At 44.7% G+C, this 286408-nt stretch overlaps 8 protein-coding genes, 2 non-coding genes and 1 pseudogene across 15 annotated transcripts; 7 read left to right on the top strand and 4 right to left on the bottom strand.

Moving 5' to 3' along the window:
- The first annotated feature begins 19185 nt into the window (after positions 1-19185).
- LOC123456924 lies at positions 19186-19331 on the top strand. Its single transcript, XR_006634785.1, has one exon. It is a non-coding gene; the product is annotated as a small nucleolar RNA SNORD15 (small nucleolar RNA).
- A 43439-nt stretch (positions 19332-62770) lies between these two features.
- LOC101613405 lies at positions 62771-64463 on the top strand (annotated as a pseudogene).
- Positions 64464-118666: 54203 nt separating this feature from the next.
- Positions 118667-135641, bottom strand: Ppp1r3f (protein phosphatase 1 regulatory subunit 3F). The gene is made up of 4 exons (XM_004670063.2): positions 134650-135641; positions 124127-124182; positions 123767-123846; positions 118667-120598 (listed from the first exon to the last, which is right to left on the bottom strand). The coding sequence occupies exons 1-4, from the start codon at positions 135639-135641 to the stop codon at positions 119318-119320; spliced, it is 2409 nt and encodes an 802-aa protein (XP_004670120.1). The 3' UTR covers positions 118667-119317.
- A 14481-nt stretch (positions 135642-150122) lies between these two features.
- Positions 150123-158125, top strand: Foxp3 (forkhead box P3). Of its 2 annotated transcripts, XM_004670067.3 has the most exons (11): positions 150123-150356; positions 151131-151235; positions 151328-151466; positions 152004-152091; positions 152167-152271; positions 153304-153391; positions 153576-153656; positions 156421-156571; positions 157234-157310; positions 157723-157824; positions 157976-158125. In XM_004670067.3, exons 1-11 carry the CDS (start codon positions 150135-150137, stop codon positions 158123-158125), a joined length of 1308 nt encoding a protein of 435 aa, XP_004670124.1. In that variant the 5' UTR covers positions 150123-150134. The 2 variants fall into 2 exon arrangements, with proteins under 2 accessions (XP_004670124.1, XP_004670123.1); XM_004670066.2 differs by lacking the exon at positions 151131-151235 and having other exon boundaries at positions 150135-150356.
- A 744-nt stretch (positions 158126-158869) lies between these two features.
- Ccdc22 (coiled-coil domain containing 22) lies at positions 158870-179198 on the bottom strand. Of its 2 annotated transcripts, none has more exons than XM_045140099.1 (17): positions 178988-179198; positions 176950-177127; positions 172424-172556; positions 171380-171486; positions 171189-171255; positions 170927-171066; positions 162408-162602; positions 161815-161871; positions 161607-161726; positions 161045-161164; positions 160842-160958; positions 160639-160740; positions 160450-160557; positions 160098-160193; positions 159794-159853; positions 159641-159715; positions 158870-159241 (listed from the first exon to the last, which is right to left on the bottom strand). In XM_045140099.1, exons 1-17 carry the CDS (start codon positions 179035-179037, stop codon positions 159128-159130), a joined length of 1839 nt encoding a protein of 612 aa, XP_044996034.1. In that variant the 5' UTR covers positions 179038-179198; the 3' UTR covers positions 158870-159127. The 2 variants fall into 2 exon arrangements, with proteins under 2 accessions (XP_044996034.1, XP_004670125.1); XM_004670068.2 differs by having other exon boundaries at positions 170927-171105; positions 178988-179197.
- Positions 179199-182042: 2844 nt separating this feature from the next.
- Positions 182043-215602, top strand: Cacna1f (calcium voltage-gated channel subunit alpha1 F). The gene is made up of 48 exons (XM_004670069.2): positions 182043-182067; positions 183860-184109; positions 185133-185238; positions 185440-185579; positions 185977-186119; positions 186195-186347; positions 186967-187163; positions 187308-187411; positions 188710-188900; positions 189110-189202; positions 189318-189411; positions 189556-189582; positions 189726-189886; positions 191124-191349; positions 192226-192433; positions 192518-192638; positions 192751-192832; positions 195613-195658; positions 195833-195884; positions 197161-197311; positions 197444-197573; positions 199538-199597; positions 199743-199849; positions 199945-200032; positions 200437-200544; positions 200632-200684; positions 201655-201801; positions 203249-203450; positions 203540-203698; positions 204954-205064; positions 205288-205371; positions 206122-206142; positions 206346-206474; positions 207090-207155; positions 207412-207503; positions 207876-208035; positions 208257-208384; positions 208662-208758; positions 208949-209051; positions 209353-209454; positions 209571-209701; positions 209925-210065; positions 210488-210657; positions 213160-213267; positions 213377-213504; positions 213590-213702; positions 214937-215134; positions 215372-215602. The coding sequence occupies exons 1-48, from the start codon at positions 182043-182045 to the stop codon at positions 215600-215602; spliced, it is 5937 nt and encodes a 1978-aa protein (XP_004670126.2).
- Positions 215603-223846: 8244 nt separating this feature from the next.
- LOC101601195 (synaptophysin) lies at positions 223847-241301 on the top strand. The gene is made up of 7 exons (XM_004670070.2): positions 223847-223940; positions 225062-225127; positions 226091-226215; positions 230593-230788; positions 231425-231616; positions 235777-236101; positions 239920-241301. The coding sequence occupies exons 1-6, from the start codon at positions 223905-223907 to the stop codon at positions 236095-236097; spliced, it is 936 nt and encodes a 311-aa protein (XP_004670127.1). The 5' UTR covers positions 223847-223904; the 3' UTR covers positions 236098-236101; positions 239920-241301.
- On the top strand, positions 233118-233224 carry LOC123456842. Its single transcript, XR_006634719.1, has one exon. It is a non-coding gene; the product is annotated as a U6 spliceosomal RNA (small nuclear RNA).
- A 1564-nt stretch (positions 241302-242865) lies between the features above and the next one.
- On the top strand, positions 242866-258467 carry Prickle3 (prickle planar cell polarity protein 3). Of its 2 annotated transcripts, none has more exons than XM_045140471.1 (9): positions 242866-242999; positions 244082-244167; positions 245036-245219; positions 252422-252535; positions 252814-252951; positions 255456-255659; positions 255756-255942; positions 256929-257228; positions 257749-258467. In XM_045140471.1, the coding sequence occupies exons 1-9, from the start codon at positions 242958-242960 to the stop codon at positions 258327-258329; spliced, it is 1836 nt and encodes a 611-aa protein (XP_044996406.1). In that variant the 5' UTR covers positions 242866-242957; the 3' UTR covers positions 258330-258467. The 2 variants fall into 2 exon arrangements, with proteins under 2 accessions (XP_044996406.1, XP_004670128.1); XM_004670071.3 differs by having other exon boundaries at positions 257746-258467.
- Positions 258468-258560: 93 nt separating this feature from the next.
- Positions 258561-261728, bottom strand: Plp2 (proteolipid protein 2). Its single transcript, XM_004670072.2, has 5 exons — positions 261497-261728; positions 260057-260209; positions 259857-259952; positions 259244-259334; positions 258561-259058 (listed from the first exon to the last, which is right to left on the bottom strand). Exons 1-5 carry the CDS (start codon positions 261590-261592, stop codon positions 259036-259038), a joined length of 459 nt encoding a protein of 152 aa, XP_004670129.1. The 5' UTR covers positions 261593-261728; the 3' UTR covers positions 258561-259035.
- A 3413-nt stretch (positions 261729-265141) lies between these two features.
- On the bottom strand, positions 265142-270950 carry Magix (MAGI family member, X-linked). Of its 3 annotated transcripts, XM_045140473.1 has the most exons (8): positions 270837-270939; positions 270430-270525; positions 269421-269567; positions 268168-268232; positions 267686-267922; positions 267412-267580; positions 265772-266094; positions 265142-265255 (listed from the first exon to the last, which is right to left on the bottom strand). In XM_045140473.1, the coding sequence occupies exons 2-7, from the start codon at positions 270476-270478 to the stop codon at positions 265802-265804; spliced, it is 960 nt and encodes a 319-aa protein (XP_044996408.1). In that variant the 5' UTR covers positions 270479-270525; positions 270837-270939; the 3' UTR covers positions 265142-265255; positions 265772-265801. The 3 variants fall into 3 exon arrangements, with proteins under 3 accessions (XP_044996408.1, XP_044996407.1, XP_044996409.1); XM_045140472.1 differs by lacking the exon at positions 265142-265255 and having other exon boundaries at positions 265565-266094; XM_045140474.1 differs by lacking the exons at positions 265142-265255; positions 267686-267922 and having other exon boundaries at positions 265565-266094; positions 270837-270950.
- Between the last annotated feature and the right edge of the window lie 15458 nt (positions 270951-286408).

Genomic DNA, 286408 nt, shown 5'->3' with positions numbered 1-286408 from the left:
CCAAGAAGGGTAATGGGGTGAATACGATTAAAATATATTATATACATGGATGAAAATGTACATATTGAAGCCCATTATGAATAATTAATCTGTGCAGATAAAAAATTTAACAAGAAAATGTCAGTCAATATTAGCCCCTGGCATAAATTGTAAGGAGTATGTTTTGAGTTACAAAGTTGGTTATTTTGTAACATTTCTCATCTCTGGAAACTCCAGAAAACTGAGACTACTCTTCTCCCTCCATGAAAAGTAGGAATAATTGGTGAAGCAACAGATCACTCAGTTGGTGAAATAACCTTAGGCCACTTTTTCAGAATTCAAGACAAACGTTGCAGGTTTAATACTGTGCTAGTGGGACAATATTGTTTTTCACTCAGTAAGTCATGTAATGAAGTACATTTGTGAGAGCAACCACTCCCTGCTCTTTAAAAGCAACCTTGGGGCTGGAGAGATGGCTTAGCGGTTAAGCGCTTGCCTGTGAAGCCTAAGGACCCCGGTTCGAGGCTCGGTTCCCCAGGTCCCACGTTAGCCAGACGCACAAGGGGGCGCACGCGTCTGGAGTTCGTTTGCAGAGGCTGGAAGCCCTGGCGCGCCCATTCTCTCTCTCTCCCTCTATCTGTCTTTCTGTGTCTGTCGCTCTCAAATAAATAAAAATACTTAAAAAAATAAAAATAAAATAAAAGCAACCTTGTTGGGAGGATGTGAGGAAGGGGGCTGGTAAGACTCACAGCAAGCAGGAGAAGAGGTTTTGCCTCAAGGGCAGACAAACGTAGACAGAACATGAGAACAGAAGGCATGGAGAGAGGAAATAGAAGGCCAGAGAAAAGTGATTTCTCCCTTTCTTAAATTACTCCCCTAAATTCCATCTATTCATGGGAAGTTTCTATTTCATTCTAATCATGACAATCAGACAACCCCAAATTGAGAGACAATCAACAGAATTCCCGAGCTCTACTCTTCAATGCCAAATCATGAATGATAAGGAAATACCAAGGAACTGTTATCAACTGGACAGGACTAACAAGACATGATGCAATTAATTGCTGAGGCACAGTAACAAGACATGACGAATGTGGAGCTGGAACAGGAAAATGATGCAAGTAGAAAATGGATGAAATCGGAATACATTTTGTAGTGTAGTGTAGTTGTACTTTAGTACTATATCAAAATTATTGCCTTGCATTTGATAAAGATTCTATAGTTACATAAGACAAATGGAATCTAGGTGACAGGTATATGGGAATTATTTGTACTGTTTTCACAGTGGTTTTTTTTTTTTAAGTCTAAAATATCTCAAAGTCCAGGTGTGGTAGAACCTGCCTTTAATCCCAGCACTTGGGAGGCAGAGGTAGGAGGACTGAGGCCACTCTGAGACTACACAGTGAATTCCAGGTAGCCTGAACTAAAGTGAGACCCTACCTCAAAAAAGAAAACAAGTCGAGCATGGTGATGCACACCTTTAATTCCAGCACTCAGGAGGCAGAGGTAGGAGGATCACCATGAGTTCGAGGCCACCCTGAGACTACATAGTGAATTCCAAATCAGCTTGGGCTACAGTGAGACCCTACTTAAAAAAAAAAAAAGAGAGAGAGAGAGAGAGAGAACAGAAAAAAAAAACTATCTCAAAAATAAAAATAAAAATAAATTGGGCTGGAGAGATGGCTTAGCAGTTAAGCGCTTGCCTGTGAAGCCTTAGGACCCTGGTTCAAGGCTTGATTCCCCAGGACCCATGTTATCCAGATGCACAAGGGGATGCATGCATCTGTTGTTTGTTTGCAGTGGCTGGAGGCCCTGGCACGCCCATTCATTCTCTCTCTCTCTCTCTCTCTGCCTCTTTCTCTCTGTCTGTTGCTCTCAAATAAATAAATAAATAATAAAAAATAAAGTTTTAAAAGAGGAGCCTGAGACACACTATTCCAAACGTAGAAGAGGCAAAATTTCTCTCCAGATCCTCTTATTTATTTATTTATTCATTAATTTATTTGTGACTGAGAGAGAGAGAATGAGCACACCAAAGCCTCCATCCACTGCAAAAGAACTCCAGACCATGTAACACCCTGTGCGTCTGCCTTACATGGGTACTGGGGAATCAAACCTGGCAGACCCTGTCTTTCTTTCTGGTTTCTCAATTCCTCTGAGAACTCACCAGTGACTTCAGAGACTGCTTGCTGCAGTGACAGCAAATTGGCTCAGCAATCTGAAGAAATCAGCTGTTTGGACTTATATTTTCCAAATCATTAAAACAAATGTTTTGGAAGGCATTATCTGTAGAAATGTAGTATCCACTTCTCTGACATCTTACATAGCGCATGGAAAACTCCACCTCATGCTTTATGCCCATAAGTGTTAGTTTGAACATCTTTCTTTTTTCCATTCTATAATAAGAGTTCTAGAGACATTCCATGCTTGGAGCTAACTGTTTCATTGGGCATTTTGGTCCTACTCTGTGGACCTGACCTGCACTGTCTCCCTGCCCCCAAGGCTGCTTTGGTTATGCTTCATAGGGAGAAAGAGATAAACTACATGGATGACTTTGAGGAGAAATGGTAGCCAGGGAGTGCTGTCGGTATCCCAAAGCATCATGCAAATTACTAGAGAGCAGTCTTTCCCATCACTTTCAGAGCTTGCCTAGATGATGCCATTGTTAGCACCACGTCATCACCAGTGCACTTGGTAGGGACTAAGATTCAACCATGTAAAGAAAGTATCTTCACTACAGAGATCCAGTGACTCACATGGTCTTCACTGAAGGCCAAAAGAGTCCATAATAAAATCAAAACCAGTTATCATTAGTGAGGCATCCTGACATGAAGGCCATGGAAACTCAGGAATCACTGTGAATATGGCTTCACTGTGTGAAGTCTCCAGATCCACATGTAATCCATGTGACTGTCTCCTTACCATCATAGATTCTCTCTCTCTCTCTCTCTCTCTCTCTCTCTCTCTCTCTCTCACACACACACACACACACACACACACACACACACACCTTTCTCAGACTTGGTAAATTTGTCTCTAAAAGTTAGGATTGAATACTGTTTTGAATGTTACTTCCAGCTCTACCATTCTAAGATGCTGTTCTTTGAGATCATTTTTTCTTTCACATGAAATCTTCAGATGCTATTTAAGAAATAATTAACACCGCCATATGGTGCAAATCTCAGCTTTGTCAGCTGAACATACTCTTTTCTTTTTGAAGTACATTCCCCCAGATCTCACAGACCATACCATGAAGAGCTTTGTGTTCAGAGAAAGTATCCATATAAGTCAATGGCATAAATAGCTCTCTGTGCACCAAACCACTGGGTGACTGTGAAACATTCTCTCTCTCTCTCTCTCTCTCTCTCTCTCTCTCTCTCTCTCTCTCTCTCTCTCTCTCTCTCCCTCCCTCCCTCCCCCCCCTCTCTCTCTCCCTCCCTCCCTCCCTCTCTCTCTCTCTCTCTCTCTCTAGGTTTGTCAGGGTAGGGTCTCAATTTAGCCAAGACTGACCTGGAATTCACTATGTAGTTTCAGAGTGGCCTCAAACTCATGGTAACCCTCCTACCTCTGCCTCCCAAGCACTGGCATTAAAGACATGTGCCAGCATGCCTATCTTGAAACATTTTCTTGTACAAGCAAATATGAGTCAGTCTTGGGTGTCCATTTAAAGAAAGGAAGCCATGAGTGGTGGTGGTGTATGCCTTAAATCTCAGCACTTGTGAGGCAGAGGTAGGCGGATCACTGTGAATTCAAGGCCAGCCAGTGACTACAGAGAGAGTTCTAGGTCAGCCCCCCAGAGTTAGACCCTACCTCAAATAAACAAAAAAGGGGGACCTGGTGCCATTCAAAGAACCCCAGAGGGAAATTCATTTGAGCTGCAGAATTTTATGAGAATGTCTAAAGAAATTCCATTGATTTTTTTTGTTGTTCCTTTCCTTTGTAGAAATCTTGACTTGCTTTGAAATGATTCAATGTATAACCTAATTATAATTGAAGAAGTACAGAAGCTTTACCAAACCAGCCCTTCAAACAACCCATCCAAATTGAATAAAATTTTGGAAAAGCATGGCTGGGAACTACAGAGAAAAAAAGGGCAAGCTGGGCCTGAGCAAGCAAATTTGTTGAGGCTAAGCTTGAGGGGGGCAGCCCTGGTCCCCACCCACTACAAAGCACTAACACCAAGAGAGCTTGACTATACTTCCGACCATATCCCTGCTTCAATAACACCACATTACTAGCCCACATCCATGTGACCTTGAGACAGAGGAACAGAGTGCCAAGGGTATGGAATTTAGATATAGACAGAACTGGGTTTGCATTTTAGCCCTCCCACTTACAAGCTGTTATGCTTTATGGAAGTTACTGAACTGCTCTGTGCAAGAGTCTGTTCATTAGAACGAAGATGATAGTTCTCCCCTGCCACAGGGTTATTGGAAAATTAACGATAATGTGCACAAAGCTCTCAATCACGGTGCTTATGTCATGGTAGTCATGGAAACCAATAAAAGCTGTTTTTCTCTGTTCTATGTGAGAAAAGCCAGACATAAAAGGTCACATATTGTATGATTCCATTTATGTGAAATGTCCAGAATAGGTAAATCCATAGAGACAGAAAGTAGATTAGTGGTTGCTATGGCCTGGGGAGAGAAAGGAATGGAGAGCGACTGCTAATGGATACAGTTTCTTTAGGGGTGATGAAAATGTTCTAAAATCAGAGAGTGGTAATGGCTATGTAACGATAGACATACTAAAAAATCACATATACTTTAAAAGGTCATTTTTTTCTGTTTTATGAATTATATTTTAATTAATGTTTAAAGATATGTGTGTTGCTTTATGAGTGTATATAGATGTGAACATTGCTAAGATGTGTATAACAATAGTGCCTACCTCATAGAATTTTTTTAATTTGATGAGTTCATTATTTAAAAAAAAATGTGTAGACTACTGATGCCATGCTAGAAAAAGTCAGAAACTGTCAGCTACACAAATATTATTATTATTTTCATTATCATAATCATCAGTTTATAACAATCTAATTTTATTTTATTTTTTTATGAGAGAGAGAGAATTGGCACACCAGGGCATCTACCCACTGCAAACTCCAAACATGTGCGCCACCTTGTGCATCTAGCTTACATAGGTTCTGGGGAGTCGAAGCTGAGTCTTTAGGCTTTATAGGCAAATACCTTAATTGCTAAGCCATCTCTCCAGCCCTATAACAGTCTAATAGTCAAAATCAATGGGATTTGAGTCAACAGACAGGGTTTTTAATCTGATTTTACCCTTGTCAGTATACATTATAATGATTAACAGTACAGCCAATGGATTCAGGCTATCTTGAAGAAAATTCTCACTCCATTATTTGTGGGCAAGTTTTCAACACCAATGTACTCAGATTCTTTATTTCTCCAATAAGGGCAATAAGAGTTATACCTAATGGATTGTCAGAAGAATTAAATGATATAACTATCCCCAAGGATTTTTTTTTTAATTTTAGTTTTATTTATTCATTAGAGAGAGAGAGTATGGGTGTGCCAGGACCTCCTGCCCCTGGGGATGAACTCCAAACACATGTGTTACTTTGTGCATGTAGCTTTACCTGGTATTTCAGTTAGCTTCATCTTACTGGGACAAAAACCTGGCCAGAAGCGGCTTATGGGAGGAAAGGGTTTATTTCAGGCTTACAGAATCCAGGGTAAACACTATCAATAGCAGAAAAAAGCTTCCTCACTTTCTTACATTCATAACACAGAGATACCACCAAAGCATCCATGACACAAGAACAGTCATCACACAAACTGATCAAGATCCAACTGCAGGGCTGGAGAGATGGCTTAGCGGTTAAGCGCTCGCCTGTGAAGCCTAAGGACCCCAGTTCGAGGCTCGGTTCCCCAGGTCCCACGTTAGCCAGATGCACAAGGAGGCGCACACGTCTAGAGTTCGTTCTCTCCCTCTATCTGTCTTTCTCTCTGTGTCTGTTGCTCTTAAATAAATAAATAAATAAATAAGATCCAACTGCAGTGACACCTCCTTCAGCAAGCTGCTGGAGACTTAAATTGCAAGCTTAATCAAAAATACCTCTACCCGGGCGTGGTGGCACACACCTATAATCCCAGCACTCGGGAGGATCACAGACAGTTCGAGGCCACCTTGAGACTACATAGTGAATTCCAGGTCAGCCTGAGCTACAGTGAGACCCTACCTCAAAAAACCAAAACAAAACAAACAAACAAACAAAAAAAACCTCTGGCTATGAAGAACATACATTCACATTCAAACTAACATACCTGGGTACTAGGGAATTGAACCTAGGCCATCAGACTTTGCAAGAAAGGCCCTATAACCACTGAAGAGTCTCTCCATCCACTCAAGGATGTTTTTTGCCTTCAGGTTTCAGAAACTTGGCTTTATTTACCTTAAACCAAATAGAAAAGAAAGGAATACAAAACAGAAAATAGTTGAGACAACTGACGAAAGAAAATAAAAAAAAAAAAACAGGAAGAAAAAAGGAGAGAGAGAAATGCACACCAATTTTTTTCTACTAGTCATTACTTTGAAGATATTTATCAGAGATTTCTCTGCCCAGTTTTCTTCCTGAGATTTTATTATTTCTGCTTTTAGGATAAACTTCTTCAGTTTTTTGACAACAGGCAAACGCTAAATAAAACAATAGTATATTACCTTACATGTTTGCTATTAACACTGCTCTCTAAGTATAAATCTCATTTAGGGGGCTACAAACTATTTTAGTAATATGGCATTCCTGATCGACATCATTCAGAATGGTTTTGTAAATAGGCCAATACAGTGCCAGGACTAAGGTTTCATTGAACAAATGCAACAGGACCAGGAAACAAGGTCTTTGATAGGAAGATGTTCCAATATCAGTTGCCCTGACCTTTTATAACCATGTGAGGCTTCAAATTTACATCACCAAAATGTAAAATCAAAGCACATTGTACCCTCCAGGTGGCGATATAAGGATAGAACAGCATTTTACCACCCCAGTGACAATTACAGAAGCAAACACTGTTATTACTAAAGATTAAATTATCCTCTGAAAATGCAGGCAGAATCCCTCAGTCAGAAGACCCCTTACCAAGGTCAGAGCAGCTGGGTTCTAACAAGGTTGAACCTACTTCCAGCCTTGTGTTTTACTGTGATGGAGTGGAGACTGATGAATTTCTATTTCATTCCTTTGTCCAATAAGAACTTAGCCTTCCAAATCCATACGTTCTACATCCACCTGTTTAAACAACTGTTTGAAAATACTGAGAAAAAAAAATTGCATCTGGGGCTGGAGAGATGGCTTAGCGGTTAAGGTGTTTGCCTGCAAAGCCAAAGGATCCCAGTTCAATTCTCCAGGACCCATGTAAGCCAGATGCACGAGGGGGTGCATGCATCTGGAGTTCCTTTGCAGTGGCTGGAGGCCCTGGCATGCCTGCAAAGCCTTAAAGACCCAGGTTTGATTCCCCAGAACCCACATAAGCCATATGCACACGATGGCACATATATCTGGAGTTTATTTGCAGTGGCTAGAGGGCCCAATGTTCCCATTCTCTCTCTCTCTCTCTCTCTCTCTCTCTCTCTCTCTCTCTCTCTCTTTCTCTCTAATATATAAATAAATAAATTTTTTAAAACTGTCATATTGTATTAAGTAGTATAAGTAGATCTAGAGATTTTATTTAAAATAGATGGGAGAAGCTAGGTATGGTAGTACGTATCTATAGTTCAAGATACTCTTGTTCAGGAAGGAGGATCACTTGAACCCAGAATTTTTATATTTTATTCATTATTTATTTTCAACCAAAGAGAGAGAGAATATGTGCACCAGAGCCTCCTGCCCCTGCAAATGAACTCCAGATGCATGTGTCATCCTGTGCATCTGGTTTTATGTTGGCACTGAGGAATAGAACCCAGGCCATCAGGTTTTGCATGCAAGCAACATTAACCACTGAGCCATCTCTCCGGCACCAGCACTTTTAAAATTTGTATTTATTATTTATTTATTTATTTATTTATTTGAGAAAGTGAGAGAGAGAGAATGAGGGAGACAGAGAGAGAGAGAGAGAGAGAGAGAGAATGGGCACGTCAGGGCCTCCAACCACTACACACTAACTCCAGACTCATGCGCCACCTTGAGCATCTGGCTTACGTGGGTCCAAGGTCCTTTGGCTTTGCAAGCAAACACCTTAACCACTAAGCCATCTCTCCAGCCCCCAGAATATTTTTTGAGACAGAGTCATACTATTGATTCCAAACTGGGCCAGAACTCACTATATAGTCCTAGCTGGCCTCAAAACTATGGAGATCCTCCTGCCTCAGCCACCTAAGTGCTAGGATTACAGGCATGCACCATTACACCGAACTGAGTCCAGCTGTTTCCAGCCTGGGCAACATACCAAGAACCTTCATCATAAATATGGATGTACACAGGTTATATGCAAATACTATGCCACATCATATGAAGGATTTGAGCATTCTCAGATTTTGGTATCTATGGCGTTCCTAGAACAAATTCCACATGGATACTAAAGTACAATTGTATGCATGTGTGTATACACATATATTGTGCATATATATGTGAGATAAGAGGACCACCTGAAAACATACTAATTCTGTATCCCAATAATTAATTTACAACTGCTTATATACCCTTTGTGTGGCATTTCGGTTAGCTAATAATAAAGGAGGTCAGCATCCTAACCTCTTTCTTTTTTATTGTTTTTAAATATTTTATTTATTTGAGAGAGGGAAAGAGGCTGAGAGAGAGAATGGGCACACCAGGGCCTCTAGCCACTGCAAAGAAACTCCAGACGCATGCACCTCCTTGTGCATCTGGCTTACATGGGTGCCGGGAGATCAAACCGAGGTTCTTTGGCTTTGCAGGCAAATGCCTTAACCACTAAGCCATCTCTCCAGCCCCTCTTTCTTTTTTAAAATATTTTATTTAGTTATTTTTGTTTATTTCAAGGTAGGGTCTCACTCTAGCCCAGGCTGACATGGAATTCACTATGGAGTCTTTTAGGGTGGCCTCAAACTCACGGCAGTCCTCCTACCTCTGCCTCTCAAGTGCTGGGATTAAAGACGTGCACCACCACGCCTGGCTTAGTATTTTATTTTTAGTTATTTATTTATTTGGCAGAGAAAGAGGAAGGTAGGGAGAGGGAGAGAGAGAAAGAGAAAGAGAGAATGGGCGCACCAGGGCCTCCAGCCACTGCAAACAAAGATGTGTGCACCCCCTTGTGCATCTGGCTAATATGGGTCCTGGGGAATCAAATCTGGGTCCTTTGGCTTTGCAGGCAAACACATTAACCGCTAAGCCATCCCTCCAGCCCTGACCTCTTTCTTTTGTCTTAATTTGGCAGGGGTCAAGTTGATAAATCAGAGTGAAAGGGAGGTGAGGGTGTAAATATTCACTAGCCTATGACTTCATTCATACCTGTGTGTGTAAAGTAAAAAGATGAGAGCCTAAAACCACATAGTGAATTCTAGATTAGTCTGGGTTACAGCAAGACCCTACGTCAACCCCCCACCAAAAAAAGAAAGGCAGGAAGGAAGTGAGAGAGGGAGGAAGAAAGTTAGGAAGGAAAGTCAAAGATAAACCTGAGTTTCACAATCCTGTTCAAACATTTTATTCAATAAGATTTGTTTTAGGAAACCATCCATGGATCAAAGATATCAAAATATGTAACAGTTTTATGCCCTGCTTATTATCACTTGTGAATGTGTTTCATTAAAAGGCATTCAATAGGAGCATGCCCAGAATGAACATTACTCATAAACCTGTGTAAGAACAAAAGCTAGGAATTTGTTCCCTGCATTTGAACAGAAACCTTGCTGGTGAACTCCTGTGAGAGATGGACAGATTCCACTGGGATCTAAATATCAGCAGGACTCATTCTAAAAAGTAACCCCTTGAGATATCTGAGGAGGATGTTGAATTCACTGTCAACATTTCCACACATTCCACTTGTTCTTCCTCAAAAGATACCTCAGCACTGAGTGCCTTCTAGCAAATAGGAAGCCGCCACAGATGTCCCCTCTCACTTGGCATAGCCTTTAGGGAATAACAATGAGACACTGTGACAGTATTAAAAACCCAGTTAGCTGAGTGTGGTGGCACACGCCTTTAATCCCAGCACTCGGGAGGTAGTGGTAGGAGGATCTCCATGAGTTCGAGGCCATCTTGAGACTACATAGTGAATTCCAGGTCAGCCTGGGCTAAAGCAAGACTGTACCTCAAAAAATGAAAAAAAAATTATAAAATATAAAACACTTGTCTCCTGGATGATTTTCTTTCAAAGTCTAATGGTATAAACTACTACTACCTTGGGCTAACTGTGCATTTTAGCACTGTTATATGGTGGACGTAGCAAATGATTTTATTCTAATGGCAAAGGGTAAAACAGACAACTGTATGTGGGATAGAGTTAGATTCCCCTTGGCAAACACACTGCACACATGCAAGTGAAACACAGAGCTGTCCAGGTGAGCCAACAGGGTTTATTCTTATTTTTATTTATTTATTATTATTTATTTATTTTTCTGAGGAAGGGTCTTGCTCTAGCCCAGACTGACCTGGGATTCACTATGTAGTCTCAGGGTGGCCTCAAAGTCACAGCAATCCTCCTACCTCTGCCTCCCAAATTCTGGGATTAAAGGTGTGTGCCACCACACCCAGTTTATTCTTGTTTATTATCCCCACAAAATATGAAGCCTAAGCTTTACAATTTCTCCTTTCCATTTGCTTCTGTGAATCCTAAGACTGCGATCACACACACACACACACGGGAAAGATGGCAATATCTTTCTTTTTTCTGCCTCCACTGATAAATATAATGCAAAAAAAGAGAATAAATGTTGACCTTATTTCATCAAAAGCAATTTCAAGAAATATGTGGAAGAAGAAAAACACAAAATTGTTGTAAACTAGGGGCTCGAGAGATTGTTTACTGGTTAAGGTGCTCACTTGCAAAGCTTAATGACCTGGGTTTGAATTCCCAGTACCCACGTAAAGTGGCACATGCATCTATAGTTCATTTGCAGCAGCTAGAGGCCTTGACATGCCCATTCTTTCCCCCATCCCCCCTCTCTTTCTGTGTATCTCTCTGTGCTTACAAATAAATAAAAACATAAAATTTTTCTTTCAGTTGTAAAAGTATTGCTTAGCACTATGGTAACATTGCCATTTTTATTCCTAAGGAAACACAGTTACTTTGAGCCATCCCTTTCTGGATAAATACTTACATGTCTGTGCATTCATTCTCTTGCATGTGAGGAGGTACACAGATGTCCCCTACATAAAACACCCTAGTCAGTAAATCCATCACCAATAAGCTGAGCAAAGGATCGGCCCATGTTTGCAAGTGCCAGCTCTGCCTGAAGCTAGGCTAGGGCTACACACTGGAGCCAGCGATAGAGAAAAGATGGCTGCTTGGAGAGTTCCTGCCTTCCAACACAGCAGATGGGGATGTACTAGGAAACATGCACACCATTTTCTCTGAATAATTGTCCTTCCTCCAGGCAGTGTAGTAGTTTCCTGTGGCTACCCTAATGAATGACCACACGTTTGATGGCTTAAAACCACAGATATTTCTCTTTTCATGCTTCTGGAAACTAGAAGTCCAAACTAAGGCTGTTGGCAGGCTTTATAGGCGAGCCTTTCTATGCCTCATGCAAATTCTGGTCACCTCCCGTTACTGGCTTTGAGGCAGCACCACTCCAGCTTCTACTTCTGTCTGTCATGGCTTTCTTTTATATCTCCAACTTCCCTCTCTTTTCTCCCATAAGGGCGCCACTCATGGGATTTTGAGCCCACCTGTCTGGAATAATCTCAACTGAAAAGACCCTGTGTCCACATAAAATCACATTCACAGGTATGGAGGGGTTGGGACTTGGACATCATTTGGGAAAACACAATTCAACAAACTACAGGTAGAATGTTCAAGATTTCTTGTGGCATATTAACTTATTAAAAATTGCAACCATTCCAAGATCACTTTCTGATCCTTTTCTTCATGCTTCAAGGATTAGGCATAAACAGAAATCTCACTGGGCCATACCTCAAAAATTAGTTTTGAACACCTCAACCTTGGACCAAGCTTCCAGAACATGAACTTTTGTCCGTTTGTTTTTAGTTTGTTTGTTTTGAGGTAGAGTCTCCCTCTAACCCAGGCTGCCTTGGAATTCACTATGTAGTCTCAGGGTAGCCACAAACTCACAGCAATCCTCCTATCTCTGCCTCTCAAGTGCTGGGATTAAAGGTGTGTGCCACCACGTCCACCTAAATGAACTTTTAAGAGACAAACTACATCTAAACCATATCAAGGGCCAAATGTATTTACTAAGATGCATGACCAAAGTGTTCTGAAGTGTTCCGAAAGTCTAGTAACACACACACACACACACACACACACACACATATTATCTTTTGGGAAATTATATAGGAAAGAGAAAAATTAAAACTACCATTTCTCTCACTATGTAATCATAACCTAGCTCAAGCAGCAACACTGGTAAAAGTTATGGAGGAAGCACAAATAAAGACAATGGACATGATCTAAAACTGGGAACTATATAGACAAGATTGACCATGAGCATCCCTGTCTTCCAGACTCCAGAGTGTTCACCATTATACCATGGAACCTATGACCTCTGTCTTCCAAACTGTAGCATAAAGGGGCCTTTCTTCCAGGGCTAGCGACCACACACAAGGACTTGCACTTGCTAGGCAAGCATTCTACCACTGAGCTAAATCTTCGACCCATTAAATTTTTAGGCTGGAGAGATGGCTTAGCAGTTAAGGCGCTTGCCTGCAAAGCCAAAGGACCCAGGTTCAATTCCCCAGGACCCATGCAAGCCAGATGCACAAGGTGGCAAATGAGTCTGGAGTTTGTTTGCAGTGACTAGAGGCACTGGCGTGCCCATTCTCTCTCTATCTCTTTTTCTCCCTCTCCCTCTTTCTTTGTCTATCTCAAATAAATAAAAATAAAATATTTTAAAGAAAAAACAAAAAGAGGGATTTTTTTTTTTTTTTTGGTTTTTCGAGGTAGGGTCTCACTCTAGCTCAGGCTCTCCTGGAATTCACCATGTAGTCTCAGGGTGGCCTCGAACTCAAGGCGATCCTCCTACCTCTGCCTCCTGGGTGCTGGGATTAAAGGCATGAGCCACCACACCCAGCTACAAAAAGAGGGATTTTTAACAGTAAGTACAAAAGATAAAAGAAAAGCCCACATTACAGAATACTTTCATTGAAGCTGGTCAGGCTTAGTGGGGTACATCTGTAATGTACATCTGTAAGAGACTAAAGCAGGAATAGGGCCACTAGTTCAAGGTCAGCCTAAGCTACATAGCAAGTTCCATGCCAGCCTAGGCTATATAATGATACCTTGCCCAATATAATAAAGAAAAAATTAAATCTTTACTGCTTGATATAAATAAGAAAAAAAGGTCAAAAGTATTTTTCCCATGGTTACATTTCCCCTAGTCAGTTAAATGGGCGCAGTTTATTTAATGACTCAGTATTAGTTACCTTATTAGTTACTGTGACCTTGACAAAAAGCATCTAAAGAAAGGGCTTATTAGCCAGGAGGATCACAGTGGGTTTGAGGCCAACTTGAGACTACAGGGTGAATTCCAGGTCAGCCTGGGCTAGAATGAGAACCTACCTCGAAAAAGCAAAAAAAAAAAAAAAAAAAAGAAGAAGAAGAAGAAGAAGAAAAAAAAGGAAAAAAGCCATAAAGCCAGGTATGGTGACACATGCCTTTAATCCAGCACTTGGGAGGCAGAAGTAGGAGGATTGCCATGAGTTCAAGGCCATCCTGAGACTACATGGTGAATCCCAATCAGCCTGGGCTAGAGTGAGATTCTACCTTGACAAACCAAAAAATAAATAAATAAATAAGACATAAAAACAAATTTGTAGCCAGGCGTGGTGGTGCACGCCTTTAATCCCAGCACTCGGGAGGCAGAGGTAGGAGGATCACTGTGAGTTTGAGGCCACCCTGATACTATATAGAGAATTCCAGGTCAGCCTGACCTAAAGTGAGACCCTACCTTGAAACACCAAAAAAAAAAAAAAAAAATTGTGAGGCATGGTGGTGCAAACCTTTAATCCCAGCACTTGAGAGGCAGCAATAGGAGGATCACTGTGAGTTCAAGGCCACCTTGAAGCTATAGAGTGAGTTCCAGGTCAGCCTTGGCCATACCTCATAAATAAACCCTTAAATTTAAAAAAATGTCATGGTTCTCCCATCCTTCTATGTCAGAAAGACAAACGATAAAGAAACCAGTCCCACAAGAAAACAATAACTCTTGTCTAAAGCAAAAGACTTGTTGTAAATTGTTTTTGCATCTTTTGGACCTTAAGGATACCAAAATTGACCTGATTTTTGTCACAGATTGGTTAAAAATGAAAGTTTACAACTAGTCTCTGCTGGACTCTACCCTAAGAATACATAATTTCTTCACTTAATAAACCATAACCATGAGCATAATCCCTATACAAAGTTCTGTGCATCCTAATATGTCACCAAAGCACAAATACTATATGATTCTCCTTCTATGTAGAGTCTAGAAAAGTCAAATTCAGAGACAGAGAATCAGGATAGTTTCCAGGGACTGAGGATTAGGAGCTGATATTTAATGGGTATAAAGTTTTTGTTTTGAAAAATGAAAATGTTTTGGAGATCTGATTCATAGCAATATGTTCAAAACTGTATTCTTATAAGAGGTGAACTGGTAAAATTTGTTCTATATGTTTTATCACAATTAAAATATATAATACAGGAGCCAGAGATAGGAGGATCACCGTGAGTTTGAGGCCAACCTGGGACTAGAGTGAGTTCCAGGTCAGTCTGGGCTAGAATGAGACTCTACCTTGAACTTCCTCCTCCCCAAAATAAAAATGTATATTTTAGTCTACTCAAGTTCCCCTAAGCACTTTTTCCACTAGGTTTATGTCACATGCTTATCTCTGCATTGTCTAAGGTTTTTTGTTTTGTTTTGGTTTGGTTTTGGTTTTTGGTTTTTCAAGGTAGGGTCTCACTCTAGTTCAGGCTGATCTGGAATTCACTATGTAGTCTCAGGGTGGCCTCGAACTCAAGGTGATCCTCCTACCTCTACTTCCCAAGTGCTGGGATTAAAGGTGTGCTCCACCATTCCTGGAAATTGTTAAGTTTTAACAAGAATCTCAAGTTTTGATTGCCTGTGATATCTAGTCACATTCTTTATCACCTCACCCCTAAGTCATGTCTGGTAGCATTGGCCTACCTTTGGAAAGAATCCAGTTTGGTCAGCTTAGCCAGAATTCCCCTATATATCAGATGTCTCATTTTAGTAATTTTCTATATACTGACTACCATCTTGTCCTTTTACTATAAATTCCCACTTGTCCATTTTATATTCAGAATGGTACCCAGTTCTATTCAAAATCTCCTTTCCTCTATTGTAAAACCCTAAAGAAAATCTGTTTTTTATCGCTTTACTGTTCAGCTATTTTTCCTTTGACAGTACACTCTCAAGGTGCTTGGTTACTATAACTCACAGGCAGTATCCACTCCATAGAGTGAGGTTTGGAAATTGCAAATATACCAACCCAAGGTTCAAGGATTATCTGTGTTATTGCCCCCTTTCCTTTTGTGTCTGTTTTTTGGTTTTTTTTTTTTTTTTTTTTTGTTTCTTTGAGGCAGAGTCTCAGTCTAGCCCAGGCTGATCTGGAACTTACTCTGTAGCTCACTGTGATCCTCCTACCTTAGCCTCCTGGGTGTGGGGTACTAAACGCATGTGCCACCATGCCCAACTCATTCCTCTTCTTAAAGGCAAAGTGCAACTTGTGGCAATTAAAAAAGAGCCACCAATAGTTGCCTAACTAGGGGACACAGCTCTGGAATTATGGAAACTAACCTCAGGATAGTTTACCCTAGAATGGGATAGCTACATCTATAGCAGAGCCTGAGAGGAGAGAAAAATGACGCTTGGAGTCATTTAAACCAAGGGTGAACTTGCTACATTGGTTGTTGCCACTACTTTAATGTTCTGTAGCTGCTGCTTTTGTTCACAGGCACTCATTGATAATTTTATTGTATAGCCAAGAAAACAGTGACACATGAACAAGTTGGACACTGCATGAACAAAGGGCAAGGAACTCCTGTCTTTGAATAATCCTTAAACATTTGTTAATGGAAGGGATTCTGGGATATGTCCTGTTGTACTCTGCTGATTCAGAAGACACACACACACACATACACACCTTTCACAAATGCCATCACACTAAGCCCACCTGTTGTCTTCACCAGATCTGTGGCACTTGTTTGGGCAATTTGTTACTGTGTTGTCGTCAACACTATGGTCAGCACATCTCATGCATTCCTGCTTATTCTGGGTCAAGTCTAACCAGGCCACTACAGAAGCTGTGCAGTGAGCATCGATTAAGAACAGTGAGTATCTATAAATACTGCTTGTCAATATTGGTCATCTGTGCTGTTCAAGCCAAAAGATACACCAAGACAGAGGAAAATTAGTCAGGTTGCTTTAAGAGGGTGGATCACATGGTTGTTAGATTAACTTCAGGGCAAGTTACAAGTCAGGAACCTAAAAAGCATCTCATAGAAAATTATGTGTAAGATCTATATTCATTCTTATAGCTAATTCTTACAAATAACAGACATTTATGTGAAAGAGAGGAACTTAACTCATAGAATCTCTCCAGGACAACCAGGTGAACTATGGAGAAATACTATTTCTATTATTTCTTCAGTTGAGCTCAGATTTTCTTCTATGCATGATCAAAATTTATTAGCATAACACACAAATTCTCTGCTACATGAATTAGAATAATTATTATAAATTTCATACTGATTCACATTGAGTTTTCACACATGTACAGTTATTTGCAGCATTCAGAACATTTTTGTATGATTTAGTTCATTTAACTCTGGCACCTCTAACAAGCAGACAACACTGAACAAAACAACCTCTGGCATAGCCTTTGGGTGTCATCTGCTCTGTTCTGTGACCCACAAAACACTTCCACTTGTTTCTCTTGAAAGTGACTCTTTATATATTTGATTTATAGTTTCTACTTCCAATAATCTATGATATACAACAAATTTTTAGAAACTTTATTTACTCCATCTAGAGTCTACCACTCTCAGTCCTTTATCATTTTTCACTGTCCAACTAATCTTCCTAAGTATGCTTGGATCCCTTGATTTAAGCAGTTCCATTTCAATAATGAAGATGGTTTATCCAAAGGGTTCAATTTTTAAGATGAATTGATGTGCCATGCATGAGACATCTAGAGAATACCAACATCAACAAGTCATTGCTATCCCTAGATATGAGAACCACGGGGGTGGGGATGGCAGTAGGGTTAGAACCCAGTGGTTACAACTGAAATAATGACAGAGGGATCATCAGACAAAAGCTGTGGCTATAGGTGGAAGACCATAACCACCGATAAAACCATAGTCAGGTACTAATTCAATAAAAGCTTTGTGTGTCTGTGAATATCTACCACCCTATATCCTAAGTTATTGCCCACCCAGGAGCGAAGAAGGGCCCATCACTCTCAAAGACACCCCAGAATTCCCATATCAATAAGGAACTGAAAACCTGAAGAAATAGCATAAATTGATTGTTTTCTATACTAGGCTTGATAAAGCGTGGAAAGTCATGAAGTAATGCTGATAGGACATCAAAGGATATGGAAGAAACTTAGAAAAATTCTGTTCATTGAGATTATTATTTTTTTGATTCGTCCATCTTGAGAAGTAAAGATGATCCTGTCCTACAGGTAAAGGGAGCACAAAGCCAGAGGAAGATCAAAATGTCTTTCCTGCACCTACCACTTCTCAAATTCCTTTAATTTAAAATATAAAATATTCAATATGTCAGATGGCATCTTCTGGGAGTTTGTATGGCCTTTACCCCATCAATGAAACTCCATACATTAAAATCTGGGCTGGAGAGATTGCTTAATGGTTAAGATGCTTGCCTGAAAAGCCTAATGCCCGGAGTTTGATTCCCCAGTACCCACATGCACAAAGTGGTAGGTGCATCTAGAGTTTGTTTGCAGTGGCTACAGGCCTTGCACGTCCATTCATTCCCCTCCCCCCCTCTCTGTGCAAATAAATAAATAAATAAATACTTTAATAAAAAATCAGGCTGGAGAAATGGCTTAGTGGCTATGACACTTGCATGCAAAGCCAAAGGACCTAGGTTTGATTCCCTAGGACCCATGAACCCAGATGCACAAGGTGGTGCACGCTTCTGGTATTCGTTTGCAGTGGCTGGAGGCCCTGGTGTGCCCATTCTCTCTCTATCTGTCTCTTTCTCTCTGCTTCTTTGTCTCTCTCAAATAAATAAAATAAATAAATAAAATTTTACAATTCAAAAGTAGATTTATTAGAAAAAAATTAAAATCTAGAGTTGGGCACGGTAGCACATGCTTTTAATCCCAGCATTCAGGAGGCACAGTTAGGAGGATCAAAGTGAGTTTGAGGCTACCCTGAGACTATATAGTGAATGCCAGGTCAGCCTTAGCTAGAGCAAGACCCTACCTTGGAAAAAAAATAAAATTCTAAAATCAAATCATCTCTGCTAGCCAGGTATGGTGCAACACACCTGTAATACCAGCATTCAGGAGGCTGAAGCAGGAAATGCTTGAGTTTAGCGCTATCCTCCACAAAAACATTCTCTTCTCTTACTTTAAAAATAAAATTGAAATAAGGCCGAAAGTGGTGGCGCACACCTTTAATCCCAGCACTTGGGAGGCAGTGGTAGGAGGATCTCTATGAGTTCGAGGCCACCCTGAGACTATATAATGAATTCCAGGTCAGCCTGGGCTACAGCAAGACCCTACCTCAAAAAAAACAAAAAGAAATACTGAAATAAGATTAAAGAAAAGGATATGCAAACAGAAAAATGATAAGATCCTAACCTTTAAAAACCCTAAAGACTCTACTAGAAAACTCTTTGAACTGGTAAGTACTTTGCACAAAGCAGTTATGGTACAAATTCAACACAGAAGAATCTGTAGATTGTCAACATACCGATAATGAACTGTCTGAGAAAGTAAGGAGGGAAAATATCCCATTCACAATAGCTTCAAAAAATAAAACACCTGGTGTGGTCATTTGAATGTGACAGTTTAAACGTATGGCCCCATAGACTAAGGTGTCTTATTAAAATTGACCTTGCCTTCAGTCATGACAAGATAACGAGTCAGAAATGTCACATCCTGCTCTTGGTCCTTGTTAGGGCCACGTTCTGTGGTGTTGCACATGGGCTCCCATAGCAAAAGTGTCCTATTCCGTGATTGATTGTAAGGCATTTGTCTGAGAAGGGACCAGGTCCAGTGATTCTTCTTAGTAAGCTCTGCTCAGCCTGTCCCCTGTTGGTGGTGAAGCCCCATGAAACCCAGCTGGGTCATAAATTTGTCCACTAGGTACGCTGGGCATCAAAGTGAAGATCATGTTGGGATCCAAGTGGCAAGATTGGCCCTAAGAAGCCCGTGACTGACCACATGAGCGTCATAGAACCCAACGATGAGATCCTGCCCCCCTGCCCATCTCAGAACAGAAGGGTGGGAAGTCAGAGCCACCTACCATGCCTCAGCCAGTCCCTACAGCATAAAAGGGTCTTGTTGGCAGCTGCATCTTGGGGATGGATGTTGCTCTGTAAAGACAGTTAATAAAATCTTACACAAAGACCAAAGAAAATTAAGCTTGCAACTCCAGCCCCTGGCAAGCAGATCCCTGCTAGAAGGGACATGTCGCTGGGGGCAGATCTTGGAGTCCTGCTCTAAGGTGGGTTTGGAAGTGGATCTGAGTTCCAGCCCTAGTATCTGTATTTTGTTTTGTTTTTCCAGATAGGGTCTCACTCTGGCTCAAGCTGACCTGAAATTCACTCTGTAGTCTCAAACTCAAAGTCATGCTGATCCTCCCAACTCTGTCTCCCGAGTGCTAGGATTGAAGGCATGTGCCACCATGCCTGGCTCCTAGCAGCTGTATTGAGAACAGTTTGAACTCTGGTGGTTTTTACTTCCTGGTGTTGGTATTTCCTGCTACAGTTGTTTCACTCTGCTTGGATGCATTGATGGAATTTCCCCTGGATTTTGTAAGCCTGAAGTTAACCCATTCCTCCCCATAAGCTGTGTCTGGTTAGAAAGATCTGAAATTTTGAAACTGCTAGAGGAAATCATAGGGAAAATACATCAATGGAAGAGAAGAAAGCATTTGTGGGACCACTCAAGAAAGACCAAATTGCCAAGGAGGAGAGTACTTATGTCAGCACAGTCCTCAACTGGTGGGATCTTAACAAAAGTTTCTCCAGTGGAGGAAAAAAAGAAAAGCACATCAAGATGAAGGAAGAACAGGAGCAAGATAGCTTTTTTATAGATAGGGTCCTCCAGGGACAGAAGCCCAAAGAGATCCAGTCTCATCTAAGATGGCTGCAAACAGCACCCAACAGCAGCACCTTCCTGCTTCTTCCTCAGCTTAGCACACGTGGGTGGGCTGGCCCCTCTTGGGTCAGCCTCTTGACTCCACCACCCAACCAGTTTTCTCCTTCACACATAAACTCTCTTGAGCCTCACATTCCCCTGGCTCCTGAATCTCCTAGTACTTGCTTTGGTAAGCCCTCCCCCTTCCCAGCCTACCTGAGAAAGGGGAGAAATTTCTGTTGGAGTGTTTCTCTGCTTTCTTTCCACATGTGTCCTGTTCTGGGTACTCTGTTGCCCAATCACATACAACCTCTTCATCTTCACCTCTTCTTGCTCCACTCCATCTTCTGGTTCTGTCTGAACACAAATATGTAAGTCTCTCTTATTTGCCTGGAAATTTTTCCTGCTTGTTTTCAACATGTATTTTGTTCTTGGATGCTTTCTTTCCTTGTTATATGTTTTACCTCTCTCTAATCTCTTATTTGAGGGTTATGTTTTGGCTTAAGATCTTATGTTGGTGTGTGTGTGTGTGTGTGTGTGTGTGTGTGTGTGTGTGTGTGTTCCCCAGCCCCAGAGGCTTTTTCCTCCAGATATTTCTCTGTGAAAGAGATTCTCTTCTTCTCTTCCACCTTCTAGCCAGCCAAGGGAAAGAATTCCTTTCTGACTTGGGTTTTTCAGCTATCCTTCCCCCTTGGTCCTTATTCTCCCTAAAAGAAAACTCATAATTCATAACTAAAGTTTCCCTTCACAGAGTCTGTGTTTCCAATTCTTTGTTAACTCATAAGAATTCAAAAGTTGGGGTCCACAGACCTGGGATCCCCTTCATCTTTATGGAATTTAATCTCTCCCTGGATCCAAAATCTAACAACAGAGATATGTGCACTGACTTTCTGCAAAGCACTCTAATAAGCTCAAGAATAAAAGCAACAACTTAGAAATGAAATTAAAAGGCTTTGCATAGCAAAACAAATAATAAGCAGAGTGAAGAGACAGACTAGAAAATGGGAGAAAATCTTGCAAACTATACATCTGGCAGGTACCTAGAATCTATAAAGAACTCACAAAATTAAACACCAAATAAAATCATTCAATCAGGGCTGGAGAGATGGCTTAATGGCTAAGGCACTTGCCTGCAAAGCCTAAGGACCCAGGTTTGATTCTCCAGGTCCCACATTAGCCAGATGCACATCATGGCACATGCATCTGGAGTTTGTTTGCAGTGGCTAGAGGCTCTGGCATGCCCATTCTTTCTCTCTTTCCCTCTGTCTCTAATAAATAAAATGTTCAAAAAGAAAATCATTCAATCAGTAAATTAATAAATGAACTGAATAGACAATTCTCAAAAGAATAAATAAAAATGGCAAATAAATATGTGGAAGAAATACTAAATATCGGGGCTGAAGAGATGGCTTAGAAGTTAAGTGCTTGCCTGTGAAGCCTAAGGACCCTGGTTCGAGGCTCGATTCCCCAGGACCCATGTTAGCCAGATGCACAAGGGGACACATGCATCTGGAATTCGTCTGCAGTGGCTAGAAGCCCTGGCGCGCCTATTCTCTCTCCATCTCCCTCTTTCTCTGTCTGTCTGTTGCTCTCAACTAAATAAAAATAAACAAACCAAAAAATTTTAAAAATATACTAAATATCTTTAACCATTAGGGAAATGCAAATTAAAACGACACTGAGATTCCATCTCACCCAAGTCAGAATGACTATCATCTAGAAAATAAGTGATAACAAATGCTAGTGAGGATGTTAGGGAAAATGATTCCTTACACTGCTTGTGGGGATATGGAGGTTCCTCAAAATTTAAAACTATAACTACCATATAATCCAGATATAACATTGCTGGGTATATTCCATGTTTATCACAGCACTATGTAGAGCCAGCCTAGATGTCTGTCAACAGTTGAGTGAATGTTAAAAAACATAATGACGTTTTATTTAGTCACAAAGAGAAATGAAATTATGTGATTTTCAGGAAAATAGAAGACAAATATCCCATTTTCTCTCATGTAGACTTGGGTTTTTTTGTTGGGGATAATGTTACCAATGTCACTAGGGTCAGAGGCTGGGCCCTAACAGTCCCCTAACAAGCTGTGTTCAGCCAAGTGTACTCAATAAGCCAATTAAGCAAACAAGTGAAAAGTAGGGAAACGGTTTATTCAATGTGGCCATATTAGGAAAAAGAACAATGAGTTGCAGTAACACCCCTTCAAATCCATCCATTTTGAGGAAGTCCTAGCATGAGGGTAAGGCTAAACAGAAGGCAAGAGGTATGAATAACCACCCAGTCTGGTCAAAGTGTGGTGTACTCTCTGACCCCCGTCACCATTGTCTCAGCTCCAGTCTCTCCTGAAAAGTCATCTGGACTAGTTGTAGATGTTTCTTGAGGACACAAGTTATCCTGTGGCTGCCCACCACAACCTCAGCCTTTCCTTGGGGCAGCATGAGATTCCCGGTGAAAATCCAATTCCTAGGATCCATTGTTTCAATTGTCTAACAGTCAAACAAAGGAAGGAGCAAAGGGTCTCTTTAGCATATCTTCATTCCTGCCTGGATTATTACAGTACTGAAGATTGAACCCAGGACCTTTCACCTACTAGGCAAGTGCTATACCACTAGGCTACATCACCAGGCCTCATATGCTTATACATTATGGGTTTAAGAACAGCAAATCCGGGCTGGAGAGATGGCTTAGCGGTTAAGCGCTTGCCTGTGAAGCCTAAGGACCCCGGTTTGAGGCTCAGTTCCCCAAGTCCCACATTAGCCAGATGCACAAGGGGGTGCACACGTCTGGAGTTCGTTTGCAGAGGCTGGAAGCCCTGGCGCGCCCATTCTCTCTCTCTCCCTCTATCTGTCTTTCTCTCTCTGTCTGTCGCTCTCAAATAAATAAATAAATAAATATTTTTTTAAAAAAAAAGAAGGTTACTACAACAGAAAATTGGTATCAAGAAGTGGGGTTATTGCTATAATGAATCTGTATAGTTTATGATCTTTTAGAGTTTGTGCAAGTAATATGATCAGATTTGGGACTTTGGACTACAGAAGCCTTGTAGAACTATAAGCAGAGTTTGATGGGCCATTCTGGTGAGAGCTTGAGAATCCTAAATACAGACAGAAATGCAGAGTATTGACTTGTATGGTTTCAGGGGACAAAAAAGAACATTATTTGGACTGAACTATTGGCTGAAAGACTGGCTACATTCTACCTATGTACTGAGTATTTGAGCAGAGTTAAATTTAAAAGTTAACGGATTACTGTAATTGGTGGAAGAAAGTACAGAGGAATCCAGGCATGGTAGCACTCTCCTTTAATCCCAACATTTGGAAAGCAGAGGTAGGAGGATCGCCATGAGTTTGAGGCCACCCTGAGACTACAAAGTGAATTCCATGTCAGCTGGGATACAGTGAGACCCTACCTAGAAAAAAACAAAACATAAAAATAAAAAGTAAAAAGCAAAAACATATGAAAAATACAAAGTTGAGCTAGGCATGGTGGTACATACCTTTAAACCCAGCAGTAGGAAGACAGAACTAGGAGGATCACCATGATTTTGAGGCCAGCCTGGGACTACAGAGTGAGTAACAGGTCAGCATGGGTTAGAATAAGACCATACCTCAAAAAAAAAAAAAATACAAAGGTGACAATGTAAGCAAGTTCAAAATTACAGGCACAGAGATTGATTTTAGGCCATCAAAGTGAAAATGGTTAATTAGATCATTACCATTAAAGATATACTGACGAGCCAGATGTAGTGGCACATACCTTTAATCTCAGCACTTGGAAGGCAGAGGTAGGAGGATTGCTGTGAATTTGAGACCACCCTGAGACTACATAAAGAATTCTAGGTCAGCCTAAGCTAGAGTAAGACCCTACCTTGAAAAACAAACAAACAAACAAAAAAAAAAAAAAACCGACGAAGAATACAAAGAATACAAAATCTTTCAAAGGGAAATAACCTAAAGTTAGAATTCTCAAGGAGTTCCTGCTCATCACAGTCAAGCTTTATACCATCCTTGGTTTACAAATTTGGCTATGCAGCCCACCTGGCACTGTTTTCGGAAGCATGATAAATACAGTAAATAGGATCATAAAGTACACATGGTTCTGAACATGCAGCAATGTTGAAGCAGGGTTCAAATCTCTGCATAGAGGCCTTCTGAGAGGACATTGTATGAAGCTGTAAAGATGAACCATGAGTTACACTGGAGACTCCAGGATTTGAAAGATGCCAGGTCTGTGGGACAGCCACCAAGGAAAGTTGCTAGCTCTGCCTTGGATGGATCTGCCTCAAAAACAAGCAGCAGGGCTGGAGGGATGGCTTAGCGGTTAAGCGCTTGCCTGTGAAGCCTAAGGACCCCGGTTCAAGGCTCGATTCCCCAGGACCCACGTTAGCCAGATGTACAAGGGGCCCACGTGTCTGGAGTCCGTTGGCAGTGGCTGGAGGCTCTTCCACGCCCATACTCTCTCTCTCTCTATCTGCCTCTTTCTCTCTCTGTCTGTCGCTCTCAAATAAATAAATAAAAATAAACAAAAAATAAAAAAAAAATTTAAAAAAAAAAAAACAAGCAGCAGATTTGAGAGGCAGAAGTGGGTTTTGGAGACAAAGTATAGCACTGTCCCAAAACTGCAGGATTTGATGTTTACCTGCTGGTGTTTGATCTTGCATCCATCCAGTCTTTGCTTGTTATTCCTTCTTTTGCAATGAGAATGTTTACCCTGTGCCACTGTGTGTTGGAAATATGTTACTTTTATGTTTTGATTTTTCAGGACGCACAGTTATGACACTCCCTTAAGTTTTAGAAGAGACTTTAGATTTTTGAAGATGTTGGGATTGATAAAGACAACATGGCATTTTTATTTTTTATATTTTTATATGTTTATAAGACAGAGAGAGAGAGAGAGAGAAAGTGTGCATGCCAGGGCCTCTTGACATTGCAAATAAACTCCAGACACATGCACAATTTTCTGTATCTGGCTTTATGTGCGTACTGGAGAATCAAACCAAATGGGAAGGCTTTGCAAGCAAGTTCCTCAGCTCCAAGATGAAACTTGGACTGAGTGCATTTTGCATTGTGAGAGGACCATGCATCTATTGGGGTCAGGGACAGAATATGGTGGTTTGAATGTATTGTTCCCCGTAGCCTCAAGTGTTTGTGTTTAAGCTTTCTACATAGTTCCCACTTAAGTGGAGCCCTGCTTTGAGGAGCTGTATCACTGGGGGGCAGGCCTTGGGATTGATGAGTACAACCTTACTGTGTGTTCAAAGCCAGCTCACTTGTGCTATACTCTCTCTCTGCTACAGATGTGTGATGTTGTGGGTCAGTTGCTTTTCTCAGAAAGAAGCTGCTTCAGGTCAGGTGTTTAGTCCTAGAAATGAGAAATTAACTGTCACACATACTTAAGGTCAATTACGGTAAAGTGAGAATTCTTTACTGGGATAGAAGTGAGGATAGAGTAGGGATTAGGGACCACAGGTACAATGGGTCAGATGGCTTCATTAATAGTCCTATGGTCTTGGATAGGTATTGAGGGCCATTTGGATTTTCAACAGGCATATTATATGGGAAGTTAACTGGCCTGAGAAGGCTGAAATTAAGGGATTTGTCAATGATTGCTTGGAGAACCTGTAATACTTTGACACAGAGAGCAATAAAGTATTAAGTCCTGTTAGGGGAAAGTTGTGGGTCTTTTAGGGCTATTTGAACAGGAGAGTAGTTATTGGCTATTGAGGTTTGTTTATGTTCCACACTGTTGCAGTCAGGTTCGCATTGCTGGTAGAAATTGCCCAACTAAAAGCAGCTTGTGGGGAAAAAAGAGATTTATTTTGGCTCAAGGCCCTCTCTCTCAGGCTCAAGGGGAAGCTCCATGATGGCAGAGGGAAACAATAGCATGAGCAGAGGGTGGACATCACCCCTGGCCAACATCACGTGGACAATAGCAACAGTAGAGTGTGCCAACCACTGGCATGAGGAAACTGGCTATAACACCATAAGCCCGCCCCCAACAATACACTCCCTCCAGGAAGCATTAATTCCTAGCTCTCCATCAGCTGGAAACCTAGCATTCAGAACACCTAAGTTTATGGAGGACACCTGAATCAACGCCCCCCCCCCCCCACACACACACACTATGGTACTAGTTTGAGTTGTTAAGGGGTTAGTAGTAAGAGATCTGACAAGGGTGGAACTGGGGTAAGAAGAGAGTTTGTGCTTGGGTAATGGGTAGATGAATAGAAAGACTGCTGTAGAGCTTGGAGAGAATATCTCATTCCAGAAATAGGGACAGGCAGAAGAGAATAATTAAGAAGGAGTGAGGAAAGGTTAGTTGTGGTGGGATTTTGTTTTTGATTTTGTTTTGTACAACATAGGTTGTAATATAGCCCCTCTCCCCCAGCCCCCATTTCCCAGAGGGCCATCCTCCATAAGGTTATTGGTGTTCACTGGGGGGTAAATACGGCCTCTGTCTCTGGGGTGGGAGCTGTGTCTCAGAGTGTTTCTAGGGTGTTTCTACCCACTTGTGGCTCTTATAATCTACCCACCCCCTCTTCCACAACAGTCCTGAGCCTTGGAGAATGTGTTATTGCTGATGTCGACTTCTCTGTAGCCTCTGTATTTCTGTCAGGATGTGTTTCTGTTCACCACAGTGTTTGTTGGTCTTTTCCTGGAAGTGGTTGTCAGGCAAGCATTGCGAGCAATACTCATGTTGCTGCTTCCTCTGCAGTTTCCTCTGGACCCTAGTAAATGTCATATAGGTGGCACATTTAACGGAGTTCTGTTGACTAGCTTTTCTTATGTTGATGGATCTTAGTTTTTCCCAGTATTCTCTGCCATCTCTCACTCCCTCACAGGTGTATGCCCCAGCAACAAGAAGGTCCTACAACATTAGAATATCTAGAACATAGTAGAGTGATGGTGAAGGAAGATAAGTGATAGCTAGCTCATTTTAGGCAGTGTTAGAGATTGTATCCAAGAGAGAACCAAGAGATGCCACCATACATAACACCTCACCCTGGTACAAGAACAGAACTTTGCAGAAATGGAACTTGTATCTGATTGAGTCTGTACTCCCTGCTGCCCACAGACTAGCATGCTACCTAGATGGGCTGGCTCAGTTGGGCTGGCCCAAGTGGGCCCAAGTGGGCTGGCTCTGGGATTGTTGCAGTCAGGTTTGTATTGCTGCTAGAAATTACCCAACCAAGAACAGCTTGTGGGGAAACAGAGGTTTATTTTGGCTTACAGGCTCTAGGGGGAAGCTACATGATGGCAGGGGAAATGATGGCATGAGCAGAGGATGGACATCACCCCCTGGCCAACATCAGGTGGACAAAATGAACAGGAGAGTGTGCCAAACACTGGCAAGGGGAAACTGGCTATAATACCAATAAGCCCACCCCCTCCAAAATACACTGCCTCCAAGAGGCATTAATTCCCAAATCTCCATCAGCTGGGAACCTAGCATTCAGAACACCAAAGTTTACAGGGAACAACTGAATCAAACCACCACATTCTGCCGCTGGCCCCCATAAGCTGAAAACCACCCATGTTGTAAAATGCAAAGCATTCAGCCCATCTTTAAAAGTTCCCATATTTTGCCAGGCGTGGTGGCACATGCCTTTAATCCCAGCACTTGTGAGGCAGAGGTAAGAGGATCACTGTGAGTTTGAGGCCACCCTGAGACTACATAGTGAAATCCAGGTCAGCCTGGGCAGTGAGACCCTGCCTTGAAAAAAAAAATTCCATATTTTTATCAATCCTAATGATGTTCAAACATCCCCACAGTCCAAAGTCTTTTAACTGAGCCATAATATCAAAACAATCCCTAAAAAATAACATAATGGCACAGAATAAACATTCATACTGCAAAAGATGGCATTGGGCATAGCAAAGAAATACTCAAGCAATAAATGATTTAAACAGGGCAAACACCAAATTCTGTAGCTCCAAGTCCAACAACTCTAGCCAGTGACAAGTCTCCAAGTCCAATTCTAACCAACAACAAATCTCTGGAGTTCCAATTCCGCCCCTCCAGCTAGGCTACTCACAGTCCTGGAAAACTTCATCCAGGGCGGGCAGCTCTCCTTAGCAGCCATCTAGTGGTCCCAGCATCTACACACAGTCTCCACTGCAACCCACGGTTCACCCTCACAGCTCCATTGGGTCTCCATGCAGGCATCCAGCAAACCTGCTACACACTGCCCATGGCCGTTTTCAAAACACAAGACCCTGTTGTAAATCCAATGACCCTCTCTTTCCTGCATTTCTTATACTCCACAATACCATGTGAGGGGCCAATATGTTAATCCAGAGAGGAATAAAGCTGACCTTAAAGAACAGGACACTCCTTGAGCATTCAGCTCCCTTCAAAAAACTGTATTCTTGTGGGTCCCTGGGTCCTCCAGGGCCAGCCGTGGTCCACCCAAAGGCACCTAGGCAACCATGGTGAGAGAACAAGGAGAAAAATCACTCTTGGGAGATAGTTTCTGTGAACAGCTCGGTTTATTGTCAGGGAAATGGGTTTATAAGCAGTTGAGGGTGGGAAGAGGGTCCTAAGGGGATTGGATGTACAAGGTTGCTTGCTGATGCCTAATTAGCATATGGGGACATACATTCTAGCACATAGGCAATGGCAGGGGGATGGGCTGTGCAAAGGTTGCTGGCTGATACCACATAAGGAGTTTCCTGAGCAACTGGCCAATGGTCACAGGGTTATGGGCAAAGCCTAAGTTTTATCTGAATGCCTAGGTATTCCATACTTGGAGAGGGAGTGGCCTTACTTCCTGCCTCTTGGTCTGAGATTTTGTCTGAGATGTTGTCCAGGGGTCCAGGCTCACTGCAACCCCCAAGAATAGGGGGTAGAGCAGGTAGATATTCTCCACAATGAGCCTTTGATCAGATATACCTACAGGGTTCTCCAAAAGAAGACAGATTTCTGTCAGAGCACTTGATGACCCACCATAGGTTAGTGGTAAGACCCTACTGCTGAAGACACCATATGCTGTTGGCATGTAACATGGAGTAAGATGGCCGGAAGCTAGAAGAGAGTCAGTCCACAGACAGTGCATGTAGTGCTGGAAGGTGCTACATGAGCGACTGGGGGAAAATGACCAATATCTGTCCAAGCAACGCATGATTAAGCTACTTAGCAGCAAACAACCTGACATGATGCTCACACAAATGCATTTGTGGCACACAGACATGTGGGAAACCAACTGCTCTAGATTTGGCTAACTGATCTGCTCAGTGTAACAGAACCCATAGCTGGAGCTGGGAAACAAGTCAGAACCATATGTAAAAATGAGCCTGTTTTCCATTATTAAGCTCCCACTAATTGTGGGCTACAAGTGGGCCTACAGCTTCTAAACTCTCTCTAAAAACTAATGGCTATCACATTTATCTGGTGTTAACTTTACTCTCCATCACAGAATCTGTTTCTCTTTTTCAGATAGACACAGATCCTAAGGAGAGAACCACTCCATCACACCTCAAAAGGGCCCCAGCAGAAACTAAGAATAATTGGGGAAACATGCAAGAATGCTGTTTTCTTGGTGAACTGGCAACTGACACAATGGTGAAGGAGATAGACATAGAGAACAATCAACTCCTACCAAACCAGATATCCAGAGACACAGAGGCTTGCAAGATCTCAACACTGAAGCAGACTTAAAATGAACCCAACATGGCCCAGGGAAATTTGCAGAAGAGGGGGCAGAAAGAATGTCAGAGCCATACATTGGGTCATGATATGCAGAGACATTTCCTCCTACCCAAAACTGATGGCTAACCCCACAAGGTACAACCCATATACCCCAACAAGGAGGGTCCCTGGGGAGGAGGGGAGAACAGGGAGGAGGCCAACAATGGTACCAACTTGACTGTATTCACTGAGTATAAAAATAATAAAATAGAATGAGGGGAGGATCCTGGCTTACTGTAACCCCCCAAAATGGGGGGAGGAGCTCCCCCGCCGGTCTGGTCCCTGCGATATGACCAGCAGCAGCAGTTTAGGCTGCTGTAACCCCTCCATAGCCTGGGGCCTTCATGTCAGACAGCTTAGGTTTGCTTTAACCCAGGGCCCTGCCTATGTCTGATACATTCTTACTGTTGTCCCAATGCAGGGTAGCTGGCCCAATCTCAAAGGTTGTAATCTCTCATACAACTGCAGCTGAACAGGTAGAAGTTTGGGCCCAAAGATTTCTTCCTGTGCTATATCCCTTTGCACATACCAGTCCATTTCTATGCAAAGCAACCCTGCATAACTTCTCAGGACATTGGAATAACAGCAAGCCTCTCACAGAAACTGGTTCTAGCCCAATCCAAGCAAAGCTCTTTCTCACCCTCATCAGCCAAACCTCACAGTCCATAGTTCTTACTACATTCAGGTCTTTCAAATCTGACCAAAACAGTCCATAAAGCTGTACTTACAGCATTGCAAGACATCTCTTAGACCAAGGTTTCAAATCCTTCCATATTCCTCTCGAAAATCAGCTCCAAAAGGCCAAAGCCACACAGTCAGGTGTCTAGCAGCAATCCCATTCCTCAATACCAACTTTACTATTGCAGTCAGGCTCACATTGCTGGTAGAAATCACCCAACCAAGAACAGCTTGTGGGAAAAAAGAGGATTATTTTCCATGATGGCAGGGAAAATGATGGCATGAGCACAGAGTGGACATCACCCCCTGCCAACATCAGGTGGACAACATGAACAGGAAAGTGTGCCAAACACTGGCAATGGGAAAGTGGCTATAATAATCATAAGCCTGCCCCCAATAATACACTGCCTTCAAGAGATGTTAATTCCCAAATCTCCATCAGCTGGGAACCTAGCATTCAGAACACCTAAGTTTATGGGGGACACCTGAATCAAACCACCTGTATTAATCAGGGTTCTCTAGAGGAACAGAACTGCTAGAATTATTTTAAAAAGGGAGTTTATTGGATTAGTTTATGGTAGTCCAATAGCAGTTGTAGGTCCAAGAATCAATGAACCTGGTAGCTGCTCAGTCCACATGGCCAGATGCCTCAGCAGTCCCAATCCGGCACTGCAGATGGCACCAGAAGGCCTGGAGGCGTTCTGAGGAGCCACTGGGTTTCAGTCCACATGGGTCATCAGTCGATGCTGGTCATCAGTCCCTGCTGGTCTTCATTCTACACCGTTAGGCAGCAAGCAGCTCTGGCAGCCACGTGGGAAGAAGGAAGGGGCTCTTTTCACCCAGAGCTTCCTTATATGAAGTCCCGGCTCTTGGGGAAGGGCTCACTCTGGAGGAAGGACTTCCTCCTTCAGTTAATCCTTCCTGGAAGCAACCTCAAGAATCCACCCAAAAGGAATTTATGTGGATTACTAAACAGATCAAGTTGACAACATCTTAACTATCACACCACCACAGGAACCCACCCTCCAAATATGCAAACCAATTGGGTCGTTTTCTTGCATATAAAGGCTCTCATCTTCTTCCTCTCTGTTCTTTTGTTCCTCTCTTTGTGAAAGCTCTGGATTTCCTCTCATCTATGCTTGGATACACATGAGTCTGGCTTCCCCCTCACCCAGCTTGGCTGCGTAGGTGTGGGAGAACATAACACCATCTCCTGGTCTGAGAATATTTTTCTTCTTGCCTCTTCATTATAGTTTGGTATAACTTCGCACTTTAATTACATGCATGATTTTCCTCTGGTCTCTGAATCAACCACGTGGGTATTTCCCTCACATTCCACATCTACCATATGGGAGCTCTCACTAACCCAGGCCTGCTACCTGTGAAATTTATTTAAAGTCAGGGTAAAGACAAGGGTAACACTCTTCATTACCCATTTCTCCTCTGAATTTCTTGGTCTCTGCTTTGATATTTCCCCTCGTATTCTTCATTGAGCCTCAACATTTGCCCTCTTAACTTCCCTCCATGGGAAAGCACACAGCGGATACCATGTGTGTTCCTTCTAAATCTCCTGACACAAGCTCCTAAATTCTATCCTCCATGTACTTGCAGCTTTACTCTAGTTTGTCTTTAGAAACCTCAGTTTCTCTTACCTTCCAAGCATTTGCAGCTTTATCTCTCTTTAAATGCCTCAGTTTCTCTTAAGTCCATGTGCTTGCAGCTTTAATCTCTATTTAAAAGCATCAGTTTCAGGCTGGAGAGATGGCTTAGTGGTTAAGTGCTTGCCTGTGAAGCCTAAGGACCCTGATTCGAGGCTCAATTCCCCAGGACCCACGCTGGCCAGATGCACAAGGGGGTGCACATGTCTGGAGTTCATTTGCAGTGGCTGGAAGCCCTGGCATGCCTATTCTCTCTCTCTCTCTCTCTCAAATAAATAAAAATAAAAAACTCTTTAAAAGCATCAGTTTCTCTTTAATCCCTTCTCCCTTAAACCCCACAATTTATGATTTTCCCCTAAATTTAATAATTCATAATTTATCCTTCTTGAGTCCATCTTTATTAATTCCTCATTAAAGGCAGGGAAGAACCTAAAACTTAGGGCTCATAAATTCTGAGGACCTCTCCTGAACCCCCAAATCCTGCATCAATAGGGTTATTTGGGTTTTAAAATAAAACCACCAACCTCCACAATAGAAATGGAAGAAGAGAACAGTGCTCTGAAATATTAAAGTCAAATTTACATTCCCAGAATCTAATAATAATGGGATTAACAGCTACTGTAATAATTGCCCTAGATTCAATCTTGATGATGCCACTGGTATTTAGGGCTCCTGAACCATGGCACTGCAATCTTCAGTAGCCAGTCACAAGAGGTCAGGAGCTGTGAATACTGGCTCCACGTTAGAATTTGGGGTGGTTGGCTTTTGCCTAAGAGCATGAGGACAATCTAGTCCCCAATGTTTTACAATGTGACACACCAGAAAAGTTGTTCTTAGAGCCTATGGATCTTTTCAGGCTCTAGTCTAGTGTCCCTCTTGCTCACATTTGGAGCAGGGTACTGGATGCAGTCTAGTAGAAGGGAGAGATCATCACTAGCTGTTGTAGATAACAACAAATCACTTTTACAAGAATGTATCCTCTGATATCTCCTATTAGTAGCTTTTAATCAAAAGCCCCACTCATTCTTCTCTTGGGTATACTTTCCCACATGCCCATTCTATATTTGTCATTGATCCTAGTTCTATACTGAGGTCCCTTTTCCCTCAGTACAATAGTTCCTAAATAAAATCTATTCTGACCATTTACTAAAGTTCTAGTTCTCTTGAACAAGAATAAAATAAATTATTAATTTTTATTTCTGAATGAGCAATGATTTTACCAAGTCTCTCTCTCTTTCTCTCTCTCTCACACACAGTGTGTGTGGGGTTTTTTTTGTGTGTGTAGAGTATATGTGTGGCATTTGTGTGTGATGTATAGTGTGTGATGTGTGGTGTGTCATGTTTGATGTATGCACATGTGTGTGCAGGTGCACGTTTCATGTCTGTGCATGAAGAGGATAGAGAATGTCAGGTGCTTTTTTTTCTATTGCTGAACCATGTATTTCCTTAAGATAAGGTCTCTCACTCAACTCAGAGCTCCTATTGATCAGTGAGGCCCAGTGATTCTCCAGTCTCTGCTCCTATAGAACAGGGTTATAGATATACATGAGCATGCCCAGCTTTTTACGTGTGTTCTGAGGAGCTGAACTCAATCATCTCCAGCCCAAGAGACCTTCATACTTAAGTGATAAGTGCTTTTAACTGCTGAGCCATTTCTCCAACCTAATTTTACCTTCTCTGTGAAAATATCTTTTAACAACCTTCACTGGTTCTCACCAAAACATATCACACTTTCAAAAGAAAATTGATTCCATACACTCTCTTCCATAAAAATATTTATAATTTGTTCCATTAATACTTAACCACATTATATGTGATGAATCTGTGATGGTATGAGTTTTCTTATGATGATTCACTATCTAAAATTAGCTATTAATAAATAAATTTATAAGGGCAATCTTGTATATACCACATAAATTTATAAAGACATAAAATGAGTTACCAATAATCAGGAGAGTCATGTATTTCTTTAATATCCCTAGCTAATGATCTTATTTAAGAATCTGCATGAAATTTATGTTTTTAATAGTATCCTTCTAGGATTTCAGTATAATAGCCCCTCCATAAAAGCAGGAAATAAGGATCAGGCATGATAAAAAGGTAGAGCTGTGCTAGAAAAATAGGGCAGTGGTATAAATTCCAGAGATTAACATATGATAAAAGATGATAGCAGGGGAACTGTAAACCTTCCTAACTGCCAATTACATCAAATAAAACTCAGCATGTGCATAAAGAATACATAATATGCAAATGACTGATAAAAGGTTACTAGAGTCTCCACTGCCTTCTTTTTTTTTTGAAGTCTCGACTTGAGTCCAACTCTAGCCTATTTCTAAGCTCATTTATTTCTCCCTTTTTATAATTTTTTTGGTTATTTTTATTTATTTATTTGAGAGCGACAGACAGAGAAAGAGGCAGATAGAGAGAGAGAATGGGCACTCCAGGGCTTCCAGCCACTACCAACGAACTCCAGACGTGGGCGCCCCCTTGTGCATCTGGCTAACGTGAGTCCTGGGAAACCGAGCCTCGAACCGGGGTCCTTAGGCTTCACAGGCAAGCGCTTAACCGCTAAGCCATCTCTCCAGCCCTATTTCTCCCTTTTAATAAACATTCTCATTTGTCTCTATCAAAATCATTGTTTGGAGCAGAGAAGCAGGAGACACTCAGATCTCCCAGGAAAAAGGAAATTGGCCAGAATCCTGCTGAGGTACCAGTGGTGCCAGCTTCATGCCCATATCTCAATATAATATCTCAATATAATAAAGGCTATTTATGACAAACCTACATCCAACATATACTAAATAGAGAAAAACATGAAGTTTTTCCACTGAAATCAGGAACAAGACAAGGATGTCCACTGTCTCCACTTTTGTTTAATATAGTACTGGAAGTCTTAGCCATAGCAATAAGGCAATAGACTCATATAAAAGGGATACAATTTGAAAAGAAAGAGAACAAACTATCATTTTGCAGTGTTATGGGGTCCAGTGTCCCAAAAGTAAGACCATCAACTCATGGAATGTGAGGCAAAGTTTTATTGGGTAAAAAAAGAAAGAAAAAAGGAAAAAAAGAAAGTCTGGTATTCCAGGTCTGTGCGCCAGAGGGAATCTGGGGGGAACAACCCTGAACTGTTCAGAGTGTCAGCTTTTATTGGAAATAACCACATGATGCTAGAAGAAAAACAAAACAGGATGGGAGTTAAGTCATAAATCACAATTTACGTGACAGTTATAGCCATAAAGTTAAAGGGAAAAAAAGGAACTTGTAAACAGATCTGTTGGTCAGTTACAGGAAGTGCCCCCCTGGGGGTGCAAGGTAGCCTGTGACCCAGTCCTGCTTATCTTAAGTAGTTTGCTGAACAAAGCAGGCCCCAGCAAATGTTATTCATCCCCCAGAGCCTCTTGTTTACCTGCCATTAGCTAAACAAGTTTTTCATTCCATTCTTTTATGAGCTCCTACAAGGAAGTGACTTCTATTTTTCTCTAAGCTAAGTATAAAGAAATGTAGAGAAATATAACATTTTGCTCAGTTTACAACAGGTGATATGATTCTATACTTAAAGGACCCTAAAGATTCTACCAGCAAACTGTTAGAACTGGTAAACACTTTTAGCAATGTAGAAGGATGTAAAATAAGCACATAGAAATCAGTAGCCTTCCTATATACTAACAAAAACATGATGAGGATGAAATCACTCCCATTCACAGTTGCCTCAAAATAAAAATAATAAGGTATCTTGGAATAAAACTAACCAAGGAAGGGTAAGAACTCTACAATAAAAGCTTTAATGCTCTAAAGAGAGAAATTGCAGAAGACAAAAAGAAATGAAAAGATATCCCTTGTTCTTGGATTGGTAAAATCAATATTGTGAAAATAGCAATCTTACCAAAAGCAACCTACACATTTAATGCAATCCCCATCAAAATTGCAATGGCATTCTTCACAGAAATAGAAAAAAAAATCCTAAAATTCATTTAGAAACAACAACAACAACAAAAAAAAAAAACCCTTGAATATCCAAAATAATTTTGAGCAACAAAAATAAGACTGGTGGTATCACCATACCTGATTTTAACCTATATTACAGAGCCATAGTAACAAAAACAGCATGATACTGGCACAAAGACAGACACATAGATCAATGGAACAGAATAGAGATCTAAGTGGGCAGTTAAAGTTCAATGACTCATGTTGCATTTGTTGTTTGTTATTCTCCATAATTTTGGCTCTCCATAAGATTTCTGTAGACTTTGGTCTCTGCTTCAACATCTACAAGCATTTGCCATTTTCCATAGCTAACTCTGACTCTGTTTGCATTAACATGTTTAGCATTTCCTGCTGAGTTAGTGTGTAAGTTCCTTCCCAGGTCTTTGTCAGGCAATAGTTTTGTAAAGTCTGTTGGGTATAAATGATCAAATATATTAGGCCAGAATTTTCTTCTGGGAGGACTTTCACCTCCACCACAACACAAAGCCTTTCACTTCTAGAAACAGCGTCTTTACTGTGCATCATATTTTGGAAAGTGAGTATTTTTCTAAGAAATATCTCTCTTCACCGGGCATGGTGACACACGCCTTTAATCCCAGCACTTGAGAGGCAGAGGTAGGAGGATCATCGTGAGTTCAGGGCCAGCCTGAGACTACACAGAGAGTTCCAGGTCAGCCAGGAGTAGAGTGAAACTCTATCTTGAAAAACCAAAAAAAAAAAAAAAAAAAGACAAAAAGCATAAATATTTCTCCTCAATTATTGCCAATTTAGCTTGTCTCATCAGTTCAGTACCCAGTTTTCCTATAAGATCTCTCCTTCATTGACTGGTAAACCTGTTTTGGAAGATTCACCATGAGTATTGGTGCCATTGAAGACTAATTGCTTTAGTACAATTTGAATAGAAAGTATGACCCCAAAATCTCTGGTGTCACAATTTAAGATTAATATAGTGAGAATGACTTCCAGGTTGTCTGAGGATAAGAATTCTCAGAGTTGCCCTGGTCTGACAGTGACAGTTATACTCACTGGGTTAAGAGTCCACCATGTTAGAGCTGGAGAGATGGCTTAGCCATTAAGGCACTTGCCTGAGAAGCTTAAGGGCCCAGGTTCAACTCCCCAGAACCTACATAAACCAGATACACAAGGTGACTGTACCAAACAGCTTCAGGTTCATTGAGATGAAATTCCAGACCAGGCACAGTTATGGAGGAAGAGATACTTATTGAAGCTTATAGAGATGCAGGGGAAGTTATAGAGATGCAGAAGAAGCTGGCCCTGCTTTCACAGGTCCAAGCAGAGAGACAGAAGCCGCACCCAAATGCCAAAAGCTGCACAGCACACTTCAGGAACTCCAGGAGGAACTCGGGCACTTATCATATCTTTAGATTAGAATCTCAAAATCCACCATCACACCTGAGGGCTGGACCCTAAGATCCACCTCCTCCAGCCAGGTGGCTGCAGATCCAAACTACAAGCTAATAAAATACTGAATATATTGGGGGCCATCTATTTAAATTACCACAATGACACATGCACACAGGTGGCTCATGTTCACATGGTGGCACATGCATCTAAAGTTTGTTTGCAGTGTCTAAGGTCCTGGCACACCAATTCTTTATTTCTCTCATTAAAAAGTCTAACATGTTACCCCCAAAACTGAGTTTGATGGGTTCCTGACTCAATTAGCCAACCATAGCTACAAAGTAAGAGTTTCTTGGAACTGTTGTGCCAAGACCCCTGACCAGGATCCAAGTCCCCCAGTCACCCAGGGGTCACCCAGAGAACCGCCACAGAAGCCGAGACACTCGAATGTAAAAGCAACAGGTTTTTTTATTGCAAGCCTAGGCCTGGGCTCCGTCCCCACAGCCCGGCACAGCGGTAGTGAGGGAGAGAGTGCCTTTCTTTTGGGGGAAGGGGTTCATACAGGAATTCAAACAAAGAAGTAGGGGACAGATACATGATTGGTTGATTTAAACAGTTCTGATTGGCTTGGGGTTTCAGCGGGCAAAGTTGGGGGCAGGAGCTAGGGGCACTCCAGGCAGATGAAGTAATCTCCATTGTCCTTAAAGTGGAGATTCCTCAGTTTCTTATCTAAGCAGGTGGTAGAGGTCGGAGGTCGGACACCACCCCCCCACCCCCCCACCCCCCCACCCCCCCACCCCCCACCCCCCACCCACCCCCACTCCCCCGGCAGTGGAGTGTTTCTGCAATGTCCTTGAAGTGGGGATTCCTCAGAAACTTTAGGGGGAAAGGCAGCAATTAAGCAAGCAAAGTTTACAGAAGCAAAAGGTCAGCACATTGGCTGGCTAGTTCTCTATCTAAGTCAGGCCTGGGCCTTTTTTTTTTTTTTTTACTTAAAATGGTTATATTTGGTCTCTCAGAACAAAGTATAATGTAACAGTGGGTACATGTGTTTTCTGAGTGTTGAAACATTTATTTAGAGAATTCCTTTGGTATGTTGTTGGTAGCAATATAATACTCTGATTATTGGGTCTCACCTATCATTTAACTTGTTATATCTTCAATGGGAAGCAACTCTGGCATTTTATGTTTGTCTATAGTAAGAGAGCCTCCAAAGAATATTGTAACTGTCGGGCGTGGTGGCGCACGCCTTTAATCCCAGCACTTGGGAGGCAGAGGTAGGAGGATTGCCATGAGTTCAAGGCCACCCTGAGATGACAGAGTTAATTCCAGGTCAGCCTAGACCAGAGTGAGACCCTGAAAAAAAAAAAAGAAGAAGAAGAATATTGTAACTGGAGCTCCTGATTTGAAAAGTAGGAATCCCAAGAAGGATGTTACTTTCTCTATAGAGATCTATACTGTGTACCTCCCATTGTAAAATGTGGGAACATTTTGAACCTGATTTAACTCAAATAATGAGGGTGTTTAAAGTTAGATCACCCTGAACATGCCTGATTGACTCAAATGAGGGAGTTTCCCTCTTTGGGGTAATCATAAAAAGTCTTTGTCCTTCTATTCTTGAAAATATGGTTCCAGGAGATGAGGTTCCCTTGCTGGGCATATAGTAGGCACAGTAAGGTGTGTATTAAATATAGAAAAAAATTTTCAATAATAGAAGGTTGAAACTAAAAGGGGGCAATAGTAGAGAAAAGTAATATGAGAATGGTAAATTGAGCCATTATTATCCTATTTGCAAGTGTGTGAAGATTATTTCATCCAGGGGACATATGGTAGTTATCAGAGAGTAGAACAAGGGTTAGTTCTGGCCCCCAAAAAGCAAAACGTGTGATGGTTTGACTCAGATGTTACTGATAAACTCATGTTTTGAATGTTTGGTTCCCTAGCTGATGGCAATTTGGGAGGTAGAGGCTTGCTGGAGGAGGTATGTTACTAGGGATGAGCTTAGGGGTATTGTAGCCAGCACCCTCTTGTTAGAGTTTCACTCACTCTTTTGCTACTGTTTTCCACCTGCTGTGGTAGAGGTGATGTTCAGCCTCTGCTTATGCTATTCTTTTCCCTGCCATCATTAATCTTCCCTCAAGATCATAAACCAAAATAAATTCCTTTCTCCCATCAGCTGCTTTTCATCAGGTGCTTTATGCCAGTAACAAGAATACTGGGATTATTAATTGTCTGCTTAAAAGGAAACTATAGGTCTTTTAGGGGCTTCTACCACATAAGACGACTTCTGTTGAGGTCTAGATATTTTGACAAGATTTCACCAAGGTATGGAGAGCATTTCTTGATCCTGGAATGATGGATACACAAATCAATTCCTGAGACATTAATATCAATGCGAGTAGAAAGGATTACAGTGTATAGACTTTCCCATGATGCATTTAAGGAAGGAATAAGGGAGGGGAAGTGATTTTATTTTATTTCTTCAGGTTCAAGCAGAGTATTTAATCTTCATTTAGAATTGGTTTTCAGGAGAAATATGGGAGGATTTGGAAATTTGGACTATAGAACCTTTACAATGCTATAAGCAGATGTTAATAGGCCATTCTGATGAGAGTTTGAAAGATCAAAATGGAGACAGAAGTATGGACTGGGAGTATTTCAGAGGGCTAAGAGGACTTTGCTAGGAACTGGGGTAGAGGCAGTTCATGTGATGCTCTTGTGGAGAGGCTAAGTGTGTTCTGCTCATGTCCTGAGAACTTGAGCAAAGTTTAATTTTAAAATCATGGACTGATGTGTGTAGTGGGGGAAATTACAGAGCCAACTGCTCTGAAAGAAGACAATAGGAGGAGTGATGATTCTTTTGACAGAAAGGGGCTTACAGAAAGAAGGCTGAAGGAGTTTCTTACTCCTTAAGGTTGGGCTGCATCATTAACTGGCAGAAAACTTGGCAAAATTGTCCAAGGGGTACAGATATTACAAGGATGAATATCACAAGCTAAAGAGGGTAGCAATCAGCAGCTCAGATCTTGGGGCTAGATGCAGGTTGCACAGCTAGAGGGACAGAACTACCCAAACTTTTATATAATTTTGTATTGACAACTTACATAATTGTAAACAATATCCCATAGTAATTCTCTCCCTCCTCCCACTTCCCTCCTTGAAACTCTACTCTCCATCATATCCCCTCCCCATCTCAATCAGTCTCTGTTTTGTTTAGATGTCATGATCTTTTCCTAGTATTATGATGGTCTTGTGTAGGTAGTGCCAGGCACTGTGAGGTCATGGATATCCAGGCCATTTTGTGTCTAGAGGAGCACATTGTAAGGAGACCTACCCTTCCTTTGGCTCTTTCATTCTTTCCACTACCTCTTCCGCAATGGGTTCAGAAGCATTGGAAAGTGTAGTAGAGATATTTCAGTGCTGAGCACTCCTCTGTCACTTCTTCTCAGCCCCATAGTGCCTTCTGAGTCATCCCAAGGTCACTACCATCTGAAAAGAGAAGCTTCTCTAACCAAAAGTGAGAGTAGCATTAATATGCAGGTATGAACATTAAGAGAAGTGCTTACTGGGCAGTTTGGTGAGTATAGTATATACATTTAGCCAGACACCAGCAAACATCACAACCCTAGGGCTCATGACTACCCCTGTCATAGGTTTTCTGTATCTGGGATGTATTCGCTCCCAGGGAGCAGGCCTCTAGTCCTATTAGAGAGCGGTCGGTTTTCCCCATAACAGACGTGCCACTATTGTACCTGTTGGTTCATTTGGCCTGGCTGGCCAATTTAAGGCTTTCAGTGTCCATTGTTGAGTATCTTCACTGGCGATTTCTCTCTCACCCATTGAACTGTGTGTAGCACAGTTTTCTCCAGCTTTCTGTCATCTGGTCTACATGGAGGAGGTTTTCAGCTTAGCTCCAGCAGGATTTCTTAGTGATCTTGCAGCCCAATACCCAAGCTTTTTTGAGCCAAGATGATTTCATCACAAGCCCCATGTACCAGACATGGAGCTATAGAATTTGATGTTTGCCTGCTGGTTTTTGATCCTGAATTGGTCCAGTTTATCCCTGAAGTGCCCTCTTTGCTACATTTTGGAGTGGAAATGTTTACTCTATGTCATTATTAGTTGGAAGTATGTAACTTGGGTTTTGAGTTTATGTGACTCATAGCTGAGGAACTGTGTTGAATCTCAGAGATTTTGGAGTTGGGACTTTAGACTTTTAAACTATGTGGAAAAAAATCTTCTGGCTACTTATAACAAGAAAGAATGTTCAGAAAGAATGTATAATATGTAAATGACCCATAAAAAGTCACAGAGCCCCACATTTCTCTTTTGTGGAGCCTGTACTTGAGTATAGGTTGGGCTTATTTCCAAGTTTGTTTTAATAAATCATCTCCTTCCCTGATACTCTCCACGTATTTGGACAAATCATTTTTTGGAGCTGTAATAAGTGGAAAATTCAGGTGGTATCCTTTGAACTCAGATCTGTACCTCTAGCAAAGCCAGATGTAGTAGTTTACACCTATAATTCCAGCATTCAAGAGGCTTGGAAAGAGAATTTGAAGTTCAAGTCCAGCCTTAGCTTCATAGCAAAACCCTGCCAAAGAAAGAGAGAGATGGGGGTGGGGGAGTGGAGACAGAGAGAGAAGAAAAAGAAGAGAGAATCTGGAAGCGTTCAGAAAACAGTCATTAACAAAATCCCTGAGCTAAGGCTGACTTTTCTTTGTCCTGCTCCTCACTCTTAGGCTTGAGAATTCCTCCCCATACAAAATACTTAACAAGTTTGGCTTATCTCTTCCTATATTAGATCAGACTCACCCACCTAAAATGGATTTTTAAAAATGGGCATGATGGCTGGGCATGGTGGCACATGCCTTTAATACCAGCCTTCAGGAAGCAGAGATAGGAGAATTGCCATGAGTTCAAGGCCACCCTGAGACTGCATAGTGAATTCCAGGACAGCCTGCGCTAGAGCGAGATCCTACCTCAAAAAAATGGGCATGATGGCAAAAGGAACAGGAATATATGCTGTATAACTGAGGAAAAAAAGGTTAACTGAATTAAATTAAATCAGAAACTAGATGGTTTCTAAATGTATGTCTAAGGTTAAGGGTAAATTTAACTGATAGAGCACTTGCCTGACATGTGGGACAAACTGAGTTTGATCCCTAGCACTGCAAATAGCACTACTACTATTACTAATAGTATCAATAAAGAAATAAAAGTTGATTCCATAGAACAGGTCTTAGAACTGTGGATAAAATACTTTGATACATACAAAGCAAAGTTTAAGGGTAGTATTCAAGAGATAGGGGAGATATTTTTATTTAGCAACAGGAGAAAATGACAGGATCCAAAGTGGAAGGGAAAGAATCTTCAGGATGCTGAGTCAGGGGAAGGAGTGGATTTTGATGGTTTCAGGGAGGGGGGCTTACATGGGATCTATGGAATGTGATGAGGAGTTGACTACTCATGACTCAAGCCTACAAAACCAGGTTATCTGGACCATCTACTGAACTCCATGGGATTTGGACGGTTGTCTTCACCAAAGGCCACAGTTGGAGTAATGGCATTTAGTCACGTTCCATAACAATAGGTAGAGATTAGTATTAGTGAGGCCAAAGGAGAGGCAGCTTTCTTGAAATATAACACTTCCAGCCTTTTTGTTTACGTAGAAAAGAACAAATAAGACTGTCTACCAGGAGATGGCTCACCTCCAGTTCATCTGCAAAGACCCAGAAGTCATTACAGAAAAAGCAGTGACAGGAATACTGCTCTCAAGGCTAGCCTGAAAACAAGTTCCAGAGAAATGGTGACAGACAGTGTGGTTACTCAAGCTTCATAACAAACAGAGATGCCAAGGCTACAGAGAAAGCAACACTAAATAAGTTCTCTATCTTGCCTACCCAGGCTCAGGGAGCATTGTGAAAGAGGGGCTGGAAAGACTGTAAGAGCCTTGGCGTGGTAGGAACAGCCTGAGACCCTACATTTCCCCCATCCCTGCAGAGACTGACTGAGGCCTCTTGGTCCCCACGATGAATACCAATAACTCCACTGAAGACCCTCAACAGATTTGTGGTGGGGGAAGAGGTCTATGTGTGCAACCTTTTTTTAAAATTATTTTTATTTATTTATTTGAGAGTGACAGAGAGAAAGAGGCAGATAGAGACAGAGAGAATGGGTACACTAGGGCCTCCAGCCACTGCAAACGAACTCCAGACGTGTGCACCCCCTTGTGCATCTGGCTAATGTGAGTCCTGTGGAATCGAGCCTCGAACCAGGGTCCTTAGGCTTCACAGGCAAGCACTTAACTGCTAAGCCATTTCTCCAGCCCGTGTGCAACCTTTTTATAAAATTCAATAATTTTGTTTTTATAAAAGAACAAAAAACATCATAGAAAAAGAGGACTGAGGGGAGGTGGCTGGTTGGGAATTAATAAGAAAACATGATCATATCTCTGACTGCTTTATACTATATGGTGGGGTGAAGAGGCCTCCTTAACTCAGGCTGTCTGAGTCAGAGAGCCATAACTGTATTCCTGTGTGAAGAGGATGAGAATAGCTGTGTGGCATGCTAGAGTGGGGGGGTCTAGATGAATTAAATTAGCATACAGACTAGGGAGGGGCTTATGGCTATAAGAATAAAACTGGTTATTGGGGAAAATCACAATAAATATGAGATCCAGGAAGGATTGTGAAACCATTTGGATTGGATCTGCTGAAATTAATTGTACAACTTAAGTGGGAAAGTTAAGGATAGAACTAGCATCATCAGAGGAGTATCCATATCTATGATATTAGAAGGCAAAAAAGCTCTATAAGGTGAATTCTAGCATACAAAAGAATACTTTTCCCCCAGAAGAAATATGCAAGGTCTAGCCTAAAAAGTAATATGCGTAGAAGAACTATAACCAAGAAGAGGGGTGTCTCAGCTTGTCACAAATATGTTAAGTCATATTCAAGGAAATTTAATGGATTGGCTATTTTTTTAAGGCTAACATAGCCCAAAATAATTTTGACTCTGAAACTGGACCATGTTAACGCTCCATAATCACTGGAGTCAGTAGTTGAAATTCTAATAATACAGATGTGCCTTCTTTTAAGAGCCTCAGCTTTTGTTTCCCTTTGCTATTTTATTTTTTTCTTTTTATTTGTTTATTAGAGAGAGTGAGAAAGATACAGAGAGTAAGTGAGAGTATGGGCACTCCAGAGCTTCTAGCCACTGCAAATGAACTCCAGATGCATGGGCCACCTTATGCATCTGGCTTACACGGGTCCTGGGGAATCAATCCTAAGTCCTTTGGCTTTGCAGGCCAGTGCCTTAAGTGCTAAGTCATCTCTCTAGCCCTTGGTTCCCTTTTTGCCAGGCATCAGATCTTGTACATTTGGCAAATATTTTCATTGTTCCACATTGCTAGGAGGCCAAGGGCCTGTTATAGATGAGGTTGAATTCATAGGAAGACAGATCTTCAAGAGAGTAATAACAGAGACATTAGGAAAGAAATTTCTGAATCACATTAATCTATTAGCCATTATGATTTGGATCTTATATATCTATAGATAATTTTCTCTGTATCTGACATGACATTTACATGTAACATATGCATATTATATCCAAGGTTGAAGGTAGAATAAAATGAAGACAACACATAAGAAATTGACAAGCATTATCTATCTATAGAACCTATGGAAGGTAGTACCATTTTTGTTGTAAGCATAATTAAAATTAAGGTTATTCCTTGGACTGGAGAGATGGCTTACTGGTTAAGGCACTTGCTTGTGGAGCCTAAGGACTTGGGTTCAATTCCCAGTACCCACACAAGCCAAATATACAAAGTGGCATTTGTGCCCAGAGTTTTTTTGCAGTAGCTGGAGGTGGTGATATGTCCATTGTCTCCCTCCCTCTCCATCTCTCTCTATCTTTATATTGGCCTCTCTTTTACATACACAAATAAATAAATAAATATTTTTGAAAATTTATTTTAAGAATAAGATTAGGAGTTCACTTTCAGTTGTTGAAGGCACTGCCATGCTCATTTTCTCTCTTCCTATCTCTCCTATTTCTGCTTGCGAATAAATATATTTAAAAACTAAATAAAAAGTAAGATTAGGGCTGAAGAGATGGCTTAGCGATTAAGGCATTTGCCTGCAAAGCCAAAGGACCCTGGTTCGATTCCCCAGGACCCACATTAGCCAGATGTACAAGGGGGTATATGTACCTGGAGTTCATTTGTAGTGGCTGGAGGCCCTGGTGTACACATTCTCTCTCTTTACCTCTCAAATAATTTTTAACTAAATAAACTTAAAAAATAATATTATTGCTGGGTGTGGTGGTGCATGCCTATAATCTCAGCACTTGGGAAGCAGAGGTAGGAGGATTGCCATGAGTTCGAGGCCACCCTGAGACTACATAGTGAATTCCAAGTCAGCCTGAGCTACAGTGAGACGCTACCTTGAAAAAAAAAAAAAAGAGGAGGCGGAAGAGGAGAAGGAGATCCTGATTTAGGTCAAAAGCCTATGGCTAGGGATGTCATAAGTCCTGGAGAGAAACTATTAGTGTTGTTTGACCAAATGACCACTAAATTACCCTCCAAGTATGTCTGTGCCAGTATATAATGCTACTCTCACTTTTAGTTAGAGACACTTCTCTTTTCAGATGATGAGAACTACTAAGGAGAGTCAAAACTCATCAAAGTGCTGAGAAGTGATAGTAGAATGTTCAGTACTGAGACATCTCTGCCACACCCTCCAAGGCTCAGGAACCTTTGCAGAAGAGGTGGAGGAAAGAATGAAAGAGACAAAGGATAGGGAGGATTGCTTAGAGTGCTGTTTTCTAGTTACAAAGTAGCCACTGCATTGTGATCTCACAGTGGCTGACACTACCTATACAAGACCTGAATAATATGAGGGTAGAAAGAAGAATGATTTAAAAACATGATTCCGGGCTGGAGAGATAGCTTAGCGGTTAAGCGCTTGCCTGTGAAGCCTAAGGACCCCGGTTCGAGGCTCGGTTCCCCAGGTCCCACGTTAGCCAGATGCACAAGGGGGCGCACGCGTCTGGAGTTCGTTTGCAGAGGCTGGAAGCCCTGGCGCGCCCATTCTCTCTCTCCCCCTCTATCTGTCTTTCTCTCTGTGTCTGTCGCTCTCAAATAAATAAATAAAAAATAAAAACATGATTCCATCAAAACAGAAGGACTAGTTGGAAAGAAGAAGAGGTTAAGAGGAGGAGGATTCAGAAGGAGGGCAAAGGAGGATGGTGAGAGGGGATTATGATCAAGTACACAGTGTGTATGGATAGAGGTTGTTGTAGTAAGCAGCCTCGCATTGCTGGGATGAAATTCCAAACCAGGCATATTTATGGAGGAAGGGATTTATTGAAGCTTTCAAACTACTACATTCTGTCCCTGGCCCCCAATATATTCATAACTGTCTCATATTGTATATTGTGCTTAGTTCAAATTTAAACGTTCCCATAGTCTTTACCAACTGAAGATAGTTTTAAAGTCCTAAGTCTAATCTGAGATTCAGAAATAGTTTTTTAGCTATGAGTCCAATAAAATTAAAATGAGTTATATACTTTTAACATATAAAGGCACAGAGTAAACATTTACAACTGCTATAAGGCATAACAGGGAGAGATGGAACCAATGTAAACTCAGCAACTGTCATGCAAACATGAAACATCTGTAGTTCAAGTCTGATATCAACCAATGACTGACAACCTCTGGGTTTTCCAATTCTTCCTCTCCAGCTGGGCTGAATAACCAGGGAAAATTTTCATCACAGGTCAACAGCACTCAATGGTATCCCTTTCATACACCTGTTATATCCAAAATACCTTTGAATCTCCATGTAAACCACAGTCCATCTTCCAATGACTCCACTGGCCTATCAGGGTCATCATGCCCTGCCTATATGCCATGTCTCAGCAGTGACTCCTGGAACCATGTGCAGTTTATGATGCACTCTACACATTTTTCATGCTTCCAAAACTAATACCAGGTGTGACGAATATAGCCATATTCTTAATTCAGGGATGAAATAAATTGTAACCTTGAAGAACAGATACCTTCTCCAGTCAACTCTTTCCTAAAAGAGTGTATTTCTATCATAGTTTTTCCTCAGGTATCATTTCCATTGTTTTAAGGTAAAGCAGTTGGGAAAATTTCCTTAAGATTACTAATGTATTTGATAATATCAGCTTCAATAACCTAAAAACAGTCTCTGTGCCAGTAAATTTTAAACTTGTTTTATTTTTTTTAATTTTAAATCTTGTCCCTCTCAGCCCCATCTTTAGCCAAGCACATCAGTTTATTGCTAATTTAACCTTGATCAAACTCTCAGGGCCTGAGCAGTAGAGTGCAGCCAGGCTTTATGTCAGTGGCCCAGTTTTAACAAGGTTTTCTGCAGTCTTTCATTTTCCTTAGAAAGTTCACAAGCCAAGCCCTTAAATACAATTATTTTGCACTTCAGATTTTCAAACTCTCATCAGAATAGTCCAAAAAACTTGGCTTACAAATCCAGAAGGCATCTTTAGTTGAAAGGACCAAGTTTCCCATTCCTCTAACACACAAGTTTCAAAAGACCAAAATCCACACGGTCAGATTTATCCAACAACTCAATCCTGCTCCTGGTACCAATTCTGTAGTCGACAACCTCACATTGGTGGGATGAACTTCCAAAATAGGCACATTTATGGAGGAAGGAATTTATTGAAGCTTACAGATAGAGGGGAAGTTCCTGCATTATGATCTCACAGTGGCTGACACTAACTTATACAAGACCTGAATATAAGGGCAAAAAAGAATGATGCAAAAAAAATGATGACACAAAAATAGAAGGACTAGTTGGAAATAAGAAGGGATGTGTGAAGGGTGAATATAGGAGGAGGACAAAGGAGAATGGTAAGAAGGGATTGTGGCCAAGTATACTCTGTTTATATATGGAGGTTGTCAATAAATAAAAATAATATTTTTATTAATCCTAGTGACAGTAGGATTGTCATGTCAAAATCCTCAGGATATATTCCCAAAAAAAAGCAAGCTGCACTTCAAAGGAAATGTCACCTGATGATTTGTAGTCAAGAAATAAGTTACTGGAAATAAAAACTAACAAAATTCAGTCTTGGAAATATAATGGAAATAACCATTTTAGTACCTTTAACTACAAATACTATATTTTAAGCTTTTAAATTCTACTCTAAACATTTTGTTTTTTTTTAACACTTTCCTTTCCAGAAAATCTGAATCTATCATTCTCAAACAACTAAGTCTTTGCATCTTTTAAATTTCTCATCTAACCCCAAATGTTCTAGTAGGAATTAAACAGTAGTGTTTATAAGCCTAAATGGTACAAGATTCTATCCTAAAACTAATCATTTTATTCTCTCATGTCTCATCAATACAAAAATATCGACCTTGGCATATCTATATACCATAACTGGACATTAGTCTACCAACAATTAGCTACTATTTCTGATATTTCTCAGAGAATTCAAAGGAACTAGGGAAATAAAATGAATAGCACAGGACATGGAGCTAATGATGCATGCTATAGCCTAATTATTTTCTCACAAAGCTACACAAAACTCATTAAAATGTAGTCATGCCCCCATAAACTCATCATAATATGAAAAGATTGTAAGTTAGCTGAACATGGTGCCACATATCTGAAATCCCATCATTTGGAAGCAGGAGAATTGCAGGTTCAAAGCCAGTTCAGGCTACATAGCAAGATCCTTGCCAGCCTAGGTTACATAGTAAGACTGTGTGTGTGTGTGTGAGTGTGTGCGTGTGGGGGTTAAATTGAAAATGAATTCAAAACAAATGTCCTATCTTAGCCTAGCTGACACACGCTCAGTACAGTTATATTTGTTATATATGGGCAAGGTCAAACAACAGAGAGAATTATGACAAACTGTTGACTATCTCACATACACACAGAGATGGGCATTTTCTAGCTATCATGGAATAAAAACACACACATCCAAAGGCCATTTGCATACTGAAAGTATCAGTTGTTTCCCTCTCTTAATCAGATGGCTGAGTAGCTGTGGTTCCTACTCAAGCTAAAGAAATTCCCTTGGCATAATAGCCAAGGGAAAAATCAAAAGTCAAATTTTGAAGAACAGTTTCTACTAAATGGATATGGCTTTCCTATCATCATAAAGTCAAACCATCATAAATTTGGACCCATCTGTGTATGTCTTGTTTAACTCTTTCCAAGGTGTTTTGATCCACAATCAAAAACAAATTAAATTCTCACAGTAAATGCTAACTACCAGAACATGTTGGTGCTCTTCTTATTGAGCTCTACTGGGATTTTTATTTCGACTTAATCAAATGAATTTTCTGTGCTTGATGTGTGAAACTATGTCATATGTTGTATACTCATTTAGTCTTCCCAAGTATTTAAAACAGAGCTTCTATTGTTCTCATTTATATTTTGATATGTTATCTTGCCAGGTGGTATGCACTGATTTTTACAAGGATTTATACTCTGCACAGGAGCTCCTGAGCTACATTGTTTCATCCATAATTTATATCAGACTTTGGCTCAAATAAATGAAATAGCTCTAGCATTAGAAGCATACCATACAAGCATAAATTGATTATATAGAATTTGTATTTGCTCACAAGCCAAGATAGAGTCTGGATAATGAATTACACATTTTTATATCCCTGAGTAAATACTTCATGGAAAGTGAAACAATCAATCAATTTAATTAAAAAGCTACTTGCTCATTTAATATTGACAAAATTACCCTGTGATGATCAATCTCAGGATGTCAACATGGCAGGATTCAGAATTACAATGGAAACAAATCTCTGAGCACATCTGTAAGGAGTTTTCTAGATTAGGTTAGTAAAATCCCCACCCCAAATGTAGGCAGTGCCATTCCATGGGCAGGCCATGCTGGACTGTATACAAAGGAGAAAGAAAACTGAGCAGCAGCCGCCTTCTCTCTCTGCCTCTCAACTGTGGGCTGATTGTGACCAGCTGCTTCAAGTCCCTTCCCTCATGCCTTCCCCACCATGATGAACTGTAACCTTGAACTGTAAGTAGAAATAAACCTTTCCTTCTTTAAGTTGCTTCTGGTTAAATATTTTGTCATGACAATGAGAAAGTAACTGATATGTAAGTAATATATAACACTTTTGATTTACTCTTCTCACTGGTCTTAGAAATTAGGTGTAAAGTGGGTTCCACTATTTCTTCTTATTATGATTGTCCTTAGGCTTTTATCATCCTTCACCATCTAACATCAAGGGGTCTATATGTTGCTACCAGACACAATCCCAAGACAACAGTTAACTGAACTCAGAGTCAAAGCCAGGTGAAGCCACCACAGGCAGCTTGTTTAATGAGTGACTGAGAGGCAGTAATTGAAAATTTCTTGAAATTAAAGCTGGCCCTGACGTAGCTGAGATGGAGATGCTAACTAAAGACAGTGACAGCCATAACACATACACCACCTGCCATGCATTGCTCACAGCCCATACGGTTTTCTGGGGAAAGCACAAAGAAACCTTGTTTCCCCTGAGGTCTCAATCTGATGGCCAAGCATTAAACACCTCACTTGACCATTTGTTGGTCACTCATTCACTCAACAAAAGGAAAGCAAAACTCACCACTTCCAAATATGAGTATGAGTTTCTTCCTTACCTTTCTTCCTTTTCTAAATATTTGTTAGATAAAACAATCTATTATTGTTTTTCATATTCAAGTAAGTTGAATATCTGTATATCTATGAGTTATGTTTTCACTCATATTAGCTAGCTTCTATGAACTTCTGTTTCCTCATCTTGTAGGGAAATGTATAATATGTACTAGCCCATTTCTTTTTCTCTTCTTTTTCTTTTTGTTTTTCAAAGTAGGGTTTCACTCTAGCCCAGCCTGACTTGGAATTCACTATGTAGTCTCAGGGTGGCCTTGAACTCATGGTGATCCTCCTACCTCTGCCTCCCGTGTGCTGGGGTTAAATGTGTACACCACCATGCTGGCCCTATTAACCCATTTCTGCTGCTATGAAAATACTTAAGGCTAAGTCTGTAGAGATGGCTCAGCAGTGAAAGGTGCTTGCTTGCCAAGCCTTACTGCCTGAGTGATTCCCCAGTCCATGAAAAGCCAAGCACACAAAGTGACACATGTGTCTGAAGTTCCTGTGCAGTGGCAGGAGGCCCTGGTGTACCCATTCTCTCTGTGTGTTTGCCTCTTTCTCTCTGTGTCTCTCTCTCAAATAAATAAATTACATATATATATGTATACACACACACACACACACTTAAGGCAAGATAATGTATAAATAGAAAGCATGAATTTAGTTCACAGTGTTGGGGGCTGAAAAGCTCAAGATCAGACAACCGGATTACTTTAGTATCTAGCAAAAGTCTTGTAGTGGGCAACAGCTTTAGGGTAGGAGCACATGCAGAAAAGATCACATGGTAAGTTAGGAAGATAGGTTTGCACTTTTATAACAACTTGATCTCACAAATACTAACTCACTGAGAAACCAGCATTAATCTCTTCTGATGGCAGTGCACCTGTATTAGATAGTCACACATCACTGGGATGAATTTCCAAACCAGGCACAGTTATGGAGGAAGGGATTTATTGAAGATAGAGGGGGACATTCCATAATGGCAGAAGAAGGCCCACTTTCACAGGTCCAAGCAGAAAGAGAAAAAAAGCCACAAGCTACCATCAGCACCATAAAGCAAGCACACTTAGGAACACTAGGCAAAGCTCTGGCACTTTGCACATCTTTAGACTCTAACTCCAACTCCCCACCACACCTTAGGGCTGGACCCTAGGATCAATCCACAGTGACACCTCCTCTAGCCATGTAGCTGCATATCTGAATTACAAACTTTAATAAAATCATGAATATATTGGGAGACATCCATTCAAACCACCACAGGCCCCATAACCTAATTACTTTGCACTAGACAACATCACTTGAAGGGTCTATCACTTCAACACCATTACACTGGGATCAGTCCTCCAGCAATGACCCTTTGGAGGTAAAACACATCCAAATCATAGCACACATAGAAAATATTAAGTGAAATCATGAAAGTGATAGTGCCCAGCATTGGATCAGGCACATGTACACAAAAGTTGCCTTCACAGTGCTGGGCATAGTGGTACATACCTTTAACCCTAGCATTTTGGAAACAGAGGTAGGACTGCTGTGAGTTCAAAGCCACCCTGACACTACATAGGGAAATCCAAGTCAGCCTGGGCTATAGTGAGACCCTACCTAGAAAAATCAAGACAAAAATCTGCCTTCCCAGATAGTTATGAGGAAAGTATTCAAGCAGACAGTCAACAAGCTCTATAGGCAAGAGGCTAAGTGAAATTCTTAGAAGAATTCAAAAAAAATCAAATAACCATTGTGTGTGCCATGCTGCTTGATCTGGGGAAGAAAGGACAGGAAAGACTCCTTCCCTTAAGGAAATAGATGAATTAGCGGACATAATATATGCCAACACCAATACTTCAAAGACACGGCTACTAAGAGGCTTATTGCAGTCAGGTTCCCATTGCTAGTAGCAATCACCCAACCAAGAACAGCTTGTGGGATAGAGGTTTATTTTGGCTTACAGGCTCCAGGGGAAGCTCCATGATGGCAGAAGAAAATGATGGCATGAGCAGAGGATGGACATCACCTACTGGCCAACATAAAGTGGGCAGTAGCAACAGGAGAGTGTGCCAAACACTGGCATGGGGAAACTGGCCATAATACCCATAAGCCCGCCCCCAACAATACACTGTCTCCTGGAGGTGTTAATTCCCAAATCCCCATCAGCTGGGAACCTAGCATTCAGAACACCTAAGTTTATGGTGGACACCTGCATCAAACCACCACATTCCACCCCTGGCCCCCATAAACTGATAACCACCCATGATGTAAAATGCAACTTGAAAATTTTAAAAGTCCCCATAGTTTTTAATCAATCCCAGTGAAGTTCATACATCCCCATACTCTAAGATCTTTTAACTGAGCCATAATACCAAAATATCCCCCCTCAAAAAAAAACCCAGAATGGCACAGAATAAACATTCACACTGCAAAAGATGGCATTGGGCATAACAAAGAAATATTCAGGCAATACCTGATTTAAACAGGACAAACACCAAACTCTGTATTTCCAAGTCCAACAACTCTAGCCAGTGACAAATCTCCAAGTCCAGTAATTCTAACCAGCAACAAGTCTCTGGTATTCCAATTCCACAACCCCCCCCCCCACAACCAGGCTACCCACAGTCCTGGAAAACTTCATCGGGGTAGGCAGCTTTCCTTAGCAGCCATCTCGCAGTCCTGGCATCTCCACTGGGTCTCCACTGCCATCCATGGTTCATCCTCATGGCCCCATGGGGTCTCCATGCAGGCATCCAGCAAACCTGCTTCACACTGCCCATGGCCATTTCCAAAACACAAGACCATATTTCAAACTCAATGACCCTCTCTTTCCTGTATTTCTTATACTCCACAATACCAGGTAGGGTGTCAATTTATTAATCCAGGGGGGGGGAATAAAGCATACTGAAGAACAGGATACTCCTTGAGCACTCAGGGCCCCTTCAAAAGAGTCTACATTCTTCCTGTTGCCCCAGTGCAGGTCAGCTAGCCCAATCTCAATAGTTGTGATCTCTCAAACAATTTGCAGGTGAACAGGCAGCAGTTTCAGCCCAAAGATTTCATTTTTTTTTTTATGTGCCATATCCTTCTGCTCACACCAGTCCATTTCTAAGCACTGCAACCCTGCACAACTTCGCAGGACATGGGCATAACAGCAAGCTTCTCACAAACAGCTAGCCCAGTCCAAGCAAAGCACTTTCTCACCCTCATAAGCCAAACCTCACAGTTCATAGTTCTTACTGCATTCAGGTCTTGCAACTCAGACCAGAATAGTCCATCAAGCTGTACTTACAGCACTGCAAGGCATCTCTTAGGCCAAGGTTTCAAATCCTTCCACTTTCCTCTTGAAAATAGCTCCAAAAGGCAAAGCCACACAGGCGGGTGTCTAGCAGCAACCCCACTCCTCGGCATCACTTTACTGTTGCAGTCAGGTTAACACTGCTGGTAGAGATCACCCAACCAAGAGAAGTTTTTGGAAAAAAAAAGAGGTTTATTTTGGCTTACAGGCTCAAGGGGAAGCTCCATGATGGCAGGGGAAAACAACGACATGAGAAGAGAGTGGACATCACCCCCTGGCCAACATAAGCTGGACAATATCAACAGGAGAGTGTGCCAAACACTGTTAAGGGGGAGCTGGATATAACACCCATAAGCCCACTCCCAACAATACACTGCTTCCTGGAGGTGTTGATTCCCAAATCTCCATCATCTGGGAACCTAGCATTCAGAACACCTATGTTTATGGGGGACACCTGGATCAATCTACCACAGGGCTTTACCATCAGAATATGCCAGCAAAGCATAGAGGAATGTGTCAGCTTGGGCCTGGTGAGCCCAAAAAATGTGTAAATGAGATGGCCAGTTGGCTGCCCAGTGGATTTCCAGGAGTATACTTCCAATGAGCTAGAAACCAACATGTTATATAACCTCCTATGTGACTGTGATGTGATTGCATTATGTAACCTTCAGCTGGCCACTAACCACATTTGTTAGGATGGGTTAGGATATGTGTGATGAAGGATGATACACACAGCATTTGATGGTGGAGTCTGGAAATAAAAATGCATGACCACCACTTTTGATGCTATTCTTGGAGTCTTTTTACAATTAGTAATCTCACCTTCTTGGCCCTCCCCTACTGCTGGGATTACAGACCTCATAGATAGCCTCGTTCAGCAGGGTCTTGGGAGTTGCAGCCCCTCCACCCACAAGGACCTCCCACCAGATGGGAGCTAGCCCCCACAGGATTGTGGTGTGCCGTGACAATAGTTTTCCAGTGGTCCACTTTAGAGGCATGGGACCAGGCAGATCTCATACCTGACACCTTGATCAAGGCCCTAGAAGAGATCCAAGGCAGCATAGTGATCCCCACCAAGGCACAGTGGTGAGGGTTGCTGGGCAGCGTGAAGAGACATTTGCCAAGCAGGATCAAGTATGGAGGTTGCAATACATAGAAGGGCAAGAAACCCGGGCATGGACATTGGAGAAGGAAACAGCAACAACCACTGGCCTCCAGATAGAGAAGGCAGAGACAGCCAAGTGTGGTGGCACATGCCTTTAATCCCAGCACTCGGGAGGCAGAGGCAGAAAGATCACCGTGAGATCAAGGCCACCCTGAGACTATGTAGTTAATTCCAGGTTAGCCTGGACCAGAGTGAGACCCTACCTCAAAAAAACCAAAAGAAAAGGCAGAGGCATCTCCTTCCTCCTCCCATGACCCCAGACCCCTTCTCCCCCCCCTATAAACAGCCTTTGGGCATGGGTGGGATATTTCAGGGGGTACTATGTATGTAGTAGCAAGCCAGCCACTTCCACTCAGTACACACCTGATGGGCTGCAAGAGTTAACCAAACTTTTGTTGCTTCTGTGGAAAGACAAGTCATACAGTTTAGAGATGTTCCCAGAATCCATCACAACTCCTCCATCCCTGAGAGAGCCGGGGAGGCTAATACAGGGAAATCATGCCTACATTAACTTGTTAATGACAGGGGCATTACCTAAGATATGCAAATGGACTTGTTCTGGCAGAAGCAGCCCCTGGGCTCAAATGGCCAGTTATCTCAATGGCAAAAGGACTGCTCCAGAGTACAGATTGATCTGGAAACTGACAGGGTTGTAAGAGTTAATCAGGAGAGCACCCTCTAAATGCAGTTCCTGGAGAAAGTGGAACTGCTGAAAGACCATGAGTAAGGGACATGAAATGTGGTAGGCTAAATTCCTGCAAACTAGACTGCGAGAGATTTGGTGGTAGCTCTGCTCCCAATGGCCACTTTGGGGACTTTGGCAGCTGTAAGTGATGCTGCAGTGGTGGCTCTGGGAGAACACCACATGTCTTGTGAAACCTGGTGTCTGGAAGGAGCAAGGACTATGGGGGTGCCTCAGAAGGGAAAGGAAGCAACCAGGCAGATCTCCCATACACAAATGTGTGGGGACAGAAAAAAAAAGACCTCCAGCCGAAGGTGGTCTTGCTGGAATTATGATAGCAGACACAGCCATACCTGATGTCCCCGAAAGCAAGAGGAAAGGCACTGCAAGACTGCAGAAAGGACTTGGCAGGTCTATTTATAGAATTTTCTGATTGCTGGTGACTCTGCCCTCACTTTGCCAGACTAGAGGTGGAACTGAGGTGCCTGATTAAGGGTGGAACATTGGCTAATTGGTGCCCCACAAAATGCTCAACAAGTGTTGTTCCTAGTGGACACAGGCCAGACTGCACTTTGGTACTGACTGGTTTTCTGGACTGGCGGCATACATTAATGGACATGAGAGCCAGACCCAACTCCCTAGGCATAGGATGACTTGCACTAAGGACATGGACAGTCTATGTCTTCCAGTAGGCAAATGCATCCTGGGAATGGACGTCTTGACTGAACTTTGTTGATGACAGCAGAGTAGTTCCAATTCAAGTTGCTAGTGATAAGACCAGTGCCTGTTCCCTACCAGGTAAGACATATGAAGACAATGCTGACTTCCTGATGGACATCAAGAAATTCACAGACATCCTTGCAGCTGGAGAAACTTGCAGAGGCTGAGAGCATTCAGAACCTGCCAATTTTCCATGGGCTTGCACTCCAGGAAGAGCTAAACACTTCCAAGAGGCCCAGTACGATTACATTGCTTCACTGTGTTGATATGTTATGCTAACTTTTGATTCACTTACAGAAGCTGGAATAGAGATGGACCATGAATGTGTTGAAAGTGCACAGCCCAGCACTGTCTATTAAATCCTTGAGGGTTGGGCTGGAAAGATGGCTCAGCAGTTAAGGTGCTTGCCTGCAAAACCTAATGACCGGGGTTTGATTCCCCAGCACCCATGTAAAACCAGATGCACAAAGTGGCACATGCATCTGGAGTTTGTTTACAGTGGCTAGAGAAACTGGTGATCTCATTCTCCTCTCTCTCTCTTTCTCTCTCTCTATCTCTCTCCCTTTGCAAATAAATATATTTTTGAGTCAGGTGTGGTGGGACACACCTTTAATCCCAGCACTTGGGAGGCAGAGGTAGGAGGATCACTGTGAGTTCAAGGTCACCATGAGACCACATAGTGAATTCCAGGTCAGCCTACTTTGAAAAACAAAATATTTATTTTTGGAAAAAATTCTTTAGAGTTGCCTAGCCAGAGGGAGGGTATAGTGGAGGCCATTCTAGATAAGAGCTGGGCCTACTGCTAACCAATGAATATAAAATAATTACAAACTGGTGGTGCCATTAAGACATTATAGGTGGGCTGGAGAGATGGCTTAGCGGTTAAGCTCTTGCCTGTGAAGCCTAAGGACCCCAGTTCGAGGCTCGGTTCCCCAGGTCCCACGTTAGCCAGATGCACAAGGGGGCGCACGCATCTGGAGTTCGTTTGCAGAGGCTGGAAGCCCTGGCACGCCCATTCTCTCTCTCTCTCCCTCCATCTGTCTTTCTCTCTGTGTCTGTCACTCTCAAATAAATAAATTTTTAAAAAAAGACATTATAGGATATGCATTCCTCATTTATAAGATGTATATAAAACGGGAGGCCACCTGAGATTAAATGAGTGAAGCCAAGCCGGCCTTCATTTACTGCCACACATATGGTGAGATAAATAAGTTATTGTAGACTAGACTACACTCAGCCCTTCAAGTTAGATGTCAATGTTGACACAGATAGGATGGGCTGAGGTTAGTGATAAAGGATGGGTAAATGCTGAGTGCTGGTTAGATTCTGATATCAGTTATGGGCCAAATGTAGGCTGTGAATCTATTAATAGTCAGAGTAGGGTCCTTATACAGTCTGCATATCCCATCCTAGCTGGCCATCCACAAATCAAGAATAGTTCAGATGCCTACCAAAGCAGGAGAGGTACTTAGAGCAATGAGTGATACTATGAAGCAACCCCCTGAAAGCAGACCTCCAAGAAGTTTTGGGTCCCAGAGAGTATGTAACAGCCTCTGCTGTGGCTGTAACAACTGAAGACTATCCAGAACATACCCCATGTGAGGATGAGACAGTGTCCCCTCTAGATCCTGTATAAGAAGGGGACACCCTGGGATCAGGATCCCCACCAGGAACAGGTCTTTCTGGCTGCTAAGTACATCTCTGCCCTTTCAGTTGGATATGTCAGTGCATGCCCTGGGCCCCAAGTAGAAACTATGCCAGCAAACAGGTTAAACAAGTGCCAACAAGATTCTGGTCCGATTATGGAAAGTGGTGAGAGTCCACTATTCCTTAACGGGAAAGCTGCTGGTCACTATATATCCAACTTTTCAGGTGAAAGACATCACTAGAGGTTTCCCAGTGATAGCACAGTCCACTTATCCAGACACAGGTTTGTTTCAATCGTGGACAGCCACCCCCTGAATTGGGTTGACACAGATGCCCACACTGGCCAAGTGGGGCACATATTTGGAACGAAGGGGTTGCCTTATGACACTGGCCATCCAGAGTCCCACCTGTTTAAGGGATGGAATGTCAGGTCAAACCTAGGCAGGCCCCAGAAATGCATAAATAGGCTGGCCAGTTAGATGCTCAGTAGACTTCTGGGAGTATGCTTCCAGAGAACTAGACATCAACATGTTATAAAACCTCCCACATTACCAGGGCATGATTGTGTTATGGAACCTTGAGCTTGCCTCGAGCCATCTTGGTTAGAATGGGTTAAGATATGTGTGGCTAGGGATGACACATATGGCATGTAATGGCATAGTCTGGAAATAAAGATAGGACCACTATTTTCACTGCTATCATGGAGCAATTAGTAATCTTACCTCCTTGGCCCTCTGCTGCTGCCTTCACAGAGAGTGAAGGTACTGAATGTAAAATGCATGAAGGTGAGGAGACAGCAGAGTCAGGCTCATCAGATGCTCAGAATCCTCCATATTATCTCCTTTCTGCTGCCCCCACAAGAGTTCCTTGGTCTGTATTCCAGGCAACTACCACAAACTGAAATCTTGAGTTAAATTCCCAGTGCCTCAGTTTGCTTACCTATAAAATAGAAATGACACCTACCTCAAAAGTTAAGTAGGGCCTAGGAAGATGGCTCACTGGGTAGAGTGCTTGTCATGAAAGCATGAAGACTTGAGTTAGTTAATCCAGGGGGGAATGAAGCAGACTTTGAAGAACAGGACACTCCTTGAGCACTCAGGCCCCTTCAAAAGAATCGACATTCTTCCTGTTGCCCCAGTGCAGGTCAGCTAGCTCAGTCTCAAAGGCTATAATCTCTCAGTTACAGCTGAACAGGCAAAAGTTCACCCAAAGATTTTTCTTTCTCTGCCATACCCCTTTGCTCACACCAGTTCATTTCTACGCAAGCAATCCTGCACAACTTCTCAGGACATGGGCACAAGAGCAAGCTTCTCACACAAACTGCTAGCCCAGTCCAAGCAAGGCTTTCTCTCACGCTCATAAGCCAAACCTCACAGTCCATAGTTCTTACTGCATTCAGGTCTTGCAGCTCACACCAGAATAGTCCATCAAGCTGTACTTACAGCACTGCAAGGCATCTCTTAGGCCAAGGTTTCAACTCCTTCCACATTCCTCTTGAAAATCATCTCCAAAAGGCTAAAGCCACACAGTCAGGTGTCTAGCAGCAATCCCACTCCTCGGTACCACTTTACTGTTGCAGTCCAGTTCGCATTGCTGGTAGAAATCACCCAACCAAGAGAAGCTTCTGGGAAAAAGAAATTTATTTTAGCTTACAGTCTCAAGGGGGAAGCTCCATTATGGCAGGGAAAAATGATGACATAAGTAGAGGGTGGACATCACCCCCTGGCCAACATAAAGGGGACCACAGCAACAGGAGAGTGTGCCAAGTCTGGCAAGGGGAAACTAGCTATAATACCCATAAGCCCGCCCCCAACAATACACTTCCTCCAGGAGGCGTTAATTCCCAAATCTCCATCAGCTGGGAACCTAGCACTCAGAACACCTAAGTTTATGGGGGACACCTGAATCAAACCCAGCTAAAGTATGCCCATCTATCTGTATTGTGTGGCTTGCTGAATGTTTTTGCATGACTGCAAAACCCAGTAACCAGGGCTGGAGAGATGGCTCAGCAATTAAGGGCACTTGCTTACAAAGCCTGCTGGCCTGGGTTCAATTCTTCAGTACCCATGGAAAGCCAGAAGCACAAGGTGACACGTATGTCTGGAGGTTGTTTGCAGTATCAATAGATCATGGCATGCCCATACTCACTCAAGTAAATAAAATAAAATTATTTTAAAAATTAAGCCAGGTGTGGTGGGTGGTGCATGCCTTTAATCTGAGCACTTGGGAGGCAGAGGTAGGAGAATTGCCTTGAGTTCGAGGCCACCTTGAGACTACATAGTGAATTCCAGGTCAGCCTGGGCTAGAGTGAAACCCTACCTCAAAAACAAAGAAAAAAAAATTTTTAATAGCCAGAGCATCTTAAGCCTTAGCCTTGGAGGATATGAGCGCATCCATTGTGTCAAAACACATATGGGTTGTTTTTTAACAAAAACCATGTGTCCTTTAAATGAATTGAATTCCCCAGTTTCACCAGGAAATATTACATTTGTTAGGTTTGATTTATTGTTTTATTAAAAACATCCTACCTTCCTTTGAATGTTTATTAACTTCATAAAAATATGCTATTTATGTGTTTCATGGCTACATCCTTAAAAAGCAGAGAAGAGCTCAGTGAGGGTTCTTAGCACCCCTTGGAGAGTCCCTTTCCTCTCTGCTCAGTCCTTCTAGCTGCTACCTTTCCATTGACCCAGCTTCTGAAAGGTGGAAAAACAAATCAACCTTCGAATAGTTCTTTTTATATGGAGTTTCAAAAATATACATTACTGGTTTTGGTTATAGTGTCCAAGCAACAGTGGTGATGAATGATTTATGCTACTGACAAATGTGCCCTTACCCTAAGAATTGGGAAAGCTAAACAGAATAATCCACAAGACATGGATTCAGCCACAGGAACCTGGAACCATCTGGTCAAGACAAAAATAAAATCAAATTGAAGCCTGTATGAATCTCCTGGGACCCTGAGGACTAAATTAGCTTTAAGCAAATTGAAGAGGAGAGGAAACTGTCAACAGAGACCACTGAGATGTTTTTAATTAACTCACATGAAGCAAGGAGATCTTAGAATGAAATGCCTCATATTGTCAAGGGCTAAGGCCCAGACAATAATATGAAAGTCCTCCAGCTTAATAAAGGTAAATGAAAGCATGTATTGGTCAGAGCATAAGCTGTGGCCTGGTACAGGAACACAACACAGCCAAACAAAGGCAGATGTCATTTCATTGGCACTTTGCACGTCAAATTTGAGCCAAATTATACATGTGCCTTATGATAGAAAAACTGCATGGCACAGTGGTGCCCACCTTTAATCCCAGCACTTGGGAGGCTGAGGTAGGAAGATTGTGGTGAGTTTGAGGCCAGCCTGGGACTCCAGAATGAGTTTCAGGTCAGTCTGGGATAGAGTAAGACCCTGCCTTGAAAATATATATAACAAAAAAAAGAAATAAAGCTTCTCTATTTTTCTCTTAGAATTCTGTGTGGGACTGTTTTTACATATGGGTGACATTCTAGATTGGTCACATCACAATTAGGCAATAGTTGGAATATAGTGCTACCTAGAAATTACTTATTATTAGCTGGGCATGGTGGTGCAAGCCTTTAATCCCAGTACTCAGGAGGCAGAGATAGGAGGATCGCCGTGTGATCGAGGCCAACCTGAGAGTACAGAGTGAATTCGAGGCCAGCCTGAGCTAGAGTGAGACCCTACCTTGAAAAAAAGAAAGAAATCACTTATTATTTATCTACAATGTGAATTTAAGTGAGCAATGTATTTAAGTGGATCATACATGTTTCATCTGACAATCCACCATGGAAGTGAGTAAAGACCACCCAGATGAGAACAAGCTATTTGTTTAGAACTTCATATGTGTAACAAGGAAATAAACCACCATCACTCACATTTATCAGATACTCAAAGGCAGGCAGAAGGTGGGAATACATAGGAATAAACCTAAGGAGGTGAAAGAACTCAAGGATAACTTCAAGCTGATGTGTATGAATGCTATTAACAAACCAGTGACCATTTCTTATAAAGCTGCAAAGAAGCTATTGTATACAGGGATGAAAAATCTTAGCCAGGAATGAATTCAGAGCCTGAAGCAGGGTGTAGACTTCATGGCAGACTTGCAGAAAGCAGAAAAGACAGAACACATGCCTTGCAGAATGAGGAAAACAGTGGCTATTGGCGGAGAGAAGGGGAAAGACTCTGGAAATGCAGAAATGCAAGCCTTCAGAAGCCCCCATAAGGACAGTTAAAAAAAAAAAAAAGACAAAGATGTGTTTGACGGTAAGACGAAAAGCAGCAACTGGAAAAGGAGCAGGAGCAGATTGAATGGGCTGTCCCTGATGATTCGGTGGCTGGCAAACAGTCAGTGTGAATTTGAAAGAAGAAAACCAGCTGGTACAACAACATTGGGACTTCTGCATCCTGTGGATCCCATTGTAGGAAAACCAGAATACTGCCCTGAAAGACTGGGAATGACCACTCAAAGGCTTCAGTCTGGAGTGAACACCTTGCAGGGGCTCAAAGAGGATAAAAGGAACAAAGTAACCCAGTGTTCTACTTGAATTATAGACCCTATAGTTCTAATGTCCCACATTATGACTCCACATTTGCAAAGCTGATTCTGATTTAATCAACCTATGGGGAAGACTCTGACCTTCCAAGCAAATTCAGCAGCCATGACTTTTTGGCCACCTGCCAAGATCATCCATATATTATGGCAGATAGCTTACTGGAGGTTTTAACAAAAGGAGGGCACTCCCAAACCCTGCAGGAGTTGGAAATGGCATCGCCTGAAGATGAAGGTCAGAGCAGAACACTTGACCCAGCAAAAGAAATGGAAACTACAGAAGTAGAGCCAGCAGGGCATTCAGAGTCCAGCACTCAAGACAGGCTCACGGCACTGAAAGCAGTGACATGCTTTGGCATTCTGGTTGAGGTGCTCGACTTGAAGAGGCTGAGGTGTTCCACAGAAAGCTGATGAGACCACAAGATTGCTCAGGGAGCTCCAGGAACCACAGAACAAGCAGCTGAGCCCCAGGCCTCCTCCTGGTATGATCTTCCTCTTGGGTCTCTCTTATAGAGAAATGCATCTCGCTGAACAAGTGACCAAGAACTTGTTCAAAAAGCAATGGAGGGCTGGAGAGATGGCTTAGCGGTTAAGCGCTCGCCTGTGAAGCCTATGGACCCCGGTTCGAGGCTCGGTTCCCCAGGTCCCACGTTAGCCAGATGCACAAGGGGGCGCACGCGTCTGGAGTTCATTTGCAGTGGCTGGAAGCCCTGGCACGCCCATTCTCTCTCTCTCCCTTTATCTGTCCTTCTCTCTGTGTCTGTTGCTCTCAAATAAATAAATAAAAATTGAACAAAAAATATTTTTAAAAAAGCAATGGAGATTTCCATTCCTTCCCCATTGTGGGAAAGAGCTTTATAGATTTGACAAAGGATTTTGAAGAACCTAAGAAAAATAATACTGCTGAGTGTAGGCCTGGTGGGAGCTGAAGCTGACCTGATATGTGATTATATATTATGTACATTTGTTTCTATTCGGAACCTAGAAATGCTTTTCTGAAGATATTAACTATTTGTAAATTGTGCTTTTAATTAAACTTTGGAACAGTTTATTTTATTGTTTCAGAGATTGGGTTTCTACTAGGTAGTAAAGTGAATGTGGAACTCAGGGGGAAAAAAGAAAAGTATCTAGGGGTGGACAAATGGCTTAGCAGTTAAGGCGTTTGCTGTGAAGCCTAAGGACCCCAGTTCAATTGCCCAGGACCCACATAAACCAGGTGCACAAGGGAGCACATGCATCTGGAATTCTTTTGCAGGGGCTGGAGGCCCTGGCATGCCCATTCTCTCTTTCTGTCTGCCTCTTTCTCTCTCACACACACACAAATAAATAGATAAATTATTTGTATATATATAATTCATATATATATATATATATATATATATATATATATATATATATGGAAAGTATCTAATCCCAAGAATCCAGTGTCTGATCCCCTGTGTGGGGAGGCTTTGTTCACCTAGGTCTAGCCTCCACAACCTTCGGGGCTATCACAGATAAGTGAACTCAGAATGGGGTGCTGGCTTAGGAGCCTAGAAAAGGATGAGCCACCCCATTCTGTAGCTTTTACTCAGTCTTCATCTATACATTCATTCATTCACAAATGCAATAGGCTGATATTTTACGACTTGGATCCAAATACAATGAGAACCTCCTCCAAACTGATAATGAAAGGCCAATTATCCCCAGTACTATCAGTGAGGAGGCATGCTTCCTAAAGCAACTTGCATAGAGTCCAGCATGAATCCCTAAAGCTCAGCTGGGTTCTTGCATGTCTGAGAAAGGGGACTAACTATATGTGAGTTCAGGAAGTGACCTTAGGAACCACAGGGAAATCTTGCAGGCTAGGGCCACATTAATAGAAGTATACATAATAGAGAAGGAACAGATCTTCTCCTAAGGGGTAGCGACTTAGCCCCAGGACTACAATTTTTTAAAAAAAAAAAAATCTCAATTTCATTTTTAAAAATATTTTTTTATTTATTTTGCTGCAAGGAGAGAGAGAGAATGGGCACTCCAGGACCTCTAGCCACTGCAAACAAACTCCAGACACATGTGACACTTTGTGCATCCAGTTTTGCATGAACACTGGGGAACCAAACGCAGGTTGTTAGGCTTTGCAGACAAGCACCTTAACCACTGGGCAATTTATCAGGTCCTGACTACATTTTTTTTTTATTTTACAGAGACAGAGAGACAAAGAGAAAGAGAGAGAGGTGGCGTGCCAGGGCCTCAGACACTGAAATAGAACTCCAGACACTTACACCATGTGTTGGCATGTGTGACCTTACACTAGCCTCACTTTTGTGCATCTAGCTTATGTGGGATCAGGAGAGTTGAACATGAGCACTTAGGATTCACAGGCAAGTGTCTTAACTGCTAAGCCATCTCTCCAGCCCTTTTATTCTGACTACTTTTTTTGAGGCAAAGATGGAATTTTTTATTTGGGGAAAAACACGAGCTGCCAGGACTGACTCTCAAGAGCTGAGCAGTTGGCTTGGGATTATAGATAGTGGGCTATATAGAGTTCTTCAGTTGAGGGAAGGTGAGGAAGGGAAATAGGTAAGGTGGGAGACCAGAACAATGACCTGACCTGAGAGATAAGAGGGCAAGAAGCTTAGACCTAGGGCATTGTTAGGCAAGGAAGGGATAATGGTGGGGTGGTTCCTTGAGGAATGTGGGTGATCCATTTCCTTATGTCTCTGTCACCCTCCTGCTGTCTTCACTGACTCCATTTTGTCCTGACCTAACATTCCAGCCTTTTGTTAATGATAAGAGATGAAGGTTAATTTTTTATGCTGTCCATAAGGGAATGAGTTCTTATGGGAGAGCCTGAATAATACAGTTGATGGGTGTCTCTTCAGGGCAGGTGATGAGGAGGCAGTTTCATGGTGGCTAATGGTGGCAGAGTGGTGAGATCGATAGCACCAGTGTAGCATGTTGTTACAAAGTGGTCCTGAGTGAAGCAGAGACTTCTCTCATACCATCCCTGTATTGAGCTGGCTTCCGGGAAGTTGCTCGCAAACACCTGTTATAGAGAAGGTGAGGGAGATAGGCTCTGTGTACTCCGTGAGAAGACAGAAGGGAGAATAAAGAAACTTGTTACTCTTGTCAAAATGACAGGTATAAAGGGAGGATGAGCATTCAGAGGCAAGAGGTAGAGGCCTTGGGGCAAGAGGAGGCAGAGGTGCATTTTGGAATCAGAGGAAGAGTAAGAACACAAGAGAGTTTAAGTTTGAGATTGCCCATTGGGGTGGCAGTGTACTTATCCCTGGATGAGATAGGGTAACAGCTAAGGAAGGAAAGGGTCCAAGGAATAGCTGATTCTGGCTAAGGCAAGTGGTAGGGGAGCTGGAGTCAGATAGATGAAGTTAATCAGGGACAGGCAGAGTTGATGTTAAAAGTCTAATATTGTAAGTCAGCATCAGACTATCAGAGCCTATTAGTCCAAATCATTGTTTATATTGTAGTTATATTTTTCTTACTGGGTGATTAAGAACATGTAGGCTGCCAGAATTAACTGTATATTTTGGAGGTCAACAATGGCTCTGTAGGAGAGACTTTTAGAAACATATGAGGAGTTCTATGACTCTCAGCATTGTCATCTGCTAGGATAAGTCAAGGCCGTGCTGACCAAGTGGCCTTCCCTCTTTTGGGAAGCCTGAAGGACTGGTTTTCCTCCCACGTGACTCTCCTGTGGTACATACACTCACTTGGAACTTGTTTCTGGGTCTCCACATCCTCTCTGATCAAGAATATAGGTAACTTACCAGAGGATAGAAGTTAGCAAATGTCTCATCATCTCCTGTGACCATCTGATCCAGGAGCAGGAACCAAAATATTGGTGATCCTTTTAACTCCAATGATTCCAATTGATTTTGGCTTCTACATATGGTTATTACTCACTCAGAGAGACTGTCCATATCTGATTAGCAAAACAGATTTGTAAAAAGGGTGCAGAACATACCTGGTTAGCAAAGCAGATCTGGTTAGAGAATGACACAGTAGTTTAAAAGCATGCTGATTAATATTTAAGTTTAGTTGTCAGGTGAGAGTGTAAGCTCTATCTGGGACATACAAAGCATACACAATTTATCTTTTAAGTATCTCTCAGTTATAAGTATAGGCAGAACATTTTAGTAGACCTTAAAACAATATTTTATGAATTATTTTATCAATAACTTTAAAGCAATTGATTTAATCTAGAAATTGTATGCCAGGAAAAAGACAATATAAAAACTTAGCATCTGTGTTTGAAAACAACTTTGGGTAGTCTGTATATCAATGTAAGTATCAATTACCCCCCAAACTGGAAGTAGATCAGCAATTTAGGGCAGGAAATATGTTTTAAATATCAATATCTCTATAAGCAATGAATTTAAGATACCAGAAATGAGACAATTAATTAAGTGAAAACTTGACTGAGACTGATTATACATAGCTCAATGTTGCAGTCAGGTTCTCATTGCTGGAAGAAATCACCCAACCAAGAGAAGCTTCTGGGAAAAAAAAGAGATTTATTTTGGCTTACAGGCTCAAGGAAAAAGCTCCATTATGGCAGGGAAAAATGATGACATGAGCAGAGGGTGGACATCACCCCCTGGCCAATATAAGGTGGTCCACAGCAACAGGAGAGTGTGCCAAACACTGGCATGGGGAAACTGGCTATAACACCCATAAGCCTGCCTCCAACAATATAATACCTCCAGGAGGTGTTAATTCCCAAATATCCATCATCTTGGAACCTAGCATTCAGAACACCTAAGTTTATGGGGGACACCTGAATCAAACCACAACATTCTGCCCCTGGCCCCCATAAGCTGATAATCATCCATGATTTAAAAGGCAGTGCATTCATCCAACTTTAAAAGTCCCCATAGTTTTTTATCAATTCCAATGATGTTCATATATCTCCATGGTCCAAAATCTTTTAACTGAGCCATAATACCAAAATATCCCCCCAAAAAACATAATGGCACAGAATAAACATTCACACTGAAAAAGATGGCATTGGGCATAGCAAAGAAATATTCAACCAATATAAGATTTAAACAGGGCAAACATCAAACTCTCTAGCTTCAAGTGCAACAACTCTAGCCAGTGACAAATCTCCAAGTCCAGTAGGCTACTCACAGTCCTGGGAAACTTCGTTGGGGCTGGTAGATTTCCTTAGCAGCCATCTCGTGGTCCCGGCATCTCCAGTGGGTCTCCACTGCAATCCACGGTTCATCCTCATGGCCCCATGGGGTCTCCATGCAGGCATCCAGCAAACCTGCTTCACACTGCCCATGGCCATTTCCAAAACACAAGACTGTGTTGCAAACTCAATGACCTTCTCTTTCCTGCATTTCTTATACTCCACAATGCCAGGTAGGGTGCCAATTTGTTAGTCCAGAAGGAAATAAAGCAGACTTTGAAAAACAGGACACTCCTTGAGCACTCAGGGCCCCTTCAAAAGAGTCTACATTCTTCCTGTTGCCCCAGTGCAGGTCAGCTGGCCCAGTGTCAAAGGCTGTAATCTATCAATTGCAGCTGAACAGGCAGCAATTCACCCAAAGATTTTTTTTTGTTTTGTTTTTCTGTGCCATATCCCTGGGTACTCTCCTGATCCTGTTGTCTACCTTATATTGGCCAGGGGGTGATGTCCACCCTCTTCTCATGCCATTGTTTTCCCCTGGCATTGTGGAGCTTCCCCTCAAGTCTCTAAGCCAAAATCAACCTCTTTTTCCCACAAGCTGCTCTTGGTTGGGTGATTTCTACCAGCAATGTGTACTTGGCTGCAACACCCACCCTCAACAATACACTGCCTTCAGGAGGCTTTAATTTACGAATCTCCATCAGCTGGGAACCTAGCATTCAAAATACCTAAGTTTATGGAGAACACCTGAATCAAACCACCACATTCTGCCCCTGGACCCCATAAACTGATAACCATGTCTGATGCAAAATGCAGTGTATTCATCCAACTTTAGAAGCCCCTATAGTTGGGCTGGAGAGATGGCTCCATCTGGTCTCCATGCAGGCATCCAGCAAACCTGCTTCACACTGCCCATGGCCATTTCCAAAACACAAGACCACCTTGCAAACTCAATGACTCTCTCTTTCCTGCATTTTTATGCTCCATAATACCAGGTAGAGTGCCAATTTGTTAATCCAGGGAGGAATAAAGCAAACTTTGAAGAACAGGACACTCCTTGAGCACTCAGGCCCCTTCCAAAGACTCTGCATTCTTTCTGTTGCCCCAGTGGAAGTCAGCTGGCCTAATCTCAATGGTCTTAATCTCTCAAACAATTTGCAGGTGAACAGGCAGAAGTTTAGTCCCAAAAGTTTCATTTTTTTCTGTGCCATATCTCTCTGCTCACACCAGGTCATTTCTATGCAAAGCAACCATGCACAATTTTGCAAGACACAGGCATAACAGCAAGCCTCACACAAATTGCTAGCTCAGTCCAAGCAAAGCTCTTTCTCACCCTCATAAGCCAAACCTCACAGTCCACAGTTCTTACTGCATTCAGGTCTTTCAACTCTGACCAGATAGTCCATCAAGCTGTACTTACAGCACTGCAAGGCATCTCTTAGGCCAAGGTTTCAAATCCTTCAACATTCTTCTGGAAAATCAGCTCCAAAAGGTCAAAGACGGGCTGGAGAGATGGCTTAGCGGTTAAGCGCTTGCCTGTGAAGCCTAAGGACCCCGGTTCAAGGCTCGGTTCCCCAGGTCCCACGTTAGCCAGATGCACAAGGGGGCGCACGGCTCTGGAGTTCGTTTGCAGAGGCTGGAAGCCCTGGCGCGCCCATTCTCTCTCTCTCCCTCTATCTGTCTTTCTCTCTGTGTCTGTCACTCTCAAATAAATAAATTTAAAAAAAAAATTAAAAAAGGTCAAAGCCACACAGTCAGGTGTCTAGCTGCAATCCCACTCCTTAGTACCACTTTACTGTTATAGTCAGGTTTGCATTGGTGGTAGAAATCACCCAACCAACAGCAGCTCATGGGGGAAAAAAAGAGGTTTATTGTCACTTACAGGCTCAAGGGGGAAGCTCCATGATGGCAGGGAAAAATGATGACATGAATAGAGGGTGGACATCACCCCTGGCCAACATAGGGTGGACCACAGCAACAGGAGAGTGTATCAAACTCTGGCAAGGGGAAAGTGGCTTTAACACTCATAAGCCCACCCTCAACAATAACCTCCCAACCTGGAGGTGTTAATTCCAAAATCTCCATCATCTGGAAACCTAGCATTCACAACACCTAAATTTATGGGAGACACCAGACTCAAACCACCACACTCAAGAAGAAAATAAAACTTGGTCATTGTTGAGTTATATTAGAGACAATATGGCAGACACAAAGTAATTTCCTAAATAAGTACTTTTCACCATTGAACAATTTTAAGGCTTAACTAAAGAAATATTTATGACTGTTACATGAAGCTTAAAAAACTATACTAACATTGCTTGTATACAGTGAATTTTTTGTTTGTTTGTTTGTTTGTTTTTCAAGGTAGGGTCTCACTCTGGCTCAGGCTGACCTGAAATTCACTCTGTAGTCTCAGGGTGGGCTCAATCACACGGTGATCCTCCTACCTCTGCCTCCCGAGTGCTGGGATTAAAGGCATGCACCACCACGCCCGGTTTACAGTGAATTTTTTTAAGACATGAGGAGTTTTTTCAGTTTTTCCAAGAACAAAATCACAATAAGTCACTTTTTATAAGACTTAGTTTATAACCTCAGTGGTAATCATCTAGCAAAACCAGAATGAACAAGACAAGAACCATCTTAAAATTACAGAGTTTTAGCCAGGCGTGGTGGCGCATGCCTGTAATCCCAGCACTCGGGAGGCAGAGGTAGGAGGATTGCCGTGAGTTCGAGGCCACCCTGAGACTACATAGTTAATTCAGGTCAGCCTGGGCTAGAGTGAGACCCTACCTCAAAAAACCAAAAAAAAACAAAAAATCAAAGTAAATTATAGAGTTTTAGCCAGGCATGGTGATGAATGCTTATTGATAGACAAACATCATGGACTTTGTATAAATCAAATTATAATATTCTGATATCTAGAAAAGTCTGATATTAACAAAAAGTAGAATTTTCATATTTAAGGCACACGATGCTACAGAGAGTAAACTATGAACAAAAGATCTGCTGACAGAATTGAAAATAAAGAAATCTATATTATGTAGTAACATTTTTGGCTTAAATATGAAGATGTGAACAGTTATACAATTTTTAAGCTTATCAAAATTAACTATATGTATATTTTTGAGAAGATTTAGCACTTTTTTATTTATTTATTTGAGAATGACAGAGAGAGAAAGAGGCAGATACAGAGAGAGAAAGAGAGAGAGAGAGAGAATGGTCGCATCAAGGCCTCCAGACGCGTACGCCCCCTTGTGCATCTGGCTAACATGGGTCCTGGGGAATCAAGCTTTGAACCAGAGTCTTTAGACTTCACAGGCAAGTGCTTAACCGCTAAGCCATCTCTCCAGCCCGATTTAGCACTTTTAAAATCTAAATAAGTTATCCATCCAGTCTATAAGTCAATTTTTGACATTAATTTAGTTATATTTAACATATCCAAAGAATTAGAGGAACTGGATTAAACTGACATAATCTAATGAAAAAAAAAAAAAGGAGACAAATCTCATGGAAAAGAGAGGGAATGAGCATTCCAGAGCCACTTGTCACTGCAAACAATTTCCAAATGCGTGCTCCTCTACGTGCATTTGGCTTTGTAAATAAGCACCTTTAACTTCTGAGCCCAAAAGAAATATTTTTAATCTATTAACATACACAAAATTTCATGACATAATCTTTAATTATTTGAACCTTAAGCAGCTCTATAATTCTGTCTGTGATAATTTGGTAAAGTTGTTCATTAATGACATAAGTTAAAATTAAAGTATTAAGACTGACTGCTGGAGGAATTGAGGAATTACATTTTTTTTTTATTTGAGAGCAACAGACAGAGAGAGAAAGACAGATAGAGAGAGAGAGAATGGGCGTGCCAGGGCTTTCAGCCTCTGCAAACGAACTCCAGACGCGTGCGCCCCCTTGTGCATCTGGCTAACGTGGGACCTGGGGAACCGAACCTCGAACCGGGGTCCTTAGGCTTCACAGGCAAGCGCTTAACCGCTAAGCCATCTCTCCAGCCCAGAGGAATTACAGCTTAAATGACAACATAACTTTTTTTAGAATATTTTTACTGTTCACCATGAAGTAAGTAGTTTTCAAGTATATGACAGGTAAATACTCTTTAATATTTCAAATATGGTCTGTTTACCTTATAAATAGGGGACAAAAGAGTAAATAGTTCCTCCGTGAGATTTTTTTTTTTTTGAGGCAGGGTTTTAGATAATAACCTTAGGAGAGAATTAAATATTAATGTGTCAATTTTACCCTTAAGATTTAGTTAAAAAGGTTGACAAATAGAGGAACCTAGTTAACTTGGTTGGATACTCTAAATTCAGTCTTTCATGACCATTATAGGGCCATAACATCAAGGAGTTAAAGTCTACAAGCTGAATACCACAGCAACCTGCTACCATCCAGGGCCTTCCTTTGTTAGTCTGATGTAAACCCTAGGCTAATAGTCATTTTATATCTCAAGAAGTCCGTAGTCTGATCAAGTACTTTGTCTTTAACCTTCTGTTTAAGCTTACTCATATCTTCATCTACATACTTTTACGCTACAATTTATGTAACCAGTCTGTAAGAATCTTTTTCATCAAACATTTAACATCCAGCATGTAAACTTTTCTCTCCAGTTTATATTTTTCAGTCAGTTCATCTCATAACTATCAACAAAAACTTTTATTGTTCTTACCATAACACTTTTAATGTGACCATTTTTTTTCCTCAAAAGGCCTATTGAAATAACGTTTTTGAAAGAGTAGACCAGATTTGACTTATGCTATTTACCCAGCATGAACATATAGATTTTGGAACTTTGGTTCTTATAACTTTCCTAAAACACATTTTTAAAGATATGAAAGCTGATTTAAACATTATTAAAAATTTTAGAAAAATATTTTTACAAATTTAGTATCAAGCATTTCTAAATTTAAATATAAATCTTGAGGCTATTGTCTGTTAGTAGTTTCATAGAAGCATAAAGTGATGAAGTAAATGTAAAACAGTTACAAATTTCTTATAAGAATTCCCCATCTACTTATAGCAACTTGGCATTTTCCTATCATCTTGCTGGGGCCAGGATCCTGAGATTCCCTGTGCTTGCAGCCCCCTGGATCTGCAAGGCAGGGAAACTAAGAAAGATCCTTTTTTTTTCTTTTCTAAATTCCAGGGAGAGTTTTAGTCTTCCCTCAGGGCTACAAGGCAGCTTTTTGATCCTGTCATTTTGCAACTCTTTTAAAAAAGAGTAGGAGAATCTTGCTTTTTTTTTTTTCTATGATCTTAATTACTTTTAGTGTTGCTTCTGGGAGACACTCAATAGTAAAAATTGGTTGTGCTGTCTAGGACAGTGGACTTCATGAAAAACATCTCCACAATGAAAAGGCACTGCTCAGAACAGAAATGATTCTGCAGCCTTAGGGCTGTGAGTCACTTACACAAACACACACACATTCATTTTTTTTTTAAGTTTTATTTCTTTTTCTTTTTATTTATTTATTTTTATTTATTTTATTTTGTTTTTTGTTTTTCGAGGTACGGTCTCACTCTAGCCAAGGCTGACCTGGAATTCACTATGGAGTCTCAGGGTGGCCTCGAACTCATGATGCTCCTAGTACCTCTGCCTCCTGAGTGCTGGGATTAAAGGCATGTGCCACCATGCGTGGCTCTCAAATTTATTTATTAACAACTTCCATGATTATAAAAAATATCCTATGGTAATGCCCTTCCTCCCCCCACTTTTGCCTTTGAAACTCCATTCTCCATCATATCCCCTCCCCCTCTCAATCAGTCTCTCTTTTATTTTGATGTCATGATCTTTTCCTCCTATTATGATGGCCTTGTGTAGGTAGTGTCAGACACTGTGAGGTCATGGATATCCAGGCCATTTTGTGTCTGAGGGAGCACATTTTAAGGAGTCCTACCATTCCTTTGGCTCTTACATTCTTTCTGCCACCTCTACTGCAATAGACCCTGAGCCTTGGAAGATGTGATAGAGATATTGCAGTACTGAGCACTCCTGTCACTTCTTTCCAGCACCATGATGCCTTCTGAGTCATCCCAAGGTCACTGCCATCTGAAAAGAGAAGGTTCTCTAACCAAAAGTGAGAATAGCATTAATATAAGGGTATGAACATTAAGAAAAGTACATACTGGGCAGTTTGATAAGCATAGTATATATATTTAGCCATACAACAACAGACATTATACCCCTAGGGCTCATGACTACCCCTGTTTTAAGTTTTCAGTATCAGGGATGTATTCCCTCCCATGGAGCAGGCCTCCAGTCCAATTAGAGGGTAGTTGGTTTCCACCATGACAGACATGCCACTATTATACCTGTTGACTTATTTGGCCTGGCTGGGCACATATAAGGCTTGCAGTGTCTACTGTTGAATATCCTCACTGGTGATTTCTCTTTCTCCCATTGAATTGCATGCAGAATGGCTTCTTCCAGCTTTCTATCAGCTGGTCTACATGGAGGAGGCTATCAGCTCAGCTCCAGCAGGATTTATCAGTGTCTTTGCAGCCCAAGTATGTGGAGTCTTCAGCAATAGGGTCTTACCATCTATTCCTTGTGGGAAACTAAGGGCCTCAACAATGGTCTGTAATGTTTTGGGGGCATCAGGGACCTCCCTGGCCAACAACTCAGTGGAAAGTTTCCTATCCCTGGCACTGAAAATTTTCTAGCAACAATCTATGATTCCTGAGTGTTCCATTGTCCAAAAATGTAGGTTTCCACATGATTTATTTATACCCTCTTAGATTTTGATTAGACCTCTCCCCACCTTTCCTTTACTCAATCTCTCCCCCTGACCTCACTTTTAACTCCCATTAATCTATTCTTCTACTTATGAATATACAATACCATCTTATTAAGTACCCCCCCTCCCTTCTTTTCTCTTCCCTTTATATCTCTTTTCTAGCTTACTGGCCTTGGCTACTGAGTTTTTTCCTACTTACACAGAAGTCCAATCATCTGTAGCTAGGATCCACATATGAGAGAGAACATGCTCTGCTTGGCTTTCTAGGCCTGGGTTACCTCACTTAGTATAATGCTTTCCAGATCCATCCATTTTCCTGCAAATTTCATAACTTCATTTTTCTTTAGCGTTGAGTAGAACTCTATTGTATAAATGTGCCATATCTTCATTATCCACTCATCAGTTGAGGGACATCTAGGCTAGTTCCATTTCCCAGCTATGATAAATTGAGCAGCAATAAACTTGGTTGAGCACATACTTCTAAGGAAATGAGATGAGTCCTTAGGATATATGCTTAGGAGTGCTATAGCTGGGTCATATGGTAGATCATTCTTTAGCTGTTTTAGGAACCTCCACACTGATTTCCACAATGGCTGGACCAGATTGCATTCCCACCAACAGTGTAGAAGGGTTCCTCTTTTTCCACATCCCTGCCAACATTTATGATCCTTTGTTTTCATGATGGTGGCCAATCTGACAGGAGTGAGATGGAATCTCAGTGTAGTTTTAATCTGCATTTCCCTGATGACTAGTGACGTAGAACATTTTTTTAGATGCTTATATGCCATTCGTATTTCTTCCTTTGAGAATGCTCTATTTAGCTCCATAGCCCATTTTTTAATTGGCTTGTTTGATTTTTTATTATTTAAATTTTGAGTTCTTTGTATATCCTAGAAATTAATCCTCTATCAGATGTATAGCTGACAAAGATTTTTTCCCATTCTGTAGGTTGCCTATTTGTTTTATTCATAGTGTCCTTTGCCATAAAAAAATCTTTGTAATTTCATGAGGTCCCAACAGTTAATCTGTGGTTTTATTGCCTGAGCAATTGGAATTATATTCAGGAAGTCTTTGCTAAGACCAATATGTTGAAGGGTTTCCCCTATTTTTTCCTCTAGCAGTTTCAGAGTTTCAGGTCTGATGTTAAGGTCTTGAGTCCATTTGGACTTAATTCTTGTGTATGGAGAGAGAGAAGAATCTATTTTCATCCTTCTGCAGATACATATCCAGTTTCCCCAGCACCATTTACTAAACAGGCTGTCTTTTCCTCAATGAGTATCTTTGGCATTTTTATTGAATATCAGGTGGCTATAGCTACATGGATTTACATCTGGGTCCTCTATTCTGTTTCATTTATCTACATAGCTGTGTTTGTGCCAGTACCATGCTGTTTTTGTAACTATGGCTCTGTAGTATAGGTTAAAATCAGGTATGGTGATACCACCTGCCTTATTTTTGTGGCCCAGTATTTTTTTTAGATATTTGAGACTTTTTGTGCTTCCAAATAAATTTTTGGATTGTTTTTCCTATTTCTGTGAAGAATGCCATTGGAATTTTGATGGGGATTGCATGAAATGTGTCGATTGCTTTTGGTAAGATTGCCATGTTCACAATATTGATTCTTCCCATCCAGGAACAAGGAATGTTTTTCCATTTCCTTGTGTCTTCTGCAATTTCTCACATGAGTTTTTTTTAAAGTTTGCATTGTAGAGATCCTTCACTTCTTTGGTTAGGTTTATTCCAATGTACTTTATTTTTTTTTTTTTTGTGCAATTGTGAATGGGAGTGATTCTCTGATTTCATCCTCTGTGTGTTTGTTGTTAGAATATAGGAAGGCTACTGATTTCTGTGTATTTAGTTTGTATCCTGCTACATGGCTATAGGTGTTTATCAGCTCTGACAGTTTGCTGATAAAATCTTTAGGGTCCTTTATGTGTAGAATCATGTCATCTGCAAATAATGATAACTTGATCTCCTACTTTCCGATTTGTATCCATTTTATGTGTGTCTCTTACCTTATTGCTATGGCTAAGACTTCCAGTACTATACTAAATAAATGTGAGGACAGTGGACACCCTTGTCTTTTCCTGACTTTAGTGGAAAAGCTTCCATCTTTTCCCCATTTAGTAATATGTTGGCTGTAGTCTTGTCATAAATAGCCTTTATTATATTGAGATATGTTCCGTCCGCAGATGGCTAGCCCACCCTCTGCTCATGCCATCGTTTTCTCTGCTATCATGGAGCTTCCCCCTTGAGCCTTATAAGCCTAAACAAACCTCTTTTTCCCACAAGCTGAAACAACATGCTATAGTCATTCCTACTTCCTATCATAAGGGGACTATTATGTCCTCTTCCCTTGTGTCCATCCTGGAACTCCCATGGGTTGCAGCTCTAATTCAAATGTTTTTAAATGCTGTCTTTAGCAAGAACTTAAGGAACGTGTATTATATGACAAGGCCTTTTCCAAAGTTTTCACAAAAATTATAACATGTAACCTAATGAGGTACAAAGAGTTTTCTACATTTTATTGGAACAAATGTGAAACAAATTTAGTAACCACCGAGAAATCACATCTAGAAAGTCACTTAGCCAGAATTTGAATGAAAGCCATCTACATCAACAGTTCTATCCTTATAACCATATGCTGCAATGACTTCTCCTTCTATTTAGGGCGACATGTTTATCTGTATATCTATGTATATGCGTATAGGAGAGAGGGAGAAAGTCTCTTTCACAGATGTAATGATGCTTGAGGATTCATGTGAAGCCTTTGTGATGACCAGGATATACCTGACCTTGTGTGAGCATTGCTGAGGAGATGTTCAATTGGTAGATGAACCTTTCGTCCTTCCATCCTGGAATGGACATCTATTCACTGTGTGAGCACTACTGGATGTGGCTATGCACCTGACCCAGGAAAGTCTTTCTGGGAAACTGGAGAAGTCTGAGGTGTTGTCCATAGTGATATTTTAGCAGCAGTGGTTCCTGGAACCTCTATTCACTTATACGCCACCTGATGGGTTTGCTCCACTGCAATTCTATTTGCAGTAATGCAGTCATCTTACATATTCCCTAATATAAAATTCCTCACATTTATAAATGAAATATTTTTTTTTAATTTTTTTATTTATTTATTTATTTGAGAGTGACAGACACAGAGAGAAAGACGGATAGAGGGAGAGAGAGAGAGGATGGGCGCGCCAGGGCTTCCAGCCTCTGCAAACGAACTCCAGATGCATGCGCCCCCTTGTGCATCTGGCTAACGTGGGACCTGGGGAACCGAGCCTCGAACCAGGGTCCTTAGGCTTCACAGGCAAGCGCTTAACCGCTAAGCCATCTCTCCAGCCCATAAATGAAATATTTTAAAAAGAAGAGTCTATCACCTGGTCAAAGTGCTGAGAATAAGAGACTGCTGAATGCTCAGCCATAAATGAGACATCAACATTACACTTCAAGGCCCAGGAAACATCATGGAAGAGGAGATGGAAATAAAAATAAAAGCCAGTGGGAGGGGAGGAGTGAGAAAGAACTCTGCCCTTAGAGAATTATACAGAGATACAGTCCCAATTTGCCCTCAGTCCCAGTCAAATTAGTTGTTCTGAAAGTAGCTTATATTGTTTCCCTAAAGGAACTCAATAACCTAAGTTAGTCTGGAGTTCTAAAAAGGAATAGAGTACAAAGACTGGTGACTTGGGCTGGAGAGATTGCTCAGTGGTTAAGGCAATTGCCTATGAAGTAAAAGGACCCATGTTCAACTCTCCAGATCCCATGTAAGCCATCTGCGCAATGGTGACACAAACTGCAATGTCGCACATGCCCACTAGGTGGCGCAAGTGTCCGGAGTTCGACTGCAGTGGCTGAGGCCTGGCACGCCAATTCATATTCAGTCTCTCTCTCTTTCTAAAAAAAAGTTTTTAAAAAAGGTAGGTGACTCCTGATGTCCATTCTCATCTTTATAACTATTCTTTAGACACAATTCTCTTTGGTGCTGTCTTGCCATCAGCTACCTTCTCTAATGTGTATGCTACTATCCCTTTAATAACCAGGTGATTGGAATGAGTTTGACAGTCATAACTTACATTGAAATTGTTGGAGGGCTAGAGAGATGGCTTAGCAATTAATGTCTTTTGCTTCTGTGTGTGGTGGTCCTTTAATCCCAGCACTCGAGAGACAGAAGTAGGGGGATTGTTGTGAGTTCAAGGCTACCCTGAAACTACATAATGAATTTCAGGTTGTCTGAGGCTGAGGACAAAGAGAGCAGGGACCACTGTGAGATTCAGATGATGGGCATACTAACAATGAAGAGGGAGAGGATGATCAGGAGGGCCCTACTAAGGTCTGTGTTCAGGGCTGATAAGAACACAGAAGGCCACCAGGGCTCAGTGTCATTATCTGTTAGCTGACCATCAAAGTAGAGTTTGCACCCCTGGGATTGATGTAAGAAAATCATGATTCATGGAAAGTGGTCAGCTAGTGCCTAACAGAATTAAGTATGGGATGAGTGTAAACAGCATGATCAGCACTACAAGCACTCCACATTAATTGGCTGCGACATGAGGCCCACCACAGGATGAGCCAGCCCTCTGCTTACCTAGCCATGGCTGGCTCTGAAGACAAAGTAAGGGGACATGAGCCAAGAACAAAAGTGGTCTCTACAAGCCGGGAAGGCAAAGACAGATTCTTCCCCTAGAGCCTGTTACATGGAAGGTGGTATTGCTAGAATTCTGAGGTGGTAACCCTGTCCTCTCATGAGACTCAGTGACAGGGGATACTAAAGAAGGTTCATGCTCCATGAGAGGGAATACAACCCTGATACTGAAAACCTATGACAGGGGAAGTCATGAGCACTAGGGGTGTAACATCTGCTGGTGTCTGGCTAAATGTATATACTATGCTCACCAAACTGCCCAGTAAGCACTTCTCTCAATGTTAATACCCATATATTAATGCTACTCTCACTTTTGGTTAGAAAAGCTCTTTTCAGATGGCAGTGACATTGGGATGACTCAGAATGTACCATGGTGCCAACAAGAAGTAACAGAGGAGAGTGCTCAGCACTGAAATATCTCTATGACACCTTCCAAGGCTCAGCGTCCGTTGTGAAAGAGGTGGTGGAAAGAATGTAAGAGCCAAAGGAAGGGTAGGACTCCTTATAACGTGCAATGGCCTGAATATCCATGACCTCAGACTGCCTGACACTACACAAGACCATCATAATAGGAGGAAAAGAAGATGACATCAAAATAAAAGAGAGACTGATTGAGAGGGGGAAGGAATATGATGGAAAGTGGAGTTGCAAAGGGGAAAGTGGGGGAGAGGGAGGAAATTACCATGGGTTATTGTCTACGATTATGGAAGTTGTCAATAAAAAATATATTTTGAACCGGGCTTGGTGTTGCATGCCTTTAATCCCAGCACTCGGTACGCAGAGGTAGGAGGATTGCCATGAGTTTGAGGCCACCCTGAGTCTACATAGTGAATTTCAGGTTAGCCTGAGCTAGAGTGAGACCCTACCTCGGAATACAATACATGTACATATATTCTTTCAAAAAACAGAAGGTTCATGTCCCCTGGAGAGGGTGTTAGGAAATTAGTGTCTCATGAGGGGACTTCATGTCTCAGAAGAGACGAGACCAGGAAGGCACCTGGAGCATGGGAATATCCCCACCCTGCATACTGCCCATCATTATAATAATGTAATAATCTACATACTGATAATTAAGGAGGGGGCCATAAGGAATGACTGTACATGAGGAATGACTGTAAGGTTCTGGCAAGGGGTGACAACGGCAAGTTTGAGCTCAGGAAGAGGCTCCTGTCAATGACTAACAAATATCTGCTTTCACACTCAAGTAATTCTGTGAAGAGGGAAGTTACCATCAGGCCAGCAGATGAGCCAAGGGAAGCACAGGGGGAGCTAAGCAACTGACCTATAGTGTGACAGGGCAGGGGAATTCAGTTGGGGAGCCTATTGCTCTAGTGTCTTCTCTTGTAAGACCTTCTATGCTGCATTGGCCACTACACTAACTGACTATGGACCCAGGTAAAGTTCTAGCACATGTTTTCCCCAAAATTCACAACCACTCTGTCCAGGGGGCATCAACTTCCTTCTATGAGTAAACAACTGAGGTTCCAAGAGAACCAGTGATTTGCTCAGTCACATGATAAGAATGTAGGAGTCCAGGCTTTTAAATGAGGCTCTCAAACCTTCATGTCCTGGCTAATGATATGTATGATGAGGCTCAAGAGGAAACAAACTCTACTATCTGAGGACAAGATGGACAGGTCTTGTCCATGACCTGGGAGATGGGTGTCCCTGTCCCACCATTGCTATGAGGATACAAGCTAAACAATCTCCCACAGTATCATCTCCCCAAACAAGGATGAGGGTACCTCTGTAGCCTCCAGAGAGAAGACAAGTCCCTGGACCCAGAGGTCCTTGCGAAGGCCACAGGCCACCTATACTTCATACCTTAGACAAGGAAGCTGGGATCCTAGGGACTTTGTGGAAGAGTCTCACACAGTCACCTTACTCCCTCTTCTCAAGCTCATTGGTTTGTTATTCCTTTGTTTTGCCAGAATCTGTTTAAAATATAAATGTGTCTTTTTTGGCTTTTTGAGATAGGGTCTGTCTCTAGCACAGGCTGACCTAAATTTAATCTCAGGTTGACCTTGAACTGACAGCAATCTTCCCACCTCAGATTCCCAAATTCTGGGATTAAAAACATGTGCACCACACCCAGAAGTAAGTGTATGTCTTAATGAATGTTAATGAATTGAACAAAAATAAGCTTCATGCTCATGAACTACCTACCACCCAAGTTAAGCAGCAAAGCATTACCCAGAAATCATGTAGGCTCCTTCTCAACTACATCCTTCACTCCTGTGGTAAGAAATATACTGCGACTTTGTGAACATCCCTTCACCTTTCTTTACATTACTTCTTATGCGGTAATATATTAGTCTTAGTTTGACATCTTTGGGTAGATAGGTAACATTGTGTGAAATCTTTTGTTTGGCTCTATTTGCTCAACATCAAGACTCTGTGACTCTATGATTCATGCTTCTTCCTTCTCATTGTACAGTATTCTATTTGTGATTATAACACGTTTTGACACATTTATTGATATGTCTAATTTTTCTGTCTTTTTAGCTTTTTAATAGTTTACTTTTATTTATTTATTTGAGAGCAAGAGGGAAAGACGCACGGAGACTGGCAGAGAGAGAGAGAGAGAGAATGGAAGCACCAGGGCTTCTAGCTGCTGCAAGTGAAGTCCACATGCATGTGCCCCCTTGTGCATCTGGCTTATGTGGGTCCTAGGCAATCAAACCTGGGTCCTTAGGATTTGCAGGCAAGCACCTTAACCACTAAACCATCTCTCCAGCCTTCTTTTAGTTTTATTTATTTATTTGAGAGAGAGAGAAAGAAAGAGGCAGAGAGAGAGAGAGAGAGAGAGAGAGAATGGGCATGCTAGGGCCTCCAGCCACTGCAAACTCCAGATGCATGTTCCACCCTGTGCATCTGGCTTACATGGATACTGGGGAATTGAAGCTGGGTCCCTAGGCTTCACAGGCAAGCACCTTAACTGCTAAGCCATCTCTACAGCCCATATCTTTTTAGTTTTTAACATATATTGGGACTAAACTCTTCAAGAGGTAGACACATTATCTTCTCCCAAAATGTTGCTTGTTTTCACTCTCTTTATGGTGTCTCTTTATTGACAGACATTCTTTTTGTAATTTTCATTTTTCATTTTTGACATTTTCAGACATGTATATTTTGATCTTATTTCCCCAACTACCTACTCTTAATTCACTCCTCCTCCCATTAATACCCTTCTTCCCCATTAGTCTCCATCTTACTTTCATGCTCTTTTTTAAGCAATTGAGTTAAATCATGGGTAAAAGGTTATTTACTCTGGAATGGGTAACTTACCAGTCATTACATTACAAATGAACCTGACTCCTCTCTGCCAGCAACCATTAGCTTCTCTGGAATGATTTACTATGGGATGTATGGGGTCTCATGTACCCTTCCCCCATCAACAATGAAGTATTGACATGCTCAATCTTGTGCAGGAAACCACAGCTGCTGTGAATTCATGAATGTAACTGCCATATCATCCAGAAGACAGCATTTCAAGTCCCCTTCCATCATCCTGCTTTTATATTCTTCCCATCCCCGCTTCCATGAGGTTCCCTGAGCCTTAGTGGTTATGGTTTAGATCTGTTTAAGGCGAAACACAAAATAGTCACTTATTCTCAGCAATTTTGCCAACTATTCTTTTAAAAATATTATTTATTTATTCATTTATTTACACACAGGGAGAGCTAGAGAGAAGAGAGACAGAGATAATAGGTACACCAAGGCCTCTAGCCACTGCAAACAAACTCCAGTTGCATGTGCCACTTTGTTCATCTGGATTTACATGAATACTGGGGAAATGAACTTGGGTTGTTAGGCATTGCAGGCAAGTGCCTTAACTGCTGACCCATCTCTCCAGCAACCCCCCCCTTCTTTTTTGGGGGGTGGTGTTTTTTTTTGGTGGGTCTCACTCTAGCCCAGGCCAACTTGGAATTCACTATGGAGTCTCAGGGTGGCCTCGAACTCACGGCAATCCTCCTACCTCTGCCTCCCAAGTGCTGGGATTACAGGCGTGCACCACCACACCCGGCTCTTTTGTTTGTTTGTTTGTTTTTTTGAGGTAGGGTCTTGTTCTAACCCAGGCTGACTTGGAATTCACTGTGTAGTCTCAAGCTGGCTTCTAACTCACAGTGATCTTCCTATCTCAGCCTCCTGAGTGTTGGGATTAAAGCCATGGGCCACCACGCCTGGCAAATATTTTCATGCCAATGAATATTTTATTTATAGTAAATGTTTTCACTTAGTGTTATTGTTGAAGAAAAACCTTTCCACCATGAGTACACAAATATTTTCTACAGTTAAGTGTATCTCTTAGTGTTAAGGGTACTTGACTAGCATTTTCAAGATGCTAAGTTTGACCCCCAACACTGAAAAAAAACAGTGTATATATGTTTTTCAAGGTAGAATCTTGCTCTAGCCCATGCTGACCTGGATTCACTATTGTAGTCTCAGGCGGGCCTCAAACTCATGGCAATCCTACTCCTTCCAAGTGCCAGTATTTTTTTTTTAATTTTTTTTATTTATTTATTTGAGAGTGACAGACACAGAGAGAAAGACAGATAGAGGGAGAGAGAGAGAATGGGCGCGCCAGGGCTTCCAGCCTCTGCAAACGAACTCCAGATGCGTGCACCCCCTTGTGCATCTGGCTAACATGGGACCTGGGGAACCGAGCCTCGAACTGGGGTCCTTAGGCTTCACAGGCAAGCGCTTAACCACTAAGCCATCTCTCCAGCCCCCAAGTGCCAGTATTTAAGGTGTGTGCCACCACACCTGACAACCATATTATATTTTTAATTAAAAAGCGGTTTATTTTATTTGATTACTTTCATTGTGAAGAACATATTCTACGATTTCAAGTTCAGAAAGAACAAGAATATCAAGTATTCATAATCCTCTCATCCTAGACATTATACAGTATTCTACATTGACTTTCCAGTTTAACCTTCATGGCAGTTCTAGCAGGTAGGTCTTCTTTGTACCATGTTTCAGATGAAGAAAAGGCAGTTTCTTCAAAGAGTATGATTCTCATAGGATTCTCATTCATACAGAAGAGATTAACATAGCAATTTTAGAAGCATAAAAACTTTTAGATTGGCCTTGGCTTATTTTTTAAACTTTTTTATTGACAACTTTCATACACACACACATAAGGTATTTTGATCATAATCCTGTTCCATTACTTTCTTTTGTCATGCTGATGGGCCCAGTATTATACAGGTCTTGTGTAGATAAGATAATGATACCACTGTGAGGTCGTGAATGTGCTGGCCACTTTGTGTCTGGAAGACAGTGTTCCATAATACTCCTCCCCATCTTTTTTTTTTAATTTTTTTATTTGAGAGTGTCAGACACAGAGAGAAAGACAGATAGAGGGAGAGAGAGTGAATGGGCGCACCAGGGCTTCCAGCCTCTGCAAACGAACTCCAGACGCGTGCGCCCCCTTGTGCATCTGGCTAACGTGGGACCTGGGGAACCGAGCCTCGAACCGGGGTCCTTAGGCTTCACAGGCAAGCGCTTAACCGCTAAGCCATCTCTCCAGCCCTCCTCCCCATCTTTTGACTCATCCTCTTCCTCAATGGGCCCCGAGTCTTAGAAAGCGTGACAGAGGTGTCTCAATTAGTGCTGAATACTCAACTGTCACTCCTTCTCAGCACTTCAATGAGTTTTGAGTTTCCCTGGGAGTCACCACCACCTGAAAAGAGAAGCTTCTCTAACCAAAGTGAGAGGAGCACTAATATATAGGCTTCAACACAAATATTTATAAGGTAAATTGGTGGGGATCATATATATCCATTTAGCCAAACAACAATATTAGCTCCCCCACTGTTGCAGTCCAGTTCGCATTGCTGGTAGAAATCACCCAACCAAGAGTAGCTTCTGGGAAAAAGAGGTTTATTTTGGCTTACAGGCTTGAGGGGAAGCTTCACGATGGCAGGGGGAAACGATGGCATGAGCAGAGGGTGGACATCACCCCCTGGCCAACATAAGATGGAACACAGCAACAGGAGGGTGTGCCAAACACTGGCATTTGGACACAGGCTATAAAGCCCTTATGCCCGCCCCCAACAATACACTCCCTCCAGGAGGCATTAATTCCCAAATCTCCATCAGCTGGGAACCTAGCATTCAGAACACCTAAGTTTATGGGGGACACCTGAATCAAACCACCACACCCACCAAGGTATATGAACTTCTGAACCATAGGCTTTTGACTAGATTTCAAATACGATCAGAGAGCAGTTGATTACTAGAAACTCACCCATTTCCTTTGTATTTTCCAATGTAAAGGAATATACGTTTTTAAGGTATCTGCTCATGATTTTCTGAATTTCATTTGTATCTGTGGTAATGGGTCCATTTTCATCTCTACTTTAATTAATTTGGGTTTTCTCTCTTTTTCTTTTGGTTAATTTCACTAAGGGTTTATCAATCTTGTTTATCCTTTCAAAGAACCAATTCTTTGTTTCATTGATTCATTATATTGGTTTTTTTTGTTGTTTCCATTTCATTAATTTCTACCCTGATCTATATTATTTCTTTCCATGTACTGATTTTCACTTTGTGTTTTTTTTTCTTCTTATTTCAAGGCCCTGAGGTGTATCATTAAGTTATTCATTTGTAACCTCTCTAAGTTCTTATTATTTTGTTCGTTTACTTCTTTTTGGTTTTTAAAGGTAGTCTCACTCTGGCCCAAGGTGACCTGTAATTCACTTTGTAATCTTAGACTGGCCTTGAATTCATAGTGATCCTCTTACCTCTGCCTCCTGAGTGCTGGGACTAAAGACGTGCACTACCACATCCAGCTCAAATTTCTTTTCTTCCTTTTTTTTTTAAATTTATTTATTTGAGAGCAACAGACACAGAGAGAAAGACAGACAGAGGGAGAGAGGGAGAATGGGCGTGCCAGGGCTTCTAGCCTCTGCAAACGAACTCCAGACGCGTGCGCCCACTTGTGCATCTGGCTAACGTGGGACCTGGGGAACCGAGCCTCGAACCAGGGTCCTTAGGCTTCACAGGCAAGCGCTTAACCGCTAAGCCATCTCTCCAGCCCTGTTTTTGTTTTTGTTTTTCGAGGTAGGGTCTCACTCTGATCCAGGCTGACCTGGAATTAATTCTGTAGTCTCAGGGTGGCCTTGAACTCACGGCGATCCTCCTACCTCTGCCTCCCAAGTGCTGGGATTAAAGGCATGCACCACCACGCCCGGCTCAAATTTCTTAATATAAACACTTAAAGATATATATTTCCAGCTCGGCATAGTGGCTCAAACCTTTAATCACAGCACTTGAGTCTAAGGCCAGCCTGGGACTATAGAGTGAGTTCCAGGTCAGCTTGTGCTAGAGTGAGACCTTACCTCAAAAAAGAAACACAAAAAGAAATAATGTATTCATTTCCTTAGAGAAAATGGATCACCAGGGCATGTTGCCACTGCAAAGAAACACTAGATGCATGTGTCACTTTGTGCATCTAGCTTTATGTGGGTACTGGGAAATTGAACTCAGGTCAGTAGGCTTTGCAAGTACATTAACTGCTGATCCATCTCCCCAGCTCCAATTGCTTGGTTTTTTGAGTTCTTCATATATTTTAGATATAAAACCTCTGTCAGATATATAACTGGCAGAGATTTTCTCCAGCTCTGTAGGTTGTCTATTGACTCTGCTGACAGTTTGCACAGCTGTATAATAGCTTTTTTAGTTTCATGGGATCACATTGGTTGACTGTTGGCCTTATTCCCTGGGCTACTAGAGTCTTGGTCAGAAAATTTTCTTTATGCTTATATATTGAAATGTTTGCCCTACATTTTCCTCCAGTCATTTCAGTTTCAGATCTTATATTGAGGTCTTTGATATAGTTGATTTTTATTCAGCATCAGAGAAAGGGGTCTAGATTCATTCTGCTACATGTAGTTTTCCAGTTTCTCCAGCAACAGTTCTCAAAAACACTGTCTTTTCTCCAAAGTGTGCTTTTGGTCCATTTGCCAAAAACCAGGTTGCTATAGTTACTTGAATTTATATCTGTATCTTCTATTCTATTCCATTGTTCTATGTGTCTGTTTTTGTACTAGTACAAGGCTGGTTTTATTACTATAGTTTTGTAGTATAGTTTTGAAATTAGGTATGGTGATTCTACCAGAACTATTCTTTTTGCTAAGGATATTTATGGCTATCTGAGGCCAAATGTGTTATATGAATTTTAAGACTTTTTCTATTTCTGGAAGAATGGTGCTAGAATTTTGATCATAATCTGTGTATTTCTTTTGGTAGGATGGAAATTTTCATGATATTAATTATTACAATCCTTGAACATGGGCTATCTTTCCATCTTCTACTCTTTCCCTGAAATTTTTTCTTCTGTGTTTTAACATTTTCATTGTAGAAGTCTTTTACTTCCTTGGTTAGGGATGTTTCAAGATGGTTAATTTTTATGGGTATTATAAAAGAAACAGTTTCTCTGATTTCTTTCTCCGTATGCTTATCATTTGTATACAAGGCTACTGATTTTGAGTATTAATTTTATATCCTGCCACATTGCTGAAAGGGTTTATCATATTTAGGAGGTTTTCTTTTTAATAGAGGCTCCAACGCCTCTTAAATACACAATCATATCATCTGCAAATAAAGCTAGTTTGACTTATTCCTTTCCAATTTGCATTAATTTTATTTCTTTTTTTTTTAAGCTTGGTCTTTTTTTAAAATTTTTTTAATATATTTTTTTAATTTTTTATTTATTTATTTGAGAGCGACAGACACAGAGAGAAAGACAGATAGAGGGAGAAAGAGAGAATGGGCGCGCCAGGGCTTCCAGCCTCTGCAAACGAACTCCAGACGCGTGCGCCCCCTTGTGCATCTGGCTAACGTGGGACCTGGGGAAACGAGCCTTGAACCGGGGTCCTTAGGCTTCACAGGCAAGTGCTTAACCGCTAAGCCATCTCTCCAGCCCTAATTTTATTTCTTTATCTTGTTTTATACCTCCAGCTAGGATTTAAAGTACTATGTTAAATAGCAGTGGGGAGAGTGAACACCCCTGTCTTGGTCCAGAACTTAGTGAAAAACTTCAAGTTTTTCCTCATGTTGTATATTGCCATTAGATTTGTCATATATAGCCTTTATTGTGCTTCAATATGAGATCTTCATCCTTATTATCTCCAATTTTTTAAAAAAATTATTTCTTTATTTATTTGAGAGAGAGAGAGAAAGGAAGAGCCAGAGAAAGAGAGAATGGGCATTCCAGGGCCTCCAGCCACTGCAAACAAACACTAGACACGTACACCCCATGTGCATCTGGCTTACATGGGTCCTGGGGAATTGAACAAGGATCCTTAGGCTTCGCAGAAAAATGCCCCAGCCCTTCAATTATTTTTTTAAAAATTTTATTAGCATTTTCCATGATTATAAAAAATATTCCATGGTAATTCCCTCCCTCCCCCCACACACACTTTCCTCTTTGAACCTTCAATTATTTTTAACAAAAGGGATATTGTATTCTGCATCTATGGAGCTGATGATATAATTTCTGTCCTAAAGTATATTTATATGATATATTATGTTTATTCATTTGTATATGTTGAAACTTCCCTAGATACCTGGAATGAGAGCTATTTGATTGAGTAGATGATTTTTTTTAATTTTTTGTTCATTTTTGTTTATTTATTTGAGTACAACAGAGAGAGAAAGAGGCAGATAGAGACAGAGAGAGAATGGGCATGCCAGGGCCTCCCGCCACTGCAGACTAACTCCAGATGCATGCGCCCCCTTGTACATCTGGCTAACGTGGGTCCTGGAGAATCGAGCCTCGAACCAGGGTCCTTAGGCTTCACAGGCAAGCGTTTAACTGCTAAGCCATCTCTCCAGCCCGAGTAGATGATTTTTTTTTTTCAAGGTAAGGTCTCACTCTAGACCAGGCTATCCTGGAATTCACTATGCAATTTCAAGCTGGCTTCAAATTCACAGCAATCCTCCTACTTCTGCCTCCTGAATGCTGCCATTAAAAGTGTGTGCCACCATGTCCAGCTAAGGATTATTTATTTAAATTTAATTAATCTATTTATAAGAGAGAGAGATAGAGAACCAGGGTTTCCTTCACTGCAAACAAACTCCAGAGGCATGTACCACCTTGTGCATCTGGCTTATGTGGGTCCTGGAGAATTGAATCTGGGTTCTTTGGCTTTTCAGGCAAGTGCCTTAACTGTTAAGCCATCTCTCTAGTCTGGAATTTTTTTTTTATGTGGTCTTGAATTTGATTTGCAAGAATTTTATTGAGGATTTTTACCTCTAAGTTCATCAGGGATATTGATCTGTAATTATCTTTTTTGTTGTGTCTGTCTCCTTTTGGTATTACTGTAATGTTGGTTTTATAGACAGTATTAAGAAACATTCCTTTTCAACTTTATTAAATAACTTGAGAAGCAGTAGTTTCAGTCCTTCTATAAAGGTCTGATAGAACTCAGCAGTGAATCCACCTGAGCCTGAACTTTTTTTTTGGTTGGGATATTTTAAATTACTGCTTCAATTTCATTATTTGTTAAAGTTCTATTTAAATTATCTCAGAAATTATTTATCTCTTCTGGCTGAAATACAGTAGATCATATGTTTCAATAAATTAATCCATTTCTTCCACACATTTTACAGCTTAGTGGAATATAGGTTTTTAAAATATGTCCTTATTTCTGTTGTAATCTTGTTAATAAGGTCTCTTTATCTTTGGTTGAATTGGCTAGGGGGAGTTATAGATATTATTTAATGTCTTGACAAAACAACTCTGTTTCATCATTTTTTTGTTTTTTACATTTTTTTTGTTTTTGATAACTTTTTTCATCAATTTTTAAATTATTTACTTGGGCTGGAGAGATGGCTTAGTAGATAAGGCACTTACCTGCAAAGCCTAAGAACTCCTGTTCAAATCCTCCAGATCCCACATACAGCCAGAGGCAACACTGACACAAGCATACAATGCCATGCATGCCCACAAGGGGGCGCAGGTTCCTGGAGTTTGTTCACAGTGGCTGAAAGGCCCTGGCACAACAATTCTCTTTCTCAAAAATACATTAATTAATTAATTAATTGTTTTCTTCATTTCCAATTCATTGATTCCTGCCCTGAACTTGATTACTTCTTTCCATCTACTACTTTTTTGTGGAAGGGGGTTGAGGTAGGGTTTCACACTACCCCAGGCTAACCTGGATGGAACTCACTATGTACTCTCAGGATGGCCTTGAACTCCTGGTGATCCTCCAACCTCCAGAATGCTGGGATTAAAGGCATGTGTCACAACGCCTGGCTCCATCTACTACTTTTTTTTTTTTTAATTTTTATTAACATTTTCCATGATTATAAAATATATCCCATGGGAATTCCCTCACTCCCCACCCCCACACTTTCCCGTTTGAAATTCCATTCTCAATCATATTACCTCCCCATTACAATCATTGTAATTACATATATACAATATCAACCTATTAAGTATCCTCCTCCCTTCCTTTCTCCACCCTTTATGTCTCCTTTTCAACTTACTGGCCTCTGCTACTAAGTATTTTCATTCTCACACAGAAGCCCAGTCATCTGTAGCTAGGATCCCCATATGAGGTAGAACATGTGGCGCTTGGCTTTCTGGGCCTGGGTTACCTGACTTAGTATAATACTTTCCAGGTCCATCCATTTTTCTGCAAATTTCATAACTTCATTTTTCTTTACCGCTGAGTAGAACTCCATTGTATAAATGTACCACATCTTCATTATCCACTCATCTGTTGAGGGACATCTAGGCTGGTTCCATTTCCCAGCTATTATAAATTGAGCAGCAATAAACATGGTTGAGCATGTACTTCTAAGGAAATGAGATGAGTCCTTTGGATATATGCCTAGGAGTGCTATAGCTGGGTCATATGGTAGATCAATCTCTAGCTGCTTTAGGAACCTCCACACTGTTTTCCACAATGGCTGGACCAGATTGCATTCCCACCAGCAGTGCAGAAGGGTTCCTTTTTTTCCACATCCCCGCCAACATTTATGATCATTTGTTTTCATGATGGTGGCCAATCTGACAGGAGTGAGATGGAATCTCAATGTAGTTTTAATCTGCATTTCCCTGATGACTAGTGACGTAGAACATTTTTTTAGGTGCTTATATGCCATTCGTATTTCTTCCTTTGAGAACTCTCTATTTAGCTCCTTAGCCCATTTTTTGATTGGCTTGTTTGATTCCTTATTAGTTAACTTTTTGAGTTCTTTGTATATCCTAGATATTAATCCTCTATCAGATATATAGCTGGCGAAGATTTTTTCCCATTCTGTAGGTTGCCTCTTTGCTTTTTTCACTGTGTCCTTTGCGGTGCAAAATCTTTGTAATTTCATTAGGTCCCAGTGGTTAACCTGTGATTTTATTGCCTGAGCAATTGGGGTTGTATTCAGAAAGTCTTTGCCAAGACCAATATGTTGAAGGGTTTCCCCTACTTTTTCCTCTAGCAGTTTCAAAGTTTCCGGTCTGATGTTAAGGTCTTTAATCCATTTGGACTTAATTCTTGTGCATGGCGAGAGAGAAGAATCTATTTTCATCCTTCTGCAGATATTTATCCAGTTTTCAAAACACCATTTGCTGAAGAGGCTGTCTCTTCTCCAATGAGTATTTTTGGCATTTTTATCGAATATCAGGTGGCTATAGCTACTTGGGCTTACATCTGGGTCCTCTATTCTGTTCCACTGATCTACATGTCTGTTTTTGTGCCAGTACCATGCTGTTTTTGTTACTATGGCTCTGTAGTATAGGTTAAAATCAGGTATGGTGATACCACCAGCCTCTTTTTTGTTGCTCAGTATTATTTTAGATATTCGAGGTTTTTTATGATTCCAAATGAATTTTTGGATTGTTTTTTCTATTTCCATGAAGAAAGCCTTTGGAATTTTGATAGGGATTGCATTAAATGTGTAGATTGCTTTAGGTAAGATTGCCATTTTCACGATATTGATTCTTCCAAGCCAGGAACAAGGGATGTTTCTCCACTTTCTAGTGTCTTCTGCAATTTCTCGCTTGAGTGTCTTTTTTTTTTTTTTTAATTTTTTATTTATTTGAGAGCGACAGACACAGAGAGAAAGACAGATAGAGGGAGAGACAGAGAATGGGCGCGCCAGGGCCTCCAGCCTCTGCAAACGAACTCCAGACGCGTGCGCCCCCTTGTGCATCTGGCTAACGTGGGACCTGGGGAACTGAGCCTCGAACCGGGGTCCTTAGGCTTCACAGGCAAGCGCTTAACCGCTATGCCATCTCTCCAGCCCATCGCTTGAGTGTCTTAAAGTTCTCATTGTATAGATTCTTTACTTCCTTAGTTAGGTTTATTCCAAGGTATTTTATTTTTTTTGATGCAATTGTGAATGGGAGTGATTCTCTGATTTCATCCTCTGTGTGTTTGTTGTTAGCATATACGAAGGCTACTGATTTCTGTGTATTTATTTTGTATCCTGCTACATTGCTGTAGGTTTTGATAAGCTCTAACAGCTTGCTAGTAGAGTCTTTAGGGTCCTTTATGTATAGAATCATGTCATCTGCAAATAATGATAACTTGATTTCTTCCTTTCCAATTTGTATCCCTTTTATGTGTGTCTCTTGCCTTATTGCTATGGCTAAGACTTCCAAAACTATATTAAATAGAAGTGGAGACAGTGGACACCTTGTCTTGTTCCTGATTTTAGTGGAAAAGCTTCCAGTTTTTCCCCATTTAGTAATATGTTGGCTGTAGGCTTGTCATAAATAGCCTTTATTATATTGAGATATGTTCCTTCTATTCCCAGTCTCTGTAGGACTTTTATCATGAAGGGATGTTGGATTTTGTCAAATGCTTTCTCTGCATCTAATGAGATGATCATGTGATTTTTGTCCTTCAACCCATTTATGTAATGTATTACATTTATAGATTTGCGTATGTTGAACCATCCCTGCATCTCTGGGATAAAGCCTACTTGGTCAGGGTGGATGATCTTTTTGATATACTCTTGTATTCTGTTTGCCAATATTTTGTTGAGAATTTTTGCATCTATGTTCATGAGGGAGATTGGTCTGTAATTTTCTTTTTTTGTTCTATCTTTGCCTGGTTTTGGTATCAGGGTGATGCTGGCCTCATAGAAGGAGTTTGGTAGGATTCCTTCTTTTTCTATTTCCTGGAAAAGCTTAAGAAGCAATGGTGTTAGCTCTTCCTTAAAAGTCTGGTAAAATTCAGCAGTGAATCCATCCGGGCCTGGGCTTTTTTTAGTTGGGAGATTATTGATAACTGCTCGGATCTCCATGTTTGTTATAGGTCTATTTAAGTGATTAATCTCATTTTGATTTAATTTAGGTAGGTCATATAGATCAAGGAAATCATCCATTTCTTTCAGATTTTCATACTTTGTGGAGTATATGCTTTTATAGTATGTCCCTATAATTTTTTGAATTTCTCTGGAATCTGTTGTGATGTTACCTTGTTCATCTCTGATTTTATTAATTTGTGTCTCTTCTCTCTTTCTTTTGGTCAGATTTGCTAAGGGTTTATCAATCTTGTTTATCCTTTCAAAGAACCAACTCTTTGTTTCATTAATTCTTTGGATTGTTCTTTTTGTTTCTATTTCATTAATTTCTGCCCTAATCTTTATTATTTCTTCCCGTCTACTACTTTTTGGTTTGCCTTGTTCTTCTTTTTCCAAGGCTTTAAGGCGAAGCATTAGGTCGTTTACTTGCGACCTTTCTAATTTCTTAATATAGGCACTTAAGGCTATAAATTTACCTCTTAGAACTGCCTTCATTGTGTCCCAGAGATTTTGGTATGTTGTGTTCTCATTATCATTTGACTCTATATATTTTTTGATTTCCTTTTTGATTTCTTCATTGACCCACTCATCATTTAGTAGTGTATTGTTTAGTTTCCATGATTTTGTGTATGCTCTATAGCCTTTCTTGCTACTGATTTGTAGTTTAATTCCATTGTGGTCAGATAGAATGCAAGGAATTATTTCAATTTTCCTGAATTTGTTAAGATTTGCTTTGTGTCCTAATATATGGTCTATTTTAGAGAATGTTCCATGTGCTGCTGAAAAGAATGTATATTCTGCAGCCTTTGGATGAAATGTCCTGTATATATCTGTTAGGTCCATTCCTTCTATGACCTCATTTAGTCCAGATGCCTCTCTGTTTATTCTTTCCCTGGATGACCTGTCAATTGATGAGAGTGGGGTGTTAAAGTCACCCACCACCACCGTGTTTGGTGTTATCTGTGACCTTAGTTCTAATAGTGTTTGTTTGACGAATTTGGGAGGCCCCATGTTAGGTGCATATATGTTTAGGATTGTAATGTCCTCCTGTTGTAGTGTGCCCTTAATCAATATAAAGTGACCTTCCTTATCTTTTTTGACTAACTTCGGACTAAAGTCCACCCTGTCTGATATTAGGATAGCAACCCCTGCTTGTTTTCTAGGCCCATTTGCTTGAAACACCGTCTTCCAACCTTTCACCCTAAGATAATGTCTATCCTTTGTAGAAAGGTGAGTTTCTTGAAGACAACAAATTGTAGGATCCTGCTTTTTAACCCAGTCTGCAAATCTATGTCTTTTCGTTGGGGCATTGAGACCGTTGATATTAAGAGATATTATTGAAAGGTGTGTATTTATGTTTGCCATTTGTGTGTGTGTGTGTGTGTGTGTTACTTGTTCTACCTGTGCTCTCTTCTGTTAACTGGTATTTGAGTATGGCTGGTTTTTTCTAGGTTCCTTATATGTGTGCTTTTCCTTTTGTTCAGCATGGAGGATTCTATCAAGTATTTTCTGTAGAGCTGGTTTTGTCTTCAGATATTCCTTTAACCTGCTTTTGTCATGGAATGTCTTTATTTCTCCATCTATTTGGATGGATAACTTTTCAGGATAAAGTAACCTTGGTTGACAGTTGTTATCTTTCAGAACTTGGAATATATCACTCCAGGCCCTTCTGGCTTTAAAAGTTTGTGTTGAATAATCTGCTGTAATCCTGATGGGCTTGCTTTTGTAGGTACCATCTACTACTTTTGATTTGGACTGTTCTTGGTTTTCCAAAGCCTTCAGATAGATCTTTAGTTTACTTATTTGAGATCCCTCTATTTTTGTAACATAGGCATTGAGAGCTATAAACTTTCCTCTTAAGACTGCCTTTATTGTGTTCCATAGTTTTGGTAGGTTGTGTTTTCATTTTCACTCAGGTCTGTGATTTTTTTTTTAATTTCCTTCTTGATTTCAACAACTCAATCATTGTTCAAAAATGTGTTGTTCAATCTCCAGGAGTTTGTGTATGTTCCATTGTTTCTCTGGTTATTAATTTATAGCTTTATTGCATTGTGGTCAGATAAAATACAAAGAATTTTTTCAATTTTCCTGAATTTTTGGAGATTTGCTTTGTATCCTAGTATGTGTTCTATTTTAGAGAACAATTCATGAACTGCTGAGAAAAATATGTATTCTTTAACATTTGGATGGAATATTTTATAAATGTCTGTTATATCCATTTGATCTATAATGTTGTTTAGCTTCATTATTTCTTTATTTTCTGTTTACATGATCTGTCTATTGGCTAGAGTGTGGTATTGAAATCCGCCACTGTCATGGAGTTGGGTTTTATGTCCAACTTTATGTCTAGTAGATTTTGTTTTATAAAATTTGGTGTACTTGTGTTTGGTGTGCATATATCCTAGGATTAGAATATCCTCTTGGTGAATTGGCCCCGCTGTCAGTATGAAGTGGCTTTCCTTTTCTCTTTTTATTGCTTTTTCTTTAAAGTCTATTTTGTCAGCTATTAGTATAGCCACACTTGCTTGTTTTCTATTCCCATTTGCTTAGAATATCGTTTTTTTGTTTTTGTTTTTGTTTTTCAAGGTATGGTCTCACTCTGTCCAGACTGACCTAGAACTCATTCTATAGTGAGTTCTATAGGCTGACCTTGAACTCACAGCAATCCTCCTACCTCTGCTTTTCAAGTGCTGGGATTAAAGGCATGAACCACAACTCGCAGCTTTTAACTTTTCAATATTTTATTTATTTATTTGAGAGAGAGGGAAAGAGAGAATGGGTGTGCCAGGGCCTCCAGCCACTGCAAACAAACTCCAGATGCATGCACCTTGTGCATCTGGCTTATGTGGGTCCTGGGGAGTCGAACCTAGGTCCTTTTGCTTTGCAGGCAAGCACCTTAACCACTAAGCCATCTCTCTAGCCCACTTTTAACTTTTTATAATATTTTTTTTATTGGGAGATTACGAGAGAGAGAATGAGAATGGGTACACCAGGGCTTCTTGTCACTGCAAATGAACTCAAGGCACATGGTCCATATAGAGCATCTGGCTTAACATGTGTGCTGGGGAATCAAAGCAAGGCCATTAGGCTTTGCAAGCAAGTGCCTTTAACCATTGAGCAATCTCTCCATCCCTGGAACATCTCTTTCAATCCTTTCACCCTAAGGTGGTATCTGTCTGAAGGTAATACATTCTTTTTTGAAGATACCAAAAGGATGAATGCTGTTTTTTTGTTTTGGGTATTTTTTTTAAGGTAGGGTTTCACTCTAGCCCAGGCTGACCTAAAATTCACTATGTAGTCTCAGGGTAGCCACAAACTTACAGTGATCCTCTTATCCCTGCCCCTCAAGTGCTGGGATTAAAGGCGTGTGCCACAATGCTCTGCTTTGGATCATGTTTTCTGTTCCAGCCTGTTAACCTTTGTCTTTTGACTTGGGAGTTGAGCCTATTGATAGTGTTATTCAATGTAAACTCTAAGAGTCAGAAGGACTTAGAATGGAGTATTTCAAATATTGAAAGACCAAAACTGCCAAGCCAGGAAAATTTTTATACACAGAAAAATTATCCTTCATAATACAGGAGGAAGAAAAATCTTTCCATGATAAAAGCTAGATATGTAGATATATGAGCAAAAAGCCAGCAATATAGAAAACACTGAGTGAAATACTTCATACTTAAGAGTAAAGAAACATATTCAAAGTTGGGTGTGAGGCACACATTTAATCCCAGCACTTGGGAGGCAGAGGTAGGAGGATTGCCATGAGTTCAAGGCCACCCTGAGACTACAAAGTGAATTCCAGGTCAGCCTGGGCTACATCAAGACCCTACCTCGAAAACCAAACAAACAATAAAATCATATTGAAGAGGATACAAGAGGGGCAAAAAACAATAATCAAAACTAGAATACTTGTTCAGGCAAATTAAGATCAATAAAACACCAAACAGGGATTAACTCACAACTTTCAATAATAACTAATTCCTGTCATTCTTCTTGGTTTTGAGTGCTTGGTGTTTTTCTATTCCTCTGTTGCATTACTTATTTTTTCAATCATGTTTTGTTCTTTCTTATCTCATTGTGTATGTGTTTTTTTCTTCTTTTTAGGCTGAAAGATTTCTTCAGTTATTTTCTATTTAGCTGACTTATTGGTCATTTATCCCTTTAGCTTTTCTTTATGGTAGAAAGTTCTTCTTTATCCTTAAATTATGACAGATAGTTTCGCTAGTTACAGTAATCTGTGTTGGTAGCTGCATTGCATAATTTGAAATGCATCATTCCAAGAACTTCTGGCTTTTAAAGCTTCTGTTGAGAAATCTATTGTTACTCAAATGGGTTTACCTTTATAGATGACTAAGCATTTCTCTCTCCTTTCAGTATATTTTCTTTGGTTTTTCTATTTGGGGAAGGGAGCACACAGACATGAAATTACAGACTCTAACCCTTGGAGTTTTATCCAAGTGTGGGCAAACAGCTTCTAGTTGCAGAGCCTGAGAAATCAGAAAACTAGCCCTTGAGGTCTTTTACACAAAAGTGGCTAGCCACCTGTGGCAGGAATCTGAGGAAAAAGAAGCTGATGCTTTAAGTTTGGTTTAAGCCAAAGGTGGACCTGCTGCATCTGCTGTCAGCACTAACTACTCTGATCTTACTGCAGCTGTAGCTTTCTCCATACAAATACTCATTGGCATTTTCTAAGTTTTTTTTTCCTTTTTTTAATTTTTATTTATTTATTTTCAAGAGAAAGAGGCAGAAAGAGAGAGAATGGGTGCACCAGGGCCTGCAGGGCATGCAGTGTAGCTTTTTCTAGCTTTCTGTTAGCTGGTCTACATGGAGGAGGTTTTCAGCTCAGTTCCAGCAGAATTTCTCAGTGGCCTTACAGCCCAAGTATGTGGAGTCTTCAGCAATAGGGTCTTACCATCTATTCCTGGTGGGAAACCAAGGGCCTCAGCAATGGTCTGTAATGTTTTGGGGGCATCAGGGACCTCCCTGGCCAACAACTCACTGGAAGATATCCCATCTCTGGCACTGAAAACATTTTAGTAAAATTCTATGGCTCCTGAGTGTTCCATTGTCCAAAAAAAGTAGGTTTTCATATGATTTATTTATATCCTCTTAGATTTGGGTTAGCCCTCCCTCCATCTTTCCTTTATTCAATCTCTTCTCCTGACCTCACTGAAGCGTTTTCACCTCCATTAATCTGTTTTTCTACTTAAATTGATTGGAAAAAGAAGAACAAGGCAAAACAAAAATCAGTAGATGGTAAGAAATAATAAAGATTAGGGCAGAAATTAATTAAATAGAAACAAAAAAAAATCCAAAGAATCAATGAAACAGAGTTGGTTCTTTGAAAGGATAAACAAGATTGATAAACCCTTCGCAAATCTGGCCAAAAGAGAGAAGAGACAAAATTAATAAAATTAGAGATGAAAAAGGCAACATCACAACAGATACCAGAGAAATTCAAAAAAATCATAGGCACATGCTATAAGAACATATACTCTACTAAGTTTGAAAATCTGAAAGAAATGAATTATTTCCCTGATTTATATGACCTACCTAAATTAAATCAAGATGGGATTAACCATTTAAATAGACCTGTATCAAGTATGGAGATCCAAGAAGTTAAAAAAAAATATCTCACAACTCACTCTCTCTCAAATAAATAAATAAAAATAAAATATAAAAACTGGGGTATGGATCTAAATATAGAGTTCTCCAAAGAAGAAGTAGAGATAGCATATAAGAATCTTAAAAAAAAAATGTACTACATCCCTAGTCATTAGGGAAATGAAATAAAATTATGTTGAGATTCCATCTCATTCCTGTCAGATTGGCCACCATCATGAAAACAAATGACCATAATGCTGGCAAGGATGCAAAAAAAGAACCCTCCTACACTGTTGGTGGGAATGCAATCTGGTCTATCCATTGTGGAAATCAGTGTGGAAATTCCTGAGATAGCTAAAAACAGATCTACCATATGACCCAGGTATACCACTCCTAGGCATATATCTTAAGGACTCATCTCACTACATTAGAGATACTTGTTCAAACATGTTTTTTGTCACTCTATTCACAATAGCTAGGAAATGGAACCAGCCTAGATGTCCCTCAACTTAAGAGTGGATAATGGAGATGTGGCACATTTACACAACGGAGTTCTACTCAGCAGTAAAGAAAAATAAACTTATGAAATTTGCAGGAAAATGGATATTTCTGGAAAGTATTATGCTTTGTGAGGTAACCCAGGCCCAGAAAGTCAAGCATTACATGTTCTCTCTCATATGTGGATCCTAGCTACAAATGATTGGACTTTTATGTAAGTAGGAATAAAATTCAGTAGCAGAGGCCAGTAAGCTAGAAAGGAGATATAAAGTGAATAGAAAGGGAGGGGAAATTAATAGGGTGGTATTGTATAAATCATTATAGGCCCTTGGTTTCCCACCAGGAATAGATGGTAAGACCCTACTGATGAAGACTCCACATACTTGGGCTGAAAGGTCACTGAGAAATCCTGCTGGCGCTGAGCTGAAAACCTCCTCCATGTAGACCAGCTGACAGAAAGCTGGAAAAAGCCATGCTGCATGTAGTTCAATGGGAGAGAGAGAAATCACCAGTGAAGATACTCAACAGTGGACATTGCAAGCCTTAAATTTGGTCATCAAAGACAAATGAGCCAATAGGTACAATAGTGGCACATCTGTTATGGGGGAAACCAAATGCTGTTAATTGGACTGGAGGCCTGCTCCATGGGAGGAAATATATTCTTGATACTGAAAACCTATAACAGGGGTAGTCATGGGCCCTAGGGTTGTGATGTTTGTTGGTGTCTGGTTAATGTATATTCTATGCTCACCAAACTTCTCAGTAAGCACTGCTCTTAATATTCATACCCATATAGTATTGCTACTCTCACTTTTGGTAGAGAACCTTCTCTTTTCAGATGGCAGTGACCTTGGAATGACTCAAAAGGCATCACTGGTGCTGAGAAGAAGTGACAGAGGAGTGCTCAGCACTGAAATATCTCTATCACACCTTTCAAGGCTCAGGTTCCATTACAGAAGAGATGGCAGAAAGAATGTAAGAGCCAAAGAAGGGTAGGACTCCTTACAACATGCTTCTCCAGACAGAAAATGGCCTACATACCCATAACCTCACAGTGCCTGACACTACCTACACAAGACCATCATAATAGGATAAAAAGATCATGAGAGCCGGGCATGGTGGTGTATACCTTTAACCCCAGCACTCGGGAGGCAGAGGTAGGAGGATCGCCTTGAGTTCAAGGCCACCCTGAAACTACAGAGTTAATTCCAGGTCAGCCTGGACCAGAGTGAGACCCTACCTCGAAAAACAAAAAACAAACAACAACAACAACAAAAGATCATGACATCAAAATAAAAGAGGGACTGATTGAGAGGGGAAGGGGATATGATGGAGAGTAGAATTTCAAAGGGAAAGTAGGGGGGTTACCATGGGATATTGTTTACAATTATGAAAGTTGTCAATAAAAATAAACAAATAAAAATGCTTTAAAAATCCAGGCATGGTATGCACCTGTTTAATCCCAGCACTCGGGAGGCAGAGGTAGGGGGATTGCCATGAGTTTGAGACCACCCTGAGACTGCATAGTGAATTCCAGGTCAGCCTGAGCTAGAGTGAGACCCAACCTTGAAAAACTAAAAGGAAAAGTTTGAAAATTTTTAGTTGTTTTTTTTTAAATTTTAGAAAGATTTTATCACATTAATAAAAGGAAATAGGAGAAAGTACAGAGAACTCCTGCCTATAAGGAGACAGGAGGGCATAAAGCCCATTATTTATTTATTAATTTTTTTAAATTATTTTTATTTTGAGAGAGAAAGAGAGAATGGGGACTTCCAGTTAAGATGGTGGTGTAGGAATCATGCCAAAGCAGCCTGGGGTTGAAAAGCAAAACAAACAAACAAAAACCAAAATATACTCTTCTACTAAAAAGCAAAGGACCCCAAAGACTCTACCAGCAAACTGTTATAGCTGATAAACACCTTTAGCAATATAGAAGGATACAAAATAAACACACAGAAATCAGTAGCTTTCCTATATACTAACAACAAACATGCAAAGGATGAAAGCAGGAATCTCTCCCATTCATAATTGCTTCAAATATATACATACCTTGGGGCTGGGGAAATGGCTTAGTGGTTAAGGCGTTTGCCTGCAAAGTCAAAGGACCCTGGCTTGATTCCCCAGGACCCACATAAGCCAGATGCACAAGGGGGTGCATGTGTGCATGTGTTTGGAGTTAATTTGCAGTGTCTGGAGGCACTGGCATGCTTCTCTCTCTCTCCCTCTCTCTCTCAAATAAATAAATAAAATATTTTTAAAATAAAGTACCTTGGAATAAACCTAACCAAGAAAGTGAAGGATCTCTACAATGAAAACTTTAAAACACTCAAGCAAGGAATTGCAGAAGACACTAGGAAATGGAAAGACATCCCATCTTCCTAGATTGGAAGAATCAATATTATGAAAATGGCAATCTTACCAAAAGTAATCTACACATTTAATAAAATCCCCATTAACAATGATTGATATGGGGAGGTAATATGATGGAGGATGGAATTTCAAAGGGGAAAGTGTCAGGGGGGAGGGAGAGAATTACCATGGGATATTTTTTTTATAATCATGGAAAATGTTAACAAAAATTTAAAAATTAAAAAAAAAGACTTCCAGGTCAGCCAAGGCTACTCAGCAAGACCCTGTTTCAAAACAGAAAAATAGGGCCTAGAGAAATAAAAAAATAAAATAAAATAAAATCCCCATTAAAATTCCAAAGGCAGGCTGGAGAGATGGCTTAGCAGTTAAGTGCTTGCCTGTGAAGCCTAAGGACCCTGGTTTGAGGCTCAATTGCCCAGAACCCACATTAGCCAGATGCACAAAGGGGTGCACACGTCTGGAGATTGTTTACAGTGGCTGGAGGCTCTGGTGTGCCCAATCTCTCCTTCTCTTTCTCTCTCTCCCTCTGCCTCTTTTTCTCTGTCACTCTCAAATAAATAAATAAATAAATAAACAAAAAACTTTAAAATAAAATAAAAAAAATTCAATGACCTTCTTCACGGAAATAGAAAACACAATCCTAAAATTAATTTGGAAACACAAAAAACCTCAAATATCTAAAACAACTTTGAACAACAAAAATAAGGCTACTGGTATCACCACACCCAATTTTAAGCTATATTACAAAGCCATAGTAACAAAAACACCATGGTACTGACACAAAGACATGTTGATCAATGGAACAGAATGGACCTGCATGTTAATCCAAGCAGCTAAAGCCATCTTATTTTCAAGAGAGAGAATGGGCACACCAGAGCCTCTAGCTACCAGTAATGAACTACAGATGCATGTGCCACCTTGTGCATCTGGCTTATGTGGGTTCTGGGGAATTGAACGTGGGTCCTTAGGCTTCACAGGCATATGTTTTAACCTTTAAGGCATCTCTCCAGTCCCCTTATTTTTGTAATATTTATTTGTGTGTGGTGTTTTTTCAAAGCAGGGTAACCTAAAACTCACTCTTAGCCAATGCTGTCCTCAAACTCATGATGTTCCTGCGACCTCACCCTCCCAAATGCTGGGATTAAAGGTGTGCACTACCACACACAAATCTTTAAAAAATTATTTATATGCAAGTGAATGTGTGTGTTTGTGTGTGTGTATGAATGGATCAGTCAGGGTCTCTTGCCACTGTAATTGCATGCCTGTCTGGCTTTATGTGGTTGCCTGTGGAATTGAACCTGGGCCAGCAGGATTTGCAAGCAATTGTCTTTAACAGATGAACCATCTCCTCAGGCTCTAAGATTTTTTTTTTATATTATAAACAGATATTGAATTTTATCTTACTCATCTCCCTACCTAATTATATAATTATAGGTTTTCACCTTTAATATACTAATGAGAGCAATTATTCTGAGTTTAAATATTAAATAAGACATTTTAGAGCTAAATCAACATGGTGATTTTCTTTTTTGAGACAAGGTCTTGCTAAGACTCATTCTGTAGCCCAGGCTGACTCAAACTTGCAATCCTCCCACCACCACCTTCTGAGAAGTTGGTTTGATAGTTGTTTACCAGTGTGCTTGACTCAACTTGGGCATCTTACGCTTTCTAAAAGACTTACTTATCATTTGGTTTAGAATAGTGGCATCTATGTTTGTGAAATGGTTCAGTTAGCATTCTTTTCAAATTCATTCAGTTTGAATGTCATAGTTACATCAGCCCCACATAAATTCTCCTTTTGTTAATTCCAGCACTCAGGAGGTAGAAGTAGGAGGATCAGATCACTGTGAAGACCCTACCTTGAGAAAATAAATAAATAAATATAAATTCAAATTCTCCTTTTTTCTATATCTTGAAATTGCTCTTGGAAAATCAGAATTATTTGTTCCTTGAGTGTTTTTATATAAGCAATGCCATCTGGGCTTAGAGTCTCTGTGAAGGAAAACTTCTGTTACTTCAATGATTATAACGCTACTTGAGATTTTCCATTCCTTTTTGAGACACTTTTGGCAAGTTATATGTCAACAGTAATTTGTCTACTTGATCTAAATTTTTTAACTATTTGGCATAAAGTTGTCTTTTCACACAATTGTCAACTTATCAAATTGAAGTCAGGCATAGTGGTACATAACTGTACTATAATCCAAACACCTGGGAGGTTGAGGTAGAAGGATGGAGGGTACAAGGCCAGTCTAGGCTACACAGTGAGTTTGAAGCCAGACTGGGCTACATAGTGAGGCCTTGTTCAAAAAAGAAATTATCAAGCTAGAGAAATGCCTTAGAGGTTAAGGTGCTTGCCTGCAAAGCCAAAGAACCCTGGTTTAATTCCACAGTACCCACATAAATCCAAATGCATAAGGTGGTACATGTGTCTGGAATTCATTTGCAGCAGCAAGAGATCCTGGCATACCCATTCTCTCTCTCTCTCAACAAATAAAATATTTTTTAAATTATCATATCAATGGAAGGCCATAAATATATGGACTTTATATGTAACAAGTAAAATTAAACATGACTATTATGGTAGTAACCAACTGTTCTTTGACTGGGTTTGAGGCCCTCTTCAAGGACAGAAATTCATGCCTAGTACTGAAAACCTAGTCCAAAGCTTATGGCTGGGGAGGGAAGCTACTACTATTTGGCTAAATGGCTATATTGTGTGCCAATCAAATTGCCTTTTAAATAGTTATTTATGCCCATATATTAGTACTGTTTTGCCTTTTGCCACAAGAGCTCATTTTTTAAATTTTTTTGTTCATTTTTATTTATTTAATTGAGAGCAACAGAGACAGAGAGAGAGAGAGAGAATGGGCATGCCAGGGCCTCCGGCCACTGCAAACAAACTCAGATACGTGCGCCCCCTTGTGCATTTGGCTAACGTGGGTCCTGGGGAATTGAGCCTCGAACAGGGGTCCTCAGGCTTCACGGGCAACCACTTAACCACTAAGCCATCTCTCCAGCCCAGAGCTCATTTTTTAAAGTTATTAGTGACTACTGAAGAGACTCAAAACTCATCAAAGGGTGGAGGAGATGGCTTAGCAGTTAAAGGTTCTTGCTTGCAAGATCTGCTGGCCCATATTCAACTCCCAAGTACCAATGTGAAGCCAGATGTACAACGTGTCACATGCACCTGGAGTTTATTGGCAGTGGCAGAGGCCCTGGTTGTCTCTCTCTCTCACTCACAAATAATTTTTTTTGGAGGTAGGGTCTCACTCTAGCCCAGGCTGACCTGGAATTTACTCTATAGTCTCAGGGTGGCCTTGAACTCATAGTGATCCTCCTACCTCTGCCTCCTGAGGGCTGGGATTAAAAGCATGCACCGCCAGGCCTGGAAACACAAATAATTTTTTTTAAAAAAACACGTGAACTGGAGAGATGGCTTAGCAGTTAAGGCACTTGCCTACAATGCCTAAGAACCCAGGTTCGATTCCCCAGTACAGACAAAAAGCCAGCTGCACAAGGTGGCACATGCATCTGGAGCAAGGGCTGGAGGGCTTGGTGCACATATTCCCTCTATGTATCTCTCTCTCTTTTTCTCTCTCTCTCTCTCTAATAAATAAATCAGATCAAAAACTCATCAAATTGCAGAATATTCAGTGCTAAATGAGACATCTCTATCACCCCTCCAAAGCTCAGGGAAAATTGTGGAAGGGGGAACAGAAAAAACATAAGAGCCAGAAGATAAGGAGGAGTGCTGTGGAACACTGACTTCTAGACAAGACACAGCCATGGCATTTACAAGCTCATAGTGACTTGTTAACCTGCAAAAGATTGGGCCTATCAACATCCACCTTAGATGGCAGACAAGGACATGAGGTTTGGCTTCCACCTCTCTCTCTCTAGTTATCAGCAGTTAATGGTTGCTGGAGGTGGGGGGGATATTTTCTTCACTGTTATTGCCACTGGTAAGTTGCATGTTCTCTGGTAAATAATCCCACATCCATGTTCATACAGCAATCCTAGTTAAACTCAGGGAGCTAGAGAGATGGCTCAGTGTTTAAAGGCATTGCTTACCAAGCCTAACAGCTCATGTTTGCTTCCTCAGTACCCATGTAAAGCTAGATGCACAAAGCAGTGCATGTGTTTGGGAGTTTGTTTTCAATGGCAGAAGGCTCTGGCAACACCTATTCTATCTTTCACTCACTCTCTCTCAAATAAATAAATATTTTAAAAAAATAAATAAATGGCCGGAAAAATGGCTTAGCTGCTGTTAAGGCACTTACCTGTAAAGCCTAAAGACTTGATTACCCGGTACCCATGTAAAGCCAGATGCACAAGGTGGAGTCCCATGCGTCTTGAGTTCCTTCGCAGTGGCTACAGGTCCTGGTGTGACCATATTTCTTTCCTCTCTATGCTTGTAAAGAAATAAAAATTATATAAAATAAATAAACAAATAAACTTAATGGACACACAGACACAGAAAACATCAAAGAAGAAAATGAACTAACTAGGCAGAAGTGGCTCAGTGGTAGAGAAGGGACAAAAGAGAAGGTAATGGGAGACAATTATGATCAATATACATGTATGAAATTGCCAATAAATAGATATTCTTAAATTAAAAAAACCTCCTTGCTGGGCATGGTGGCACATGCCTTTAGTCCCAGCCCTCGGGAGGCAGAGGCATGAGGATCACTGTAAATTCGAGACCAACCTGAGAATAGATCGTGAATTCCAGGTCAGCCTGGGATAAAGAGACCCTATGTGGTGGTTTGATGCAGGTGTCCCCCATAAACTTAGGTGTTCTGAATGCTAGGTTCCCAGCTGATGGAGATTTGGGAATTAATGTCTCCTGGAGGGAAGTGTACTGTTGGGGGTGGGCTTATGGGTGTTATAGCCAGTTTCCCCTTGCCAGTGTTTGGCACACTCTCCTGTTGCTATTGTCCACCTTATGTTGGCCAGGGGGTGATGTCCACCCTCTGCTCATGCCATCATTTTCCCCTGCCATCATGGAGCTTCCCCTCAAGCCTGTGAGCCAAGATAAGTCTCTTTTTCCCAGAAGCTGCTCTTTGTTGGGTGATTTCTACCAGCAATGCGAACCAGACTGCAACACCCTACCTTACCAAAAAAAAAAAAAAAAAGACTTCCTTGAAGCTTGTCATGATATATAATCCCAGCACTCAGGAGGTTAAGGTAAAATAATCAACACAAGATCAAGATCAGGCTAGGCTATGGAGTGAAAACCTGTCTCAAGTAAATGTCTCTCAGAGAGGTAGGCAAGCAGCTGAAATGGCACCATCTGGCTGTCATATGGTTTCCCTGGCAGCCCTGGTACTATTTGCTGGGGAACCTTTACAGATAGCAGAACAATATGTGCATCTTCATGGATAAAAACTAAATAGGCAGGTGGGCGTGGTGGTGTACGTCTTTAATCCCAGCACTCGGGAGGCAGCGGTAGGAGGATCACCATGAGTTTGAGGCCACCCTGAAACTACATAGTAAATTCCAGATCAGACAGCCTAGACCAGAGTGAGACCCTACCTCAAAAAAATGGAAAAAAAGAAAAACTAAACAGGGATTGAATTAAGGAAGGGGGAGGGAGGGTTAATCAAAATCTAAGAGGGTATGAATAAGTCATATGGAAACCTACTGTTTTAAAAAATATTTTTATTTTACTTTTTTCAATATTTTTAATTTTTTATTTATTTATTTATTAGAGTAGAGAGAGAGCCAGAGTGAGAATGGGTGCACCAGGGCTTTCAGCCACTGCAAACGAACTTCAGACGTGTGCGCCCCCTTATGCATCTGGGTAATGTGGGTCCTGGGGAACTGAACCTAGGTCCTCCGGCTTTGTAGGCAGCGCCTTAACTGCTACGCCATCCCTTCAGTCCAATTATTTTTATTTTAGAGAGAGGGGGAGAGAGAGAGATTTGGCATGCCAGGGCCTCAGCCAATGTAATTGAATGGCAGACACTTGTGCCACCTAGTGGACATGTACGACTTTGCACCTTGCCTCACTTGTGTGTGTCTGGTTAACATGGGATCTGGAGAGAGATTGAACATGGGTGTTTAGCTTTTGCAGGCAAGCGCCTTAACTACTAGGCCATTTCTCCAGCCAAAAACTACTTTTTTGGACAATGGCACATTCAGAAGCCAAAGATAGTTACTAGAAAATTTTCAGTGCCAGGGGTAGGGTGCCATCCAGTGAGTTGTTGGCCAGGGAGGTCCCTGATGCCCTCAAAACACTACAGGACATTGCTGAGGCTCTTGATTATCCACCAGGAATAGATGGTAAGACCCTACTGCTGAAGAATCCACATACTTGGGCTGCAAGGTCACTGAGAAATCCTGCTGGAGCTGAGCTGAATAACCTCCTCTGTAGACCAGCTGACAGAAAGCTGGGAAAAGCTAAACTGCATGCAGCTCCATGGGAGAGAGAGAAGTCATCAGTGGATATAAACAACAGTAGATACTGCAAGCCTTAAATTGGGCCAGCCAGGCCAAATGAGCTAACAAGTGCAATAGTGGCGCGTTTATGATGGGGGGAAAACAACTGCTATCTAATTGTACTGGAGGACCGCTCCATGGGAGGGAATACATGCCTGATACTGCAAACCTATGACAGGTGAAGTCATGAGTCCTATGGGTGTAACTCCTGCTGTTATCTGGCTAAACGCATATGTTATGCTCATCAAGCCGCCTGGTAAGTACTTCTTTTAACATTTATACCCATATGTTAATGCTACTCACACTTTCGGTTAGAGAAGCTTCTCATTTCAAATGAATGTGACCTCTGGGATGACTCTGAAGGCACCATAGTGCTGAGAAGAAGTGGCAGAGGAGTGCTCAGCACTAAAACATTTCTATCACACCTTCCAAGCTCTTCATGGTCCATTGTGGAAGAGGTGGCGGGAAGAATGTAAGAGCCAATGGAAGGATAGGACTCCTTACAATGCACTCTTCCAGACACAAGATGGCCTGGATATCCATAACCCCGCACCATTGCACGGGAGCTGGAAAGATGGTTGAGTGTTTAAGGAGCTCACTTACCTACAAAGTCTAACAAGCCAGGTTCAATCCCCCAGTAGCCCATGAAGCCAGATTCACAAGTGGCACATGCATCCAGAGTTCGTTTTCAGCAGCTAGAGGCTCTGGTGTGCCATATTCTTTCCCTCTCTCTCCCCTCCCTCCCTGTAGAGTTATGGTGACCAGACCCCTGAAGGTAAAAAGGGCAGGAAAGTCTTTCTTATCTCTTGCCATTTTTCCACAGTCAGGAGCCCCTCCTGAGAGGGAGGTCTTTCATAGGATTTAAACATTATGGTTGGTCAAGTTCAGCCCCAGGAACTCTGCCAGAGCTAATCTCTTCCTGAGACAGCCCCTAGTCCTAACCAACCAGCTGGCCTTCTAGTTTACCTGGGCCAAAAGAAAGCCCACCACCCTAAAGTTACCTTTGCAAGGGGAGGGCAGGTTCTCTGATTACTTGAGAACTTCCAACTGTGGTTGAGTTTCCCTCTGCTGGGCCTGGGCTGAGCCAGCAGGGAGGAGCTTGGCCTAGGCCTTAGATAAGGCCCAAGCAGGAGGGCCCCCTTAGCCCTTACTCTTTGCATAAGTTCTTTGTCTCATCCAGATCCCACATGGCAGGCGCTCCTTGAACTTATTTTCTCGTTTCTTTCCACGACTTTTTCCCCCCAGATCCATCTGGTCACATAGACTCCAGAGCTACACGTGGCCCACATGACTTTTGGGCCCCACATGGTGTACCACTCTTCTCCCCACTTTATTTCCCCTTACCTCTCAGCTTTCCCCTTTCTGTACTGTTTTGGTTTCTCGAGGTAGGGTCTCACTCAGGCTGACCTGGAATTCACTATGGCGTCTCAGGATGGCCTCGAACTCATGGTGATCCTCCTACCTCTGCCTCCTAAGTGCTGAAATTAAAGGTGTACACCACCACGCCCGGCTCTGTACTCCTTTGTAAAATCTGAATAAAATGTGGTATTTTATATATTTTTTGGTTTTATTTATTTGAGAGGGACAGACAGATAAAGAGGCAGAGAGAGAGAGAAAGAATGGACACGTGCCAGGGCCTCCAGCCAGGGCAAAGAAACTCCAGATGCATGCACCACCTTGTGCATCTGGCTTACGTGGGTCCTGGGGATTTGAGGCTTGAACCAGGGTCCTTAGGCTTCACAGGCAAGCGCTTAACCACTAAGCCATCTCTCTAGCCCAAATGTGGTATTTTTATTTTTATTTTATTTTATTATTTTATTTTTTTTTATTTTCACAATTTTAATTAACATTTTCCATGATTATAAAAAATGTCCCATGGTAATACCCTCCCTCCCTACCCCGCACTTTCCCCTTTGAAATTCCATTCTCCATCATATTACCTCCCCATCTTAATCATTGTACTTACATATATACAATACCAACCTATTGAGTACCCTCTCCCTTCCTTTCTCTTCCCTTTATAGCTCCTTTTTAACTTACTGGCCTCTGCTAAGTATTTTCCTTCTCACGCAGAAGCCCAATCATCTGTAGCTAGGATCCACATATGAGAGAGAACATGTGGCACTTGGCTTTCTGGGCCTGGGTTACCTCACTTAGTATAATCCTTTCCAGGTCCATCCATTTTTCTGCAAATTTCATAACTTCATTTTTCTTTACCGTTGAGTAGAACTCCATTGTATAAATGTGCCACATCTTCATTATCCACTCATCAGTTGAGGGACATCTAGGCTGGTTCCATTTCCCAGCTATTATAAATTGAGCAGCAATAAACATGGTTGAGCACGTACTTCTAAGGAAATAAGATGAGTCCTTAGGATATATGCCTAGGAGTGCTATAGCTGGGTCATATGGGAGATTAATCTTTAGCTGTTTTAGGAACCTCCACACTGTTTTCCACAATGGCTGGACCAGATTGCATTCCCACCAGCAGTGTAGAAGGGTTCCTCTTTTTCCACATCCCCACCAACATTTATGATCATTTGTTTTCATGATGGTGGCCAATCTGACAGGAGTGAGATGGAATCTCAATGTAGTTTTAATCTGCATTTCCCTGATGACTAGTGACACAGAACATTTTTTTAAAATTTTTTTTGTTCATTTTTTATTTATTTATTTGAGAGAGAGAAAGACAGAGAGAGAGAGATTGAGAACTGGCGCGCCAGGGCTTCCAGCCACTGCAAACGAACTCCAGACACGTGTGCCCCCTTGTGCATCTGTCTAGCGTGGGTCCTGGGGAACCGAGCCTCGAACCGGGGTCTTTAGGCTTCACAGGCAAGCGCTTAACCGCTAAGCCATCTCTCCAGCCCTAGAACATTTTTTTAGATGCTTATATGCCATTCATTTTTCTTCCTTTGAGAATGCTCTATTTAGCTCTATAGCCCATTTTTTGATTGACTTGTTTGATTCCTTATTATTTAACTTTTGAGTTCTTTGTATATCCTAGATATTAATCCTCTATCAGATATATAGCTGGTGAAATTTTTTTTCCCATTCTGTAGATTGCCTCTTTGCTTTTTTCACTGTGTCCTTTGCTGTGCAAAATCTTTGTAATTTCATGAGGTCCCAGTGATAAATCTGGTTTTATTGCCTGAGCAATTAGGGTTGTATTCAGAAAGTCTTTGCCAAGACCAATATGTTGAAGGGTTTCCCCTACTTTTTCCTCTAGCAGTTTCAGAATTTCATGTCTGATGTTAAGGTCTTTAATCCATTTGGACTTAATTCTTGTGCATGGAGAGAGAGAAGAATCTATTTTCATCCTTCTACAGATATATATCCAGTTTTCCCAACACCATTTGCTGAAGAGGCTGTCTTTTCTCCAATGAGTATTTTTGGCATTTTTATTGAATATTAGGTAGCTATAGCTACCTGGACTTACATCTGGGTCCTCTATTCTGTTCCATTGATCTACATGTCTGTTTTTGTGCCAGTACCACACTGTTTTTGTTACTATGGTTCTGTAGTATAGGTTAAAATCAGATATGGTGATACCACCAGTCTTATTTTTGTTGCTCAGAATTATTTTAGATATTTGATGGTATTTGTGATTCCAAATGAATTTTTGGATTTTTTTTTCTATTTCCATGAAGAATGCCTTTGGAATTTTGATAGGGATTGCATTAAATGTGTAGATTGCTCTTGGTAAGACTGCCATTTTCACAATATTGATTCTTCCAATCCAGGAACAAGGGATGTTTTTCCACTTTCTAGTGTGTTCTTCGATTTCTCGCTTGAGTGTTTTAAACTTCTCATTGTAGAGATTCTTTACTTCCTTGGTTAGGTTTATTCCAAGGTACTTTATTTTTTTTTTTTTTGATGCAATTGTGAATGGGACTGATTCTCTGATTTCATCCTCTGTGTGTTTGTTGTTAGCATATATGAAGGCTACTGATTTCTGTGTATTTATTTTGTATCCTGCTCCAAATGTGGTATTTTTAAAATCATTCTCTTGAGTCTGGAATTGCCAATTCTTTGGTTTACAGATATGAATTTAGAGCTTGGGGTTCCAGGAAGCATCCCAGCACCCCAATTTCCCTGTTACATCTATCTCTCCTCTGTCTCTCTACCTCCCTCCCTGTTAAAATAATATTTGTTTGTTTTTTCAAGGTAAGGTCTCACACTAGCCTAGGCTGACCTGGAATTGACTATGTTGTCTCATGCTGGTCTCAAATTCATAGCAATCCTCCTACCTCTGCCTCCCGAGTGCTGAGATTAAAGGCATGCACCCCCTTGCCTAGCAGAATTGCAGATGTGTGTGCCGCTTTGTGCATCTGGCTTTATGTGGGTATTGGGGAATTGAACTCAGGTCATTAGGCTTTGCAGGCAAACACTTTAACTACTAAGCCATCTCTCCAGCCCTAAATAAATATTAAACATAAAACAAGGCCAGGCATGGTGGCACACATCTTTAATCCCAGCACTCGGGAGGCAGAGGTAGGAGGATCACCATGAGTTCGAGGCTACCCTGAGACTATATAGTGAATTCCAGGTCAGCCTGGACCAGAGTGAGACCCTACCTCGAGAAACCAATATAATAATAATAATGATAAATAAAAATAAAACATTACAGGCCAGGTGTAATGGCATTCACCTTTAATCCTAGTACTTGGGAGGCTGAGGAAGGAGGAACATTGTAAATTCAAGACCACCCTGAGACTCCAGAGTGAATTCCAGGTCAGCCTGAGCAATAGGAAGACCCTACCTTGAAAAGAAAGATTAGAGGATGGTCTTGGCCTTTGAAAAGAGTTTGAATCCCCAGTACCCACATAAAGACAGATGTACAACTGGTGCATGCATCTGGAGTTCATTTACAGTGGAAGGAGGCCCTGGCACTCCCATAATCACTCTCTTTCTGTCTAAAATAAGTAAATAAAAAAAATTTTAGCAAGGCATGGTGGCACACACTTTTAAAAGAGGAAACAGAGGGCTGGAGAGATGGTTTAGTGGTTAAGCGCTTGCTTGTGAAGCCTAAGGATCCCGGTTCGAGGCTCGGTTCCCCAGGTCCCACGTTAGCCAGATGCACAAGGGGGCGCACGCGTCTGGAGTTCGTTTGCAGAGGCTGGAGGCCCTGGTGCGCCCAATCTCTGTCTCTATCTGCCTCTTTCTCTCTCTGTCTGTCGCTCTCAAATAAATAAATAAATAAAAATTTAAAAGAAAAGAATTAGAAAAATGCCATATACTTAGGTAGTGTACTTTCTATCACTGGAAAAGATTTGAAATTCTTTCCCTCTGTAAATGTCCGCTCATCACACGTGTCCTGAGCAGAAAGATGGAAATAATGTAGTGATTCTCCTCCCATTCCTTTAAAAAGGAAAAAAAAAAGAGGAAATGGAAATTAAAAAGGAACAAGCAGACATTTCACAGAATGCCATGATACAACATTGTGTGGGCCCACCATTTGCCACAGATAAATCCTAATTAATTTTTACAGATACCTTAATTTTATGATTTTTACAAAACAGAAGATTGATCATTTATTTTGTTCTGAAGTGACCTATGACTTGCTTGTATATTGCAGGCCAGTCTAGATTCCCAGTAGATGGAACAGTTTTCATTCATAAAATAAAAGCAGTTGTATAGAAAACTTTGAAATATGATTTAAGAATATTATAATGGTTAAACAGTTGTTTAATTTTTGAAGTTTAGGGAATGGAAAAAGGGGGAGGTGAGCGAAAAATAGTAATTGGAGCCAAGTAATGAGATTTGTATGTTAATAACAAATAACCTATTGTGAGTCTGAGATTTTTTTTAAAAAAATGACTTTTCCAAGATTTTCATTACTAGAATGTTTAAGAAAATTACTCAAGAGAAAAAATTTACATAATTTTTCTCAGTTTCACTGTGTGAAAGAGGAATGTATTTCCCATAAATGGGAACTTTGCCTATTATTTCAAGGAATATATATTTCAGCAATAACTCTGGTCTTTTTATTATTATATTATTTTGGTTGTTCAAGGTAGGGTTTCACTTTATCCCAGGCTGACCTGGAATTCACTATGTACTCTCAAGATGGCCTTGAACTCACAGCAATCCTCCTACCTCTGCCTGGGATTAAAGGCATGTGCCACCACGCCCAGCCTTAACTCTGGTCTTTTAGAGAGATATATTCCAAAATTTCAGCAAGGTTCTTATATTATGCAACTAAGAAAAACTACCTTAATTTAGTGGTTTGTGGCGACATATGCCTTTAATCCCAGCACTTGGGAGGCAGAAGTAGGAGGGTCGCTGTGAGTTCGAGGCTACCCTGAGAGTACAAAGTAAATTCCAGCTTGGGCTAGAGTGAGACCCTACCTCAATAAAATAAAATAGAGCCGGACATGGTGGTCCACGCCTTTAATCCCAGCACTCAGGAGGCAGAGGTAGGAGGATTGTCATGACTTCAAGGCCACCCTGAGACTACAAAGTAAATTCCAGGTCAGCCTGGGCTAGAACAAAACCCTACTTCGAAAAACAAAAATAAATAAATATAGGGCTGGGTGTGGTGGTGCACGCCTTTAATCCCAGCACTCGGCAGGCAGAGGTAGGAGGATCGCCATGAGTTCGAGGCCACCCTGAGACAACACAGTGAATTCCAGGTCAGCCTGGGCTAGAGTGAGACCCTACCTCAAAAAAATAAAAAAGAAAGAAAAATATATATATATAATAAAAAAAACTACCTTACTTTAACTAGTTTTCTTTTCTACACCTGATATGTGGAATATAGTGCTGATTTAGGAAGATTTCTTATAAGTCCATGGTGTTCTTTTAACTCCTATGAGGGTTGATGGCCTGTTTTGGTCTGTTGTTCAGTATATGATTTGTATTTTTTTATTTGCTATGGGTGGCAGTTTCAAATTGGATGATTATTAACAGTATCACTGTTGCATTTACTGATGGTAAGTAGGACTTTTTGTTGTTTTAAATTTAAGTTTACTGAGAGTTGGAGAGATGGCTCAGTAGTTAACCATGCTTACTTGCAAAGCCCAGTGGCTTCGGTTTGATTCCTCAGTACCCATGTAAAGCCAGGTGCACAAAGTGGTTCATGCATCTGCAGTTCATATGCAAGTAGCAGGAGGTCCTGGCGTACCCATACTCTCTCTCTCTCTGTCTCTTTCACTCTCAAATAAACTAAAAATAAATAATTAAAAAATATTTAAGTTTACTGAAACATCAAATTGAGCTACTTAATGGAAGTCTACAAATTTCAGCTGGGCAGGGTGGTGAATTCCTTGGGAGGCAGAGGTGGGAAGATTGCTGTGAGTTTAAGGCCAGCCTGAAGCTACAGTATTCCAGGTCACCCTGTGCTAAAGTTTGACTCTACTTTGAAAACCCCAAAAAGAAAAAAAAAGTCTGCCCATTTCACTATACAGTCCAGATTTTGTTATTATTGTTAAATAATGTTAGATTTTTCTTTTTTATCTATTTTATTTATTTGCAAGCAGAGGGAGGGAGGGGGAGAGAGAGAAGGGGCACACCATGGCCTCCAGCTGCTGCAAATGGAATGCCAGAGGTAGGAGGTTTGTTGTGAATTCGAGGCCAGCCTGAAACCACATAGTGAATTCCAGGTCAGCCTGGGTCAGAGCAAGATACTACCTCGGGGGAAAAAAAAAATATATATATATATATATATATATATATATATATACACATACATACATACACACACATATACATACACACATACACATACATATATATGTATGTGTATATATATATAAATTTTATATATGTGTATATATATATATGTGTGTGTGTGTGTGTGTATAATGTTCTGCCATTGAAGAGTTTGGATGTGTACTTTAGGGTTCATTGAAATATATTCTGAGAACAAAACAAACTTTTCTAAGCATTTCAAAAGATAACTTTGACCAAATTGCAGGACAGCCTGAGCTCCCTACCTCAAAAATAAAAAAAATTAAAAAAAGATATCTTTGGAAAACTAAGTGTGCTTAACTTCATATTGATTTTTGTTCCCAGACTGCAATGCTATTTCTTGTTGGACCGTCCTCTCCTTCCATCATATCTGCTGGATTTCTTCTTACTCTTAAGAGTTTAAGCCAGAATCCCTCTCCCCGACGATTTCCAGATGTCCAGATTAGGATAATCATCTGCCAGTGCATTTAGAGCCCGCCAGACCTATCAATGTTAAAGTACTAAGCATGCTGCTATTTATCACCTCCACTGGACTTTAATCTCTCCCATGTCCACCTAGCAGAACAGAGGTGGTCAGTCAACACTTGTAGAGCTGAACTGAGTTTGTAATCACTAAATGACCAATCAAGCTCTTTGCCAATGCTTCTCTGTGTTTGCCTATGGACATGTTTGTTCTCCCGTGTATTTCATTCAGTGGGGATTTACTGGTCACTGTTCTAGGAGGACTAGTAAAGGATGGGGATATCTGGGAGAAAGTGATGCTCTAGAAATCAGAAAAAGAAAAGGCCTAGAATAGAGATCATAAACTGTCAAATGCTGCCAACAGACCATGTAAGATGCCATCTGGGACTTTACTATGGCTGTGACACTGTAAACATAATCAGTAAATTTTAGCACTTTTGAAGTGGTTGGACAAGAGAGAAAAAGATTGGGACTGTTTCAGAAAGGTATTTGGAAAAACAGAGCTGAAGAAGTTCAAATATTTTAAGAAATTTTGTTGTAACATCAGGCATGGTGATACACACCTGTAACCCCAGCACTAGGAGGCTGAGGCAGGAAGACAATGAATTCCAGGCCAGTTGGGAATATGAAGCAAAAGACCCTACCTCAAAACTTTTTTTTTTTTTTTTTTTGGTTTTTCGAAGTAGGGTCTCACTCTAGCCAAGGCTGACCTGGAATTCACTATGTAGTCTCAGGGTGGCCTTGAACTCATGGTGATCCTCCTACCTCTGCCTCCCAAGTGCTGGGATTAAAGGTGTGCACCATAATACCCAGCTCAAAACAATTTTTAAAGAAGTTTTTATGTAAAGGGAAGTAAGTAAATATATAGTATTTTTATTTTGCTATGCAAGGAGTTTTTATTTGCATGCAATAAATATATATATTATCTATCCTTTCTTTCAAAGCTGGGTTTCCTGTATGAGTAGAAACGCAACGTTTGTGGAGAGCAAATCTGATACAAAAATTTTAAAGCACATAATTTCCTTTCTTGGGCCTTAACATCTTGGGGTTTGAAGGGTCTCCCTGCTAGTGTCAAAACCTGCTTCTTTCAATGACCTCAAAAACCTTATGGTTGACTCATGATCCATGTCCTCATGGTCATAACTGACCACTGCAGCCACATGAATGACACCAAATCTTCAGGCAGCCAACACTCTTCCTCTCTGGTTCCCACCAATACCACCCACATACACAGAAGCAGGCTTCCCCAAGCAGAATGTGTAAAGACCAAAGGACCACATGTATTGGGACCACAAAGTGAGACAATACAGAGCCTTACACACGCACTGAAGGGCAGTAGTAGGCCTGGCCACAGCCATTCCCTACTCCCCACCATGGTCCTCCCCCAGAACATGACCACCCTACACAATCAGGCCCAAACAGGATACCAATACAGCAAGACACATCATTTCTCATAGAGCTCTATTGTGGCATATAATAATAGGTACTCTATATAAATTAAATTAAAAATAAAGCTCCAGCAGGTTGCACAGGTTGGCTGTTAATAAATATATCTCTGGGTAATTGTGCTCCAAGACCAGCTCACGACCACTCTCCCTCATCCAGAGAATTATACAAAAATAAATACAGGCTCGGGGGTGGGGGGGCATGCCTGGTTCCATTCTAAAAGTTCTCACATTATCCACCATTCTGTTACTGTCCACAGGTACCACTGCTGGGAGCCCTGTGCTGACTGGAGAGCTTGGGGACAGGAAGGCCTCTCTCCAGTCAAGCATTCTCAGAAGCAAAGGACCAAAGTCCCTAACTACAGGCCATATATCCCATCTCAACCCACTGGGGTGATGGATGGACTGCCCCTCCCTAGGCCCCAGAGAGGGGGAAGCCTGTTACTGCTGACCCCACAGGAAGCCCCTAGGAGAACCAGGCTAGAGAGAGGCACAGCGCAAGCACCAGGAGGGACACACCACTGTTGAAAGCCACAGGGACAACCACTAGCCCAGCCAGGACTCCCAGAGTCTGAGTCAAGGGCCCCCGGAGCTGAGGAGTCAAACCACACACGCATTCTTCAGGGGATGCTAGGGTGGGGGACCTCTTTGGGGTTTCAAGACTTGGGCCTGCACTCTCTTCGTCCTGGGAGATTATATGAGGCTTGGCTACACTAGAAAGACAGACTTTAGTCCCCATGGGACCAACAAGGGCAGGATTCTGCTCCTGTAAACCTGGTTCTGTTGGCTCCTTATCAGACAGAGGAACCAAGCTGTCTGCCCACTCATTGGTAACTTCCATCCAGGCTTCTGTCCCAACTTCCCTTGGGGACCTGGTTACCCCAGAAATAACCCTATTCCTGTGCAAAGAGTTAATGTCCTTGCCCATCTCTTTTTCGGGATTGCCAGTGAACTGACCCTCTGTTCCCAGAACCACAGAGCTGTCACATTCAGAACCCTCAGCCCATGGGAGCCACACATCTCCCATAGTGGAGACCATCGAGCAGGCTCCAGAAAGGATTTCTGGAGGTGATTCCTTGGGGCTGTCTTCTTCAGGACTAGAAAGAATGATGGAGAGCCCCTCTTCACCCTCCACGTCTTCATCAGGGTCCTCGGTGTCCTTGATGAGCTCCACACCACGCCCCAAGCGTGCGTAATGCAATGTGATTTCCTCAGCCAGGGCACTGTTCAGGGCCCGCTCAGGGCCAGGCCACTTCAAGATCAGGTCACGGTCCGCGAGTATGCCCAGGGGATGGCTGGAGTACATTCCCCCATCAGTAGGGCCCTCCCCACCACCCCCTGCAGCCACAGCAGCAGCCCGAAGGCGGCTCAGGTGGGAGAGGTAGAGCTGCTCCAGCTCTTGGTCAATGGTGTCTTCACCAAGCAGTTCCTCCAACCCACTCATGACCTCCACACCCCCTGTGGGCTCATCTGTAATAGTACCCACCATGCAATCCTTTCGACCCCCACTCTCCCATGTGGCCTCCATCTGTTGTTGGCTGGGTTCCAGGAAGTGCCCAGTGGCCCCTTCACTTGCATCGGGCCCTGAGGCCTGGTCCCTGGGGGGGCCACCCAGGCGACAAATAGGGGTAGAGGGCGCAATCCTGATAGCTGGTGCCTGGTGGACCTCTGTAAAAGCCACAGGTGCTCTACTTCTGAGCATGTCACCTTCTTCTGGAAAGTTGCTGGTCACTGTAACTTCAGAAACCTGGATCCATGATGGGGATGGAAATAGAAAGGGAATGGAATAAAGTAGAAAAGGGGAGGGGACAAGAAGAGACAGTGAGAACTACTGACAGCCCACACCAGCCTCATAGAGGCTTCAAGGTTAATAAATAAGCCGAATGAACCCTCTATAATTCTCTAAATGCCAAAGCTCAGCCATATATATTAAAATAACAAAAAGAGAGTGTAAGAGGATTTCATCCTACAGGTAATGAAGCTGAGCAATTCAGTGGGCATCAACAGTCAACGAAAGATCACCAGTGAGTACTGTTTCTCTTCAAAACATAGCCACGATACGCATATGAACTCAAGAGGCTCTCATTTAAAAATATTTATTTCCTTGCTCTTTGAAAAAAGCCTAGAAACAATGACCAAGCTAGGAGCAACAAGCATGCCAAGTCCCCACGCCTGGGTGTCTGGATACTGTTCTCCATACAAAGGAACCAGCGCTCACTCCTTATTTAAACAGCACTTCCCAAGTCTGGAGCAGGCAAAAATACAAGACTATGACATATTATCATAACAGGATTGAGGAAGGGTGCAAAGAATGAGAGGGAGATGTGAACATGTGAAAGTAGACTATTAAAAGCCAGAGGTAGGTAGTTTAATGTAGGCATCAGAATAAATAAAAACAATGGGTTTCAAAGTCACCAAATAGGATTTCAATCCATGAATTCATAATGACACACCAAAAGCAAAAATACTTTGGCCACCTTTGGAGAAGATCATTATTTAATGACTATTGGCATATAAAGGGAGGGAATAAAGTAACTACACGGCTTTTCCTGTACAAATTATACATTCAGGTAGCCAAACAATGTGGGATAGTTTTTCTTTAGAGAGTAAGTCCAGCCAATAAAGGAAGTGGAGATAATAGAATTTAATGGAATTGATTGTACTGAAGGCAGTATAATAATAAAGTATATTTTAAAATTGATTTTATAAAATGGCTTACCAAATTAAATTTTGAAATATTTTATTCATTTATTAGAGAGAGAATGGGCGCACCAAGGTCTTTAGCCACTGCAAATGAACTCCAGACACATGTGCCACCATGTGCATTTGGCCTACGTGGGTTTTGGGGAATCAAACCTAGGTCCTTAGGCTTTGCAGGCAAGTGCCTTAATCACTCCATCCCTCCAAGCCCTCTTTTCTTAATTTGTTACTTTTATTTAATTTAGTCTTTAATTATTGAACTAAATTTAAGAGCTAGAGAGATGTCTTAGTGATTAAGGCACTTGCCTGCAAAGCCAAAGGACCCATGTTCAATTCCCTAGGACCCACATAAGCAAGATGCACAAGAGGGTGCATGAATCTGGAGCTCATTTGCAGTGGCTGAAGGCCCTGGTGTGCTCACTCTCTCCTGCTTCCTCTGTCAAATAAATAAATAAAAGTTTGAAAAAAAGAGTAAGAAATGTGTTTCTACCTGAATGCAATTAGCCAAACTCAGAGTATGAAAAACTCTTCAGGAAAATGGTATTTCTTGGGCTGGAGAGATGGCTTAAAGGTTAAGCGCTTGCCTGTGAAGCCTAAGGACCCTGGTTTGAGGCTCCATTCCCCAGGGCCCACGTTAGCCAGATGCACAAGGGGGCGCACACGTATGGATTTCATTTGCAGTGGCTGGAAGCTCTGCCACACCCATTCTCTCTCTCGCTCTCTGCCTCTTTCTCTCTCTCTCTGTGTCGCTCTCAAATAAATAAAAATAAACAAATTTAAAAAAAAATAAAAAGAAAATGTTATTTCTTAAACAAATTGAAAGAAAGTAAGTTGGAAAGATTAAAAAGTGAATAAAGCTTGGTGTGGTGGTGCATGCCTTTAATCCCAGCACTCAAGAGGCAGAGGTAGAAGGATCACTGTGAGTTCGAGGCCACTCTGAGACTACATAGTCAATTCCAGGTCAGCCTGGACCAGAGTGAAAGCCTACCTCAAAAAAAAAAGTGAACAAAAATAAATAAAAAGTGAAGAGTCATGTCAATAAAATATAATGGATCAATGCTGATTGGATCCTTGGAACACTTATGAGACAATGAAATTTGATCACTAACCAAAGAATTGATGATATGAAGGAATATTGTTAATTTTCTGAAGTGTGATAATGGTACTGTCCTTGAAATTTTTGTTTGTTTGTTTACAATTCTTACTTACAAATTATAGTATTCACAAATGGAATGCTGTCTGGATTTTTTTCTAAAATAATTCCATAGGAAATAGGAGGGGGAAGACTATAGCATAATGTAAGAATAGATATATGCTAATATTTAAGCTTTGTAATGGTGTGAGTTCATTATGCTAGTCTCCTTACTTTTATATGTTTGAAATTTTTTTTTATAAACAAACGTTAAAATATACACACATTTTGAGTGTGTATTCCTCCCCTGCCAACAGCACCATGGCATCCACTGCAGTGCCCTCTTCCAACAGTGTACTCCCCACACAGCAGGCTGAGGGAGTCTATTAAACCCTACTTCAGATCACATTCCTCCTCTGTTCATGGCCCTCCTGTGGATCCTCCCCACTCTGAATAAAAGCCAATTCCTCACCTTAGTTCCCAAGGCCTAAACCAATCTGTCCTTTGCTATCTCTCTGACCTCACCCCTCAGTACTCCACCCCACTTTGCTCTCGCTACACCAGTCTCCTTGCTATTTCTAACAAACAGCAGTTGAGGACCCACCTAAGGAACTTGCTAGAATGTTCTTTGCCCAGTTATCCACATGGTCCATTCTCTTACCTTCAAATTTCTCTCAAACCTCACTTAACACTAAAGGCACCCCAGGCCCTCAATCTAAATTGAAAATGCCCCTTTTCTCTCTCCCTCTTTGTGTCCACTTTTTTTATTAGCACTCTGTATAAAATACCATATATTTTAACTATTATTTTATTATGTCTCCACACTAACATATAAACCCCACACAGATATTCCATTCCCAGTGTCTAGAACAGAGCAAGTAGTCTCTAAATGTTTACTAAAATAACAACTGAAATTCCTCTAAACCTAAGTAAATCACCTCATTCTCCCCAACCCCATCAACTTCTGGCTTTTGTGACTTCTCTCCCACCTAGGAGGGATCCAGAGCTAATCAGTCCAAATAGTGATCACACTGTGAGCCCCTTATTGGGCTGTTCACACTGAAACTGCAAGGGCCTGCTTACCTGAAGTGTCATTTGGGGCCATGGACGGAGGGGGGTAGGGGCCACCAGAGAACCCAATGACTCCTGGACATCAGGATGCTCTGCCAGAGAAAAGAGAAGAGCAGTGTTGGGGCAAGACAGGTGTGCAATTAGGCCTAATTCTGATCAGGAGTTTTCTGTGGCAGCCTAGGGAAGTGATGACATTTTCATTTGTATATCAATAAAGAAGGAAGGAAAGGATGGAGGGAGGGAAGATGAAAAGGAACTAGAAGGGTTAAGGAGCATAGCTCAGTGGTAGAGCACGTGCCTAACACACATGGTTCCATCCCCAGTACCACAAAAGGTAATTAAGACATAAAAAGGGGCCAGCTAAGTGCTTACCCACAGCAGGGGTATTATCATCCATGCTCTTCATCCTCAGCTCTTCCTTGAGAGGCCTATAGGGCAGATGAGACAGCACATGGATATGATACCCTGAGAAGTTAGTTCTGCCACCCATGGGCACTTTCTGTGTCTCTGTGGTGACCTGTCTTTACCTGACAGCTGCTGTTTTCTCTTCTGTTGCTTTTACTGCTTAGCATAAAAGTCCTATACATTCATTATAGAAATATTACCAAATATGGGAAAGCATATGATGCAAGAAACAAAACAATCACATATCTGCCAGAGGCAACCACTATTACCATTTCAACAATTCCATCCAGGCACTTTCTGAAACCATTTAGATTCAGCAAGCATACTTTCACAGCTGGTTTTGTCCATTAAACAGTAAGAAACATCATTATAGACTTTCAGAAACATTAAAAATGGCTGCTTAGTGTTCATATCATATGACCTTCCTATCATTTATGTGGCCATTCCTTTCCTACAGAACAGCTAGGTTGCTCCCTTCATTTTGTAGTCACAAAGCAAATAATATCAGACATAGTCTTATCAACAAGTTTGGATCATTTCTTTAAGATTTGTTCCTGCTCATGGTAGGTTGTTTTTCAAGTAAGGGCAGGTAGAGAAGACTATGGGACAAACAACACAGAAGAGGGAGGAAAACAAATGCAGAATGGGAAGAGAGTCAGAAAGGCCTTAGTCTCTACTGTAGTCTTCCTTTGTCTCCATATAAGCATGCCAGCTCACATAACCTGCTCACCTACAACATGGAGCACAGGAGTTCCAGGATGTATACATCAAAAAAAGGGTAGTCAAGAGGTATAAAGAGCCGGGCGTGGTGGCGCACGCCTTTAATCCCAGCACTCACGAGGCAGAGGTAGGAGGATCGCCATGAGTTCGAGGCCACCCTGAGACTACATAGTGAATTCCAGGTCAGCCTGAGCCAGAGTGAGACCCTACCTCAAAAAAACAAAACAAAAAAAAAGGTATAAAGATGAAAAGCCAGAAATCAGGCATGATATTGAGCAGTGACTAAATCAATGGGAGAGATCTGCTGATTTTTCTTTCCCTTCCAAATCAGAACCCTGAGTGGCATAAACCAAGTGTTTGAGCCAGATCCATGGTGGGACTTCATCATGGAGAAAATATTGTTCTTATTCTCTCACACATGTCTATAGATAAGACAAATCAGGGAAGCATTGATTTTAATATCTATGCTTATAAGATCAGTAATTACAAGGTTCAAAAACCAGAGGGGCACCAGGTGTGGTGGTACACGCCTTTAAACCCAGCATTTGGGAGGCAAAGGTAGAAGGACCATCATGATTTCAAGGCCACCCTGAGACTACACAGTGAATACCAGGTCAGCCTGGGTTAGAGCTGAGACCCTATATTGGAAAACCAAAATAAATAAATAAAATAAATAACCAGAGGGGAACTAAGACAACCATTTAGACATTTTTTTTTTCCTCTCCCAAGAGGCAAGTGGACAATGTTGACACTTGTGGCAATAGTTGAAACTTTGAGAAAGAACCCACTCAATTGCCTCACAGAAACAGAATGTCACTAGCTGACTTGGACATGTACTGTGGCATTAGGCAATAGTCTATGTGTCACATACATTACTTTAATCCTTACAGTGACTGTAAGGTAGGTATTTCTAATCCTTTGAAGTATTTAGTATCCCATCTTATGATGAATCATAGGCTAAGAAAATGGCTCCAGGTCTTGCATACAGGATCAAACACCAACTTTTTAATGAGTAAATTGTTGCTGTTTAGATAAGGGACACTGAGGTGGTTACCCAAACCTATTTTCAACCTTATCTAGGAGATAAAGGGAAGAACCAATAGTAGACAACTTCCCTCCCTCTTCCTCCATGAATGCTTTTTTACCTGCCCATCCTCTACATATTTATTTTGTCTCCATAGTTCCATGGGACATGTGGCTTAGACACCACCAGAGAGAGGCTACAAGAACTTTTATTGGCACTCTGGAGGAAGAAGTCTGACCTAGGTATAAAGACCTAGAGTCTGGACAGTTCGGAAGGACAATCTCTCTTCATACGTGCATCCCACCATAGGTTTTTTTGTTTGTTGTTTTGCTTTTCCAAGGTAGGATTTTGGTCTAGCCCAGGCTGTCCTGGAATTCACTATGCAGTCTCAGGGTGGCCTTGAACTCATAGCGATTCCCCTAACTCTGCCTCCTGAGTGCTGGGATTAAAGGTGTTGCACCACCACACCCAGCGGTATTTTAGTCCAAATACTATAAGGCCAGGGATGGGTGACCTTGGGAGCCTTGCCAGCAACTCCCACACATCATACAAGAGAAAGGGCAGTTCAGAGCAAGCCACCTTGGTCCTGTGCTAGACCTTTCCATGGGTCTAAAACACAAGCATTTGGATCTATGGTTAAACGTGACTTCTGCTTAACTTTTTTTATTTGTAAAATTAAAATCATTTTCATGGGATCTTTTATTTCAAAGCAAGCCTCTTCAAGAATACCCCTAACCATACAGAAAACCAACCCTCCTACCCAGAAGGTCTACATAAGCTTCCCCTGTCATCTGGCCCTATTCTGATTTGTGTGACAACCAGGCTTCTAAAAGATACTATGAAATCATAGACGTTAGTAAAAAGAGAACACAGGAAGCAGCAGCTAGAAGAGAAAAGCAGAAAAGGGGTCCCAAATTAGACTGAAGAAGAAAAACAAATAAATACAAAAGAAAATCGTCAGCTGGGGGTGATGGCACATGCCTTTAATCCCAGCACTCAGAAGGTAGAGGTAGGCAGCTTGCTGTGAGTTCAAGGCCAGCCTAAAACCACATAGTGAAGTCCAGGTTAACCTGGGCTAGAGCAAGATCCTCCCATGAAAGACCAAAAGAAAAGAAAGAAAATATTCTGCCCCATCTTTTCCATAGAAGTTATCCCAGCCACGCCAACCCAAGTTCCATGAAGTCAGCAAAAGCAAACAAACTGCTCTCCCAACCAAGTCAGAAATGGAATCAGGAGGCATAAGTATTTACTGATCACCTCCTGTAATATGGGGCTTTTCATTAATACACCAAGTCATTTGAGAACCTTTACACCTATCCTGTGAAACAGTACCCTTCCTTTTTTCCAAATGCAGAAACTAAGGCTCAAGGAATTGTGCCTCTGCATCCACTGACTACATGCAAACGGATTACATCTGAAGAGACTTTCACTTTGACAGTATCTAAAATTATATCTCTTGGAACTTTCACAGTAAAAATTTGGAGGCAGCCATGACTACAGTCAAAATGAGGACAGTAAGAGAAATTGAGTGCGGGTGTACATTGACTCACTGATCAGTAACAGAGAAGAGGGCTTCTTAGAAAAATGGGGAGGGAGATTAAGAATAAAACTTCACCTACAGTGTACTTGCTAATTTTCAAGAATGAAACCTTTTTTGGCAGCAGCTACACAAATGCCACATGGCATCCTGTCAAGGGTAGTGGGTAAGAGTAGGACACGGAACATACCAGGGGCTGTCTTGGCATGCAACACTTGGGTACCTGTGAACACAAATCAAGCTCACGTTACCTAGAAGGGACCACTCTAGGATGTGAAAATTCCTCTTGCCACCATGAAATTCAATGGCTACTTGACCTCAGACAGACAGTACCTGAAGAAACCAGGGAGTAAGATTTTGGAAAACAGTAGTGGGCTAGCTGAGTCAGAACAGAAAGATGAATTGAAAAGTAAACAAGTAAATGAGGCCTGATAAGCCCCACAGAGAACAAATTAGACTCAGTCACATCACTGCCATTACATCACTGCTGCCACCACCACCACCACTATTTGGGTCCTCTGTGAGCTTCTCCAGCACTCAAGGTTTCACAGAACTCTGCCAGCCCAAAGTGGATCAGACGCTAAACCCTAAATGAGACACAGCAGCATCCTGATGATGATCACGACTCTCTGGGGACAGATGACTTCAGAAAGCTTTCCCACAACACCTGGAATTCCGGTTAGCCATGGTCACAAAAGACTGGTGTTTGAAGGAGGCTGTGAAAGACACCCCCCCACGGGGTATTTAGGGGCAGTCTTGCCTCCCACAACATGTCAACTTCAACTCTGGGACTTGTGGACAATCAGCACTGTGGAGAGAGGAGAGTAGCTTGCCATTTCTCAAGCTTCTTAATTCCTTGGCCATAGCCCACAGAAAGAAAGCCCTTTTACCTCATAACCTAGCACACCCACGTGTGGAGAAGGAGGGGGAGACAGGGTATGAAAACAGTTGTTCTTTCAAACAATACTTACCTTTACTGCATGTCATGATGCACTGTGCTATCTCCGATGCCATTTTTAAATGTTTTTTAGAACCCAGTAAATTGATTTTACATCTCAATAAATGGTCAGGATCCTAGCTATGCCACTTACCAGCTGTGTGACCTAGGGCAACTCACCTACTCTCTTTGTACCACTTTCCTAGTCTACAAAGAGGAGATAATAGAAACACCTTCCTCAGGGAGTTGGGTGGACTGAAGAAATGGGTGAAAGCATCAATAAAGTGCTTAACAATTCCTTCCAAATTTCCTCAGAGATAAAATGATATATCAGATTCTGGAACAAGTGGCAGAAAATGAGGCTCTGAAAGGCCAAGTAACCTATCCAGCAGTGCACAGCTTAAGATCTATCACAGTCTGGTGTAGGAGTTAGAGACTGGAGCATTAAAGCAGGACTCTGCAGGCTCATATCTTGACTCTGCCACTTTCTTAGTGTGCAGCCTCAGGCCAACATCTTTAACCATGACACCCTACTAGTTTTCTGTGAAATAAAAGGGTATCATTTTCACATGAAATCATCTTTCCAGACAACCCAGATGATCTTTGTCCCACCCAGTTTCAACTCCCAACGGTTCTCATTTCCCCTAAGGCTGTCCACTTGGCTATCAAACTGAACCCCATCTATTCAGTTACAGATGCACCTACTGGGGCTTTGCTGTGTATCAGGACATCAGACCACCTGGAGGTATGGTGGTGAGCAAACCCAACTAGGAAACACTATTTGATGTGAAGGAAGACATGATAAAGAAATACTCAAACTCGTTCTTTCAACAAACATTTATTGAGCACCTGCTAAGTACCAGACAATGCAGCAGGCCTGCAAAAACACAGTGGTGATCAAACGCAGACCATGTCCCTACCCCTCATGGAGCTTACAGTCTAGCAGGGCGGTCATCCAATAATTTCCTAATGAAGGTCTGACTACAAAATGAAGTCAGTACCTTCAGAAAAGGAAATACCCTAGAATAAGGGACCGTGGTCCAGAGTCTTTCAAGGGCTTAAGGATGCTTATAAAATATGGGAGATCAGGGAATATGAGGTTGCTCAGGAGTCCTGTGTGGGAGGTGATGGAAACAGTGTTAAATAAGATGAGTTTAAGGAACCTTGGGGACTCAGTCAAGTAGGGAACAACAGGTTTGATACATGAGGCTGAAAAAGTGAGCCAAGAGAAAGAAAAGGGAAAGGGACAGAGTTCAAGGAAAACAGCAAAGAATGGTCTCAAGGCCAAAGAAGGAAATGACCTAAGTAGTAGTCTGCCCTTTCAAGAAGAGAATCACTGGACTTTGAGGCCAAAGGCTGATGAACACATAGGTGTCAGCAAGTGAAGAGAAGTGCAGAACACTCTTCACATGAGCTACCCAGGGGACAAGGGTCATGGGTGCTGACTAGGAGCAAAAGGTAGAGGCAGCTCAATAAAGACAGGGACCCTGGCCCAGGGGTAAGTCAACAGAGAGGATCAAGTGGAAGAAAAAAGCACACCAAGGACTGTAGAGATGGTCTAGCAGTTAGGGTGCTTGCCTGCAAAGCCTAAGGACCCGGTCAACATAGAGGATCAAGTGGAAGAAAAAAGCATATCAAGGGCTGTAGAGATGGTCTAGCAGTTAGGGTGCTTGCCTGCAAAGCCTAAGGACCCAGGTTTGACTCTCCTGATCCCACATAAGCCAGACACACACAAGGTGATGCAAGCACACAGGGTCGCACAAGCACACAAAATAACACACACATCTGGGAGATAGATTGCAGTGGCTGGAGACCCTGGCATGCACGCGTGTGCTCTCTCATGAAAAAAAGCATGCCAGGATAGAAAGGTGATGATGTCAGACTCTAGAGCAAATAGCAGAAAATGAGGCCTGGCCTAAAGTAGGAGAAGGAGCCCACCCTCACCTGTAAAACAGGGAAGGGGGTTACTGTGCTGGTTTAGGGACTGCAAATTATAAGAGTACAATTGTTACAATTTCTATTTTTTGGAAGCAAGAAGTCTGAAAGTAAAGAACATTTGAGTCACATGAATACAAGATGGAAAATGTCCCTGAATTTGTGGTGAGGCTCCTGTGTCAGGCTATGTGCAAGTCTAATTACTGCTATGAAAAAAAAATCTATGGGTTTGATATTAGGATGGACAAGTTTCCCTGAGGAAGCTCTCTTAGAATTGAGGGGTCCAAACTGGGCGTGATGGCACACACCTTTAATCCCAGCACTCGGGAGGCACAGGTAGGAGGATCACCATGAGTTCAAGGCCAACCTGGGACTACAGAGTGAGTTCCAAGTCAGCCTGGGTTACAATGAGACCCTACATAAAAAAATTAATAAATAAATAAAATAAAAAATTTAAAAAAAAAACTTGCCAGGTGTAGTTGTGCACGCCTTTAATCCTAGTACTTGGGAGGCAGAGGTAGGAAGATTGTCGCGAGTTTGAGGCCACCCTGAGACTACATAGTGAATTCCAGGTCAGCCTGGACCAGAGTGAGACCCTACCTCAAAACAAACAAACAAACAAAAAAACTTAAGGGCTAGAGAAATGAAGTGACGGTTAAGGTGCTTGCCAACAAAGCCTAATGACCCATGCTTGACTCCCCAGATCCCACATAAGCCAGACACACAAGGTCATACATGCACATGCATGTGGCACACACATCTGGATTTTGATTCCAGTGGCTGGAGGCCCTGGTGCACCAATTCTCTCTCCCTCTTACTCTCTCATTAAAAAAAAAAAAAAAGGCCAGACTGTTAGACTTGCCTCAAAAAATTATTGATGGGTCCACACAAGACCATGAAGAGTATAAGATAAGTGTTCCTGGTGAAGGAAACAGTATGAGCAAAGACCCTGAGGCAGGAAGGAACAAGGAGTAGCAGAAAGACCATGGTAACAGGAGCTTAGGAACATAAACTGGTATAAGAGAAAACTAGAAGCCAGCAGAAGCCAGACTGAGGGTCAGAACAAGAGTGCTTGAAGGCCACAGTCAGGTTTTATTGGTCTTTATTTTTTTTAAAGAGGAATAGCACACCTCCACAGGGTGTTAAGCCAATGCAGATCAGGAGGGTTCCTTCCCACCCTAGTCTTGGCATTTTACTCAGAGCCTGTTTTACTCATCCAGAAAGGGGGACCTAAAAGCAGTCTAGTAAATAAGGACTCCTGTCAAGAATAAGATTTTGCACAAAACTACTCAGCAAACTTCCTAGCAAAGAGCAGGGGCTTAGCCAGGTCTCACATGGCAAACCACTCTGCACATGCCCCTTCTGTTCCAGCTCCACCACAAACCCTTGGGCATATGAGAACCAGTCTGCATCTTCTTCCCTTCTTGAACCCAGCATATATCAGGCCCTCAGTGAATGCTTGCTGATGGATTATATCTAAGTCTAATGGGTATTGAAAACCTGGCCATGCAACCCAGGGGAAGAAGCCAATTAGGCTTCTGAACTACACCACTATGGCTGCCATACTTCTCCCCTGCCCCAACCTGACAAGAGCCCAGTGCACAGTGGACCTGGAGCTAGCATTTATGAGGCCCTCTGCAGAGGGCCTCCCACAAGTAACAATAGGATATCCCCTGAAGTCTGCCAGCATTTCCCAAAGAACTAGGTTACAGGGGTACCTGGTTCTTCAATAGTGCTCCGACTCCTCGGTAGCACACAGGTCTTAAAACAATAATAAGTTGAAATGTACTTGCCAAGAAAGCCACCAATCTACAAAGAAAACCTTATCGCTGATCTTGCAGTGAGCACCAGCCTCCTCTTTGCAAGAGCTGAGATCAAATGATAAAGAAGCTATCAAAAAGCCATCTGCCCACTTAAAATAATATCACAAGTCACGTTAGGACCCACAAACCTGGGGCCAGCTACCAAAACATTTGTCTAAATGAGCTGCTTCAATTTCTCCTTAAAACCACTCATGTATTTTAAAAGAAAAACACCCTTTCCACCCAGCTTGGTCCAGCAAAGTTTTGATTTGTCTGTTCCCTTTTTTTCTTTCATACTCTTGAAAATGACCAAACTCCGATACCCAAACTGTCATATCTTACAGACAGGGTTCCCCCAGAGCCAATAAGGATGACAACTTGGGAAAGGTGAAAGAAATGAAGGTGATTCTGGGGGCACGGGAACAGTTCCAATCTCTTGATCTAGGTGGTGAGGTGGTGGTTACACAAGTGCAATAATATGTATCAACCTTCGAAGCCACACACTTGAGATCAGTGCTTTATGTTGGTATACCTCAGTAAGACACAGCACATGCAACAGGTCAAAGGAAACCATGAACAGATGAAAACACTAACATGTAAGTCCAGAATTTGCACTGAACCCTGCAAGGGCTTCAAGAGGCTCCTTCATGGTCCTGTCATTCACTAGCTGAATGATTTTGAATAAGCTGGCTCACCTCTCTGAGCTCTCCTTCCCCCTCTCTTCATTGGGGATAATCACAGCACCTACAGCTGGCTTTAAGGGGTGAATGCACCCAACACTTTTGCCAGACATCAGTAAATGCTGACCACCATTACCTTTTAAGCTACCACTAGGCCTCGGTTACCTTGCCCACAGTTGCTGCATCCATCCCAACCACACAATGTGACTGTCACTCCTCTGCAGAATGAGGAACTGAGGCAAGACCACACAGCTGATAGGCAAAGCTGAATTTAAAAGGGAAATCCAAAGAACTGTACATGAGTACCTAAATATGAATACTAGTTACCACCTCCATTGCACTACTTTGAACTAAGCTCTGTTCTGAGCACTTGTCCATCAAGTAGGAGGCATAATTACCTATTTTACAGATGAGGTTACAGTCAGTTACCTGCAGCAAGGTGCAGTTAAGAGCTGACCAAGATCACAAAGCTAGTAAGTGGCAGGACTAAGATTTGCAACCAGGTGGTCTGATGCCAGAATCCAAGATCTTATTAACACTGTAACGAAAATCATGCTGTTTGCCCCATTAGACTAGTCTCTGGCTATGGCTGGGAGGCTCAGAGGTTGGTAAGCGGGTTCTCAGCTGCTAGCTGACATATTCATCTGTCTACCAGCGAAGGGCTAAACTTTTCTGAACCAGTCACAGCCTAAGGCCTTACCAGAACCAGATCCCACAACTCCCTGCTACATCGTGCGGCTTCTGATCTAGCAGATCCAAGGTCCAAAAGTATCTTCTCATTCCCATTTCCAGTCCTCGTGGAAGCAGCGAAATGTATGCATTTTAGGGAGAATTGACTCATCCAAGGCTACAGATGACCACTTAACCTTAAAGAACTTACAGCTCAAAAACATAGAGGAAAAAAAAAAACAAACAAACCACTGAACACTTTATAGGAAGTGTGGCAACAAGCTTCAAGTTCACTCCCGGCCTGGTTCTGTCTGTGTCAAAGCTATTGCTTCCATGTGAGAGCATGGCCTCAGCCCCTCACTTCTATAGGAAAATTCAGGCTACATGAGTGGAACAGTAAAGACCAAGTATAGGCCTCAAGGTCAGACAGAGCTGAAGCCAAAAAGGCAGGTACCATCACTCCTTCAACCAATTTCTCCACCTCTAGAACTCTGATTTCCCACTCTGTCAGCTGGGAATGAGATTCTCTAGCCAACACTAGCAGGCCGATGGTCCACCTGACCTTATCACCATGTTCTCTCTTCACTCCAACACATTGGCCATCATTCACACCAAGCTTATAACTATCTCAGGACCTTTGAACTTGCTGTTTACCTAGGACATCTTGCTTCCACGCATGTACAAAACTGCTCCTCATCGTTCAGGACTCAGCTTAAATGGCACGTTCTCAAGAAAAAAAATCCTCCCTGTTCCCTTTTCTACCAACTTGCTCGCCCATAACTCTTTTATCACCATGGAGGACTCATCACAAGGGTTCTCTCTCAGCACCATGTTTACAACAGTCATTCCTTCCAGAGCCTTACTGTATTTCCCTTTCTTCTGACCACTAACCAGATCCTTATTCCCCTGCTTGCTGGTTTTTTCATACGGTTTCCCACAGGAGCCTTGCATGATCTTTGAGGGCAGGGAAGATGACTGTCTTGTTCAGGGCTTTACAGTGGCATTCAACAGAATGGAACCCTAGTATTTAACCCAGTGCCTAACAGATGTTTGGCCTCCACTACTCTTAGAATGAATATGCCCACTTCCCCGTCCTGGAGAGCAGGTCTGAGGGGCTCCTGGGCCAGGATGCTTAGCCTCCATTCTACATCCCTGTGTTGGCGGAGGTGGCGCTGGCAGACATTACCTGCGCCTCACCGGCTTCATGCAGCTCTTCAGCTGCCTGGCCTCAGCCTCCACAGGACCCTGGCACTCAGGCTGTGGCTCCAGCTGCTGCTGCTGGGGCGACCCTTCAGCATCAGTGGGTGTGGGAGCGGGTGCGATCCGGAGCACGACAGTGTAGTTGCGGCCGTGGTTGTTGGCCCAGAATGTGCCCTCGGGGGTCTCATAGCGCACCACGAAGTCAAGGCGCGCCCCATCGCCCGCGCCCTCAGCAAAGGGCAGCTGGAAGGCAAAGCGGTCAGTGCGGCCACCGTCGTCGGGCGAGGAGGCAGACGCCTGGCCAGGGCCCAGGCCGAGCCCTGGATCCAGGATGGGATCTCCTGCTCCTGTTCCTCCCGCTCCTGCCCCAGGAGGACTGCGCGGGACGTAGCGTGCTGGGTGGTCGCTGAAGGTAGCCCAGCCGTCGTGTGAGGCCCGCACGTGCACCGCCTTCTCGAAGGAGCGGTTCAGCACGCGTACCAACCCGCGCAGCACCGGCGGGCGCCCCCCAGGCACCCACACCCCGGAACCCCCGGGGACCGCTCCTGGAGGCGGAAGCAGCGCCTCCAGCTCCACCATCACGCGCCCCAAGCGCTCCAGACGGCCCGGCGCGGGCGGCAACGAAAATGTGGGCACCAGGTAAAACCCCCCGCCAGCGGGAACGGGGCACAGCGGCGAGGGCACAAGGCAGGCTTCCTCTTCCTCCTCCCCTTCATCCCCATCCTCGCCATCGTCGTCCTCGTCTGCCCCGCCGCCGCCGCCATCTTGCCCAGCCGCCGCCGCCATCTTGCCCGCCCCGGGCCCGCCCCACGGCCGGTAGCGGCGTAGCTGCGCCAGCGGCAGCCCCAGAGCCTCGTCAGCGAAGAGCACCCTCCGCGGGGCCACCGCCGCCTCTACCGAAGCGCGGGGCTCTCCCGCGGCGGGCGAGGGGGGCGCGGGATGCCGCAGCGGGGGCTCCACAGGGGCCGTGCGCGCCATATCGGCGGCGGCGGCGGCACCGACGGCACCGGCGGTGGGACCGGCGGGGGCAGGGCCTAAAGGAGCGAGCAGCCAATGGGAAAGCCAGCGCGAGGAGATAGGGCTCAAAGGGGGCGTAGGCGTTGAGATGAAGACAGGTAGAGCAAAGAGCCAATAGGCAGCCACGCGCGGGTGACGTAGTAGATGACTGGAGAGCAGGAGAAGCGCGTGACCAATGAGGATGCCCGAGAGTGGGCGATGTGGAAGGCGGGACGATTGAGGATCAATGGAAAGACAGGAGTGGGGGTGACGAGGAACTCAGGATGCTACGACCTAAAGTATGACAGCTAATGTGGCAGTCTGAGCGGGAGACGCATTGTAGGCAGTGGGGAAAGGGGAATGGCTACAGGCGACGGGGCAGCAGGGAATGAACCCAGAGGTCTAAAAAGCGGGAGATCCGCAGGTTGCGTAGGCAGTGGGACGTAAGAACGATGCAAATAATAGCCTATGAGAAACCTCACACGAATGACGTAGAGACAAGATGATAATATTGCAGCGAGCCAATGGAGAGTCTGATTAGCGTGCACTGGCTTGCAGGGGCTTGTTAACAGGGAGAAACTAGCCAATACAGAGCCTAAAGAAATCCAAGAGAAGGTGTGTGAGTAGACAGGGAGGCGGGGCTCTGGGGGGAATAGTGTGTCTTGGGCATGGATAGTGAAGGTGGGAATGAGAGATGGCAGATGACCAATGAGACAGTACTAGTATGGGATTGACCAGTGCAGAAGCTGTATAGTGTAGCCGGGCTGACATTAGCAGCAAGATGGGAAAGAGCACAGCCAAAAGGAATGGTATGAAGGAAGGCATTACTAGCCTATAAATAGACTACAATGGAGCAAGGTGCATAGGCATAGCCTGGAATATTTATTGGGTGGTCGCCAGTAGAATCAATACAAGCAGATAATGGGAAGAGTGTGCTTCTAAGCCATGGATTTACCTTGTCCCTGACCTTCCATTACTGCCCCATTGCCCCAGGAATGCTTAGAGTCCTGGAAAGCCAAGAGTCCTCCCTATTATAAGAACAAAGCAAAAACAATTTTCCCATCATAGTTACTGGATATGCACTCCCCCTTCACCCCCAGCCTTTGCAGGAATAGTGTCATTATCCAAGAATACCCTTGATCCTTAAGTCTTTGAACCTTAGTGTTCTCCAGGTCTTGGAACAATTGTAATGAATTGTCAAATGGCAAATAGAAGTTTTTGAAGGATTAGTTTATTCTGACTCCAGCTCATTGACAAACATTAACCTGTGACTCTATTCCATGAGCAGTTAACTGAGCTTGATGGACACTAGCCAATGTAACCCCTGTAATCAGAGCCCTGCTTCTGCCCAGTTCAACAGACTGCACCTCAAAGGGGGCTCACGTTATTTCTTTCTGTCCCCACCTCTGTTCCTACTGCCCCTCCTCCCAAGAGTACTGTTCCTTTTGTCCCTTCATCTACTTAACTTTTACTCTCCCTTTGAGGTACCATCTCTTGTGGGAATGGAACTGTAGCTTCTGTCAAAATGCTCATTCATACACCCTGTGAGGATTTACTGAACACTTGCCACATACCAGGTTCATGGAATGTTGTTGTCTCATCTAACCCTCAACAGCATCTCTAGCAGGGATGCCAAGCACCCACAGCCTTTCTCCTCTGGTCTGTGTCCAGGGTCATGGGTCAGGAAGGAATGTGTTCAGCTACAAGTAGCAGAAAAATAATGTCATAATGAGGGCTTAAGCAATATAGAACTTTTATTCTCATCTATGAATTTAACTTGGCAAATAATCTTGGGACTCCATCCTATCTGCCCATTTTTGGTATCAACCATGTCCTTGTTGAGCCCAAGAGTCTTATTTTTCAATAAATCATATAGGTTCTCTATTCAAAACATTTCCCAAGTAGGCCATGGAGATACATGCCTGTAATCCCAGCACTTGAGAAACTGAGACAAGAGAATCACCTCGAATTCAAGGTCTGCCTGGCTACATAGTGTGATCCTGTCAGAAGTAACAAAGAAAAATAAGGGCTGGATTAGGTGTCATTCAGTGGTAGAGCACTTGCCTAGCATGCACATGAATTCCATCTCCCGTACCATTAAAAACAATGCCTGCTGGGTGTGGAGGCACACACCTTTAATCGCCTAGCACTTGGGAGGCAATGGTAGAAGGATGTCCAGGAGTTCAAGGCCACCCTGAGACTACAAAGTAAATTCCAGGTCAGCCTGGGCCAGAGTGAGACCCTATCTCAAAACAAAACAAAACAAAAAATCCCAAATCTATCCTTTCATCACCAGTACCAGTCACCTGGACGATTGCCGTAGCTTCTTCACTGTCCCATTTCATCCTACACTCTATTCTACACTCAGAAATTAGGGGGATCCTCTTGTCTTCTGAGAAGTTATGTCTCTTCTCTCCTCCCAACCTTCCGATGGCTTCCTCACCACCAGAGTAAAAGCCAAATCCTCACAAAAGTCCTGCATAGCCTAACCCCACTAGTGCCTTTCTGACCTTACCTCTTCCTACTTTTCCTGTCACTCATCCACTCTAACAACACCAGTCTCCTTGTTGACCCTAAATAAGTCCTGTGTGGTCTCACCTCAGCGACTTTGCATTGGCTCTTCCCTCCACTTCTACAGAGAGCTATATGGTTCACTTCCTGACCTCCTTTACATCTTTATCAAAGACCCCCTTTTCTGGGGACTTTCCCTGACCTATTTAATCTTACCCACTCACCTCCAACTCCCAGGCTTCCCAATCCTCTTACCCAGAATCCTATGTGAGAAGATATGTTCCAGGATGGAGAGGAGGCAGTGACTTCTAACCACCTGACCCCCTGACTCTCCAGAATCTGTAAAAATTCTGCCTTTCAGCAGAAGCAAGTAGTATCATCCCTCCCACACTCTAGGCCCCACTCAAGTGGCCTCCTGGTAACCTTTGGACCAATTACCTTCACTTTTCCTGCCACTTCTCTTTCACAAAGCAAGGAAACATGGCAATGGATATAAAAAGGATGCAGCCCACACCTTGGACCCTGAGAGAGAAAAGCAGTCCCTATTGCAGGAGGAAACAGGTACTGGGGCAGGGAATAGCCCTCAGCATCTACAACCGTTCCAATTTATAATCACATAGGAGGTGTCTTAGAGAATGTTCAGACCAGAATCCATTCGGAGCAGGGATCTTTAACCTTAGGACATCCCTACAGTTGGCTCCCAAACACTTCTTTCTGACAAGCATGCTTCTCACCCCTCTCCTGATCCCTCCTGTAAGGAACCACATGTGCTAAGCATGTAGGATCCCTACAGACATCCAAAGTAAGGGGACCTCATCCCATCCCACCTCAGTGCCTCTGTCAACTACCAGCTATCACACAGACCATCTCTGGTCTAAGACATGTCAGATGCCCCAACCCAACCAGTGAAAGATTTACTTTGAACTCATGGTGGAGAATGGGTTTTTAAAGTTGTGATTGGGGGCTGGAGAGATGGCTTAGCGGTTAAGCGCTTGCCTGTGAAGCCTAAGGACCCCGGTTCGAGGCTCGGTTCCCCAGGTCCCACGTTAGCCAGATGCACAAGGGGGCGCACGTGTCTGGAGTTCGTTTGCAGAGGCTGGAAGCCCTGGCGTGCCCATTCTCTCTCTCTCCCTCTATCTGTCTTTCTGTGTCTGTTGCTCTTAAATAAATAAATAAATAAAAATTTTAAAAAAATACTTTAAAGTTGTGATTGGCAAATAGGTCTCTTTTTTTTTTTTTGTCTTTACCAAGCCATCAAGCCCACTCTGGGCTTTTCCAGAAAGTTGTGCCCTTCTCTCTATTTTTTGAGGGCTTGGAAAGTAGGGGAGGAAATAAGTAAAAGGTACAAAAGGGTGAAGGGAAAGGGGGTGAAAGGGCGGGTCTTGACCACTAGATTTGTATCATGTGAATAAAAGCCTATTTCTACTTTGTCTTCCCCAGACCTGAAGCCACTTTTGCAGACAAGTTACTGTGTATATTGGATGCCTGGAACCTTGGGCCATGCATCATGGTGCTGGAGTGGAGACCCAGGGGCTAGAAAGTTCCTCAGCCATGGCCTATTAAGAGAAGCCCCCCGGAGGCTGGTCTCCCAAGTTGAGCCAGTGTGGTTGGAGGAAGTGGGTCTGTGTTAAGAGGAAATTCAGCTGCCACACCACAAACACTTTTAAATTCCCATGTATCAAGCCCCAAAGGAATCTCCAAATCCCAGAACCTCCATGTCATCACATCCTAGAAAGTAAAACCTGAGATTGTTGGTTTCACTACCACTGGGCACTTGGGCAAGTTGCACCTTCATTTTCCCCATCAGCACAGTAACAGGCAATACAGTAATGATGAGATGGACCTCCAAGGGCTCTAGTGAGGACTTAACACAATTATCTGTGAGAAGTATTCTACTCTGTCTAGAATGCAGAAATTTTTGATAAATGTCAGCTACTAGGGTGATGGCAGATACTTAGGATCCTGTTTCCTTGCAAATTGAGTCTTTTTTTCCTTACCCTTTTGTTTGTTTGGTTGGTTGGTTCGGCTTTTGAGACAGAGTGTCGTTATATATCCCCAGACTGGCCTTGAACTTACAGTCCTCCTGCCTCAGCCTCCTAAGTGCTGGGGATATGGGAATGTGCCACCATACTTGATCAAAGTAGGGCTTTTCAGAGCAAAATGTCACAAAGGCTTAGAGGTTCAGAATCATCAGGCTAGACTATGTTCATTCTGTTCTTGACAGGCAGAGACCCCTGGGCATCTCTGCGGACACCTGTAGAGAGAGAGAGAGAGAGACAGTGTGTGTGTGTGTGTGTGTGTGTGTGTGTGTGTGTGGCTTTTGTGGTGCTGGACGGATCTTTGGCCTCATATATGCTAGGCAGTGCTCTACCACTGAACTACATGCTCAGCCCTTCGTTGTAAGACTAAATGCATTAATATGAGACTGATTGGGACCTTCCCAGAAGCATAGCCACTGAGTCAGAGTACTCAAGCCATAATATGTGATGGAGAGAGAATTTCTCCCCTTCTCTTACTCAGCGACTCTCCGTGTATTCTGGGAGCCTGTAATTCTCAGATTTTTTGATTCTCTGCATTGTTGGGAATAGAGATGGACTTTTTATTTTTTCTCCATGAAGTACCTTACATGCCCCTCCCCTTCTATGGGAAGGGAGACTGGTGGGTGTCCAGAGCTCCTAACCCTCAGCAAATGAATGGTGGTGATCATATTAATTCCACCTAAGGAGAAACTGAGACCTGAAGCAGAGCAAAGCCTCTGGAAACCAAGCCATATCCTGTTGCTTTCTTTGGTGTTTCCCATCCACACATAGACCTCCAGATTACTTTTTCATAGCTCAAAGACCCTCAAATATCCTCTCATGCACAGAATGTTGTCTGTAACTGCCTTGGGATACCTTTATAATTTTAGTCATTTTCCCTTATTTTTTTCTGACTCTAAACACTTTTGTTTTAAAAATTGTGGTTTCTCATGTGCCTTGTTATCTCATTGATACCTCTTACCTCTGTGGTGAGAGGAAGAAATCATATTTTCAGATGACTTGTAAAGGGCAAAGAAAAAACCCAAAATTTCAAAATTTCCGTTTAAGTCTCATAAGAAAAGGAGAAACAAAGCAAGTGAGAGAGAAAACTATGAGAACCCCCCCCACCCTGTGATTATCAGCATACACACTCATCAAAATTTGGATTATTAGAAGAGAGAGGTCTGTGGCTTCCACGCCGTGGTTTTTCTTCTCGGTATAAAAGCAAAGTTGTTTTTGGTATGTGACAGTTTCCCACAAGCCAGGTTGATCCTTCTGTGTCAGTCCAAGGTGAGTGTGTGGCTCTCCCCTACCAGATGCAGGCTGTGGTGGAGATGACAGGGACGTAGCATTGGGGGGTCAGGAGCCCTCCAGTACATCTGGAAACACTCGGCTACTGTGGACCCATCAGGTAAGGTCTTTTGAAACTAATAATTCTTGTACTAAGTGCAAATAGGTAATCAGTCTTTGGATAGGGAAAAACATAAGTAAATTAGCCAATTGATATGCAGGTGGGTAGAATTTTTTAAAATATATCAACTGCCAGTCTATGTACTCAGAGCTTTAGACAACTTGAAATGCTATCCAGGTAAAACTGAAAGTTCTCTTGTTCTTCCTCATGATGCCTTCCATCACGCTGTCTCTCTGCTCACCTGTCTTTGTTCCCTCTTTCTGTCTTTCTCACTTGAGTTTGCCAATTTTTTTTTTTTTTTTTTGAGGTAGGATCTCACTCTAGCCAAGGCTGACCTGGAATTCACTATGTAGTCTCAGGGTGGCCTTGAACTCATGGTGATTCTCCTAACTCTGCCTTCCTGGTGCTGGGGTTAAAGGTGTGCGCCACCATGCCCGGCTCTGTCTTTCTTCCTTGACCACACTCTATTCCTGTCTTTACCAAGCTCTGACCATCTCCTTGTCTATGTCTCCTCCATCTTGGCCACATTCTATCTACCATCTGTCCTCCATTTCTTTCCCTCCAGCTCTCTCATTTTTGGTTCAACTTTCCTCCTGTTTTTCTACCCAGCATCCAGCGTGGAGATTTGTACGCAACTGGTGCTTAATAATCGTATTTCACGATTTACATTTTCCAAGAATGGGCATCAGGTACGTTTGTCCCAGTAGCAGAAAGATTGTGAGCTGTCAGGTCAGGCTGCGCATTTAATTGAACTTGTGCTTGTCTCACATGAGAGGACACATGCCCCTCTCCTGGAGGGTACTTCACAGCACAGTCAACCATGGTTTAGCACAGGACTGCATGCCTATAACCAGAGTCCATATCCAAGAAGCAAAGGCTGCTCAGGACTATGGTGAGCTTGTCTCTGCAAGCTCGGCACTGTGGCACCGTGCTTGGCATGTACTAAGTGCTCATTAAGTGCTAGCCGTTAAGTATCTTTCAACCAAATTAAGATCCTGCTATATGTTGATTTTGTTCCTGCTTTATTCAATCCCACCATGCCTAGCTAAATTAATGCTGTTTTTATGGTCCACTAAAAGCTGACCGTGTGATATTTTATGTCTGTCATAATTGTCCTTACATTGTTGTGAATTTTGATTGCATGGATTAAATGCTGACTGTTGGACATTTGGGCGGTTTCTGATTTTTAAACATCCTTACATGGCTCCGTAGGTCCTGAAAATAAGTTTCTGGGAAAGACGGGGTATACATTTTTGAGGTTTCTTACCCTTTCTGCATACTGCTCTTTCCAAACGTCCTGTTAAATGCTCCCTCTACTCAGGCTAATCTTAGGTGTTACAATTTTTAATCCTTTCCTAGCAAAACAAGAAAATTACCAAGCTGTTAAATTTTCATTCTCTGATTGCTTTTAGTGTCTATTGGCGATTGGTGTTTTAGGGGGAAGATTTGTATCATCATGCCCTTAGTACTAACTAATAGAGTATTCTCTTTTTTAATTCTATTGATGTGTTATAGGTCTTTATTTGGAAAGGATATTAACCTTCTGTTGGCTATATGTATACAGCAAATATTTTCCCAAATTCATCATTTGCTCTTTCTATTTATTTATGGTGCTTTGTAATGCTTATGTATTTTTACCTATTCAAATAGGTTAGTCTTTTCTTATGTGGTTTCTGTCTCTGGTTTTATGCTTGAAAAGTCTTTTCCCACTTGAAAATAATATAAATGTGACCTCATATTGGCTTCTAGTCTCCTTTGTGGCTTCATTTTTTCCATTTACTGTAGAGGTTATGAGTGTGGGTATTGGAGCCAGACTGTCTGGAACAACCCAGCCTCATCCAAATCATCTGTGTGAATTTTAGCCAGGCACTTAACCTCTCTGTACCTCCATTTCCTCATATATATTGTGATGAATATAGTAGTACCTACCTCAAAGGATTTTAAAAAGGTTAAATCTATTAATAATAGTAAATACTTAGCACAAGGCCAGACCCACAATGGTAGACATTAAAATGTATCTCTTCAGAAGCTGAACTTTAGTCCCAGCACTTGGGAGGCAGAGGTAGGAGGATTGCTGTGAGTTTGAAGGCAACCTGAGACTACATAGTGAATTCCAGGTCAGCCTGGGCTAGAGCAAGACCCTACCTTGAAAAATCAAACTAATAATAATAGTAAAATGTATCTCTCCAATGGATCTAGAATTTACTCTAGTGCATGTATGATGATGGTGACATTTCAAACTGGGAAAGGAAGCATTAGTGGGAAAATAGACTAATCGTTCAATCTATTCAATCAAGTTATTTTCTCCTAATTGGCTCAGAAACATTTGTTAATCCATCCTGCATGATCCCTCATGTTGAAATACTGCATTCATCACAAATACCATTCCCTCTATGCACAAGTGTATGTGCCAAAGCTTCCTACACTGTTCTGGTCTTCAGTATGTATCGTGTACAATGCCCACACTTCTTTGCTAATTGTTGTTTTGCAATGGAATTCAATACCAACCCATGGGTATCCGTGGTACCTAGCTCTCCCTTGGTAACATCAATCCTCCAGCCTGAGGCCAGTGACTATTCTTATTTGAGTTAATCCTCTCCCACACTCTCCCTTTTCCCTCCCCCCCCCTCAGTTTTTTTTTTATCAGTGTCTTGTCACTCTGTTCTCTCAGTATCTCTCCTGCTCTTTGTCTCTCATTATGATCTTTCCCTATCCCTCCCTATACCCCTTTCTCTCTCCATCTCTCTCTTCTCTGTATCCCTGTTTCCCCATTCTCAGGTCTGCAGCTATCTATTACTATCTCTAGGTACCACCAGATAGAGGGACATTTGTCATCTCAAAGTCCTTGCAGATACCTTAGGAGTCACACAGACATAGGTCAAAGGGGTCCTTGCCCACAACTACCCCTGCACTCCCCTCCCTAGTGTAGAAGCATAAACTGAATCTCAGAGATGGATGAGAACACCCTGCCCAGGCCTCAGAGAGATGCAAATGCGCTGTCAGATTTGAGTCCAAGCTCAGATCTCAGGGCTGTCAGCAAAACCCTGGCTCTGCCTTTCTACCACTGTAGGCCTCAATTTACCCCTTGGTACACAGGAGGAGAGTAAAGGGAGCCCTAGGATGCCATTAACCCTTCTGCCTTCTCACAGGTTGGGCCTGGACTTGGGTAGGATGGTCCATGTGCATGGCCTCACAAAAGCTGGGCTGGGTGGGGCTCTGGGCCCCATAGGTGGGGAGGCCTAGTTGACCAGTGGGTGATAATAATGGAAGGATGTCAGTAAGTCTGTGTCCTCAAAGCTGGTGCTGGTCCCTGCAGACCTCTATTTTGGGACCCTTCCAGAGATCTTGGTGGTAGCCTCCCTCCATGAATCCAAGGCCAAATGCCTTCTTAATGCCTTCTTCCTTCTGTAGGAGTACTATGAGCTTAGGAACATTGTCCCAGGATAGACAGGGAGACTGAAGCCATGGAAGTGTACATTTACCAATCACTGACATTTTGCTTAGCATTTCATATGTACTAACTTTGGAAAATGGCTCCTATTACTGTCAATTTACATAGGAGCATCAGAGGAAGTTAGCAGCAGAACCTGGCCTCCAGCTCAGGACAGGAGAAGGATCCTTCTGATCCTCTGCCTTCATGAAGCCCAAGAAGGAGGCTAAGAGGGGCTTGCTGCCATCCCAGGTCTAGTGGGCGGGAGGCCTTATGAACTTGTGAGCTCCCTGTCTTTCACGACATTCTTGATCGTTTGGATGCCAGGGACATTGGTCTATACATACAGAAAAGTTGAATCCATAAACCCTACAGAATATATACTTTTGAGATTCTGGGATCCTTTGGATCTAAGAAATGATGTGCTATGATTCTGAGGGTCTGCTGCTGTACTATTTGAGGATCCCAGGAACCCCACGCGGCCTCTCTGGCACTCACTTACCTTCCTACCTGGGGCCTCTATCATCAAAGAAATACTGGGTTGCAGAACCTGGGGCTGTGTGGCCAGGTGGACGTCACCCACCACATCCGCCAGCACTCATATCACCCCCTTCCTTGGCCTAGTGGGCCGCAGGATGGGACAGCCAGTTCTCGGAACGAAACTCGTGGGGTAGAGAATCTGCCCCCTTCTCTTCCTCCTAATTGCCTATGAAGCCCAGTGCATCCGGCCGCCATGACGTCAATGGCAGAAAAATCTGGGGAAACTGGGGCTGTGACAACAGGACCTAGATATAGACCCCGATAGGAAAGCATAATCTATGTCCCAGAAACATCTTCTATGCAGCTTCTGAGAAACCGAATCAGAAAGGGGCACCCAACAGACAGTGCAGGAAGCTGGCTGGCCAACCAGCCCTCCATGTCCCCACCACCATCGCTGCTACCAGACAGACCATATCCAGGTCCCCTTTCTGAGAATATACTGCTGCTTCCTTGAGTCACACAGGTCTAGATGTGTTGGGGAAGGAGATTTCTTATAATCTCTGGAAAAACGTCCAGGCAGCTTCAAAAGTGACCATGGGCTAGCCACGTGGGCCAGGCATTTGTGTTGAAAAAAACAGCTACTAACCAAAAGTAGTGTGCATTTTCTCAGGCTGTGGTAACAAACTATTACAAACTGGGTGGCTTAAACAATATAAATTTATCATCTCACAGTTCTGAAGGCTAGAAGTCCAAGATCAAGGTGTCAGCAATAGTGGTTCCCTCTGTGGGCTATACAAGAGAATTAGTTCAAGGCCTTCCTCCTAGCTTCAGGTGATTTTCTTTGGTTTGTGGAAATATCACCCCACTGCTGCCTTCCTTCATTTACTCATTCATGTTCTCATCTCACCATTGTTCAAGACCCATGTTCTCAACCTCCATAGACATAGACTTCTCATTCTCACACTAATACTTTTTTTTTTTTCAAAGTAGGGTCTTGCAGTAACCCAGGCTGACCTGGAACTCACTCAGTAGCTCAGGATGGCCTGGAATTCACAGCAATCTTCTTACCTCAGCCTCCTGAGTGCTGGGATTAAAGACATAGGTCACCACACCCAGGAGAGAGAGAATGAGGGAGAGAGAGAGAAAGAGAATGGGCATACCAGGGCCTCCTGCCACTGCAAACTCCAGACACATACACTACTTTGTGCATCTGGCTTTATGTGGGTACTGGGGAATTGAACTCAGGCTTTGCAGACAAACACTTGACTGCTGAGCCATCTCTCCAGCCCTAATGATTTTTTCTTATTTTTTTTATTTTTTATTTATTTTTAAATTTTTTATTTATTTATTTGAGAGCAACAGACACAGAGAGAAAGACAGATAGAGGGAGAGAGAGGGAATGGGCGCGCCAGGGCTTCCAGCCTCTGCAAACGAACTCCAGATGCGTGCGCCCCCCTGTGCATCTGGCTAACGTGGGACCTGGGGAACCGAGCCTCGAACCGGGGTCCTTAGGCTTCACAGGCAAGCACTTAACCGCTAAGCCATCTCTCTAGCCCCCTAATGATTTTTTTAAAATTATTTATTTGTACGTGTGTGTGTGTGCACATATGAATGTGCCAGGGTCTCTTGCCACTGCAAACAAACACCAGATACTTGTGCCAATTTTTTACATCTTGATGACATGGGTGGCTAGGGAATTGAACCCAAGCCAGCAGGTTTTGCAAGCAAACACCTTAAGCCACTTAGCTATCTCTCCAACCCCTCATTTCTTACATTAATGTTCTGACCCCTGAGACACAATGGGTTTAATACTTGGGTTCTTATATCCATATCACAGCTGTGACAACCCTTGTGTGGTGATAGCAAAGAAAAGAAGTAGCAACTGCTTCCCAGAACTCTTCAGTGCTCCGCTGGCCTGTTCTCAACAGCTGTGGGCCCCAACTCGTGCACACAAACACACACACAGAGCAGTGTGCACATGGGCACATCCACTTCCTAGAGAAAGAAGCAGAGGACCTGGAGAGATGGCTTAGAGGTTAAGGCCCCTGCCTGAAAAGCCTAACGGCTGGGTTTGATTTCCCAGTACCCATATAAAGCCAGACACACAATGGTACATGCATGTGGAGTTCGTTCGTAGGGCTGGAGGCCCTGCCACACCCATTCCCTCTGTCTCTCCTCTCTCTGCTTGCAAATAAATAATTTTTTTTTTTTTAAAGAAAGAAGCAGAGGTCTCATCTGGGCATGGTACCACACACCTGTAATCCCAACAGTTAGGAGGTAGAAGCAGGAAGATCAAGCATTCAAGGTCAGCCTAGAAAACTGAGCTACATGAGTTCCAAGTCTGCCTGGGCTACTTGAGACCCTGTTTCAAAAGAGAAGGATGCTGTCTCAAGTCACACCATGCAACTCTGCACCTGGGTGTTCTCTTCAGTAAAATTGGAATTGGACTGCACAGTTCTAGCTCTGGATTCTTCCCTGAGTGGGACTACAGGATCCCAAGGGGGGAAAAAAAACCTGCCATCCAGGGAGTATGAGAGCTGCAGAGGGTCTGGGCTACCATGTGAGATTTGGGGAGAATAGTAGAAAATTTTGGCATGGCGAGAGGAATAGGAGGTATGGGCATTTAAGGCAGGGTAAATAGGATGAGCCAAGGCTTAGAAACAGGCTTTGAAAACAGAGATGGAGGCAAGTGGGCATAGGGGCTAACTTGAGGAGTTCCCACAGGGCCTGAATCAAGAAAGCCTGCCCCCACTTCTCTCTGGCATTTGTCATGCTAACTAAATGCAGGACAAGAGCACAGAGAGGACCAACCTGTATTATGACCCTGAGTTCTACATTCTTCAATTCAGCTACCTACCAGCATGTCTATCCATATTTCTAATGCCTGTCTCAACATCCATTCACACCTAGTGATCACACTCAACTTTGTTTCCCACCACCCCCTATATTGTAATTTCAGCTCTGTCCTTTTCAATGGGCATGCCAGGGCATCTAGCCATTCCAGACGCATGTGCCCCCATGTGCATCTGGCTTACATGTGTTCTGGGAAATTGAACCTGGATCCTTAGGCTTCACAGGCAAGCACCTTAACCAATAAGCCAGCTCTCCAATCCTTTATCCTTTTTTTTGTTTGTTTTTGTTTTTTTTTTTTTTTGTTTTGTTTTTTGAGGTAGGGTCTCACTCTGGCCCAGGCTGACCTGGAATTCACTATGTAGTCTCAGGGTGGCCTCTAACTCACGGCGATCCTCCTACCTCTGCCTCCCAAGTGCTGGGATTAAAGGCATGCACCACCACACTCAGCTTATCCTTTTAAAAATATTTATTTATTTGAAAGAGGAAGATGGAAAGAGAGAGCGAAAAGGTGCGCCAGGGCCTCCAGCACCTGCAAATGAACTCCAGATGCATGCACCACCATGTGTATCTGGCTTACATGGGCTCTGAGGAATTAAACCTGGGTACTTAGGCTTCATAGGCAAGCACTTTAACCACTAAGCCATCTCTCCAGATCTCTATCCTTTTTTAAATAATTTATTTGTTTATTTATTTATTTGAAAGACAAGAGGAAAGGAGAGAGAGAGAAAGGGCCTGCCAGGGCCTCTAGCCCCTGCAAACGAACTCCAGATGCCTGTGACACCTTGTGTATCTGGCTTACATGGGTCCTGAGGCATCGACCCTGGGTTCTTTGGCTTTACAGACAAGCACCTTAACTGCTAAGCCATCTCTCCAAACCTATTGGGTTTTAAAATATATATTTATTATTATTTGTAAGCAGGGAGAGAAAGAGAATGAGAATGGGCACCCCAGGGCCTCTTGCCACTGCAAAAGAATTCCAGATACATACACCACTTTGGGCATCTGACTTTACATGGGTACTGGGGATTCAAACTTGGGCAGTGAGGCTTGCAAGCAAGTGCCTGAACCACTAAGCCATTTCTCTGCCCTCAGTTCTATCCTTTTATCTGTTCAGGCTCTAGAAGTTGCCTTGACCCCTTCTCTCACACCCTACATCCAAGCTACCAGCAACTTCTTACTTCATCTTTAAAATAGACTCAGAATCCATCCAGATCTTGCCAGTTTCCCTGGTACCATCTGGGTTGGTACCAGCATCATCACATGCCTAGACTGCTGCAATAAACTCCTTACTAGTCCTGCTAGTTCCCTAGAGTCTTCCCTCTCAAGGCAGCCAGCTATTTTTTTTTTTTTAGTCTATGCCCAAGTCACTGAGATAAAATTGCAACCCCAGGAGAGAGTCCAAGACCAGCCCAGGAGAATCAGCAAAGACTGTGCATCTTGTGCAGGACACACAGGGGTACAGGGGCGCTGAGGTCCCACAAACCAATTGCCCATCTCAATATTGGAGAACACATCCACAATAAGGCTGTGCTGCCAAGCCAAGTGCTGGACTCCATGTGGGGGTGGTGGTTAGCAAGAGAGAGAGGGTGCAGCAAGCATAGAAGGGGGCTGGGGTGCAGTTATAAGGTCCTTTGGGATATGCCACAGCCAACACCTGCTCTGAGCAGAGATGTATTCATTATTCAAGTGGTTGAGTATCTCAGACCACTCCTGGGACACATGTGACTCCATACCCATGTTTTCCCTGCAGCCTGTCTTCAGACAAGAATCCAATGCCCAACCCCAAGCCAGCCAAACTTGCGGCCCCCTCTCTGGCCCTTGGCCCATCTCCAGGAGCCTCACTTAGCTGGAAGGGTACACCCAAGGCCTCAGACCTCCTGGGACCCAAGAGTCTGGGGGGAAACTTCCAGGCTCGGGACCTCCGAGATGGACCCCACGCCTCCTCTTCCCCCTCTTCTTCCTCCTCAAAACCCCTGCCATCGTCGCAGCTGCAGGTGAGGCCCAGGGACCAGAATGGGGTAAGCAGGGTGGGGTACCTGAGCCTACAGGTGTCGACCTTTACTTTGGCATGCAGCGGGAGGGGGCTGGCTGGGGCACAGGAAGTGGTTTCTGGGTCCCAGGCAAGTCTGTGACTTATGCAGATGTTGCAGGGCCAAGAAAGTCCCCTCTTGACAGGCCTCAGAGATTTGAAGCTCTTCCCAAACTCCCAATCCCTGTCTCAACAGAAGACCCTATAATAGTCTCACAAGCATAGCCATGTCCTTATTCCCATGTAACAAAGGAGATGGCTGGGACCCAAGGTGAGGTGACAGGGTTGGGGCCAGCTCTACTACTTTATTTATTTGAGAGCGACAGAGAGAAAAAGAGGGAGAGACAGAGAGAGAGAGAGAGAGAGGGAGAGGGAGGGGGAGAGGAAGAGGGAGAGGGCATGCCAGGGCCTCCAGCCACTGCAAATGAACTCCAGATGAGTGTGCCCCCTTCTGCATCTGGCTAACGTGGGTCCTGGGGAATCAAGCCTCGAACCGGGGTCCCTAGGCTTCACAGGCAAGCGCTTAACTGCTAAGCCATCTCTCCAGCCCCAGCTCTACTACTTTAAATTGTATGATCCTGACAAAGTCACTCAGTCTCCATAAGCCTCAGTTTCCTCAAGTGTGAAGTGGAGATGCTCATAGTACCTGGCATGTAGGACTCTAGTGAGGAGATCATGAGTTAGACAAAGAACCATGAGGATAAGGGTGATATCTCATGGCACCACCTTCTCCCTCCAGCTTCCCACAGTGCCCCTTGTCATGGTGGCACCCTCTGGGGCTCGCCTGGGCCCCTCACCTCACTTGCAGGCACTTCTCCAGGACAGACCACACTTCATGCATCAGGTATGGACTCTGAACAAGTTGGGAGGGGAAAACAAGAACCATAGGGAGGGACCCCAAGCCAAGCTGAGCCATAGCTGTTATGTGTTTCCCAGTTCTCCACAGTGGATCCCCATGCCCAGACTCCTGTGCTACAGGTGCGCCCACTGGACAGCCCAGCCATGATCAGCTTCCCACCACCTACCACTGCGACTGGGGTCTTCTCCCTCAAGGCTCGACCTGGCCTGCCACCTGGTAATACCTCAGCCTGCTCCCCATGGCTTCACAGAACCCCAAAGTCTTCAAATCTTTGAGCATGTGCAGTCTATTCTGAATAATCACAGCCCACAGAGGGTCAGATCTCAGAGTAATGGAAACCCCAGCCTCCAAAAACTGTCAGGGTTAGAACCTTGAAGATGTAGAATGTCAAAATCACAGAACCACATATCTTTACAGTTAGTCAAAATATCAGCATTAAGCCAGGCATAGGGGCACACACCTTTAATACCAGCACTTGGGAGGCAAAGGTAGTAGGATCACCATGAGTTCGAGGCCACCCTGAGACTACATAGTGAATTCCACGTCAGCCTGGGTGAAAGCTCCAGAGTGAGACCTCGAAAAACAAAATAAATAAATAAGTATCCGCACTAGCCAAGGGCTATCTTTGAGCTTCTCTGCCAAAAGCCATGGGGCATAGCAACAGCAGTCTCCTGGGAGTCAGAGTCTTCAAGTCTCAAGAACAATGGAGACCTTTTGGGCCAAGCTGCAGATCCTGATCTTTTCTTACCCCAGGAATCAATGTGGCCAGTCTGGAATGGGTATCCAGGGAGCCAGCTCTGCTCTGTACCTTCCCAAGCCCAGGTGTACCCAGGAAGGACAGGTAAGTGGGCAAGATTGAGAAGGAACCTTTTGCCCCGTCTACCCCTCCTGTGACATCTTCTATCCCCCCTGTCAGCACCATTTTGGCCACACCCCAGGGACCCTACCCTCTGCTAGCAAATGGTGTCTGCAAGTGGCCTGGATGTGAGAAGGTCTTCAAGGAGCCAGAGGAGTTTCTCAAGTGAGTCTACCCAGGCAAGGGGGTCCTGGTTTATGGGCAGAAGTCTGGGGTATAGATCTCAACTCAGGCCCCTGATAGATGATAAGATGGAACTGGTAAAATCTTAAGAGTGGAGATGGAAAGATGACTCAGTGGTTAAAGGTGCTTGCATGGTCTGTCAGCCTAGGTTCACTTCCCTAGTATCCACATAAAGCTAGATGCACAAAGTCATGCATGAGTATGGAACTGGTTTGCAGTGGCAAGAGACCCTGGTATGTGACTCTGGACTCTCTCTCTCTCTCCTTCCTTTCTTCCCTCCTTCTCTCTATAAGAAATAAATTTTAAAAATCTTACAAATGTAGACTTAAATCCCTTTTTCTTCCCTCCATAGGCCCCAGTTTCCTCTTATACATAAGACATAATAATAAAAGAGTATGCTATTATTTGCCTCCATTTTATAGACAAGGGAATGGAGGCCAAACAGGATAGGTGTCTTGATCAAGCTCACCCAGTTCCTGAGTGACAGCTGGGATTTGAACCCAGGCAGCCAGGCTCCAGAATCCAGGCTCCTAACTGTTTTGCCTTCCTACCCCTCATGCTAGCACACGTGATTGATTCCCAAAGTCCCAGCTCCTCTAGATGGCTACTATGGCCTCCCCTCTGCCTAATATTCATTCTCAGTTTTTCTCTCTCCCTTCCTCCCCTCTTCACTCGCACACACCATTGTATTTCTCTAACAATGCTCTACTATTGGCAGCAATGCAGCATGTCCTGCCCTCTTCATGACCAGGCTTTTACACAAACTATCTCATCCATCTGGAATGCTGTTCCCACTCTTATGCCCTTTCTGCCATCTCCAACACCTTTTCCAAGCTCAAGGGGGCAAGCCTAGGCCTGCCAGTAGGTGGGAGAGGGAGACAGAAGGCAGATGGGTGAGGAGCTGAAGCTCTCAGGATAGACCTCACAGAGGGTCTGGGCTATCCCCAACTGGAATGCTAGTCCAGAAAGACAGACCCGCGATGGTCAGCTTCATGGAATCTTCCCCCTACCCAGGCACTGCCAGGTAGATCACCTCCTGGATGAGAAGGGCAAGGCGCAGTGCCTCCTTCAGAGAGAGGTGGTGCAGTCTCTGGAGCAGCAGGTAAAGCTTGCAGGAATGGCTAAGGTGGAGGATGGCCACCAGACCCAGGAACTAGGCTCACCCAGGACGGGGGCTGCATAAGGGGAGGAAAAAGGAAGGCACTCCCAGGGAAGGACAGAGCCAGAGCAAAGGTGTGGCTAAGAAAGGCCAGGTGGAGGCCTAATTTTGATGCCCACTGTCACAGCTACAGCTGGAAAAGGAGAAGCTGAGCGCTATGCAGGCTCATCTGGCCGGGAAGATGGCACTGACCAAGGCTCCAGTGGTGGTAAGTGCCCCAGGCCCAGAGGCAGCAACTCTGACTGCTGAGGAGCAGGGGAGGAGTCCTTCAGGGGCAGGTGACCCCTTCACACACAAGCCCTGTCCTTTATGGGCTGTCCCCAACTCCTTAATATGCCAAAACTGGGAAACCTCCCCACTTGCACTTACAAATTCTTTGATGCTGTGATTCCAAACCATTATTATTCTGCATTTTCAGAGCAATAATAAAGAGCCACATACAGAAGGCAGACTGCATGTCATTGCCCCCCCCCAAACACACACACACACACACACACACACACACACACACACGAGCGCGCGCTGTATAACTCACAGGGCCCTTTGCAAAAGGAAAATGTGGGATGGAGAGATGCCTTAGTGGTTAAGAAACTTGCCTGCAAAGCCTAAGGACCCAGGTTCAAGTTCCAGTACCCATGTAAGCCAGATGCACAAGGTGGCACATACATCTGGAGTTTGTTTGCAATGGCTAAAGGCCCTGGTGTGCCTATTCTCCCTCTCTCTCCCTCCCTCCCTCCCTCCCTCCCTCTCTCTCTCTGCCTCTTTCACTCTCTCTAATAAATAATTTTTTTTTAAAAAAAGGAAAATGTGGGGCCCCTGTTCAAATTTCAAGGTAATCTTAGAACATTAAATAGTGTAAGGTCCTGTATGAGCACATGAATCACACACCCATGAAGCTCTCCCTGGGTTCTAGGCATTGATTCTGAGTACCTTGTGGTGTTAAATTATTCAAGAGTCATGCTACCACTATGAGGTTTCATATCACTGTCCTACAAATTCACAGATGAAAGCAATTGTGGCCAGGAAGACTTTTCATTCTCCCAAAATCACAGTTAGGTGCTAAGGAAATCCAGTTCAGCCCCTGCTCATGGCCCCAGCATCTGCAGCTACACAGCATGCCCACCTTTGTATGCTATCCAATATGGTTCCTGCAGTTTTGTGAAAACCCACAGAAGTCTATGACTGAGAATAGGATACCCTTACTCTCAAAAGCACTGAATTTAGTGGGAACCCAGGTTCAACTCCCCAGGATCCACATAAGGCAGATGCACAAGGTGGCCCATGTGTCTGAAGTTCATTTGCAGTGCCTGGATGCCCTGGCATGTCCATTCTCTCTCTTTCTCTCCACCTGCTTCTCCCACCCCCCTCTCTCTCACTCCTAAATAAATAAAAATAAAATATTTTTAAAATAAGCACACTAATTTAAGATAAGACAGGGGATGAGAAGATGGTTCAGCAGTTAAGGGCACTTGCCACTTAAGTATGAGGACCTCTCAGGCCAGAGATCACTAAATTTGACTCCCTAAAACCCATGTAAAAGGCTGGATGTGATCACACATGTCTGTAACCACAGGGGTGGTAGCTGGGGAACAGAGACCAGAACATCACTGGGGCTCACTGATGAACAGCAGCTCCAGGATGAAAGAGAGACCCCATCTCAAACAAATCATGGATGAACAATAAGGCTACTAGACATTCTCCTCTGGCCCCCACACATATGTGCATGGGGCATGTGTACACACATGTGTATATGCCACACATCATACACACCACACATATACTCTACACACACATGCCTGTGCAAAAAAAATAATAAAATAGAGTAAAATAATAAGATAAAATGGAAGGCAAGATTGGTGGCTCATGCCTGTAATTCTAGAACTCCGGAGATGGAGGCAGGGAAAACAAGGTCATTCTACACATATATATCTATCTACATAACATATCTACACAGATAGTCTGAGGCGAGCCCAAGAACACATGAGATCTTGTCTCAAAAATAACTACACAGCAACCAAGCAAACTTATTGAAAAATAAAATGAAGGGGCTGAGGAGATGGTGCTGTAGGTAAAAGCATTTGCTGCATAAGCATGAGCCCCAGAGCTCAGAAAGCCAGAGAGTGTCACATGATCATCTGCAATCCAAGCACACCTATGGTGAGATGGAAAGTGAAGATGAAAGTCTCAATATGATGGAGGATGATGGAGAATGGAATTTCAAAGGGGAAAGTGAGGGGGAGGGTATTACCATGGGATACTGTTTTATAATCATGGAAAATGTTAATAAAAATTATATATATATGAAGAAAGTCTCGCAGCCCAACTCACCTAGCCTAGTGTACACAGCTCTGAACAACTAGAGACCCTGCCTCAAACAAGGTGGAAGGCTAGGGATGCCACTCGAGGTTGTCCTCTGACCACGTGCACCTACACACATACACCTCGTACACACAACACTCACCACGCACGTGCACATCATGCACACACACACAGTACACATGCACATATAATGCTGTTTAATTTGAAGAAGGAAAACAAAACCACTTAATTTAACCCAGGTGCAATACTGCACACCTAATAATCCCAGAACTCCAGAGGTAAAACCAGGAGGATCAACAATATGAGGTCAGTCTAAGATATATAGCAAGACCTTGTCTCAAAAGAAAAGAAAGGGGGGGGTTGGAGGGATGGCTTAGTGGTCAAGGCATTTGCCTGCAAAGCCAAAGGACCCAGGTACGATTCCCCAGGACCCACGGTAGCCAGATGCACAAGGGGGCGCACGTGTCCAGAGTTCATTGGCAGTGGTTGGAGGCCCTGGCATGCCCATTCTCTCCCTCTTTCTCTGAATAAATAAATAAATAAATAAAGATATTTTTAAAAAGAAAAGCAAGGGGAAGAACAAGAAGAAAGAAAATAAGATGAAATGAAAACTATAAGCCTTTGGATCATCAGTCCCTCTCATCTTCCCCCAGGCCTCATCGGACAAGGGCTCTTTCTGCATTGCAACTAGTGGCACCCAGAACAGCATTGTTCCTGCCTGGCCTGGCCCCCGGGAAGCCTCAGACAACCTGTTTGCTGTGCGGAGGCACCTTTGGGGCAGCCATGGAAACAGCGCTTTTCCAGGTAAATATAGTCTGCACCCCACCTGGTGACCCCAAGATCCTATTACCAACTGTTGCAGGAGGGTACAAAGATGCTCCATATTCCCTTTCCCACTGCACCTACCACCCAGCCTTGGAAACACACCTGCTTACAAAAGCTTTCTCTTAGCACTCATGTGTCTTTAATCACCCACCCTTATGGCCACAAATGGGTTATTCAACCGTGTCTCTCTTGAGAGCTCGAGCCATGCTCACTTTTTGGCTTCAGTTACTTCATTTGCTCCTCAGGAGGGAGGGACCTAGGTTAAGTAATTCCAAAGAACTCACCATTCCTCCTCTTCCCATGGAAAATTAGGGTAGATTTTCCCCAAGCTTACAAACTCCCCCTCCCATCTGCCAGGCCTGGGCTATGAGTTTACCAGGAACCATGGCTTCTTAGTGTCACGGTTGTACCACTTACTGTTTACATGCCTCTGGTGTGCATGTTAGTTCAACTTGGGGAGAGCTATTTTGACAGGCGTGCTACAAAGAGGAAGAGATCATTTCTGGCAGGTATTCAGCAAACAGTGGCTATTGCATGACCATATACTGCCCCCCTGGGTATTTCAGGTTCATAATGGAGGCAAGGGTGGGACAGGGCAGGAGAAACTCCTAAATAGAACCTGATTCATCCCAAATCTACAGAGTTCTTCCACAACATGGAATATTTCAAGTTCCACGACATGCGGCCACCTTTCACCTATGCCACTCTCATCCGCTGGGTAAGCATGGCCTTCCAGGCCTGAGTAGGGGGCAGGAGAAAGGGAGGCCTGCTTCCTACACTGCCACCTCCCTCTGAGCACCCTGACAGTAGACTCCTACATTAACCCCTTCCCCAAGAAGACCAAAGCCAGCCTCAGATGTGATCCTCCTGCTGGCTTCACCCCAGACATGTTCCCAGACCCAAAACTACCACCAGCCAGGCCAGAACAAGCCAAATTCTGACCCTGAAACAGCCCTTTCCAAATGTCCACTGTACTTCACACCTTGATCCCCCTTGCTCCACATCATCTCTCCTTCTCCTCCCTTGCCTCAGTAATTCTACCTCTGGGTCAAACAGCCCAAGGTAGGTTGCCCCCTCAGGCTCAACTTTAGAGGAGCCTATCCCTTACCCCACCCCACTGCAACCTCCAGGCCATCCTAGAAGCTCCTGAGAAACAGCGGACACTCAACGAAATCTACTGCTGGTTCACAAGCATGTTTGCCTACTTCAGAAACCATCCGGCCACCTGGAAGGTAAGTGTCTCTGTAGCTGGTAGTGGCTCAGATGACCAAATGCTGCCAATCTGGGGCTGGGCTCTAAGGCATGTGGGGAAAGGGCAGGACCTCCATGAATGACTGCCCACCCCATCCTCATCCCAGTTGGCTGATCTTCTTCCTTCCCCAGAATGCCATTCGACACAACCTGAGCTTGCACAAGTGCTTTGTGCGGGTGGAGAGTGAGAAAGGAGCAGTGTGGACTGTGGATGAATTTGAGTTCCGCAAGAAAAGAAGACAGCGGCCCAGCAGGTGCTACAACCCTACACCTGGCCCCTGACCTCAAAACCAAGGAAAGGAGAAAAAGTGGACAGGGGCCAAACTGGGGAGCCAAGGTAGGGGCAGGGATTGCAGGTCCTGGGTATGTCTACAGAGACCAGGAAGTAAGGTGTCCCTGCTCCCCAGCTAGCTGCCCTCCTGGATCTTCTGCCCTAAGGTTACTCGGAGGGGCGCCAGTCCCAGCCCTGCCACCACCCCCACCCCAACTCCTTGATAAGGGCTCCTCAGCCAAACACACAGCCTGCTTTGACCACTCTCACAGCCGCAGGCTGGGAAAAGTGACAGATACCCGATTATAAGCCTGTCCTTGTACTCAACCCAAACCCTAAAACAAAAAGACCCTGCACTGGCACACTCAACCTCCCTCAAAGCTACATGGTCACACAGTCACACACAAGCACAGTCCTGTCAACTCATACCCAAAATCCCGAACCCACGGCCAGCCTCTGCGTGCACAGGTACAGAGTTATACACAGGTGTGCACTGAAGCAACATCAATACCCTCGTGATCACAGGGCCCCCAAAGTCACACAGGTATAACTAGTCATACATAGTGCTGGAGCTCTCAGTAATATATTCAGTCATAGACACAGTCTGTCAGAGCTCACCTAATTTATCTCATATACACAGAATCTCAGTGTCTCCCAATCCCATCAATACACACTGACTTGCCAAGATGTACCCCATGTCTTACAACCCAACCCACTCCCCTACCCTGAACCCCAATCCATGTGTCAGCCTGTACTACAGAAGAATTTCTCCTTTATTTGGCATCCAAAGTCCCCAGTCCCCAGTGCCCACCCAATAAATTGCAGTTGAGCCCTAACATGCTAAACAATCACCCCTATCAGGGTTGGGGCCAGGTGGGTAAGCGACCAGGTCTAAGGCCATAGTAGAAGGAACTGGATGGCAAACTGAGGAAAAAACATAGAGCAAGTGCTAAAACACCACATCCAGCACCCCAAATCCCTGCCTGTAACCAAGGGGCCTCCCTCAGGGTTCCTCAGGCCTCCCGGACCCGGACCAGGAGGCCAGCATTCTCCTGGCGAAGGGCTCTGTAGTCCTCACAGATCTTCTCCAGGTTGCTGAGGGTCTTCTTGCCCATCTCCGTCTCGATCTAAGGCAACATGATGCACTCACCCTCAGCACATGTAGGGCCTTCCCAGCTCCTACTGACTGCCCTTCCACTGCAGCCACTCTGCACCCCTCGTGCCCCCTGCAATGGTGGCCTGTTCCTTCCCATAGCCAAGACTCTACACATGTTCCTCCCATGCCTAAAGCAGTCTCAAAGCATAGCCTTTTCCATGGGCTCTGGGAGGCAAGCATGAGGATCTGCAGGATAGAAGCTGGGGCACAAAGGAGGCCATCGGCCAATCCCAGGTCCTAGGCACAGTAGGCACTATGGGCCAGAGCTGAGCCTCTAGCCATAGACTGTTTGGTCTCAAAGCTTCTCAGCATAAAGTAAGAAGCTGTCCCCTGGTCTGGCTTGCTTCCCCCAACCAGCCTCAAGCCTCACCTGTTCCTCAAGGTCTCGAACTTCCCGCATGATAGTGCCTGTGTCCTCAATTGTCTGAATGAGCTGACTGCAGTTCTGTGGACAGCAAGAGCACAAGGCTTGCACCCATGCTAGCCCTCCACAGCCACCCCCAAGGCATGTGGCTACCCTCACCTCATGCAGGGCAGCTAGATACTTATAGGCCTTCCGAACAGCATCATCCTTCTTGGCATCCTGACCAGGCAGAGGGAACCTTGAAGATATCAACAGGCCACCTCCACCTTTCCCACCACCTCCATGCCCCCATAAAGCCACTATCTTCTACCCCTCTACCTTCACCACCCAGGGAGCAGGGCCAGGCCCAAGCAGCAGTGTGCTTACAGGGCTCACAGAGGGCCCAGGCCAAGCTAGCCCATAGGCAGATGGGCTGGCAACAGCCCAGCCCCACCCCTTCCCATCAGGCTGGCCTGCCTCACACCTTGAACACGAGTTCATCAGTCACCGCAAACGTCCGGTCCAGCTTCCCAGAGAGGGAGTTAATTTCCTTCTGAAGCTCCTTCGTGTCAGACAAGATCTGGCAGACACCAGAGTGGCCATGAGCCCATGTCTGGGGCAGGGGGACTGGCTAGGGACGGAACACATATGCCTGCACTGCCATCCATTCAGGGCCTGCGTCACTGTGTCAGGATAACTGGGGTAGACTGTATATGAGTATTCTGTGTTGGGGTATGGCTGGACAGTTCTGCCTATCAAAGACCATATAGTTCCTGTGTGGCCACCATATGCCTGTCTGCCCACATGACCCACCTACTAGCACCACAATGACACACCTTAGTGATCTCTTCCTTCTGCTTCCGGATGTTGCCCACAATCTCCAGGATGCGCTGAGTGTAGGCCAGCCGGGAGACATCTCTTGGCAGAGCCTCCAGCTCTGAAACCTAGGCAGGGACACATCAAGTATTCCTACAGCCCCTGCACCTCAGCATCCTTGCCACCCAGCATCCTCAAACAAGCCTTACCAGCTGCTTATAGACCTCCTCCTTCCGGCGGGCCTCTTCCACAGCTGCCCGAACACTCTGATGTAGCTCCTGGATTTCTGCCAGCCGTCGAGAAGATTCCAGCTGCCAGGAACCCACAGGCAGAGGACAATGAGCAGAGCTCTGGGACAACCCCATAGGGAGGCAGCACACCTGCACTCAGAACCCAGAACCCCACAACCTACCTCCCTGCAATCCTGGAGCTTTCGGAGGTGGCGGTACTCAGCAAGAAGCATGACTCGGTGTTTCTCCCACTGACCTGATAGTTGGATGACCCGCTGGGCACTGCACTCCACCACGAACTGACATAAGTCAGGGTAACATGTCATACAGGCTGGGCCATCACCCCACCCCTCTCAGCCCAGCTCTGATCTCAGCCCTGACCTACCTGCAGCTTGGCAAGGTTGGCAGCCCCATCAGGCAGCAGTTCCACCGCCCGGCTCTTCAGGCGCAGAGCCTGCTTCTGCTCAGCCATGCTGAGCTCACTCTGCCGACACTCGGTCTCCACCTGGCACACCGGCAGTCCAGCTCCAGTCACACGCCAGAGCCCCCAATCCCCCATGAGTCCACATGGCCATGGCTCAGCCTGAGGTCTCACTGATGACTCCATGGTCTCTACTACCTACAGGCCTCTCTGACTCTCCAGCTCCACACTGAGAATCAGGAGCCCCGAAGACCCCCACAGACCCCTGCTTATATAGACTCATTGTGCCTGATGCCCACAGACCCTCATGTCTGCATACAGGACCTGACGGATACCCACAAGCACCTCAAACCCCTATAGGTCCACCAAGTCCCAACCTACCCATTCCCTTTGCCTCACCAATTTTCCTCATCAATCCCCAGTGTCCCCCACAAACCATGCTGGCATCTACAGGCCTCTAGAGAGCACCTCTCAGCCTCCTTACTTCCGACCTGACCCAGCCTAATCCCTTCCCCCAGCTTCTCACCTGCACAAGGCTGATTCCCAAGATCTTCATGTCCGCTTCAACTTCTTCAATGTTGTGGTTCACACCTGCCAGCTGCTCCCGAAGGGACTCTAGCTCCTGTTCTTGAGCTGCCCGCATGTCCTGTGAGGCAAAGGCCAGCCAAGGTGAAGATGTCAGGCCTAGCAGACAGGCAATGGCCCAGCCCCTGCCCCACCAAGACTCTGCTTACCTGTTCAGGCTTCTGGGAGGTAGCTGGTATGTCTGCCACCTGTGCTGCCTGGGGCTCCTAGAGATTGAGGAGAGGGGCATCCTGGCAATTGCAGAAGGCCTTTCCATTCATGGTCCAGCTTCAAAACCCCAAAGCACCCCTGAGCACTGTACCCATGCTCCCTCAACTGCTGACTGCTGTCAGGCTGTGACTATGGGAGGATTAAAGGCACCATCTGCAACCTCAGACTACAATGAATGGCCATGGGGAAACCTCCCTGGCCTGCTTTCTCAACATTGCCATGAGAAGGACAGAGGTGCTTCTGGATGTCTGAGGAAAAAAGATGTACCCAAAGGAAAGTGCTTGGGAAAAGGTAGGGTTTGTGGCAGGAGTGCCACATACCTTTACATGGTTCCTACCTATCTGCCCTTTCTCCATTGTTGTCCTAAGAAGATAAGGGGGCCCTCTGAGAACCCTCCCCCAGTAGGGTATGGCCTGCTCAATGAGCACATGGGACCCTGCATGGATAATGATAGTGTTTATACCTAAAGCACTCCTCCCAAGCCAGCCACACCCCATCAGCACACTGTGTCTATCCCATCAGGCCCACCCACCAGATGGAAGGTGAACTTCTCTGAATGCGTGAAGCGGGAGCCTTTGGGAGTACCAGTCTTGGTCCCAGCACCCCAGGCCTGCAGCAGATCTCCCAGGTCTCGGCCATGTGTGGGGGCCCCAAGTGGGCCCCAGCTTTGGCGTAGATGCTCGGCCAGCTGCTTCCGTAGCCGCTGCCGTGGAGCCCGAGGATCCTCCTGGAAAGAACAGGCAAGGGAACTGGAGAGTGTGGAGGCCTGCTGGTCTCCAGGGCCCTGCCTCTTCCAGAAGCCCTATAACAAGTCACTTATACCACCAGCTTTCCCATCAAGGCAGACCCCTCCCCCAGGGGCCTAGAATCACCCTGAAGACAGAGAGACGCCTCTTCCCCACACTTACTCATACACTCACGGTCTACTCTGCAGAACAATTTGGGAAGAAGGAGAAGCCCAGCCCCCCAGAGCAGAGAGAGACACAGAAAAACTGTGTGGACAAAGCAGAGACAAACCAAAGGTGCCAGGCAAGAAAGGAACAGAGCTGAAGAGAAAGAGAAATGAGGGAGAGAAAAGACAGAGACAGTTTCAAGACAACTGGGTAAATCAGATCATGAATTCAGTGTTACGTAGTACTAATAAGTCATTGTTAATTTCAATAGATATGAAAATGGCACTGTAGTTGCACCAAAAAAGGCCTTGTGAGTGAAGAGACACAGTTTTAAGTAGTTGGTGATGAAATTATATCACAGTGTAGGGGCTCACACCTGTAACCCTAGCATGGAGGAGGCTGAGGCAGGAGGATCACTATGAATTCAAGACCAACCTGGGCTATAGTGAATTTTAGGCTATACTGGACTAGAGGAGGACCCTGCCTCGAAAAAAAAAAACAACAAAAATACCACTGTGAGGTGGGCATGGGGGTGCACACCTTTAATCTCAGCGCTTGGGAGGCAGAGGCAGGAGGACTGCTTTGAGTTTAAGGCCAACCTGGGACTATAGTAAATATCAGGTCAGCCTGGGCTAGAGTGAGACCCTACCTTGAAAAACCAACCAACTAAACAAACAAAAAAGATACACAGGGGCTGGGGAGATAGCTCAGTGGGTAAAGTGCTTGCCTCACAAACCTTGAGAAAGTGAGTTGAATTCCCAGTAACCAAAAAATTCCAGAAAAATAACTTCAATTAATAAAATTCCAGACATGGTAGCTGAGGGTGGTGTTCCTGAAGATAACACCTGGGAGTCATCTTACAAAAACACATGCAAAAACTAAATAAGTAGCCAGGTGTGGTGATGCATGCCTTTAATCCCAGCCCTTGAGAGGCAGAGGTAGGAAGATCACCATGAGTTCAAGGCCACCCTGAGACTACATAGTGAATTCCAGGTCAGCCGGAGCCAGAGTGAGACCCTACATCAAAAAAAACAAACAAAATACTAAATAAGTAAATAAAGCATCACAAAATGTTTCAAGGGGTGGGGGGGGCTCAGGAAGATGGCTCAGTGATTGAAGGTGCCTGCTTGCAAATCCTGCCAGCTTGGTTCAATTCTCCAGTCACTCACATAAAGCAGAATGGGCATTTGTTTGCAGTGGCAAGAGACCCTGACATTTACACACGTGCATGCAAATAAATGTACACAAATGAATAATGATAACATAAAATAACAGGGGGCTGGAGAGATGGCATAGCAGTTAAGGTGTTTACCTGCAAAGCCTAAGGACCCAGGTTTGATTCCCCACTACCCATGTAAGCCAGATGTACACGGTGTTGCATGCATCTGGAATTCATTTGTAGTGGCTAGAGGCCCTGGTGTGTCCATTCTCTCTCTCTCTCTATCTGCCTCTTCCTTTTTCACTCTCTTAAATAAATAAAGATATTTAAAAAAAACAAATATATTAAAGAGGGCTGGAGAGATGCCTCAGAGGTTAAAGGCACTTGCCTGCAAAGTCTGCTGGCCTGGATTCAATTCCCCAGTACCCACATAAAGGAAGATATACAAGTGGGCACCTGTGTCTAAAGCTTGCAATGGCAGGAAGTACGCCCATACTCTCTTTCTTTTGTCTTCCTCTGGCTTTGTCCCTCTCAAATAAATAAAAATGTCAAAAATAGAATGAAGCTGGGTATGGTGGTGCATGCCTTTAATCCCAGCACTCGGGACGCAGGGGTAGGAGTATCACCGTGAGTTTGAGGCCATCCTGAGACTACATAGTGAATTCCAGGTCAGCCTGGGCTACAGTGAGACCCTACCTTGAAAAATCAACAAAAAAAGGGTATGTAAAGGGAATAGAAAGGGAGGGGGGACTTAATAGGATGGTATTGTATATATGTAAGTAGAACAGATTAAGGGGGGTAAAAAGGCCTAAGTGAGGTCAGGGGAAGAGACTGAGTAAAGGAAAGGTGGAGGGAGGGCTAATCAAAATCTAAGAGGATATAAATAAGTCATATGGAAACCTACTTTTTGGGACAATGGAACACTCAGAAGCCATAGTTTGTTACTAGAAATTTTTCAGTGGCAGGGATGGGATGCTTTCCAGGGAGGCTATTGCCAAGGCTCTTGGTTTCCCACCAGGAATGGATGGTAAGACCCTGTTGCTGAAGACTCCACATACTTGGGCTGCAAGGCCAATGAGAAATCCTGCTGGAGCTGAGCTGAAAACCTCCTCCACGTAAACCAACTGACAGAAAGATGAAAAAATCTATGTTGCACGCAGTTCAATGGGAGGGAGAGAAATCACCAGTGAAGATACTCAACAGTGGACACTGCAAGCCTTATATTTGGCCAACCAGGCCAAATGTACCAATAGGTACAATAGTGGTAAGTCTGTTATGGGGGAAAACCAACTGCCCTCTAATTGGACTTGAGGCTGGCTCCATGGGAGGGAATATATCCCTGATACTGAAAACCTACAACTGGGGTAGTCATGAGCCCTAGGAGTGTAACGTCTTCTGGTATCTGGCTAAATGCATATACTGTGCTCACCGAACTACCCAGTAAGCACTTCTCTTAATGTTCATACCCATATATTAATGCTACTCTCATTTTTGGTTAGAGAACCTTCTCTTTTCAGATGTCAGTGACCTTGGGATGACTCAGAAGGCACCATGGTGCTGAGAAGAAATGACAGAGGAATGCTCAATACTGCAATATCTCTATCACAACGTCCAAGGCTCAGAGTCCATTGCGGAAGAGGTAGCAATAAGAATGTAAGAGCCGCCGGGCGTGGTGGCGCACGCCTTTAATCCCAGCACTTGGGAGGCAGAGGTAGGAGGATCGCTATGAGTTCGAGGCCACCCTGAGACTCCATAGTGAATTCCAGGTCAGCCTGGGCTAGAGTAAGACCCTACCTCGAAAAACCAAAAAATAAAAATAAAAAAGAATGTAAGAGCCAAAGGAAGGGTGGGACTCCATACAACACTTCCAGACACAAAATGGCCTGGATATCCATGACCTCACAGTGCCTGATATTGCCTACACAACAATAAGAGGAAAAGATCATGACATCAAAATATAAGAGAGACTGACTGAGAGGGGGAGGAGATATGATCGAGAGTGAAGTTTCAAAGGGGAAAGTGGGGGTAGGGAGGGAATTACCATGAGTTATTGTCTATAATTACGGAAATTGTCAATAAAAAATAAATTTATAAAAGAATAGGAGGGAGGACGTGGTGGCACACGCCCTTAATCCCAGCACTCGGGAGGCAGATGTAGAAGGATCATCATGAGTTGGAACCCACCCTGAGACTACATAGTGAATTCCAGGTCAACCTGGGCTAGAGTGAGACTACCGCAAAAAAAAAAAAAAAAACATAAACAAATAAATAAACAATGGTAATATAAAAGAGGGCTCAGGAGACAGCTCAGTAGTTAAAGATTCTTTCTTCAAATCTTGCTGGCCGCCGGGTGTGGTGGCGCACGCCTTTAATCCCAGCACTTGGGAGGCAGGGTTAGGAGGATCTCCGTGAGTTCGAGGCCACCCTGAGATGACAGAGTTAATTCCAGGTCAGCCTGGACCAGAGTGAGACCCTACCTCGAAAAACCAAAACAAACAAACAAACAAACAAATCTTGCTGGCCCAAGTTCAGTTCCTGAATACTCATGTAATGCCAGATGGCCAAAATGGTGCATGCAACTGGAGTTGTTTACAGTGGCAAAGAAGCCCAGGCATGCCCATTTCCTCTCTCCTCTCTCTACTTAGAAATAAATAAATAAGGGCTGGAGAGATGGCTTAGCAGTTAAGCGCTTGCCTGTGAAGCCTAAGGACCCCGGTTCGAGGCTTGGTTCCCCAGGTCCCACGTTAGCCAGATGCACAAGGGGGCGCACACGTCTGGAGTTCGTTTGCAGAGGCTGGAAGCCCTGGCGCGCCCATTCTCTCTCTCCCTCTATCTGCCTTTCTCTCTGTGTCTGTCTATCTCAAATAAATAAAAAATTAAAAAAATTAAAAAAAAAAGAAATAAATAAAAATGTTAAAAACAGGGCTGGAGGGATGGCTTAGCAGTTAAGTTGTTTGCCTGCAAAGCCAAAGGACCCAGGTTCAATTCCCCAGGACCCACATTAGTCAGATGCACGAGGGGACACACGTCTGGAGTTCATTTGCAGTGGCTGGAGGCCCTGAATTGCCCATTCCATCTCTCTCGCTCTTTCTCTGTCAAATAAATAAATATATAAATATAAAGTATTAAGAAAAGATTTAAAAAAATTTTTAAATAACATAAAATAGCTAGGTGTGTTGGCACAGGTCTTTAATCCCAGGACTTGAGAGACAGAAGTAGGATGATCACTTTGATTTCAAGGCTACCCTGAAACTACATAGTAATTCCAGGTCAGCCTGGGCTAGAGTGAGACCCTACTCTAAAAAAATCAAAAAACAAAATATAATAATAACATAAAATAGCCAGGTGTGGCACACACCTTTAATCCCAGCACTCAGGAGGCAGGGGTAGGAGGGCTGCCATGAGTTCAAGTCTACCCTGAAACTACATAGTGAATTCCACGTTAGCCTGGGCTAGAGCAAGACTCTCTACCTTGAAAGAAGAGAGAGAGAGAGAGAGGGAGGGAGAGGGAGAGAGGGAGCGCGCGCAAGCGTAGCTGGGTATGATGGTGCATACCTGTTGTCCCAACACTTGGGAGGCAGGCGTAAAGGGATTACAAGTTCAAGGATAGCCTGGGCTACATAGTGAGAGCCTAACTCAACCACTCCCCCCAAACAAACCAGAGAGATGAAGGAAAGAAGGGAAAGAGAGAAAAGAGAAGTGAGAGAAATAGCAACCAAAGAAGCAAAGGCAGACAGAGAGAGACCCTAAACTACAGAGATGGAAAGAGGAAAATAGGAAGAGAAGACAGATGGGAAGATGGATACAGGAGAGGAGAGGGAGGGGCAGCTGAAGAAGTAGGCAAACAGCAAGAGGGGACAGAAGGAGAGGAGATGCAGCACAGAAATGAGGAGATATGGTTGGAGAGATGGCTCAGCGGTTAAGGTACTTGCCTGCAAAGCCTAAAGACTCGAGTTCAGCTCCCCAGTACCCAGATGTACAAGGTGGCACATGCATCTGGAGTTCATTTGCAGTGGCTACAGACCCTGGTACACCATTCCCTCTCTACCTGCCTTTCTCTCTCTCAAACAAATAATAAACTAAAGATATTTTAAAAAGAAAGAATTGAGGAGATAAAAAGAAGTGGAGAGGGATAGAGAGATAGTTCAGCAAATGAAAAGCCTGACAGCCTCAGTTTGATACTCCAGTACCCACATAAAGCCAGATGAGTCTGGAGTTTGTTAACAGTGTCAAGAGGCCCCAGCATGCCCATTCTCGCTCTCTCTCTCTTGCACTCTCTCTCTCTCCTTCTCCCTCTCCTCCCCTCTCTTGCAAAATATATATATATATATATTTTAAAGATGTGCTAGAGAGATGGCTTAGCTGTTAAGGCACGTCTATGAAGCCGAAGGGCCCAGGTTCGATTCCCCAGTATCCATGAAGGCCAGATGTCCAAGGTGGTACACGCATCTGGAGTTTGTTTGCAGTGGCTGGAGGCCCCGGCACACCCATTCTCTCTCTCTCTCTCAAATAAATAAATACTTTAAAAAAAAAGAGGCTGGAAAAACAATCATGAGCCGAATGTGTGGTGGTACACTCCTTTAATCACAGCAATTGGAGAGGTTGAGATAAGAGGATCACAATGAGTTCAAAGTCAGCCTGAGTTACAGATTAAGTTTCAGGTCAACCTGGGCTGGGAGTGAGACCCTACCTCAAAAACAGAGTCAGAGGAGGTAAAGAGATGGCTTGGCAATTAAGGCACTTGCCTGTGAAGCCTAGCAACCCAAGTTTGATTCCCCAGTACCTATGAAAGCCAGATGCACAAGGAGGTACATGGGTCTAGAGGTCCTTTGCCTGGATATCCATGATTTCACAGTGCCTGGCCCTAAGTACACAAGATCTTCATAATAAGAGGAAAAGAGGATGACATCAAAATAAAAGACAGGCTAAGCCTGGTGCGGTAGTACACGCCTTTAATCCGAGCACTCAGGAGGCTGAGGTAGGAGAATCGCTGTGAGTTCAAGGCCACCCTGAGACTATATAGTGAATTCCAGGTCAAAATGGGCTAGAGTGAAACCCTACCTTGAAAAACCAAAAAAGAAAACAAACAAATAAAAGACAGACTAATTGAGAGGGGCAGGGGATCTGATGAAAGATGGATTTGTGAAGGAGAAAGTGAGGGTAGGGAGGGAATTATCATGGTTTATTATCTATAATTATGGAAGCTGTCAGTAAAAACGTTTTTAATATAGAAAAGAAAACATGACGCTGGAATAGAAAGGTCATGTTAATATGTTTTTGTTTGTATTTTTGGTGCTGAGGATACAATATAAGGCTTTGTGCATGTAAGCAGGTACTCTAAACTGAGATACACCATGTCTTTGTTGAAAGCTCCTACATTGAACTAGTTATTCTCTGTTGGTGTGCAACAACTTAGTCATCACAATTGTTAAGTGCAACAGGGCAATTTTGATTTCTTTGAAGAAAATGCGTTTATTAAAAAACCAAACAGGAAGCTGTTGTTCCCAGTGTGTCTTCTGACCTGTTTAAGGAAACCTTCAATCAAATCTATTTTCAAAATAATGCTGGCATGATTTAAGAGTTGTTTGTTTAGTGAACATAGGGTCTCACAGTCCAGGCTGACCTGGAATACTCTGTAGTCCCAGGTCACAGCAATCCTCCTACCTCTGCCTCCAGAGAGCTGGGATTAAAGGCATCCACCATTATACCTGGCTTATTTAGGGCTGTATTTTTTTAAACCTATTGACATTTACACTGATAAGGCCAAAGCAATGATGGGATTGAAAGAAAAACTAAATTTCTTTAATCCTAGCACTTGGGAGGCAGAGGTAGGAGGATCATTGTGAGTTTGAGGCCACCCTTAGATTACACAGTGAATTCCACAGATCAGGGAAACCCTACCTCAAGAAACCAAGATAAACTAGGGCGGGAGAGATGGCTTTGAGGTTAAGGCACTTGCCTGCAAAGCCTAAGGACTCATGTTTGACTCTCCAAGTTCCACATGAGCCAGGAGCACAAGGTGAGGCATGTGCCCAAGATTGCACATGCACACAAGATGGCACATACAACTGGAGCTCTATTACAGTGGCTGGAGGCCCTGGCATGGCAATTCTCTCTCTTTCACACACACATACTCTCTCTCTCTCTGATAAAAATAATAATAATAATAATAATAATAATTACAATAAAAAGATAAACTAAGTCATCAAAAAAAAAAAAAAAGAAGCTGGGCGTTTTGGTGCATGCCTTTAATTCCAGCACTTGAGGGGCAGAGGAAGGAGGATCATCATGGGTTCAAGGCCACCCTGAGACTATATAGTGAATTCCACGTCAGCCTGAGCTAGAGCCAGACCTTGAAAAACCAAAAAAAAAAAAAAAAAAAAGTAAGAAAGAAAAGAGCCAGGCGTGGTGGTGCACGCTTTTAATCCCAGCACTCAGGAGGCAGATTAGGAAAATTGCCATGAGTTCGAGGCCACCCTGAGACTACCTAGTGAGTTCCAGGTCAGCCCAAGCTAGAGTGACACCCTATCTCGAAAGAAAAAAAAAGAAGAGAAAAGAAAAGAAAAGAAAAGGAATAAAGAGGGCAGCAAAACCAGAGAAGAGAGTGGCAGAAAGAGACCATGCAGAACCTTAGGGTCAGAAACTGAGCATCACTGCAGCACAGAGACAGAAAAAGCAAAAAGACCCAGGGTGAGGAAGAAGGCACACAGACAGGGAAGAACACAGTCAATAACAATTGCCCAGGATCACCTGTGTTTGTGCTATTTTTCAGAAAAGGAAACAAGGCCTTGAGGAGGGATGTAGACTTTTCCCCTGGTTCACAGTCTTTCTGATCATTCTTTCAGGTGGAGAGCTGGGCAGGTGTACACAGAGAAGAAGTGATGAAGAGAGTGGCAGGGCGGGGAAAGGTGAGGGGCATAGGACCCACGGGAGACAAAACCAGAGCCACCAGGAGCTAGGAGTAGAAGCCTCGGCAGCAAAGATGAACACTGGCTATACCTGGGGTAGGAGGCGGGGTGCCCGGCGCACCCAATCCTTGTCCCCTTGGTGGTCCTGGTCCACATTCTGGCAGAGCTGGATAGCATGGTGTTCAAGGAGCGAGGCCGCCCTCCCCACAGGCTGGGACACCTGTGTGGGGACTGGCAGGAGGAGAGGACTCGCCTGGAACTCCCGTGCCTCTGGAGGCAGGAACAGAGTCAGCCATCTCAACATCACCTACATCCCCACTCCTCCCCTTGAATCCGCACAGCTGCAAACTCACCTCCTTTGGAATTTAGTTCAGGCAGGACCAGCTTGCTGAAGCGGAATGGCTGCTGGAAGGCTGAGCCCTATGAGGAAAAGACAGTCAGAGCCTCCAGGACGAATCACTGCCAGGAGGGTACCAACAACATGAGCAATAAAAGGAAGACAAGGAGGGAACAAGTGCAGATGGACCTGAGATAGGGGTCCCACCTGGAGGCGCTGCAGCTTGGGAGTGCGTAGGAAAAGTGGGACCCAGGGCAGGGCCAGCTGGTCTCTGATTTGACTCCCAATGGCCCTGCGGAGAATAGCCGAGTCACCTATGGGGAGTAGGGAAGGAGTGATCATCAGGTGACATGACACAAATCTGAAAGTACATACTCTGTTAAGCCAGCCATGGCTCCCAAACCCTCCCCTAAAGATGCAAATAAATCCAACTACCATTTTCACAGTCAGCCATTAAATAGACACATAATGAGCACAAACTTATTATCAGTTACTGGGCTGGACACTCAGGAAATAAAGTAATCAAAGCCCCATCTTCATGAAGGCAACAAACTTATAGAGGAGCAATCTCATGAACAGACCATTAGAACCTTCCAGACTACTTGAGTGATGAGAAAGAGAGAGAAGAAAGACTGCTGGGCTGGAGAAATGGCTTAGTGGTTAAGGCACATGCGTGCGAAGCCTAAGGACCCAAGTTTGATTCTTCAGGCCCCACATAAGCCAGATGCTAATAGTGGCACATGCGTCTAGAGTTCATTTGCAGTGGCTAGAAGCCCTGGCACACCCATTCTCATTCTCTCACTGTAATAAATATAAAAATAAAATATTTAAAAAATAATAAGAAGAAAGGCGGCTACAAAGGGTCTGAAATGTTCTACAGCAGTCAGAGGAGGAGCTTCCTGAAGTAACAACAAATCAGAACCCACAGAGTTTAGGAAGTTGACTAGGAGGAGATCTGGGGAAGGAATAATACAGGGAACGCAAAGGCCCTGAGACTAAAGTGTGCCTTATGCATTTAGGGACCAAGAATGCCCCTGTGTTGAGTGGAGAATATAGGAAGTGAGTTGGGGAACCCAGTCCCCAGCCTCATGCCAACTGCCTTATATCCATCCCCTCCCTGACTTCTAATACTTCCACAGAATTCTCCTGATGACACACTCCTATCCTACCTGCCAACCTTGTTGCTACCTCTCTCAGCTTCCATCATCTTAGGAACACACTCCATTCTCCCACCCACCCGAAGCCTTTTACCTGCGGGCTGGTCTGAATCCTCAGAGGCATCAGTGGGCAGCCGTTCAGCCAAGAAGAGGAGCAGGTCACGGAGGTCAGGCTCACTGGGATAGAGGAAGTTCTGATAGCCAAGTTCCAAGGGATAGCCCAGGTCCTGAGGATTATCAAGTATTAATCAGGTGATGATGCCAGGGGTAGGAGGCAGGTTGTCACAAGCCAGCTATGTAGAATCCTCCTGCTCTTTGGGCCTGGGACTACCACAGCTGCTCACATTCCCACCAGTGACCATCCTCTCAAACTTTCTTCTGCCTCCCCAAGGCCCTGGGGACAGCCACAGAACCATTACAGTCAAAGCTACAGAGAACAAGAAAGTAAAGTTAGGCCTTGCTAACTATGACTCAAAATCCAGAGGTCACAAAAGAAAAGGTGGGATTTCTGCCCACATGAAAAGAAAATACCAGTTAAAGATATAAAGTCAGGCATGGTGGCACACATCTTTAATCCCAGTACTTGGGAGGTCAAGATAAGAGGATTTCTGTGAGTTTTAGGCCACCTTGAGTCTACATAGTAAATTCCAGGTCAGCCTGAGCTAGAATGAGACCCTACCTCGAAAAAGCATAATAAATATATATGTAAAGCAGAGTCAAAACAGCAATGATAAACCAGGCATGGTGGCACACGCCTTTAATCCCAGCACTGGGAGGCAGAGATAAGGAGGATAATCGTGAGTTCGAGGCCACCCTGAGACTACATAGTGAATTCCAGGTCAGCCTGGACTACAGTGAAACCCTACCTCGCAAAATTTAAAAAAAGAGCAAGGATAAATCGATATCACAGGAAAACCGTGATCCTACCTATCATATATAGAGTCCCTAAAACACAGGAAGAGGAAGAGAGAGGAAGGCTCAATGGTTAAGGTGCTTGGGGAGATGGCTTAGTAAGGCACTTGCTATACAAGCATGAGGACTGAGTTCCAGTCCCCAGCACATACATAATCCCAGGAGTTGGAGACAAGTGATCCCTGGGAGAAATTGGCTAGCTAAACCATCAGAATTAGCAAACTCAGTGTGCAAGAGACAGACCTTGTCTCAGCAACGTGGAGAGCAATCAAGGAACACACCCAACATCAACCTTTGGCTTCTACATACATGCACATGCACATCTACACACACTTACCAAAAAAAAAAAAAAACCAAGCCAGGCATGGTGGTGCAAGCCTTTAATCCCAGCTCTCCAGAGACAGAGGTAGGAGGATAGCTGTGAGTTCAAGGCCAGCCTATGACTACATAGTGAATTCCAGGTCAGCCTGAGCTAGGGCAAGACCCTACCTCAGAAAACAAAACAACAACAACAAAAAAAAAAACAAAAACAGAAAGACCGGGGATGTGGATCAGTAGAAAAGCACTTGTCTCACATGAACAAAGCCCTGGGTTCAATCCCCAGTACCACAAATAATAATAATAGTAGTAGTAATAGTAATAGTAATAATATATAAAACAGGCAAAAAAAAAAATCCAGCAACTCAATAGCTCAGAAAGAAAGGACTCCCAAGAGTTTTGGGTAGGGCCAGAAAGTAGGCCTAGGAAGAAGGCAAAGTTTACTCTGCCAGGGTTGCTATTGGCTCACAGTTATAAAGACCCTGAGAGCAAACTTCCTGGATTCAAATCCAAGCTCTGCATTTTACCAAATGCGTGAATGTGTGACCTCAGGCCAATTACTTAACTTCCCTGTGCTGCATTTTCTTCATCTGAAAATAAAAAGGATAACAAAAGTACCTACGCAGAAAAGTACATACCTCATGACAAATGAGTAAATGAGTTATCAGCATATAACCATAGTGCCTGACATGGAGTATACACTCAAAACCCATCATTATTACATGTGTACATGTATTCTGGGTCAAAGTGTAAAATGAAATGTATTTATTTTAGAAAATCATGGTCAAAAAGTATGAAAACTACTTGGTCTTATGCTGCTTTACTTGGGGTTTTATCTGACATCGGCAATCAAAGAATTGTGACTGATATGGAAACTGGGTCCAGGAGTGCTATGTATAGAGAGACAGACAACCGAAACACTGAGGTGGCTTAGGTGCAGAAATGGGTACCAGACACAGGGCATATACACAGGAAGACACAAGAATACGCAATGCTGAATAAGAAACAGTTTCTGCCTGCTGTTGGCAAACCACAGCTGCTGGGCCAATCACATATATCCCTTGACACTAAAAAAAACCAAAAAACCAAAAAACACCTCTCAGTAGTGGACAACACTGAAAAGGGAAGAACAGAGGCTCAAGGAAAAACTCACCCCCACCACTCTGGCATTTCCCACTATGCACTCTCCACACACAACAGAAGACTTAACTAACTTCGCTTTTAGCATGCCACCCTCCAGGATACAACCCCAGACCAGGGACAGATGGCCTACTTCATGAGGCCACAAAGAGCCCCAGACAAAATAATGTGAGAGCTCCTGACAGCTAAGCAAGCTTGATGGTAATGGGCTGAGCTAAGCTACTGCTCAAAGACAAAAACTGCGTAAGCATTGGTCCAAGGTCAATGGCTGTGTCCATCTTGTCCTCTTTGTGTAAATGGAAGTTTTCACAAGTATTACTCTATTGTCCCTCTGCTACCATTGACTTACTGGGTATGCTAGGCGTGTCTACATTCACTCTTTAGGCAGGGCTACTGGAATTTCAGTAACCTGATTATGCTAACCCAGCAATAACACAATTACTGGTTTTGCATACTGGGGATTAAACCCAGGCCCTCATGCGTGCAAACCCACACTCTGAAACTGACCCCTTAACACATTTTTAATTCTCACAGCAACCTACAGTAGGTGAAATTCTCACACCCACTCTACACAGGCAGACACAGAACCAAAAACGTTAAGAGACTGGCCCAAAGTCAAAAGGCCCCCAAACCACAAGAAATGACAATACTCAGGCTGGAGTAATGGCTCAATGGCTAAGGTGCTTGCCTGCAAAGCCTAAGGATCCTGGTTCAATTCCCTAGTACCCACATAAAGCCAGATGCACAAGGTGGTACAGGCGTCTAGAGACTGTTCATTGCAGTGGCTAGAGGCCCTGGCACCCTTTCGCTCTATATGCCTCTTTACCTCGTGCTCTCTCTCTCTCAAATAAGTAAATAAATATTTTTGAGAAGAAATGACAGCACTTCAAGTCCTGGTAAGTTGTCCATTCTACAGTATGTCTCAGTAACAAGATAACTCTGAGCTGGGGAGGGTTAAGTGCTTCACTGGAGAGATACTTCATCTGATCTATCAGAGACATTTTGGAATTTTTATGAGAGGGAGGATATGTGTGACTGCATGGGGGAATGTAGCAACAAAGAGGATTTTTTTTTTTCCTTGACCAACATAATTTCTTTTGGGTAACCATCCACTCTCCAATTCCATAGGAAAGAACAGCCACAGCCTATAGGATGATCATGTGATCTGGCCAGGGCTAATCAGAGCATGCAGTGCTTAGTTTAAGAATATGTAGCCAGGGCTGGAGAGATGGCTTAGCGGTTCAGTGCTTGCTTGTGAAGCCTAAGGACCCCAGTTCAAGACTCAATTCCCCAGTACCCACATAAGCCAGATGCACAAGGTGGCACATGCATCTGCAGTTCATTTGCAGTAGCTGGAAGCCCTGGTGCACCCATTCTCTTTCTCTCTCTCTGCCTCTTTCTCTGTCTGTCACTCTCAAATAAATAAAATAAATCTTTTAAAAAAAAGAATATATAGCCAGGCATGGTGGTGCATGCTTTTAATCCCAGCACTTGGGAGGCAGAGGTAGGGGGATCGCCATGAGTTCAAGGCCACCCTAAGACTACAGAGTGAATTCCAGGTTAGCCTGAGCTAGAGTGGGACCCTACCTCGAAAAATAAAAAAAAAAATAATAACATGTGACCTGGGCTGTAGAGATGGCTTTGTGGTTAAGGTACTTGCCAATGAAGCCTAAGGACCCAGGTTCAATTCGCCAGTACCCATGTAAGCCAGATGCACAAGGTGGCACATGTGTCTGGAGTTTATGTGCAGTAGTTAAAGGTCCTGGTGCACCATTTTCTCTCTCTCTCTCTCTCCCTCCCTCCTTGCCTACCTACCTCTTTTTTTTTTCTCTCTCTCTCTCTCAAATAAATAAAAAAAAATTTTAAAAAAGAGTATGTGATCCAATCAAGGCCTTTCCAAGGCTCTGATAAATAAATAAATGAATACTAGGTGGGAGGGTCTTGATGCTAAACGTGTGGGAGCTAGAAGCAGTCCATATGTAAACTGGAACAGCTTATTCAATCTTCACAATCTTACTTTTATCATCTCCATTTCACAGAAAAGAAAACTGAGACCCAGCAGGATTAGGATCACACAGCAAAGGGTGGTGTTAGGGTCTGAACTACTCACAATTTGGCCATACAGCCTGCAGCCGTAATCACTAATGAACGCTAAGCCACAAACAGGAGGCAGAGAAGAAATACAAGAGTTTCAAAGCTTGATGACTTTATGAAAAATGAAGACAACGTGCATATTGGGAGGGCACTCACCATACAAGCCTGAGCCAGGCTCATAGCCAGGCGAAACCTGGCAGACATAGCTGGTGGTAGCAAGGGGCTGAGACCAGAGCCCACAGCAGGATCGATGACACGCAGGCATCGGACCACAGCCTCAACAACCAGCTCAGTAGTGAAGGCTCGTAGAGTCTGTACATCTGGAGGGACTGCCCTAAAGAAGAAAGCAGTAAGCTAAATGGGGAGGAAAGGTAGCCAGGAAACAGGAAGTCAGGCTGGGCTATGCAGCCTTCTGGACAAAGAAAGCCCTAGAACCTGGGTGGGAGTGAAGAGGATCCCTAAATTCAAACGGATTGTAGATCTGTTTAGTGGCTTTGACTTCCCTTCAGAAAACAAACTAGGTAAATCTTCAGGACCTAAGCCCTCTGTATAGAAGAATGGTAGATGGGATCTGGGTTCAGACAAGATTGAGTCTGTCAATATTCCATCATGGGTGAGGGAGGGTTCAGAAGATACCACATATCCCAGAGTAGCTAACGACAGCTAATAGTCACTCAGAAAAGGGAAGTATTGCTCATCAACAGTGTTGCCACTGGTAAATTGCCCATTCCACAATAAATAACCTCCCACCCATGATCATACAAGCAACCCAAATTTAACTCGGTCAAAAAAAGGCATGAGGGCTGGAGAGATGGCTTAGCAATTATGTGCTTGCCTGTGAAGCCTAAGGACCCTGGTTCGAGGCTCGATTCTCCAGGACCCACGTTAGCCAGATGCACAAGGGGGCGCACACGTCTGGAGTTCATTTGCAGTGGCTGGAAGCCCTGGCGCACCCATTCTCCCTCCCTCCCTCCCTCCCCCCCCCCCCTCTCTCTCTCTCTCTCTCTCTCTCTCTCTCTGCCTCTTTCTGTCTCTGTCACTCTCAAATAAATAAATAAAAATGAACAAAAAACATTTTCAAAAAAAAGGCATGAAAGTAAGATGGGGATTAATGGAGAAAGGTGTTAGTAGGAGGAGGTGGGGATAAGAAAGGGTAATTTCAGGCAATAAGATCAAAATATATACATGTATGAAAGTGTCAAAAACTGAAGAAAAAATATTTTTTTAAAGAAATGAGCTGAGTTCTGAAAAAAAAATCTCTAATTAGGCTGGGCGTGGTGTCGCACACCTTTAATCCCAGCACTTGGGAGGCAGAGGTAAGAGGAGTGCCATGAGTTCGAGGTCAGCCTGGGAATACAGAATGAGTTCCAGGTAAATTTGGCCTAGAGCAAGACCTTACCTCAGAAAAACAACAAAAAACAAATCTCAAATTCCCCGTATGCTTAAAAGTCGCAAATTTCAGGTGTGTGGGAGGGTGGTAACACCCAGGTCACATGGCCTCCATATTTCTGGGTCCCCAGACATTATATTATCTGTAGGGTGGAGACTCCTAGATACTGATCTACTAGGACTTCAAGAAATTACACACAAGGAGGCTGCGGTTTGCAGGAGTCTCAACAGGGTTCCTGGAAACTTTCTGGTTTAAAACAATACAAAAATCAGACACCCTATAATTTGGCATCCAGGAATTTTAGGACCCTCAAATAGAAGCGTTCTTGTGTGTCTGGAAGATCAGGCACTGGTATAGACAGAATTTAAGGTCCTGTTATTTTTAAACGCCCAGGGTGTTTGAGGAACTAGTTTGAAGATTCTCAAGTACCCAGTCCAAAGGGGTCCTGAGTGCCAGGTCTTGAGGTTTTAAGTTATCTGGTACTCAAAGTGCAAGTGTCTTAGAGTTTCCAGATACCAGGGGTCCCTGAGTATTCATGTAAGACCATAGATTTCAGGATCCAGGTTCTTGAGGCTCCAAAATTGCAAGGTCTAAGGGGTCTGAGTACTGGAGTTTAGGTTTACCAAATTTGGGGTCAAAGGGTTCGTGAGGCTCCTGATGTCAAGGTGCAGGGAGGTTTAGGGTCCTAGAAGTTGAAGTCCTACGTGTCAAGGTCCCGGGTTTTAAGATTCCCGGGGAAAGGGGTCCTAGGTTTTGGAGTCCCGGATGTGGGCACTTGGAGGTGAAGGGGCATTGTGTACTTACGTGCCGGCCTGACGCAAGGAATGGATGAGGATTCGGTCGGCCTCCTCCATGGCAGAGTCGATTCTAAGTCGTTGGTGGGGGTCCACAAGGGAACCAAAGAAAGTAGGGCGCAGCTGTAGCAACCCCTGTCCGCGCTCACGGGAGACAGAGTCACATGCCTCGCAAGGACAATTGGGATGTGTAGTTCAGCAAGTGAATGAAGCGCCGGCGGGATGCCTGGAGGCGGGGTGTAAATGTGCGCATTCAGTTGAGAGCACGCAAAGGCTTCTGGAAGTTGTAGTTCTTCCAGCTGCAGCCGCAAGAAAGAGGAACTCTGTTGGGAGTGGAGGGCAAGGCAGAGTATAGCTCCATTTTAGGCAGCATTTTTCTTCTAGGCTCTAAAGTGTACACTGCTTCTCTTGTCCTGTGTCTTGTTTTCCTTATCTATAAAATGGGATCATTAATAATACCTACTTCCTAGGATTAGAATATAATTACTGGCGCTGGAGAAATGACTTAGCAGTTAAGGTACTTGCTTGCAAAGCTAAAGAACCCAGGTTCGATTCCCCAAGACCCACGTAAGCCAAGATGATACATGCATCTGGAGTTCGTTTGCAGTAGCTGGAGGACCTGATGGGACCATTCTCTATCTGCCTCTCTCTCTCTCATATATAACAAACAAGCACATAAACATATATATATGTTTATGTGATTGTTTGTTCTTTTTTTTTTTTAACTGATCTGGGGAGGTGGCTCAGCGGTTAAAGGTACTTGCATGGAAATGCCTGCTGGCCTGGGTTTGGCCCAGGTTCAAATCCCTAGTACCTATCTATGTAGCACTAACAGAGTGGAGCATGCATCTGGAGTGCGTTTGCAGTAGCTAGCGGCCCTTGTGCTTCCATATTCATTCATTCATATGCTCTTTGTCTCTCTCCTCTCTCCTCACAAATAATTTTAAAAAAATAATTACTAAACCAGGTGTGGTGCCTCACACCTGTAATCCCAGCAACTGGGAGATTGGGATCTGGAATTTGAGGCCAGCTTGGGTTACATAGGGAGATTCTGCATCAAAAGGAGACAGACAGAGGGCTGCACAGATGGCATATTGGTTAAGATGCTTGGGCTGGTGAAATGGCTTAGCAGTTAAGGTGTTTGCCTGTAAAGCCTAAGGATCCCGGTTCGATTCCCCAGGACTCACGTAAGCCAGATGCACAAGAGGGTGCACGTGTCTGGAGTTCATTTGCAGTGGCTAGAAGCCCTGGCACACCCATTCTCTCTATCTGCCTCTCTTTCTCTTTCTCTCTCTCTCTCTTTTTTAACTTTTTGTTGTTGTTGTTGTTTATTCTTATTTATTTGAGTGCAACAGAGAGAGAAAGAGGCAGAGAGAGAGAGAGAAAGAGAGAGGAGAGAGAGAGAATGGACACGCCAGGGACTCCATGCACCCCCTTGTACATCTGGCTAACGTGGGTCCTGGGGAATCGAGCCTCGAACCGGGGTTCTTAGGCTTTATAGGCAAGCGCTTAACCGCTAAGCCATCTCTCCAGCCCTCTCTCTCTTAAAAGAATAAATAAATAAATAAAATATTTTTTAAAAAGATGCTTGGATGCAAAGCCTAAGAACCCAGGTTCAGTTCCCAGGACACATGGTGACACATGCATCTGGAGTTCATTTGCAGTGGCTAGAGGCCCTGGTGTGCCCATTATCTCTCTCATGGATAAATAAATATTTTTCAAAAGGAGAGAAACAGACTGCATCTAAAGAAAATCAAGGAAGACTAAATTATAGTTAGAAATGCTTTAATATACTACATATATTTGCACATTTCAAAGAATATTAACACAGCAAAGATCTATGTAACCACTACTTACTGAAAAACTCATTTAAGGGGTGTTTAAGGTAAGGTTTCACTCTAGCCCAAGCTAACCTGGAACTCACGCTGTAGTCTCAGGCTGGCCTTGAACTCACAGTGATCCTCTTATCTCTGCCTCCCAAATGCTGGGATTAAAGGCATGTGCCACCTGCTTGCCAACATTTTTCATAAATCACATGTGTGCGTCTCAGTTTCTGAACTGTATTCTGGATTTCATTGTTTTGAAATAGCATCTTGCTATGTACCTCAGGCTGACTTCAAACTTCTAGCAATCCTCCTGCCTCTATCTTCTGAATGTTAGGATTACAGGTATACACCACCATCCCTGGGTGTATTCATTTTTGCACTACTTTTTTTGTTTTGTTTTGTTTTCGAGGTCGGGTCTCACTCTGGCCCAGGGTGACCTGGAATTCACTATGTAGTCTCAGGGTGGCCTCAAACTCATGATGATCCTCCGACCTCTGCCTCCCAAATGCTGGGATTAAAGGCATGGGCCACCACGCCCAGCTGCACTATTTTTAAATATTTTTTATTTTCTTGTGGTTCATTAGCATTAGGGAGTGAACCCAGGGCTTTGCACATGGTAAGGTTGAGCAAGTGCTCAACCACTAAACTACATGCCCAGTCACTGTTTGCAATTACCATAGGTTTTCTTTTTCTTGTTGTTTTTTTGAGGAAGGGTTTCATGGTAGCCCAGGCTGACTTGGAATTCACTATATAGTCTCAGGGTGGCCTTGAACTCACGGTAATCCTCATACCTCTGCCTCCCAAGTGCTGGGATTAAAGGCATGCACCACCATGCCCAGCACAGTTATTGTAGCTTTATAATGAGCTTTGATATCAGATATGGCAAGCCATCCCATTTTATTCATTTTCAAAAGATTTTGACTTTGGCTTTTCTGGGGCTTTTAAATAGATGATAGATAGACAGACAGACAGACAGACAGACAGATAGATAGATAGATAGGGCAACTAGTGGAAATTATATCATTTAGCTTTTGGCTGCTTGATATAGGTATCTATTTTGTAAATATTTAATCCATGCCTTTTATGTTGACAGGCTCTGGCCTACAAATGTCCCATTTGCCTCCCTGTTCACCTTCCCAACTAACACTGTTATTGCCCCGCCCTGTGACCTTAATCTCTCCAAAGCTGGGGGAGGAAGGAAGGGGGGTGTGCATATGGCCCTTCCATCTCCAGAGGAGGATGTCGGAATCCGAAGGCAGGAAAGGTGAGAGCAGCTGTCCACCCCTGCAGACCCTTAGAGCCACTATCGGCTCTGCTCCATCCTTATCTTCTCACCTACTCCCTGACCACTGCTCATCTGAACCCTATCTGCAGAGAGCCTCCTAGTGACCACAGTATGATCACCCTCTTCCCCCATCCCAGCCATCCCCAAATAGAGCCTCTTAGCCACCTGAGCCCAGACACCGAGCCTAACCCATACTTTGTTCTCCATGGCCCCAACCTTATCCACAGCCTAAGTTCCCAAATGAAACCTAACCCCAATCCTGACCCTCACCCTTATCCTAGCACCTACTCCCACTCTAACTCAAAATCCAGCCTCACACAGAATTTTCATCCAAACCCCAACAACAGACTACAACCCCCCACAGTTAGAATCAAACCCCACCCTAGTTACAGACCTTACCATGAGCTCAAAAGGGACCTACCCTCTACCAGATTCCAGTACTGTTAGTGAATGTGGTTCCTGGCTGTCTGGAAATAGTACAGGCTCTTTTAAAAACACAAAATGGGGCTGGGGAGATAATTCAGTGGATAAAAGTGCTTGCAACACAAGCATAAGGGCCTGGGTTAAATCCCTAGCACCCACATTATTTTGTCAAAGCCTGTAAACCCAGTCCTATAGGGGGAGAGACAAGAGACTGACTGGGCTTGCTAATCAGCTAGTCTGACAGACAACAGCAGCTTCGGGTTCAAGAGAGACTCCAACTCAAACAATATGGAAGAGCAACAGAAGAGAACACTCAGCTTTCTCCTCTGGCCTCCACACAAGTGCACAAAGGGCACACGAACCTGCATACACATGCATACACTCTACATACACATGCCATACTACCACAGGTACTACACACACATAAACACACGCATGCACATGTGCTCTAAAAAACCCACAAAGTGAATACAGAACAAGATGATGGTGTACTAGGCTGAGAGATCACTGGCATCTGAATCGGCGTCTGACCCTTGATTCAGCAACTTCAGCAAGTCACTTAATCCTTTTGCTCAATTTCCTCATCTTCAAGCTGGGAATAATAGCACATGTCAGGCATTCTTTGGAACACTGAACAAATGAACTTAATCCTCATAACACACCTGCAATGCGGGCACCATATTACCATCTCCATTGTACAGCTGAGGAAATTAAGGCTCAGATGGATTGCATAATTTGATTAAGACAATATTTAGCTTCCAAATGGTAAAGTCAAAAGTTAAACTGAAACAGCTGACTTCCTACAAAGCTGGGGCTCTAAACCTGCTACTGCCCTTCAGTAGGCAATGTGGGGGTCTTGAAAGAAACCACTGAAAATGCAAATGTAATTTGCAATGCAACATGCAAATTCTATTCTAAAGTGACCCTAACCTTGATCCTAAACCCAGTCCCAACCTGTTCAAATACCCAGCCTTAACCCTAAGTCTCAACTAAACTGCACTCTCCCCTATATTTAAACCTAACCTGACCCTGACCCAAAATCCACCACTCAAATTTAACCTTAAATTTATCTCCATTTGTGAGCTGAAACATAATGGTTGGAGCTCTGTGTCCAGCCAAACCCTACTTTATTTGGGAACACACTCATCTTCACTCCTCCACAAATATTACTCCACCCTAATCTTAATCCTAACACTAATTGTTACTGTTCATACCAAAACCCAGGCATTCTTCAACTCTCCCTAATGGTGCATGCTTTTCTTCCTTCCTTCAGAAAGAATGATGACATCAGGCAGAAAGCTGCTATAATTGCCCTAGTTCTCCTCCCTGACTCTGTTTCTCCATACAGACACCATCCCAGAGCCCAGTCAAGCCAATGGGGCAGGCCCTGGTCCTGAATGGGGGCTGTGTCCTGGACCTCCAGCCATGGGGGATGATATCAATGGGGTATCGGGCCTTGGAACTCCTAGGCGAAGGACCCAGCACAACAAACACAAGACAGTGGCAGTAGCCAGTGCCCAGCGGTCACCCCGGGCACTCTTCTGCCTCACCCTGGCCAATCCCCTTCGACGATCCTGCATCAGCATCGTGGAGTGGAAGTATCCTGGGAGGCTCAGGGGTAAGGATCAATAGGATACAAAGAACCAAAGATCAAGTCAAGGCTTGAGCAGAGAAAGGCTGAGGACATCAGTGACCAAGGGTCAAATAAAAGAAAAGGATTTCTGGGCTAGGGGTATATAGTTCAATTCTAGCGTGCTTACTTAGCATATGAGATGCCCTGTATTTAAACTGCAGCACTGCAAATAACAAAGAGAAAGGGGGCTGGAGAAATGGTTTAGTGGTTAAGGCACTTGCCTGCAAAGCCAAAGGACCCATGTTCAATTCCCCAGGACCCACGTAAACCAGATGCCCAAAGGGGTGCATGCATCTGAAGTTCGTTTGCAGTGGCTGGAGGCCCTGGTACATTCTCTCTCTCTGTCTGTCTGTCTCTCTCTCTCAAATAAATAAATATAAATAAAATATTTTTTAAAAAAAGAGAAAGGATCAAAAACTTGATTTGAGGGGTAGGCCAGCAAGACAAAGGTCACTGGAGTCAAGAGTCAAGTACTAAGGCCAGCATAGTTGCATATGCCTATAATCCTCAAACTTGGGAGGCTGAAACAAGAGGATTGAAAGTACAAGACCAGACTAGGCTACATAGCATGATTCTGTGACAAAAAGAGTTGGGCTAAGGAAATAACTCAAATAGTAGTACTTGCTTGGCATGCAAAACTCCTTGGGTTGGATCTCCAGCACCTCATAAACCAGGCATGGCAGTACATGCCTGGAATCCCAGAATGTGACAGGTAGAGACAGGTGGATCAGAAGTTCAAGGTCATCTCAGCTAATTAGCAAGTAGTAGGCCAGCCTGAGCTACATGAGACCCTGTCTCAGAAAAAATCAAAGCAAGAGTTGGGAATGATAATGGTTGAGAGGGAGGAGTCAAAGGTCAAGGCCTTTGTCTGGTGGGGGGGGGGTTGACTTCTTGAATTCAAGAATCAGTATTGGGTGGGGAAGACCCCAAGAAAAATGTAAGGGTTCCAAGGCCACTCTACCAGGGTCCTTGACTGTGTCCACCTGAGGCCTTTTGACATCCTCATCCTGCTGACCATCTTTGCCAACTGCGTGGCCCTGGGGGTCTACATCCCCTTCCCTGAGGATGACTCCAACACTGCCAACCACAACTTGGTGAGGCCCACCCTATCCCCAGCCAGATTGCAGCTTCATTAGATCCACACCCCAAGCCATCAAACCAAGCTCCACCCCTCTTGAACCCACCTTGCCCCTGCCCACGCCAAGCTATGCAATCCCTTGCTTTATAGACACCTTTTCTGACCTCATCTTCAAATAACTCCCTGACTTCCTGCCCCTGTCCCATTCTGCCCCCAGGAGCAGGTGGAATATGTATTCTTGGTCATTTTCACTGTGGAGACTGTGCTCAAGATCGTAGCCTATGGGCTGGTGCTCCACCCCAGCGCCTATATCCGCAATGGCTGGAACCTACTGGACTTCATCATTGTCGTGGTGGGGTGCGCGCATCTGGTGGGGAAGGATCACCCCATCTTAGTTTGCATTCTTACTACCTTCAGGCCCACCAAATTCTGGTGTCAGGAAGTGATTGCTTCAGACGGCCCCTATTTGTGAACCAGAATCAGGAAGATGGATGGAAGAATGGATGGATGGACAGACAGAAATTTTGTTTTTTTACAATAGGATATCACTCTAATCCAGACCATACTAACCTCTAACTCTTGGGGTTTCTCTGACCTCAACTGCTAGTTAAAGATTGAGTCACACCTGGCTAAATTATACTAACATATTGGATGCCACTTGTTTCCAGTTACATAGTCCTGTGCTTTTGTGGGGTGAAAGGAGGTCAAGCCCGAGGCCTGACTCCCCCTTCTCCATCCCATGTTCCCCCATCAGGCTGTTCAGCGTGCTATTGGAGCAAGGACCTGGGCGACCAGGCGATGCCCCTCATACTGGGGGAAAGCCAGGAGGCTTCGATGTGAAAGCATTACGGGCATTTAGGGTGCTGAGGCCACTGAGGCTGGTGTCTGGGGTCCCGAGTAAGTGGCACACACCATGGGGTTGGAGGCAGGGTTGAGGGAGGGCTGAGCTGACCCCGATCCTCCTCACTACAGGCCTGCATATCGTGCTCAATTCCATCATGAAGGCGCTGGTGCCACTGCTGCACATTGCCCTACTGGTGCTCTTCGTCATTATCATTTATGCCATCATTGGACTCGAGCTGTTCCTAGGACGCATGCACAAGACATGCTACTTCTTGGGATCTGGTCAGCTAGCCACCTTTCAGGGCACAAGACACATCCCCTCCTTGGCTCCTGGGCCCCATCTTGCATCTAGGAAACCCACTCAGTTACTCACCCCCAAGCTCAGGTTACACCCCTTCATAACCAAGCCTCACCCCTATATTCAAGATTCAGCACTTAAGTTCCAGACTACAACCCATATCTACAAACAGCTGTGCCTCTATTTCAAGAGTGCAGCCACAAGTCAGGGCCCTGCCCTGTGGTGACATTCTCCAGAGCTGTCCTCAGATGCTTAAACACTTTATGCAGACCCCAACCTAATCCTTGCCTCTACTCTATTTTCAAAAGACTCTCAAATTCCCAAGACTCTGCCCCCACCCTCAGGCTTATGCCTCACTCTTAGTTTAAGAGACTATGCAAGTTTTACAGTCCACTTGCCAGATCCCTAATGGTGTGACTCTCCACTTCCCAGTGGTACAAAATCTAGCCCTGGCAGGGTTTTGCCTTAGTGGGGGAGCTAGAGCTTGCTCTTGCCTTAAAAAAATGGGGCTCTGAGTCAAACTTCCCATGAGGGTGGGGCTCCAAAGTGGCATGGACTGTGGGTGACTGTGCTTCATAACCCTGAGTTCCAATTTTCCCACAGACATGGAGGCAGAAGAGGACCCGTCGCCTTGCGCATCTTCAGGCTCTGGGCGTGCATGCACACTGAACCAGACTGAGTGCCGCGGGCGCTGGCCAGGGCCCAACGGTGGCATCACAAATTTTGACAACTTCTTCTTTGCCATGCTGACAGTCTTCCAGTGTATTACCATGGAAGGCTGGACAGATGTCCTTTACTGGGTAAGGTGGGCAAGTAGGTGCATAGTTGGGAGACTGCACCTGCCCTTCTTCCCCAGCTTAGGTGGGCATGTGTGCATGTTCTGAGGGAAGTATGCATTCTCTCTCTCTCTCTCTCTCTCTCTCTCTCTCTCTCTCTCTCTCCAGATGCAGGATGCCATGGGGTATGAGCTACCCTGGTTGTACTTTGTAAGCCTTGTTATCTTTGGGTCCTTCTTCGTCCTCAATCTTGTGCTTGGAGTCCTGAGTGGGTAAGATGCCTATCCTCCTACAGTCCCCCCATTCACAGCCTCTTTCCCTTTTCTGTGCTGACAAACTCTTAGGCATCCTTCAAAATCCATCTGAGTAGGGCTTGGTGGCACACACACAAACATATGCACCAAATAGTTAATTTTTAAAGAAGGATAAATAAAGAGGGAAGGAGAGATGTTGCAACTAGAAATATCAACATCAAAGCCAGGCATGATGGTACACATCTGTACTGAACATCTGAGAGGCAGAGGCAGGTAGAGTTTTGAGGTGAGCCTGGGCTAGTAGTGAGATCCTGCCTTAAAAAATGAGGGGGCTTAGGCCGGGCGTGGTGGTGCATGCCTTTAATCCCAGCACTTGGGAGGCAGAGGTAGGTGGATCACTGTGAGTTCGAGGCCACCCTGAGACTACATACTGAGTTCCAGGTCAGCCTGGAGTAGAGTGAGACCCTACCTCGAAGAACCAAAAAAAAAAAAAATGAGGGGGCTGGAGAGATATCTTAGCAGTTGAGGCACTTACCTGCAAAGCCAAATGACCCCAGTTCGGTTCCCTAGAAGCCATGTAAGCCAGATGCACACGCATCTGGAGTTCCTTTGCAGCTGTTGGAGGCCCTGGTGAACCCATTCTCTCTGTGCGTCTCTCTCTGTCTCTCTCTCATAAATAAATACATAAATATTTTTGAAAGTGAGGACAGGCCTCATGGGAAAGTACTGAGTAAAAATGTGAAAGATGGAGCTGCAGAGATGGCTTAGCGGTTAAGGCAATTGCCTACAAAACCTAAGGACCCAGGTTTGATTCCCAAGGACACAAGTAAACCAGATACACAAGGTGGTGCACGCGTCTGGAGTTCATTTGCAGTGGCTAGAGGCCCTGGTGTGCCTATTCTCTATCTGCCTCTTTCTCTGCCTCTGTCAAATAATTAATTAAATATTATTTAAAATGGGAAAGAAGCCGGGTGTGGTGGCACACGCCTTTAATCCCAGCACTTGGGAGGCAGAGGTAGGAAGATCATCATGAATTTGAGGCCACCCTAAGACTAAATAATGAATTCCAGGTCAGCCTGGGCTAGAGCGAAACCCTACCTCAAAATAAATAAATAAATGTGAAAAAGATGGGGTAGTAAACCATATGGTAATCTGAAGGGATAGCGTTCCAAGCCACAGGCTAGTCAGTACTTTTGTACTAGAATGTGCTTGACATATCCAAAGAATAGCTAGGATGCTAACTAGTGTGGGTGGAATGGTTAAGTCATGGACACTGGAGTGGCTCCTTTACCTAGCCTTCTCCCCTTCTCCCTCAGGGAGTTCTCTAAGGAAAGAGAGAAAGCAAAAGCACGAGGTGATTTTCAGAAGCTTCGGGAGAAGCAGCAGATGGAGGAGGACCTGCGTGGCTACCTGGACTGGATCACACAGGCTGAGGAGCTGGACCTCGAGGACCCCTCAACAGAGGGCAACACTGCTTCTCTGGCTGAAGAGGGCCGGGTTGGCCATCGTAGGCAACTCCAATCTGGCCCTACTTCACTCCTGCCTTAGATGTGGCCTCCCCTCCTGAAACCCAGATCCAGGCTGCAACCACTTTATCCCTGCCCCCAGCTCTGGCTCAGGACACAGAATTTTGAATCCAATTAGCACCCTCTCCCTTAAACATGGCCCTAACTCTCCCTCCAGAGCATCTTCCCCAACTGTTCTATGTCCCCACAGGACCACAGCTGGCCGAGCTGACCAGTAGAAGGCGTGGACGTCTGCGTTGGTTTAGTCATTCCACTCGCTCCACACACTCCACCAGCAGTCACGGTGGGGACCCAAGTGGGTCTGGGAGGGGGGCAGTCTGGGTGAGCAGGCAGAAGAGAAAAATCAAAGGGGAGGCCCAGGATCTTTGTACCATGACCTCTATCCTCCCTGCCCACAGCCAGCCTCCCAGCCAGTGACACCGGCTCTATAGCAGAAAATCCAGGCGATGAGGAAGAGGAAGAGGGGGCTCTGGCCAGCTGTACACGCTGCCTGTGAGAGCTCCCAGCCCATGATCTCTGACCAGTCCACACTCCAGTCCTTTAGCTTCAAACCTTGACCTTAGCCCTGGACCTCTGCCCGCCGCGACTGACTCTCTGGCCCTTATGACACTCACCTCTCCTTGCACTCTTTTCCAGAAACAAGATCATGAAAACCAGAGTCTGGTGAGTTGGGAAAGTTGTGCAACCTTTTGGCCCCATGGCTTTGAGACCTGTCTATTTCCAAGGCCTCGATGACTTCTGAGCTCCCCAACCTGGACCCTCTAGCTAAGGTAGGCCATCTCAATGGTGGGATCTCCTTCCTCCAGTCGACATCTCCGCCGAGCCAACCGGGGTCTCCGCACACGCTGTCGTCGGGCTGTGAAATCCAATGCCTGCTACTGGGCTGTGTTGCTGCTCGTCTTCCTCAACACATTGACCATCGCCTCAGAGCACCATGGGCAGCCTGTGTGGCTCACCCAGATCCAGGGTTTGCCCCAGTCTACCAGCCTTCTGCCCTCTTCCCTACTCCTTCCACCCTAGAAGTTCAAATCCAAGAGTCTTAAGCCCAATACATTGCTTTCCCTCCCAAATAAATGCAGAATCCTTAGCCTGCCCTATCCCATCTTGTAACCTGTACTTATATGGCATGTGTTGTGCGCACCAAGCTCTGTCCTTGGCATTCATGTGTCCAAACTCAATCTCTTGCCCCCAGAACCTTGTGTGATTTAAGTACTGAAGCCCAGAATCCTGATCCCCAAGGTACTGATAAGTGACTGAATCTAGGACTTAGCCCATAAAGGGCAGAGATGGAAATAGAATCCAGACTCTACGTTGTCTGCACAAGTTAATCCTTCTGTGCCTCAGTCTCCCCATCTACAAAACAGAGATAATGACAATATCCCTGAAGTGGGTTGGGAGGATTAAACGAGCTAAAAGGAAAGTACTTAGAACATCTACATAAAGTGTTTGCTGTTGTTATTCCTTAGAATCTTAACCCCAGCCGGGGATGGTGCTGCATGCCTTTAATCCCAGCACTAGGGAGGCAGTGGTAGGAGGATAGATGTGAGTTCGAGGCCATGCTGAAACTACATAGTGAGTTCCAGGTCAGCCTGGACTAGAATGAGACCTTACCTCAAAAAAGTGGGCTGGAGAGATTGCTCATCAGCTAAGGCACTTGCCTGCAAAGCCTAACAACCCAGGTTCAATTGCCCAGTACTCACATAAAGCACAAAGTGATGCATTCATCTGGAGTTCATCTGCAGACACTAGAGGTTCTGGTGCACAAAAATAAAACTAAAAGAATCTCAACCCCAGCCTGATTACTGAGCTTGCCTTGTAGTCCCAAAACCCTAGATTCAGGGCTGAAGGCTTGGCTCAGTGGTACAGTACATGCTCAGCATGTCTGATGAGCTGGGTTCCATCTCCTGGACCAAAAACATATGATACAAGTATAAAAATACAATTTCAAATAATAATCCCTAGATGCTCACTGTTCTCTTGAATTAAAGTCCTCCTGGACTCACAGTGGCTCACTGACTCCCACTCCAACTTGGCCTCTCCAAGCCTCACCTACTCTAACCTATAAACTCGCCCTAGTCCCTAACCCCAAACCCACCCCACCCTGAACCTAGCTAGATAACAAATATCCCAAGATAATCCCAAGGGCCCTAACCCCTTACATGTGCCCATGGCCAAGCCAGTGACTCCTGTTGCTCCCCCCACAGAGTATGCCAACAAAGTACTGCTCTGTCTGTTCACGGTGGAGATGCTTCTCAAACTGTACGGTCTGGGCCCCTCTGTCTACGTCGCCTCCTTCTTCAACCGTTTCGACTGCTTTGTAGTCTGTGGGGGCATCCTGGAGACCACCTTGGTAGAGGTGGGTGCCATGCAGCCCCTCGGCATCTCAGTGCTCCGGTGTGTGCGTCTCCTGAGGATTTTTAAGGTCACCAGGTGTGTATTTGGGAGAGGGGCCCCCAACAATCTACAGTCCAGCCTCAATGATAATTTCATCTGCCCCTCCATTCATTTAGCAAACGCCCATGGGAGCACCTATTGTGCGCTGGGCATCCTTCCTTGCCCTAGGGAAACGCCAGCAAGCAAAGCAGACACAAGTTCCTGCCTTCACAGACAGTACAGTCCACTGGGAATTGTGTCTGCTTTCTTTCTGTCCCCTTCCTTGACCTCAGCTCCTGCTCTAACTTTCTCCCAAACCCATGTCCATGCTCATCTCAAACCCCAAGAACATGATAGACCCTCTAACCCCAGTCCCCTACCACATTATCCACAGATCCACTTACAACCCTGGCATCCAATCCCAAGACCAATACAATTTCCCGCCTTAGCCTAGCTCTCAGCCCCATCATGAAGTACCAACTATAATGCCATCCTCAGCCCCCCAGTATATCCCTACCCCTAGGTAGCACCTCTTCTCCAAATGCAACACCATTCTTGGTCCCAGTTCCAATCCTCTCCCCGTTCCCTCTTCTACAATAATCCTCAGCCACAACCTTATCCCAACTCCATCTCCAGTTCCAAGCCTCTACAACCCCATCCCTAGCCCATCCAGGTCCCAACCTGAAATCCAATTCTATCTACATCTCCATCGTAACCTCCCCTGCCACTGCCCACCTAATGCCAGTCCTAACCCCAAACTCAGCATTCTCTTCTTTCTTACTCTCACTAAATTCCAACTCCCACATCGCCCAACCTTGATATCACAGCCTGTTTCAACCCCACTTTGCCCCATTGTATCCTGAGCTGGGGCTCTTCTTATCGCCTGGCTCTCCAGGGGATGTCAGTTCTGTCCCTTTCATATCTCTGCTGCAGACACTGGGCATCTCTGAGCAATCTGGTGGCATCCCTGCTAAATTCTATGAAGTCCATCGCATCCTTGCTACTTCTTCTCTTCCTCTTTATCATCATCTTCTCCCTGCTTGGTATGCAGCTGTTTGGGGGCAAGTTCAACTTTGATCAGACCCACACCAAGCGAAGCACCTTTGACACTTTCCCCCAGGCCCTCCTCACTGTCTTTCAGGTGAGGTCTGGAGACCCTGAGATGAGTGGGTTGTTGAGGCTCTGGAGTTACAGGGCCAAGCATTTGGTGAATTCCTCCCCCCAGATCCTGACAGGTGAAGACTGGAACGTGGTCATGTATGATGGTATCATGGCCTATGGTGGCCCTTTCTTCCCAGGAATGCTAGTATGCATCTATTTCATCATCCTGTTCATCTGTGGCAACTGTATCCTCAGAGCTTTGGGGGTCTGGATAGGGTGGGATAAGGGTGGATAAAGGGGCCTGGACAGTCCACAGGCAGGCTGCTTTTCCATCTTTACATTCTGAGCTCACCACAGATATCCTGTTGAATGTGTTTCTTGCCATTGCGGTGGATAACCTGGCCAGTGGGGATGCAGGCACTGCCAAGAACAAAGGCAGGTGAGCTCTAGCTACACTTCAAGATACACTTCCATTGAGACCTCTGACTAGGAACCCCAAACACACACCATACCACCAAAGATTCCTCCAGTTGCCCTGGTAATACCCACCTCCAGATATCGGGTGTTGGATCTCATTCATTCAACACACATTTATCGAGTACTCCCTTTGTGCCAGATCCTGTTGTAGATGCTATAGAGACAGCAGGGGTCAAGGAAGACAGAAAGGAAAACACACAAAAGGCAAGCAAGTGGGCTGCTGAGATGGCTTAGCGGTTAAGAGCTGGCCTGTGAAGCCTAAGAACCTCGGTTCAAGGCTCGACTCCCCAGGAACCACGTTAGCCAGATGCACAAGGGGCACATGCATCTGGAGTTTGCTTGCAGTGCCTGGAGGCTCTGGCGTGCCCATTCTCTCTCCCTCTCTATCTACCTCTTTCTCTCTCTCCATCTGTCACTCTCAACTAAATAAATAAAAATAACACACAAAAAAAAGTCAAACAAGTGTATATATAACTTAGGAATATGGGCTGGAGAGATAGCTTAGTGATTAAGGCATTTGCCTGCAAAGCCAAAGGATCCCGGTTTAATTCTCCAGGACCCACATAAGCCAGATGCACAAAGGGGCACATGCATCTGGAGTTCGTTTGCAGTGGCTGAAGATCCTGGCACACCCATTCTCTCCCTCTCTCTTTCTCTCTCTCTCTCTCTCTCTCTCTGTGCCTCTTTCTTTCTCAAATAAATAAATAAATAAAATATATATATTTTTTAAAAAGAATATGTTGGGCTGGGCGTGGTGGCACATACCTTTAGTCCCAGCACTTGGGAGGCAGATGTAGGAAGATCACCATGAGTTTGAGGCCAGCCTGAGACTACATAGTGAATTCCAGGCCAACCTGAGCTACAGTGAGATTCTACCTTGAAAAAAAATGAAAATGTTGGGCTGGAAGGATGGCTTAGTGGTTAAAGGTGCTTGCTTGCAAAGCCTGATGGCCCAGGTTCAATTCCCAAGTACCCACATAAAGCCATATGCACTGCTTTGCATCTGGAGTTTGTTTGCAATGACAAGAGGCCCTGGCACACCCATTCTCTCTCTTCCTTCTCTCTCTCTTTCTCTCTGATTCAAATAAATAAATAGTTGAGGGCTGGAAAGATGGCTTAGCTGTTAAGGCACTTACCTATAAAGCCTAACGACCCTAATTCAACTCCTCAGTACCCACATAAAGCCAGATTCACAAAGCGGTGCATGCATCTGGAGTTTGTTTGCAGGGGCAAGAGGCTCTGGCACAATAATATTCTTTCTCTCTCTCTCTCTCCCTCACTCCCTCCCCCCCCCCCGGGCATGGTGGTGCACACCTTTAATCCCAGCACTCGGGAGGCAGAGGTAGGAGGATCACTGTGAGTTTGAGGCCACCCTGAGACTCCATAGTGAATTCCAGGTCAGCCTGGGCTAGAGTGAGACCCTACCTCAAACCAATATATAGCTGAAAAAATAAAAATAAAAAAGAATATGTTAATAAGTAATGAAGAAAAAGAAAGCAGAATTAAGCTATAATGAGAAATGAAACCAGGCACCTGGTAGAGTATGCCTATAACCCCAGCATTTGGAAGGTTGAAGCAGAAAGATAATGAGTTTAAGACCCGCCTAGGCTACAAAGCAAGACTGACTCAGGAGAGAAAGATAGAGAGAGGCAGACATTGATTTACAACAAAACACCAGTGCTAGGGCTGGGGAGATGGCTCAGAAGTTAGTGCTTGCTTGCAAAGCCTGTCAGCCTAGGTTCAATTCCCCAGTACCCACATATAGCCAGATGCACAAAGTAGCATATGTGTTTGGAGTTCATTTGCAGTGGCAAGAGGTTCTGGCATGCCATGCCCATATTTTCTCTCTCTCTCTCATTCATATATATATATATAATACATGTATATTATATATATATATATTTATCTATAAAATTTATTTTTAAAAATAAATAAATAATACCAGGGCCAGGGACATAGCTTAGAGGTAGAATACTTACCTAGTGGTGTGAGGTCCTGGGTTCCATCCTCAGCACTATAAACAAGCAAGCAAAAACCATCAGGAGGCAGGAACTGAGAGAGAAAAAAAGAGGGTGGTATGGTATGAGGTTACATGGTGGTAGAAATAGAGGATCCAAGCCGGGCGTGGTGGTGCACCTTTTAATCCCAGCACTCCGGAGGCAGAGGTAGGAGGATCGCCGTGAGTTCAAGGCCACCCTGAGACTACATAGTGAATTCCAGGTCAACCTGGACTACAGTGAAACGCTACCTGGAAAAAAAACAAACAAAAAAAGTTGGTATTGTATATATGCAAATACAATGATTGAGATGGGGAGGTAATATGATGGAGAATGGAATGTCAAAGGGGAAAGTTGGGGGGGAGGGAGGGTATTACCATGGGACTTTTTTTATAATCATGGAAAATATTAATAAAAATTAAATTTAAAAAAAGAGCAAAAAAAAAGACTTAAAAAATAAAATAAAATAAAAAGAGAGAGAGAGAGAGAGAAATAGAAGATCTGTATTGAAGGCATTCCAGGCCAAAATGAGACTTTGGCTTTTACTCTTGGTAGGCAGAACCATGGGAGAGTTGTAAACAGAGGAAGCCTGTGCCAGGCTCCTTCTGGATGCTGTGAAAATAGACTGCTTAGGGTTGAAGACAGAAGCAGGAAGACCCAAGAAAGATCTGACCTGACTCTAGTGCCCCCTAGCCTTGCTCATCTTCTCCCACTTGCAGCAACCACTCCTTATTTCCTTGCACAGGGAGAAGAGCAGTGAGGAAAATCCTCCGCAGGAGAATGGAGATTTGGTAAGTCAGAAGCCTGCGTGCTGCCTACCACCCATACCTGTCTAGATGTGCATGGCTTTAACCCCATACTTTGCCTATCCATTCCACCATCATCACATGTCTTCTGTGCTTCCTTTGTGTGCATCTCCTGATCTCTCCCCTACAATCAATGACTGCCATGTTCCTGTCTTCCAGGTACCTGGTGGGGAGAATGAGGAGGCAGAAGGAACAAAGAGTGAAGGAGCAGGCAAGTAGGCAGACTCAGGTGGAGGAGAACCCTGGGAACAGACCCATGCAGAGAGCTCCTCACCCCTGACACCCTCCTCTCTGGGGCAGGCTTTTCTTCTCTCTCTCTCTCTCTCTCTCTCTCTTTTATTTTAGGTAGGTTCTCGCTCTAGCCCAGGGTGACCTGGAATTCACTCTGCAGTCTCAGGATAGCCTTGAGCTCACAGTGATCCTCCTACTTCTGCCTCCAAAGTGCTGGGATTAAAGATGTGTGCCACCAACCTGGCCTGGGAGCAGGCTTTTCTAAGATCATACTGAAGGTAGTAGGCGCAGTGGTACATGCCTGCAGTGCCAGCACTTGGGAGGCTGAGACAGAAGGATGGCAAATGTGAGGCCACCCTGGGCAACATAGTGAGTTCCAGGTCAGCCTGGTCTGTATTAGAGATCCTATTTCAAAAACTGTAGGCAGGTGTGGCGGCACATGCCTTGCATTCCAGCACTCGGGAGGCAGAGATAGGAGAATCGCCATGAGTTCGAGGCCACCCTGAGACTACATGGTGAATTCCAGGTCAGCCTGAGCTAGACTGAGACCCTACCTCGAAAAACAAAAACAAAAACAAAAAAGTAAGGGCTAGGGACATAGTTCAGTGGTCAAGTGCTTGAATAGTACACACAAAGCCCTGGACTCAATCCCCATCACTGCAACAACAACAACAACAACAAAAATAATAATACTGAGAAGAACGGGTTTGATGTGTGGCTGGTGACATCCAGCAACATTGAGGTTAAAGGAGAAAAATGGACGCTGGGCTGGAGAGATGGCTTAGCGGTTAAGCGCTCGCCTGTGAAGCCTAAGGACCCCGGTTCGAGGCTCGGTTCCCCAGGTCCCACGTTAGCCAGATGCACAAGGGGGCGCACGCGTCTGGAGTTCGTTTGCAGAGGCTGGAAGTCCTGGCGCGCCCATTCTCTCTCTCTCCCTCTATCTGTCTTTCTCTCTGTGTCTGTCGCTCTCAAATAAATAAATAAATAAAATATTTAAAAAAAAAAAGAAAGAAAAATGGACGCTTTACTTCACTGCAGAACTTCTTGGAACCTTTGTTATCGAAGTGTGTGTAATATATAGCATTCACTGAATACACACTCCCTGGGCTCATATAACACTGACCAAAATGGACAGTCCATCCCTGAGAAGCTGATATTTGGACAGGGAGGTGGGAAGGATTTTCCCTGTAACACGCACAGTTCCAGGTGCTTTGCATCAAATTTCTCAATAAAAGAGGCTTTTTGTCTTTTTCTAGCACCAGGCATGGAGGAAGAGGAGGATGAGGAAGAGGAAGAAGAGGAAGGAGGAGCAAGGCATGTGGAACTCCTGCAGGAAGTTGTACCCAAGGAGAAAGTGGTACCCATTCCTGAAGGCAGTGCCTTCTTCTGCCTCAGCCAAACCAACCCGTGAGTGCTGAAAGTGGCAGCGGGATGGGGCAGGAGGGGCAGAGAAGGTGGAACTGCCCAGGTGACAGTGGGGCACAGCTGATCCCTTTAGTCTGGGTTCTGATGGCCACCTTTTCTTTCCCCACTCCCCAGGTTGCGGAAGGCCTGTCACACCCTTATCCACCATCATATCTTCACTAATCTCATCCTGGTGTTCATCATCCTCAGCAGTGTATCCCTGGCAGCTGAGGACCCCATTAGAGCCCACTCCTTCCGCAACCACGTGAGCATATGGCTGGGGCTAGGGGAAACTCCTTGGGAGTCCTCCTGGGTACAACCCAAAGCCAGAGTGAAGATAGGGAGAAACCTCCTCACCGAGAGAAAAGATCAATAATGGTGTTGAATGCAGTATCAGCCAGTACTGTGTAAGCAACCCAGGGAAGTGCCAGGCAGAGAACCAGGATTTACCTAGGGAGGGAGGTGAGACAGGAAGCTGTTCTTAGGCCCAGAGCACCCATGTAGCTGGATGAAAGCAGAGGAATCCAAATTTGAGCCCACATCGTTGATGGCCAAACCTCTAGCATGTGTAGAAATCCTTCCTGATGCTGAGGGGAGGGAAGAAAGATTGAGAACAATGCTTACAGAAAGAGAGACATGAAGCTGAAGAGACTGCTTACTGGTTAAGACACTTCCTTCAGAGCTTAAGGATCCAGGTTCGATTCCCCAGTACTCATGTAAAGCCTGATGCACAAAGTGGTGCATGCACCTGGAGTTCGTTTGCAGTGCCTAGAGGCCCTGGTGTTCTCTCTCTCTCTCTCTCTCTCATTCTTTCTCTCAAATAATTATTATATATATATTGTTTTTTCAAGGTAGGATCTTACTCTGGCCCAGGCTGACCTGGAATTCACTATGTAGTCTCAGGGTGGCCTCGAAGTCACAGTGATCGTCCTACCTCTGCCTCCCGAGTGCTGGGATTGAAGGCGTGCACCACCACACCTGGCTATAATTATAATATTTTAATAATATTTTTTTAAGCTGGGCATGGTGGCTCACACCTTTAATCCCAGCACTCGGGAGGCAGAGGTAGGACGATCACTGTGACTTCGAGGCCACCCTGAGACTACATAGTGAATTCCAGGTCAGCCTGGGCCAGAGTAAGACCCTACCTAAAAAAAAAAAAAAAAATTAAGAGAGAGACATTAAAGTTGTTCATGGTGCTACACCTATAATCCCAGCACCCAGGAGGCTGAGCCAGGAGGACTGCAGCAAGTTTGAGAACAGCCTGGACTACACAGGGAGTTCTGGACCAGCATGGGCCACAGAGTCATTCCCTGTCTCTACAAAAGCGATATACACATGAATACACCAGACAAAGGCCCAGACAAAAGATGTCTCAAACAGAATTATCTTTGAGCTGCCTAACAGAGTAGAAACTCCAGGTGGAGAATCATCCAACCCAGAGGGGAACTTGTGTTTTTATTAGAAAAAGTCCATCTGTTCATTTTTAAGGTTATAGGTGAAGGTTCAAATAGCAGCAGCTAATTAAGGAACTTAAAGTGAGTACATCTCAGGGAAGGCAAATCTATCTACTGTACGTAAAAGGTAGATAACTAATTAGGGAGTTTAAAGAGAGTAAATCTGGGCATTGTTTCTAAAAGCTAATCATCAAAGGAGTTTATACTTGATTATGATGCACTCTTCCAGACCCAAAATGGCCTGGATATCCATGACCTCACGGTGCCTGATACTACCTACACATGATCATCATAAATAGGAATAAAATATGATGACATCAAAATAAAAGAAAGACTGGTTGGGGGGGAGATATGGTGGAGAGTGATGAGTGATGTTGTGAAGGGGAAAGGGGGGGAGGAATTATCATGGTTTATTGTCTATAATTATGGAAGTTGTCATAATAAATAAGGAGTTTGTACTTGAAAGAGAGTATGGACTTATCCAGTCTAAAGAGAAGACAGGGAGGAGTTAGAGTTAAGGTTGCTGGTCCTGTGTGCAAAGAAGGACAAAAAATTATGGCCAACATTTCAGCCTTATTAAACAGGACAGAACAGCACAAAATATATGAAGATAGAATATATGAGATTAATGAAATTTATCTATTACTGGGTATGGGCACCATGCCAGAAAGGCAGGTGCAAAGTGGGTTAAAAGTTCAACCTTGGATCCCAACACACACCTACTTTCCCCTTCAGTCATGACTCAATGCTCAACCTCTTTCTCAATCCCCAGATTCTAGGGTACTTTGATTATGCCTTCACCTCCATTTTCACTGTGGAGATTCTACTAAAGGTGATTAATGGCTCCCAACTATGCCCTGGGTTATCTCAATACACTCCCCACCTACCCCCACAACGCATGTCTCTTGCCCCTCCTCCCTCCTCTTCACCAACTATCCTCAGGTCTAAGGTCTAACCCAATGTCCTTGGATCCCCAGATGACAGTGTTTGGGGCCTTCCTGCACCGTGGCTCCTTCTGCCGTAGCTGGTTCAATCTGTTGGATCTACTGGTGGTCAGTGTATCCCTGATCTCCTTCGGCATCCAGTGAGTACTTCCTCCTCCTGCCCACCTCATTTCTCCCACGGCGAGGATCAGGTCCTGGTCAGGGATAAGAATTCTAAGAATTACCCCATTCCCAGTTCCAGCGCCATCTCAGTGGTGAAGATTCTCCGGGTACTTCGGGTCCTGCGGCCCCTCCGTGCCATCAACAGGGCCAAGGGACTCAAGGTAAGCCCAGCTCACCCAAACCCAGAGGACCCAGCCTAGGACTGTGATCACAGATCAAACAGACTGTACCAAATCATGCCCATGCAGCCTGCACCCAACATGGGACCATAAGTCCTTGACTACTGGCCAAGTGACCTCACCCATGTTTCTTACAAGTGACTATACCAGTGACCATGTTTCTCCAATTCAGGTCCCTGACATGTAACCACATATTCTTGCTCACTAAACATCTATTCCTGGTTGGTGCCCGTGCATTACATGCTAACCCACATGACCACACATCACTGATCCACAAACCACATGTCCCTGGCCCAAGTCCCTAAACTGCATTCATTACCAGAATCACCACCACATGGCCTCCATGGCTTACAGTATCCATTAGCCATGTGTGCCGGTGCCTGCAGCACGTGGTGCAGTGTGTGTTCGTGGCCATCCGGACCATCGGGAACATCATGATTGTCACCACCCTCCTGCAGTTCATGTTTGCCTGCATCGGTGTGCAGCTCTTCAAGGTAGAGGAGACCCAGAAAGTGACCCAGGAAGGGGTCAAGGGAGGGAGGGTGAAGGGCAACCCTGCTTAACTCATGTCTTCCCCACAGGGGAAATTCTACAGTTGCACTGATGAGGCCAAACACACCCCCAAGGAATGCAAGTAAGTGCCTGCAGCTTTGCCATAGGGACCCCTAGATCTCTTCAAGGCCCCTGAAATTCCTCCCAAGAACTGCACTGACCTCCACATTTCCTCAAAGTCCCCAAGAACCTCAAAACTACCCAAAATAGAGCTAGGTGTGGTGGTGCATACCTTTAATCCCAGCACTCAGGAGGCAGAGGTAGAAGGATTGCCATGAGTTCGAGGCCACCCTGAGAGTACATAATGAATTGCAGGTCAGTCTGGGCTACAGTGAAACCCTACCTCAGGGGGAAAAAAAAAAGAGCTACCCAAAATACACCAACAGGACTCTCGCAATAACTACAAGGGCCTTTAAATCTCATCAACCCCTCAGATGTTATCCCTTCTCCGCAGCCCCTTTCCACATTCCTCAGGGTGACCTACCAGTCCCTGCATGGAGAGACAGTACAAAGCCTGGCCTAGAGTCAGTGCTGGGAAATGTTGGCCACTCAGAATAATGATGGCTAGTAAGGATTCTGATGGTATGGCACCAGCTGTACACCAGAAATTAATCTTGCTTAGTTTTGGTTTTGATTGATTGGGACCTCGTGTATGCTAGACAAGCACTGAGCTATGCCCCCAGTCCTGTTTGTTTTCATTGAGATTATGTCTCACTATATAGCCCAGGCTGTCCTCAAACTCATGGTCTTCCTGACCGTCCTCCAAATGCTGAGATTACAAGAATGAACCACCATGCTTGACTATCTATCTATTTACTTAATCCTGATGGCACTAGGAAATGAGTTCTGTCGGCATATTAATTTCATAGATGGGGGAAACAGGAGCACAGAGTGGTTGAATGTCCACAGTGAGGAAAAGGAAGGGCAGGGTGTGAACCTAGGCTGTCTAGCTTCACCACTGTGCCCTGCTGCCTCCATCCTGATGACTGCAGACCCTCTGCCACAGCTCCCCACTTCTCCTCACTCACACAACTTGTCTGCATCATCCACAGGGGTTCCTTCCTCATCTACCCTGATGGAGATGTGTCACGGCCCTTGGTCCGGGAGCGGCTCTGGGTCAACAGTGATTTCAACTTTGACAACGTCCTTTCAGCCATGATGGCCCTGTTCACTGTTTCCACCTTTGAAGGCTGGCCTGCGTGAGGGGCAGGGCCCTGGGGATAGGGAAGTGGGCAGAGGTTTCTGGGGAGTTGGATAGGGATTGACTGGGAATAGATGGGATCGTGCCTTGGGGTATAATGAAGGTCTCTCAAGACTAGATAGGGTTTTCTTTGTTCCTATTTTTAGTTTTGGGGGGTCTTTTGAGGTAGGGTCTCACTCTAGCCTAGGCTGACCTGGAGTCCCAAACTGGCCTCAAACTCACGGTGATCCTCCTACCTCTGCCTCCCGAGTCCTGGGATTTTGAAAGTTGTGCTCCACCATGCTTGGCTACATAGGGCTTTCTTTTTTGAGATACTAGATATTGAACCCAGAGTGAGCTACCATTGAGCTACATCCATATGCCCTAATTTTTTGAGTCAGAGTCTCACTATGTAGCCCAAGTTGGCCTCAGACTCATTATCTTCTTGTCTCAGCCTCCTATGAGTTGGGATTACAGGTGTGTGCCACCATGCCCAATTAAGTATAGCTTTCTAGAAACTGATGTGTGTGACAGAGGATTGGTTTGGGATCTCCCAGAAGCTTTCTAGGAGTTCTTTGGGACTTGAGTGAGGAATCTCTCTAGGAATTGAGTATAGGTAGATGTCTGGAAAGTATTGGGGAGGAGTTACAGGGGATTAGGTAAAGTTCTTAGAGGACTGAAAAGGGATTCACCAAGGAAGTGGAGCAGAAGATTCAGGAGTTTTCAGAGAGATGCAAAAGTCTCAGCTGGGCATGATGAATCATGACTATAATCTTAGCACCTAGGAGGTTGAGGTAGGAAGATTGTCATAAGTTTAAGGCCAGCCTGGGCTACAGTGAGACCCTGACTAAAAAGAAAAAGTCATTTAGGCTACTGGCTCATGATTTCTAAGGGCAAAAAAGGAAAGAATGGGCTGAAGAAATGGCTTAGCAGTTAGCCAGAGGGGGCGCACACATCTGGAGTTCGTTTGCAGTGGCTAGAGACCCTGATGCACCCATTCTCTCTCTCTCTGTCTCTCTCTCTCTCTCTCTTCTCCTCTCTGTCTCTAATACATAAATAAGAATAAATTTTTTAAAGGTCAAAAAAAAACAAAAAGATGATGGGACAGGAGATTCAGAAATCCTTAAGAAATTGTGGGAAGCTCTAAGGAGCTACATAGAGGTATCTAAGTGGCTACATAAAGAGGTAGGGAGGTTTATAGGAACCTAGACAATTTGGAAGTCATTGAGAGCCTGGATAGGATTCTTGGAAGGATTGTGTGGGAGTCCCCGAGACTTCAGAGTGACAAGATATTTGGGACCCTTTGAGAACCTAGTAGTGTTTTCTTGGATGTATGAATGTCCCAAGAGGTTAGGTTGGTGATTTACCAATCTTTTGTATGTCAGACAGGAGCTACTAGGGTAAGAGTGAAAAGTTGTCTGAGGGAGCTAGGATACCCCATCACTTGCCCCCACTGTCTCTTATAGGCTACTATATAAGGCCATCGATGCACATGCAGAAAATGAGGGCCCCATCTACAATTACCATGTGGAGATCTCTGTGTTCTTCATTGTCTACATCATCATCATCGCATTCTTCATGATGAACATCTTTGTGGGTTTTGTTATCATCACCTTTCGTGCCCAGGGAGAGCAGGAGTACCAAAACTGTGAGCTGGACAAGAACCAGGTGACCTCTGACCTCCTACTCATGGCCACTAACCTGTCCTCTCTTGCCTTTGGACCCCCTCCTCACTCACTCTCTCCATTGCTACGCAGCGCCAATGTGTGGAATATGCCCTCAAGGCCCAGCCACTCCGGCGATACATCCCCAAGAATCCACATCAGTACCGTGTGTGGGCCACTGTGAACTCTGCTGCCTTCGAGTACCTCATGTTTCTGCTCATCCTGCTCAACACAGTTGCCCTAGCCATGCAGGTCTGAACTCCCCATCCTAATCCCTGCCAGACACCTCCTATTTTTACACAACCCCTTGGGAACCATTAGGAAAGCATGAATGCATTAGACAGCTAGTAATAATCCCCCTAATATACAGAGAGAGAGAGAGAGAGAGAGAGACTTAAAGTATCAAACCTAAGGCCAAGAATTGCAGATTTCTGAGTTTCATTTTGATTTTAGAGATGTTAGGAAGTGAAAATAATGTAAGCAGTCATTGATTGTAAAAAGCAATCAAGTTTTAGAGATTCTAAATGTAAAAGGATGTGCATCCTGGAGTCAATGGAATATGGTACTTACCTCACAGACCGAGAAGCACAGGGGTAAATAGTTTGCCCACTGTTGATCAGTGATCCAGGCTCTGTCCATCTTTCTGCTGCACCATTCTGATTTCATTCTCAGGGTTGTTGCTTCATGGTCATAAGACAGCTAATCCAGAGATCAAAACCATATTCAGAGCAGTAAAAAGGAGAAAATAGCATCAGATAGCTCTCCTTGCTGGAGTATTTTAATAGAAAGCATATATATATATATATATATATATATATATATATATATATATATATATAATTTATTTGAGAGAGAGGAAGAGAGGAAGAGAATGGGAGAGGAAGAGAATGGGAACACCAGGGGCTCCTGTTACTGCAAATGAGTTCCGGATGCATAGGCCACACTGTATATCTGGCTTTAGTGGAACCTGGGTTGTTGGGCTTTACAGGCAAGTACCTTAACCACTGAGCCATCTCCCCAGCCCCCAGAGCAAAATGTTTTTAAAAGAAGGTGTCAACCAGCAGGAGACTTGTGTTTATGTTTCATTAGCAGAACAGCCTTGACTAAATGCAAAACAAGAGAGGAATCAAAAATTGGGCTTTAGGGCTGGAGAGATGGCTTAATGGTTAAGACACTTGCCTGCAAAGCCTAATGACCCAAATTCGAGTCCTCAGAACCCACGTAAGCCAGATACACATGGTGGCACATGCGTCTGAGGTTCATCTGAAGTGGCTAGAGGCCCTAGCGTGCTCGCTCTCTCTGTCCCTGTCTAATAAATAAACAAATAAAGTGGAAAAAAGGCTTTCCTGTCTGTAATTAGAGACAAACAATGCAAACCATTTGACCATAGTGTAATCCCCAAACTCCTCACCTCAGCCCAAGCCAGGGACTATTTGGTTGGGGATAGGAAGTCTCTGCCTTAGGCTCTATCTACCTGATTCCTATCCACCCCCCCCCCCCCCCGCAGCACTATGAACAGACTGCTCCCTTCAACTATGCTATGGACATCCTCAACATGGTCTTCACTGGCCTCTTCACTATTGAGATGGTGCTCAAAATCATCGCCTTCAAACCCAAGGTGTGTCCTAGATCCATCTCCTGTGGGCGAGTTCGTTGGGGAGGAAGCACATTCCATAGTTTTCAGGGGGTAGCAACCAGATAGTCATGACATAACATATGGAGTGAGAGGAAGTCCAATTCAGCCCCATCTGTGATCCAACCCAGGCCCTACTTCCCTAGAACCCCTTAACCTGGCCTACTGGGTAAGAGAAGACTGTACACTGCTTTCTTCATGCCTACAGCATTACTTTGCCGATGCTTGGAACACGTTTGATGCTCTTATTGTGGTGGGCAGCGTAGTGGACATTGCTGTCACAGAAGTCAATGTAAGAAATGTGCTCTCCACTAACCCATCCCCTTAAACCTCTCCCTATCTCCGTCTACCCCAGGGTCTTATCTTCCTGGGAAGGTGGCTCCTATTCACATCCTGCCTAGTCCTGGAGGCTTGGTACTCCTCATTCTAGCTCAATTCTTCTGAGTCCCTTCTAGGTTCTGCCAAAGTAGCCTTCCCTCTACCAGCTCCCTTATCACACCTTGCAACCTGTGGAATCTGAAATCTCCTAAAATGTCTCTCCTATTATTTCTGTTATCTCCATTTTCACTGGCTTCATCATCTCCTGTGACTCCTCTGGCTTCATCATTTCTTCTGACTACTCCATTGTTGCCATTTCTTCCACCAACTGCATCGTCTCCACCATTGGCTCTGTCATCACCACTGATTACATCATTGGCTCCATCATCTTCTCCAATTGGTACTACATGGCTCCATTACCTCAACTGGCAATGCTGCTGGGTACATTCCTGCATCATTGGCTTCGCGGTTCGGTCAATCATTGGTTCTCATCTCCATGACACACTGACTCCCATGTCTTTCAATGTTTCTCTTCCACCATCTCCTTTGCCCTCTCCTCTCCCTTGCATCCCTGTGCACAATTCTTCCTACAACCACCTTGGACCACCATCACATCACCTTCCCCATAATTCCTTGGATCTGCTCCATCATTTCTGCCCTTGTTCATTTGGGACTACAATTGCATAATATCTTTCACTTCTGTTTTGGCCACCTCACCCCCCAGAATGGTGGTCACCTTGGCGAGGTAGCTCCCCATTCCCAACAGGGACACTCCATTTTTCCTTTCATCTTCTACCCCTCCCTTCCCAAGAGCCCTTAGAGATGCTTCCTAGCTCTTCTTGAACCTAAGTTCTGAGAGGTTTGGGCATTGGGAGGACCAAGGCATGAGACAGGGAGGTAGCAGGGACTAGCGCAAACTGAGCACCCCCGCTGCATCCCTAACCCCAGAGCTCAGAGGACAGCTCCCGCATATCTATCACCTTCTTTCGCCTCTTCCGAGTCATGCGGCTGGTCAAGCTTCTCAGTAAGGGTGAAGGAATCCGCACATTGCTCTGGACATTCATCAAATCCTTCCAGGTAATCCCCCATCTCAGAACTATAGCATCTAGCCTCAGAAAGGACGAGCAGGAGTTCAAGGTTAGCCTCAATTACATAGTGAGTTCTAGGTCAGCCTGGGCTACATGAGACCCTGAAAAAAATAAATAAAACCAGAATTCCACCCTTAGTTCCAACCTACCATTTCAAGACTTCTCTTGTTTTCTGGCCTCTTAATTCCCAACATGCCTCTGGCCTCACTGACCTTATCCTGTTTTTTTAAAAAAATATTTTTATTTATTTGCAAGAAGAAGGATATATATAGAGAGAGAGAGAGAATGGTCACACCAGGGCCTCTGATCACTGCAAACAAACTCCAGATGCATGTGCTACTTTGTGTATTTGGCTTCATGTGAACCAAATCTGGGCCATCAGGCTTTGCAAGCAAGTACCTTTAACCACTGAGCCATCTTCTCCAGCCCTAACCCTCTACTGTTCCACACTATGTCCACATTAGGGAGACACAAAGTTCAGTATTCTTTGAGGATATATTACATCTATCTCCTAGCAGGTCCAGGCTGAGGGGAAATGAGTGCATTCTGGGGAGTTATAATTCACTGCCTGGGCCTGAATAACCCTCCCTCTACTTTACCCTAGGCCTTGCCCTATGTGGCTCTGCTCATAGCAATGATATTCTTCATTTATGCAGTCATTGGCATGCAGGTAAGTAGGGACACTAGTGAATAACCCTCTGGCATCCTCCTGCCAGAAAGAAGGTTGGATATAAATAGCCACAAAGTGGGGGTAGAGGATAGGTAGACAAAATGAATGATCCTGAGTCAGTCTATGAAATGGCATCATCAGTACTTACTTGTCAAGGTAATGAGTATCTACTAGGGATTAGGAAGTGTGAAGTGAATGGGAGCACGTGGAAGTATACGTTTACCCTCCCCTTCACACAGCCTCTGTATGCCTATAGATGTTTGGCAAAGTGGCTCTTCAGGATGGCACACAGATCAACCGAAACAACAATTTCCAAACCTTTCCTCAGGCTGTGCTGCTTCTGTTCAGGTGACATATCCCCAATTCCCTGCTACCTTGGTCCCAAGAATGCCCATGAGTGTTCATATATCCTCCCTAGGCCCCAGGACAGCCTGAGCTCCATATAGCCTGAGAACTTTACTAGCTACGATCTCAATCACTCTTTTCCTGGTTATACGATGTGCCCCATTCTTAGTCCACACTGCCCTCATCTGTAAGATGCAAACCTGACTGTCACCACCATGGCCATACTACCTGTTAAAATATTGAAATGCTGTTTGTGTCAGGTGCAGCCCCTGGTGAGACATTAGGTCATCTTCTCACTACCCCAGCCCACCACAACTCCACTTACCATAACTATAGCCTCTCCTCCAGAATGCCACCCCTATGGAACTCCTCTAGGTGTGCCACTGGTGAAGCATGGCAGGAGATAATGCTTGCCAGCCTTCCTGGAAGTCGGTGTGACCCTGAGTCTGACTTCGGCCCTGGCGAGGAATTTACCTGTGGTAGCAATTTTGCCATTGCCTATTTTATCAGCTTCTTCATGCTCTGTGCCTTTCTGGTAAGAACTGTTTCTCCATAGTCACCACCACTCTCATGAATACTGGCTCTGAGGGTTGCAGGGATGTCCAAATGAAATAGGCAGTGCAGATCTTGAGAGGGTCACGCTGATAATAAGATCAATCACAGAACTTGTGACCCAGTGACCAGATGAGATTATGCCATCCTCCCACCAACCCAGATCTGTTTTTTGCCCAACTCTTCTTGTGTATTGGCCCACAGATCATAAATCTCTTTGTGGCTGTGATCATGGACAACTTCGATTACCTAACCAGAGATTGGTCCATCCTGGGCCCCCATCATCTTGATGAATTCAAGAGGATCTGGTCTGAATATGACCCTGGAGCCAAGTATGCCCTCTAACCTCTTACCTGAAATTCCAGGAGGCAATTTATTACCCTCCATGGCCCCTGATCAGAGGCCCTAAAACCTTAAGAGATACATCCCATCCCCTACTTAATAGATGCTCCAAGGTTTCCACTACCCCATCCTCTGCCTTCTTTATCTATGCTCTTCCCTGGAAAGCCTTGAGGTATTGATATAGGAGGTAACAATGAGATGGTGAGGCTTGAGAAGGGACTAAAGAGAGTATTGCCAATCCAGCAGCACTTCCCCAACCTGCCCTAGGGGCCGCATCAAGCACCTGGACGTAGTTGCCCTGCTGAGACGCATCCAGCCCCCACTGGGATTTGGAAAGCTATGCCCACACCGAGTGGCCTGCAAGGTCTGTGCATCTGCTGGCCCACCTACCCACTGGCCTCTGGGAAGGTTCTATACCATACGGGAAGGGGCAAGGACTTACCTTTGTTAGTGATAGGAATTTGGTCACATCTACAAAGGCTTCTGCAAAGGGCATGTATGTCTGCCTACCTGGCATTTTCCTAGAATGGGTTCCATTTCTGTGGTGTTCGCAGAGACTGGTGGCAATGAACGTACCCCTCAATTCAGATGGGACAGTCACATTCAACGCCACACTCTTTGCTCTGGTGCGGACATCCCTGAAGATCAAGACAGAAGGTGTGGTGGAGGGGAGGGGCAGGAGTGGAAGCGTCCCTGGGAAGGGTACAGGGAGAAAATGCAAAGGGTGCAGACCTACCTTTGATCTCTGAACCTCAAAACTGGTGACTTTGGCTTCTCTGGGCCTACTTTCCCCCCATCCTGCCTGATGGGGGTGATGTACAGCTGCAATGGAAACTTCAGTCACCACCCCCCCACGACACACACACACACACACACACACACACACACACCCATACACCAGCAATGGGGAGCCACTCTGAAGTTTATTTATCCTGCCTCACATCCTTCTCTAATGCAGGGAACCTGGAGCAAGCCAACCAGGAACTACGGATGGTCATCAAAAAGATCTGGAAGTGGATAAAGCAGAAGTTGTTGGATGAAGTCATCCCCCCTCCAGATGGTAGGATGCTCACCTCAAATTCCTTGAGTCCAGATGATTTCTTGTGGGTAGGAGTTGGAGAGGCAATGGCAACAGGGGAGCCCTGTGTAACTTTGCTCTTTTGCCTTTGTCCTCAGAGGAGGAAGTCACCGTGGGAAAATTCTATGCCACATTCCTGATCCAAGATTATTTCCGAAAATTCCGAAGGAGGAAAGAAAAGGGGCTACTAGGAACTGAGGCCCCCTCAAGCACTTCCTCTGTCCTTCAGGTCTTCAGGACAGGGTCCAGTGTGGCTTTGTGTGTGAAGGCTGACGTCCCCCCTGACTTTATAAAACCTATGTTACAGATGAGGAAACTGAGGTCCAGACCACACAGAGTCAGACGTGGCTAGAAGCCCCCCTCTCCATATTCCTGAATGAAAAGCAGGGTCATAGAGGGGTAATGTAGACTCTGAGCTACCATTTCCCCTATATATTTTTTTATCCCCACAGGCAGGTCTAAGGAGTCTACAGGACTTGGGTCCTGAGATAAGGCAGGCCCTCACCTATGACACAGAGGAAGAAGAGGAGGAAGAGGCAGCAGGTCAGGAGGATGAGGAGGAAGAAGCTGTAAAGGATCCAGAAACATACAAAGTGAGGACAACTTTCCACTCCCCTAAGAATTACTCCCCAGGCCTCTAAGTAACCTTGATACGGTCTCTGTGGGGAAGACCACCCCCCAGGGAAGTCCCCTCCACAATGGAAAGATAGTGATCCAGTACCTATCATTGGCTGCTTAGAAAGTAAGACCCAGAACCGGGCGTGGTGGCGCATGCATTTAATCCCAGCACTTGGGAGGCCTAGGTAGGAAGATCACCGTGAGTTCAAGGCCACCCTGAGACTACATAGTGAATTCAAGGTCATCGTGGCCTAGAGTGAGACCCTACCTCATAAAATCAAAAAGAAAAAGAAAGCAAGAACCAGATTCAACCCCTGAGGTGTGCATTGATCCAGTGAGGGAGACACTGACTGAGCCATAACATTGATGCAACACTCAGCCCAGTGACTCTTCTCAGGTACCTGTGGATTCCCAGTCCCAGTCTCGGCGGAGCTCCAGGATTTCTGTGTCTCTGCCTACAAAGGAGAGAGTCCCAGACTCACTCTCCCTTGGGCCCAGTGATGATGATGTGGGGGCTCCTACCTCCAGGCAGCCCAATGTAGCCCAGGCTGGATCCAATGCTCACAGGTATGATCAAGCATGTGGGGAATACTGTGAGAATAGGGAAGGGGTAATCACTGTATTAGAGAACGTCAGAAAAAAGCCTGGAGGCCTTCAAGTCAAAATCTAGGAAGCATGGAGTTTATTCAACGGCTCAAGTGGGAGCCAAAAGCTGAGTGGAGGTGATGCACACCTGTAATCCCAGATCTGTGGAGGTGAAGCAAGGAATCAAAAGTCTGAGAACATCTTCAGATATATAGTAAGTCTGAGGCCTGCCTGGCCTATATGAGGCCATATATATTTTATTTTCCTTTTTGGAGAGAGAGAGTGTGTGTGGTGTAGCATATGCACATTTGTGTGCAGCTGTGGATATGCGAACCTGGAGCCACTGTTTTTGGTCAGACTGTCTGGGCAGTGAGGCTTGACCATTCTCTTGTCTCTGCCCCTCCTCAAGACTGGAGATACAGGTGTGCATGGCAGTTCCCAGCTTTATACACATGTACTGAGGATCTATTTGGCTCCTCATGCTTGCATGGCAAGCACTCTTACCTACTGAGACACCTCCTCAGCCCCCAAGACCCTGTTTAAAAAAATCTGGGCTGGGGCTGGAGAGATGGCGTAGCAGTTAAGCACTTGTCTGTGAAGCCTAAGGATCCCAGTTTGAGGCTCGGTTTCCCAGGACCCACGTTAGCCAGATGCACAAGGGGGCGCATGTGTCTGGAGTTCATTTGCAGTGGCTGGAGGCCCTGACGGGCCCATCCTCTCTTTCTTTCTCTCTATCTGCCTCTTTCTCTCTCTCTCTCTGTCGCTCTCAAATAAATAAATAAAAATGAACAAAAAATATTTTTTAAAAATCTGGGCTGGATATGGTGGCGCACACCTTTAATCCAGTACTCCGGAAGCAAAGAAAGGAGAATCACTGCAAATTCAAGAACACTCAGAATACATAGTAAATTTCAGGTCAGCCTGGGCTAGAGTGAACCCCTACCTCAAAAAAGAAATCTGGCCAGGTGTGGTGGTGCACTACTGAGGTAGGAGGATCACCATGAGTCCCCACCAATCTGAAATGGAGCTACGGAGTGAGTTCCAGGTTATCCTGGGCTAGAGTGAGATACTACCTCAAAAACAAAGAAGGTTGGGGGCTGGAGACATGGCTTAGTGGTTAAGGTGCTTGCCTGAGAAGCCTAACGACCCAGGTTTGATTCTCCAGGTCCCATATAAACCAGATGCACATTGTGGTACATGCATCTGGAGTTCATTTGCAGTGGCTGGAGGCCCTGGCATGCCCATTCTCTCTCTCTTTCTCTCTCCCTCTCTTTCATAAATCAATTAAAAAGTAAAATATTTTTAAAAAACAAAAATAAATATTTTTTAAAAAATTTAATCAAAGATAAAAACAGGTGGGAATAGAGAGTAACAAGAGAGTCATCTGTAAAAGGCAAAGCAAAGGTTTAATGTAAAAAAAAAAATCACATACTGAGCCAGTCGTGGTGGCTCACGCCTTTAATCCCAGAACTCAGGAGGCAGAGGTCGGAGTAACACTGTGAGTTCAAGGCCACCCTGAGACTACAGAGTGAATTCCAGGTCAGCCTGAGCTAGAGTGAAACCCTACCTCAAGAAACCAAAGGGGGAAAAAAAAGTTGATTCTGGGATAGAGAAATGGCTTAGCAGTTAAGGCACTTGCCTACAAAGCCTAAGGACACAGGTTCAATTCCCCAGTACCCACATTAGAATCAGATGCACAAGATGGCACATATATCTGGAATTCATTTGCAGTGACAAGCGGCCCTGGTATACCCATTCATTTTCTGTCTCTCTCTCACTCATAAACTGATAAAATATATTTTAAAATGTTGATTCCTTCATGGGCTGGAGAGATGGCTTAGCGGTTAAGCGCTTGCCTGTGAAGCCTAAGGACCCCAGTTCAAGGCTCGATTCCCCAAGACCCACGTTAGCCAGATGCACAAGAGGATGCACGCATCTGGAGTTCATTTGCAGTGGCTGGAAGCCCTGGTGGGGCCATTCTCGCTCTCGCTCACTCTCTCTCTCTCTCTCTCTGCCTCTTTCACTCTCGATCTCTCTCAAATAAATAAATAAATAAATTTTGGGCTGGAGAGATGGCTTAGCCGTTAAGCGCTTGCCTGTGAAGCCTAAGGACCCCGGTTAGAGGCTCGGTTCCCCAGGTCCCACATTAGCCAGATGCACAAGGGGGCGCACGCGTCTGGAGTTTGTTTGCGGAGGCTGGAAGCCCTGGCGCGCCCATTCTCTCTCTCTCCCTCTATCTGTCTTTCTCTCTGTGTCTGTCGCTCTCAAATAAATAAATAAATAATTTTTTAAAAAATAAAATAAATAAATAAATAAATTTTTAAAAATGTTGATTCCTTCTAATGAGTGAGCCTTCATTCACTTTAAAATGAGTAACAATTTTATGTTATGTGAATTTTCTTCAAAATAATCCGCAAAGTCCAATGTTTGTGTGGTGGATAGGGCATGAGATCTGATCTACCTAACCTGCCTCACTTTCTCCAGGAGAAGCTCTGGGGTTCTCATGTTCACTATCCCAGAAGAAGGAAGTGCTCAGCCCAAGGGAACTCAAGGCCAAGACAACCAGAAGGAAGAAGAGGAAGTTCCCGACCAGTACGTTGGCCATGGATGATCCCATGAGCCAGGCAGGGGAGGGAAGGACTGTTCTTACCCCAAATCGGAGTTCCAGACCTTAAGTCACTACCAGCTCCCTTCTACACAGGCTCTCCTACCTGAATGAGCAGACGACGACTCCTTCACACACAGTTCTTTTGTCATCTGACTGGCCTCAGCGATACGAAAATGGGCACCATGCACCACGTCGACGCCTCTTGCCCCCCACACCTGCTGGTAAGAGCAAAGGTAGGCCCTGGGGATCCTGCAAGGGACAGCAGACCAGAACCAGGAAGGCACTGCCTTCGTTCTTTACCCTCAGTTCGGAAGCCCTCCTTCACCATCCAGTGTCTACAACGCCAGGGCAGTTGTGAAGATTTACCCATCCCAGGAACCTATCATCGTGGACGGAACTCAGGTCCTGGCAGGGCTCAGGTAAGGAAGAGGGATGCTTTGGTCTTTATGGGTAGGCCATCCTAGGTTGCACTTTTCAAAAAAGGTAAATGGCCTTCTGAAGAATGGAATACTTGAAGGAGTGCACATAATCCTCACTGGGCTTATTTTACAACTCCCAGTGAACACATGAGGAAACTGAGGCTCACAGAAGTTTACCCACTCACAATCACATAGATAATAAGCAGCACAGCTGACATTTAAACCCAACCTTCAATCCAAGTATGATGGCACACACCTGTAATCCCAGGAAAGGAGTTCAAGGTCATTCTCAGTTACATACCAAATTGAGGTCAGCCTGGGCAACATGAGACCCTGTCTCAAAAACCAAAAATTTCTAGGCATGGTGGCTCCTATCTGAAATCCCAGGTATGAGGGTTGCCACAGGTTTGAGGCCAGCCTGGGCTACATAGTGAATTCCAGGCCAGCCTGAACTATAGAATAAGACCTTGTTTCAAATAAACCCAAGTTGTCTGTGCTGTAACATAAACTCAAGATTAGGATGTAGCTCAGTGGTGGAGCACCTGCCTAGCGTGGTTATGCCCCTGGGTTTGTTCTCCAGCATTACAAATAAGAAATTTCCCTTTTTTTTTTTTTTTTTGAGGCAAGCCCAACAGACTTGGCTTTTTTATTTTTATTTTAAATTTTTTATTTATTTATTTGAGAGCGACAGACACGGAGAGAAAGACAGATAGAGGGAGAGAGAATGGGCGCGCCAGGGCTTCCAGCCTCTGCAAACGAACTCCAGACGCGTGCGCCCCCTTGTGCATCTGGCTAACGTGGGACCTGGGGAACCAAGCCTTGAACCGGGGTCCTTAGGCTTCACAGGCAAACGCTTAACCGCTAAGCCATCTCTCCAGCCCCAGACTTGGCTTTTTTATGCAAGAGTGAAAGAACTGGCACATCAGGGCCTCCAGCCCCTGCAATTGAACTCCAGACACATGCGCCCTCTTGTGCACATGTGTGACCTTGCGCCTTTGCGTACATGAAACCTGGAGAGTTGAACATGAGGCCTTAGGCTTTGCAGGCAAGCTCCTTAACTGCTAAGCCATCTCTCCAGTCCACAGATAAGAAATTTCTTTCCAATTTTCATTTATACCCATTCAGTTTGACTCCACCTGTGCACTGGGGGAACAAGACAGGACTCACAATAGAGTCCTAGACCCTTACACCCTTCCATCAGCCCCCTGACCCTCTGATGATTATTCTCACTCAGGGTTCCTGGGCAACCCCTCCTCAGAGGGGTCGGCTGCTATATGCACCCCTGTTGTTGGTGGAGGAGGCTGCAGCTGGGGAAGGATACTTTGGCAAACCTGGCGGTCCACTGCGCACCTTCACCTGTCTACAAGTGCCTGGAGCCCACTCAGACCCCAGTCACCACAAGAGGGGCAGTGCCGACAGTTTGGTAGAAGCTGTGAGTCCAGAATGGTGTAGGCAAGAAGGCTGGGGTAGAAGGGGCAGAGGTGGGGCTAGGGAAGAGGGAAAAGGAATGTCCGCGCTTTGTGTAGGACATGTAAGTATCCCTATTCTTGGCATATGAGACACTTTCCCATGCTTAACTCCCTCATACCTTCATGGGCACATCACTTATCCACACTGGCTCCTCTGTGGATACTTCCTCGATCAACATTGATACTCCCTGCACCCCCAGGTTCTCATCTCCGAGGGCTTGGGCCTCTTTGCCCGAGACCCTCGCTTTGTGGCCCTGGCCAAGCAGGAGATTGCTGATGCATGTCGCCTGACACTGGATGAGATGGACAGTGCTGCCAGTGACCTGTTGGCACAGCGGACCAGCTCACTATATAGTGATGAGGAGTCTATCCTCTCCCGTTTGGATGAAGAGGACCTAGGAGATGAGATGGCCTGTGTCCATGCCCTCTGAATTCCCACCCCTTCTCTATCGTTCAATAAAATCCCTGCCCTTCCCTCACTGTAGGGAGGTAAGCATGGACTATGCACTGCTGGATTTTTGCTGGTTTTGCACTGGGATCCTGGGGCTGCCCAGTGATCTCCATCCATCCACCTATCCATCAACTCCTGGTTCTAGCCCTGAGCTACTGCCCACACATGGGTATTTCCAGAAACCAGGACAGCTAGGCCTGATTATTCAGCGTCAGGGAAGAAGGGAGGGGGAGGAGGAAGAGACAGCAGCCAAAAAAAGCTATAGACAGAGTGGAGGTGGGGGGAGAAGGAAGACACTTGGCATGAAGCGGGGAGAGAGTGGGGAGAGAGGTGTGCTGGGTGCTTAGATGGTAGGGGAAGGCAGAGATACCACAGGGTTCAGTCAGGTCAGGCTGAGGAAAGACAAACAAGTGGAAAGCAAAGGAATCCCTCAGGAGTCTCGCCTTCCAGTGAAAAGGCTAAGAGGTTGGAATTGACCCGATGTCTTAGGCAGAACGTCCCTCCAATGTTTTGTTTTGTTTTGTTTTAATTTTTTTTTTCCTGTTTTTCAGGGTAGGGTTTCACTCTAGCCCAGGCTGACCTGAAATTCACTCTGTAGTCTCAGGGTGGCCTTGAACTCACAGCGATCCTCCTACCTCTGCCTCCCGAGTGCTGGGATCAAAGGCGTGTGCCACCACGCCCGGCATGTTTCTTTGTTTTGTTTTGTTTTGCAGGTAGCTTAAATTGGAATTATACTCTCTCCCAACTTCTGCATGAGAAAAAAAAAAAAGGAGAAAACCTAAATCCATTAGTAGAAAATGTAGATGACAGCCAACAGTGTGTGGGGTTCCCAGCTTCTGGAAACCACTCAGGGTCCCCTTTGGTCTTCTTGAAACCACTTAAGAATCACCTACTGTCATCTCGCACAAATGCTTCCTGTTTCACTTTTAGGGTCTCATTCTTTCAGGGGAAGCCTACCAGTCATTGACTGTGGTCTTTCAGGGTTTCCCTTAGGAAAACTGAATGGGCTTAGACTCATGAAAAGATTAATCCAAAGGGGGAGTCAGGTCCACTCCAAAGGGATTAGAGACAGCACTGTGAATGACACTAGCTGAGATCATCACTGGGGTTCACTGACATAGGACCCCTCCTCACTCTCATAGCAGAGGTTTCTCATTTATATCTTTTGTGTCAATCAAGCAAAGAATGAAATATGAGAGAAGCTATAATTGAAGATTAGGACTCTGAACACAGACTTAAATTGGGACTTGAAACAAAGGCTTGAGGTGGTTGGGCTGGTGTATGGTGGAACAGTAAGTCATGAGGAAGGCATAAAAATTAAAGAGAGGTTGGGCTGGAGAGATGGTTTAGCGGTTAAGCGCTTGCCTGTGAGGCCTAAGGACCCCGGTTCGAGGCTCAGTTCCCCAGGTCCCACGTTAGCCAGATGCACAAGGGGGCGCACGCGTCTGGAGTTCGTTTGCAGAGGCTGGAAGCCCTGGCGCGCCCATTCTCTCTCTCTCCCTCTATCTGTCTTTCTCTCTGTGTCTGTCGCTCTCAAATAAATAAATTTAAAAAATTTAAAAAAAAGAAATTAAAGAGAGGCTACAGAGAGATGGTGTTAAAGATGCTACCTGAAGTCTCATCTATGGAATCTTGAAGGCCAGGCCCCAAGATGTGTGTGTGTGTGTGTGTGTGTGTGTGTTTCTAAAAACATAGGGAAATATAGGAAGAAACTGAATAGGGTAGTGACATAGTTAATTTTGCATTTTAAATAGATGCTATGACAGTATATTAAAAACAGACGTGAGAGGAAGAAATTGGAGATGCTAAAATTGACACAAATGATGGTTGACTTAACCAAGGGAGGTGACAAAGAAGATAGTGAGAAATCAGTGGATTCTAGAGAAGTGAAGGGGGTAAAATGAATCATTCCTTAGGCCTGGTGCCAAGTGCATTACAGTGATCATGTTGTTTAATCAGTACAATGTCCCAACACATACCATTTAAAGCATCTTACATGTCCAATGCCAAACAGGATTAAATATTAGAATCAAGCTACATGCCAAAACCTAAACAACTGGCTATTATATGTTTGTGTGTTTTAAAAATAAGTATATTTGGGGCTGGGTAGATTGCTTAGTGGTTAAGGTGCTTGCTTGCAAAGCCAAAGGACCCAGGTTCAATTCCCTAGAGCCCACATAAGCCAGATGCACAAGGGGGCGCACGCATCTGGAGTTCGTTTGCAGGGGCTGGAGGCCCTGGCACACCCATTCACAATCTCTCTCTCTCTCTCTCTGCCTTTCTCTCTCTGTCTGTCGCTCTGAATAAATAAGTAAAAACAAATTTAAAAAAATGCTTGAATTAAATAGGTTGAGCCATGCGTGGTGGGGCACTCCTTTAATCCCAGCACTCGTGAGGCAGAGGTAGGAGGCTCACCGTGAGTTTGAGGCCACCCTGAGATTACATAGTAAATTCCAGGTCAGCCTAAACTAGAGTGAAACCCTACCTCAAAAAACCAAAAAAAATTTAAAAAAATAGGTTCAGCCTGGACTAGAATGAAATGCTACCTCAAAAAAGGAAAAAAAGGGGGGGGGGGGCTGGAGAGATGGCTTAGTGGTTAAGCGCTTGCCTGTGAAGCCTAAGGACCCCGGTTCAAGGCTCAATTCTCCAGGACCGTTAGCCAGATGCACAAGGGGGCGCATGCAGCTGGAGTGCATTGCAGTGGCTGGAGGCCCTAGCACGCCCATTCTCTCTCTCCCTCTTTCTCTCTCTGTCTGTGGCACTCAAATAAATAAATAAACAAAACCTTTTAAAATAAAAGGAAAAAAAATTAAGTTGAGAGTCGGGCATGGTGGTGCACGCCTTTAATCCCAGCACTCGGGAGGCAGAGGTAGGAGGCTCACTGTGAGTTCAAGGCCACCCTGAGATTACATAGAGAATTCCAGGTCAGCCTAAGCTAGAGTGAAACCCTACCTCGAAAAACCAAAAAAAAAAAGGTTGGGGCTGAAGAGATACCTTAGCAGTTAAGGTGCTTGCCTGTGAATCCTAAGGACCCAGGTTCAATTCTCCAGTGCACATGTAAACCAGATGCACAAGAGGGCCACGCGTCTGGAGTTCCTTTGCAGTGGCTAAAGGCCCTGACATGCCCATTCTCTCATCCTCTCTCTCTCTCTCTCTCTCTCTTTCTCTCTCAAATAAATAAAAAATAATTTTTTTTAAATAGGTTGGGCTGAGTTTCAAAAATTCAGATTGCTATTGTAAGGAGCAATTAGACTTGATGTACTTCTCAGTAAAACAAAGATGACTTACCCTGTACACTTCCTCAAAGCTGCCGTGAAAGCCAAAGTGTCTCTTCACAAGTGTTAGAGATGAAGTGTGGTCCACAGAATGCCTGTTGCAGTGTGAATTTTAGTACTTTCTGTTCTTCTTAAAAGTTCATGCAGCATTTCTGATTTCTACAAATTATTTAGCGCTGCCCTGTCAAAGAGATAGTGGGTCATGTCCCACTGGTGTGTAATTGTTATTGTAATTAAATCTGCTTTTTAAAAAATAGCAACTTAGAGCTGAAAAAAACGGCTTAGTGGTTAAGGTTCCTGCCTGCAAAGCAAAAAGACCCAGGTTCTATTCCCCAGGACCCATGTAAGCCAGATGCACAAGGTGGTGCATGTATCTAGAGTTTGTTTACAGTGGCTAAAGGCCCTGGTGCGCCCATTTTGTCTCTCTCTCTCAAATAAAATAAAAATTAACAAAATAAAAAATAAATAGGTTGGGCTGGAGAGATTGCTCAGCCGTTAAAGGTACTTGCCTGCAAAACCTAAGGACCCAGGTTCAATTCCCTAGTACCCATGTAAAGCCAGATGCACAAGATAACACATATATCTGGAATTTGTTTGCTGTGGCTGGTAAAATGGCTGTGAGCAAAGTGCTTACCACTGAGCTTGAGTACCAGAGTTTGATCCTCGAGCCCCACATAAAAATCTTGAAGTTGCCAGACTTGGTGACACATGCCTTTAATCTTACCACTTGGGAGGCAGAGGTAAGAAGATCGCTGTGAGTTCAAAGCCACCCTAAGACTACATAGCGAATTCCAGGCCAGCCAGGGCTAACACAAGATCCTACCTCAAGAAACAAAAAAAGAAAAAATCCTGGCATTATGGCAGTCTTTTGTAATCCTAGCACTCGGACAAGATGGGAGGTGAAGACAGGAGAATTTCCTGGAAGCTCTCATAAGGGCAGCCAAAATAACAACTGGTGAGTGAGACTGAGAGAAGTCCTATCTTTAAAGGAGGTGCAGGGCTGGAGAGATGGCTTAGCGGTTAAGCGCTTGCCTGTGAAGCCTAAGGACCCCTGTTTGAGGCTCGGTTCCCCAGGTCCCACGTTAGCCAGATGCACAAGGGGGCGCATGCGTCTGGAGTTCGTTTGCAGTGGCTGGAAGCCTTGGCGCGTCCATTCTCTCTCTCTCTTTCTCTCTATCTGCCTCTTTCTCTCTCTGTCTGTCACTCTCAAATAAACAGAATAAACCAAAAAAAAAATTTAAAGGAGGTGTAGTGAAAATGAACTCAAAAGGTGTCCTCTGACTTCCACATGTGCATCATGGCATGTACATGCCCACACACATGCACACATAAGTGAATAATTTTAACTAGGTACAAAAATAGCAGTGCTAGGCATGGTGGTGCACACACCAGTCCTAACACCTGGGTAGTGGAGGCAGGAGGCTCTAGAGTTCAAGGTCATCCTTAGCGATATACCAACTTTGAGGACAGCTTAAGCTGTATGAGACTCTGTCTCAAAACAAAAAAAAAAAAAAAAAAAGAGCCACAGCAATTAAGATACTTGCCTGCAAAGTCTAAGAACCCAGGTTCAATTCCCCAGTAGTCAAGTAAGCCAGATGCACAAGCTGGCACATACATCTGGAATTCATTTTCAGTGGCTAGAGGCCCTGACGCCCCCATTTTTGCTCTCTTTCTCTCTCTCTCAAATGAATAAATAAGATTTTTCATTTTTTATTTCTTTTATTTAGGAGAGAGAGAATTGGTGCTCCAGGGGCCTCTAGCCACTGCAATCAAACTCCGGACATGTTCGCCATCTTGTGCGCATGCTCAACCTTGTGCACATTTGAGCCAAACCTGGGTCCTTAGGCTTTGCAGGCAAGCACCTTAACTTATAAGCCATCTCTCCAGCCCTAATAAAATATTTTTTTATTATTTTTATTTATTTATTTATTTGACAGAGATAGAGGGAGACAGAGAGAATGGGTGCACTAGAGCCTCCACCCACTGCAAACAAACTCCAGACACATGTGCCCCATTGTGCATGTGGCTAACATGGGTCCTGGGAAATCGAACCTGGATCCATTGGCTTTGAAGGCAATCACCTTAACCACTAAGCATTCCCTCCAGCCCAATAAAATATTTTTTTCTCAATTTTTATTAACATTTTCCATGATTATAAAAATATCCCATGGTAATACCCTCCCTCTCCCCCAATAAAATATATTTTTAAAAGAGTAACACCTGCAATCCAGCACTCAGGAATCAAATGAGTCTAAGGCCAACTTGGACTACATAGTGAAACCAACTCAAAAGTAAATAAACAAATAATAGGCATATATTCAAACAGTTCAAAATTCACAACACACGAAGGGGTATAAAATGAAGTTGCTTTTTTCCTCTGCTGTCAGCTGGTGCTATCAGCTATTCTTTATGACATATGTAATATGTACTCATGATACTCAGCATCATAGTAATTTTTATATGCATTTCTCTTATCATGAGTGATGCTGAGCATCTTAAATCCCAACAGTATTTTATCATTTGGATTTTTCAATATGACAATCATCATTGAACTTGGTGGGCATAGTCTTAGTAGCATGGAAGGATAGCCTGATTATGAGAGGACTGAAAAATAAATAGGGACTGGAAATACAGCTCAGTGATCAAGGTGCTTGCCTGCAAAGCCTAGTGACTTGGGTTTGATTAGCCACTACCCACATAGAGCCAGATTCACAAGGTCGTGCATGTATATGGAGTTGTTTGCGGCTACTGGAGGTCCTGGCACAACCATTCTCTCTGTCTGTCTCTCTTCTCTCTGTCTCTCTGTTCTTGCAAATAAATAAATAAAAATATTTTTAAAAAGAATAAATAGAATGTAAAATGGAGAGTTGTAGTAGGCAAGAATTTGATTCTAAGCCCAGCACTCAAAAGGCAGAGATAGGAGGGAGGCACAAGATGGTGAACACATTTGACGTTTGATTACAGTGGCTAGAGGCCCTGGAGCACCAATTCCCTCAATATCTCTCTCTCTCTCTCTCTCTCTCTCTCTCTCTCTCTCTCTCTCTCTCTCTCCTAAATAAAAGGAGAAAAATAGGGGAGATTGTTGGGAGTTGTTTTTTTTTTCTTTTTTCTTTTTATTTATTTATGAGAGAGTGGCAGATAGAGAATGGGCACATAAGGGCCTCCAGTGGCTGCAAATGGACTCCAGACGCATGCACCACCTTGTCTATCTGTTTTACATGGGTCCTGGGGAATTGAACGTGGCTCCTTTGGCTTTGCAGGCAAGCACCTTAACCGCTAAGCCATCTCTCCAGCCCTGTTTATTTTTTCAAGGTAGGGTCTCACTCTGGCCCAAGCTGATGTGAAGTTCACTATGTAGTCTCAAGGTGGCTTCACACTCACAGCGATCCTCCTACCTCTGCCTCCCTCCTATCTCTGTCTCTCTAATGCTGGGATTAAAGGTGTGCACCATCACACCTCGCCTTAGGGGGATTTTTTGAATGTGCTTAAAATGCAGACTGTAGAGCTGAAGAGATGGATTAACAGTTAAAGGTGTCTGCTTGCAAAGCCTGCCAGACCAGGATTCAATTCTCCAGTACCCACATAAAGCCAGATGTACAAAGTGATGCTTGCACGTGGAGGTCATTTCAAGTGGAAAACTGGAGCGACCAGAGCCTGTCTTCCTGCCTGCCTCCCTCCCCTCCCCTGCCTTCTCTAGTACTTTTTTATTTTTTTATTTAATTGCAAACAGAGAGAGAGGATGAATATGGAGCGTGCCAGGGGTTCCACCATGGCAAATGAACTCCAGATGCATGTGCCACTGTGCATCTGGTTTTACATGAGTCTGGAGAATCGAACTGGTCATTAGGCTTTGCTGGCAAGTGCCTTAACCGCTGAACCATCTCTCTAGCCCCCTCTACTTTTTTTAATATTTTTATTTATTAATTTGCAACCAGAGATAGATGATAGATAGGTAGGTAGGCAGATAGATAGATAGATAGATAGATAGATAGATAGATAGATGATAGATAGATAGATAGATAGATAGATAGATAGATAGATAGATAGATAGATAGATAGAGAGGCAGGCAGGCAGGCAGGCAGGCAGATGAAGAGAGAAAGTGAATATGAGAATGAATGGACATGCCAGGGCCTCTAGCCACTGCAAATTCCAGACACATGCCACCTAGCATAACTGGCTTTACGTGGATACTAGGAAATCGAACCCGGGTCCTTGGACTTTGTGGGCAAGTGCCTTAATCACTGAGCCATCTCTTCAGCCCCTCTAATATTTTTTATTTATTTTTACTTTTTGTAATATATATTTTTATTGACAACTTCTATACTTACAGACAATGCCCTCTAATTTTTTTTTTTTTTTTGGTTTTTAGAGGTAGGGTCTCACTCTGGTCCAGGCTGACCTGGAATTAACTCTGTAGTCTCAGGGTGGCCTTGAACTCATGGCGATCCTCCTACCTCTGCCTCCCGAGTGCTGGGATTAAAGGCGTGCGCCACCACGCCCGGCTTAACCCTCTAATATTTTTAATGCAAGATTTCCAAAAGGAATATTCAAGACCTTGAGCTCTCTTTAAACTGCAGAGACTCAGCACTGCCAATTACTAGCCGTGTGACCTTGTACAAATCAATCTCAGGAGCTCATTTTTCTCATCCGTAAAAAAAAAAAAAAAAAATACTAGCAGTTCATTAGTTCGTGGGAAATGAATGAACACATTTAACTCAGGGCCTGGCAAAATGTCTCACGTTAGGACCGAGCGATCCTCCTATTCCAAGATCGCTAGACGTGTTTTCCGAAAGAACTACATTCCCGAAGGAATCTTCCGACTCCAGCCTCTAGGCTGCAATGGCGGCGAGAGAACTGGAACTGGCGAGGTGCGCAGGCGCACAGTGCTGGAGGAGGGAAAGGGGCGGGACTGCCGCTGTCTGGGCTGTTCCGACGATTGCGCGCCTCCCCCGCCGCGCCCCGCGCCCGCCCTTGCTAGCAGGCACCTCCCGCCCCCTGCATTGCTGATGCTGCTGCTGGCAGACATGGACGTGGTGAATCAGGTACGCGCTCCAGCACCGCGGACAGAGTCCGCCGCTACCAGGCCGCATAATCCAGGTCGCTTTGGCCTCCTGACCCTGAGACGGGTTGGTCAAGGTAGCGGAGACACGGTTTCTGGGGTTGGGGCTGAGGGTCTTTGGCAGGTGAGGGGAGGAAGGGGAGGTGGAGAAAATGAGTGTGCTCTTTGCCGCAGCGAAGGCCATCCTCTTTGCCGCAGAGGGGGCCTCCAGGAGCCCAGATCAGTGCTGGCGACTTAAAGGGGGAAAAGAGGGACTTGGAGCTAGGAATAGGGCAAGGGGCTAGGGGAAGGGAAAGTGGAAAAAAAAGACTGGGGGGCTGCGGATGAGCTTAGAAATAGAGCGACAGAAGGTGTGGGGGTGGAGTGGGGAAGGGCTGGCTCCTGCTCCTCCCAAAAAGACTGCACCCCGATAGATGACCACCTCTTAACCTCTCAGCAGATCTAGAGAGACGATCCGATTTTACCTCTCCAAAACCTCCAGCCTCCTCTTCCCCATCACATATCCAGTGAATCCATGACCCACCTCTCCCTCACCTTAATCAGTCCAGACCCTCCCCCATCTCACTCCTCTTCACCACCACAGACCTTCCTTTCCCTAGTCGGTAACGACCCCTCCCCATCCTCATCTCCTCAGCCCCACCGCCACCATCTGACTCACCTTTACCGTTGCAGACCCCTCCCCCACACTGTTATGACTCACCTTCACCACTCAAGACCCCTCCTCCACTCGAATGAACCCCAACTCCTTCCTCACCCCCTCTATGCAATCTTTCCTATGTGCTTCTCCTTTAAGGGGTGCAGACCCCTCCTTCTTCCCTAACTAGCCCAGACCCCATTTATCTTCTACATACGGATCTCTTCTGCCATGTGACTCATCATCACCTCAGACTTCTCCATCGCTGCTGAACCCTGAGGGTCTTCTCCAAGACCCTGGTACTCACTCATTTCCCCAGGTGTCACTTTCTCCTTCGCACTGCCGCTCCAAATTTCACCCCCCTGGAGGTCACATGTCCTAGCCCCAGGGATCATTGCCTGGCAACCTGACCCCTTACCTCCACCTCTTTTCCCCACATCCCTACCCCTCCCCGCTGTTTTTCTTCTCAGCTGGTAGCTGGGGGACAGTTCCGAGTGGTCAAGGAGCCCCTTGGCTTCGTGAAGGTGCTGCAATGGGTAAGTGTGGTGGGGTGTGGGAGCAGTGCAGAGAGAGAGAGGGGTGGTAATGTGGTTCAGAATAGCAAAGGGGGAGGAGTGATGAGGAACAAGGAATGGATGGAAGTGCAAAATGAATGAGGGAACTGGGCTCCAGGGTGAGGTCCCAAGGGTTTGAGGCCAAGAAATGTATGCGCTGTGACATCACAGAGAGCTGAGGGTTCCCCCGTTGTGAAGTGGCAGATTGTGACGTCCTAACTCCTCTCTTGAAGTAAGGGAGGGGTGGGGGAGGTGGAGCCTGAAGCTGATTGCTAGGAGAGAGATGCAAAACCAGAAAAAGCTAGAGACAGTTAAGAAGGCAGAGGATGATGGAGACAGACATGGAGATGCTGAGAAAAGAGACACAGAGATGCACCAAAAAACAGAGATACAAAGGGAAACGGACATGGGGAGAGAGGCAAGGAAAGGAGGGGAGAGGAGACACAGAAAGATGTTCAGAAAAGAAAAGGAAATAAACTCAGAGAAATAGGCACCAGGGAGACAGAGAGAACCATGCAGACCAAGTGAGAGACAAACGAATGGACCAAGAAACAGAAAGGCACTGACATAGAGGTGTATACTCACATAAAGACAGGGACAAATAAAGAGATAGATGCCTAATGTTGAAAAGGAGAGGCAGATGCAGAGACATTGGAAAAGACTAAAAGATGCATAGGAAAACAGGTACAGATATACTGAGACAGAGGGAAGAAGGAGACAAGGAAGATCAGAGCATGGAGAGAGAGGTAGACAGACACACAGGGAGAGACAGCCACACCCCTATAATCAGCTTGTGCTTGGACCCGATGAGCCCTGATTAGGGATGGGGGAGGGACCTCTCCATCTGCTGCTGCCTGTGCCACCCTCCCAATCTGTCCAGAGGATGGCACTCCCTCCTACATGCATATAGGCTTACTATGGCCATCGCCCTTCCTGCTACCCAAGGTCTTTGCCATCTTCGCCTTTGCCACATGCGGCAGCTACGACGGGGAGTTCCGGCTGAGCGTGGAGTGTGCCAACAAGACAGAGAGTGACCTCAGCATCGAGGTTGAATTCGAGTACCCCTTCAGGTGTGCCACCACTCTGGTATCCTAAGACCTGGGAGAAGCAAGGGTGGGGTGGTTCTGGCCATTATCTCCTTTCCAGTGACACACAGCTCTCACTTCAAAAGGCCACAACCACTGGCATCATACGACCATGCATTGAGCACCTGCTATGTACCTGGCACTGCTCTAGGTGTCCTCGACAATGTGGTAAGCAAGACAGACATAAGCTGTTACCCTCTGGCTCTATTCTGTAAATGGAATGGTAAATGACAGGAAAGAAACAAGGTTCTAAAGTAAAGGACAGGTCTGGGGCTATAGCTTGGTAGCAGAGTGCTTATATAGCATGTTCAAGGACATGGATTCCCTCCCCAGCAGAGAGGGGGAGGGAGGGATATTTACTATAATATAAATATATAAATATATATATATATATATTCATGTAATATATTAATGCAGTAATTGTTCAATTAATGTTAGTCACTAGGCATGGTGCCACATGCTATAATCCTAGCACTCAAGAGGATCATGAGTTCAAGGCTAGCCTGAGATAGAGAATGAAACCCTGTCACAAAAATCCCAAAATATGTAATGTTAGTCAATATTTTTTTTTTGAACTAGGGTCTCATTCTAGCCAAGACTGGCCTGGAACTTTGTAGTTTGAGGCTGGCTTTGAACTTACAGTGATGCTCCTACCTCTGCTTCCTGAGTACTGGGATTTAAGATGTACACCTGGCAGTCAATATTATTTAATCATCATCATTTCATACACATTATTTGAGAACCTGTTTTTGCTAGTTACTGCTCAAAGTGCTGGGGTATAGCAGTGACTCATACAGACCAAGCTCTTTACCTTCTTGGACCTACATTATAACAGACAAAGGATCATTGTGATGCCAAATTTCTAGGAGTAGATCTTTAAGCAGTATTTTTTTAAAATTTTAAACACATTTTATTTATTTATTTAGAGAGGGAGGGAGGGAGGGAGGGAGGGAGGGAGGGAGAGGGAGAGAATGGGCACGCCAGGGCCTCCAGCCACTGCAAATGAACTCCAGACGCATGTGTCCCCTTGTGCATCTGGCTTACATGGGTCCTGGAGAAGCCAGTGCCTTAACCACTAAGCCATCTCTCCAGCCCCTAAACAGGTTTTTTTTTAAATTATTTATTTATTTATTTATTTGAGAGCGACAGACACAGAGAGAAAGACAGATAGAGGGAGAGAGAGAGAATGGGCGCGCCAGGGCTTCCAGCCTCTGCAAACGAGCTCCAGACGCATGCGCCCCCTTGTGCATCTGGCTAACATGGGACCTGGGGAACCGAGCCTTGAACCGGGGTCCTTAGGCTTCACAGGCAAGCGCTTAACCGCTAAGCCATCTCTCCAGCCCCCTAAACAGGTTTTTTGATAGAAGACTGAGAGGATACTTTGAGATATGGAGACCCATGGAACCCAAATAGACAGTCCTGATGTTCATTGATCCCCCACTGTGAGCTGAGCACTGTGCTAGGTGCACAAGAGTAAGGACAAGCTGACAAGACTGCAACCTCTTGAGGGGGAAGACAGACCCACAGACACAATTTTACTTACCATTCCTCCATTGCTAAGCTAAGTCACATAACTGCCCTGACTCTCACCTTCCACATCTATAAATAGGAACAATATTAATGCTATCCCCATAGAGTGGTGGGGAGTCTTAACTGAGTTAATATTTGTAAAGTGGCTAGGCATGGTGGTGCACGCCACTAATCCCAGCACTTGGGAGGCAGAGGTAGAAGGATCACCGAGACTTCGAGGCCACCCTGAGACTACATAGTGAATTCCAGGTTAGCTTGAGCTAGAATGAGACTCTACCTCAAAAAAAAATTTGTAATTCAGCACAGTGCCTGGCACACAAGAAGTGTTCTGCAAGCGTCTGTTAAATAAGTACAAGAACTCATGTTGAAGAGCTCAGGGAAGAGGTCCTGCATGGAGTTAGAAATTGAAAGCTGAAAGCTGAGTGTGGTAGCTCATGCTTTTAATTCCAGTTCTGGAGAGGCTGAAGTAGAAAAATCACCGTGATTTTGAGGCCAGCCTGGGCACAGAGTGAGTTCCAGGTCAGCCTGGGCTAGAGTGAGATACTGCTTCAGGAAGAAAAAAAGAAAGAAAGAAAGAAAGAAAGAAAGAGAGAGAGAGAGAGAGAGAGAGAGAGAGAGAGGAGAGGAGAGGAGAGGAGAGGAGAGGAGAGGAGAGGAGAGGAGAGGAGAGGAGAGGAGAGGAGAGGAGAGGAGAGGAGAGGAGAGGGGAGGGGAGGGGAGGGGAGGGGAGGGGGGGGGAGGGGGGGGGGGGGGGGGGGGGGGGGGGGGAGGGGAGGGGAGGGGAGGGGAGGGGAGGGGAGGGGAGGGGAGGGGAGGGGAGGGGAGGGGAGGAGAGGAGAGGAGAGGAGAGGAAAGGAAGGCTGGAGAGATGGCTTATGGTTAAGCGCTTGCCTGTGAAGCCTAAGGACCCCAGTTTGAGGCTTGATTCCCCGGGACCCACGTTAGCCAGATGCACAAGGGGGCACACACGTCTGGAGTTCGTTTGCAGTGTCTGGAGGCCCTGGCATGCCCATTCTCTCTCTCTCTCTCTCTCTCCCTCTCTCTCCCTTCCTCTCTCCCCCCCCCCTCTCTCTCTCTCTCTCTCTCTCTCTCTGCCTCTTTCTCTCTGTGTCTGTTGCTATCAAATAAAAATAAACAAAAAATTTTTAAAAGAGAGAGAGAGAGAGAAAGAAAGAAAAAATAAACTGGGGATTGTGGATCACCAAGGATAAATGGACTTCCAAGAGAGCACACTGTAGGAGGAGGGAGGCCAAGTTCAAGCTCTGAGCAATGATGGAAATAGGAGGTTCCAGGAAAGCATGGTCTGAGATATGGAAGAGCATCCAAGTGTCCCTGGTCCACACAGCCAGAAGGACTGAGTGTAGAGGCTGAGAATATACCTCGGTGATGGATCACTTTGCCCCAAGTGCCCTGGCTTTCATCCTCAGTACTACAAAAGAGCAGGGGTGGGGGAGGAAAGAGTGATAGTTGACAGCATGACAGCCAGCTCTTTGGAGAGCCACAAGCTCACCAAATCCCCTGTGGATTCCCCCTATACCGCCCCTTCCCTAAAACTGCTGGTCTGAGGGACCCACTCACTAGTCTCCCAGAAAAAAAAAAAAGTCTTTGTTCTGAGTCCTGCTGAGTTTTTGCCCTGATGCCCCTTCCCTAAGGACTCCTCCCTCATTCTCCTTGGATACTCCTTCGCCCGATCCAGCCCTCTGGAAACAAAGAAACTCAAACCTAGGTTCAACAACTTGAACAGCTTTGGACAAAGAACTTCATGCTACTAAACCTGTTTGTTCATCTGTAAAATGGGCATAATAAAAAGGCCTACTCTAGAGAATTGTTGGTAGGGTGCCATTAAATGAGACCATGAAGTAAAGTACTTAGTAGGTGGTCTCTCAATGTGAGCCCCTTCTCTCAGGTCCTTTGATACACAAAAATACCATTTGTTCAGTCTCAGGATCTTGCTCCCAACTTGAGGCCAGAGCTATGGGACCCCACTCCAGTCCCTCTTGCCACACACATTCTGCCCCCACATATGCCCCTGATCCCCCCACCCCGCAGAGGAAAGGCCATCATTTCAAAGCCCCTTACCAGATGGCCCCTCAAACACACATCCTGTTTCAAGAGCCTCTCCACCTTCCTGTCATCATGGCATGGTGGCACACGCCTTTAATTCCAGCACTTGGGAGGCAGAGGTAGGAGGATCGCTGTGATTTCAAAGCCAGCCTGGGACTACAGAATGAGTTCCAAGTCAGCCTTGGCTAGAGCAAGACCCTACCTTGAAAAGCAAAAACAAAAACAAGAATAGTGAGATCCAAGAAGGCCTCAATGAGAAGGTGACAGGTAAGCATGCTTGAAAAAAATGAGAGAATAAAACATTAGGACAGAGCTGGGTGAGGTGGCACATGCCTTTAATCCCAGCACTCAGGAGGCAGAGGTAGGAGGATCACCATGACTTCAAGGCCACTCTGAGACTACATAGTGAATTCCAGGTTAGCCTAGACTAGGGTGAGACCCTAGAAAAACAAAAAAAAAAAGAATATTCCTTTTAAATAAGACAGCCAGTGAAAGTATCCTGGGGTAGGAAGTTACCTGGAAAGTTCTAGTAATAACCAAGTTGTTGGAGTATCTGTGTTGAAGTGAGGGATGAGCACCACCTATGTTACCAGGACGATTTCATCAGTGAAAATGTGACCGGTACATTGCGAGTGCTCTGTGAATGGCCATTTCCTCCTCTTCCTGGGATCTTGTCAGAATCTGGGGCGGAGTGGGGGGGGGCATGTCTGGGGAAGTGGAGATAGGATTCTTAGGGACTGGGTCATACCTGCTCACCTCTCTCTGCAGGCTGCACCAAGTGTACTTTGATGCACCCACCTGCCGAGGGGGCACCGACAAGTTCTTCCTAGTGGGGGACTATTCCTCATCAGCTGAATTCTTTGTCACTGTGGCAGTGTTTGCCTTCCTCTACTCCATGGGGGCCCTGGCCACCTACATCTTCCTGCAGAACAAGTACCGAGAGAACAACAAAGGGCCTATGCTGGTGAGTCCCCACAGTCCTCAAAAACACTTTACTTGGCTCATAAGCTCAACCAAGTCCCAGATAGGTCCATACACAAGTAGTTTCAACAGCCACGCAACTACTGCTGCTATCTCTGACTCCACAGTGGACATAGGAGTCACAGAGTCATACAGTTACAGAGTCCCAAGAGACGCACACCCCGCCTAGAATCCCAGCCTGTCCCACAACCTGTTTCCCTGCCAACACTCACAAAACCACACGGTTTAGATCAAACGAAGGAGGCTCCCTGTGACAATCATGCATGTCATCCTGCCACACAGACTGTATTCTCATACCCTCAGCCCAGACATAAAATGACATCAATTCCCACATACCGGTAAAAGTGGAAAGACACACTTCTCACAGATTTGGAAACATCCCACAGAATTCCTCCCTCAACATCCGCACCCACACATCACAATCACAATCCTACCTCTTCTGTGTCACATACACTCACATAAGCCCAAGCTGGGAGGGGCACATTCAGTGAAAATACTGTGGGCTTCAAAGCTGCAAAGGCTGCAGAGAGGCAAGCCTTCCCTAGTGGACCCTCTCCCAAGAAGGCTAGTGATCTAAAGCAGCCCATTCACAGTGCCCATCTTCCTCACCACTGTCTAGGACTTCCTGGCTACAGCAGTGTTTGCCTTCATGTGGCTGGTTAGCTCATCTGCCTGGGCCAAGGGCCTGTCCGATGTGAAGATGGCCACAGACCCAGAGAACATTATCAAGGAGATGAGTGTGTGCCACCAGACAGGGAATACATGCAAGGAGCTGAGGGACCCTGTGACCTCAGGCCTCAACACATCAGTGGTAAGCCCTGGGAAACTGGCTGGAATGGAGGAGGGAGACTGGGAAATTTACAGTTTGGCATGGGGAGTGGTGGAGAGATTGAGAGGAGAATCAGGAGATCTAAGGGGCTCCCTGGAGGAAGCACACCCACAAAAGAATGTTGAAGGATGAGACAGCAATTATAACTACTGGAATACCACATCCTGTTCCCATGAGGGACATGAGACCTTCTATCCCGAGTCGGTTGGGGAGACTTGGATCCTAGACCTATGGTAGTCATGTCAAATTTCCTGGAATTTAGTATCTTCTCAGGACCTGTTTCCTTAAGCACAGAAGGAAAGAATATCCAGGAATGTTTGACGATTTGGATGCCCCCTACTGGCTGGAGTCACATGTTCTAAATTCAAATTCTAACAGCCGCTGGCAAGCTCTGTGAACTGCAGCTAGTCAAAAGGCTTCTTGGGGCTCATTTTGAGCATGCGTATTGAAGAATAAGTACTGTTCAAAAGTTGAGCATTCGAGCCTGGCATGGTGGCTCATGCCTTTAATCCCAGCACTCGGGAGGCAGAGGTAGGAGGATCGCCATGAGTTCAAGGCCACCCTGAGACTACAGAGTTAATTCCAGGTCAGCCTGGACCAGAGTGAGACCCTACCTCGAAAACCCAAAAAAAAAAAAAAAATTGAGCATTCGCTGAATTAATAACATATAAAGTGGGCTGAGAAGATGACTCAGCATTTAAAGGTGCTTGCTCACAACCTGGGTTTGATTTCCCCAACACCCATGTAAAGCTAGACAACAAAAAAGCAACACAAGCATCTGGTGTTCATTTGTAGAGAGCAATGAGAAATCCTGGCATGTGCACACGCGCACACACAAACACAAACACACAGAGATGCAAATCAATTAATATTTTTAAATATAACATATGAAGTGCTTAGAAAAGAGTCAGGCACAAGGTAAGTTATATGCCAATATTTTAGATGCTAAGGTTCTTATTCTTCTTTTCCATCACTTCCTGGCTGTAAAACCTAGGATAACTTAGCCTCTCAAGTCCTCAGCTTTAAATGGACATATCATGGCATAATGCCACATGCCTGTAACCCCAGGACTCAGGAGACTGAAGCAGGTAGTCCTTCACGTTTGAGGCTAATCTGGGCTACACAGTGTGCTCTATGTAAGCCTGGGCTACAGAGTGAAACTTTGTTTAAAGAAAAAAAAGTTGGTCATAGTGGTCCATGTCTTTAATCCCAGCACTCTGGAGGCTGAGGAAGGAGGATCCCTGTAAATTCAAGGCCAGCCTAGAACTACAGAGTGCCAGGTCAGCCTGGGCTAGAGTGAGACCCTACTTCAAAAAAAAAAATAGCCAATCATAGGAGCAGAAGTCTTCAATCCCATCATTCAGGAGGCAGAGATAGGAGGATCACCATGAGGTTTGACGCCAGCTTGGGTTACAACAGAGTGAGTTCCAGGTCAGCCTGGACTAGAGTGAGACCCTGACTCAAAAAAAAAAAAAAAATCAAAGTACTCACTTTGGCACCACATATCCTAAAATTGGAACAATACAGAGAAGATTAGCATGGCCCCTGTACAAGGATGACCTGCAAATTCATGAAGCGTTCCATATAAAAAAAAAAAAAATCAAGCCGAGCATGGTGGCACATGCCTTTAATCCGAGCACTCAGGAGGCAGAGGTAGGTGGATCGCTGCGAGTTCAAGGCCACCCTGAGACTACAGAGTGAATTCCAGGTCAGCTCTGAGCTAGAGTGAAAAAAAGAAAAAGAAAAAAAAAAATCAAAGGTGCTGAAGAGATGGCTTAGCAGTTAATGTGCTTGCCTGCAAAGCTAAAGGACCCAAGTTCAATTCACCAGGAACATATATCTGGAGTTCATTTGCAGTGGCTAGAGGCCCTGGTGTGTGCCCATTCGCCCTCCCTCTCTCTCTCCCTATTTGCCTTTCTCTTGCTCTTTCAAATAAATTAAAATAAATAAAAATATTTAAATTTATGTTAAAAAATCAAAACTAAGTAAATAGAGCCAGGCATGGTGGCGCACGCCTTTAATCCCAGCACTCAGGAGGCAGAGGTAGGAGGATCGCCATGAGTTCCAGGCCACCCTGAGACTACAGAGTTAATTCCAGGTCAGCCTGGACCAGAGTGAGACCCTACCTCAAAAAAAAAAAAAAAACCTAAGCAAATAAATAAATAGGACTGAAGCTGGGAATGGTGGCGCATGCCTTTAATCCCAGCACTCAGGAGGCAGAGGTAGGAGGATCGCCATGAGTTCAAGGCCACCCGGAGACTAGAGTGAATTCCAGGTCAGCCTGAGCAGGAGTGAGACCCTACCTCCAAAAACAAACAAAAAAAGGCCACCCTAAGACTACAGAGTAAATTCTAGGTCAGCCTGAACTAGAGTGAGACACTACCTCGAAAAATCAAAAAAAAAAAAAAAAAAAAAAACAGAGATACTACTTCCTGTCCAAAAAATGAAATTTTAGTGAGCAATATGTAAGGTGCTCAGAAGCAGGTGTGACATATAGCAAAAGGTATGTAATATTTTGTTTTTAACGTATTTCATATAAGTTCCATATGTTTATTTTACTTTTTTGAACATTTATTTATTTATTTGCAAGGAGAGACAGAAGAAATGGGGGCATCAGAACCTCTTGCCACTGCAAATGAACTCCAGATGCATGCGTTATTTTGTGCAGCTGGCTTTATGTGGGTATGGGAAATTTTACCTTGGCAGTCAGGGTTTGTGAGGAAGAACCTTTACCCACTGAGGCATCTCTCCAGCCTATATTTATGTTTTTTTTTCTTTTTATTGACAACTTCCATAATTATAGACGATAAACCATGGTTCTCTGTATTTATTTTAAATTTCTGTTTTTCTATTATTTATTTATTTGATTTTTCAAGTCAAGGTCTCACTCTAGCTCAGGCTAACCTAAAACTCGTTGTATTTTGTTTTTATTTATTTGAGAGAGAAAGAGAGAGAGAGAGAGAGAGAGAGAGAGAGGATTCATCAGGGCATACAGCCACTGCAAACAAACTCCAGATACATGCACCACCTTGGGCATATGGCTTACATGGGTCCTGGGGATTCACACCTGGGTTCTTTGGCTTTGCAGGCAAGCACCTTAACTGCTAAGCCATCTCTCCAGAGAAACTGAAACTCATTCTATAGCTCCAGGCTGGCCTCAAACTCATGGTAATCCTTCTACTTCAGCCTCCTGAGTGCTGGGATTAAAGGTGTGCACCACCATGCTCAGCTAAATTTTTTATTCTTTAAAAGCATATATTTAGAGTCAGGCATGGTGGTGGATGCCTATAATTCCAGCTCTCAGTAGGTTGAGGCAAGAGGATTGTAAAGTCAAGGCCAAACTGGGCTACATAGTGAACTCCAGGCCATCCTAGGATATGTTGAAAGATCTTGTCTCAAAAATAAAAACAAAATGTCCATATATTTATGTACTTTATAAATGAGTACTTATGTACAAACTTATGCATACATATATGTGCATATATGCATTCATTAGTGATGTGATAAATTTGGGAATATATATATGTGTGTGTGTGTGTGTGTATGTATGTGTGTGTATGTGTGTATGTATTATGTATGTATATGTGTGTGTGTGTGTGTGTGTGTGTATACATACACACTCTTTTTTTCCAAGGTAGGGTCTTGGTCTAGCCCAGGCTGACCTGGAACTTACTATATAGTCTCAGGCTGGCATTGAACTCATAGTGATCCTCCTACCTTTGCCTTCTCCTGCGTGCTAGAATTAAAGGTGAGCATCACCACATCCGGCTTCCATGTAGATTTATACATCCGTTTATACATGTACAAAATACAGTAAATTAAATTTGTAAAATATATGTTTAGCTGAGTGTAGTGGCTCATGACTTTAATCCCAGCACTTGGTAAGCAGAGGTAGGAGGGTCACTGAATTCAAGGCCAGCCTGAAACTAGAGTGAGTTCCCGGTCAGCTTGGACTGGAGTAAAGGTGATTTTTCTGAACATTGCCATTCACGAGCCAGTACTCAGATGGTCGGAGAAACCACCTCTTGGACTCCACGGATTTAATGCCCTACATGTCCATTCCTGTTCGCCCAGCCTCAGTGCTCCCCGGGGCCACAGAGGCAACCGGTGGGAGATGACAGCTTGGTCTCATCTCCCTGCAGGTGTTTGGCTTTCTGAATCTAGTGCTCTGGGTCGGCAACCTGTGGTTCGTGTTCAAGGAGACAGGCTGGGCCGCCCCGTTCATGCGCGCACCTCCCGGCGCCCCCGAGAAGCAACCAGCACCCGGGGATGCCTACGGCGATGCAGGCTACGGGCAAGGCCCAGGAGGCTATGGGCCCCAGGACTCCTATGGGCCCCAGGGCGGCTACCAACCCGACTATGGGCAGCCAGCTGGCGGAGGGGGCTACGGGCCTCAGGGCGACTATGGGCAGCAAGGCTACGGCCCGCAGGGTGCACCCACCTCCTTCTCCAATCAGATGTAATCTGGTGAGTGATGGGCGGGTGCTGTGGGCAAGATGGAGATGGGCGGGTCAGTAAACCAATAAGAGTCAGAAGTGGACAGTAAGGACGTGTGCCCGATTTGTTTGAAGTTTGAAGGAGCCAATAGGGAATCAGGGCTACATACTGAAAGCGGAAATACTATCCAATGTATGGAGAGCAGTTAAAACGCTTGAAAATGGACAGAATAAGGAGCCAATGGGAGAGAGGTAAAGTGCAGCTCCGCGATAATGAAGGGGCGGGAGAAGTGTTCATAGTACCCAATGAAAGGAGAGCAGAGACACTTGCGCAGTGAAAAATTAGAATAGGGAGGAGCCAAGGTAGGGAAGGGGAGGTGGGCTTTCAAAATGATTGACAACGGACTCGGGAGTTGGCTCAATGGGTTAAAGACGCTTGCTTGCAAAATGATTGGCAAACCAATAGGTGTGGAAATGAAAAGGCCTGGTCTTGAAGGGAAGCAAGTGGTAGATCTGCCATCTCTCCTTAACCATTGAGATGAAAGAGATGGCGTGGAATTTCAAAGGAGAAAAAGGGGCGTGGTAAGAGCCTTGGAAACACTTGCAGGCCTTCTTGCTGGGCCTTAAAAGAAAAAAAAATAAAATACGAAGTGTAGAAGTACTTGAGAGACTGAGATAGGAGAAAGGCGAGTTTGAAGCCTACCTGGACTATGTAGCCAGACCCTGTCCCAAAAAGAGAGAAAGGCAGAGAGAGGGAGAAAAGGGAGCAAATCAGTTGGGGTGGGTTGTGGTAGGAAGTGAGTCCTAAGGCAGAGAGGGGCAAGTTTACCAGAGCATCCCTCATCTAAGTCCTGTTTGCTCTACCTTCAAAATATCTCCATCGTCTTTCCACTTCTCACAATCCTCTCCACAGCCTTGCCACAGGTGTCTAGTCTAGTCTACTCCATTCCCACTCTGTGAACAGCATCTCCAGGGATTCTGCTAAGTTAGGTTACTGCCTTCCTGAACTTAGAACTAAGAAGTCATCCTGCACTCAGAAATCATCTGCAACACCCATTTCACTAAAAGACAAAAGTCTTCATTATGATCATAGAGATTTACACCTCTTTCTCTCCCTCTCTCCCTCCCTCCCTCCCTCCACCCCCTCTGTCTGTCTGTCTGGTCTCTCTCTCTCTCTCTCTCTCTCTCTCTCTCTCTCTCTCTCTCTCACACACACACACACACACACACACACACACACACACACACACCTGCTACCATTCCCCCTACTGGCCACCTCCCTGTGGCAGGCAAAATTTGATCTCAGGGCCTCTGAAGTTGCTTTCATCCTAGAGTTTTACACACACACACATTGATATTTTGTAACTAGCTCCCTTTCATCATTTTGGTCACTTGCTCAATGAAGTCTTTGGTTTTATTTTTTTTTTATTAGTTTGTTTGAGGTTTTTTTTTACTTTGTTTTTCAAGTACTAGGGATTGAACCCAGGGTCTCAAGCACGCTAGGAAAGCCCTATGCTACTGAGCTATATTCCCAGCCCTCTTTTTAATTTTAATTTCAACACAGGCTCTCACTAAGTTGCCCAGGTTGGGACACATGCTGCAGCCTGGGCTGTCCCATCTTTCAGTCCTGCCTCAGCCTCCCATGTGGTTGTGATAAGAGGCCTGCATCACCATGACCAGCTTTTGTTTCATTTTTGTTTGGCTTTTTGAGACAAGGCTGACTTGGAACTTATTATGTAGCCACAAATAACCTTGAACTCCTAATCTTGGTTATGGCTGATCCTACTTCTAGTCCCAGGTTTTGTTATTTGTTTTGCTTTTTTGTTGTTATTTTGGTTCTTCAAGGTAGGATCTTGCTGTAGCCCAGGCTGACCTGGAATTCACTATGTAGTCTCAGGGTGGCCTCGAACTCATGGAGATCCTCCTACCTCAGCCTCCCAAATGCTGGGATTAAAGGTGTGTGCCACCACTCCCAGCTACTCCCAGGTTTGTTTTTTATATATTTTGGGGTTTTTCTTTTTCTTTTTCTTTTCTTCTTCTTCTTCTTCTTTTTTTTTTTTTTTTGTTTGTTTGAGACAGAGGCTGTGATCCTCCTGCCTATGCCTCCAACTGCTGTGATTATAGGCATGAGCCACCAAGTCCAGCTCAGTAAGGTCTTACCTAACTACTCTATCTAAAACAAAACCTCCTTGTTATTTCTCTCATAGTATACTGGATTTTTCTGTATCACAATTTGTAATTATTTTTTTTTAATTTTTTATTTATTTATTTATCTATTTATTTGAGAGCGACAGACACAGAGAGAAAGACAGAGAGGGAGAGAGAGAGAATGGGCGCGCCAGGGCTTCCAGCCTCTGCAAACGAACTCCAGACGCGTGCGCCCCCTTGTGCATCTGGCTAACGTGGGACCTGGGGAACCGAGCCTGGAACCGGGGTCCTTAGGCTTCACAGGCAAGCGCTTAACTGCCAAGCCATCTCTCCAGCCCCACAATTTGTAATTATTAGTTTGTTCTTTTTTGGTGGGGGTTGAAGCAGGGTTTTACTAGCCCAGGCTGACCTGGAATTTACTATATAGTCTCAGGATGGTCTTGAACTCATGGCAATCCTCCTGCCTCTGTCTCCCGAGTGCTGGGATTAAAGGCGGGCACCAACATGCCCGGCTCCTAGTCTGTTTCTTTTTTAAAATATTTTAGGGCTATAGATATGGCTTAGCGGTTAAGCGCTTGCCTGTGAAGCCTAAGGACCCCAGTTCGAGGCTCGATTCCCCAGGACCCACATTAGCCAGATGCACAAGGGGGCGCACACGTCTGGAGTTCGTTTGCAGTGGCTGGAGGCCCTGACGTGCCCATTCTCATTCTCTCTCTCTCTCTCTGCCTCTTTCTCTGTCAGTCCCTCTCAAATAAACAAACAAACAAACAAATGTTTAAAATATTGCCGGGTGAAATGGCTCATGCCCTTAATCCCAGCATTAGGGAGGCAGAGGTAGGAGGATCACCATGAGTTTGAGGCCTCCCTGAGACTACATAGTGAATTCCAGGTCAGCCTGGGCTACCCTGAGGTAGTGAGACCATACCTCAAAAAACTAAAATAAATAAATAAATTTACATATGTATATTTAAATTAATTTGCAAACAGAGAGAGAGAGAGAGAGACTGGGAATGTCCTCTTGCCTCTGCAAATGAACTCCAAATGCATGCACCATTTTGTGCATCTGGCTTTACTGGGGAATCAAATCCAGTCCGTCAGACTTTGCAAGCAGGTACATGAGGCATATTATTCTAATTTTACTCTTTTCTATTCATTCAGAAACACTCCATGACTTCTGCCACATCCAGAGGCAAAGCTGCACTCCTTACAATTTGATGCATAGGCTTTGTGCCAGCCCATTTCTGACCTTTTTGGTATCACCTCCTACCACTTTCCCCCTTGCTCACTCCTCTTTGTTTATTCTATTTCATTTATTATCATCTTATGTTATATTAGATCGTGCACTTACACATCATATTCATTATGTGTAGCTTATCTCCCTCTTCTACAATGTAAGCCCGACAAAGACAGGGATCTTTGCTTACTCAACATAGATTATTAGCAATGGCTAGAACATTTCATTTGATTGAGAGAGGGGACCTTAATTGTTCCTTTGAGACCAAGAAGGAACAAGACTGGGAATATTTTACCAGTGATAGCAACTGATTAGGCTGACTCCAGGGCTGTGAGTGAAGGAATCAGGAAGAAAGACATTCCAGGCAGAAGGAAAAGCTGGAGCAAAGGCATAATGTGACCCAACCCCTCCTTGAAGGCACTACCCATGTCTGCACCCCTTCTCCTTTCTGTCTTTTGTCTCAACAGGTCAGTGCAGCCCAGGAGGACCCTATGGGTAGGCAAGAGCTCAAGAGAAGGCCTGCCCCCCTTCCTATCCCTTAATATCCTAGGTCTCCACCCCTCAAGCCAGGAGACCCTTACTGTCTTTGCTGTTTATATATATATATTATATATAAATATCTATTTATCTGTCTTATCCCTACCTTCACTCACTCCCTTCATGCACTTTGGGCCCAGTCTTGAGTGGGCTCCTCCCTTACACCTGCCTCTGCTTCCCACAGCCCCTCTCTGTTCCTTGGTCCTGTCCCCTGAGGTAAAGGGGCTCTGGAAAAGGGACATGGAGGGAACCAGATTTCTGCTACATGGGGCAAGACTTCAAACTCTCTCCCCTGCCCCCCTCCCTTCCTCCTAACCCTGGTCCCTCCAGCAATGCCTGAACAGAAGCTGTGAAGGGAAGAGTAGGAGAAAAGCAGGTTAGGGGTGGGGGCTTGGTGTAAACAGAGCCAAAGTCTTGGAGAGGAGCTCTAGAATAGAAGGGACTAGTCAGTAGAGGGTTGGGTTCCAGGCATGTGGGATCTAGAACCTAAAAGGAAGGGGTGCCATTAGAGCATTCTGGAAAGGGGCCTGAGGGTGTGGCTCTAGGAAGGGCATGACTCTAAAGTGAGGCAGCCGATGGGATCCAGAGTGGGCGAGGCTTCAGTTACAACCATGGTCTTTAGAATAGCCAACTAAGCTTGATTCTAAAGATCTTGAACAAGGACAGAAGTGCGATTCAGAAATGGTCTAAACTTGGGAGGAGGTCCTGGTCAGGGTTCCTGATGGGACGGGACTTAGAGTGAAAAGTGCATGCTGGTTTAAAAGCCCTTCCTCCAATGGGGCAGTTAAGAAAATATGGTTTAAAGTGAGTACAATTTGTGAAGCAGGTAGGGAGGCCTTGGTTAGCAGCTGTGAGATGAGTTTGCTAAGGGAATTCCCTTGGGCCCTGATGACAGAGGCAGCCTGAAAATATCTGAGTGATATGGTTTGGCAGGTGAGGGGTGGGACCCAGCAAGAAATGCCCTTGCCTAACCCGGTGAGAGACAACTAGGCGACAGAGAACAGAGCCAAGGGGTCTGTGGGACAGACCCCCCCCCTGTTGTCCCTTTCCCTGCCCCTTCCTCCACACTCCCACCAGTACTGTCCTGGGGTAGTTGGAGGCTGGGTCTGGAGCCCCCCATCCCGAACCTTCTGCTGTGTCTGTGATGTCCGTAGTGCCTGTGATTGTGTGTTGCCATTTTGTCTGGCTGTGATCCCTCCTTCTCCCCTCCAGACCCCCCTTTCCTGTGCCCTTAGGTATTGTTTGAAAACCCTCTCCCCAAGAAAGAACAAATATGAGTAATTCTCCCCCAAATAAACTCCTCAACCATCTAGTCCACCGGGCTCTGATTTCTCAGTGTGTCTTTTTTGACGATGCGGAGAAGGGGAGAGGAGGCAAAAGACTACGCTCTGACCTGCGGCATCCTCTGTTGAAGTCACACTCTGAGTAGCTCCAGTCGCTGTTCCATTATTGGCCTCGGGCTATCCACTCTTTCTAGGTTTTGGCTGTTCTGCTGGTCCCTTAGTCCGGAGCCTTCCCAGCCCCCATGGGAAGGCCTCTGACTAGGGCTACCCTACAAGTAGACCTCCTCCTACCCAAGCACCTGCTTCAGATCCTGCAGCCCCTCTTTTCCCTTCACTCCAGAGTAGAATCAGAGGTGGGAAAGCGGTATGCGGGTATGACTCCATAGCTGATAAACTGATTAATTCTCTTTACTCACTCGTGGGCTCCTCTCTGAAAAGGAGGGGCAGGAAGTGACAGGGCAGGTGTAATGGGGTGTGGGGAGTTCCCAGCTCCCAGGATGAAAGGTCCACCCCCTCTATGCCTAATTAGAGACTCTGGTCGGGCGCCCAAGTTCTGAGCTGTGGCTGCAGGCTCGGGACTCCATCTCCTAGCCTCCAGTCACGAAAAAGCCACAGAGACTCAGCTCTGAGACTGAGCTCAAGGCAGGGCATAATCGTCCTGAAGAGAGAAAAATAGGAACTCTAAGACCTACTTCTTTGGGCTGGGCTGAGAGATGGTCACAATGTTTTGGGCACTTAAGGATGCAGCAGATGGTGTGAGGAAGAGAGCCTCACAACCTAACCCCTTTTTTTAGACCCGTCCGCATAAATCTCAAATACTTCTGGCTCTAAGAATGGAATAGAGAGAGCCTAGATTGGGGTGAGAGCCACAGAACACCAGCTAAGTCTGCAGATGATATATTTTTTTTAAATTTTTATTAGCATTTTCCATGATTATAAAAAATATCCCGTGTAAATTCCCTCCCTCCCCCCACACACTTTCTCCTTTGAAATTCCATTCTCCATCATATTACCTCCCCATAACAATCATTGTACTTACATATATACAATATCAACCTATTAAGTATCCTCCTCCCTTCCTTTCTCTTCCCTTTATGTCTCATTTTTAACTTACTGGCCTCTGCTACTAAGTATTTTCATTCTCACGCAGAAGCCCAATCATCTGTAGGTAGGATCCACATATGAGAGAGAACATGTGGCGCTTGGCTTTCTGGGCCTTGGTTACCTCACTTAGTATAATCCTTTCCAGGTCCATCCATTTTTTTCTGCAGATGATATTTTGACCATTCGAGCATCCATGTGGAAAGAAAGACTCTGGAAAGTGGCCAAGAGACGGCTTTAATCTCCCCCCCCAAAAAAAAAATCACCCAAGATAAATCGACACAATGCATCAAAACAAGCACCCTAGCGTGTCATCCCTTCAGTCAGGTCGCCACCTTTAAGGCCCCAGCTTTGGCCCCGGAGGGAACTGTTGAACTGCCCGCTGCAGTTCACCTTTTAGATGGGAGAAGCTGCCGCGGCCCCGAGACGACAGGCTGGGGGCGGGCCCTAGCAGGCGCGCTCCTCCCACGGCAGAGTCAAGTTTACGGAACCGAGCTGCCAGGCCGGACGTGCTGTGGCCTGGCTGCCAGAAGGAGGACTCCATTCGCCTTTCCCGGCCCAGCTTGACCCTTTCTGGGTGCGCCATGTTCGCGCGTGGGTCTCGGAGGCGCCGCTCCGGGCGTACGGTGAGCAGGGCTCAGGGCAGCGGTGGGGATCAGGGGTAAACTGAGGCCCAAACGCAGGGGGAAGTGTTCAGGGATAGGATGGAGAAACCCTAAGGAGAGTCTGAGAATTCCCTTTCCCAGCTTCCTCAGGCGTGGGCGCTGAGACTACAGCGCTCGCCTGTGTAGTGCGTGTAGATACGGTGACACATTTTCATCATCACCCCTTGATTCTGGGGTGCTCCCTTTCCTGTAAATTGTAAGAGGTAATCCTGAGGGTGAAAAGATTGGGTCTTGGGCTCATGAGTTGAGTAAGGACGTCCTGAGCTACTGAAAGAAGGGGCCTTATACCCTGGAGGACTGAAGGGTGGGGATCCCAACGTAGAGTCAGGGTCGATGGACTGAGATTTGGGGTAACAGGGCTTTCCAAGTTTGTTCATGAAACTGAAAGCTTTTGACTTTCTACATAGGAAGGTCTCTCTTCAAAGGTGGAGTCTGGGCTTTGTGCTCCAGAGAAAAAGGAGAATGTTCCTAGGATATGAGGGGTAAAGAACTAGGCGTTTTTGGGTGGTTTCTGAATGGAGCAGAGGCATCCTGAGATACTGGGAGACGGTCCGCAGTTCCTTAGGTAGGAAGGATTGAAGGAGAAGGGACTCCTGAGATTCTGGGGAAAGGACAGAGTTCATGGGGGGATCCCAGGGAACTACGGGCCCTCATGTTCCTATCCTGTGGAACTGGAGTGCTGCTGGCTTCCTGGGTGGAAGGGGGCTTGGGAGGGAATGACCATATTGGGGACTTTGTTTTGTTGGGGAGAGTACTCCATTCTGGCAGAGGTGTCTGAGGACTGGAGGAGGGCCAGGCCAGCCCAGGGAGGGGAGTCCCTGAAAAGGAAACACAGAGGGAAGTGGTCTCAGCCACCCTGCCTCTGGCTGGGGTGTTTCCCCCTCCCCCACGCTATAGGCACTGCCTCAGCCTGTCCAGCATTGCCCCAAGTGGGACAGGCCTGAGCGTGTGGTTGTGAGCCTGGGAATGGAAGGCGGGCGTTGACTTCTGCCTCCCTGTTCCCGCACCTCATCCCGCCCTGCGTCTGCCCCCACCCATTACAGCCTCCAGAGGCGGAAGACCCAGATCGGGGCCAGCCCTGCAATTCCTGCAGGGAGCAGTGCCCAGGCTTCCTGATGCACGGCTGGAGGTAAGTGACCCTCCCTAGCGCCTCTCTGTTCTCAGAGTCCCAAGCCCAGGGGAAAGTGCCAGGAGGGTTAGGCCCCTAAACTAAAGCTCCGCCCCTTAGAAAGCTTGGGAAAAGAGCCTCAAACTCAACTTCTGGACCCGCCCCCTGACTCATTCCCAAGAGCTCTGTTCCCAGAAGAGCTCCACCTGTTACACAGCTCTACCACCCAAAATAGTTCTCCCTAAGTCTTTGAATCCTACCTCTAGGGAAATCCTTAGGCCCTGGCCACAAGCACTGTCCAAGGACTCCCCCAACCCCCTTTTTAGGTTCAGAACTCTTCTAGATCCAGTGATCTATCCTACTTGAACCCTAAAGTCTCAAGAGCCCATAGTTTCCTTCCCCACCCCCATCCCCACCCCACACAGTTTAGAGACCTGCCTCCAGGGAGAGCCCCCTACAAAGCAAGGAGCCTTTCCTAGGTGAAAGCTTCTATATTTCTAATTCCAGGATCCCCACCCAGAGCTCTCAGGCCCCCTTCCCAGAGTCTGACCACCTCTCATAATTGAAAGATTGGGAAATGTCTTTGTCCCTTCAGCCCAGAGCCCAGGAACACAGCCCAACCCCAGTCTTCTGGGGCCTCAGGATTCTAGCCCTTCCATCACCCAGAAGCTCAGTCTAGCACAGCCAGCACCCATAGCCTGATCATGGGCTCACAGTCAAACCCAGGCTCTTATCTCCTGTCAGACCTGACTCCAGGCACAAATCTCTGCACTGGTTTAGAGTCATTTTGTGGTAATCTGCATGTCTTGCCCTTCAGTTGAACTTGGGCTGCCTAGATGTCTGGGTGGACAAACCCTTTAGTAATTGACCGCAATCCTGGCTCCCCCAGAAAGATCTGCCAGCACTGCAAATGCCCGAGGGAGGAGCACGCAGTGCACACAGTGCCTGTGGACCTGGAACGCATCATGTGCCGGCTAATCTCAGACTTCCAGCGCCACTCCATCTCTGACGACGACTCAGGCTGTGCCTCGGAGGAGTATGCCTGGGTGCCCCCCGGCCTTAAGCCCGAGCAGGTGACCAAAGGATGGCCACCTACTCTCTTTCTCCAATGGGTATACATGCATGGAGGCACATGCACACACATGCACACGCACACACTATAACTCCAAGTGCAGACCTATTTCTAGAGTAATACTGGAATGTGGTGAGACTATCAGTGTCATTTAGATCCCTAAGTGATCACTAGGCCAGTTTCTGAGGCTCTGTTAATTGCATGTCTTTTTGTTGATTTATCTATGAACATATTTGTGTGTTTGTGAGTACTCATGTGTATGTATGGCTGTGCCACGGTCGCTTGCCACTGCAAACAAATGCTCATCCAGCTTTATGGGGGTGGGTGGCTAGGGAATTGAACCCAAGCCAACAGGTTTTTAAGCAAGTACCTTTAACCACTTAACAATTGCCCCAGTCCCACTCCACTTGTTTTGAGACAGAGTCTCTCTCTGGCTCAGGCTGACCTGGCACTCACTCACTATGTAGCTCAGGTTGGCATCAAACCATACAGCAAGGCTTTTGCCTCAGTCACAACAGCCAGCTTTTGTTTGCCCCATTTCTGCTGTCCAATTTACTTCAGGCCTTATGTCAGCACTTCATTCATCACATCATCATTGACTAATTCATTCAATAGTCATTGAGGATTTACTGCATGTGAGGTGCTGTGTTAGGCCCTAAGGACACAGCAGTAAAGAAACCAGAAAATGGACCTGGAATGTGGCTTAGGGGTAGAATGTTTATCTAGCATGTATGAAATCCCAAATCCCAACCTCAGCAGTGAGCGCACATGCACACATACAAGCCCATCTTTCTACATGGAAGTTAGCTTCCTGAATAGAGCATCAGTCAATACACAAGCCTATAAAAATCTAGCCATCCTTTGGTGTCCTCAGAAGATTCCTTCCAGTGTCCCTCACAGACACCAAAATCCAAAGATGCTCAAATCCCTAATATAAAATGCCATACATAGTATGTGCATGTGTCCTAGGCCCATCTTCCCACATACTTACTTTCTTTTTGACAATTCCATACATGTACATAATGTATTTTGATCATGTTCACCCCCATTACATCTCTTGTCCCTCTCCCACTAATTCTTCTCAACTAATCCCTTTCCTACTTTCATGCCTGCTTTGTGATCCACTAAGATAAATTAGGGTTGCTTGCATGCCCATGGGTGGCGAGTTATTTACTGGAGCATGGGCAACTTATGAGTGGTTATACCACTGAAGAAAATATCTCCCTGTCCTCGGGCAATAGTTCTCTGGGAGGGGTGGGGAATCTCATGAGCCCCTCCCTAATCCATGATAGAATATTGATAGACTCCGTCTTATGCAGGAAACCACAGCTGCTGTGAGTTAATGAGTGTAATGGCCATATTGTGTCCAGAGGACAGTGTTCCACAGCATTCCTCCCTTTCTCCCAACTATTACACTCTTGCCACCTCTTCTTCCACAGTGTCCCCTGTGCCTTGGAGAAGGTGATATAGATGTCCTTTAGTTTTTTTTTGGTTTTTTTTTTTTTTTTTTGGTTGTTTTGTTTGCTTGTTTTGGGTTTTTTTAGGGGTTTGTTTTTTTTTTTTTTTTTTTTTTTTGGTTTTTCAAGGTAGGGTCTCACTCTGGCCCAGACTGACCTGGAATTCACTATGGAGTCTCAGGGTGGCCTTGAACTCATGGCGATCCTCCTACCTCTGCCTCCCGAGTGCTGGGATTAAAGGTGTGCACCACCATGCCTGGCTAGATGTCCTTTAGGAATCATCATTAGGGCTGAGGTCACAATAGTCACTTTGAGCCAGATATGTACTTCTGCATTAACCTCTGTCCACTGCAAAAAGAAAAATTCTGTAACTAAGGCTTAGAACAGTACTAATCGAGGGTATAAACATAAGTATTTAGAAGGCAGTTTGACAACCTGTGCATTTACCATAACAGTAGCAGGTTCCACCTTAGGGCCTATGACTTTCTCAGCCATGAGCTTTTAACCAAGTTTACAGTACCAGGCATGAATTATCTCCTTTGGAGTAGAATCCAATCAGAAAACACTTGGTTACACCATAACAATCATACCACTACTGCACCATATTTAAGTCCTATTTATATTCTTTATAATATTTGATGCAATGCAAGTGTTATGTAAGTTTCTGTATTATTTCTGGGCTGGGGATATAGTTCAGTAATAGTTTGCCCAACATGTATAACACACTTAGGGAGACAGAGGCAGGAGGACTTCCACGAGTTCAAGGGTATCTAGTTTACATTGCAAGTGCCAGGCCAGCCAGGGATCCATAGTAAGACCTGTCTCAACAAAAAGGAACTACAGGGCTGGAGAGATGGCCCAACAGTTAAGGCATTTGCCTGCAATGCCTAACAACCCGAATTTGATTCCCCAGGACCCATGTAAAGCCAGATGCACAAAGTGGTGCATGCATTTGGAGAGCTGGAGTTCATTTGCAGTGGCTAGACGCCCTGGCAATCCATTCTCTTTTTTTTTTTCTCTCTCTCTCTCCTCTTGAAAACAAATAAATAAAATATTTTTAAAAAGGAAATGGGGGGCTGGAAAGATGGCTTAGCAGTTAAGCGCTTGCCTGTGAAGCCTAAGGACCCCGGTTTGAGGCTCGATTCTCCAGGACCCACGTTATCCAGATGCACAAGGGGGCGCACGCGTCTGGAGTTCGCTTTCAGTGGCTGGAAGCCCTGGCGTGCCCATTCTCTCTCTCTCTCTCTCTCTCTCTCTCTCTCTCTCTCTCTTTCTCTCTGCCTCTTTCACTCTGTCACTCTCAAATAAATAAATAAAAAGAACAAAAAAATTTTTTAAAAAAGGAAATGGGGCGGGGAGTTGACTCAGTGGATAAAAGCACTTGCTGTGCAAGCATGATGGCCTGAGTTGGGATCCCCAAAGTCCATATAAATACCAGGTGCAGTAGTGAGTATAATTCCAGCCCTCCTATGGCAACATGACAGACAGAGAATCCTGAAAGTTGGCATGCCAGCCAGCCTAGCCTAGTGGTGAACAAAGAAACACTGCCTCAAAAACAAGGTGGAAAGTAAGGACCAACACCCAAAAGTTGTCCTCTGACCTCTACACCATGAACACACACTTTCTCATCATACACACACATGCACTATTTAAAAAGGAAGAAGAAAATAAGGCTGGGGAGATGGCTCGGCAGTTAAAGGCATTTACTTGCAAAGGCTGCCAATTTGAGTTTGATTCCCAGTACCCACATAAAACCAGATGCACAAAATGGTGTATGCATCTGGAGTTTGTTTGCTGCAGGGAGAGGCCCTGTGCACTCATATTTACTCCCTCTCTCTTTGCTCACAAATAAATAAATAAAATATATTAATAAAAAAGAAAATAGCTGGACACGGCACACACTTTTAATCCCAGCACTCGGGATGCAGAGGTAGGAGGATCACTGAGTTCAAGGCCACCCTGAGACTACATAGTGAATTCCAAGTCAGCCTGTACTAGAGTGAGAGCCTACCCCAAAAAAAGAAAAGAAAAAGAATAGCAATAAAAAATTCTGCAAGTTACATGCTCAGTTCAGGTGGAATTTTTTCACATTAAAAAAAAAAAAAAAACATTTTTATTTGAGCCAGGCATGGTGGTGCACGCCCTTAATCCCAGCACTCGGGAGGCAGAGGTAGGAGGATCGACATGAGTTCGAGGCCACCCTGAGACTACATAGTTAATTCCAGGTCAGCCTGGGTCAGAAGGAGACCCTACCTCAAATATATATATATATACATATATAAAATTTGAGAGATAGAGACAGACAGAAAAAGGCTGAGTATGAGCCTTCCAGGGCCTTCTGCCACTACAGATGAGCTCTGGACACATGCACCACTTAGTGCATCTGCCTTTATATGGGTACTGGGGAATTGAACCTGGTCTGTCAGGCTTTCAAGTCTTGCAAGTGAGCACCTTTAACCACTGAGCCATCTCTCCAGCCCTCAAATGTTTTTGTTCCATGATTGGTCCCTCAGATGTGAAGCTCTCTCAAGTGCAGAGGATTGACTGTGTCGGGTAGTGTAAGGGCTGTTGAATAAACAAGAGGAAGAGGGGTGGGGAGAGGACATAATTATAGAGTACCCACACAATCCTCTGTGGAAATTCAATGTCTGCATTGCCCTGAAGAAGGTGAAGAAGTGAGTCCTGCAAATATCTGAGAAAAACACAATCCAAGCAAAGCCAAGTAGAAATACCAAAGTGCAGAAGCATGCTTGGCACATCCCTGTGAGGAGACCAGCACAGATGGGCTGAGGGTGGAAGTGGATATAGGTGAAGTGAGAGGGGCCCAATGCCGTGGAGAAGACTGATTCTGAATGAGAGGAAAGACACAAAAAGAGTAGCTAAGGAGAGACATGATTTGTCCAATGATTTAACAGGATCTCTGGCTGCTAAACAGCTGGTAGAAGTGCAGGTGGAAGCAGGGGACCAGTGAGGAAAAAGCTATGTCAGTAGGCCATGTGACTGGTGACTGGATGCCAGTTTTATATCTATAAGCAGCGCTGGGGATGGAACCCAGTACCTTTGCATATACTGCCTAACTCCAACCCCAAATCTGGATATATTCGATTTTGTTGTTGGATTTGGGGGTGGAGGGTGAGATAGGATATTATTTTGTATCCTGTGGCTGGCTTGAAACTCAACCTCAGTCTCCTAAAAGTTGGGATTATAGGCACAAACTACCATGACTGACATTAAGCTCTACTTTAAAATATACCCAAAGCCTGGACTACATAAGGCATCCCTGTCTTTAAAAAGAAAAGTAGGGCTGGAGAGATGGCTTAGCGCCTAAGGCCTTTGCTTGCAAAGCCAAAGGACCTTGGTTCGATTCCCCAGGACCCACGTAAGCAGATGTACAAGGGGGGGGCATGCATCCGGAGTTTGTTTGCAGTAGCTGGAGGCCCTGGTGCACCCATTCTCTCTCTCCCTCTCTCTGCCTCTCTCTCTCTCAAGTAAATAAATAAAAATAAAGTAAAAAGAAAGAAAGAAAAGTGAAGGGCTGGAGAGATGGCTTAGCAGTTAAGGTGCTTGCCTGCACAGCCTAAGGACCCAGGTTCAATGACCCAGGTTTGATTCCCCAGTACCCATGGAAAGCCAAGTGCACAAGGTGGCACATGCATCTGGAGTTCATTTGCAGTGGCTAGAGGCCCTGCTGTGCCCATTCTCTCTCTCTAATAAATAAAACATATTTTAAAAGTTAAGAAAAAGTAAAGTCAGCTGGCAGTGGTGACACATGCCTTTAATCCCAGCACTTGAGAAGCAGAGGTAGCTGTGAGTTCAAGGCCACCCTGAGACTACATAGTGAATTTCAGGTTAGCATGAGCTAGAGTGAGACCCTACCTCAAAAAAAGGTAAAGTCAAGCTGAGAGATTTTCCAGGTGGGATGAGAGGGAGAGGAGTGAAAGATAACCTCTAGGATGAGGAGATGAATTAACTGATACAAGAAAAGGGCTCAGCAAGTCAGGATGTCTATAATCACAGCAGTGGGGAAGATGAGGCAGGATGTCAATTCCAGGCCAGCCTGGTCTAAATAGTGAGTTATAGACTAGCTATGGCTACATATTGAAGTCTTATCTCAAAATAGTAATAATAAAAGATAAAAAAAATAGGGCTGGAAAGCCAGGCGTGGTGGTGCACACCTTTAATCCCAGCACTTGGGAGTTAGAGGTATGAGGATCACCGTGAGTTTGAGGCCACCCTGAGACTACATAGTGAATTCCAGGTCAGCCTGGCCTAGAGTGAAACTCTACCTTGAAAACCAAAACAAACAAACAACAACAACAGCAAAAAAAAAAAAAAAAAAAAAAAAACAACCGTCTGGAGAGATGGCTTAGCAGTGAAGGCACGCTTACCTGCAAAGCCTAAAGACCCAGGTTCGATTCTCCAGGTCCCACATAAACCAGATGCACATGGTGGTGCACGCACCTGGAGTTCATTTGCAGTGGCTAGAGGCCCTGGTGCCCATTCTCACTCTCTCTCTGTCTCAAATAAATAAATAAAAATATATCAGAAAAATAAATAAAAACTTTTAAAAAATGATAAAAAAGAAAACTAAGGCAAGAACAAGCTTGAGTAAGAGTTTGCAGTGCTTGTTAACCACTTCACCTGGAACTCAGGGAAAAGTCACAATGTCTCAGAGGGGCGTTTGTGATACCTTAGCCAACAGATACTACAGCTATAAGCTTGGATGCAAACTTATTCTCAAGAAGATGCATGCAGATAGACGCAAGAAGGCCAGCCATGGTGGTGTATGCCTTTAATCCCAGAACTGCCAGGAGGCAAAGGTAGGAAGATTGCTGTGAGTTCGAGGCCAGCCTGAGACTACATAGTGAATTCCAAATCAGCCTGGAGTAGAACGAGACCCTACCTCAGGGGAAAAAAAAAAATTAGAGGCAAGGCTTCTGTGTGAGAAGGAAAAAACTCAGTAGCAGAGGCCAGTATAAAAAGATAAAAAGGGAAAAGAAAGGAAGGGGGGGTGTACTTAATAGGTTGATATTGTATATATGTAAGTAGAATGATTGAGATGGGGAGGGGATATGATGAAGAATGGAATTTCAAAGGGGAAAGTGGGGGGGGAGGGTATTACCATGGGATATTTTTATAATCATGGAAAATGTTAATAAAAATTTGAGAAAAAAAATTAGAGGCAAGAGGACCAACGACTGAGCCTTGGAACTGTCTCCATTTCAGGGGCCCGCTAGTTGAGTATTATAAAGGACAAAGGAGCAATTAGTAAGGAAGGAAGGAAACCAGGGTTGTGTGGCATCCTGGAGGCCAAAGGACAAAACTGTTTCTAGGAAGAGGGGTTGCTCAGCTGGGACCTGGGTTACTTGATGATCCAATCCATTGAAGACTAAGGCCTGGATAGTGATTTCAACAATGTAGATATCCTCAATGACCTTAACAGCTTTGCAGCCAGGAAGGGCCAGAAGACTGGCTACACCAGGGTCCAAAGACAATGGGAGAAGAGGAAGTGGAGTGTACAGAATGCTCACAACTCTTGTGGGATTTTGCTATAAATTGATGGAGAAAATAGCAGGGATGACAGGGAACATGGGGTCTAGACATGAAGAAACTTGGAGCTGTTTGGGAGCCTTAGGAAGGAGGGTGATATCAGGATATGATGATTTGCATTTTTTCTGGGACCCAGCACCCCACTACATCTCAGCTAACCACAATTGTTTTCTACCACCCTTCCTCATGTCCTCAGGTATACCAGTTTTTCAGCTGCCTCCCAGAGGACAAGGTCCCCTATGTCAACAGTCCAGGGGAAAAGTACAGGATCAAGCAACTGCTGCACCAGCTGCCCCCACATGACAGTGAGGTGAGGAGAGAGAAGATAAGTGAAATCAAGGTAGGGGTACAGCGTGGGTAAATTCAGGGCAGGTGGAAAGAGACTGGCTGCGTTCGCGGAGGAAAGGTGAGCTAAGGTGAAAGATCTGGACACGTAGGGCCAGCATGGGGTATTCCGGAGCTAATTAACATCTAAGCCATGGGAGAAGTGCAAGCTGGGTATTTTGGGGGGAAGGCACTTGTCTATACTTAGGGCTAGAAGCCCATTCTGGGGATAAAGGCTGGAAGATGAATGACTCCTTTCCACAGGCACAGTACTGCACGGCACTCGAAGAGGAGGAGAAGAAAGAACTCCGGGCCTTCAGCCAGCAGCGGAAGCGGGAGAATCTGGGACGGGGCACCGTGCGCATCTTCCCAGTGACCATCACTGGGGCCATCTGTGAGGAGGTGAGCCATGGAGGGCCTCAACAAGTGAAAGCCCAGGAAGCTGAGGTGCGCCACTTAAGACCTAGGGGTGATCTCTAAAATCCCTCATGTGGACCATTTTGTCTCTAGAACCCCCTGGGTATGGTTTATCTCTGTGGAGGTCTTGGTGTATATTCTCTGTGCTTTCCTCCCCTCCATGCAGTGGACTTGAGGTGGAGGCTGTCTCTTTGGTCTTCTTATGGTTAAGGCCTTGTCTTTTTTTATAATTTTTTTTTTTTGAGGTAGGGTCTTACTCTACCACTAGGTAGTCTCAGGGTGGCCTTGAACTCATGGTGATCCTCCTACCTCTGCCTCCCAAGTGCTGGGATTAAAGGCATGTGCTACCACACCTGGGTATCTTTTTAAATGTAGGGTCCCGCTGTAGCCCAGGCTGACCTGGAACTCACTATGTAGTCTCAGGCTGACCTCAGACTCACAGCAATCCTACCTCTGCCTCTCGAGTGCTGGGATTAAACATGAGCCACCAGGACTTGTCTTTAAGAATGGACTCACATCTATAAACACAACATTCAGGAGGCTGAGGCAAGAGATTGCTACAAATTCAAGGCCAAACTGGGCTACCAAGTGAGACAATGCCTCAAAAAGTGGGGGAGCTGAGATGACTCTGGTTCAAGGCATTTGCTTGCAAAGCCTGATATATGGGTTTAGTTCTGCAATACCCAAGTAGAGTCAGACACAAAAGTGGTACACGTTTCTGGAGGTGTGTTTGCAGCAGCAAGAGGCCCTGGAGTGCCTCCCCCCCACATGTGCACATATATAAATTAATTTTTAAAACCAGGCTGAAGAGATGGCTTTGTGGTTAAGGCTCTTGCCTGTGAAGCCTGAGAACCCAGATTCAACTCCCCAGAAACCACATAAGCCAGATGTATAATGTGACACATGGGCACAAGGTGGCACATACGTCCAAAGTTGGCAGTAGCTAGAGGTGCTGGCACACCAGTTCTCTCTCTCTCTCTTGCTTGCTCTGATGCTCTCCCTCTCTCTCTCATAAAAAATAAAAAGAAATAGGGCTGGAGGGATGGCTTAGCGATTAAGGCATTTGCCTGCAAAGCCAAAGGACCCAGGAATCCATGTTAGCCAGATACACAAGGTAACACATGCATCTGGAGTTCGTTTGCAGTGGCTGGAGGCCCTGGCACACTCATTCTTTCTCTCTCTCCCTCCCTCCTTCTGTCAAATAAATACATAAAATATTTTTAATTTTTTTTATTTTTATGTATTTATTTATTTGACAGAGAAAGAGGGAGGGAGGGGAGAGAGAGAGAGAGACATACAGACAGACAGAATGGGTGTGCCAGGGCTTCCAGCCACTGCAAACGAACTCCAAATGTGTGCACCCCCTTCTGCAATGGCTAACGTGGGTCCTGGGAATCAAACCTGGGTCCTTTAACTTTGCAGGCTAACACCTTTACTGCTAAGCCATCCCTTCAGCCCCCAAAATAAAATATTTTTTTAATAATAATAAAAAAATAGGTGACTCACATGGTAATCCTGGTAGCTCACACCTGTAATCCCAGCATTTGGGAAGCTGAGGTCGGAAGAGTGCCTTAAATTTGACACCAACCTGGGCTATAAAGTGAGTTCCATATCAGCCTAAACTACAGAATGAGAGCCCATCACAAAACAACAATAACAAATGAAAGAACTGACCCACAGGCAGGATGACCCTGGGTTCTATCCCTAGCAATGCAGAAACAAACCAATGAACCAAAACTGATCCACAGTGGTAGAGTTTGACTGTAGAGCCCACAGCCCTTCTGAGTGGATAGAATAAGAATTTGTCTCAAAGACCTTCTCTGGTGATTTGGGCCTGTCTTTACAGCCTACTGTTTGGTGAAGTCTGTAGCTAAGACCCTCTTGGGTGGAGACTTATCTCTATAGTACCCCCACTGGGCCTGACTGCCACTAACATTTGCCCCAGCCACCTAGAGGGAGGCTTGCCTATAAGACTATCCATGATAAGGTGTCTCTATGGTTGCCCTCACATGCAGGGTCAATCTCTAATGAACCATCTCCCCCATAGGTGGAAGCTGTCTCACTTATATGAGTTACCCTGTGTGGAGCTAGTGACAAAGATTCACCCTGAGCCAGTCATGGTGACACACACCTGTCATCCCAGGATTTATGAGGTGGACACATAAGAATCAGGAGCTCCAGGCCAGCTTTGCTAGGAATTCAGTTCAGGGCTAGACTAGGCTACATGAGACCCTGTCTCAAATACAAAAAGCCAGGTGTGGTGGCCCATGCCATTAATCTCAGCAATCTAAATGCTGAGACAGGAGGATTGCTGCGAGTTTGAGGTCAGCCCTGAGCTACAGTGAGTCCCAGGTCAGCGTGGGGCTAAAATGAGACCCTGCCTCAAAAACAAGTATAAAAGCTCACCATGGGGAAAGCACAGGTATGATGCGCTTAGCTGACCCTATCTATCTGACTATCTCGGTAATTGTCATGGTGTCATTTGGCAGTGTGGGAAGCAGATCGGCGGTGGAGACATTGCAGTGTTTGCCAGTCGTGCAGGCTTGGGCGCCTGCTGGCACCCACAGTGCTTTGTGTGCACCACGTGCCAGGAGCTGCTTGTTGACCTCATCTACTTCTATCATGCTGGCAAGGTGTACTGTGGGCGCCACCATGCTGAATGCCTGCGCCCTCGCTGCCAAGCATGTGACGAGGTTTGTGCCTCCAAGGCCAGGAATGGGAGTGGAGGATGGGTAAGGCCAGAGGTAGGCTATTTCTTCTCACAGCCCCCGGTGATCTGTGCCCTCCAGATCATCTTCTCCCCTGAGTGCACGGAGGCTGAAGGCCGGCACTGGCACATGGGTCACTTCTGCTGCTTTGAGTGTGAAACTTCACTAGGAGGCCAGCGCTATGTCATGCGACAGAGCCGCCCCCACTGCTGCGCCTGCTATGAAGCCCGCCATGCCGAATACTGTGATGGCTGCGGAGAGCATATAGGTGGGTGAATGTGACGGGACCAGACAGAAGGAGCCATGGACAGCTAGACCACAGCTCCACCCCACTTGGCCCAGTCCTTTTCCCCCACTACATGCTATCTTTTATGTCCACTCCCAACACCACAGGCCTTATGACCTTCGCTCCAAGTCCCACCCCCTATATCTAGCTCTCTGTTTCTTTCCCAACTTCCTGTGGTTCTGGGGATGAAACGCAGGGCCTTGAGCATGTTAAGCAAGTACTCTACCACTCACCTACACTTCCCAGCCCAAATGTCATGCTTTCTAAATTCTACCCACAGGGCTGGGGAGATGGCTCAGTGGTTAAAGGTGCTACTTGCAAAGCCTGCCAACCTGGGGTCAATTCCCCAGTGCCCATGTAAATCCTGGTGTGTCCATATTCTATCAAATAATTAAATAAAAATATTTAAATTCCACCCATATATAAATATATATCAATCCCCCGCTACACATCACAACCCCTCTGCAAAGATCGTTCTGATTCCAGCACTCTAAAGTGCAGCCTCTACTACCCAGAGCTATGCTCTACTCTCCCACTCTTCTCTCAGCCTAGGCTTGGACCTACCTTCTAGTAACACCCTAGCATCTAAGACCTGCTACTATCCCACCTACCTGCTAAGTCCTGACCCATTACCCAGACCTTGTCAGGCCCAGCCTTCCACTCACCTTCTACCTGAAGCTAACAGATAATGCCCATAGCTTACATATCAATGCCCATCTGCACTCTTGAAGGGAGCACTCCCTGGGAAAGAAAGTGGAGAGGATAATGCTATCAGCCACTCTGCAGGAGATAGGGAGGGAGGGTGGAGGCTAAATGTGCTTTTGCTAATGAAGAGTCCCATTCCTGTAGGGAGGAGGCAAGTCCGGGTTCTCCACCTCTTCCCAAGCACAGCCCCATACAGGAGAGGTTGAAATATGCCTGTGAGTTCTGCCTCAGTTTACCCTCTTCTCTTGCCTTGGTCCCATCAGGACTGGACCAAGGCCAGATGGCCTACGAAGGTCAGCACTGGCATGCCTCAGATCGCTGCTTCTGCTGTAGTCGCTGTGGTCGAGCCTTGCTGGGCCGCCCGTTTCTGCCCCGCCGCGGCCTCATTTTCTGCTCCCGAGCCTGCAGCCTTGGGTCGGAGACCACGACTCCTGGGCCAGGTCGCCGCAGCTGGAGCGCGGGCACCGTCACTGCAAGGCTCACAGCTTCCACAGCCTCTTTCTCGGCATCGGAAGGGACTACCGTGACCCCCAGCAAAGGCATTTGTCTGGAAGCAGCGTCTGGTGAGAGCCCCACCCAGCCACAGCCTGGACCCTTCCTCTTGGCTAGTAGGGTCTCTGGCCCTGCTGAAGCCCGACCCAGCCTCCTCCTTGACACCATTCCAGGACTAGTCTCTTGCCCTAACTGCACCTGCTAGCTGAACCCTCGGTCCTGTCCAGGCCAGTCCCTCACCTCAATTTGACCCAGCTTGAGCTAAGCCCCTCATTTCCTCCAACCTGTCACCCTCCACCCATTGTCCTCAGGCCCCGCCCCCATCCTATCTCAAATCAAGTCTACTCCAGCCCATACCACACCCCCTTCATCCAATCCACTTCCCCATTCCCTGCCACGCCTCATTCGCCAAACCTGCTTTCTTCCTACCTTCTCCACCCGGACCCTACACCAGCCACAAACTTTGGGGGATCCCCATATCCCTGAAGGTCTCCTTCCCCAGTCCTGATGAGGAGAAATAGGCCTTCCACAGGTGGGAGCCAGCCAGAGAGAATAGATACAGGAAGTCCTCCATCTCTTCTTTTTCAGCAGCTGGCCATGAGGAGTCTTCCCATTTCCTGAGAGGAGCCCCCCACCGCCACTCCATGCCAGAGTTGGGGCTCCGCACAGCTCCAGAGCTACCCACTGAATCCCCAGGACATACTGACACACCTCCTGATAGTACCTTTGGTCGCCAGAGTACTCCACGCGTCAGCTTCCGCGACCCTCTGGTGTCTGAAGGAGGTCCACGACGGACCCTTAGTGCACCCCCAGCCCAGCGCCGCAGGCCACGCAGTCCCCCACCCAGGGCTCCCAAAAGTCGTCGTCATCGTCGTCGCTATCGCAATCACCACCACCACGCTGGTCGACTTCGCCAACATCGACGTGATTTGGGATCTGGCTCGGACTCTGGATCTTGCTCCAGCTCACCCTCTAGCCCCAGTTCAGAGTCCTCCGAAGATGATGGTTTCTTCCTAGGGGAACGGATCCCACTGCCCCGGCATCTGTGTAGGCCCAGGACCACTCAGGGTACTGCAACTGAGACCTTTGACACCCCGGCCTCACCACTCCCCAGTGACTCTCGCCCACGGGTGCCTCGCCAGACTCCTGACAAGAACTGCATTGTGGCATGAAGTCCAGCAGCCTAGGAAGGGGCCACATTCTCAGTCTGTGTAGATGATGCCCGCGTCCAACTAAGTCATAAATCCCCTTCCTTTCTCCGTCTTTCTTCTGTTTGTATTATTGAAGTAATTTAATATTTGTTGAAAATATTCCTGGCTTCTTTGCTTCCTTGCTCCAACTGTTTGGCCTTAAATTCTTGAGAGACTTAACCACGTTAGATCAAAAGATTAATTTATTCATTATAGATTTTAACAATCTGTTTATTATTGATTTGTCCCTCCACAGACCACCCCCCTACACACAGAAGAGGTTATTTGCAGTGGATCACTCTGAAATTGTTAGACACCTACCTCCCTCATTTTGTAGCTTAAGTGAGGGCATGATCCAGGCAGAACTAGTGTCTCCTGTTGGAATTGCAGAAGGAAGGGGGACCTAGGCACACCCTTAGAGGTGACCACACCAAGGAGGATTGATTGGCAAGCTGGGAGACATTCTCCCAATAAAGGCACTTTTACAGGGATTGGAGCTTAGTGGTAGAATGCATGCCTAGCATGCACAAAGCCCTAGGTTCAATCCCCAGTACTGTAAAGGCATTTTCACCTCAATGGGGGCAGAAGGGGGACTGGGAGTTACTTGGCTGGGAATGTTGTTGGGGCAGGAGGAGTTTTGTCTGTGGAGAGGCTATTTGCAGGTCACAGAGAGATGAGTAAGGTTCACCTACACCGGGCCATCTGTGGGGTCTGCAGGGAAAAAACAAAGATTGGCTGGAACTATATGCTCCTTCGCTGACAATGCAGAAGTTTATGGCACTTATTGCTAAAAAAGACACAAATGCCAATAAAAGAGTTGGCATTCATACCTTCCTTGGGAGGTCTCTTTCCTTTTCTCTGCACACACACACACACACACACACACACACACTTACCAGTGGGAGCTGCTGTATGTCTTTGCTGCCGAAGAGGGAAGGTGAAGTAGGCATCATAGCCAAAGAGAAATGTAGCAATTAGGCCCAGTACCTGAAAAGAAGGAAGTGAGAGGGTTGGATTAGAGGATGAATTTACTCAGCCTCTCACCTCCTTCTATCCACCACCTCCAGGAACTGCCTGGTGCAGGATGGTGACTGTAACCCCAGGCTGGGAAGCTGGAGAGCTCCAGGGAAAGGCCAGGAGGCTCCTAGTATAGGCCTCTCCACACAGGACAGCCATCCACTGCCCCACATGCACAAGGCATGCTTCAAACTGCATTTGAAACAAAGCACTAGCAGATGGCAGCCTAGCATGTTAACAAAGGCACCTTTTTGCACTCTCCATCGAGGTCTCCATGTCTGACAAGGAACAGTTTTTTGGTTTTTTTTTTTTTTTCTACAACAAATGATCTTGGGAGATAAATCATTGGCAGGTCAGACTTTGCTGCAGGCCCCGTGAGCAAGTTTGGTCTGTTTCAGCTCACACACTTCCTGCAGAAGCAAGGGGAAGAAATAACCCCTGGATCCCATAACCCTTCTCCCTGTGCTTTGGAGCTGTCTCCTGGAACCTTACCCCTGCAACGATTTTGGAGCTGTTGCCTCCCTCCACAAGGACAACAATGGAGGTTATCAGGTAGAGGATGGCTGCTATGAGGGATCGAAGGAAGTCCTGTGAGGTGGACAGAGAAGGGGGAATTCAGCATCCACAGTTTCCCAGACCACCCCAGATGCCAGATCCCTGCCCAGCCTCGCCATCACTGGCCCCCTTCTCACAGTCCAGGGCCAGTTGATAAATGGTATCTTGGTGTGCAGGTCACACATGTAGAAGATAAACAAGACAGCAGCAAAGATCATCTCAATCACCGACAGGGAGGAGTATGCTGATGTCGATGTGCTGAAGCAAATCAGAATCACCAGGCACAATACCTAGAAGGGTGACATGGACAAAGTGGGTCCTCGGTCAGCTCCCAGAGCCAAGTGGAATGGTTTAAATTGGGGAAGAGGTCTCAAACAAACAACAAAATAATAATAATGAAATATACTTCCCAGGACTGAATATGTAACTCAGTGACGTAGCATGTGAACGGCCCTAGGTTACACCCTCAACACTGCCAAGAGGAAGGAAGGAAGGAAGGAAGGAAGGAAGGAAGGAAGGGAGGGAGGGAGGGAGGGAGGGAGGGAGGGAGGGAGGGAGGGAGGGAGGGAGGGAGGGAGGAAGAAAGGGAAAATTTTCATTTCTCAAATGTCTACCAGGTGTAGGAAAATGACACACAAAAATTGCTAAACACTTTCTGTGTGCTCACTATGCACCAAGCATTGTCTAATAGCGTTACAAGTCTTGATTCACTTGGTCATCGCAATAACCTAATGAACTAGGTACTATTATTACTAACTCTATTTTACAGATGACAAAAGTGACTCAGAGAAGTAACTTGCCCAAGGACACCAAGTAGGGTAGGGGTAAAGCTAGGTGCCTCGGTTCCCTTTTCCCGCCTAGGATATCGGCAGCCTGAGGGGAGTGGCTCGGCCAGGTGTTTTGTGAGTGCCACCGGCGCCAGCTTTGAGGCTTTTAGGGGCAGGACGTGCGGTTCCCCAGGCAACCCCTCAGGGAAGCGCAGTGACTGACACTGGAGGGGCAGGACTCAGTTAAAGGCGCCTCACCTCTTTTACAAGTGAGTCAAAGGCAGCGCCCATTTTGACAGGGGCGGGAAACCAATAGCCATCTGAAGAGCTAAGGACTTCCTGCCAGGTCCAAAAAGAGCAAGGAAGAACTGGAGAAGGGAGAGGAGCCCTACCCAGAGAGACTAGCTCGAGATGCCCCACCCCATCAGGGCCCACCCCTAGGCGCGCCGCCAGCCCGCCCGCTAGTGCCCAGGCCGCGCCACGCCCTGCCAAGTGAAGTCCCCACTTCCCAGACTTCAGGACCCTTTCACTTCATCTACTAGAGTCCACGTGGGCTCCCCCACCGATCCCTCCACGTGAGCTATAGGCACTTCGCCTCACCTGTGCACCACCAGCTTTTCACCACTTTGCCCACACCCCAGTGATTCTCCCCTATACCCCAGGCTCGAGTCTCCTCCAGGAACCCACCCACCTGCACCCCACTGCTGATCGGCCACAGCCACGTGCCTGCCTCATCCAAGACGATCCAGTACCGCCTGACCCAGCCACCCCACCCGGCCTCTGCCCACCCTTCTTCCCCGGAATACTCACAATCTCAGCAAAGAGAAGGATTCCCTTTCTGGTGCGCCAAAAGTTAGTACACGCTGCCCAGCAGCCTGGGGCCGAGAAGCGCTCCGAGTCCGCCATGGCGTGGACCCGAGTCGCTGGGACGTGGAGGATCTGCTGGCTGGCTCACGAGTTCGAGGATGCAGCACACCCAGCCGTCTTGCCCGCTGTCTGGCCGGGAAGGGGGCCTCGGGGCAAAGAAGGGAGTGAATCACCGCGCGGAGCAGAAGCGGGCGGGGCCACAAGAGGCTGGGCCAGGTGGCTGCCGCCCCGGAAGCCCCCTCGCCCCGCCCGCCGATGACAGTACGAAGGGCGCACCCCCCCCCCCCCCCGGGCGACCCATCCCTGAGGTCTGAAGACCAGTCGCCTTTTAAAAAGCCTAAGTGCGGCTTTCACTCAGGACCCCTGGGAATCCGGCTTTGGAAGGGAGTGACACCATTTCCTACACTGATCTTAGCCAAAAGGCCAAGAAGCGAAGCGACAGAGTGATTCAGTTTCCTTAGTTGAAAAACGACCATGGCCCTATTCAAACCCGAAATTCTTGAGGCCAGGTATGTTTTCTGAATTCGAAATATCTTTCCTCGTTGCATATGTGGTATATTAATTAACACTTTCAGTGAAGTCTGGAGCACTAAAGATTCCTTATTACCTCAAAAAAAAAGGTGTGAATGTTCACAATAAATGTGACAACGATTGAAAATTTTATTCCTCATTAGGTCAGGTCAGATTCTGGAAGCAAATGGTGCCAAACTGAGTGAGGGGTGGGCACAGCCAGAGCTTTTTTAAAATAAATTTTGTTTTGTTTGTTTGTTTTTGTGTTTCAAGGTAGGGTCTCTCTTTAGCCCAGGTTGACCTGTAATTCACTATGTAGTCTCAGAATGACTTCAAACTCTCGGCTGTACTCCTACCTCTGCCTCCGCTGGGATCAAAGGCGTGTGCCACCACACGTGGCTTCCCAGAGTTTTTTTACACTGTGGAATTCTGGATAAAGGACAGTGAAGTGTTAACTAAACTTACAGTGATGCTACCATGGCGATGCTGATGCAAAGTCTGAGAACAGGACCTGGTGAGCCCCCAGATACCCAGTAAATAGCGGGGAGTGTTGTTAACATCTGAGAGCCCAGGCAGGACAGGGATTCCTTTAGTGCTCTGCAATTCCACAGACATCCTGGGCCTAAGTGCTGAGCCTCAGTTTCTTGGTTCTGAGGAGAAAGTTAGCCAGGCTAACCCTAGGCTAGGAATGGGGAAGGCGCACATGGTTCTTGCTAACTTTGGCAAGGTAAGAGCTGGCTCTTGGAGTGCAATGCTAGGTAACACATTTGTTGACATCTGCAGAATGTATGCTCCTGAGCTGAGCAGTATCAATATTTGCATCTGAACCTGGTTGCTTGAAATCAGGAACCGCAAGGTATTCTAGATGTTGTAGCATGTTTTATTTATTTATTTTTTTTGAGGGGGAGTTATGTTTGGCTTTTTGCTTTTTTTTTTTTTTCAAGGTAGAGTTTCACTCTAGCCCAGGCTGGCCTGAAACTCACAGCCATCATCCTACCTCAGCCTGCCAAGTGTTGAGATTAAAGGCAAGTGCCACCATGCCCGGTTGTTCTGTTCATTTTAGTTTTGGAGATTTGGGTTTTATTTTACTTTTTTCTTTTGAGCTTTAGTTACTGTTTTGAATCAGGGCCTTGTGTAGCCCAGGCTGGCCTTACACTCCAGATCCTCCTGCCTCTGCATCCAGTAGTGCTGGAATTAGAGGCGAGTGGCACCCCACCAGGATGGATATTTATTTTATTCTCATCTCAAGTGGATAGTAACCATTAGAAGGCCAGAAAAATTCCACCTAAGGGCCTGTCTGCTTCTCTCTCCCAAACAGGACTCTTCCAAACTAAGGAAGTGACTCCCTTCTTTCAATCTGAGTTGGTAAGAGTGACTGGATAGCAGAAGAAATGAAACACATTTCCCAGTGCTGAGTGCGTGTTTTCTAATTGGGATAAATGCCTGACAAGTTTGGCTGCCTCTGGCCCTTTCCACTTGCTGGTCCTGCTGCTGCCAATGCCCTTTCCACCCAGCTCTTCATTTGGCTTCTGTCATTCCAGTTCCACCCCAAATGCCATGTCTTCAAAGAGACCACCAGCACCTCCTGCAACATAATTGTCTTTCGCGTGTGTGTGTGTGTGTGTGTGTGTGTGTGTGTTTGCTTATTAGGACAGAGTCTTGCTATGTAGTCCCAGGCTGGTCTGAAACTCACTACAGCCCAGGATGGCCTGGAACTTGTGCTCCTTTGTCTCAGCTTCACAAATTGTGGAGTTACAGGTGTAAGAAACCATCGCTAGCCATTACGTCCTTTTTCTATTTTTGCAATTCTCACTTCTCTCTGAAATTTTTATTTATCTTGTCATTTTGTCTGACATCAGTATCCTCACTATACGAGCTGGACAAGGATAGATCCTAGCATCTCCATAGGACCACTCCAGTGCAAGGTATACAGGTGAGGTTCATTTAATGTTTATCAAATTTTGGCTTAGAAATTGGGATTTGATTAATTTTGCTTTGAGACCCTCTCCACCTCAAGCTTATTACTTTGAAACACTCTGGCCTTTACTTTCCACCTCTGTGATATGGATCCATCAGAGTTGTCAAGTATGTAAGTAACTAATGAAAATAAAGATCCCACTAAAAGCCAGCAGCAGTGATGAGGCTAAGTAAGTGGTGGCCAGGGTTACTATTATTAGTCCTGTGGTGTGACTTTATTTATAGGAATCGGATACTGACGTCCTTCTTTTTTTACTTCTGGAGAGCCACACCTCCACCACAGTCTGAGTCAGGGACAGCATCAAGAAGCCGAAACATTCCTCCACAATGTCTGCAGTGCTATCCATTCAAGAGTTCGCCCCTTGGGCTGGAGAGATGGCTCAGCAGTTATGGCAGATACCTGCAATGCCTAAGGGCCCAGGTTCAATGCCCCAGTACCCACATAAAGCCAGATGCACAAAGTGGTGCATGCATCTGGAGTTTGTTTGCAGAGGCTAGAGACCCTGTCCCACCCATTCTCAACTCTCTCCTGGCAAATAAAAAAAAAAAAAAGAGGTCACCTCTTCATACACCCAGCTTGACTTTACAGTCCCTGTCTCCATTCTAGCATCACTCCAGACTCTCCACTCTGGCCCTATAATTTATCTCCCCTCTCCTGGCATCCTGGTGTCTATAGGGGAGAAAGTTGCCTTTTCAGGTCAGACCACAGTTTCCCTCTGTGGGGGATGGGACACAGTGTTCAGGATGTGGTGACAACAGAGGTGACTAGACATTTCGAACATTGGCTAGCCCCTGCTTCAGGGCTACCTTAGTTGAAGTTCATTGTGCATATAAGCCTCGGCTATGATAATGGGGCTCAGTTCCCAGGGTGGAGGAAACTCTTCATCTCTCCCGGGACGGAAACACCCAGAGCAAGGCGTGTACACACAAGCACAGCTGCAGTTTGTCACCATCTATGGAAAAGGGGGCGTGGTCCAAAAGCTCCAACAGCCTTTTTTAGCCTAGCCCCCGCCCGGGGCGCTGACTCACACCTTCCCGGTCTTGTTCCAAAGGGGTGGAGGGTCTGGGGCCCCAGCCTGTACCCCTAGGATGGCAGTCTACGTGCCAGTTAAAGCTGGTTTTCCATGCCGGAAGTGGAGACCGCAGATTCCTGGCAAAGACGCCACCCTGCTTCCAGATCTCCCATCCCGTCATCAACTGAGGGTCTGGACGACTCTGAAGGAAGATCGAGGACCATGGACTTACTGGCACACTGTAACAAAAGGCCCACCTGTGCTGCACCCACCACCTATGCACGATAATTAGGTGCGCCCCCCTGCACACCTCCAAGAGTGAAATGAATGACTGGGACAAGTGCAAGTGTTGGAGGAAAGGAGCCGGGAAGAAGTGAAGACCCATAAACCTTACTGGACTCGGCTAGTCGGCGGTTTCAAGAGGCCCTCATCGAAACCTGATCTACCCACCCCCTCCTTTCCAGGGTGGACTGGGAAGCCCCATTCCGCCTAGAGCACCTGGCAAGTCAAGACGGATCCAACCATTTTATTACCTCCCCTCCCGGAACGTGAAACTCGGGGCGGAGGTGGGGGGGTAGTCCTGAAGGGCTGTACCACTGACCCCTTAAGGGGGGGTGTAGGCCAATTGACTGCGCAGCGGAAGAGAGGACGAGACCAAGTAGAAGATCTCAAGGAAATGCCTGGCCATCGGGCCCGCGAGATCCAGGTTGGACCTTACCAAGTGAACACAGAGCTGAGTAACGTATGATCAGTGCCTCCGCCTTCCGGCAGCCATCTCCTGAGCAAGCGGCGCTGTCCCGGGGACCCCTAACGCGCGCGAGAGGCGTTCCTCGCTAGGCACTAGCCAGGGCCCCGGGGAACCGGGGGTAAGGTCGTCCAAGTCCTCTGTGCGCTGCTCAGGTGCAGAAACTGCAAGGCCCTCGGCCACTGTCTCCAGACGAGGCTCCTGGCGGGCCTGGATCTTGGGCGGGTGGTGAACTGGAGAAATGCTGATGCTTCGAGACTTCAAGGTCTCTGGGACCTTAGGGTCTGGAATGCGATCTGGAGATAATAGGACTGAAGGTTAGATTGGATGGTGGCGTGGGGAACAGAAATTGGGGTTCTTGGTCAGGAAAGCCCAACAAATGTTTTTCATCCCTGAGAAATAGCCCCTTCAAAGTCTGGAGGAATCTTTCAGTGACTGGCACCACACCCTTACAAGCCCCAACACCTCTTTTCTCAAGACCCACCCCTTCAATCTAGGCTATGTCCCCGCAAAAAAAAAAAAAAAAAAAAAAAAAAAAAAAAAAAAAAAAACATTTCGTAAAGGTAAGCAAATCGATCTTTGCCTATAGGCTATGAAGCTCTCTCATGTAGAATTTCTGAATCCTCTCTCTCTCTCTTCCCTGATCCATCCATTCCCACCCTTCCCTTATTGACTGTTTTTCACTAAGAACCAGATTCCCCTTTAAAATACTTTTGTTTACTTTATATTTGCGAGAAGGAGAGAGAACATGGGTGTGCCAGGGCCTCTTTACCACTGCAAAGGAATTCCACACGTATAAGCCACTTTGGGCATCTGGCTTTATGTGGATACTGGGGAATCAAACGTAAGCTGGGAGGCATTGCAAGCAAGTACCTTTAACTACTAAGCCATCTCCCCAGATCCAAAACTAGAATTCTTACCCGGAGATATGGACATTGGGAGCAATGAGATAGAAACACATGGCCTCCTACATGGATAGGCAAGTGCTCTACCACTGAGCCATATCCACCACCTAGCCATATCCCAGCTCGCAGACTCCCTACTTTTTCTATCCCACCCCACCTCCTGTTTGTGAACACTAAAGTTGCCTTACCCATCCAAGGACTAAGACCCTTTTTCTTCTGAACAACAGTTTTTACCCCAAACCCCTTCTCTCCTGGAAAGCATTTCCTCTCATGTGCTTATCCTGAGACAGGCTCCCTCTTTGCCACAGCTTTTTTTTTTTTTTTTTAGAACGAACTCTTGTTTATTATTTTTATTTATTTGCAAGCAGAGAGAGGGATAGAAAGAAGAGAGGCAGACAGAGACAATGGGCACGCACCAGGGCCTACAGACACTGCAGACAGACTCCAGATGCATGTGCCTCTTTGTGCATCTGGCTTTATGTGGGAACTGGGGAATTGAACTCAGGACGTTAGACTTTGCAGGCAAGTGCCTTAACCATTGAGCCTTCTCTGCAGCCCATGCCACAGCTTTTGAAAATACTGTCACCTCACTCAAGACATCAAATGTCTACCATCCCTACTGAGAACACCAAGCCCTTCCCACTCTACAAACCTCTCCTTCCCCTCTCAGATCCCTACTCCTCTTCCCAAGGAAAGGCATCAACTCACCTCCCTGCTGCCGTCCTCCAGCCCCCTCAAGCCTGCTGGCATGAATCTCCTGAGGTCGGTGGAGTACCAGGCAGAGACGAGGGCCTCCAGCACGGATCCGCTCCACAACCTGGGCGTGAGTGAGACCCTGTGTTGACTTTCCATTGACATGGAGCACGTGGTCACCAACCTGCATGAAAGCAAAGCAGGATTGTTGGAGGAAGGGCAGATGGAGAGTAGCTGACAAGGGCAGGGATAACACCTATGAATGTACAGTCTGTTCCTTAGGGCTCACCTGCAGACGACCACAGCGCTGTGCTGGCCCATCCTTCAGCAGCCCGCCTACAGCCAGTGGAGCATCCCCAGATACACCTCGGCCTCCGCTTAAGGTAAGACCAAAGCCTGCGGGACTACGGAGAAGCTCCACGGAGAACTGACCAGAGGGTTGGGGTAGCTTTGAAGCACAACTTGCCTTACCCTGAGTCACTCGAGGTGGCATGGTACAAGTGCTCAGGGCCTGAGACTGGCGATGCTGGAGTAAGGACAAGAGTGTCCATAGATTAGTGAGGAGTGCAGAGTGTACACTTGTAAGCCCAGCACTTGGGAAGCTAAAGCAGAAGGATTGCCACAAGAAGGAGGCCAGTCTGTTCTACTTAGTATTTTTCAGAACAGCCTGGGCTACAGAAGTGGCCTTGTCACAAAAGAAACAAACAAACAAAAGTAGAGTATATAGACAGCCTTAAGGTAGATATAGCATCGAGTAGAATGGAGTGGTACCTGGGTGGCATGAGGCAGACGACTGTCTGTGACTTCTATATCCGCAGAGTCCAAAACATCAACAGCTATGGGTATGAAAAGACAGACAGGGTTAGGGCATGGTGGTGCATGCCTTTATTCCCAGCACTTAGGAGGCAGAGGTAGGAGGATCACCACGAATTCAAGGCCACCCTGAGACTACATAGTAAATTCCAGGTCAGCCTGAACTACAGCAAGACACTACCTCAAAAAAAAAAAAAAAAAAAGAAAAGAAAGAAAGAAAAAGAAAAAGAAAAAGAAGCTGGGCTTGGTGGAGCACACCTTTAATCCCAGCACCCGGGTGGCAGAGGTAGAAGGATCACCGTGAGTTCGAAGCCACCCTGAGACTACATAGTGAATTCCAGGTCTAGAGTGAGACCCTACCTCAAAAAAAAAAAAAAAAAAAAAAGACAGCAGCAACTCAGAACTCTTGAATCCTACAAGGTTATCCATACCTATAATGTAATTTATATTGTATAGAGTCTTGCCTCACCAAAAATAACCCTAAAGAAAACAGAAAAAGAAGGCTGGAGAGATGGCTTAGCGGTTAAGCACTTGCCTGTGAAGCCTAAGGAGCTCGGTTCGAGGCTCGGTTCCCCAGGTCCCACGTTAGCCAGATACACAAGGGGGCGCACGCGTCTGGAGTTCGTTTGCAGAGGCTGGAAGCCCTGGCGCGCCCATTCTCTCTCTCTCCCTCTATCTGTCTTTCTCTCTGTGTCTGTCGCTCTCAAATAAATTTTTTTTTTTTTTTTGGTTTTTCGAGGTAGGGTCTCACTCTGGTCCAGGCTGACCTGGAATTAACTCTGTCATCTCAGGGTGACCTTGAACTCATGGCAATCCTCCTACCTCTGCCTCCCGAGTGCTGGGATTAAAGGCGTGCGCCACCACGCCCGGCTCATAAATAAATTTAAAAAAAAAAATTTAAAAAAAAAAAGAAATGACATTTGAAGCCCTGCTGACCTAAATAACTATCTAACACAGTACACTGATGCTTGTCTAACGCAATAACCCTAAAGAACACGCTAGGAGGATAACCTCAAGGTCTAACCCCCCGCCAAAAAAAAAAAAAACCCTCGGAATATGTCCCTCCCGAATCACACGCCCCCCTTGGCTCCACCCCTGGTACTAAGAATCTCAGACTTAATTCCCAGACTCCAGCTCTTCTCCACCTGCCCCCGTCACGCCCCGTCCCGGTCACTCCCCCCCTCCCGGCGAGGACCCGCCCCGTCACGCACCCTCCTTGGTGCGCAGGCGCAAAGTGGCGCTCGCCTTTCGTGCCAGCGCAGACACGTCCGCCGCAGCTCTTGCCGCCAGGGGGCGCGCGTCTAACCGCGCCAGGAGCTGCCGGGCCCTGGGACTCGCTGGCGCCGAAAGGCCCCGTCCTACGCAGAAAATAGGGACAAAAATCAGCGCCAAATTCTGAGCCTCAGCGAACAGTCATGATTCCAAAGTCCGAAGACCTAAAAATGCCTCTCAAGTGCCGAGATTCCTGACACTCCTGTACTTCCAGAGGTCGCAGACTGTATATCTCCATTCCTGGGACCCCTTCCTCCCGACCCCCGCGGTGTGCACAAGACTCCCTTGCCTCCACCGTGCTCCTTAAGCCAAACTATTTGATTGCAACTGTCCAGGATACCTCTGAACACCCAGCGAATTTCGGTGGAGCTAGGGTTCTCTCTCCCTCTCTCTCACACATACACTGCCCCTAATAACTGTAGATGCCAAAATTAATCCACCATGTCTCTAGGACCCCCCGTAGTCCTGGGACCCCCCAGGTTCGCCTCCAGTACCCTAGGCACACCCAGAAGTTCTCCATTTCCCCAACAGGGAAGATCCCCCCTCCACTGGTCCGCAGCCCACCCACCCAATTTACTAGACCTGCCTGCTCAAACATCAACAAATGCTTCCAAGCACATCTTGCTAAAGAACCCGCCCCCCCTACGATCCCCCCCTTCCGCTTGCAAGTGATCTTGGAGCAGAGCCTGCAGCTACTGCCGCTTGGGCAAGAAGACTGTTGTTTACTACCTGTAAGGTGGAAAAGGTGGGGAGCGTACAGGCGGGGCGAGGTGGCTTATGGAGCGCTCAGCTTCCCTTCACCCGTTTCCACCCCGCACCCCTCTCCAGTACCTCCTCTGCTCCCTCTAGGGTCTTTGGTGGTCCCTGAGCGCAACTCCATGGCCAGTGGTCTTGCCGGTGGACTCGCGGCAGCCTGGTGACGAATATTTAGCACAGGGGAGCGCTCACCTGGCTCCTCGCCCAGTCCTGGACGCAGCTGTGGCCTGGCCAGTCCCATGGTGTCCCGACCCGCTTGGTGACCTACCTGGCCGGCAGCAAGGAGACCTGATTGTGAGAGCCAGTAGAAAGAAGTGAAAGAAATGGAACTCAAAATAGACAGCTGGTGCAAGTGTAAAATAGTATAGAAGCTTTAGAAAAGTTTGTGAGTATCTTAAACCGTTAAACAAGCAAAAAAAAAAAAAAGCTAAGAATACACATATAATCTAGCCATTCCACTCCTTAGTATTTACCTAAAAGAAAACCGACATTACATAGACCTGTATGTGTTTATGACACCCTTATTTATTGTCTTTCTCTCGGGAAGCCATAACAAAATATTACAGAGCGCATAACTGAAACAAAATAAATTTACCTACCCCTGTTCTGGAGAATGGAGGATCCAAGATCAAGGTACTGGACAATTTAGTTATTGATGAATAGACTCTTCTAGGCTTGCAGGTGGATGCGTTTTGGCTGGATCCTCACACAGCTGCGAGACTGAAACACAGAGAATCAGAGAGAGCTAAATCATTTCTCTTCCTTGGCTTCTAAAGCTTCAGTCCTATCTGATTAAGGTCCTACCCTTGAGATGGGGAAATGTTTCATCAGGAAAAGGCGCTTGTTGGCAAGGCCTGATAAGCTGGGTTCAATTCCCCAGTACCACATAAAGCCAGATGCACAAAGTGGCACATGTGTCTAGAGTTCTTTTGCAGTGGCAGGAAGCCCTGGCATGCCCATTATTTCTCTCTCTGTATCTGCTTCTTTCTTCTCAAAAATAAATAAATAAAAATATCTTAAAAGTTAAAGGAGGAGGAATGGAAAGATGGTTTAGTATTTAAGGTGCTTGCCTGCTAAAGCAAAGGACCCACATTCCACTCCCCAGTACCATGTAAATCCAAGTACAGAAGGTGGCACATGTGTCTGGCATTCATTTGCAGTGACTTCAGGTTCTGGTATGCCCATTCTCATTCTCTCTCCCTCTTTCTCTCATGCTCTCGCAAATAAAATATGCTTTACTTGAAGAAGGAAGAGAGGAAAAACATTATTTTAAAAAAAAATCACCAGGCATGGTGACACACATCTTGAAGTCCAAGTTATGGGAGGCAGAAATAGGAAGACTGCTGTGAGTTTGAGGCCAGCCTGGGACTACACAGTGAGTTCCAGGTCAGCCTGGGCTAGAGTGAGACCCTACCTCTGAAACCACAAATAAGTCCCACCTCATAACCATTTAACTTTAAATACAGATACATTGGTGGCTAAGTCTTAAGTGAATTTAGAAGGGGAGGGGCACACAATTCAGTATTTGCTAATAGCCCCAACTGGAAACAACCCAAATGTCCATCAATAGGTGAACATAACAGACATACTCATACTGTGGACTGGGTGTGCTGATGCATATCTGTGATTCCAGCATTTGGCAAACTGAGACAGGAGAATTTACAGTTTTGAGACCAGTCTGAGCTACATAGTGAGTTCTAGGCCAGCCAACTACATGGCAAGACCCATTCTCAAAAAATACAAAACACTGAGCTGGATAGATGGCTTAGCAGTCAAGGCGTTTGCCTGTGAAACCAAAGGACCCAGGTTCCATTCCTCAGGACTGACATAAGCCAGATGCACAAGGTGGCACATGCATCTGGAGACAATTAACAGTAGCTAGAGGCCCTAGTGTGCCCATTCTCTCGCTCTCTCTAATAAATGAATAAAATATTTTTAAAAATACAAAACACAAGCTGGGTGTGGCGGTGCACGCCTTTAATCCCAACACTCAGGAAACAGAGATAAGATGATTGCCATGAGTTCAAGGCCACCCTGAGACTACATAGTGAATTCCAGATCAGCCTGGGCTAAAGTGAGACTATACCTTGAAAAACAAAACACAATAAATGGTGCATCAGAGGTTTCCTGTAGAGGGAGCCAGAGGTCAGAAAGGAGGAATTACAAAGAGAAAACTCGCCAGAATGGTTATATTCAGTATAATAATTGTAATAATAGTTTCATAAATATAAACATACTATATACTCCAGACCTATCAAATTAAGCCAGGTAAGCTGGGTGTGGTGGCACATGCCTTTAATTCCAGCACTTGGCAGGCAGAGGTAGGAGGATCACCATGAGTTCGAAGCCACCCCGAGACTCCATAGTGAACTCCAAATCAGCCTGGCTTTGGAGTGAGACCTTACCTTGAAAAAGACAAACAAAAAAAAAAAAGGAAGCCAGTCGTGGTGGCTCACGCCTTTAATCTCAGCACTCAGGAGGCAGAGATAGGAGGATCACCGTGAGTTCAAGGCCACCCTGAGACACAGTGAATTCCAGGTCAGCCAGGGCTACAGAAAGACCCTACCTTGGAAAAAAAAAAAAGGCGGGGGAGCCAGGCGTGGTGGCGCACACCTTCAATCCCAGCACTGGGGAAGCAGAGGTAGGAGATCGCCATGAGTTTAAGGCCACAGTGAGACTGCATAGTGAATTCCAGGTCAGCCTCGGCCAGAGTGAGACCCTACCTTGAAAAACCAAAAATAAAAAGGGGGGGGGGGACTGGAGAGATGGCTTAGTGGTTAAGGCAATTGCCTGTGAAGACTAAGGACCCAGATTAAATTCCCCAGTACCCACATAAACCAGATGCCCAGGTGGCGCATGCGACTGGAGTTTGTTTCCAGTGGCTAGAGTCCCTGGCGCACTCATCCACTCTCTCTCTCTCTCTTTCTGCCTCTTTCTCTCTCACACTCTCAAATAAATAAATAAGGGGCTGGAGAGATGGCTTAATGGTTAAGGCACTTGTCTGCAAACCCCAACAACCTGAGTTCAATTCCCCAGTACCCACATAAAGCCAAATGCACAAAGTGATGCACACATCTGGAGTTTGTTTGCAGTGGTTAGAGACTCTGGTGTGCTCTCTCGCTCTCGCTCTCTCTCTCTCTTTCTCTCACTCTCTCTCTCCTTACAAATAAATAAATAAAAATATTTAAAATAAAGGCCGGGCATGGTGGCACACGTCTTTAATCCCAGCCCTCGGGAGGCAGAGGTAGGAGGATTGCCATGAGTTCAAGGCCACCCTGAGACTATATAGTGAATTCCAGGTCAGCCTGAGCTAGAGTGAGACTCTACCTCGAAAAACAAAACAAAACAAAAAATTAAAATACATAAATAAATAATTTAAAAAAGAGTTCAAGACCAGCCTGTGTTACATAGTGAAACCCTGTCTCAAAAAAAAAAAAAGCCGGGTGTGGTGTCACACAGCTGTAATCCCAGCACTCAGGAGGCAGAGGTAGGAGGATCGCTGTGAGTTCGAGGCCACCCTGAGACTACATAGTGAATACCAGATCAGCCTGGGCCAGAGTAAGATCCTACCCTGAAAAACAAACAACAACAACGATAAAAAAGACACTGTCCAGGCATGGTAGCACATGCCTTTAATCCCAGCACTTGGGGGGGCAGAGATAGGAGAATCATTGTGAGTTTAGGTTAACCTAGGCCTACAGAGAGTTCCAGGTTAGTCTGGGATAGAATGAGACCCTACCTCAAAATAAAATAAAATTAAAACAAGTACCAACATAATTACTATGTAATTTGGATGTATAAAATCACGGTTTTGGAGCTTTACTCCTAATTTCCTTAGCAATCTTGCCACACACACCTTTTCACCCCCATCTTCCCATCTTCAAAAGGGGCACAGTAAAGTTCCATATGATGCATGGCTGGGGTTCCATTCTCCTGTCTGCAACCTTTTAAACCTCCTACCCTGCCAGCAGCCTTAGTGACACAGGCTCTAAACCAGTTCTTGCTCTTGCTTCCAAAGTTTCTCACTGAATATCCATCCAGCTCCCCGGGTCTTCTACCTGGTGATTCATCCCTGCAGACAACATTGGAGCCTGGAAGCAATTCTCCCACCCCATCCACTTGACAAACTGATAACTCTGATTCAAGTGCTTGAGAGCTTGTCTGGAGGTTCTGGCAGTGGAGCACAGCTATTTGTATACCAAAGACCTGTTCTCCTCTATTTGGGGAAGGTAATCCTCTTCGACTGAGCATGCAGCTTTGGGAGGTAAGCACATGGAGTGGTGAGGGAGGAAGGTGACATCCGCCTAGCCATCCATATCAGCCAAACCAACCCTGGCAACCAATGGGGTGGATAACAAGGGATTCCAAGAAGAATGAAAGAGGGGGTAATTCTGGATCACCTTCACATCCTGATTCAAGTGCTTGAAAGACTTCTCTTCACTGTCCCCCAGGTCCCAACTCTTAGACAATGACCTATAACCTATGAGAGTCTCCCATCCATTCATATTCATATGGCTTCAAGCCCCTCTTCTGATTATAAACACCATGCTACCCATCCACAGATTCCTGAAAGCCCAAGGCCCCAGATGTGAAGCTTCCTGGTCCATCACCCAGAACTGGATATCTGAACAAAAACTGGACAGAGGGGCTGGAGAGATGGCTCAGTAATTAAAGCTCTTGCCTGTGAAGCCTAAGGGCCCAGGTTTAATTCCCAAGTACCCATGTAAAACCAGATGCACATAGTGGCACATGGGTCTGAAGTTTGCAGTGGCTAGAGGCCCTGGCATACACATTCTCCCTCTCTCTCTCCCTCTCTCTCTCTCTCTCTCTCACACACACATACATACATACATACATACATACATACATACATACATACATAAATAAATAAGAAAAACTGGGCAGAGCTGAATGTGGTGGCACACACCTATAATCCTAGCACTCAGGAGGCTGAGACAGGAGTATTGATGTTAGTTTGAGGCCAACCTCAACTACATCGTGAGTTTGAGGCCAGGCTGTGATACCCTATTTTTTAAAAAATAAATCAGGGCCTGGAGAGATGCCTTAGCAGTGAAGTGCTTGCCTGTGAAGCCTAAGGACCCCGGTTTGAGGCTCGATTCTCCAGGACGCACATTAGCCAGATGCACAAGGGGGTGCATGCGTCTGGAGTTCGTTAGCAGTGGCTGGAGGCCCTGGTGCGCCCACTCTCTCTCTCTCTCTCTCTCTCTCTCTCTCTATCTGCCTCTTTCTCTGTCTGTCTCTCTCAAATAAATAAATAGATAATAAACAAATAAATAAATCAGGCAGAAAAGTACAGTAGGTCCAATGTGTCCTCCCTCAGACAAGGTCAAGGTCAGGCCAAAAATTTGGGGGGAGAGGATAACAAGGGATTCCAAGAGGAATGAAAGAGGGGGTAATTCTGGATTCACTTGGGCTGTGACAGGAGAACCAGCAAGACTTGGGGGCTAACAGATATCAGGACACAATGTGTGCCATACTACATGTGAAATAGTCACAGTGTTAACAAATTGAAGTAAGCTGCTGGAGACCAGTATTATTGTCTGGCCTTGGTGCCCTAAGTAGATCAATGTGCCTTTCAGACCCCCAGTTTCTTGTGTAAAGTAGTGGACAGAGGACAGCTCTTGCTAATACTCCATTCCTCCTTCCAAGAGTGTCATAGTGCCCAAGTACTCCATGAAAATCCCATGACATGCCTTTTCCAATTAAGGAGGGGCTCCATTTCTCCACCAACATTAGGAGGTATCCAATCCTACCCTAGTGCCCTCATTACTGCTGTGGTCTGTGGGGAACTGGTCCTACCCACTTTCTGTTTTGTTTTGTTTTGTCTTGTTTTGTTTTGATTTTCTTTTTTTTTTATTGTTTGAGGTAGGGTCTCACTCTAGCCTAGGCTGACCTGGAATTCACTATGTAGTCTCAGGGTAGCCTCGAACTCACGGCAATCCTCCTACCTCTGCCTCCCAAGTGCTGGGATTAAAGACGTGCACCACCACGCCCGGCTTGTTTCTGATTTCCAAGTTAGGGTCTCTCTCTACCAAGGCTAACCAGGAAGTCACATATATGTAGTCTTAGTCTGGCCTCAAAGTCACAGTGATTCTCCTACCTTGATCTCCCAAGTGCCAGGATTAAAGGCATGCACCACCACAGAGAGAGAGAGAGAGAGAGAGAGAGGGAAAGGATGGGCATTCCAAGGCCCCTAACTGGGCAGAGGGGCTGGAGAGAGATGGCTCAGCGGTTAAGGTACTTGACTGCACCTCTCACTGCTGCAAACGAACTTCAGAGGCATGCGCCACTTCGTGCATTTGCCTTTACTTGGGTATGGGAGAACCGAACTCTGGTCGTTAGGCTTTGTTTTAAGACCTCCAACCCCATGGTGCTCAAAGCCCCAAAACCTCCTGTGGCCTCTCAAAGCTCTAAGGGCTCCCCTCTCCCCAGCTCCACCATACCAATCCAATTCCCTGGTAGAGACAATGTTAGGCAAATATTCACTGCAACTTTAATGAATGCCTATTATACACAAATATCTGATGGAAGTTACAGAATGTTCTGATAAGCTTAGGCTCCCATTTCCATCCCAGTTTTAGGTTGTCAAGAGCTCAGAATGTGTGCTAATTTTTATGGACCTCAACTTCTGCTTATAGTGCCTGGAATAACAGCATCCCCTGAGTAGTAAAAGGACTCTTGTCTTCTGCCACCCTTGCTCCACCTATCTGTCACTCACCTTTCCCATCCTACACGTGGTAAACAAAGCATCTCTCTGTCAACCAGTAAAGGCAGGAACAGGGCCCAGCCTCAGTGGCTGGGCTCCTGATCTTTACTCACACTTCCACACCCAAGCAGAGTGAATGGTGCACAAATCAACAAAGGTTAGGGCTGGGCATGGTGGCACACGCCTTTAACCCCAGCACTTGGGAGGCAGAGATAGGATGATTGCTTTGAGTTCAAGGCCACCCTGAGACTACGTAGTGAATTCTGGGTCAGCCTGGGCTAGAGCAAGACTCTACCTTAAAAAAAAAAAAAAAAAAAAAACCTAAGAAAAGAAAAGAAAGAAAGAAGATTGATTAGGAAAAAGGCTCTGAGAAATCTCCCAGGAGATGTGTAGGAAGGAAGGTCTGCCCCAAAGCAACCTTGAATACATGGGCATGCAGAGCCTTTAGTAAATTGGGCATGGGGAACTGAGGGCCTCTGGACACCTGTCTACAGGTGAAGGGCAGGAAGTAGTGGGGCTTCCTGGGGAAACAAGGGCTCCATGTGGACTCCTGGAGGTAGAAGTGGTTGCCTACAATAACTGAAGGTCAAACCAGAGATTCCAGAGCTGTGAGAAGGGAAAGTCTGTATTTTCTCTGAATTTTTAAATATTTTTATTTATTTATTTATTTATTATTATTATTGGTTTTTCAAGGTAGGCTCTCACTCTAGCCCAGGCTGACCCAGAATTCACAATGGAGTCTCAGGGTGGCCTCGAACTCAAGGCAATCCTCCTACCTCTGCCTCCCGAGTGCTGGGATTAAAGGTATTTATTTATTTATTTATTCATTTATTTATAAGAGAGACACACAGAGAGAGGCAGATATAAAGAGAATGGGTGCTCCAGGGCCTGTAGCCACTGCAAATAATCTTGAGACACATGTGCCACCTTGTGCATCTGGTTTACGTGGGTACTGGGGATTTGAACCTGGATCCTTAGGCTTTGCAGGCAAGCACCTTAGCCTATTAGAATGTTTTACATTTTTTTTTAATTTTTTTTAATTTTATTTATTTGAGAGCGACAGACACAGAAAGACAGATAGAGGGAGAGAGAGAGAATGGGCGCGCCAGGGCTTCCAGCCTCTGCAAACGAACTCCAGATGCGTGCGCCCCCTTATGCATCTGGCTAACGTGGGACCTGGGGAACCGAGCCTCGAACCGGGGTCCTTAGGCTTCACAGGCAAGCGCTTAACCGCTAAGCCATCTCTCCAGCCCTGTTTTACATTTTTTAAAAATATATTTATTTATTTATGAGAGAGAGAGAAAGAATGGTGCCAGGGCCTTCAGCCACTGCAAACAAACTCCAGACACATGTGCCACCTTGTGAATCTGGTTTATGTGGGTACTGGGGATTGAACCTGGGTCCTTAGGCTTCATAGACAAGTACCTTAACTGCTAAGCCATCTCTCCAGCCCTTTTAATATTTTGTTTATTTATGTATTTAAAAATATGAGCTGGAGAGATGGCTTAACGGTTAAGGAGCTTCCCTGCGAAGCCTTAGGACCCAGGTTCAATTCCCCAGAACCTGAAGCCATACGCATAAGGTGGCACATGCTTCTGGAGTTTGTTTGCAGTGGCTAGAGGCCTTTGAATGCCCATTCTCAATCTCTCTCTAATAAATAAATAAACAGCTGAGTATGGTGGTGCACGCCTTTAACCCCAGCACTTGGGAGGCAGAGGTAGGAGGATTGCCGTGAGTTTGAGGTCACCCTGAGACTCCATAGTGAATTCCGGGTCAGCCTGAGCTAGAGTGAGACCCTAACTCGCAAAACAAAAAATAAAATAAAATATAAATAAACAAAAATTTATTTATTATTTGTAATCAGGGAGAAAGGGAGGGAAATAGAGGGAAGGGGAGGGACAGAATAGAGAATATGGATGTGCCAGAGCCTCCTGATACTGCAAAGGAACTCCAGATGCATGTGTCACTTTGTGCGTCTGGCTTCATGTGGGTACTGGGGATTCGAACCTGGGCCGTCAGGCTTGTATGCAAACAACTTGACCACTAAGCCATTTGTCTCTCAGAATTTATTGGAGAAGCAGGATTCCTGGGGACATGGTAACAGAAGCTTTGCATCTAGAGTTTTTAAGGGATACAAGGCGGACCTCCAGAGAAATCCATGACATGTACAGAGTTATCCAGGGTTTTTTGGTTTGTGTTGCTTTTAGAACTGGTATTGTGTAGCCCAAGCTGGTTTAAAATTCATCATGTAGCTGAAGATGGTATTGAACCTCCTGCCTCTACCTCCCAAGTGCTAGGATTATAGGGAAGAGTGATTATGTCTTGCTGGGTGTCCAGGGATATTGCAGTCCAATGGCTACCTCCAAGAACGTTTTGGAGGTCAAGAAAGGTTCCCAGGGCTAGAGAGATGGCTTAGTGATTAAGACACTTGCCTGCGAAGCCTAAGGACCCAGGTTCAATTCTCCAGGTCCCACGTAAGGATGCACATGGTGGCACATGCATCTGGAGTTCATTTGCAGTAGCTAGACGACCTGGCATGCCCATTCTCTCTCTCTCCCTCTCTCTGTCTCTAATAAATAAATAAAAATAAAATATTTTTTTATTTTATTTATTTATTTTGGTTTTTCGAAGTAGGGTCTCACTCTAGCCCAGGCTGACCTGGAATTCACTATGGAGTCTCAGGGTGGCCTCGAACTCATGGCGATCCTCCTACCTCTGCCTCCCAAGTGCTGGGATTAAAGGGATGCGCCACCACGCCTGGCTTAAAAATCAAATATTTTTAAAAAAGAAAAGGTCCCAGAATCGTGATGAGGGAGAGTGACAATCAGAAACCTCTTTCTTCTTGGGGGTGGAGAAATGGCCTAGCTGTTAAGGTATTTGCCTGCAAAGCCTAAGGACCCCCATTCAATTCCCCAGGACCCACAAAAGCCTGATGCACAAGGGGGCGCATGCATCTGGAGTTCGTTTGCAGTGGCTGGAGGCCCTGGCATGCCCATTCTCTCTTTCTCTCTGCCTTTTCCTCTCTCTCTCTCTAATAAATAAAGAAATAAAATATTAGAAAAAGAAACCTCTTTCTTTTTTGTTTTTTTTTTTTTTCGAGGTAGGGTCTCACTCTGGTCCAGGCTGACCTGGAATTAACTCTGTAGTTTCAGGGTGGCCTTGAACTCACGGCGATCCTCCTACCTCTGCCTCCGAGTGCTGGGATTAAAGGTGTGCACCACCACACCTGGCTCTCTTTTTCTTTTTTTAAAATTTATTTACAACTTCTATATTTACAGTCAATAAACCATGAGATTTCCCTCCCTTCCTCCATTTTCCCTTTCACAACTCTGCTGTCCACCATATCCCCTCTCTCTCCATTAATTTCTCTTTTGTTTTGATGTCATATTCTTTTCATCCTACTATGAGGGTCTTGGGAAAATATTGCTAGGCACTGCAAGGTCATGGATATCAAGGCCATTTTCTGTCTTGTAAGGAGTGGGACCCTTCCTTTGGCTCTTAAATTCCTTTTGCCACCTTTTCCTCAATGGACCCTGAGCCTTGGGGGTGTGATAGAGATGTTTCAGTACTGAACACTCCTCTGTCACTTCTTCTTAGCACTATGTTGTCTTTTGGGTCATCCCAGTGGTAAGACCCTATTACTGAAGACTTCACATGCAGTGGCAGCAATATCACTGAAAAAAATCAAGTTGGTGCTGAGCCTAAAACCTTCTCCCTGTAGACCAGCCAACTGAAAGCTGGAAAAAGCTGCACTCTATGCAGTCCTATGGGAGATAGAAGTCACCAGTGGTGAAAACAGTGGACACTAGAAGCCTCAAGTATGGCCAGAAAGTCCAAATGACTGAACGGGTGCAATAGTGGCATGTCTGCTCTGGGGGAAACCAACTGCTCTCTAATTGGACTGGAGACCCACTCTATGGGAGGGAATACATGCCTGGTACTGAAAGCCTAATCAAAAGCCTATGGCAGGGGAGGTCATCAGACTTAAGGGTATAAAGCCTGTTCTTGTCTGGATAAATGCATATATTACTCTCACCAAATTGCCCTGAAAGCACAACATTTAATGTTCATATTCATATATTAATGCTACTCTCACTTTGGTTAGAGAAGCTTCTCTTTTCACATGGCTATGACCAATGGGATTGAGGGGTAGTGGTGGTTGGGGTAGAACCCAGTGGTTTAGACATGTTAAGCAAATGCCTCTACCACTGGCCTACATTTCCAGCCCTGTCCTGGTATCTTTTGCTGTTTGGTTGGTTTTATTTTGACGTGTTTGTTTGTATGTTTGTCTTGAAACAGAGTTTCATGAAGCTCAAGCTGGCATCAAACTTGCTGTGTAGATGATACTGGCCATGAACTCTTGATCCACTTTTTCCCACCTCCCAAAATCTGAGATTTCAGATTTGCTCCACCATGCCCAGCTACTTTTTTTTTTTTTTTTGAGGTAGGGTTTCACTCTAGCCCAGGCTGGCCTGGAATCCACTATATAATATCAGAGTGGCCTCGAACTCATGGTGATCCTCCTATCTCTGCCTCGCAAGTGCTGGGATTAAAGGCGTGCACCACCATGCCCAGCTCCCAGATAATTTTTTTTTTTATTATTATTTGAGAGTGACAGACACAGAGGGAAAGTCAGATATAGGGAGAGAGAGAGAATGGGCACGCCAGGGCTTCCAGCCTCTGCAAATGAACTCCAGACGCGTGCGCCCCCTTGTGCATCTGGCTAACGTGGGACCTGGGGAACCGAGCCTCGAACCGGGGTCCTTAGGCTTCACAGGCAAGCGCTTAACTGTTAAGCCATCTCTCCAGCCCTCCCATATAATTTTTTAAAAATTTTTATTAATTTATTTGAAATAGGTACACAAAGAGGCAAGGAGAGGGAAAGAGAAAGAAATAGGGAAGGAAGGAATGGGCATACCAGGCCCTCCTGCCACTGCAAACAAACTCCAGATGCATGTGCCACTTTGTACTGGGGATTTGAACATAGGGCTGCCAAGCTTCCCAAGCAAGTGCCTTTAACCGCTGAATCATCTCTCCAGTCCTGATTTTTCCTTCTGACAAAGTCACTAGGTAGATTAGGCTGGCCTCGGACTTACAGTAATCCTCCTGCCTCTGTATCCCCAAGTGCTGGCATTCCAACATCTCAATACCTTCTAATATTGTAATTATGAGCGGTCTCCCAGGTTTAGGGGCGATGCTAACCTGTTCAGCAGGCAAAGGCCCTGGACCCAAGCACCCCGCTACTTCCAGCACTACAGGATGTGCGTGCGCCCTCTGGCGGCCAGAGTTGCTGCCCAGCTGTCAGCGCTGGTATGTTGTCAGCCACCCACATTGCCTCCCTCCCTCCCTCCCCGTCTCTCTCTCTGAGACATTAGCATCCTAGTGAACTTCTTGCCTCCCAGAAGAGGTCCTAGAAAGGTAAATAATAATGCTAGTAAGGAATGAAAACCTTGGTTATTTGGTGGAGTTAGATCAGTGTGCAACCCTGAAGGAAGGAGGAAGGTAAGGAGAGTGGTGAAGGATGGGAGGGGAAGGAAGCTGTGGGATGGGCCAGAAAATCACTCTAAGGCAAAGATGAAAGCTTTTATTCGGCAAAAACACCAGCTGCCAGGACTGACTCTCAAGAGAGGAGCGCAGCCAACCTGGGATTCCAGATGGTGCACTTTATAGGGCTTCTTCAGTTGGGGGAAGGGAAAAGAACTCCTTCGTTCTTTATATTCTTGAGGAATGTGGATAGCCTACTTCCTTATGTCTCTGTCGCTCTTCTGCTGTCCTTGGTGACTCCATTTTGGGAACCTGTCCCGAACTTTTGCTTTTTGGTTTTTTTTTTAATTTTTTTGTTGTTGTTTATTTTTATTTATTTGAGAGTGATAGACACAGAAAGAAAGAGGGAGAGAGAGAGAGAGAGAGAGAGAGAGAGAGAGAGAGAGCGAGAGCGAGAGCGTGTGCCAGGGCTTCCAGCCACTGTAGACGAACTCCAGACGCGTGCGCCCCCTTGTGCATCTGGCTAACGTGGGACCTGGGGAACCGAGCCTCCAACCGGGGTCCTTAGGCTTCACAGGCAAGCGCTTAACCGCTAAGCCATCTCTCCAGCCCCTGACCTTTTGTTAATGATAAGAGACAAAGGTTAATTTTTTCATACTGACCATAGGGGTGATGAGTGCTTATGTGAGAGGCTGGATAATGCAGTCGATGGATGTCCCTTCAGGGCAGGTGATGAGGAGGCAGTTTCCTGATGGCTAGAGGTGGCAGAGTAGTGATATTGATAGCGCCAGCGTAGCATGTTGTTATGACTTGGTTCTGAATGAAACAGAGACTTCTCCCGTACCATCCCTGTATTGAGCTGGCTTCAGGGCAATCGCTAGAGACACCTGTTACAGAGAAGGTGAGGGAGATGGGCTCTGTGCACCCTGTGAGAAGACAGAAGGGAGAATAAAGGAGCTTGTTACTTTTTTTTTTTTTTATTTGAGAGCGACAGACACAGAGAGAAAGACAGATAGAGGGCGAGAGAGAATGGGCGCGCCAGGGCTTCCAGCCTCTGCAAACGAACTCCAGACGCGTGCGCCCCCTTGTGCATCTGGCTAACGTGGGACCTGGGGAACCGAGCCTCGAACCGGGGTCCTTAGGCTTCACAGGCAAGCGCTTAACTGCTAAGCCATCTCTCCAGCCCGAGCTTGTTACTTTTGTCAACAGCTATGACATCAAAATGCCAGGCATAAAGGGAGGAAGAGAACTCAAGAGGTGAGCGATAGAGGCTTGGGGCAAGAGAGAGGAGGCAGAGGGGCATTATAGGATATTATGAGATAGCACCAGGGCTAAGGAAGGAGGGGTCCTGAGCAATAGCCCTGATTCTGACTAAGGCAAGTTGGAGGAGCTGGAGCCAGGGTAGGTGGAGTTCAAAAGTAAGCAGGGGGCTGGAGAGATGGCTTAGCGGTTAAGCGCTTGCCTGTGAAGCCTAAGGACCCCGGTTCGAGGCTCGGTTCCCCAGGTCCCACGTTAGCCAGATGCACAAGGGGGCGCACGCGTCTGGAGTTCGTTTGCAGAGGCTGGAAGCCCTGGCGCGCCCATTCTCTCTCTCTCCCTCTATCTGTCTTTCTCTCTGTGTCTGTCGCTCTCAAATAAATAAATAAATAATTTTAAAAAAAAGAAACAAAAGTAAGCAGGGACAGGAAGAGGCAGAAGGTATGAGTTAATGTTAGAATTGAGTATTGTAAGTCAGCATCAGACAGGGGAGCCTATTAATCTGAATCTCTGTGTATACTGTAGTTATATTTTTCTTACTGGGTGATTAAGAACATGTAGGCTGCCAAAATTAACTGTTTATTTTGGAGGTCAACAATGGCTCTGTAGGAGAGACTTTCAGGGACCTGTGAGGAGTTCTATGACTCTCAGCATTGTCATCTGCTAGGATAAGTCAAGGCCGTGCTGACCAAGTGACCCTCCCTCTTTTGAGAAGCCTGACAGTGAAAGCTATATCTGGGACATAGAAAGCATATACATTTTATCTTTTAAGTATCTGTCACTTTTTTTTTTTACAATGCATTCAGTCTAACTTTAATAGTCCCCATAGTTTTTTGAATCTTAGTATTGTTCAAACATCCCCATAATCCAAGATCTGGGCCATAATACCAACAAATCCCCACACACACACACACAAACCCATAATGTCACAAAATAAACATTCGCACTGCAAAAGATGGCATTGGACATAGCAAAGAAATACTCAAGCAATACATGATTTAAATAGGGCAAATACCAAACCGTGTAGCTCCAAGCCTAACAACTCTACATAGTGACCAATCTCCCAGTCTGATCATTCGAACCAGTAACCTGTCTCTAGACTTCCAATTCCACCCCTCCAACTTGGCTACTCACAGTCCTAGAAAATTTCATCCAGGGCTGGCAGCTTTCCTTGGCAGCCATCCTGGTCCTGGTCTCCACTGCAACCCACGGTTCATCCTCATACCCCATGGGGTCTCCATGCAGACATCCAGCAAACCTGCTTCACACTGCCCATGGCCATTTCCAAAACACAAGACTATATTGCAAACTCAATGGGCCTCTCTTTCCTGCATTTCTTATAGTCCACAAACCAGGTACAGTGGCAATTTGTTAATTCAGGGGTGAATAAAGCAGACTTTGAAGAGCAGGACACTCCTTGAGCACTCAGGCCCCTTCAAAAGAGTCTACATTCTTCCTGTTGCCCCAGTGCAGGTCAGCTGGCCCAATCTCAATGGTTGTAATCTCTCAAACAATTTGCAGGTGAATCGGCAGCAGTTTAGGACCAAAGATTTCATTTTTTCTGTGCTATTTCCTTCTGCTCACACTAGTTCATTTCTACGCAAAGCAACCCTACACAACTTCTCAAGATACTGGCATACCACCAAGCCTCTCACACAAACTACCAGCTCAGTCCAAGCAAAGCTCTTTTTCACCCTCATAAACCAAACCTCACAGTCCATAGTTCTTACTGCATTAAGATCTGTCAACTCTGACCAGAATAGTCCATCAAGCTGTACTTACCCCACTGCAAGGCATCTCTTAGGCCAAGGTTTCAAATCCTTCCACATTCCTCTTGAAAATCAGCTCCAAAAGGCCAAAGCCACACAGTCAGGGGTACACTCAGGTGTCTAGCAGCAATCCCACTCCTTGGAACCACTTTACTGTTACAGTCAGGTTCGCATTGCTGGTAGAAATCACCCATCCAAGATCAGCTTGTGGAGAAAACCAAGTCCAAAGCCTCCAGAGGGTCAAATGGCAGCTCAGTGTCTGGTCAGGGAATGGAGGTGGAGGTCTGGCTGCCCAAGAGGTTTGGCAACCTGAAGCCTCCTATCCAAATCATGAGCACCAGTTGTAAGGTTTGGGAGTGACTAAGACCATGCAAACCCCTTTGAATCAAAGAGGACAACTTTTATTTGGGCAAAACACAAGCTGCCAGGACTGACTTTCAAGAGTGGAGCGCAGCCAACCTGAGATTCCAGATACTGCGCTTTATAGGGTTTCTTCAGTTGGGGGAGGAAAAAGAACTCCTTTGTTCTTTACATTAGCCACTTCAAATAGCTGAGGTGAGAGACCAGAACAGTGAGCAGGAGATAAGGGGACAGGAAACCATGACCTGTGGGCAGTGTTAGGCAAGGAAAGGATAATGGCTGGGTGGTTTCTTGCGGAATGTGGATAACCTATTTCCTTATTTCTCTGTCACCCTTCTGCTGTCCATGGTAACTCCATTTTGGTAGCCCTAACATTGACCTCCACAGGGACGCACATGCATCCACACAATATAAACATGCACACAATACATACATATGTACATCTAAAAGAAAATAAATCTTGTTTAAAAAACAGGGCTGGAAAAATGGCTTAGCAGTTAAGGTGCATGCCTACAAAGTTTACAGGCCCAGGTTCAATTCTCCAGGTCCTATATAAACCAGATGCACATGGTGG

Source organism: Jaculus jaculus, chromosome X, assembly GCF_020740685.1.
Source record: "Jaculus jaculus isolate mJacJac1 chromosome X, mJacJac1.mat.Y.cur, whole genome shotgun sequence".
Lineage (NCBI taxonomy): Eukaryota > Metazoa > Chordata > Mammalia > Rodentia > Dipodidae > Jaculus > Jaculus jaculus.
Note: the sequence above shows the minus strand (reverse complement) of the source record. Positions and strands in the feature narration are given on the sequence as shown.

Coding starts and splice junctions, on each gene's coding strand:
- Ppp1r3f (XM_004670063.2), bottom strand. CDS start 135,641: ATGGCGCGCACGGCCCCTGTGGAGCCCCCGCTGCGGCATCCCGCGCCC. Junction 124,183..134,649: donor ATGAAGCCGGTGAGGCGCAG/GTAATGTCTGCC, acceptor TCTGCCCTATAG/GCCTCTCAAGGAAGAGCTGA. Junction 123,847..124,126: donor TGATAATACCCCTGCTGTGG/GTAAGCACTTAG, acceptor TTTCTCTGGCAG/AGCATCCTGATGTCCAGGAG.
- Foxp3 (XM_004670067.3), top strand. CDS start 150,135: ATGCCCAACCCCAAGCCAGCCAAACTTGCGGCCCCCTCTCTGGCCCTT. Junction 151,467..152,003: donor TCGACCTGGCCTGCCACCTG/GTAATACCTCAG, acceptor TTCTTACCCCAG/GAATCAATGTGGCCAGTCTG. Junction 156,572..157,233: donor TGGAAACAGCGCTTTTCCAG/GTAAATATAGTC, acceptor CCAAATCTACAG/AGTTCTTCCACAACATGGAA.
- Ccdc22 (XM_004670068.2), bottom strand. CDS start 179,037: ATGGAGGAGGCCGACCGAATCCTCATCCATTCCTTGCGTCAGGCCGGC. Junction 160,741..160,841: donor AGCTCCAGGATTGCAGGGAG/GTAGGTTGTGGG, acceptor GGTTCCTGGCAG/CTGGAATCTTCTCGACGGCT. Junction 159,854..160,097: donor CTGATGAACTCGTGTTCAAG/GTGTGAGGCAGG, acceptor CTGCCTGGTCAG/GATGCCAAGAAGGATGATGC.
- Cacna1f (XM_004670069.2), top strand. CDS start 182,043: ATGTCGGAATCCGAAGGCAGGAAAG. Junction 197,312..197,443: donor TGCCTCAGCCAAACCAACCC/GTGAGTGCTGAA, acceptor CCCACTCCCCAG/GTTGCGGAAGGCCTGTCACA. Junction 213,268..213,376: donor GAAGAGGAAGTTCCCGACCA/GTACGTTGGCCA, acceptor CCTTCTACACAG/GCTCTCCTACCTGAATGAGC.
- LOC101601195 (XM_004670070.2), top strand. CDS start 223,905: ATGCTGCTGCTGGCAGACATGGACGTGGTGAATCAG. Junction 226,216..230,592: donor GAATTCGAGTACCCCTTCAG/GTGTGCCACCAC, acceptor CTCTCTCTGCAG/GCTGCACCAAGTGTACTTTG. Junction 231,617..235,776: donor CAGGCCTCAACACATCAGTG/GTAAGCCCTGGG, acceptor ATCTCCCTGCAG/GTGTTTGGCTTTCTGAATCT.
- Prickle3 (XM_004670071.3), top strand. CDS start 242,958: ATGTTCGCGCGTGGGTCTCGGAGGCGCCGCTCCGGGCGTACG. Junction 245,220..252,421: donor CCGGCCTTAAGCCCGAGCAG/GTGACCAAAGGA, acceptor TCATGTCCTCAG/GTATACCAGTTTTTCAGCTG. Junction 255,943..256,928: donor TGGCTGCGGAGAGCATATAG/GTGGGTGAATGT, acceptor TGGTCCCATCAG/GACTGGACCAAGGCCAGATG.
- Plp2 (XM_004670072.2), bottom strand. CDS start 261,592: ATGGCGGACTCGGAGCGCTTCTCGGCCCCAGGCTGCTGGGCAGCGTGT. Junction 260,210..261,496: donor TCCTTCTCTTTGCTGAGATT/GTGAGTATTCCG, acceptor TCACCCTTCTAG/GTATTGTGCCTGGTGATTCT. Junction 259,953..260,056: donor TTATCAACTGGCCCTGGACT/GTGAGAAGGGGG, acceptor TCCACCTCACAG/GACTTCCTTCGATCCCTCAT.
- Magix (XM_045140473.1), bottom strand. CDS start 270,478: ATGGGACTGGCCAGGCCACAGCTGCGTCCAGGACTGGGCGAGGAGCCA. Junction 268,233..269,420: donor GCGCCTGCGCACCAAGGAGG/GTGCGTGACGGG, acceptor TCATACCCATAG/CTGTTGATGTTTTGGACTCT. Junction 267,923..268,167: donor GTCTGCCTCATGCCACCCAG/GTACCACTCCAT, acceptor TCCTTACTCCAG/CATCGCCAGTCTCAGGCCCT.